General features: G+C 42.9%; 24 protein-coding genes, 1 non-coding gene and 4 pseudogenes across 41 annotated transcripts in view; 16 read left to right on the top strand and 13 right to left on the bottom strand.

The window, feature by feature from the left end:
• Positions 1 to 3,717: 3,717 nt before the first annotated feature.
• On the bottom strand, positions 3,718 to 6,195 carry LOC127761566 (subtilisin-like protease SBT1.4; annotated as a pseudogene).
• A 5,088-nt stretch (positions 6,196 to 11,283) lies between these two features.
• On the top strand, positions 11,284 to 23,801 carry LOC127763484 (protein SEMI-ROLLED LEAF 2-like). Of its 5 annotated transcripts, none has more exons than XM_052288199.1 (20): positions 11,284 to 11,460; positions 11,844 to 12,133; positions 12,531 to 12,605; positions 13,073 to 13,188; positions 15,556 to 15,670; positions 15,793 to 15,921; positions 17,585 to 17,632; positions 18,023 to 18,222; positions 18,314 to 18,510; positions 18,678 to 18,967; positions 19,111 to 19,260; positions 19,340 to 19,768; positions 19,866 to 20,015; positions 20,549 to 20,621; positions 20,844 to 20,971; positions 21,594 to 21,779; positions 21,868 to 22,008; positions 22,086 to 22,211; positions 22,397 to 22,543; positions 23,004 to 23,801. In XM_052288199.1, the coding sequence occupies exons 2-20, from the start codon at positions 11,993 to 11,995 to the stop codon at positions 23,157 to 23,159; spliced, it is 2,997 nt and encodes a 998-aa protein (XP_052144159.1). In that variant the 5' UTR covers positions 11,284 to 11,460; positions 11,844 to 11,992; the 3' UTR covers positions 23,160 to 23,801. The 5 variants fall into 5 exon arrangements, with proteins under 5 accessions (XP_052144159.1, XP_052144157.1, XP_052144160.1 ...); XM_052288197.1 differs by having other exon boundaries at positions 11,916 to 12,133; XM_052288200.1 differs by having other exon boundaries at positions 11,916 to 12,133; positions 18,036 to 18,109.
• Positions 23,802 to 24,788: 987 nt separating this feature from the next.
• On the top strand, positions 24,789 to 28,970 carry LOC127763676 (polyadenylate-binding protein-interacting protein 7-like). 2 transcript variants are annotated; one of them, XM_052288454.1, is made up of 7 exons: positions 24,789 to 25,092; positions 25,928 to 26,655; positions 27,383 to 27,505; positions 27,599 to 27,776; positions 27,858 to 27,928; positions 28,091 to 28,215; positions 28,423 to 28,970. In XM_052288454.1, exons 2-7 carry the CDS (start codon positions 25,996 to 25,998, stop codon positions 28,628 to 28,630), a joined length of 1,365 nt encoding a protein of 454 aa, XP_052144414.1. In that variant the 5' UTR covers positions 24,789 to 25,092; positions 25,928 to 25,995; the 3' UTR covers positions 28,631 to 28,970. The 2 variants fall into 2 exon arrangements, with proteins under 2 accessions (XP_052144414.1, XP_052144412.1); XM_052288452.1 differs by having other exon boundaries at positions 24,790 to 25,092; positions 27,383 to 27,776.
• Positions 28,971 to 30,395: 1,425 nt separating this feature from the next.
• LOC127761244 (mRNA cap guanine-N7 methyltransferase 2) lies at positions 30,396 to 34,126 on the top strand. Its single transcript, XM_052285510.1, has 12 exons — positions 30,396 to 30,741; positions 31,144 to 31,233; positions 31,343 to 31,421; positions 31,513 to 31,607; positions 31,706 to 31,777; positions 31,864 to 31,973; positions 32,836 to 32,946; positions 33,029 to 33,121; positions 33,207 to 33,275; positions 33,434 to 33,522; positions 33,595 to 33,692; positions 33,775 to 34,126. The coding sequence occupies exons 2-12, from the start codon at positions 31,153 to 31,155 to the stop codon at positions 33,895 to 33,897; spliced, it is 1,020 nt and encodes a 339-aa protein (XP_052141470.1). The 5' UTR covers positions 30,396 to 30,741; positions 31,144 to 31,152; the 3' UTR covers positions 33,898 to 34,126.
• A 1,282-nt stretch (positions 34,127 to 35,408) lies between these two features.
• Positions 35,409 to 40,814, top strand: LOC127763633 (uncharacterized). Its single transcript, XM_052288398.1, has 8 exons — positions 35,409 to 35,706; positions 36,030 to 36,519; positions 37,559 to 37,756; positions 37,887 to 38,159; positions 38,288 to 38,390; positions 39,010 to 39,128; positions 39,416 to 39,592; positions 39,681 to 40,814. Exons 2-8 carry the CDS (start codon positions 36,208 to 36,210, stop codon positions 40,470 to 40,472), a joined length of 1,974 nt encoding a protein of 657 aa, XP_052144358.1. The 5' UTR covers positions 35,409 to 35,706; positions 36,030 to 36,207; the 3' UTR covers positions 40,473 to 40,814.
• An 879-nt stretch (positions 40,815 to 41,693) lies between these two features.
• LOC127764315 (ATP-dependent DNA helicase Q-like 3) lies at positions 41,694 to 51,136 on the bottom strand. Its single transcript, XM_052289177.1, has 20 exons — positions 50,999 to 51,136; positions 50,387 to 50,550; positions 50,118 to 50,225; positions 50,005 to 50,012; positions 49,842 to 49,925; positions 49,501 to 49,641; positions 49,363 to 49,397; positions 49,134 to 49,217; positions 48,939 to 49,027; positions 48,473 to 48,625; positions 48,281 to 48,377; positions 48,011 to 48,014; positions 47,779 to 47,928; positions 47,615 to 47,707; positions 47,457 to 47,522; positions 47,010 to 47,137; positions 46,579 to 46,670; positions 46,377 to 46,507; positions 46,124 to 46,233; positions 41,694 to 42,356 (listed from the first exon to the last, which is right to left on the bottom strand). Exons 2-20 carry the CDS (start codon positions 50,541 to 50,543, stop codon positions 41,825 to 41,827), a joined length of 2,262 nt encoding a protein of 753 aa, XP_052145137.1. The 5' UTR covers positions 50,544 to 50,550; positions 50,999 to 51,136; the 3' UTR covers positions 41,694 to 41,824.
• Positions 51,137 to 52,812: 1,676 nt separating this feature from the next.
• On the top strand, positions 52,813 to 58,753 carry LOC127764180 (probable polygalacturonase). Its single transcript, XM_052289015.1, has 8 exons — positions 52,813 to 53,485; positions 53,962 to 54,082; positions 54,556 to 54,804; positions 54,945 to 55,098; positions 55,289 to 56,465; positions 56,839 to 56,898; positions 57,069 to 57,467; positions 58,351 to 58,753. The coding sequence occupies exons 1-5, from the start codon at positions 53,027 to 53,029 to the stop codon at positions 55,812 to 55,814; spliced, it is 1,509 nt and encodes a 502-aa protein (XP_052144975.1). The 5' UTR covers positions 52,813 to 53,026; the 3' UTR covers positions 55,815 to 56,465; positions 56,839 to 56,898; positions 57,069 to 57,467; positions 58,351 to 58,753.
• A 5,809-nt stretch (positions 58,754 to 64,562) lies between these two features.
• On the bottom strand, positions 64,563 to 65,807 carry LOC127764280 (ethylene-responsive transcription factor ERF018-like). Its single transcript, XM_052289133.1, has one exon. The coding sequence runs from the start codon at positions 65,650 to 65,652 to the stop codon at positions 65,044 to 65,046; it is 609 nt and encodes a 202-aa protein (XP_052145093.1). The 5' UTR covers positions 65,653 to 65,807; the 3' UTR covers positions 64,563 to 65,043.
• An 11,715-nt stretch (positions 65,808 to 77,522) lies between these two features.
• On the bottom strand, positions 77,523 to 81,432 carry LOC127761403 (20 kDa chaperonin, chloroplastic-like). Of its 2 annotated transcripts, XM_052285690.1 has the most exons (6): positions 81,146 to 81,432; positions 80,299 to 80,478; positions 79,611 to 79,766; positions 79,394 to 79,471; positions 79,122 to 79,303; positions 77,523 to 77,720 (listed from the first exon to the last, which is right to left on the bottom strand). In XM_052285690.1, the coding sequence occupies exons 1-5, from the start codon at positions 81,323 to 81,325 to the stop codon at positions 79,130 to 79,132; spliced, it is 768 nt and encodes a 255-aa protein (XP_052141650.1). In that variant the 5' UTR covers positions 81,326 to 81,432; the 3' UTR covers positions 77,523 to 77,720; positions 79,122 to 79,129. The 2 variants fall into 2 exon arrangements, with proteins under 2 accessions (XP_052141650.1, XP_052141649.1); XM_052285689.1 differs by lacking the exon at positions 77,523 to 77,720 and having other exon boundaries at positions 78,887 to 79,303; positions 81,146 to 81,430.
• A 548-nt stretch (positions 81,433 to 81,980) lies between these two features.
• On the top strand, positions 81,981 to 88,248 carry LOC127762836 (GPI ethanolamine phosphate transferase 2). Of its 2 annotated transcripts, XM_052287340.1 has the most exons (17): positions 81,981 to 82,144; positions 82,227 to 82,320; positions 82,477 to 82,521; positions 82,639 to 82,806; positions 82,879 to 82,963; positions 83,163 to 83,269; positions 83,552 to 83,632; positions 83,866 to 83,918; positions 83,995 to 84,094; positions 84,546 to 84,689; positions 84,903 to 84,999; positions 85,541 to 85,760; positions 85,841 to 85,934; positions 86,043 to 87,086; positions 87,201 to 87,293; positions 87,368 to 87,651; positions 88,002 to 88,248. In XM_052287340.1, the coding sequence occupies exons 1-17, from the start codon at positions 82,005 to 82,007 to the stop codon at positions 88,126 to 88,128; spliced, it is 2,976 nt and encodes a 991-aa protein (XP_052143300.1). In that variant the 5' UTR covers positions 81,981 to 82,004; the 3' UTR covers positions 88,129 to 88,248. The 2 variants fall into 2 exon arrangements, with proteins under 2 accessions (XP_052143300.1, XP_052143301.1); XM_052287341.1 differs by lacking the exon at positions 81,981 to 82,144 and having other exon boundaries at positions 82,254 to 82,320; positions 82,620 to 82,806; positions 88,002 to 88,247.
• A 314-nt stretch (positions 88,249 to 88,562) lies between these two features.
• Positions 88,563 to 91,806, bottom strand: LOC127762837 (uncharacterized). 2 transcript variants are annotated; one of them, XM_052287343.1, is made up of 6 exons: positions 91,312 to 91,806; positions 90,431 to 90,521; positions 90,108 to 90,283; positions 89,791 to 89,818; positions 89,601 to 89,709; positions 88,563 to 89,119 (listed from the first exon to the last, which is right to left on the bottom strand). In XM_052287343.1, the coding sequence occupies exons 1-6, from the start codon at positions 91,615 to 91,617 to the stop codon at positions 89,038 to 89,040; spliced, it is 792 nt and encodes a 263-aa protein (XP_052143303.1). In that variant the 5' UTR covers positions 91,618 to 91,806; the 3' UTR covers positions 88,563 to 89,037. The 2 variants fall into 2 exon arrangements, with proteins under 2 accessions (XP_052143303.1, XP_052143302.1); XM_052287342.1 differs by having other exon boundaries at positions 90,108 to 90,286; positions 91,312 to 91,805.
• A 1,997-nt stretch (positions 91,807 to 93,803) lies between these two features.
• On the bottom strand, positions 93,804 to 98,331 carry LOC127763614 (uncharacterized). The gene is made up of 8 exons (XM_052288378.1): positions 97,935 to 98,331; positions 95,760 to 95,907; positions 95,528 to 95,678; positions 95,165 to 95,290; positions 95,014 to 95,094; positions 94,729 to 94,921; positions 94,372 to 94,651; positions 93,804 to 94,295 (listed from the first exon to the last, which is right to left on the bottom strand). Exons 1-8 carry the CDS (start codon positions 98,181 to 98,183, stop codon positions 94,054 to 94,056), a joined length of 1,470 nt encoding a protein of 489 aa, XP_052144338.1. The 5' UTR covers positions 98,184 to 98,331; the 3' UTR covers positions 93,804 to 94,053.
• Positions 98,332 to 102,075: 3,744 nt separating this feature from the next.
• Positions 102,076 to 106,604, top strand: LOC127761487 (uncharacterized; annotated as a pseudogene).
• A 4,504-nt stretch (positions 106,605 to 111,108) lies between these two features.
• On the top strand, positions 111,109 to 118,321 carry LOC127763293 (uncharacterized). Its single transcript, XM_052287948.1, has 19 exons — positions 111,109 to 111,710; positions 112,126 to 112,657; positions 112,762 to 113,016; positions 113,289 to 113,380; positions 113,519 to 113,716; positions 113,823 to 114,014; positions 114,115 to 114,336; positions 114,632 to 114,798; positions 114,891 to 114,984; positions 115,084 to 115,140; positions 115,235 to 115,363; positions 115,455 to 115,526; positions 115,954 to 116,067; positions 116,193 to 116,354; positions 116,440 to 116,568; positions 116,831 to 116,932; positions 117,040 to 117,116; positions 117,245 to 117,367; positions 117,440 to 118,321. Exons 1-19 carry the CDS (start codon positions 111,171 to 111,173, stop codon positions 117,999 to 118,001), a joined length of 3,819 nt encoding a protein of 1,272 aa, XP_052143908.1. The 5' UTR covers positions 111,109 to 111,170; the 3' UTR covers positions 118,002 to 118,321.
• Positions 118,322 to 123,962: 5,641 nt separating this feature from the next.
• LOC127761144 (probable NOT transcription complex subunit VIP2) lies at positions 123,963 to 133,237 on the bottom strand. Of its 4 annotated transcripts, none has more exons than XM_052285380.1 (16): positions 133,045 to 133,237; positions 132,230 to 132,303; positions 131,471 to 131,579; positions 131,225 to 131,388; positions 130,738 to 131,098; positions 129,519 to 129,725; positions 129,353 to 129,454; positions 127,548 to 127,633; positions 127,393 to 127,470; positions 126,822 to 127,253; positions 126,577 to 126,629; positions 126,413 to 126,454; positions 125,057 to 125,201; positions 124,889 to 124,970; positions 124,708 to 124,761; positions 123,963 to 124,253 (listed from the first exon to the last, which is right to left on the bottom strand). In XM_052285380.1, the coding sequence occupies exons 2-14, from the start codon at positions 132,245 to 132,247 to the stop codon at positions 124,899 to 124,901; spliced, it is 1,869 nt and encodes a 622-aa protein (XP_052141340.1). In that variant the 5' UTR covers positions 132,248 to 132,303; positions 133,045 to 133,237; the 3' UTR covers positions 123,963 to 124,253; positions 124,708 to 124,761; positions 124,889 to 124,898. The 4 variants fall into 4 exon arrangements, with proteins under 4 accessions (XP_052141340.1, XP_052141339.1, XP_052141338.1 ...); XM_052285379.1 differs by having other exon boundaries at positions 123,963 to 124,258; XM_052285378.1 differs by having other exon boundaries at positions 124,708 to 124,798.
• On the top strand, positions 131,471 to 131,551 carry LOC127764857 (small nucleolar RNA snoR35). The gene has a single exon (XR_008015999.1). It is a non-coding gene; the product is annotated as a small nucleolar RNA snoR35 (small nucleolar RNA).
• A 1,048-nt stretch (positions 133,238 to 134,285) lies between the features above and the next one.
• LOC127761145 (chaperone protein dnaJ 6-like) lies at positions 134,286 to 139,923 on the bottom strand. Of its 3 annotated transcripts, none has more exons than XM_052285383.1 (6): positions 139,544 to 139,922; positions 137,670 to 137,763; positions 137,427 to 137,500; positions 137,290 to 137,352; positions 136,191 to 136,490; positions 134,286 to 134,752 (listed from the first exon to the last, which is right to left on the bottom strand). In XM_052285383.1, the coding sequence occupies exons 1-6, from the start codon at positions 139,676 to 139,678 to the stop codon at positions 134,606 to 134,608; spliced, it is 813 nt and encodes a 270-aa protein (XP_052141343.1). In that variant the 5' UTR covers positions 139,679 to 139,922; the 3' UTR covers positions 134,286 to 134,605. The 3 variants fall into 3 exon arrangements, with proteins under 3 accessions (XP_052141343.1, XP_052141342.1, XP_052141344.1); XM_052285382.1 differs by having other exon boundaries at positions 134,286 to 134,755; positions 139,544 to 139,921; XM_052285384.1 differs by lacking the exon at positions 134,286 to 134,752 and adding an exon at positions 134,762 to 135,067 and having other exon boundaries at positions 139,544 to 139,923.
• A 3,712-nt stretch (positions 139,924 to 143,635) lies between these two features.
• On the top strand, positions 143,636 to 144,675 carry LOC127763546 (18.6 kDa class III heat shock protein). The gene is made up of 2 exons (XM_052288283.1): positions 143,636 to 144,070; positions 144,159 to 144,675. The coding sequence occupies exons 1-2, from the start codon at positions 143,636 to 143,638 to the stop codon at positions 144,432 to 144,434; spliced, it is 711 nt and encodes a 236-aa protein (XP_052144243.1). The 3' UTR covers positions 144,435 to 144,675.
• Positions 144,676 to 158,352: 13,677 nt separating this feature from the next.
• On the top strand, positions 158,353 to 166,352 carry LOC127762783 (phosphoinositide phosphatase SAC3-like). Its single transcript, XM_052287274.1, has 16 exons — positions 158,353 to 158,845; positions 159,872 to 160,076; positions 160,165 to 160,330; positions 160,623 to 160,845; positions 161,283 to 161,359; positions 161,445 to 161,626; positions 161,706 to 161,803; positions 161,921 to 162,048; positions 162,130 to 162,258; positions 162,372 to 162,780; positions 163,343 to 163,464; positions 163,583 to 163,672; positions 164,451 to 164,663; positions 164,824 to 164,955; positions 165,629 to 165,704; positions 165,893 to 166,352. The coding sequence occupies exons 1-16, from the start codon at positions 158,765 to 158,767 to the stop codon at positions 165,977 to 165,979; spliced, it is 2,418 nt and encodes an 805-aa protein (XP_052143234.1). The 5' UTR covers positions 158,353 to 158,764; the 3' UTR covers positions 165,980 to 166,352.
• Positions 166,353 to 167,720: 1,368 nt separating this feature from the next.
• On the bottom strand, positions 167,721 to 170,540 carry LOC127762785 (ethylene-responsive transcription factor 1). Its single transcript, XM_052287276.1, has 3 exons — positions 170,106 to 170,540; positions 168,144 to 169,008; positions 167,721 to 168,063 (listed from the first exon to the last, which is right to left on the bottom strand). The coding sequence occupies exons 1-2, from the start codon at positions 170,383 to 170,385 to the stop codon at positions 168,191 to 168,193; spliced, it is 1,098 nt and encodes a 365-aa protein (XP_052143236.1). The 5' UTR covers positions 170,386 to 170,540; the 3' UTR covers positions 167,721 to 168,063; positions 168,144 to 168,190.
• Positions 170,541 to 176,785: 6,245 nt separating this feature from the next.
• On the top strand, positions 176,786 to 187,612 carry LOC127762781 (protein TONSOKU-like). Of its 3 annotated transcripts, XM_052287272.1 has the most exons (21): positions 176,989 to 177,130; positions 177,864 to 178,157; positions 178,308 to 179,105; positions 180,276 to 180,452; positions 180,606 to 180,697; positions 180,869 to 180,967; positions 181,045 to 181,487; positions 181,594 to 181,631; positions 181,790 to 182,047; positions 182,825 to 182,972; positions 183,436 to 183,555; positions 184,330 to 184,430; positions 184,536 to 184,659; positions 184,832 to 184,944; positions 185,549 to 185,660; positions 185,774 to 185,878; positions 185,973 to 186,039; positions 186,131 to 186,251; positions 186,410 to 186,580; positions 186,667 to 186,784; positions 186,864 to 187,612. In XM_052287272.1, the coding sequence occupies exons 2-21, from the start codon at positions 178,122 to 178,124 to the stop codon at positions 187,373 to 187,375; spliced, it is 3,753 nt and encodes a 1,250-aa protein (XP_052143232.1). In that variant the 5' UTR covers positions 176,989 to 177,130; positions 177,864 to 178,121; the 3' UTR covers positions 187,376 to 187,612. The 3 variants fall into 3 exon arrangements, with proteins under 3 accessions (XP_052143231.1, XP_052143232.1, XP_052143233.1); XM_052287271.1 differs by lacking the exon at positions 177,864 to 178,157 and having other exon boundaries at positions 176,786 to 177,130; XM_052287273.1 differs by having other exon boundaries at positions 177,864 to 179,105.
• A 553-nt stretch (positions 187,613 to 188,165) lies between these two features.
• On the top strand, positions 188,166 to 189,106 carry LOC127762786 (uncharacterized). Its single transcript, XM_052287278.1, has 3 exons — positions 188,166 to 188,474; positions 188,565 to 188,689; positions 188,800 to 189,106. Exons 1-3 carry the CDS (start codon positions 188,232 to 188,234, stop codon positions 188,903 to 188,905), a joined length of 474 nt encoding a protein of 157 aa, XP_052143238.1. The 5' UTR covers positions 188,166 to 188,231; the 3' UTR covers positions 188,906 to 189,106.
• Positions 189,107 to 189,213: 107 nt separating this feature from the next.
• Positions 189,214 to 191,575, bottom strand: LOC127762784 (pectinesterase-like). Its single transcript, XM_052287275.1, has 2 exons — positions 190,470 to 191,575; positions 189,214 to 190,019 (listed from the first exon to the last, which is right to left on the bottom strand). Exons 1-2 carry the CDS (start codon positions 191,554 to 191,556, stop codon positions 189,340 to 189,342), a joined length of 1,767 nt encoding a protein of 588 aa, XP_052143235.1. The 5' UTR covers positions 191,557 to 191,575; the 3' UTR covers positions 189,214 to 189,339.
• A 1,340-nt stretch (positions 191,576 to 192,915) lies between these two features.
• LOC127761314 (transcription termination factor MTERF4, chloroplastic) lies at positions 192,916 to 195,614 on the bottom strand. Of its 2 annotated transcripts, XR_008015233.1 has the most exons (3): positions 194,084 to 195,614; positions 193,918 to 193,980; positions 192,916 to 193,298 (listed from the first exon to the last, which is right to left on the bottom strand). XR_008015233.1 is itself a non-coding variant. In XM_052285586.1 (1 exon), the coding sequence occupies exon 1, from the start codon at positions 195,538 to 195,540 to the stop codon at positions 194,083 to 194,085; it is 1,458 nt and encodes a 485-aa protein (XP_052141546.1). In that variant the 5' UTR covers positions 195,541 to 195,614. The 2 variants fall into 2 exon arrangements, 1 of the variants encoding a protein (XP_052141546.1); XM_052285586.1 differs by lacking the exons at positions 192,916 to 193,298; positions 193,918 to 193,980 and having other exon boundaries at positions 194,083 to 195,614.
• Positions 195,615 to 216,755: 21,141 nt separating this feature from the next.
• On the bottom strand, positions 216,756 to 230,147 carry LOC127762320 (alpha-aminoadipic semialdehyde synthase). The gene is made up of 26 exons (XM_052286796.1): positions 229,788 to 230,147; positions 228,474 to 228,544; positions 228,127 to 228,390; positions 227,943 to 228,029; positions 227,724 to 227,853; positions 227,313 to 227,486; positions 227,017 to 227,096; positions 226,634 to 226,750; positions 226,196 to 226,271; positions 225,596 to 225,767; positions 225,132 to 225,228; positions 224,876 to 225,039; positions 224,234 to 224,288; positions 223,970 to 224,110; positions 220,593 to 220,910; positions 220,305 to 220,385; positions 219,984 to 220,049; positions 219,759 to 219,876; positions 219,453 to 219,582; positions 219,276 to 219,355; positions 218,783 to 218,941; positions 218,433 to 218,691; positions 217,872 to 217,980; positions 217,280 to 217,441; positions 217,117 to 217,186; positions 216,756 to 217,020 (listed from the first exon to the last, which is right to left on the bottom strand). The coding sequence occupies exons 2-26, from the start codon at positions 228,492 to 228,494 to the stop codon at positions 216,965 to 216,967; spliced, it is 3,186 nt and encodes a 1,061-aa protein (XP_052142756.1). The 5' UTR covers positions 228,495 to 228,544; positions 229,788 to 230,147; the 3' UTR covers positions 216,756 to 216,964.
• Positions 230,148 to 250,235: 20,088 nt separating this feature from the next.
• Positions 250,236 to 251,794, top strand: LOC127763721 (putative F-box protein At1g47790; annotated as a pseudogene).
• An 11,684-nt stretch (positions 251,795 to 263,478) lies between these two features.
• LOC127762662 (transcription termination factor MTERF4, chloroplastic-like) lies at positions 263,479 to 269,249 on the top strand (annotated as a pseudogene).
• Positions 269,250 to 271,477: 2,228 nt separating this feature from the next.
• LOC127762663 (probable pectinesterase/pectinesterase inhibitor 16) lies at positions 271,478 to 273,393 on the top strand. Its single transcript, XM_052287132.1, has 2 exons — positions 271,478 to 272,450; positions 272,879 to 273,393. Exons 1-2 carry the CDS (start codon positions 271,478 to 271,480, stop codon positions 273,391 to 273,393), a joined length of 1,488 nt encoding a protein of 495 aa, XP_052143092.1.
• A 1,953-nt stretch (positions 273,394 to 275,346) lies between these two features.
• LOC127764275 (protein TONSOKU-like) overlaps positions 275,347 to 280,051 on the bottom strand; it is an 11,558-nt gene continuing 6,853 nt past the window's right edge. Inside the window, 13 exon segments of the mRNA XM_052289129.1 lie at positions 275,347 to 276,176; positions 276,256 to 276,373; positions 276,458 to 276,628; positions 276,761 to 276,881; positions 276,966 to 277,032; positions 277,123 to 277,227; positions 277,338 to 277,449; positions 278,048 to 278,160; positions 278,328 to 278,412; positions 278,414 to 278,452; positions 278,558 to 278,658; positions 279,436 to 279,555; positions 280,030 to 280,051. The exon segment at positions 280,030 to 280,051 is cut by the window's right edge and continues 126 nt beyond it. Of these exon segments, the coding sequence (XP_052145089.1) occupies positions 275,665 to 276,176; positions 276,256 to 276,373; positions 276,458 to 276,628; positions 276,761 to 276,881; positions 276,966 to 277,032; positions 277,123 to 277,227; positions 277,338 to 277,449; positions 278,048 to 278,160; positions 278,328 to 278,412; positions 278,414 to 278,452; positions 278,558 to 278,658; positions 279,436 to 279,555; positions 280,030 to 280,051 (1,686 nt within the window). The 3' untranslated portion in view covers positions 275,347 to 275,664.

Below are 280,051 nucleotides of genomic sequence, written 5' to 3' on the forward strand. Positions count from 1 at the left end.
TGAACTCTGACACGTCTGCTCCAATGTGATCAAACGGTTTACATCTATATTCTGGTTAATTAGCATGGTAATTTCTGTGTCCATAAAGCAAACACAAACAATAGCTCAAAGATATAAAAATCTAAGGTATTTTGTTTCTCTCATTCCAACACTTTCAGACTAATATTGGAATTTTTTTTCACCATCTCTTGGGACATTCTTTCACCACCAAAGATGGGATTGTATATTCATGATAGTTCTCGTTCCAAATAATTAAGAAACATCTCTCGCTATCAACACTAACTTTTAAGATTACAAATACTCATCTTCATCTTTATTATTAGTTTAATTAGTTTAGGAAAGCTTCCAATATACATATAATTTTACTATTCCAAATTTCAGATATTTAATTGCTTGTACTCTGATATTTTACATGGACAATTACTGTATTTTTTTCAATTTCGAATTTTAGTGAAAACTTTATGTTACTTTTGGGATTTGTATTGTAATCAAATTGCTTATGTTATTAACTTTTTATTTGGAATTTTAATTAATCCATGTTGTTCGGTCGCTGTCCATGCCCCGATGAGTTGTTGTCCAGGTACGTATAGACGTTCGTAAGGCCACGGCATGAATTAACTACTAGCTATAGCCTATAGGGTTGTTCAATTATTGCAGTTGCTCTGTTACTAACAAATCTAAGCCGTCTGTTGTTTCAGGGTAGCATATATTGGCTACGCAGATCAACTTCCTTTTGGATAATAATCGAAAGGTTTTCCGGTCTATATACTCTTGTGCCATGGACAGCAACCATGCACGAAATTGTGCCTTTTGGCCATCATCAAGGGGGTTTAATTTTTTATTCAACGCTGCTATACGTCCGACGGACGTGTACGACCAGCGTACGACTCAACGGCAAAATACACGGCGTAAACCCAATTGAATTAGCGATCGTTGTAGAAATTACGGACGTCGGATGGCCAATGACGTAGGTGGTGGGCTGTAGACTGCTTTTAGGTGGTGGGCTGACACATCATCCAAGCCCTATATATTCTGAAACCAAAATCTTCGAGCTATTGTAGATTATGTTGTTCTTATCTCATTGTCTGCCCAATTGGGTACAACTGATTGGATTCTTTCTTTGAAAAAAATGGAGCCAGGAGCTGTTTTTCCTCGTCCTCCTTAGAAACAACAAGGCCAGATGAATTTTGTGGCCGATAGTACTCGCATAGAAATTACATTTTGAAATTTGCAACGATTTCCACATTCATTATTACCGATCTAGATATGAATATTCCGTAGTAATTTTAGTACAAGTTTGAAATTCAAGTTTAAGCAAAAGTTATAGTGTGCTTGTGCAAGCAATATGATCCGTAGATATTACTATCGTGTGCTGTCAACCTTGCTATCGTCGCCATGATCAGGGATTCATGATGAAATTTGCATATTCAAAGGGAAACCTTATGTTTAAGGTAAGGGCAAGAGCTATACTGATCAATTAAGAAGGATGTAGAGTATGATAAAAGGCAGACCGTAAAAAGGGCAACTTAATTTTGGGGTTGAAGGTTTCGGCAGTCCAATGTTTAATTATGACCAAGAATGTAATATTCTGAAACGCCTGAGTTGGGCGTGTTTATGTGTCTGATCCTCCCCCATTGATTCTTCATTGATGTGACTGCTATTAACACTTGTCAACATCTCACTCAAGCAAGCGTAATGTTTATATATAATATATTCACTCAGACGTAGGTTTTCAACCAAACAACAAAATATAGACATGCAGGCACAATGAAACACCAGCTTTTCTATTACACATGCATGGATTGTCAGTCAGGTCACCTACCAAACAAGCCCGTTAGCCTGTTGTCTGTCTGACACGTAAAATCAAACAAATTTCTTGGTTCGAACCAAAGACATAGAAAATGCATGTTTACTGACCCACTACTTAAATCCATGTGTAATGGAGTCATGCTGGGGAACTCATAATTTCGGTTTGCAACCTCATTTAGTTCTGGGTTACATACCGGAACACCCAATCCAGTACTAAAGATGCTCATCTTTACTTCTGGTTAAAATAACCAAGAATAAAAATGGTAACAACAACCGGGACTAAAGATGGTAGCGCCTTGTGTTACCAACTGGGACTAAATGAGTTTATTTTCTTTGTTTTTTACCTCTTGCATATTGATTTTCCCAAATCAAGTTGCTCCCTACATCCCCCAATCACATATAAGATAACATCGTAGATCAAATACATCATAAATTCTAAAAAACATACATCACAAATATATCACAGATAACATCATAGATTCACATCACAGATCAAACACATCACAAATTCTAAAAAAAAAATCCTCTGCCTACCGCACGGCTGCGCCGACGCCGTCGAGCCACCGTAGCTCCACCGCTGCGCGGCCTCCCCTCTCGCCGGATCTAACGGAGGGGAGGGCGAGGCCGCCGCCGCCGCTTCCGCCGCCCGGCTGCCATTGCCGCTTCTCGAGAAAGCGAGCGAGACAGAGAGAGTAAGCGAGCGTGGGAGAGAGATAATAAATAAAAGGTCGTGTGGGGAGATCGAGAGAGACGAGGCAAGAGAGGATAAGAAAGTGGGAGAGAGAGATTTAGTCTCGGTTGGTGATATCAACTGGATCTTTAGTCCCGGTTGGTGATACCAACCAGGAGTAAAGATCGTTTGGGGCCTGACACGGCCTGACAGCTATTGAACCGGGACTAAAAATGATGACTAAAGATCATAAAGTACCATTGGACTTTTGAACTGGGGCTAAAGATATTCTTTAGTCCCTGTTCCTATTTGAAAAGGCACTAATGTGATTTTTGTCATTTGGGCAAAGATCACTTCTCCTAATCGGTGATGTTGGCCCATGGGTCCCACCATCATATATTATTAAACTTAAACGTGGCCGTACATCAAATAAATCGATTGACGTTGGATATGCTCCATTGTACTATTGGGGGATGGGCTCTGAAGGACCCTCTAGGTCCATCGGCTCACCCAAATGGGCATTTATCATGCTCACTTTCTCTTTGTCAGAGGGGTTCCACCCCGCCCCCGAAGGGATGTGGAGCCTTCAGGCCACCCCTAACCAAGCCAGGACCGTTTACCTCGTCTTCAGAGGAGCAAGTGGATTTGGACCCGGGGCCGTGGCCTTGGAGAGGTAGAGATAGGAAGATGAATGGGAGCATTGAATTTTCCCACCTATGTGGTCAAACTCTCATTGCCCGCATTGCTTGCTGTAGTCGAGGCCGGGGAATCTCAGTCTTATTATAGATGGTCCAGACCCAAGATTCCCAGGATTACTGTCGGCTTGCGAGCCGGCATGGGCTGCTCGGCGGCCCTCCAAGAAATCCCTCTATAGTACCCCTCTAGAGGGGCCCACCGGTCAGCCAGTAGGCCTAGAAATGCCTATATGCTGCCCATAGCCATAGGGCTATGGTTGTGATCTTCCATGTACTTAGCCCTCTATAAAATACAGTAACCGCCATGTTGAGGAAGGGGCAGATATTTGATTCTTTGGCAGACATATCCGTTGGACTTTGTTCCAATAGGTACTTTCGTGACTCACGTACATCTAACCTTGCACAATCGTCCTTATCTCTTCATGCATTGACAAATTTGAGGACAATTTACTTCAGATTTATTTATTAATGCATGCGTGCTGATTATACAGTAGCAGCCAAGCAGCAAGTGCTAGCGGTAGCAGGAACAACGATGACAAAGCGTTTTTCCCGGGTTCATCCATACAGTACTACGTATGTTACGTTTACATCATGGCACCATCTGAGATGATGGCCTTCAATTACTATAAACGTACGATACAATGTCACACGTGGTGATTTATTTCCAGGTGGCCACGACAGGGCTCCTCACCATGTGCTGGCCATCGCTCCAGACGATATCTCCCCACGCGTTGTATGGCGAGTTGCTTGACCCTGCCGACAAGGTGATCGCATAGTCAAGCGTCTTGCGCTGCGCGTTGAACGTGAGCCTCATTGGTGCCACCGTGAGCCTAGTGCCGGGCGGCGCGGTGATGGTCACGTCGTACACGGCGTTGGTGTTCGCCCCGACGTTGGTCACGGTGCGGCGTTGCGTTACCTGACCACCGGACCTCGCAAACACCATGGAGAACGCCGGGTAGTTCAGGTCCCCGATGGGCGGCCGACGTGAGCAGTAGGTCGTCGTGCCGTCCCTTGTGAAAATCGCTATCTGGTTTGGTGTGTAGCCAAGGCCGCAGAGGAAGGCGATGTAGTCGTCGGCGGTGGCGTTGTACACAAGGCCAGGGTCGAGAGCGTTGTTGGGGTCAACGTGACCAGAACCGAGCTCAAATGGCCCAGCCGCCCGCCCATTCACTGACGACATGATGGCGTTGCCGCCGTTGTCCACCTCGTAAGCCGTGGTCATCATGGCCGATTTGATCGCCGTAGGGCTCCAATCTGGTCGTGCCACCTTGAGCATAGCAGCGATGCCGCTCACGTGAGGGCACGCCATGGACGTGCCAGAGATGATGTTGAACTCGACACGCCTCGTGTCGATGTTGAGGGAGCTTGGCGAGTTTTCTCCTGTCCATGCGGCGAGGATGTCGACGCCAGGGGCGATTATGTCCGGCTTGAGTATCTCAGCCACAAAGCGGTTAGGTCCACGGCTCGAGAAGGCCGCGACCCTCGGAGCATATGGTGCCGCGAAATTCAATTCTTGCAACCGGGTTCGCCGCCGATTGCGTGTACGAATAGATTGCATTGGCGTCAGCGAAAGTCACTGTTGATGCCGGGATCAAGTCGGGTGAACTCAGGAAGAACTGACCATAGACATTTCTACTTGGAACGATGGCACCAACACCACCGGCTTGTTGGACAGCAGCTTCTTGTGCGGGGGCATAGCCGATCTCGCAAAGAACTATCTTGCCAATGACTATGTTGCGAGAGAGCTTCCCAGGTTCACACAATCTAGAGCCAGCATCACCACTGTATACTAGTGGTATCAAAGAAGCAGCTGTGTTCCGACCTGAGTAGAGGGAGGTGCCGACATAAGTTTCGCCATTTCCGAGGATAACGTTTGCTGGGAACCGACGGTTTATGCTTGACGCACCAACCGTGACCATCCATGGTGCAAGGTTATTAGCAGTAGACATGTTAGGGCCGTCGTTCCCGGCGGCAGCAGAGACAAATATGCCTCTGCGGATGGCATTGAATGCACCAATGGACGTGGGTTCATTGTAGAGTTGTTCACTCCGACCACCCAGGGAAAGAGATATGACATTTACTCTATCTGCAATCGCCTCATCCATGCCCGCGAGGATGTCAGAATCATAACATCCTTTTGCCCAGCACACCTTGTAGATGGCAATATGCGCACGCACAGCCATGCCTTGGGCGGTGCCATTGGCATAGCCAAATAGGTTGGCGCCAGGGACCGCAGATCCTGCGACCGTAGAAGCGGTGTGCGTGCCATGGCCTTCGGTGTCAAGTGGTGACTTTGACTCTTGCGTCTCATCGATGGGGTGGCCTAATGCAGCCTCGTACCCTCTACAGAAATACTTTGCACCGACGAGCTTGTTGTTGCAGTAGGCAGTCGCGTTGAAGGAAGGGGTTGAGATGCAGCGGCCACGGAAGGTGCTCGGCGGCGGAGGCAGTGATGGGTCAACGGTAAAGGACCTACGGTTCTTAGGATAAACACCAGTGTCTACCACTGCGATCACTGCACCAGTGCCACCACCGTTCGATGCCTGTACGAGGCCGTTGGACGGTGAGAGGCCGAGGAAGGAGGGAGACAGAGTGGTCTGCAACTCATTGCGCTTGTCGGGGAAGATGGCAAGGATGCTGGGATGGTGCACGATGTGTGTAGCCTGGTGCTTCGCTAGCTTCGCGGCAAAGCCTGTGGCCGCGTGGGAGTATGCATAGACAAGGCGTGGTGTTGGCTCGCTTAAGTGAGAAGGGAGGATCCCTTGGAGAAAGGAGGTGTAGTGTGCAATGGCGTGCTGGTCCATGCATTGCGAGGCATGAGTTGGAGGTGCCGCATGCACATGTGCAACATGTATGATGTAGGTGGATACATCATGTGTTGCATGCTCAACACCTACTGATGTTGCTAACACTAAGGCATGTAGCAAGCTAAAGATGACCAAGAGTGTCTTGCCCAGCCCCATGGAGACAAATGAGATGTCCGGATGGACCATAGAAATTTGTTTGAGATGCATGGTGTGTGTTGGGAATTGGTGAATCTTATGATAAAGGCATCAAGGGGTATATATACAAGCAAAATAGTACTATTCTAGCTACATAATGACTTTGAGAACACTTCATAGATAGATTAGATGGACTTTCATCTGTTTGTATTTTGTACTTCCTAACGAGGGAGGGAAAATTTTCAAACTTTGCATGTGCACTCTCCGTAATATAGATACTTGATCATTTTAGGTGGAAAAGTTTTTCAAAATTTTGCCTTTTGTTAGAGTCTTTAACCTATGATTCACACAGTCAATTCAATTTTTAGTCATCAACATATTGATAAGAATAAAATTAATCATATGAGTGAATGAATACTTAGCTATCAGTGGCGTAGCCAGGAATTTTTCCTTGGGTAGTCCTAGTTCACACATTCATGTCACATGGTAAAATTTTATTTGCACCATAAAACTGATATATAAATACAAATTTAGTGAAAATACTATAGAAATAATGTCTTCCAACATCCATAAGCGGCTTACTTAACAAGCAAGTTCAAAATGTGCAAATATTACAACATAGAGAGTTCAACAATCAACATAGATCTTACACATAAATAGAAAATTAAAAAGCCACTAATATAACAAATTATAAACCCTACAAACAATAGCAATTAGCATTTAGCACACATTCACTAATCTAACAATTTATAAATTGCATTCTCACTTTCTTAGTTATTCACACTTCACAGACTCATTAATTCTCTAATCACAATTCACAAATCTAGCCATTTAGGCAGCTATTTCTTACCAGGGCTGAGCCACGGAGGGGAAGGGACGGCGGCACGGCGCAACGTCGGCGACTCGGCGCGGACGGCGGTGGCGGCGCCGGCGCGGACAGCGGGGAGCCGGCCAGCTGAGGACGGCGCCGGGCGCCGGCGCGGAGTCGAGGTCTCGAGGAGGCTGGCGGCTAGCGGCATCGGGCTCAGGGCCTCGGGTGAACTGGCGCTGCTGGGCGCTGGCTGGTGGCTGAGACGCTGAGGGCTGGGAATCCTCCAACCCTAGATGTTTCTGGGCTATTTGGGCCTAAATTTGGGGGGGGGGGGGGGGTGGGGGGTCTCTGGGCCAGATTTTGGGGTAGTCCCGAGCCCACAGGGACTACCCCTAGCTACGCCCCTGACTTAGCTTTAATATTTTATTTGGATTAAATTTTAAGATATTATGAATGCAATTTGTCTATGAATTGAAGCATGGCACAATGAGTCTAAAAAAGTAATTAGTCAAACTTGATATTTATAGAGGGAATTGCTAGTTTTCATGTGACTGAGATTTCTCTCAATCTCCGTCACCTCATCCATTTCCATTGGATTTCAATCCAATGGCCAGGGAACCAAGTTCCGGATGAGGAGGAGAAGGGAGAGAAAAGGGGTAACTCATCAATGATAGCGACAACGTTAACGATTTCGTGTTAGTGGGCGGCAGGGTTTAGAGTTTGGAGTAGGTGTTACGGGAGGAAGGGTTGGAAGAGCGGAGAGAGACCGGGTGGAGGGACGGTTTCCCATGACACGGTAAGCGATGAGGTAGCATCGGCGTTGTTGGTTTAGAGGAGGGAGTGGGAAGAGCCCAATTTGGCAAACCTTGCCAGCGCTTGGTGGCGCCCAAAAATGCTAATGTGCATTGATCACGCAATCAGTTTCTATACGTACGGAATATGCATAAAAAAAAGTGTGTGTGTGTATATATATATATATATATATATATATATATACACAAATTTTCATATGTATACATATAAATTTTGTTTGTATACATACAAACTTTGTAGTATACATATAAAGTTTTGTACGTGTATGTATATTTTTCATGTAATTTATATGCCACGCATAAAATTTTTACACACAATATTTTTAGATAAATATACAGATTTTATACGTATATACTTTGCATACATTCGTGCATGCAAAGTTTATACATATGTATACAAAATATATACATATGAATATATACCTATAAGACCAACCGACCGTGCGGCTGCGCACGCACGGCTGGTCACATATCAGCGGCATTCGGTGGCGCAGCGCCAATGAGGTCGGGAGGGGGGATGAGGTGGGAGAGGCAACGTCGCGTGAGGAAACGAGCAGGCAAGCTCGCATGCATTGCAGGGTGGAAGGGGAAACAGATCAGGTAAAATATCCATGATGCATGAATCTAGACACGATATGAGCCATTCAAAAGTCACTGAAATCTCTTTGGTATTTTCGAGTGAGACCAGACACCCCGTTATAGTAAATCATTGTATGGCTGAAATAAATCTAAATATTACTTCATATTTTATATTTAATTTGGTCATGACCAAAAACTGAACTATATATATGACCAAATTAAATTCTATAAAGTTCCAAAAACAATTAAATACTCCTATAGAATTAATACTTCCAATCAAATAGTTCAGTTTTTGGTCATATGACCAAATTAAATTCTATAAAGTTCCGAAAACAATTAAATACTCCTATAGAATTAATACTTCCAATCAAATGTGGAATTAACGGCAAGCATGTTGGGTTCTTATAGGAATCCACCACTCATTTCTGTTCTACTATTGTGGTTTCAATATTTTTGTAACGCAGAATTGAGCTCTTATACATATCTAATTGCGTAACGCTTTCGATGATGCTTGCTATGCCGACTTTAACGAACATATTGTTCACTTGTTCAGCGTTTTCCATTCCTTAATGATTTGAATCGATTATTTAGGTTTGTAGAGCAACTAGCTGAATTAAATCCCTAGATGTTATTGAATTGTTGCTTTGTTGCTGATAAGTTATTAATTACGGACAAGCTAATACATCAATTGTTTTGGAGAGCTTTAGCTATGGACTATGGTGCCTATGCATGTATACTTTCTTTTGGATAAGAGAAGTCAGGGCTATATCCTTTGTGCTATAAACTGTAACTGTCTATAATTCTAACCAGAATTACGCAAAATTCGTATGAATGGCCTATAAGAGTGCTTTAGGTGGCGCACCAGAACATCGTTCGATTCAAGGGCATGTTCTAAAACCAGCTTTACGATCTAGTTCTTGTAGATTGTGATGTTGATAGTTTCTAGATTATCACATCGTGGTCCGTTGGTACGATTGATCGGATTCTTCATGTCCTTCGAGAAAAAAATACCTTAGAAATAACGACGTCAAACGAAGTTTGTACTTCATTAAGGTACTTGATACGACACATTCTGAAATTTGCAATGACTTTCCCACTCGATGTCACCGTACTAGGTAAAATTGGGGACCAATCAATCCGTGCTAACTTAGGTACAAGTAGGGGTGTAATGGGCCTAACTTTTTAATCTATAAAATTCAAAGGGTGAATCTAAAAGGCGTGGTTTGAAATTTTAAACTTTCGAGGTAAAAGTATTTAAGGGATGAGTTGGTTTGTGAACATCCCATAAATTCTAACCCATTACCACCTCTAGGTACAAGTTTGAAATTGGAGTTTAAGCAAACCTAATAGCATGTAGGGATACAAGTGGTCTACTCTATCCTTTATCTGTGCAAATTAAATCCCATTTTTCGCGTGCGGCTGAAAATCTCAACCACACGTGAGAAACAAACGCACCCTAAGGGACGTACTCCGGATACGCACACCTAGCTTGGCATCCTGACCCATATAGACTCCGTTGGCCTATTTGAACTTCTTACAAGCGAGATGATGTTTATCTCGTTCTAGGTTCCAACCAAGCCGAATATTTGTAAGGGTGCAAAACAACTCGAGGGTGGCCTAGCCCATCCAATCGCTGCGGCGGCTGCCTCAGCGCATTGGCATCACATCCATCTCTATCTTCGACCGGTGCACCGGTCTAGCCGAGTGGTGGAGTGCCCACACCGCCCAGTAGCTCCACCTCGCTTGTCCCCATTGCACCACCCATTGACGGCGCACCGCTCGGCTGGCAGCTACCCACCCTCACCGACTCCGTCAACGAAAGGAAGACACGCTAGCTAACTCGCGCCCTTAGGCCTTACCTGTCCATCGTTGCTACCTTTTATTTTCTACTCCATCTTAAAATATAAGTGGGATAAAAATTGAACAGAGAGATGTTGCATGCATAGATAGATAAATATGATGTGTGCTGAGAACTTCTAACGTTTTACCACGTGTCCGGCGTCTGGAGGGAAGCATTTTCGAAAGGAAGTGAGGACCCCTCTGATGGGAAGAAAATTATACAGGACCTAAAGGAAAAGTTTGGCACTCTGCACTTGAGCTCATATAGAAGATGACTACATCAAGATTCGTGTGGACACATGACACTCCAGATGAAAAGTCTTTCTGGATGGGTATAATTTTCTTCCCCCGTCTGATGGACCAGACATCTAAAGCCTGGCCCATCGGGCAGTGACTCCCCCCGCAGACGTGGGCACAACATCCGAGAACACTGGGTATAAAATATATATGGCCAAAAGGTTTGCCCGTCATGGCCCGGCCCAGGCACGGCCCACCAGCCAACGGGCCGGCACGGCCCGATCGGCACTTTGTGCCGGGCCGTGCCAGCCCATGGGCTGCACCTCCCGCCCAGGCACGGCCCATCAGCTATCGGGCCGTGCCGGCCTGAAGGCACGGGTGGCCCATCGGGCCTTTTTTAAAATAAGTATATTTTTCGTCCCTTCTCTTTGGGTTGTTACATATGTATAGCTAAAATAAGTCTAATTTCTATCCCTCCTCTTTGGGCTGACATATATATAGCTAAATAAGTCTATTTTCCATCCCTCCTCTTTAGGCTAGCATATGTATAGATAAAATAAGTCTAGTTTACATCCCTATTCTTTCGTCCATGGCATATAATATGTCTATTTTTACTCCCCTATTCTTTTTTTTGTGTATCGGGCCTGGCTGCCGGCCCATCGTACCGTGCCGGCCTAGTCATGCTAGGCCGGCCCAACGTGCCGGTGGAGGGGCCCAGACACGGCCCGGTGGTCAGGCCGGGCCGGCACGGGCCTGACCTCCGTCGGGCCATGCCATGCTTGGGCCAGACCAAAATGCCGTGCCATGGGCCGGACCGTCGGGCCTCGGGACTTTTGGCCATTATAAAAGGCTCCTCCCCGGAAAACGCTGCCCCGCCCTGCCCCCATTTCCAGATATAGAAAACCCACGCGACCGCCGCGAGCGCGAAGCAACAAAGGCGCGCGCGACAAGACGACGCGCTGAGGAGAGAGAGGAAGAGGAGGAGCGCCCTTCCCCTTCCCCTCCACCCGTTCGTCCGATCGGTCGCCCCGGATCGCGAGCCAGCTAGCCGATCGCCGTCCTGCAGGTATGGTCGGATTCCTTGCGATCGCGGTGATTTTAGATTTTTCCTTTTCTTTTCTGCATGTCGCGTCGCCGCTGATCGGGGGCGGCTTTTTCTTGTTTTTGTTTTTGGGTGCGGGGGATAGAGGGATCGATTAATTCATCATCATCATTCATGAGCTGCTGCGTGTGGCCCAAATTGATGGCATTTTGAATTTCCTTAGCAGAGTATTAGTGCGTGTGTGTGATGCTTTTGCCTTTTGCTAAAATTGGGAGAATGCGGGGGATATGCCTCTGCCGTGTTCGGCGGAATTACCATTCGGTGTGAGCGATTGTGCTGTGGTGGTAGATTCGATCGTTTCCTTGGTAGCCGCGTGGGAGGTTTGCCTTGATTTGGTTAATTTTCAGGTGATTCGCCCCGATGCATGTGAGATGTAACTGATGCGAAAAATGTTTGGCCAATGCTCTTACGATGTTCAGAACCCGGCTTGGATTTGGAGCGATGGTGCATCGTATTCGCTCTGTGGATGAGTAATGGTGGAGCCTAAGAAATCCCGATGACGATGGGTGTGGTGTCAAGGGAGGTATTGCCTGCATGCGAGAGGCTTTGCTTCCTTTGCCCGTCATTGCGCACGAGGTCTCGGCATCCGGTCAAGCGATACAAGAAGTTGCTCTCAGAAATCTTCCCTAAGTCACAGGTGAAACCCGCTGTAGATGTTCATGGATAAATTAGGCTTTGTTCTGTATCCTACATTTGCACATTATGGATCATATTGTGTAGTTTGAGGTTTGCTTATTTCATCCTGATCGATTTGTTGGTTCCTTAGGTTCCTTCTGTATCATACTCCAACAAAAGTTGCTTATTTTAGTACCTCTCGTTGTAGTACAGATTGGTACTAATAACGCAATTACAAAAAGAAGAAAATCTATGTTCCGCAAGTTCTACTGTTGTATATCAGTATATGTGCACAGTTAAAAGTTCAAATACATCCCCATATAAACCTATCTGGGGAAGCGAGAGTAACACACCTATAAATGTTTTCTTTTTCTTTCTTTTTTTTGGAAAAGGCTATAAATGTTGTCTTGTTCTTTTAGGATGAAGAACCCAATGACCGAAAGATCGGCAAATTGTGCGAATATATTTCGAGGAATCCTTTGCGTGTTCCAAAGGTGTAATTCTCTTTCTCATCTCTTTTATATATTATTTCACTGCCATGATTCATCTAATAATTTTAGAAAGTGAATTATTATCGAGTGCTTATTAATCATCAGAAGAAGCTGCAGGGCATGCCTCATTTTCTGTTCATATCTATATCCCTCCCAAAAGTCAATCAATTGTGCAACATGCTGACTTTCTTAGTTAAAACCAGTGGGTACTTTTCATACAGAACATTTGGGCATGCCTTTTTTCACATATCTAGCTTTATTCTGATGGTTTATGTTCAATCTGAAGCAAGGTATATCCTAATTTTCTTCTAGAAAAAAGATATATCCTACTTTAAATCTGTAAAAAATCGTATTTTATCGAAAAACCAATGATGTATTATCAAAATTTAAGATTTTGGAGTTACTTCTTTCCCCTATTCATGAATTTGATCCTTTTGTCTTCATTGAAAATTGTTCTTGCACTTTGACAGATTACAGTTTATTTAGAGCAAAAATTCTACAAGGAATTGAGAGTTGAGCATTTTGGGTCAGTGAAAGTTATCATGGCAATTTACCGAAAGGTGATATGTTCTTGTCAGGAGCAACTGTAAGTTATTTTTGCTTATAAACATAGTTACATACTTACATGTGCTCCCTTGAATATATTGCTGAAGGTTCCATAGGCAATGCGTTGGATTTCTGTAATATCCATCTCTTAACAATTTCATCATACTGCAATCTATCTATTATATAATTAAAGGAATAGAAAAAGGAGCCTCCACGTTCGCTCTCATAACCTAGAAATTCTCACATTAATCGGAGAAAAAGAAAACAGAGTCCATATAGAAATACAATTTAGAAATAGCTGAAATTCGGAATTAAAAAAATAAGGAATATTAGAAGAGGAGACTAGAGTCCATATAGAAATACACTTTAGAAATAGTTGAAATTCGGAATTAAAAAATAAGGAATATTAGAAGAGGAGTATAGAGTCCATATAGAAATACAATTAGGGAATAATAGAAATTCTGAATTAAAAATAAGGAATATTAGAAGTAGAGTATAGAGTCCACATAGAAATACAATTAGGAAATAACCGAAATTCGGAATTAAAAATAAGAAATATTAGAAGTAGAGTATAGAGTCCATATAGAAATACAATTAAGAAAAAAAATAGAAATTTGGAATTAAAAAATAAGGAATATTAGAAGTAGAGTATAGAGTTCATATTAGAATTTAAAACCAACTAAAATTCGGAATAAAAAGGAGCCTCCACGTTCGCTCTCATGGCCTAGAAATTCTCACATTAATAAGAGAAAAAGAAAAAGCAGAGTCCATATAGAAATACAATTTAGAAATAGCTGAAATTCAGAATTAAAAAATAAGAAATATTAGAAGAGGAGACTAGAGTAGTTATTACACATTAGTAGTTTTGAAAAGTTATTGCAAAATTTAAAAGAGTAAAATACACGGCCGGTCCTTAAAGTTGGAGCGATGTGTCACTTAGGTCCATAATCTAGGAAAATCGTCATTCGGGTCCGTGATCTTGTTTAAGTGAATCATTTAGGTCCAAAGCGCCTTTGACCAGGTTGACTGGCTTACGTGGCCGTCCACGGTGGCAGCATATTTGCATTTTAGCCCCCCGCATCTTGGCTCTCCCATATCCGATCCAACCATTCTCCCCCAAATCCTCCTCGGCTCCTCCTGTGTGATTTCTAGGGTTAGCGATTGCAACGGCGATTGGGTGGCGGTGTAGATGTGGCGGCGGCCGCGAGGACAACAACGACGATGAGGAGGGAGGCGCGTACGGCGGCAACGGCAAGGGAGAACAAGCGTTCGTTGTCCTCATGGTGTCGTCAGCGGCCGCGTCGGCCTCCACCTCCGCGACGGTGTCTGGCTCGGTCCCCGTGGGGCTGGCGGCTAAGAACCTGAAGTTGATGCACAAGGGCGCGCAGGACCTCAACCTGGCGTTCCCGCATCACCACGGCCGCGCCCTGTAGTCGCCGGAGTTCACGGCGTTCCCGAGCTTGGAGAGTAGCAACATGTGCAACCCCGGAGGCAACATGGCGGTGGCGAACGGCGTCGGTGGCAGGGGCAGTGTGGGTGCGTGTTCTCGGCGATGGAGTTGCTGAGGAGCATCGGCTGCTACGTTCCTCTGCCTCAGATGGGGCCGCTAGGGATGCCGGCGGAGTATGTAGCCGTGGGGTTCCATCTCGGCGAGTTCCGCATGCCGCCACCGCCATAGCAGGAGCAACAACAAGCTCAGACCGTGCTCGGTTTCTCCTTGGACACGCACAATGCCGGTGCAGGCGACGGCTCCGGGGTGTTCGGCGGGTGCAGCCAGTGGCTCATGCATGCATGCGTGGTGGTCAGCAACTGACAACATGTGGAGATAGAGAAATGAGATAGAGACAAGGGGGAGCCAAGATGGGAGGGGGGCTAAAATGCAAACATGCTGCCACCGTGGACGGCCACGTAAGCCAGTCAACCCAGTCAAAGGCGCTTTGGACCTAAATGATTCACTTAAACAAGACCGCGGACCCGAATGACGATTTTCCTAGATCATGGACCTAAGTGACACCTCGTTCCAACTTTAAGGACCGGCCGTGTACTTTGCTCAATTTAAAATTATGTTGTCATTGTAATATATTTTAATAATATAATGAGAAAACATATATGCTATTATATGAGAGAAAATATGATGATGCTAGCCGCGCAATCTGCGCGGGCCACCATGCTAGTTAAATTATAATTTTATCAATGATAATTTTGTTTGCTTTAAATACTTAATTTCTGGTGTGGCAATTATATTCTCAATTATATATATGTATTAGTGTTTTTTTTTGGGTGAAGTCATCTATTTGGGTGGACTTTCCTCTGGCAATCAGTGGAGTTTACAAGATGTATTTGTTGCATTTCTTTTGGTTATATTAGTGTGAATAATTGCTATAATGGATGGACCGCTGTTTTGCAGGCCTCTTTTCGCCAATAGCTTGCTAAACATCGTAGAAGCCCTATTGGAACAGAACAGACAGGATGACTTGCGGACAATAGCGTGTCGAACACTTTTTTACTTTGTAAACAACCAGGTATTTTAACATTCGGGTAGGCATCAATTTACAAGGTGAAATGGTCTTGAGATTTACGTGTATCTTCCGATAAAACTCTCTTTTGAGAAAATTTTGAGTTCTGTTACATCTTCTCATTACAGGTTGACAGCACATACATGTTCAATTTAGAGAGCCAAATCCCTAAACTATGTCAACTGGCCCAAGAGATGGGTGAGAAGGAGAAGATATCCATTGTTCATGCAGCTGGCCTCCAAGCCCTTTCATCCATGGTACCTCTCCTGTTATGCCTTCCTTGTGTTGCTGTAGGTTCATGTTTATCTTGTTCTCTGCACGGCGCTTTTTTTACGTTGCCAACCAAACGGATGATTTGCTGGTACCATCCTGAATCTTTTCAAAATGTTTCTTTCATTCGTATATCATACTAACATTCTGGCTCGTTTTTTTAAGGGAATTCAGAATTCCATTAAATAGTACTTCCATTCTAAACCATCCATTTCAACCGAATTACATGTTGGACCATATATCGTTACCAAAGTGGCAATTTGGACCAAGTCTGAAGTCATGTTTTCACTTTGTTTCAGTTTGGGCCAGCGGTCCACCCGATAAGTGAGAAAGAAATGGAGGCGGCACTTTGGTAACCCATAACGGTTTAACAAACCGTTGGGAGTGTGATTACCGCCATCTTATAATTTAGAAAATTACATGATTACCGCGAGGTATACCGTCTTTTAAAAAACTGAAAAGGTTACCACACATGATAACCGCGACAATCTAAGGATATCTTCAGGGCAAGTAAAACGAAATACATATTATTGTATGATTAACTAAGTATTAACATAATTTTTATATAATTTTTTTTAAAAAACATATCATTTAGCCGTTTAAAAAGCGTGCGTGTGGATATATATATATATATATAAGAGAGAGAGAGAGAGAGAGAGAGAGAGGGGGGGGGGGGGGGGGGGCGGTGGCTTGGGAAACTGAGAAGGTTGAGCTGGGAAAAGTCGGACAACCGACGAAAAACGAGAGTTTTCCTAAGAATACACAGCCAGCAATCCCCCCCCCCCCCCCCCCCCCCCCCCCCTCGTTCCCATCGCCGGCGCCACCAAGGGAGGGAGTCAGAGCTTCAGAGGGGAGGCGGTGCTTGGTATGGAAGCGGAAGTCGTGCTCAAGGGCACCTTCTCGCTGTCAGGCAACCGCCACTTGCTCGCCGATGTAGCTCGAGCACGGAGATGGAGCTCAAGTATGAGGTGACACAAGCGTAGATGAGCTCGAACACGGGGGACCGTTGCTCCATCTGACCCAATGCCGGGATGGCGGCTCGATTTGGAAGGGAGTAGGAGCAGATGGCGGCCGGCTGGCTGATGTGGAGGAGAGCAAGAGGGGGCAAGTGCCGGAGCCTGGGTCGCCCCCAAGATCGATCTCCTCGGCGACCAAATAGCTCACCGTCCACCTCCATGCCCATTGCTTGAGAGCTTCGCCCGCCGCTAACACAGTCCCCTCGCTCGAGCTCAACCTCCGTTTTCGCAGCCACTACCCCCAAGTATGGGCGCCGCCGCTGCCTGGGATGGGAGGACACCGGCCAGAGTTTTGGTGGGAGAGAGATGGAGAGGAAGAGGCAGTCAGAACTCCAGAGTGCAACGAAATGCAATTTCATCTAATCCCAGAGTGAAAACATTGTTGAAGCGCTCCAGAATGAAACTTTGGTAACGATAGGTGCCCGATGTGTAATTTTTCTCTCATTTTATCACCTCAACAAACATTGGACCTTGCACCATGCTGCCTAGGGATGGATTTATCTATATTCCCTCTCAACATTCCTGCAAAACCCCAAAAAGAATGTTCTTTCGTTTTCTGCTCTGCTACATATTCGTCGCTTGCTATTTTTACCGCAGAATTTTCATGCCTAATACCCACTGGTATGGATTGCAGGTGTGGTTTATGGGTGAGCATTCCCATATCTCTGCAGAGCTCGACAACGTAAGTGTGGTTTTTTCCATTAAGCTGGTGGCAATAAAAGATAATCATACGAATATACGATTAGTTCAGCACAACCTTTTAATTTCAAAGAACTTTTAATTTGTTACCAATTTGAGTAACAAAAACAATTTATGAACCTTTAATCGTTCCATATTATAAATTAAAATAGATTACCTGAGCAAGAAACCGAATACCTTATGGCTTGCACATGCCTTCTTTACCTCCTAGTTTATCTTCCTTCAGACCTCGTAACACAAAGCTTCTACTTATGTCAATTAATCGTTAACTCTACTGAGACCACATGACCTAAGGTCCACAGTGATGTAACCAGAATTACTGCCATTCTGCCAACCTACCTCTATTCTCAGACATCATAATTTGATTGCACAGGTTGTCTCTGCAGTTCTGGAAAACTACGAGAGCCCATATGCAAATTCTGATAATGATGCTGCCATTGAGGATAGAAGGACTCAGTGGGTGAGTGAAGTTCTCAAAGCTGAAGATCATGAACCTTCCGGTATTACCATTTTGACAAGGGTTCCTTCATGGAAAGCCATTAGAGCTCCCCGCGGTGAATTAAGCCTGACAACGTAAATAAGTTTAGTCATGGAATTTTTTTATTTTCATGTTATATTAAGCTTCTCTATGTCTTATCTCTTTTAAATCATTTTCCCAACACAGTGAAGAATCAGAAAGTCCAAATTTTTGGTCAGGGATTTGTCTGCACAACCTTGCTAGAATATCCAGGGAAGCAACAACAGTCCGACGAGTTCTGGAAGCTATATTTCGTTATTTTGATAACAACAATCTGTGGTCGCCTTCTAAAGGACTTGCATTGTGTGTCCTTTTGGATATGCAAATTGTGATAGAGAAATCTGGTATTCAGTGCTTCCTGAATCTTCTATTTTTTTTCCTTTCAGATGCATTCCTCTTATTTGCTGTAATAAGTTTTATACTTCTATGGTATTTAAATAATCTACATGAGCACTATTATCTTGAATAGTTGCTTATGCTGATAAGTGATAGATACATTATTGGCTGACAGGACAGAATTCACATATATTGTTATCCATGTTAGTCAAGCATCTTGAACACAAGAATGTATTGAAGCAGACAGATAAGATTCTGGACATTATTGAGGTCACAACACGCCTTGCCGAGCACTCCAAAGCTCAATCTTCTACTGCACTAATGGCTGCAATAAGTAATATGGTCAGGCATTTGAGTAAAAACATGCAGCTCTTGGTCAGTGATGTAGGTCCTGGGGATGGCATGGTTATGAATGACAGATATGGGAAAGCCACCGATGAATGTCTTGTTCAGTTGTCTAGAAAGGTCAGTTTTCCTGTGAATATGTTTTACCAGCATAAGTGCATTGCTTTCTTTCCTTTTAGCTATGCATATAGCTGCACTCTACAGATCATTTTGCACCCACCATCCATGTAGGTGCTCCTTCAATTGATCTATATACTCTTCAGGTAGGCGATGCTGGGCCTATCCTTGATGCGTTGGCTGTTGTCCTGGAGAACATTTCAAGTACTACACCTGTTGCACGGTCCACTATTGCTGCAACATATCGTACAGCTCAAATAATTGCATCATTGCCAAATCTGTTATACCAGAGCAAAGTAAGTTGATTTACAATATTTTTATTCCTTTCTTTTATGACTCTACAAATTGTTCAACAATATATACTACACCTTGTAGGCATTTCCTGAGGCGTTATTTCATCAATTGCTTTTGGCAATGGTCTATCCAGATTGTGAGACACATTTAGGGGCACATCGGATTTTCTCTGTTGTTCTTGTTCCTTCTTCTGTCTCTCCATGCTCATTTTCAGGCTCTTCACAAACAAGCAAGATTGGTATTAAAAGGACATTGTCTAGGACTACATCTGTTTTCTCATCTTCTGCTGCTCTGTTTGGGAAATTGAAAAGAGATGTGTTTTCATTTCGTGAAAATTCACGCCTGGATGGCACTAATCTAATCCCTATCAGTGAGGATTCAGACCAGATAAACGGGAATGATCCAAAACTATTCAAATCACAGACCATTCAAAGGATGTATAGTGCAAAAGATAGTTTTGTAACACCTTCATCAGAAATAAGTAATTTGAGTGGGACAACTCAGGAAACAGTAAGTGCTAGACTCTGATTTCTTGTAGCTAACATGGTTATTTATTAACTGTGCCTCTTTCTGGTGGAAAAAAGAATGTTTATTCATTTACACGCAGGATCCAGTCACCCTCATGCTGAGTGGTCGTCAGGCTATCCTTCTGCTTTCCTCCTTGTGGACTCAGGCACTTTCACCTGAAAATGTTCCACGAAATTATGAAGCAATTTCTCATACTTATTGTTTGATGCTACTGTTTTCTGAAGACAAGGTGAGAGAACCCATTGGCCCATTCCCTCTACTTCATATCTGTATTTTGCATTATCGTCTCTATTGCCCTCTTCCTCTATGTATAGATAGACCTTGATATTAGGGATTATGTAGTATTCACGTATTGACACCATTTGCAAAGCTCGACTTAATGAGCAATCAACTTAGCACAGGAAATGACAACATAAAGACATAAACGATCACATGATATAGTACCCTCCATGGAATGTTGGGTTATAATACATTGCCACTTGTCAATCAAATAGTAATTCATGGTAATAACATCTTTTCTCTTATTTCATAAGCTTTTGAATGGTTGCCAGATTATAGATCAAGAATGACCATGTTTCAGCACTTGCACAATTAAATGTTAATATAATACATAATATAATGTAATAATCACCCATATTTTTTTCTGATGTGAATATTTAATCTGAATGTAACTTTCCATATTAAATTTTGCTGATCAATTTTTATTTGATTTATTTTTATTGCATCTCTCTGTTACTTGGCTTAATTGCCACCCTATTGCAGAAATCATGTCTTGAAGTTCTTGTTGGCAGCTTTCAGCTTGCTTTTTCATTGCAAAGCATTTCATTACAAGCAGGTACACACCAGTATTTTATTCCCATCACAGTATTGGATCTTACTTCACAAAGCAACAATTACTTTTTTGTTCATTTGTTCTCTGTAGTGATTGTTCGGCTTACTCTATGACTCTTATCATAGATTCTCCATGCCATGCTACAAGCAATAGAAGTAATGTGCTGTTATGTAATTCCTTCAGAAGTTGTATATTCATAATGCATTCGATCAACATATTTTTCAGGTTTTTTGCCACCATCACGCAGGCGTTCACTCTTTACTATGGCAACTTCTATGCTTGTGTTTTTCTCGAAAGCTTTTGGCATTCCATCTCTCATTCCGCTAGTGAAAGATTTGTTGACTACAAGCATAGTAAGTGAAATTATGCTTGCATAGTTCATTATGATGTGCATGGTGATCTAGTGAGCATTTTTACCATCAATAGATAGTCCTTGGAGAGATTATGTCTTCGCAAACAAATTTACATAAATTTGACTAACATAAATACATAATCAAACCATACAGATAAATGTCTACTCATTCGCAAACAACAGTATGTAATTTCTTAATGCAAATTCTTTTGCGAGAATAATTGAAATTGTTGAGTGAATGGTTAGCATACTCTCCCTCAGTTAAAAGAATGAGACATGGGGTGCAGTTACCCATGGCACATTTGCACCTAAGTTCTTGTGTACTAAAAGATGTTTTGCAGTCAATACCAGATCAATTCTAACCACTGTGATGCCATAAAAAAATCTACTTTTGTCAGTTGCAAATTAATCTCTAGAATGTAATGTTAAATATTTAACTGAGTTTTAAGTGGAGCCTTTGATGCTTAGAATATCTTTATACAAAGATGCACAACCCTCTTGCCTATTCTCAAAACATTGATGCCGTGAATATATATATATTTTTTTCACATGCGTGTGGTTATCCATTTTATTTTAAGATGTCATATGTTGTGTTACTATCTGATAAGCAATGTGTTTGCCAGGTTGATCCATTTCTTCGTCTAGTTGAAGACTGCAAATTGCAGGTTGTTGAGTCTTGCTTGACAGTTTACGGTTCAAAAGACGACGATGATCTTGCTTTGAAATCTCTCTCAAACATCAACATCAATGATCAGTCAAAACAGGCATCAGTTTCTCTTATTCTCGATAGTTTGAAAGATTTATCGGAGGTAAATCACAAGAAGAGTCTGATGAACATTTGTCTTGATACCTTTTATTGCTGTGATTGCTAATTTCGCACTATTGGTGGTACCGCAGGCTGAATTGTCTACTATAAGAAAGCAATTGCTTGAGGAGTTCTCAGCAGATGATGCCTGTCCCCCCCTGGGTTCTCACTCGAATGAATCTACTTCACAATCTCCTGCATATAATGCTAAGTTGCACCAAAAATCGTTGGAGGTGATCAACCTTGTTTACAAACACATGCCATCCTTTTATTCTTGTTTTCTTATATTACTGTGGTAATTATTATGCAGGTTATTCCTGTCGGCTTTATTTTTGAGGATGATACCCTAGTTGAACCAGCTAACAGCTTAGCAGAACCTCAATTGCAACAACCTTTGGACAATGGCCTTATTGATGTGAATCAGCTTCTTGAATCAGTATGTACTTATTTCCCGCTTGCTAGCTTTACTCTGCTTAAAATATGATTAATGAAATATGGAGGTACCCTTATTAATATAATCATTCAATCAATAACTATGAATATGGAATCTTACTCGATGGTAAAACTGAACATTTTCAAGATGTACTGATATATGCTAAAAAGAGGTTATAACTTCCGCAGGTTGTGGAAACATCTCGGCACGTTGGAAGACTATCAGTGTCAACAAACCTTGATTTGCCTTTTAAGGAGGTAGCAAACCGATGTGAAGCTCTTTTGATCGGAAAGCAGCAAAAGCTATCTGTCTGCATGAGCGTCCACCAAAAACAGGTTAGTGACCTTCAGAAAGATCACAGACAACTTGAGATGTCTACAGTTAAAAAGATGAAAATGGTACAGAACACTATTTGTGGAATGGGGCAGTTAGACTATGTCAAATGGTAAATTGGTGCATTTTGAAATCTCATGAAGTGAAGCAAGCAGCCAAGCACTCTTCCGTTGTAGGAGTATGTAATAAAGAAATAAGTTTTACTTTTGCGATGCTTGATATTTCAGCAGATCTAATAGGTAATTGTAATAAAGGTAAACTAAGGAAAAATATGCTTTTAGGCTTTCAATATATAACACAATCATACCTTTTTAGCTTGTTAGTTGTTATTGTGGGAACCTGAATTGCACACGATTCTCTCAAGGTCATAACATATTTGACTTTTCTTTGGTCTTTCTTCTTTTTTTGAGGTGAAAGTCTTTCTTCTCCAGTTTACACTCACAGATTCTTGGGACTTTGCAGGATGGTGAATCACCCATGGACAAGCTTGGGTCACCTCAGCAAATTTCTCCAACGGCTGGGTTTGTATCAACGAACGACGAGCAATGCCACTCTGATTTCTGTAAGCTGCCGGTCCTGAGTCCCTACGATAAATTCCTTGCGGGCTCTGGCTGCTAAGATGAATGTTACTTGGGGAATCGAAGAACACAGCCCGGCAAAAAGAATCGAAGAACACATTGTTGGCCCAATGTCTATCGACTAACAAAGAAAGGATACCTCAAAACCTTGGATATTCGGTGGTTTCTTGATTCATGCCTTCATGTATCCTTGTTATGCAAGATAAGATAATTGTTTGTATCTGGGCTCCCCGTTTTGTGTCACGTGTTGATTCGTACATGGCAGTAAGTTCATCTGCTCAATCGGGCAACCCTTTCTTACTCATGAGAAGGAATATCAATTTTGGTGATTCTGTGGAAGGAATGAAATACTGTCAGCTCCAACAATGGCCTTCTTCGGCTGCAGGGTACAGCCTATGCATTCGCTGTTGTTGACACAAGACACTGTACAGGCTACAACGCGCAGCCAGCCATGGGGAATGCAGCAGAACGAGCCCAAATATTGATTTTGTTGTTGTTATTGTTGATAGGGTTTTTTTAGAAACAAATCATAATAATTGAGGTTTTATATTACGGATTCTTCAATACTTAAGGTTTTGTGAAACTTACTAGATTTAAGAAGTTACGGCAATTTCAAACAAAGCCTAAGTGGTTGTACACTTTTATGTCTAAATTGACTCTACTAAATTTCAGTAGTGCCAAATTTTGGCATTGTCCAATACTGTTTACGTCACAAAATATGACTATCCAGTACTGGATGTGACACATTCTAATACTACGAATCTAGACAGAAGTCATAGTATTAACATGTGTTTCATCTAGTACACTCTGTTTCATATTATAAGTCGTTTGATTTTTTTTCTTAGTCAAAGTTCTTTACGTATGACTACTAAGTTTATAGAAAAAATTAGCAACATCTATAACACCAAATTAGTTTTATTAAATTTAATATTAAATAAATGTTGATAATATGTTTGTTTTATATTGAAAATATTAGTATATTTTTCTATAAATGTGATCAAACCTAAAGAAAATGTTTTTCTTTAATGAAGAAAAAATCAAACGACTTATAATATGAAACGAATAAAATACTATATAACAACATTTTCGGATAGAGGAAGAATTTGATAAGGCTATGATGTGCAAGTTATTACCTTTATAAGTTTTTATGAGAAGAAGATTCTAAAATTACCAAATCTTAAGAGTCAACTTTTGACAATATTTAGATGGTTACATTTGCTAAATTTTAGCTTTAAAATGAACAGCCCCCTAAAATCAGGCGTTGGACAGGATAACATCGTGAGAAAGTTTGTTTCGTTTTCCGCGCACATGTTTCCCAAACTATTAAACAGCGTGTGTTTTGCAAAAAAAAATTCTATATAAAATTTGCTTTAAAAATTCATAAATAATTTATAGTCAATTAATCATGCGCTGATGACTTATCTCGTTTTGCGTATTTTCCTCTTTTCTCAAACTCACCCCTAGGCCGTGTTTAGTTCACCCCCAACTACCTCCAACTTCCAACTTTCCATCACATCATCACATCCAAAACTTTCATACACACATAAACTTTCAACTTTTTCTAAACTTATAACTTTTTCAGGAACTAAACACAGCCCTATTACTAGAGGGTGCGTGTCAGCCAGATCAGCACTGCGACCGGAAACCAATCCTGACGCACCACCCCGGCGAGCAGGTAGAGGTACACAGTGCGCTCCCGCGAGTCCGCCACCGCAACCACCTCGCCTCGCCCAGACGCTGACGACTTCACTCCACTCCACGCCCTCCTTCCCCCGATACTACTCTCTTCCATTCCTTCCAAGGAATCCTCCCCACCATCTTCATCTCCACTCCCTCTCCTCTCTACTCCTCTACGCGGTCGAGCAATCAACCCGCCGCCGCCGCCGGAGGGGCCGCTCTCCGTCGAGGGCTCGCCATCTTATATATGGGCCGGCCGCCTCCGGCTGCGCTCCAGCTGATCGGCCGCCGGAAAGGTGCGGCGGGGTTTCGTTTCGCTCCCATTTGGATCATGCCACGCGGGCTCAGGGGCTCCTCCTCGTGTTCCTCCTAGATCTGGCTTGGAATCCATGGCGGTGCCCCGTTCGGCTGGGCTGGGTGCGGTGGGTGGGTGGTTGTGCGTCGTTCCCGTGCGGAAGGCCTCCTTTCTGTTTCCGCTTTAGAGCTGTGGGCATGAGTAACTGTGCACTCTTTGCCTTTGTGCACACCTACCTTGACAAAATTCCTTTATGTTTTCCATCCACTTGCGAATTTACGAAGAATTATATGCTTCTGTTAAAAACAATACTACTAGACTGAATTGGAGTACATTCTTGGGCGAAGTTTTCTAGGGGTGGTGTGAGAGTGGATGCTTTGGTTGTTTCACTTGCTACCGTGGTGGTAACGCTAACTAAATTCGTGGCTTTTGGGAGAGACGTTGTTTGGTTTATGAGCTGTGAGAATGGGGAAGCAGGCTGCTTGCTACATTTATGGTTGCAACTTTTTTTAGTAGTAGCATTTTTAGAATGGAAAAATCTCTGACCGTTTAAGGTTAGTTATATTAGCGAAAGTGGATTGCTTGTAGCTTTGTAATTTCTGGACATTGTCTACCTGTATTCTTGTTATCTAGTTGTGATGACCTATTTTTGTCTTCTTTCCTTTTTATTCTTCCCATGCTGCCAAATAGTCTATATCACTGTGTAGTGCATATTCTTGGTTCGCTGTTGGAATGTTTTTTCTTCAGTTAAATTTTAGTATTCCTAGAATAGGAAATGGCTGTTGCCAATTGCCACTATGTTCCAGCATTTACTTACTGCTGGAACTGTTTTCCAGGGCTTGGATAAATTATCATCTGGATATATTACCTTGTACTGGTGACATTGCACAGAATCTGCAAGAAGATGAGTTCACATGGATTTTCTACAAAAGGCGGAGATGCAGGGTCAAAATTACCAAGTACAGTTACCACCCTAAATCCAAATGCAGCAGAATTTGTCCCTTCAACTTTTAGGTCGCCTTTTGGAAGTAGAACAGTTGCGGATGTAAGTAAACCAGATTTTAGGGGGCTCTCTGGTAAAACGAACCTTGGTAGGTCGGAATCATCAAAATCTAATAACTCGGATGATGAAACACACCAGTTTTGGCATAGACAGCTTCCTGATGATATTATTCCAGACTTCAGTGATATGGAAAAAGTTGAACAGCAACATGGAGAATTGTCATTTTCTGGATTGTCATTGAATGCACCCCCTTTCTTTGGCACAGCAGCCAGCAACTTGTCGAGAGAGCATCATGGGTTATTGTCTCAAGCAGGCAAGAATCTTGACCTGGGGCACAATGATTTGTATTATGATGAGAATTCAGGTTCAAACAGTGGGGAGCAAAATCATGCAGATAACCTATGTTATACTAATGGGAAGCTTGACCTCCTTTATGATCATGACCCACTTGAGTATTTAGTATCCCAGTTTCCTGGTTTTTCTGTGGAGAGCCTTTCTGAGTTGTACTGTGCTAATGGTTGCGACTTCGACCTTACTGTTGAAATTCTCACTCAGTTAGAGGTGATCTCCTAATCTAGTCCTTATAATTAAATATTAATATAAGGAAAATAAATCTGTAAAATATTCTTGTCTTGATAGCCAGTTGTGCACCCATCATTCGCAACATTGTAGTATCCCGTATTAATTGCTTTGCTGGGATGCAGAGTTGGGTATTATAATGTAGTGTTCTATTACTTTGCTTTGACTGGTGCTAACAACTTGGACATCTTCACTAAGTGAGAATAATGACCAAAACTAGTATAATGTTTGATATGCCTGTTCAGGCAATTAGAATTTTCACTCAACTTCCGTTTGCTCATCTATTAGCTGCTGCATTAGGCTGTCAGTACAAAGCACAAACTGTATGTATGAATAATTCGTGCTATACTGCTATGCATTAGTATTAGAGCTTTGTGTTGCTATCTTATTGTTTTAGCCTCTTTTGACCTGTAGGCAGATCGTTTTGTTTTAAAGTTATTCTTTTTTCAAGTAAAAATTTTAAAACTTCTGCTTGGTACTTATAGATGGGACATTACATTTTCTGTGTAACAGTACAAAGTTGACCCTTAAAGCTAGAGCATATCTATATTTAACTGTACATATTTTTTGTCTTACATTTTTTAAAACCTTTTAGTGCATGTTGTGTTCTGGAGATTTTGTGGCATATATATGTAGGCTGGGATTTTCCCATTCTCTTAAAAAAAATGCAGTACTTGCACGCAAATCCGACCTTTTCTTTTGATTGCAGATGCAAGTTGATGCTAGCTCCTGTCAGAATCTGAATCTGGCCCCAAATACACCAAACATTGGCACAGTAAACTTCCCTGTACTACCTGGAACAGAAGACCTTAATTGTTTGTTTGAAGGCAATGTAGGTGCCCATGGAATTACAAACAGACACAACTCTTCAACAATGTCTAGGACTGGAGATTTTGTTTCAGCTATTCAAAGATTTGCATTGCAGGATGCTGGCCACATGAAGTTTAAAAATGAAAGTCCCAAGTATGCTAATGGTCTTTTGAGTATTGTTGCGCGGAAACAGTATGGCTGTGATACAAGGTCTTCCTTAGGAAACAAGTTCCTTAAGGCCAGTAGTAATGTTCACTCAGCCCCAGTCAGTCTAAAGACTGGTGATGCCATGGGTAATATTCTCATCCAGACATTTTGATTTCCGACCGTGCTCCAGTTATGGATTGATAGCCTGCATTTATGCTACTGTCCAGCAAGCATGTGCTCAGAATCAAGGGGGGAAGCTGGTGATTTTGCCCGCATACGCAATACATGTTTTGAACAAGTAAGCACTCTTAAATTGCATGTTCATCTTGCACAATGTATTCATGGCATCATTTTGTTTACTTGCTTTGAGTTTTCTTGTGTTGACTACCTCCATTTATCGATCACTGTCCTTTGATCTAGTGGAATGTTTATTTTGGATGATTGGAATATTTTCTGGCAGGCCACGCAAGCTTATATGATGGGAAACAAAGCGTTAGCAAAGGAACTGAGCATGAAGGGACAGTTGTACAACCTGCAAATGAAGGCAGCTCATGAGACAGCTAGGGAAGCTATTTATCAGCAAAGGTGGATTAACTCCCTGATAACCAATTCACATGACCTTAACCTTTCATAAATAAAAGTATTTTTCAACCTGCCAACTTACTGACCACTAACAAAATACCAGGACCTGGACTGCACATTGTATTCATCTTTTCTCCTCTTGCATACAAGTATCTTTTTGCACTCTAAAGGCGCATCTAGTTTTTTTTAGCTTCCCCTGCTTCGTTGCAGGAACCCATTTTCATCTGAACAAGGCCAGGACCGTCTGATCGACTTGCATGGGCTTCAGGTGAGCGAAGCCATCCAGGTTGTGAAGGCTGAGCTTGCCCTCCTGATGGGTGCTACAAGGTCAGCTGGAGAAGGCACAGATCATGATCTGCATTGGAACAGGACACCACACCAAGGGCTCTCGCGAGGCAAGGTTGCCGGACGCCCTTGAACATTTCCTCCTGGATGAAGGCCTTCATCACACGCAGCCATAGCCTGGTCTGCTCCATGTTAACCTGTGCTAACATCGTCTTCTAGGTAAACAATCTGGGAGAAGAAAAGGAGGTTAGGGGGAAAAAAGAAGGTGAGCCCTAACCTGACAATGTAAAATATATCTATCTATACCTGTATGCACAATGCACGTATACTAATTAGCTACTCCAAGGGCCAGAGAAGAACGGCACGAAACATCATGTATGTTGTATTGTTTCTCGTTGTACATGTCGTATGTACATATCAGGTATAACTTGTTTTTAGTTAATTAACGTGGAGACTTACGGTAGTCCTCTCAACCAATGTTTATGTTCTTATTGGAATTGCCACATGTGTTGCGCATGAATTTGGGGTGGAGGTAAACTCATGATTTTCCCTTTTTCTCTGGTTAAGGTGATTATTTTTTGATGTTGAAAATGGAGGTATTATATATAGGGATTGAGACTAAACTGAAATTATCTAGCTAAGAAGTTTCTTACTGAGGTTTGTGGTCATGTCAGGAATCTGGAGGGGACGGAAGTTTCCCATTAGAATCTCTCATCATTTTTACTGTCAAAATGTGCGTATTAGGGCATGCTCACTGTATAATGTCTACTTAAGCAATAAGGTGGGACCCGGTATTAGTTATGGTGTTTGCTACAATGTACTGGCAAGAGAAGGCATTAGCCTGGGTCTTACTAGTTCCACTCAATTGTATGGCATGTGAGAGAGAAGAGGAGAGAGAGAAGAGAAAGTATTGTTATTTTATTCTTATGACATTATGTATGGACTACTTTCACAATGTATAATGACCACTTTAGAGATTTAAGACCCTCTCCTATTGCTACATTGTGGCTGCCCGGTAGATGTCAGACCTAAAAAAGAAAGGGACAATTTACAGAAGTTAGTTAAACCGAGTGCAGTCTGCAGTGACCGAGTGCAGTCTGCAGTGAGCTGGGCCTTACAAAGTGAAAGCTGGTCCCAACGAGAACGAGTGGGTTTGCGATCTCGATTGACCAGTGAAATTTGAGCCCAACGAGACGTCCACTAATTTTGACACGCTTCATGCTCTTATTTTTTTTCTTATGCTTATCAGCTAAAATTTAAATTTTCAACCTTAAATTTAAAGTTGATTTTAAGATTTCTTTTTCATCATAGTTCGTTTTTCGGCCTTTGCTTTTAAATCGTTAAGAACACGTATATAAAAGTTTTATTCATAAATTATTTTTTATTTGCAAATGTAACGTTACGCTTTTGCTTATTATCAACCAAATGATGGGTCTGTCAATGAATTTTGACAAATCCTAAACGAAATCCACACTCGAGACGATGAGAAATCCGATCGAAATTTATCGACATTCTGAACCCTACTACTCACAAGCCGTATGGCCACACACAGAGGTATTCCTATTTCCGCATGCTACGTTTGCCCAGGGTTATAATTCAATGAAATCCAAAAATGTGGACTTTTCGGATTTGGTTAAAAACAAAAACCTCTTCATTTTTTCGATCAAGTTTTATCGGTTTATCAATGGATTTCACGAAATCCGATGTTACCGTTCTTGAGTGGATTTAGATCCGCTATCTGAGGCTGATAAGCTAATTGGTGAAAATATTTTGACTTTTAGTTTATTTTTTAGTTTTACAATTACAGTTTCTTAAGATCTACAGAGCTTTGAGAGCTGAAGGGTGAAGGCTCCAGCTCCCCAAACAGCCCCCCCTCCCCCCCCCCCCCCCCCCCCCTCTCTCTCTCTCTCTCTCTCTCTCTGACTCTTGACTCTCTTTCGCTGTGCCTGTGAGCAACGCTGTTCTCCTCCCTCCGGCCTCCGCTCTCCGCCTCGCCTCGCCGCCCGATCCGCGCGTGCCTTCTCCTCCTCCCCCTTCGTTGCGTGCTCGGCCTCCGCACCCACCCTCCGCCTCGATCAGCCGCAGCCCGACTCCCCCCTGCTTCCCCGCCTACTCCGCGCCGCCCGCCTTTGGCGCTCGCCGCCGCGGTCGCCCCCTTCCGCGGCTCGTCGCTGGGTTCTCGTCCAGCACGCGGGTGCCGGCTGCTTCTTCTTCTTCCTCCTCCTCCGGTCGCCGCGTCACCAGGTTGGTGTCCCCGCATTGCCTGCTGCGCCGCGCGCGGTAGATAGATTGGGCACTGTCGAATGGGTTGATTTTTTTTTCGAGGATGAGCTGCTGCTATTGCAGTTTCTAGATCGGGAAGCTCTTAGAACTCGATTGCTTTTTGCTAATTATGTCACTAGAGCAGGAATTACTTTGACCTAATTCACCCCCCTAAACCCTAAACCTTTGGTGTACTTTCTAAGTTCTAAGGAACTAGGGAAGCGTAGTGTTAGCGGTTGCATGTGCTATTATTATCTGAGTTAGTAAAGCCAGATTTGTTTGATTTTGCGATTTATTTTTTAGTATGTGCTCAACACCACCATTGCAGTATCTGTAGAAATATTTTTTCATCATTGGCTCATGTCCTACTATCTGTAATTGCAGGGTTAGTGCATGGCAGTGACACCGCATCATCGGTTATATGAATTCGCTAAGACTGCCCTTATCAAGATTTTCGCATTCCCTTATGCCACAGTCTGTTATCTGCTCCCCTCTTTCCTGATCTTTGATTTTGTTCCAGATCAGCGTGAATCTTAGAATCAGAAAACTGATGCTTCTCTTTGTTGATTGTGAAATACAATAGGTCTGTGACCTGTATTGTGATGGTGGGGTTGATACAGACAAGTGGGGCGATGCACAAATTGGTCACTACATAGGGATTGGTAGGATAATTCACACTAGCCTAAGCCTCTCCATGGTTACATTGTCTAGTCTGTCGTGTTAATTTGACGAACATACCACTTTCTACAATAGATGCCTCTGCATCAGGTGTCAATGATGCTCGTGAGCTGTGGGAGAGCAGAAAGAAACTTTTCACGTCCGAGTTCATCGAGTTAGATCCTTCTGCTGTACAACCTCCATCCCTCCTTTCATACTTGCAACTAAACACACTAACATTCTAGCATGAGTAGTTTATAGCTGACACTTTTAGTGGTTTATACAACAGGATGACTTTGAAGCTCAAATGCAAGAAAAGGGCATCCAAGCAGATATAGTTTGTTGTATGCAGCATTTGCAGGCAAGTTGTCTGTTTTCTGTTGCTGTAATATGGTGTTTACTTATGAGCTTTGCTAATCTTCACTGTTAATCTATATTGAAAGACAGTTATGTTTCGAGAGTGAGGAACATGCTCAAAAGCTTCTGAATAATGTATCATCTTTACTCAAACCTGGAGGCTATTTTGTTGGCATAATTCCTGATTCATCTACAATATGGTATGGGCAACTCATGAGAATTCTGTTTTTTTCTGTCTAGCGTTATAGACCAAGGTCTTCAAGGCTGCATACAGGCAATGGGTGCCTAATCTTGTAGCACATAAATAGCATAAGTAGTCCTTTATGCTGCATAAGTATTACAAGGGGCATAACACTTAAGTTTTTTAGAACCTTGTTTATGTCTTAATTTCTTTCTTCTTGCGATTTTTTTAAAAAAACAATATGATTTTAATGGAAAATCGCAAAAATATAGGTCGGTTAGGCGAAATCGCAAGTTTAGCACCCTGTCGAACAACCGTGGTTCGACAGGGGAACAACCGTGGTTCGACAGGGGAACCTATCGAACAACTGTAGTTTGACAGGATAGTTGGTCCAAGAAAAAAAAAATAAGTACTTGCTACAGTACCCGGTAGGAACATATTGAACATGCAAAGTTCGATAGGGGACATATCGAGCAGGCAATGTTCGATAGGGGCGCGGCTACAGTGCTACAGTGTTTTTTCTTTTTATAAAAAATTATTTTATCACATGTCGAACTGTCCCAGTTCGATAGGTACCCTGTCGAACTACGGTTGTTTGATAGGTACTCTATCGAACCACGGATGTTCGACAGGTTGCTAAACTTGCGATTTCGTCTAACCGACATATATATTTTTGCGATTTTCCATTAAAATTGTATTATTTCCAAAAAAAATTCTCTTCTTGCATTATAGATTATATAAGAAATAGCCAATGGCATAAATTTTGCAGTTGCTAAGATAGAAGGCTAGAATTATTACCAAGAAGAATAAGATCGATACCTCAATTGAGTTAGCCGTAACTGTTGGATGTTTCTAACTTATATGATATTTCTAAATTGTAGGACAAAATATCAAAAGAATGTCGAGGCTTCACATAATAAGGGTCTGAAGACTGTTCCAAATAGCATTCGCTCAGAGAACTATGTCATCACCTTTGAAGTTGAGGAAGAAAAGTATGACTCGAGCTTGTGTATTTTAAATATATATAAAAATTCAGGTTTGTTATGGTGAGGGATCATATGCAATATGGTGCAGGTTTCCTTTCTTTGGAAAAAAGTACCAACTCAAATTTGCAAATGAATCAATGTTCGAGAATCACTGCCTGGTCCACTTTCCCAGCTTTATGAGGTAATATTTTCCTTATTAGTCTTCCAACAATTGTTGTACAGCCTTATTTCGTAAGGTATCACATTGTTAGATTATGTTGAAACAGATTAGCAAGGGAGGCAGGACTTGAATATGTAGAGATCCAGAATTTAACCGAGTTTTACGATGATAACAGGTGCCAATATCCTATTGCAAGTTCTATATTATTGTCTTTGCATCATTTTGTTGTTTATTTAGAGTAACCATTCTTCGGTTTTTTTATTTGCGATGCTTAGGTTACCCTGTTTAAAGCTGATAGTTACTTTTTTTTGTGTGTGTTCTCACCGACTCCAGAACTCAGTTTGCTCCATTGCTTGGTGGTTATGGTTCCAGTTTGGTGGATCCGCGTGGAAAGCTTGTCGCTCGTTCGTTTGATATTTTAGGTGATGTAGCCTTTTCCCTTCAGGATTCACTGAAGGTCCCAGTTTACTCATTGCCTGATATAATTTCTGCAGGCTTGTATTCAACTTTTGTTTTCCAGAAGCCTGACCCAGATGCAATGCCACCAATTGTAACACCCGAGTTGCATGATCCTGAGAATGATCAAGAAGAGGTCTGCTCTGCATTTAGCAGGTGTTGATATTTACTATCACATTTTACTGATATTTTTTTGTTAACTGTGAGTGAAATATCAGGAATGGCTCTGGACGCAGCAGGCATCAATGGACGATGGAAGGGTCTCACGTACTGATATACTTCCTCCTGCGGATAATGAGAAAGGCATCCTTGGTCCTGGACCTGCAGATATGAGGCTTTAAGTTCACTGAACAACTGGATATAGGCGCACTGCTGGAGTTGGAGCAACGATGCTCCTGCAAAGCTGCAATTGGTGGTTTATGGATGCATACATATGCATGATGCTCACGTAGTTTCTAAATTTATTTAGGCTCTACCTGTAAAAAGAAAACCTTTCAGTTATTCTTGAGAAGACAGAATTAGCACCAATGTCATATGTCACGGTAGAAGATATTGATAGAGTAGTTCACTAATTTTGTAGTGGATCCTTTAAATATTACTCCCTTTGTCCCATAATATAGCAACCTAATACTAGATGAGACATTGAAATGTTACAATGAATCTAGACAACCTCATGTCTGATTCGGTGTACTATGAAATGTCCAATCCGGTATTAGATTATTATATTATGGGATGGAGGGAGTACATCATTACCCGTTTACGACTGACTCAGTACCGACTGTCTTTTCTTTTGCACGATGTGGTAACAAACCATCGCGAATCACTTCCGTCTCACACGTCAACGCTGCATTTCTTTCCCCCTCATGAACTCTCGTATCCATTCCATATGCATATGCCGAGAGAAAGGGAGAAAAGAAAAGATAAAAAGAGCGGTGTCTAGAACGCGACGACGAACTCGATGCAAAGCAAAAGTTTTTTTTGTTGGGCATCACTCGTGCCTGCCGCGATGCGCTTCCGGACAGGCGACATCTGCCTGCGGTTTTGTGCCGTGCCGCGCGCTTTCGCGACCGGGTGTGGACCAGGAGGGCACGCAGACGCAGGCAGGATGGACCGAATCGCGCGTGCAAAGCGGGGGACGCGGTTGATCGAGTTGGTGTTGGAAGGTTGGTGGTGGTGTTGCCGCTGGCCACTGCAGCACTGCTGGATGATTGTTGATCGCCCACGGCGGCCGGGGACGGAGGCACACGGACCGGGACCGGTGGCCCGCTCTCACCTGCACGGCACCACGACTGCCTTCCTTCCCCGCTCAGGAGAGCACCAAACCTCAAAAAATAAAATTTTCACCTGCTTCGAGAGTAGTACCAATATTTGGTTTTATATACTTCCTCTGTTCCATAAAAACCAACCTAGAACTAGATATAACATATCTTATTGCAACGAATCTGGACATACTAGAATATGTCATATCCAGTTTTAGATTTACTTTTTTTAACGAAAAACAGCACAGGTGTGCCTTTTCATTGAATAGAGCAGGAGAAAACACAACCCCTAAAGGTAAACCGCTTGAAACACTGGCCAAGCTAGAAAAGTTAAAACTGAAATTCATATTTTTATAGAGTTTGTTTGAATTGTTGATAACTGGATAACAGTCCTGATTTGGAGTTTGGACGGGCACAAACACAAATCGCTACTCACCGTCTCACCGAGTTCACAGTTCCGGGAAACTGTTACTCCGAGACCCACTTCGCCGCGAAGTAACCGGACCCTTATCCTATGGATATAGTTGGGGCCCCCTTCCCCGGCCCACCACCGCACGCAACGCATCGGACTACTTGACTTCGCGCAGCGGCAGCGGCAAACCGCTTCCCGGAAAAGAAAAAATAAAAAAGAAAAAAAAAGAGAAGAGCCGCGTCTCCCTCCCACCGAAATCCCTCCTCCTCCTCCTCGTCCCCCATTCGCCGCAGGGCTCGGCTCCACACGAACGCGACGCGGCGGCCGCCACCGATTCCATCCGGAGGAAGGAGCCGCGCCGCCTCCTTCCTATATCCCTCCTCCTCTCCCGTCCTAAACCCTAGCCGCGACCGCGAGTTCGGGGTCCTAATCCGGATCGACTCGCCTCCCCGAGTCGCTCGGACGCGTTCTTCTTCCGGGTAATCTTAATCTCCTACTATTCCGCGTTTGAGCCTTTACGCTCTCTTTTTTTTTCTTGTGTGTGCGTGATTTGCGGTGATTCTCGAGGTAATTCGTTGCTTCCGCACGTTGGTTTTCTCGGTCGATTTATTATCTTGTGGTTTTTTTTGGGGGGTTGATTTGGTGTAGGGGTTCAATGATCCATTATTACTACTTGTGCTGTATGTAGGGCTGGGAAAATTAGGGTTTGTTTTCCCGTTTGTAACGGCTAATTATTATCTCGGTGAAAAATCGACGGCCTCGCTGTAATATTAAGGCTCGAAATCTATCTGTGTGGTACCAGGTTTGACTTTGTGCTGCCCAAGATTGCATCTCCAGCGGAAGAATCAGAGGGATTAAATTAACGCTGTCTGGCTGCGCCATTAATAACCTTGGGTGGTGGTGGTGGTGGTGGTGGTGCTCCACTGGAGTGGAGGCTGTGAGCAAGCTAGTGGAGTGGGGGCGTTTCTTAGGCAGGTGCTATGGCGACAGCAACAATGGCAACCGCAGCTGGTGCGGCTGCGCTTCTGTACTATACGCTGAACCGCCGGCTTCAGGTGGAGAAGCTGAATCAGGAAGGCGATTGCGGCAATGAAAGAGATGCCGCGACGAGGGGGGCCCTCAGTACCACCAGCAGGAGCAGGGTGTCAAGGAGGGATGTTCGTGCCCCTGCCACATGGCTGGAGACAATTTCCACTCTGTCGGAGACACTGCGGTTCACATACTCAGAGACCCTTGGGAAGTGGCCCATCGGTGACCTCGCTTTTGGGATTAGCTTCCTCCTCAAGAGTCAGGTTGGTAACCATTCCTTTGTTGCTAATAAACATGCATCTTTGTAATTTGTACTACTTAATAATTGTAAGCTAATAGGGTCTGCTTCCATGATTTATCTTGCAAATATTGTAGTGATTATAATATGGTGCAGTGTGCATTTATATTAGCTTTGTTAGCATAATGGGGCTCTTCAATTTTGTTAAACTAAAAGTAAAATAATTTTGGAAACACTTTATCCTAGCCTATAAATTGATTTGACGATCTGAACAGCTTGCAGATCATTTACCTCATATTATTCAATCTGTATTATTGGCTTTTTGTCTTGAACATCTGATATAAATAAAAGGAGAAGGTGCTCCATACAACCCTGCAAAATTTTACCCCTCTCCGGAACAACAATTTCTGGTAGAAGTACATGAAGGATTTTTGTAGTATGGATAAAAAAAATTATGGTATCATTGAAAGAAGCCCTTTATGTATATATCATTTCATGGGAACATATCCTGTACACAAGCCTTCTCGTGTAAACACTGTGCCCACCAACTAACAAATTTTATAAAAAAATCTAGAAAAAAATGTACAAGTACTTCCAATAGTATTACACTTATATGTAAAGTCTTAACCTCAAATCAATATATTTTAGCCGTGACAGAAAAGATAAAAACTCTCGACAGTTTTGAGAGTATAAATCTGTTAGAAATTTGTCTCTTTTTTTTTGCTCACTATATATAATGAATTTGAAAATGAGACTTTACAGATAGATGTAATACTACTAAAAGTACATATACATTTTTTTTTTGAATTTTTGGTGACATGTTTTAGTTGGTGTGCACGGTGTATATATGAGAAGACTTGTGTGCATAGGATATGTTCCCTCATTTCACTCCATTAAATTTACCCCCATTCCTTTTGTATGTTACCATCCACAATGCTGCCCATCCTAAATACATACAACTGAAAGCATATTTTTTACAGCATAAAACTAATCTGTAGTGCACACCGGCACACACACACACTTCAGCAGAGTTTCTGATCCACTGGTTGTGACATGTGTTCCAGGGGAATGTACCTGTAGCAAGCATATATGCTGGAGATGATAGTGTGGAGCTCAATGGAGCTCCAGTAATTGCTGACTTAAAGCATCTTTTAAATTTGTTGACACTATGTTGGCATTTCTCCAAGAAGCCGTTCCCGTTGTTTTTGGAGGCGACTGGCTACTCTTCGGAGGATGTTCTTATGCAAGAGCCTAAAGCAGGAGTGAGTGAATTTTACCTGTCTTTCTTTAGGGGTATCTCTTCTCTTGCTGATTCTGCATTCCTGTAATATTTCACAAGGAAAAAAGTGCCTACTTTGCATTGATCTGGTGTTTTTCTTGGGATCCTTGCAGATTTTGAAGCCAGCTTTCACCATTATACTTGATAGAGACAAGCAATGTATACTTCTATTAATTAGGGGAACCCACAGCATCAGGGACACACTAACAGCAGCCACTGGTGCTGTGGTTCCATTCCACCATACTATTGTACAGGAAGGTGGTGTTAGCGATTTAGTTTTAGGGTACGCGCACTTTGGGATGGTTGCAGCAGCTAGATGGATTGCAAAGCTTGCAGCCCCTTGTCTTGCTCAGGCATTGCATACACATCCAGATTATAAAATAAAGGTACAGCGCTTTGCACTGTTTTTGTGCTCTCCTACCCACTGTTGTAATAGTGCTGAACGTCGTATCAGCACAACCATTTAGAGACGGATGCACTTATTCTGTATTGTGTTCATGGTAAATTTGTATAGATTGTTGGACATTCACTTGGTGGTGGTACAGCAGCTCTGTTGACATATGTCCTGAGGGAACAGCAGGAGTTTGCATCTACTACTTGTGTCTCCTTTGCTCCAGGTATGTGTGCTATGATGTTTTTCTGAGAGTTATCTTGCTGCACACTGAACAATGAAAATTGAAAATACTGCTTTGTCACTTTTCCTTATTCCACTGGCCATCTCCTTTGTTAACATAAACCTGCATCTCATGCAGTAAACATTATAGGATAACGGACTAGATATCTCTTTGACGAATAAGTTCTTTTTTCTTTGGGTATTTGAAACGTGCATCTTAATATTTTGGGGCAGAAAAGTAAACATGTTTTTTTCCTCATGTTTGAGTACAATGGTTCCAATCCTTATCTTTTTAGATCAACTTATGGTGTAGATAGTGATTTAATGATCTTAAGATTGAAACTGCTATTGTTTGGAGCTATCATAAACATAATTGTTGTCTACCTAGAATCTCATATAAACTTAACTCTTCTTCCCCAATTCTCATTGGAAGCTTACTTTTGATTCTCCTAGAAGTTAGGCCTGTCGAATCTAATAGAGCCATGTGCATATTTGCATCTTAAGAACATGGAGTTTTTTCCACTGCAAACTCCGAACAAAATGTTGATGGACTACCATATCTCCAATACAGAAGTTGCAATATTGGGATTGATTTATTGTTTTGTTGATGCTCTATTTTGCAGCTGCTTGTATGACATGGGATCTGGCAGAATCAGGAGTGCATTTTATCACTACAGTCATCAATGGAGCTGATCTGGTGCCAACCTTTTCAGCTGCATCAGTAGACGATCTTCGTTCAGAGGTTTTTTTTGCATTCTATTGATTTATTCTCTGCAGTGGAACATAGTATTATAGCTAGTCTTATCAGCTTATCAACTGTCAACAGGATTGTTGTAATTGATATGAGTTCTTATTCTTGTTGAAGTAGATATAAGATATAATAGTCATAGTTAAGTTGCATAAAAAATATCTTTTTTTTTCATGTCTGTAGGGATGTTTGTATATCGTCAAAGCTCACAATAATGCCATTTTTGTAATAAAATAACTCCTGCTTTTTTCAAAATATAAAATAGAAGTTATTGCATACAGGTTACTGCATCTGCCTGGTTAAACGATCTGCGCCACCAAATAGAGCAAACCAGAATTCTGAGCACTTTCTATCGATCTGCGTCAGCCTTGGGATCAAGACTTCCTTCAATAGCAAATGCCAAAGCAAGAGTAGCTGGTGCTGGTGCTATCCTAAGACCTGTATCTACCGGGACACAGGTTGCCTCCATAGCTTTGTTCTCGCTAAGTTCAAATACATTTATGTTATCCTTGACTAATAATGTTGGCTATGTATCCTTATGGTCAGGTTGTAATGAGGAGAGCTCGTAGTGTAGCACAAGCAGCTTGGACAAGACCAGCACTTCAGCTATCCTCATGGACATGTATTGGCCCAAGGAGGCGAACTAATACTGTATCCACTTCAACAGTAACATCAGAAGAAATAAGAGCAACAACAAATGATGGCTCTGAGTCCACTTCTCTGTTGACTGAAACCACAGAGATAGTTAAAACTGAAACCATGCAGTTTGCTTCATCAGAAGAGGTTCAGAGTTCGAGTGAGGTGTCAGATGCTGTTGGAATGATGGATGAGAAGGTAGATAGTGACGGTGAGGACATCATTGATCACCATGTGGATGAGGAAAGGATGACTGACGTAGAGCTGTGGCAGCAACTTGAAAATGAGTTGTACCGAAGGAGTGAAGATGACGAAATAGTGGAGGATATGACTGAAAGTGCTATTACTGAAGAGGTGGGTGGCGCAGCTGAAGATGTGCTCAGTGAGACCAATGACAAGGAGGTACATAGATTTTATCCTCCAGGTAAAATCATGCATATATTAACTTCCACCATAGAGGAAACAGTCAGTGCCGAAGAGTCGAGCGTGCCTCATGAAGATGACACGACCGGTGATTCGGACACCAGAATAGGCATCTTCTTGACCCCAAGGTCATTATATGGCAAACTGAGGCTTTCAAAAATGATGATTAACGATCATTACATGCCTATATATAGAAGAAATATTGAGCAGTTGATCGCTGAGCTTGAGAAGGATTCGTCATTCCCAGTCAGTGATTGTCTTGACAGTGAAGTTCCCTAGTTTGACACATACATATATGTAGTTCCAGCTGTTGTAAACGCTGATGCAATAGAATGATAGTTTCGTTAAGTGTATCTAACATCCTCTGGAATAATTACAGAATTCTCAGGTCCCTAATCACAAGGCACCACAAACGTTGCCCTATTTCTTACAAACTCAAGGACCATTTCTGTTACGCAAAGAAATTTCTACCTTTTTTTTCGTTTAGAGGATGTGAAATTATTTAAGGGATTAGCTATACAACTTTGAACGGAAAATTTCCCTAAAATCTATTAAATGTAATTATAGTATAATTATGTTGTAATTATATTAACTTAGATATAATTACAAATGTAATTCAAGTGCAAGTCGTATGTAACTTCCAAGTGTAAGTAGCATACAATTTTAGTTTTTCCCGTGCCCATACAATTTTAGTCGTATGTAACTTTAAGTGTATCGTAGGCACGGATCTGCAGCACAAAATCTGTCAACATCCCATTTGCAGAACAGATTATTTCACGCAAACTTGCAATGTTGACTAAAACATCAGCTAAAGAAAAGAAATGGCCGCATTTCTGCTGAGAAATATATGTACTTCCTCCATTTCATATTATAAGACTTTTTAGTATTGCCCACATTCATATATATGTTAATGAATCTCGACATATATATATATATATATATATATATATATATATATATATATATATATATATATATATATATATATATATATATATATATATATATATATATATATATATATATTAATTGGTGCTACATGGAGTATGGGCTCCAAGATTCAAATTGAGTATATACCCAATTTAAATGAGTATGAAATTTTTTTAAATGTTTAGATATGAACATTAACTTCTTTACTAACAAGTTCAAACAAGTTTGAACTGAGTTTGAACCTTTTTTTTTTGTTAGATTTTGGTTCTAGGTATATAACATTCAAACATATAATTCGTTAGGTATGTAATAATGAATTGTGAAATAAAGTTGAGTTTGAGTTGTTTTGTTGTTAGCTATATGTATGAATCAAATTCATATATCTAGGTATATACTCACAATTTGAAAATTTTTAAAAATTTGAGAGAATTTGTGTGTTTTATACCTTAGAGCCCGGGCACCATGGAGTCCTATATGAGTATCCTATGTAGGTAAATAAATAAATATATATATATATATGTATATATATATATATACATATATATATATATATATATATATGTGTGTGTGTAAATTTATTAACATCTATAAAAAATATGAACAATGTTAGAAAGTCTTATAATATGAGCCATTAGGAGTATTTCTACTGAAAAATTCATCCGGTAGGATGTATGCAGTACGTACAACAGTGATGTCATCACTCATGATTTCATCTTCTTGGATGGTCCCGTCGTCCCTTGCTTCTCAATGCCAACCTTTCTACGAACACCGGAAGGCAGGCTCTCTACTTTGGAAGAACTCGTTGCACGATCCCTTCCTTTTTGGCTCATGAATTCTCTGAATGATGGTATCTTGGGGAGCTCCATATTTTCAGATAAAACCGCCACCTTTGCAATCTCGTCAGAATGCTCCGTCGTTACAAACTCCTCCGTGTTGTTCTTCAGAGGTATGTCCTTAGCTTCGTTGCTAGTAGCTTCTCCAGGGATTTTACAGATTACATCAGGAGATGCTGGAGGAGACTCTGGGACGATGGAAGGGGAGCTTGCCGCAGCACCATGATCTGTGATTTGGTCAGCAAGGGCGTGGAGGCGGTCCTGTATCTGGTTGAGGCTCGAAGACGAAAGCCACCGAACTGTGGCGGCTATCTGCGAGTTGTAGAACGTCTTGCCCACTTTCTCGTACTTCTTGAAGCACTCTACCTCAAGGTGTGCTGCAGAAGGCTCTTCATCAAACCTGAAAGCACCCATTCATTGAAATCATTAGCAATCATATACACTTAACAGTGCAAGAGAAGCACCACAAATCTGAAAACAAAAATATAATGGATCGATCCTGTTATAGCTTTGATGTAATTCCGTGCATTTCTGGGCTGAAGGCATAATTTACTCATTAGTTATTGAGCAAGGCTTATATACACAAGTCATTGGAACAAAGGCTTACATACATGCTTAAATAAGCCAAATGCTAATATCATGGGTTATTAGGCTAAATGCTAATACAAATGCACTATTGGATCAAAGGTGTAATACTCGTGTTTTGAGGCCCAAGTATAATACAGATGAATTTAGGAACAAAAGCTAATACTGACGTGTTTTTGGGTCAAAGGCAAATACATGTGTAAATGGGCCAACGGTTAATACTCATAAATTTATTGGGTCAAAGGCTTTTACTCATGATTTATTGGGCTGAAGGCTTATACAAATGAGTAAATAGGCCAAAGGTGAATACTCATGAGTTATCAGGCCGAATTCATCATACATAAATGCGGACACATGCCGAAGGCATAATACTCATGAATTTTTGGGTTGAAGATTTATAGATACATAAATGGCCCAAAGGCATACATGAGCTATTTGGCCTTAGGCTAATACTCATACATATTGGAACAAAGGATAGTACTCAAGACTTTTTGGCTCTTAAGCAATACTCGTGAATTTTTGAGTTGGAGGCATATTTTTTAGATTGAAAGCTAAAACTAATCTTTTTTTTGTGCTGAAAGCTAACACACTTATTTTTTTAGGTCGAAGGGGAAAATTTTGGGTCAAAGTTTAATACCCTGAAGTTTTGCATGGGAGGGTAATACTCATATTTAGAGAACACATTAATATTAGCCTTTGGCCGAATAACACATGACCATTAGTCTTTGCCTGAAATTTCACAAGTATTAAGCTTGGACCCATGATTGTTTGCCTTCGGTCCTAATTACATTACTATTAAACTTTGGCCCAGACTTTCATGAGTGTTTATTAACCATCGACGTAAAAATACGTGAGTTGCCTTTCACCAAAAATTTCATGAGAATTGACCTTTGGCTCAAAATTTCATGAGAATCGCCCTTTAGTCCAAAATTTCATGAGTATTAACCTTGGGCCCAAAAACATAAAAATGTTAGCCCAAAATTCCAATAGTGCTAACCTAGGCACAAAACGCTAATAACCTCTAGCTAAAAACACATTAGTTAGCCTTTTGCTCCCAAAACACATCACCATTAGCCTTCAACCAAAATTTATGAGTTAATACCTTTGGGAACAAAAACACGTGATTATTTGTCTTTCATCCCCAAAACACACAAGTATAAAGCCTTTGGTCCAAAATTTCATGATATTAACCTTTACGCAAATGAAACACATGAATGTTGCCTTTGGTTTGAAAAAAGCTACAGAAACATACAAGCATTGAAATTCGGTCCAAAAACATATGATTGTTAGCTTTTAGTACAAATTTTCTGAGTAATATCCTTTGGCCCAAAATTTTGTGAGTATTAATAGTGTGCCAGAAACGCATGAATGTTAGTCACTGGCCTAAAATTCCATGAGTGCTAACCTTGGGCATAAAAACGCATTAGTATTAGCCATTGACCAAATAACACATGAACATTACTACCTTCGTGCCAAAATAAATTCACTTTTGTACATGAATCTGGATATAACCTATGTCCAAATTCATGTACAAAAGTGAACTTAATTTGGACCAGAGGGAGTATCGGCTAATATACGTGTAAATGGGCTAAAGCTTATTCATCCGTAATTAGGCCGAAGGCCAATAATTATACATTTTTGCGCCCAAGGTTAACACTCATGGAATTTTGGCAACAGGCTAAACATGTTCTTGGGCCCAAGATTAATATTACTAAAAATTTTGGCCAAAGGTTAATACTACTGAAATCTTGGGCCAAAGCTAACATTCATGTCTTTATAAGGCATTAAGTCATGCGTTTTTGGGCCAAATGTTAATACTTAACAAATCTTCGGCCAAAGGCAAACATTCATGTATTTTCAAGACAGGCTAATAATCATGCATTTTTGGGTCATTAATTTTTGGGCCGAAGGCTAATACTCGCATGTTTATAGGTGAAGGCTAGCAAGCATTTTTGTGCCCAAGGTTAATACTCATGGGACCGAAGGCTAATATGTGCGTGTTTTTGGGCCGATGGAAAACAATCACATTTTTGGGCCAACAGAAGGCTAATACCCACAACTTTTGGTCAAAGGCTAATGTTCATGTGTTCTAGGGCGAAAGGCTAATTCATGTGTTATTTGGCCAAAGGCTAACACTAGATGTGTTATTTGGTCGAAGGCTAATACTAAAACGTTTTTGGGCCCAAGGTTAGCATTCATGGAATTTTGGGCCAAAAGCTAACTCATGAAATTATGGGGTGAAGCTTAGGAGATTTTGGGCCAAAAACTAACATTCATGTATTTTTGGGCCGAAGTAGGGCTGTCAACTAGCCGAGCTCGATAGAAGCTTGAGCTGAGCTCGAACATAGCCTATAAAATGTTCGAGCATTCAAACAGGCTCGGCTCAAGCTCGACTACCAAGCTCGATTTTTCAGTAAAACAATATATATTTCAAGGATAATCTTTTAAAAAAAAATTTCTAGTTCACCATGTAAATGGAAGAGGAAAAATAATAAAATAAATATATGATGCCAATACATGACATACAAATAACATATATAACCTCCTAATTTATTAAATAACAACAAAAATTATATATTATTAAGCTCGTTGGAAGCTCGAGCTCGGCTCGACAGAGCTCGCGAGCTTTGGGAGAGGCTCGGGCTCGGCTCGTCTGGAGCTCGAGCCGAGCTCGAATCGAGCCTAAGACGAGTCGAGCTCGAGCAGCTCGCGAGCCTCGAGCCCTTTTTGACAGCCCTAGGCCGAAGGCTAATACTCATGTATTTTTAGACTAAAGGACTCCCTCTGTTTCATATTATAAGTTGCTTTGACTTTTTTAAGTCATGACTAAGTTCATAGAAAAATCTAGCAACACTTAATGCACCAAAAAAATTAGCAATATTTTTAACACAACAAAAAAATATTTCTAACATTGAACATATTTTGATTTTTTTTGTTGTGTTAAAAATATTGCTATATTTTTTTATAAACTTGGTCAAATCTAAAGAAGTTTGGCTTAGAAAAAAAGTCAAAACGACCTATAATATGTAAGGCCAAATATTAATACTCATGAAATTTTGAACCAAAGGGTAATACTCATGAAATTTTAGACCGAATGCTATACCCAAGGTTAAGGCTCCCTTAGGAACACAATAAAGTCAAAACACGGTAATAGGAAAAACATAAGAATGGAGTTGCTTGGCTTCTCCAATCCTATGGGAAGAAAAACATAGGGAAAACTTCAAAACATGTGTTTGCATACAAGATAGGAAAAAACACAAGATTGTTATTTTAGATGAACAGCGTGAGTGCCCTGCTTTTTAAGAATTTTTTTTTAAAAGAACACAGGATTGTATAGGATTGACATTCCATAGGTATTTCAAAGGGAAAGAAATGATTAAATCCTTTGTACCAAAGGCCTCTTCATGGTTTTTTTTCTCTATAGGATTGGAATCCTATGAAATTCCTGTGTATTTCCTATAAACCAAAGGGGCCTAATACTTATGAAATTATCGGCCAAAAAAGGAGTGGAGAAACTTGAAAGAAACTGACAGTACAAATCATGTATTGACAATAAATCATTGTAGAATAAAACAAACTCACGGTAGATTCCCAAGTCGCAACTTTGCTTGTCCAAGGCCATTCAACAATCGCTTTTGGCTTGCATCTCTTAGTGTCTGAGATATGCTCTTCTTGTCAACAAGCTTCCCACCCTATTATATCACTAGTTGAAGTTTATGACTAGCTGAGCAACGTGATAGATTCTTTCAAAAATATGTCTTGTCAAATTTATAAGCAGTTATTAACTCATTGTTGTTGCGAAAGAAACAAGAATCACAAAAAGGCAAACTATCACCTGCTGCTTGGTCTGACCTTTCGCTTGATAATAAGCATTTTCAGCACGCTCCAATGCTTTAAATTTTGCATCTAGCCCTGCTTTTGATGGGAGCTTTGAAATGGCAATATTGCTCACCACCTCCTTCCCATCTGCCATTACCCCACAGACATTAGTGCACAGTGACCATATACGCACAAAGAGGGGAAAAGGTGAGCTCTACCATCGGAATCAGATATATCTTCAACTGATATGCTTGCATCATCTTCATGATTCCAAAATTCTGTCTCCATGTGTTTTGGATTAGCCAACGAGCTGCCAAGCAAATGAATTATTAGTACAGCATAATCCAGAAGTAAATTACTCCACTTAGTCTGTCTTGAGTCTACTAAATGCTATGTGCCACTGTCCGATGAGAAGAAGTTATAGATGAACAAGTAGGGGTACCAACGCCGATCGAAAAAGGTAGATTTTGTTGCCCAAAATTCAACTACTTCACATAAGATTTGTTATCAGTTCTATCTTGATGGATATACCCATTATATTATTTTGCATGAAAAGAGAGGTCAAAAAAATGTTTATGCAATGTGCGTTCTCTCTAAAAGGCAACATCATGAGTACATGAAGGAAAATTCCAGTTCACAACTAACATACCTTTTGAAGACTGGGGATATCTTGTTATAGCGACAGGTGGGCACACGACGAAGTTCCTCCAAACGTGAGGACACTAGATTTGGGTGTTTGCAAGCATCACATGAGCGTTGGCATAAAGTTGGTTGTACCTACTCATTTTACAGGTTAGCATGCAATAGTGGAAGTAAAAAACTAGAAAATACTACCTCCGTTTTTTAATAGATGACGCCGTTGACTTTTTCTCACATGTTTGACCATTCGTCTTATTCAAAAAATTTACGTAATTATAATTTATTTTGTTATGAGTTGTTTTATCACTCATAGTACTTTAAGTGTGATTTATATCTTATACATTTGCATAAAATTTTTGAATAAGACGAATGGTCAAACATGTGAGAAAAAGTCAACGGCGTCATCTATTAAAAAACGGAGGGAGTATTAGTAATATATTCAGGATTAATGTCATACCTTCTCCCCAAAGCTCTCAATGATCATTTTTCGTCGGCAGGTAGAATTTTCACAGTAATCAATTATCTGCATCAAGAGATGCAAGTAAAAAAAAAACATGAAATCTACTGCATGATATAGTAGACCAATTCCATGTTAGGTAGCAAGAGTGCACCAACCTGACTAAAGTCGGCTAAGGCCTTCTCTGAAAGTTCAGTTGAAGAGGACGATAACTCTGACTTTTTGTTCTTGGTGTTTCTCAAAATAAATTCCTGTAAGAGTAAGACCATAGAAGCCTCAGTTTTCATGTTCAATGACAATGTACAATCTGGCACCTAATTACCATTTTCTTTCGGTCATCTAATCCATAATATAGAACACTTTTGGAAGGCTGTTGGTCACGGCCAGCTCGTCCTGACTCCTGGTAGAAGGCTTCCATGGACTTAGGCAAGTTATAGTGACACACAATATGGACATCTTGTCTATCAATACCCTGAAAAAAAAATAAAACCCAATGTATTAGCAAAGCACTTCTTCAGAAAGACTGACAAAAGAAAACAATTAGTATAACATACCATTCTGTGGAAGGAGAATCAACATATCAATGCACACGAAGTCCCGTATTGAAAGAGGCGATGTAGAGGGAAACAGAGTAAGAGCCTCATTTGGAAAAAATATATAATATAAGTACAGAAGCCAAAATCAATCATAAACAAGTACTACAGGTTGGAAGGTAATAAGGTAACAGTACTCAGATACTACATGTGTGCTGGAACTTGTAGACATGGAATCAGCATGTCACATAACGGAAATGATATTTCAAATGATGTGGAGGGAAACTATACCCAAATGCAACAGTGGCAACAACAACTTGAGTTCTCGAGGAAAGCCAATCATCAAGAACAGAACTCCGCACCTTGCTATTTAGGCCAGCATGATAAGCTGATAAGGAGAACACAGGACTGCCATGAAAATTCTCAATTCAACAGTCCTAATAGGTCTTAAGACTTACAAATTGTGACTTTAAATTAACGTACCAGCAGAGGAGATACCCTGCTGTGACAAATGCATAGTTAGATCATCACAAACCGCACGTTCAAGACAGTACACAATTGAGCAAACATTTCCACTGGACTTCAGTAAATTTGATATGTCAGAATAAACGTCATCAAGGAGATCCTTGTAGCGAACTGCAAAAGGTAGTTTGTATTATAATATGTAATTAAGAGAGAATTGAACATAGAGACAAAATATAGGCATAGCAGTAAACAATTGACAGGAACCATATGTTCTGGGAGATACATAACTGAAAAGTACTAAATAATCATGAGGGAAGGGAACATCAGTAATACTGTCCTGCGTCCACAATAGATGATGGAAAGCATGGAAATGTAAAAACAGAAGAATAGTCAACATACCAAGAAAACAAATGCCCCAGTCTAAAGATAAAAGGTTGGTGCACTCAAGCTAAGTGTTCAAGAACCCATAAGTTGGAAAACTTACCTTCATAGAATATATTAGGCCGATTAAATGATGCCCTAAGAATTAATGGATTTCTCAAGCACAGTGACGATATCACATCTTTCTGGACTCTGGTGTAAAGAAAAAGAGAATGAAGTGTGAATAGAAAACACTAGATTAAAATATCAAGAGAAGTGATGGTGGCAGGTAGTGACTATTAAGGGGATAGTGTCTTACTTTGGAACTGCGGTTGCAGTTAAAGCTAATATAGGTATGTCTGGGAACTGGTTCCTCAGTGATGAAAGCTTGCGGTAACTAGGTCTGTATTTCATTAAAATGAGTAGAACAATTTACAAATTCTGTAACAAGGAGGAATGCTTCAACCCATTTTTTAACCAATGAATCTGCAAACGGGCAACAGATGAAAGCAAGTAGCCACCACCAAACACTAAAAATAAATGCATACCTGAAATCATGGCCCCAAGTTGAAATGCAATGAGCCTGTAGAGACAAAAAATGCAAAATAAGCCACAGATGCTCTTCATCACAGATAAAAGAAGAACAGGGTGTTACTAGAGGAGTAAAGACACTACTTAATTTATACCTCATCAATAGCAACAAGACCAAGGAGACCTCTATTGTTGAGCTTTGTTAGCTTTGCCTTGAACCCAGATGTTGCAACCAACTCAGGAGTAACATATAGCAATTTTAGAGAAGGATTACCAGAATCAAGGTCTTCATGTATCTGGGAGAAAGGCATGTATGACAAATTACAAAGTCAAGAGGAAGAGTGTTATCATACCGAACTAACCATGTGACCGGGTAAACTCAGCCAGCTATGAATTTATAGTCAAAATTTCAGTTGAAACTAAAGAGTCAAAAATTTTCATAAATAATTGATAATATCCTAGGTAAACCTTAATCTGCACAATGTGGAAACCTTACCTTTTGTTTATTGTGCGATGTTTGTGTTGACGAGAGAAACTCAGCTGGAATACCTTTGCTTTTCAAGCTGGCAACCTGATTCTCCTGTAATTTTCATAAACCATGATGATCCATAGTATTCAGGAACAACAATAAAAAGATACCAACAGATAACACAGCTTACCATTAGTGCTAAGCAGCAGATTTTTCAACCATATCAAGAAGCTATTAGTATATGCACATTTGTCAAGTACTATTTTTTTCTGGAAATAACTGAAGTTTGGTGGATCAATTCACCTATCAAGGGTGAGATAACAAGAACAATGCCTGACTTCACTAGAGCAGGAATCTGATAGCACATTGATTTTCCACCTCCAGTTGGCATCAAACAAAAGCAATCCCTTCCTAGAAATAAATTGTTTGTTACATTAATAGAATCCATGGTGCACAAAAGTTTCAGACAGCATACTTCAGTGATCAGCAACAAAAGTTCTTTTGACCAGAAATATTCAGCAAAACTAAAAAGAAATAAAGACTACAAGCACAAACACAGACGGGAAGAGCACCTGAAAGAACAGCTTCTATAGCCTCTAGTTGCTTTCCTCGAAAGCCTGAATATCCGAAATGTTGCTTCAAGACGTTCTCCAGCTCCTGAGGAGCTTTCTTTCCATGCCCAGATCCCGAGGCCCCCGATGCACCTTTTATGGGAAGTTGTCTCTTCATTTTTCAGCTGAACCATTGAAATCATCAGAAGAAGAAGAGCATGTCATAGCCATCATAGTGTCACAACGATCACGATACAAACAATATGCTAAATCCGCAGCTAATCGATACTATAGATTTGGTCCAACACAAGTGATACTCTGATTCGAGTGGTCGGTAAACAAATAAATCATGAAAAAATCGCAACGGGTGATCACACCCACATCTCCCGATATATGTACCAACGCAGGAGTCAGGACCCGTTAGACAGAGAAATCGCGCAAGCACTGCCAAACCAACCGAGATGCGTATCAACCCCATCACCCTCTTAGCTTTGCTCGCAGCCAGTCAAATCGGAACCCAGCGGCGCGCCACTACGGTGGGAGGCATCGAGGCGGGCCACCCCGGCGGCGTGATTGGGAGGGAGTCCGTAGGGTTCGGGGAGTGGCGGTGGAGACATCGAGATCGAGGCGTACCTGCGTTAGGTCAGCGGCGACGGCGACGGCGATGGCGCCGCTGCGGTGGCGCGCGCGCCGGCAGCAGCAGCAGAGGGCACCGGAGGCGACGGCAGGAAGGCGAGCGAAGTCGGCGAGCCGGAGAGAGACGACGAGGCTTGCGAGGCACACACTTCCCTTTCCTATGGGCCACGGCCCACGTAGTGCCAGGCCGTTCCCACCAAGTGGGCCCAACAAAAAGCAACGGGAGTTGGGTTGGATCCCAATATGGGCTTTATAAATGGGCCGAAACTTGCCGTCTCTGCTGCATCGATGGAAATAAGTTCACTTTAGATCCCTCCATGGAGAGAAAATTTAAGAGACATTTGATTTACCAATTCGATCAACTTTCCAACATCGCTTGTAAGTTGGCGTTAACTTAAGTAGAAAACTATGGAATTCTTTACCCCTGATTTAATTTCGAAGTGAAGCTTATTACATCAAATCGGTACTTAGTTAGCTAAGCTACTGTTGGTGATGAGTAATTAAGCAGTTCTTGTTGCATTAACTATAATCATCTCCATAACCCACCGACACGGGCGCATTGATGCAGCAATTACATCTGAATTGATGCAATTAGGTGCTCTAAGTGATCAGATCAGATCAGATCTTCAGAACATATATATGATCCAAAGCACAGGCATCTGATCTTTGCAATACTGGAACACAGCTGCAACTGATGGATGAGCTATATCCCACCTTTATTCGCCTAACGAGAGACACGTCTCACCAAACGCTAGCTAACTCCGATCCGGCGAGAGATCAGAGCAACGAGTAGTGACTGCTACGCCAAAACCGATCGATCGGCTTCCAGGAAGAATTGGTGACGCTGCTCATCACCAGCTACCGCACCTAACCATCGCCTCATGATATGTACTACTGGAGAAGAGTATGGGTATAGATAGTGTGTGTTAGTCCTAGCTAACAGCCAGCGGCCAATCTAGCTGATTATTACTCCCTCTTTGTAAATATAAGTATACAAAGCGTGTGAAATTTATCCATAAATATAAATGATTTTTTTGTAAAACCAATTCATCTGGATTCAAGTCCTAGACTTGACACAGTTGCTCACATTGATCGCTAATAATCTTTAAGTGGAAAGTGTACTTCGTCAATCTTAAGATATATCGGTCTGTAATATAAATATTTCATAAACGACTTGTTTTATTAATCATTTCTCTCTCTTTTTTTTATCTTACCACCCTCCTACTATTGACCATATTTTCTTTAACGAGGAATACCAAAGTATTTTATTCTAAATCTTAATATTTGCTAAACAACTCGCACATACTTGTATTCGTGGACGGAAGTAGTAGCTAGCATAAGGGGGAGAAAAAGAAGAATATATATGTCTTTTGCATCAGCTTTGTGGAAAGTGGAGTATAACAAGAACAGGATGACTGGGTTGCCCATTGACAAGGCAAAGAGAAAGAAAAGGCACGACTAAAGTTCCTGCCTTTCGATTTTCTCTTCCACACTACAATATTTTTATGGAGAAAAAGGAGGCCGGCTGAACATCTTGGTTAATTTATATTTGGAAAAAAAACATATCCTAAAATGGCTCACTATTATCGCATGATTTCATAAGGAAATTGCAGAAAAACTCCCTCTGTAAAATTCTAAATTATGTGGATTCTGGACTCCTGTGGGTAAGTAGTTAAACATCCTCCGAGGAGATAAAATACGCACCGTCCGATCTAAATCCTACGGCACGAAGCAGCCCACGTGACGTGATGGCAGTGTGGTAATTCTCATCATCTTCTTCCCCTCAACTGCACCGCAAAAAGCCCACATCTTTCTCGCTTCCACTTCACTCGAAAGGCTCCCTCCACTTATAAACCCCACCACCAACTCTTCCAATGGCGGAAATCCCCGACCCTGCGCCCCTTGCCTCGGCCCCAATCCGCGGAATCCGAGCTCGCCGCGTCCTGCCCTACCGATCGATCTGAGCCTCGCCGCGCGCCGTGCCCTAGATCGGGAGGTCTCGCCTCCGGCATCGGGGACAGCGCAATGGTGGAGACGTCCGGCGGCGGCGGGAGGCTCCACCCCCACGGCCAGCGGCGGAGCGTGGCCGCGTTCCTCGCGGCCAACAAGACGCTGCTCGCCGCCGCGTGGGTCGTCGGGTTCACGCTGGTGTTCCTGTGGCAGAGCGCCAAGGTATCGGTCGGCGGCGGCGGCAGGGGCGGCGGGTTCCTCAGGCTGCGGTCGGCGCCGCCGCCGCCGCCGTCGCGCCCGGCGCCGCTGCTGCGCCCCAAGGCGTACGAACTGACGGATTTTGGCGGCGTCGGGGACGGGCGGGCGGTGAACACCGAGGCGTTCGAGCGCGCCGTCAAGGCCATCGCGGCGCTCGCGGAGCGTGGCGGAGGGCAGCTCAATGTGCCTCCCGGCCGATGGCTCACCGCGCCGTTCAACCTGACCAGCCACATGACGCTGTTTCTTGCCGAGGGCTCAGAAATCCTTGGCATTCCGGTGAGATACCTCATACCTTCCCCGCAAAAAAAAAAAAGGAAAAAGAAAGATACCTCGTACCTCACGCCGTAGAATAGAACTGGAGTGATGCTGTTAATTTTGCAATGCATTCATAGTCTTTTCGTGAAGTTCAAAAATTAGTTCTTTTGAGTGGTTTTGATCGGGTAAGCATATAGCTGAATAAAAGTGAGTTTGCTTATTGGCTTCATGGCTAAAGAAATCAATGGTATGAATGGATAATTTGTTTCTGTCTTATGTGTTGCTGAGACTGAAGTCTCAAGTGATATCAATGTTATTGAAATTTGGAAAAGGGTGGAAATTGGATGATCTAGTTTTCACCTATCTGCTAATTCTGTCCTGGTTGTATAATTTATCTAATTAAGGTCTTTGAAAACATGCTGTGATATCTCAGATGCATGCGCAGAGCTGCATATATTGATTGACAGGTGTACCGATTCCTTATGTTTCCATGGCAGGACGAGAGGTATTGGCCGCTCATGCCTGCATTGCCGTCTTATGGGTATGGCAGGGAGAGGAAAGGACCTCGCTTTGGAAGTCTCATTCATGGACAAAATTTGAAAGATGTAGTCATTACAGGTTTGAAGTGTTCTCTGAATAAACTACACCACCTAATGATGTAGTCGTAGAATTGTGAATTAAGCAACATCAGTGACAGAAGTGCATGGTGTGAATTTTAAGCAATTTAATGATGGAAACTTCTCCTACTTGGCAGTATGTTATGGTGACATAAAACAACTGTTTTACCCATTTTTATCCCCTGGTCTGAATGAACTTTCTTTCAGTATGCATAATCGCACTACCTGCTCATGTAAAAAATAAATAAAAAGTTAAAACACTCTTATTCTCTTGTTGTTGTGTTCCTTACTGATACTTTGCTAAGTATAATATGCAAGTCCACTGTAATGGAAACACTTGTACTATAGAGATTCCAGTATGCATTTGGTTCTCATCCTTGCACTAATAGAGCATTTGGTGTTTCTGTATCAGTTCTTCACTGGATGATAGTTATTTAACTTTCACATGCTCCCTATTTTTTCTCTGTTGAATAGGACACAACGGTAGCATAAATGGACAGGGTGAAGTTTGGTGGATGAAGCATCGCAGAAGGATACTGAATAATACAAGACCTCCTCTTTTGCAGCTGATGTGGTCCAAGGACATTATTGTTGCAAATATAACATTGAAGAATTCACCTTTCTGGCACTTCCACCCATATGATTGCACGAATATAACTGTTTCTAATGTTACTATCTTAGCTCCTATTTCTAGTGCTCCAAACACAGATGGCATAGATCCAGGTAATCATACGAACCTTTCTTCAGTAATTTCCAATCATCCTGCATAATTTGAGCTTCTTGTTATACCATCTAGGTTTGTTTCTGTTATCAATGACAGTCATTTTTTTTATTTGGTGATGCTGACATATAGCTGTATGCAGATTCTTGTCAGGATGTGCTTATTGAGAATTGCTACATTTCAGTTGGTGATGATGCCATAGCGGTAAAGAGTGGGTGGGATCAATATGGGATTGCATATGGGCGCCCATCTCGTAACATTGTGATACGCAATGTAATGGCTCGTTCATTGGTCAGGTAACAGTTGAGTCATTTTTGGCTGCATTGCTTCATCTAAAATATTTCTTTGCATATCTTTTTCAAATCCTGCTCAAGATAAAATGGTATGAGAAAGAAACTATTAAATTAGGATTAACTTTTAAGTTCTTTTGAATTGAATATAGAGTATTACAGGTAAGGTTTACAACAGTTGTCTTGGTGTGTGCAGTGCTGGAATTTCAATTGGCAGTGAGATGTCTGGTGGGATTGCAAATGTTACAGTGGAGGATGTCCGCATTTGGGAGTCACGGCGAGGTTTGAGAATAAAGACTGCCATAGGAAGAGGGGGCTACATCCGCGATATCTCCTATCGCAACATAACCTTCGACAATGTCCGTGCTGGTATTGTGATAAAGGTTGACTACAATGAGCACGCTGATGATGGGTATGACCGGGATGCCTTTCCAGACATCACAAACATATCATTCAAGGAAATACATGGGCAAGGTGTCCGGGTGCCAGTCCGTGCTCATGGCAGCAGTGACATTCCCATCAAGGACATCAGCTTTCAGGACATGTCTATCGGCATCAGCTACAAGAAGAAACATATTTTCCAGTGTTCCTTCATTGAGGGGCGTGTCATCGGGTCAGTGTTTCCAAAACCATGCGAGAATTTGGATCTCTACAATGAGCAAGGGCAGCTTGTTAAGCGTGCAGCAATGGTAAACAGCACGGAAGTTGATTATGACATATGATGATATAGGTGGCTAAGGCTAACAGCAGAACATGGGTGGCATTCCCATTCTCATTTTTGTTCTTTTAGTCTTTCTGTGTTTTTTGAGATTAGAACTGTATATAAATAGGAGATTCACCTCTTCATAGGTTTGAATGCAGTGGCTAATTGTATCTCTCATTTCATCTGTCCACCAGCATTTTGTTCTTGCTGCCAAACATGTAATACAACCTTGCAATCTTAGAAATACACTTGGCCATTCACCATCCCTGCCCAACTGAAAGTAAAAGATGTTAATTATTGTTTTATCGGTGCTTGATGATGTCAATTGTCAGAGTGGTATGAATTTTGGCAAAAGTTTTTGTACCTTTGCTCTCTTTTTCTTTTTTCACTTTCACCTCCCTCAGACCTGGACTCTTGGTGGAGCTAGACGGCTGGAAAGTAAAGTGTGTTTAAGTTACATTTTTATTTACTACCATACTTTATAAATTTATCTTTCAAGTTTCCTTTTTACAGTGGAAGCTGCATGGTTACATGACAAGGAGTTCAGGAGTGAAAGCTGTGAACAAGAGATCAATCATGAAGCAAGGTTGGACAGAGCTTGAGGAAGTGGTGAACTTTCTTTTCTGAGGACAGGGAACCAAATCTTTCCTGCTCTCAGCCTGAGCCAAGTGTAAGTCACCCATACCATCATTCTATCTACTTATGGCCACTCTTGTTCCCGATTCGTTCTGTTCTTAACAAGTACTACACATCTTTATCAATTTGTGAAAGAGGAGCACCATGGATAGATATTACTAGATGTTTTTGTGGTTCTGAGAGATTGATAGGTATTGTGTAGCAAGTAACTGTCAGAGTCAGGGATTCAGATAGCTGGGGATATGCCAATCTTTGTAGTACAAACAGATAAGGTCCTTCATGGCTATCGCTGTTATTGGATCCCACACATCAACAACCACATAAATTTACAAACATGTGCTCTTATTCTTATTCTCTTATCGCTGTTGCCGTGCTGATCATTGTACTGCCACTGCTGGTTTCTGCAGCCTGTAGACTTGTCAACGGAATCAACTAGAAGTTCAGAACCAATGCTTGAAAACTAAAAAGTGAGTTCATTGCTATATATGTTTAACAAACAACACTTAGTCCATTAGTTACAATAATAATGGTTTACGTACTTGCAATGTCAACATAAAGGTTTCTTAAATCTTAGAGAGATGTCACCACTGTTCTGTAAACATCACTTTCACTTACCCTATTTGCACTGTTTTTGCAGCTTCTGGGAAAAAAAATTTCCATGGTTCAAAACCATTTGGATCAAACACTGCACCATGATCAAGCAGTTGTGAATCACGTTCACCTGTGAGGTCAGACCACACGTAATTTCTTTTGCTTTCCCGTATCAAACTCATTGGAAAGACCTGTAACAGGACTATTCACTTTAAGAAACGAGTTGTCTGATATCTGAATGTGTCAGCTGACTTTTCTGAGCTTCCGAAGGAACAATGAAGCAAATTGTTTTCTTCCACAAGACAAAAGGTGATCATGCTCCCAGGTGGATCTTCATATTAATCGGTTGTACCATGATTTATAAGCAGGACCATCACATTGTTTGCAATTAACACAAGCTTGATCGATCAGCGAAGCCAAGAGGTAGAAGAGAAGCTTCTGTGAGGTAGGTTTGTACGCATTGTGCTGCTTGTTCATTGCATGTGTGCTCGTGGTCCATAGAAAAAGGTACAATTTTATAGTCTATCCAAACGCGTGCCGTGCAAATCCCTTTCTTTTATTTTCCTGTTTTTCTTAATGAGATCCTTCGGTTCTTTGTCTCAAGACTGTCAGGTGTGTTAGCTAAGTGTCACTCTCAGGAAATTTATGGCACTTGTCTAATAATTAACTATATATAAAGCTAAGGAGGCTCAAGATAGTAAACCCAAGACTATACATTTCTTGTGTGCCATAATTATTCATGAAAAATTTCGCCTTTCCGTTCGTTACACGCACACGTTTTATTGCCATGCCAGGACGCCAAACTTGGAGCGAGCTCTCCATAAAACATATGGATTTCTACGGTTTTCACAGAATTTAGTTCAGTTTTCATAAATTCCTTATAAAATGCCTTAAACATATCCCTTCTACCATGTTTCCTTGTGTTTGCAAAAAATGTTCCATATGCTCGCAGTGGCATCATATCCTGCAAAGAGAGAGAATGGCACATTATTTTTGGCTGTGTTTAGTTCCTTTCAACCTTACAACTTTTCTGTCACATCAAATATTTATACACATGTATGGAGTATTAAATGTAGATGAAAAAAACCAATTGCACAGTTTGCATGTAAATTACGAGACGAATCTTTTAAGCCTAATTACGCCATGATTTGACAATGTGGTGTTACAGTAAACATTTGCTAAGGACGGATTAATTAGGCTAAATAGATTCGTCTCGCTGTTTACATGTGGAATCTGTAATTTGTTTTGTTATTAGTCTACGTTTAATACTTTAAATGCTAGGTTTTTTTTTTGCCAAAACAACTAAACACGGCCTTTTCCCATTCAAGGCAAGTAACTTTGCAAGTGGACGTTCGTGAGATCTCATGATCAGACGGTGACGGTGACAAGTTGACAACTCTTACATGAGGATTGACCCGTCAAAAGTCAGAAGAATTCTCCAAGCTGTACCTCCAAATTCACAATCCAAATTCACAAGGGACGAGGACTACTCTTAATAACAGTACGTGACTCCGTGTTACAGTTATGTGATCAACCAGGTAGTGACCATGCATTCATATTGCATGATAAACAGCTCCCCAGAACCTTGATAGCACTTCCTTTCATACTTTCTAGTAGCTAAGAAAAAAAAATACTCTTAAAAAGCTAGTCAACATAGATTATCATGTAAGATTGAATTTGATTTATAACTCGAGAAAAATAAACAAACTGAAAAAGTGAGAGCATTTGACATTGGATTTCTTTGTTCATCCATGGACCGAATTTGACCTTACATATGTAGTGTTTGTTGTGAGCTAATATGTGATACAATAATTTGACCTTACATATGTAGTGTTTGTTTAAATTTTGGTAGTCACTAGCATATTGCATATGCGTTGCAACAGATCATTAACCCGCTATTACCATAATTTTTTTATATATCACGTATTAATTTAGACATATTTGTTATTCCATCTGTTTCACAGTGTAAGACTTTCTACCATTGCACACATACATATAGATGTGAATGAATCTAAACACATGCATATGTCTAGATTCATTAACATCTAAATGAATATAGCCAATGCTAGAAAGTCTTACATCGTGAAACAGAGAAAGTACTGATATATGGACCATCTAGCCCCACACTATCATTTTTTTTCTTAAAAAAGAGTTGGATGGTAGAGGTGATTGACATGTGTTCCCTTTAGGACTACAATCCTTTTATCTTTTAACAAAGGGTTAATTGGATCCATGCCACTGCAAATGTGGCAAATCAAAAAAATGCCACACATATTCGCGTTATCGGCTAGATACCACTGCAAATTTTTAAAATGAGAACCATGCCACTCCTGTCACTATTTCCATCCTCCTCTCTCACGACGTCATCCTCCTCTCTCTCTCTCTCTCACGTCTGCATGGGGAGAAGGCGATTAGCAAGAACGAGGCTGCCGCTGGCGAGGACAGTCGCAAGCGCGGGGAGAGGGTGCAGCTGCAGCCGCCGCCGACGAGCACGGTCGCGGAGGGGCATGGCCACCGCCGAGGACGGTCACGGAGACGGGCGCGAGCGTAGCCGCCGCCGGCGAGGACGCTCGCGGGGAGGTCGGGAAGGGGGCATAGCTACTGCCGAGGATGGCCGTGAAGGCGGGCGCGGGCGTAGCCGCTACCACCGAGGACGGTCGTGAGCGAGGCCGCCGCCGCCGCCGAGGACGCTCACAGGGAGGTCGCGGAGGGTGCGCTGCTGCTGGCGAGGATGGTTGTGTGGAGAGAGGAGATGGGCGTCGGCAGCACCAGTGACAAAGCTTGGGGCCAATGGCGGCGGAGCTCGAGGGTCGACGCCTCCTCCATCGGTAGCAACGACGAGCGGCCCTCCTCGCCAGATCTGGGCGGAGGCAGTGCGGCTCGTCGATGACCACGACGAGGACAGCCATGGCGGCGGCGACTCCCGAGCTCTCCCGCGCAGATGAGGTCGACGACGGCGATGGCGGTGGGTCCACCGCGGACATGGTCAACGACGACGGCTGCAACGGTGGTGGAGAGAGAGGAAGTCGGCGAGGAGGTCGTGGAGGGGCGCGGGGAGCGGACGCTGGCACGACCGTCGCCGGTGCCGTGCTGCCATCCGCCACCATGCTGCCGTGCTGCCATCCGCGCCCGCCTTCGTACTGTCGTGCTGGTGCTGCTGTCGAGACGAGGACGACGAGAAGACGAAGACGGAGACGGTGGAAAATGTGATGGATTGGACGGAAATTGTGATGGAGTGGCATGGTTCTTATTTTAAAATTTTGCAGTGACATCCAGCCGATAACGTGAATATGTGTGGCATTTTTTTGATTTGCCACATTTGCAGTGGCATGGACCCAATTAACCCTTTAACAAAAGTAGGGAGTTGATAGTGGACCGTGGGGTGGTACTGCCACCACTACTCTTTCAAAAGTAGTATAGATTTAGGGTGTGTTCCCCGGCACGTAAAACGGAGCATGCATTATTGCACGATTAATTAAGTATTAACTAATTTTTTTAAAAAAATAGATTAATATGATTTTTTAAATCAACTTTCATATAGAATTTTTTTTATAAAAAACACACCTTTTGACAATTTGAAAAGCGTGCGTGCGGAAAACGAGATATGTGAGTTAGAAAAACTGAGATAATAACTCAGCCTTAGATCCTATGCATAAAATAAAATAAGATATCTCTTGGTTTTCATGTTAATTGGGTTTTTTCACATCTCTTTTGGTTTCTGACAAAAAATAGTGAATTGGGTAGGGCTTATAAGCCACGACTATAATTTAAACTTGAAACTTAATTTTGGGTTTTTTTTATTTTATTGTTTTCTATTTTTAGGCTTCGCTTTTGGGCCATAAAGAATAGAAGTATAAATGTTTTAATTACTCTAAAAGTAAACTTGCTGACATGGTAATTTGCCCATTTGCTGACACTTATTATACACGTGTTGTGCTCAGATGGTAATTTGCACACGCCATTCACATGGTCGAGAAATGGCAGTATCAAGTGCAGAGGAAAGTGTCATTGTTACTTTGTTAGTTCGTTGACAGTCAGAAAGACAAACATCCTATTCCTATCTCCTTTCTTTGAAAAAAAACATTCGCGTGCATGCATGCATGTTTGATCTTCTAATTAAGGCCCTGTTTAGTTTCCGGAAAGTTTTTTTCAAAAACATCACACATGTATGAAGTATTAAATATAGATAAAAACAAAAACTAATTGCACAGTTAGGGGGAAATTGTGAGACGGATCTTTTGAGCCTAATTAGTCCTTAATTAGCCATAAGTGTTACAGTAACCCACATGTGCTAATGGTGGATTAATTAGGCTCAAAAGATTAGTCTCGCGGTTTCCATGCGATTTATAAAATTAGTTTTTTCATTCGTGTCAGAAAACCCTTTTCAACATCCGATTAAACGTCCAATATGACACCTAAAAATTTTCATTTCACGAACTAAACGGGGCCTAACTGAACTCTGCACAAGTACTACCAAAAGTTGCTGTAATTATTGCGTTGCGGCAGCAAGTGCATGCACGGATTTGAAATCTTAATTTGGACGCTTGAAGAGAAGTATTAGCGCTATTTGGTTAGCAACTAATTTTGTCACACGTCGCTTTAGGTAAACCACACTTTTTTCAGAAGATAGTGTTGGTTTATATCATAACTCTATTTTATCTAAATTTTAATCACCTGGCCCACATGTCATACACTATATTTCTTGTCTATTTTTTTCTAAGTTTAGTTTATTATTTGAGTGAAATACATGGCCGGTCCCTAAACTTGTGTGGTGGTGTCACTTAGATCCGTGAACTTGAAACTTGCACATTTAGATCCGTAAACTTGGTTTAATGTACCAACTCGGTCCAAACGTCCTTTGAGTGTGTTTGACCGCCAACGTAGCATGCCACGTAGGCAACACTTTTACTCTCAGCCCCCTCCACATCACAATTCACAACACGTCGCATATATCTCCTTGTAGCTATATAGTGACACCAGAATCGAAAAAAAAAATCCTCAAATCTCCATATTATTCTTCTCCTTGCATGTGTAGAAAATGCGGTCCTGATTAGCAATTGCCATTGCTCTGCGCTCCAAAATGACCTTATCATTGCATAACGGGCTACAACACCTTCTTCCGGCGACTTCAAGAAGAGGACAAGCTTGGAGAATCAGGATACCTAGCGTCCAAGCCGCATTGCGCTGCCTCCCATTGCTAATCCGACCGCACTGTGCCACCGCTAACCCCGCTGCATTGCGCTGCCTCCTGCCACTAATCTCATTGTCGAGGTCATCATAGCTGTTACCTCTCGGCCTCCTTCCGTTAATATAACCATTGAAACCCTAGCCGATTTAGGGATATTTTGGGGGATTTGGGTTGAAATGCATTGGTTAGGGCAAGTTATTATCGAAGGTATATGTCGAGGGGGCTGAGCACATAAGTGTTGCCTACGTGGCATGCCACGTGGACGATCAAACGTAGTCAAACGACGATTGGACCGGGGATGGTACATTAAACCAAGTTTACCGATCTAAACGTGTAATTTTCAAGTTCACGGAGCTAAGTAACACCACCCCATAAATTTAAGGACCGGCCTATATATTTCACTCTTATTATTTTGTTTGCCAAAAGATGTGATAAGACAAAACTTAGTCATCTTAATACAAAATGTGAGGCAACGGTAGTTACCATAGTCGCCTTAGTTTACCTAATGCTATGTTTTTTCATCATGTGTAATAGCGTGTGTTTGTTTTACGTTTTGACAGTGATGAAGCTGATGAAGAAGCTACCCTGGGCTCCTTTGCATTGAGGATTGTAATATGAATTTTGGAGGATTTAATTTTTCAAAAGAAAAATTCCTACATAATCATTTCATTCATAGGAAAGAATAGAAATTCTTTTACAAAACTAAATTCTTACGACTTAGTTTTATAGGAAAATAAGTGAGAGGTCCAACCTCATAAAAACTATCATTTGCTTTGTTTGTTTCCGGTGATGTACCAAAGGGATACTATTTGACGTACATGTATTTTACATTTCTCTAAAATTAGATAAACATGTGACGCTGATTTTTTTCACACGTTTAATCATTCGTCTTATTCATAAAATATATGTAATAATAATTTATTGTTGTGAGTTGTTAAATCACTCGAAGTACTTTAGGCATGATTTATATCCTATACATTATACATTTTTTAAATAAAACAAATATATATTTAAAAGTCAACGGAATTATTTATTAAAAAATAGAGGTAGTTTTTTCTGTTCAGTTTTATTGTATCCCGTGTTTTAAAGGGCCCTACATACGGTTTTATCAACGTGTCTCGTGCTGTGGCCACTGCCGTGAAGAAGTAGAAGTGGGTGAACGTTTAAATTTGCAAGTCACCATCATGTCATAAAAGATGCTACATCTCATTTTTCCGAGAGAATTTAATTAAATACTCCTTAATTCCATTTGTGTTCATATCTCACTGTCTGGCATAGATCCTTAATTCCTTGTGTCACTAATATGTGGACCGCAGCATCTTATCTATAGCTTTTTCCGATTGTCACGCATTGAGACAAAAGATTACTGTGTCTTTTTCACCTCTTGATCAATGGATCGAAGAGTTGAACTATTGCGACTAGTAGGAATAAAAAAGATCGGAAACACATGGAAACTAGCTATTTGTATTAGTTTTCATTTTTTAATTGAAATTAGGATAAAAACATCGATATAAAAATAAAATCGAATATTATCGAATAAAGATATGGAGCGACTACGAAACAAAACGAATATAGCAATGATTACTTATCGGAATATAAAAAACCCCTCTAATTGGGTTTTCTGAATCAATGAAAAAGATATGGCTTGTTATTCTTTTAAAATAATAAGTCAACATTTCTAAATTCTATATGGTCATTACCTACACGGTTCCATAAACATTTGTGAAAATTAATTTTTATAGTTGATTCTTAACCCACATGTAAAAATGATTTTTCACTTCCTTGAGAGATCCTTAATTTATGTATATATACATTTTTTTTAAATTGATCCCTACGTACGGATATCCGGATAAAACTGTGGATAGTTCCCAACATTTTCCGATATCCATCGGATGCTAGTCCTACCATATTCATTTCCGTTTTAAAAAAAAAACTATCCGTATCCGTTTCCGTATTCGGCACTGTCCGTAAATTATCCATTGGGACTATCCGTCACCGACTAGTGATTGCAATTTTTCGCTACCCTCCAGCATGCAAATATCTCACCCGAAATTCTCTTTTTTCTTCAAAATTTATTAAATTTCTAAATAATTTTGTGTAAAATGTTCCGAAACTACAGAAATTTTGGGGTCAATTTCGGTGACCTCGAAATTTCTGGAATTTCGGTGAAAAACGAAAGTGTAAACCCCGATTGCGACACCGAACTGATATACTGTGTTGTATATATCACATCGCCCAGTTGGATCATGGTATATTCCAGTTCTACCTTGCAAAATGTCACATGCTTGAAAATGACGTCTTTAAAATTTGCCTATGTGACAAGTTGCTGCTAGAAGAACATGAAGGCTTTTTATCAAAGCTTTAGCTCATGAAATAGACATGTTAATAAGCCTGAGCTCATTTTGCAGTGTGTGATGTGCGTGCAGATCAGATCACATACATCAAATTAAGTAATTAAGCACAACCTCAACTACCCCCCTAAAACATTTTTTTCCCTAAAAGGGGAGTTAAAATACAATGAACATTTCTGCATATATAACCTTACTGACAAAACTTGCCTCACTACTTTTCATATTGGTGAGTACTATTTACCCATAGTGCTTTGAATAAGATACCATTTAGCATGCAAGACATATGCACACGACCATCGCAAAATATCGTTAATTCTTTGAAAAAACGTTTAGAACGTGTAGAAACTAAATTAATGGCCGTCTATTCTAGTTAATGAATTTGTGTGTGTGGGGCAGCTAAGCTACCATCAATGCCAGCTGATCCCATGCATAATGCATTAATCGATGCATGTAATTAGTATCGGAAGTAGGAGTCTCGCGTGTCAAAAGCTCCAAAGCGAAGCACTGCTCTCATCTACGACGTCGACCATGTCGTCGTCGCACGACGGCAACGGCGGCGACGGCGGCGGCGGCTGCAAGAAGTCGTAGGCATGGCCGCCGCCCCAGCCGGGCGGCGAGTACAGCGGCGGCGGGTGCGCCATGACCGGGCGCCAGTCGATGCTGCCGTCGGCGCGCACGGCGGGCGCCACCACCTCGCTGCCGGTGGCGAACCCCGGCGGCGGCGACAGCGAGGGCGGCGACATGAGCGCCGCGGCCGCCTGCTGCGGCGTGACGTGGGCGCGGTTGGCGTGGGAGAGCGCGGCGGCCTGCACCTGCCGCGGGTCGCTGCTGCGGGCGTCGCACGACGGCGGCGAGTCCGGGAAGTTGAGGTCGGCGCCGGCGGCGCCGTGGCCGCGGAGCGTGACGAAGGCGGCGTCGAACGCCCGCGCCGCCTTCTCCGGCGAGTCGTAGGAGCCCAGCCAGATGCGGTCGCGGCTATTGGGCAGCCGGATCTCCGACACCCACTTCCCCCACTTCCGCCGCCGCACGCCCTTGTACTTCTTCTCCATCTCCGGCGGTGACGCCGCCACCGGCGACGACGATGACATCATGCAGTGACGTTGCACGTACGTGTACGTGCTGTGTTGATGGTGGCTTTGGGTTTGCTTGCTGCTGGATCATCTTGGCGGGGTCGCCTCGGCTACTTGTACCGTCGCCATGCGTCGTCGGGTGCGACGCGTTGACTCGCCATGGCGCGTCGGACGGCGACGTGCAAGGTGTCAGCCAGCAACCAAAGCTTAGCGAGGCGATGCTACTACGACTAGGTTGAGGTTGATTTCGATCCTAACTTGGATTCTACTAGATATATCGGCCGGTGGGCCTTTTGTCTTTATTCGATATACTCTTTTTTAAAGACAAAAATTATGTTATGATAGCATAATTATTAGTTACTACATCCGTTTCAGATTATAAGACTTTCTAATATTGCCCACATTCATATAGATGTTAATGAATCTAGACACACATATATATCTAGATTTATTAGTATATATATGAATGTGATCAATGTTAAAAAGTCGGAGAAAGTACGTTGTTATCATCAACTGTTGAGGCACTCTGTTTTAGTATAATGGGATTATTTTCTGAATAGTGGATGGAACATGTACCGGGCAAATTAAGGAGAAGGGATTACCTATAAATTTTTCTGACCAATGGATATAACCCATTTTAAATACAATAAAAAATAAACATGTCAAAAATCGTAAATCTACAGAAAAACCCATTGTAAAATCTAATTTTGATACACCGTAGTTGCGTGTAAGTGCTGCGTAACTGATTGTGCTATAAGTTGATATATAAGAATATAATTCTTGATGCAAGATTTTGTGAATGAAAAAGTGAAAGATACGAACCTAAATATATCGCAAGTGAAATAGCAAATCCTGAAGAGAAAATGTGTATTAATGCAAAATGAACTGCACAAAATGTGTCTCTTACTCTCTTGATACAAAGGCACAAGTGCATTGTTAAAGAAGAGCATGTCTCTACAACTGCAAATCACCTCGGTGTTGAAAATATCACTGGATTAATGAACATCCATGCTACCAAATTACTACTACCAGATATGCTTCACGTACTACTACTCCAGCACAAAATGATTTCCGTCAAACAATTCATCGCCATTCATCCATGAATCTTGACCGCTGTCCTTTGTTCTTAAGTTGCGCGAGCAAAATTAAAGCATTGCTCATGATCGTGGCTGCAGTTTATTTTATTTTTTAACCTGTCTCATTTAAATATAAAAAATAAACCCTACAATATGTATTTTGAAAACAACCTTTTTAGCCGCACCACCTATGCTAGTCAAATATTTTTCATTGTTGCCACGCCAAAGTCTTTCTTTTAGGTAAGATTGTGTTGTCACTAACGAGGATGACATGAACAAGAGGTTTTAGATTTAGTAGTAAGTTTTGATTGGTTTATTTTTTAAATTATATGAAAGTGGAGTTAAAAGAAATAAGAGAATTCGGGTGCACCGGATATCCATGGCCCCTCCGATACCAGTTTTTCTTTGATAACGTGTGGTGTGGCAACAACCCTGAGTTCCGACAGGTCGGAATGAAACCTAAAGAACAAAAGTGGATTCCCTACTAGCACCTTTCTGGCACTGCACCGCATGATGATTGGGCTAAGTAAACTGGATCCGTCAGCAGTAAGAATGGGTCAAATAGGTAAAGTGGAATAGTTAGCTCATGTGACTAATATGATCCTTAATGCAATCTACTCGATTGACTGGTTGAATTTCTTTTCATCAAGATAAAAATAAAATTAACTCGTCTGATAAAACCAATAAACTATATGCATACATCTAACCAATTAGTATTAAGATGACTAATTTAATTTACTACATATAGATTACAAATATGTCCATCTCATTTAAAAAACAAAAAACAAAACATACTTTAGATTTTTTTTTATGTCTGCCTTAGAATTTTGAATGGACAAAGTACACGATATAAACATCTTGGTGACACAGATTCCAATACAATTGGGTGTGAGGGGAATCCAAGCAATTAAAATTTCAAAAATTAATCAATAAGATAACTAAAAGATAATATTTTTTTTGCTTAACCTTAATACTTATTAAATAATCTAGAAAAAATATATTTAGAAATAGAGGGAGTAACATGGATCAAGTCTAATGTAAAATTATATTTAGAAATAAAGGAAGTCTAATGTAAAATTAAGGCACATTCATATATATTTATTTATGATATTCTATTACTCCATAGTATATTGGGAATTAACGGGCATGTATATTTTTTATTACCTCAAGATACTCCCTAGAAAGTGACAATTTTTTTTCCTTTCAGAGTTAATTATACGTGGTTAATTTGAGCCACGATACTTTATTATTCCTTTGAAGTTATTAGTGCCATGTTCATGCATTATGAGTTACCACGAGACCATAAAAAAAGCATGTAACCTAGCGGTCGTAATAACCTGAGTAGCATCCAAAAGTCCTAAGTTTAAATCTATATATAAGTGAATTTTATATTGGATTGTTTGTGGGACTAAGTTCTCAACTTAAATGGCTGCATATATCCGATTAGATGTAAAGGCCAGGTAAACAATATTTTTCTCTAAAAAATAATAAAAAAGTTACCACAAGATTGAAATTATACTAGTTGATTTTTGTCTGGAAACACAAATCTTTAGGTGCGGTGGTCTTTTTACTAGCAACCTTTTACGTGGGGAACTAAGGTTGAGTTCTTATCCCAGTTTTCCCAACTCACATCTCTCGTTTTTCGCGCGCACGCTTTTCAAATTACTAAACATTGTGTTTTTTTGCAAAAAAAAATTATATGAAAGTTATTTTAAAAAAATCATATTCATCCATTTTTCAAAAGAAAATTAGTTAATACATAATTAATCGTGCAATAATATGTGTTTTATTGTACATGCCGGGGAGGAGTTCCCAACCCATCCTCCTGAACACAGCCTAAGATGATGGGGAGAAGGCCGAGGACGACTCGGCTTATAAAGTATTCACAGTAAATTTAGTCGTATAATTTTACAGTTACCAGGCTACGCACGCATCCATTTTTTCTTTTTTGTCAAAATCAATACTGTTCGACTACACCGCATGCATCGCTCTCTCCTTTATTCGATACTACAGTGATCTGTCACTATGCAGTAGTACCAGTTTTGGATCATAATCATACAGGGAGATCCGAGATTTGGCCGCCGTAAAATAAAGTTGGATATAGATGGACTTTGAACTTTGAATTCAAGAGCTATATAGCTGCTGCCTGGAATCATACACATACTAGAGTACTCCTGGAGGAGTACTGTATCATGAATGAATTGGAGGCTGGAGCTAGCTAGCACAGCAGAGACGACACAGAACGGTCAGAGAGTCAAAGCATGGAAGCGGTTTGACCTCGCGGCTCGCGCGCGGTCGGTCGGTCGGGCTCCCAGCCTCCAAGCGGCGGGGCGAGGCGAGGCGAGGAGCTGTAGTGAGAAAGGAGTACGTGGAGACGGCTCGCCATGGCGACCATGGAACGGATCGTGCGATTCCGGCTTGACGAACGGCTTTGGCCTTGGCCGGCTCGCTCGCTTGCTGCTGCTACCTGCCAAGGAGATCGTGTCGCTCCGGCCGCGAGACCCTGCCAGGGAGATTGTGTCGCTCCGGCCGCGAGGCCCGCGCGCGCGTGCCATCGGTTGCGGCCACGTAGTACGAGCGCGCGGGTGTCTCCGCATAGTTGCGAGTGAGCAACAACAATAGCATACTATAAATAAACAAGCTATTAATATATTTCAAGAAGATAAGAGAGGAGAAAGAAAAATAGCGGGCTACATCTGGATAGGTCAGCCTCGTTCCCATTTCTCTGGTCCTATATGTTTTTTTTGCAAGTACCATTCCTGCTATTCGCATTGATTGAGTACTTTATAGTTTTCTTCTTGATGGAAGTGTCAAATACTTAGTAGGAAGTCCCGGTGGGTAATCAGGAAGTATAGTGCAATCTACGTCCAACCATGGGTTCTATCCAGCGCGGGTGCCAGACATCGCCAAAATGAGTAAGTCTAAGTCGCCGAAGAGAGTATTTTTTGTTTCTCTCGCAAGCTCTGATAGTGAGCGCCATGCCGTTTGGAGAAGAGCACCAAGTGGGGGGAGTGTGGAGTCCCCGAAAGAGGAGCTTTCTAAAGGCAAGAGAAAAGCAGAATTCAAAGAAGAAAGAAGAAGGGCCCGACAAGATATAATATAATACGCATCCAGCTTTTGCTGAATATAGTGAGTGTTAAGCAAAGTACAGTACGCGTCCTTAGTTCAGCATTATAGCACATAGTCTCCGACGCCCAAAGCAGGATTTCGGGCAGGAGTGGGGGTGGGGAAACGCAGAATTTAGTTCATGCCACGACGATCTATATGGAAGGGAAAGGAAAAGAAGGCTGGAACATTGTCATATCTATAGCCGAGAGAACCACTCGCAGATGGATCTTTTTTTTCTAGCTTTAGAGCTCACTCTGTCAGTCCACTAACACCACACATATTCACGTCATGAAAGATTAGATTCCAGATTTAGGGTATAAAGTATACTATCACATATTCACGTCATGAAAGAATAGATAGCAACCGGTCTCGGCTCTAGTTTTCCTAGAGGGGGTTAAACCCACCCCAGGTAGAGACACTCAGTCTAAGAGAAACGAAGACTGATGGTCATTTGACTTACAGTCTTCGTTTCTCTTTTTTACCCTTATCAGCTCTCGAATGTTGGAAAGTTCCATTCATTTAGTACGAGATCGCTTCACACCTCGCGGTGCTTACACCTCTCGCCTATCGAAGTTCTGTTCAAAAACCTCGTACGAGAACTTGTATAGAGAAGGATTTCCCGCGGCGCAGCAGTTCTTCCATACCAACTTAGCTGCCCGGCGCTGCTATTGGCATAACAACCGGTACACCATAGGTTGACCCAACCCAGTCCTCTCGTACTAGGGTTGGCTCCTCGCAGTTCTCCCTTTAACACCAACGGTAGATAGGAACCGAACTGTCTCACGACGTTCTAAACCCAACTCACGTAAAGTTCTCCTATCATGGATTGTGAATGGCTCAAGTGATTGCTTGGTTGGGTCAGTCCGGTTCTCAGAGAATCCATGTGTTTCGTGCTTCGGTCCGAATCCACTCTGACAAAAAAAAAAATAACAGACTAAGCCATGCCGTAAGGGGGGCATTCTCCACACGGGACGGGGCCAAGGCCTTCATGTATGGGTGACAGATCGGCCATAGGAGTACTCCGGGATATACACCAGGGCAACTAATGTCGAGCATACGATGATGCCACCAGATCTATAGTTAGGGGGCAATACATACCAAAAGGTTCGAAGAAGGAAGGCGCAGTATATAACCAACCCACCCATAGCCGGTCTAACTGCTGAGAGAGAAAAGTGCTTTTCTTTCCCTAAGAGTCCTCAAGTACACACAGCTATTGCTGATCCTTTGCGAGCCGGGTAAACTCATATTGGCTAAAGTGAAAAAGAAGAAAATGGTAGAGAAATTCGGCATGGTGCTCACTAAACCTCCATAATATCTAACAAGTCGAGTCTTATGTCGGTCATATAGAACACCAACACATAGAAAAAGGGGTTCTGAACTTTTTCATCTCGCCTAGTGGAACTTGAGACTTTTTCCAGTATCTTTATCCAGCAGCAGGACTTTCACTACTTTCCCAAGTAAAGCTAGTGTTAAGAGACTGGATTGTAGAAGTGTTGACTGACTTGACTGGAAATATAATATGGAAAGACTGATGGACTGACCCTTACCTTATTTCTAGGAGCAAGTGGAATATCTGACCTGATTATAAGCTCTATTAATTCTCACTGTATACCAGGTGTACGGAAGACGACTTGTTTTCAGGACTCATCTTTTCAAGCTATGATGAAGTAAACACCAGAATAGGTAGGAGCCCGTGTAGCGAAGCGAGTGTAATACTTGTAGCGAATATAAGTAGTGTCAAAGCCTACACTGGCTTAGCTCTGCAGATGTTTTCAGGACGAAGACGGTGATAGCAAGAGGAAAGAGAACAGCATATTCTTTTTAAGAGCCCAAAGGAAAGAAAGGGCGGTAGATGATAATGAGAAAGGGCGCCGCGTCTGGGCGGGCGGGCTGAATGGATAAGCGAAAGATGCCATGGAGTGGGGAATATCCCGAGTCTAAAGTTAGACAACTAAATGCACTTCAAGGTGCAGCCGAGGAACTGGGGGACCTTCTCGAGTACAGGATAGGCAATTGAGAGATAGAGTTAGCCTATTCGATAGGGGGAATCAATGCTCCGGACCGAATAGTTACCTCCTTTTCTTTCTCTGGCGCATATTAGCTTAGCAGTGCTCAAAAGGCCCTGGTTGGAATTGTAGTTCACAAGTGAAGCCTCCCATGAGTGACTAGTTTGGTGGTATATTATAAATGGGTCAGTTATAAACAAATCCGTCTTTTACGGCCGACCCTAGAAATAGAACGCTCTTTGACGAGAAAGCCGTCTAGCACCGGGTTCCACTAGGATTTATAGGTTTTTTTTGCCGGATATCCCCGAGCATACTAAGCCTTTTTTTTTTTCATACTAAGTCTTTTTTTTGTGTGTGTGGAATCCGCGGCTGCTGCGACAGGGGGGGACATTGTAATGGCTACCCTTTACATTACCAGTAGGTAATTTGTCTAGTGCATGTACCCTTTCTTTTGATAGAGGAGTCAGTGTAAGCCAATGCTTAGGTCTTCACCTCCAGCCAATCAGAATCTGAAGTCAGCGGGGTATTCCAATATAGCTACTTCTAAGGAGGTTCGCTAGCACTCAGAAACCCGGGAGGCCAGGCAGTGAAACGTTCCGCAGACTGCTCACCCGGCCACACCTCGGAGCCGATGAAGGCTGGCAATACAAGCATCATCTGTCCAACAGCCTACTTCTCATCCGTAAACATCACAGTTCGTTAGTGCAAGCGGGAATGAGAACACCACTATCTTAGAAGAAATTAGTAGAACTTAGTTCAGGATGCAGAAGAATATGCCCTCCTCAACGGGTCAAGCCCTCGCTCAGAACTAAATCATCCTGCGGCACTCACTGCATGAGCTCATAGGGCAAGATGAAGAGAAGGAGAAAGGCTAAAGAGATCGTCAACTTCACCTTGGCATGCTTTTGCTTGGTCCGCTATATTCGTTTTGTCTTCTAGTTCTCCACAGGGACTTCCTACTACTCCGCCGAATCTCTCATCTGAGAAAGTAGGTCACCTGAGTCGGGTTTACCTGTGGAATCTAATGCATTAGGGACGCGGCGTTGGATTAGAGAAAGTTCTCTGTTCCGAACATTTCCTGGAAGTAGACGACATGTTTTAAATCTTAATGCAGGCATGGCATATTTCGTTGAATCAGTCTTTTTCGCCACATCGCGTATAAAGGGAATCGAACCCAACTCTTCCACTCGCCGCCAATGCGGAAGGATGCAGTCAGTTAACAGCCGACCGCTCTACCACTGAGCTACTGAGGAAGAACGGACTTAAGGAAGCTGACTCTCGTTCTTTGGACCCCGCAGACCGAAAAGAAAAAAAGTTCGTCACTTTTTCTCTTTCACATACACCGGGAGAAAGGGTGACGATAGCAATCCCCTTTGCCTCCCCGGTCGGGGAGCCCCCAGGACAAGGGGAGCGGCGGTCAACCATCAACTCTCGATATGCATATTGATCAATCGATCTCCGCGTCCTGCCTGTGGGGATCTGTCAAGGCTCTCTGAGTACCTGATGGGGATCGTCATCTTCGTCCCGGTGGCGGTGCTGGCATGGTTCCCATTTGTCTCGGAGTTCCAGACGAGATTGCTATTCAATCAGGCCTCCCACCATCATGAAAGACAGATGATGATGTCGATTTCTTACTGTCGAGACAGCCTGTCCGAATCCAAATCATTCGACTTCCTCCTTTGCAGTGGCGAGGTCGTTGATTCCTATAAATCAAGATGTTTTGTTGCCCATTCAATCTCATATTGCAAGAAATCCATTCATTTCTGGGAGCACTAGCACAAGCAAAAATGGTGGAAAAGTCTACTGTTTGAAAGAGAGTAAAACAACCAAAAATGTCATTTTACTTCTTACGCGGGATTTATGGACAAAAGTTAGCCCGGATTACTAAAGATCTTTGTTGCGGGAAAAGGAGGGATTTGCTGAGTTCAAAAGCAAGAGTACTTCAGTGAAAAAGCACAAAATTCATTCCCAGTTCAAAGTGATACGCGGATCAGGGGCCCAGCTAACGCGTGAAACACTCCGCCTGGGGAGTACAGTCGCAAGACCCAAACTCAAAGGAATTGACGGGGGCCTGCACAAGCGGTGGAGCATGTGGTTTAATTCGATACAACGCGCGCACCCCCTTGAAATGAGTGCATGTACATCACACCTCCTACGGTGGTTGCCAAAGCTCTGAGTGAACCCGAAATAGGCCATGGACTTGGATCTACCAAATGATAAGAATGCCTCTGAGATTCAATCATAAACCACTTTGCCCCGGTTGTATGTAAACCCATAATCTTTTACAAAACCGAGCCCCCCCCATGTAAAAAAACCATGGAAGAATGTCTTTGGTGACGATTCTTCGGGGGAAGAACAACTTGTCGAAGGATCTCAATACCTAGAGGAAAGGACGGTACAATTAGCCAAGAGAGTGAAATTTCCCGTAACCATCCTGAAAAGCATAGATCCTCAAGGAAAGGAAAAAACACCACTTCGTCTATTTACGATTCTCATAAACCAGGCCGTGCTTTCTTTTATTTAGTAAGCTCAGCCGAAGAGCCCTGGACCGGCAGCACCTGCAAATGAAACATGCATGCCTTTCGCTGCGCGCCTTTATTTGCTTCGGCAGAAAGCGAAATGTTTTGCAGCGAGTCAAGCGCCCTTTCACAGCCGCCCCTCCACAAAATTGATACCTATCCTTTCGCCTAAGATGATCACGAACGAAGACGGAGAATTGCGTAGATAGGAGGAGGAAACGAACCAACCCGGGGCCCCACCAAACAAACAAAAGGGAATTGGAGTAGAGAAGGCTTCCTTCTAGGCTTTTTGATTTGAGTGTCAGGGCTTTTCAACGATTATAAAGCTCTCTATGACGGCGGCTAAGTCGAGGCGTGGGACTGTAAATCCTTTTTCGTTCGCTGGGCCTGGGCCCTTTGGACTCTAAATCCAAACGGAGTGAGTGGTTCGATTCCACTTTAGAACGCGCTAGTGAAGTTTGGGAAAGCTAGTAGGGAACTGCAACCAGAGAGAGAGTTCTAGTGAGTCCAGGGGTCTCTGCCCACATGGAAGCGGGGCAGAGATGGATAAGATCAAACACGGGAATAAGAAGCATTTTAAATGCCTTTTTGATCATTTTGTAGAGAGATTTTGGATCTAGATTTGAACGCCCCGCTCCCTGACCCGGAGCCGGAGGTAGAGATTGTCCCCGGGGACGACCAACATGTCCCACCCATACAGGAGTCGCACACAGCACATAGCTGGAAGTCAGAGGGCCCGTACTACCTGCCTAACCCTTCGCTCCGAGGGACCGTAGAACGGAAAGCGCCTTCTAAACAACTCGGCAGAAGGGAAGGGGCCTATGTATTTGCATGACCCCTGCGGATTTGACCCTACCTACACCCGGAGCCAATCCCCTAGCGGTCCTGCCACCACGCCGCAGAACAGGAGCTCGTGTGGAACCTTGGATTTCTGGCGACCCCTTTGACGGCATCCCTCCTCTAAAGCTGCTTCCTTCCTTCAAGCAACGCATTCGCGAACCAATACGTAGTACACGACGTAGTAAATCAATTAAATAATGCAATCCGGGTTAAAGAAATGAAATGGTTGTTGCCTTCTCGGACAAGAAGGAAAGATCACTCTCTATCTAAATGATAGAAGTATTTAATCAAATCAGAAAGAGCCCTGGGATTTGACCAAAACGGCATAATTGAAAGCTCTCGTCTCAGTCGCTCGCCTAAGAAAAGGTACCGGGAGCATGTGGGACACCTCTCCCAGCTCCCAGCCAGGGTTCAAGCAGGAAACTCTGTTAAGGAGCTGATCCGAATACAGATACAAGGCCCTTACATTGTTTCGTTGCTCCGAATAGAATTGATTTTACTCCCGAATTGCATTGTTTCAGAGTTAATTACTTTCATTTCCCCCAACTATTTTACTATCCCGAGATAAGTTCTAGAATTGCCTGAAACAAGCTGGTGATCGGCGTGCAACAGATATCTTGAACTTGATGGTGAAGTAAGTCATTTCTTCCGAGAAATAAATAAGAATTGGAACATTTTGCGGCCCAGATAGAAGACAGCAAATTCATTATTCATTAGTTGCAATGGGGTGCCCTTGAAGTGAATGAGGTATCGAAAAAGCTAAATCAAAAGATGCATAAAAAAGAGGAGGTCCATCCGTGTACAGTAGTGAAACACAAGGACCAATCCTGAAAGACCACTCCTCCGTGCATGTACTTTTAGTGGACTTGACTTTTTCTATAGTGTGAGAGTACTTTCTGTTCAATCCAGTCGCTCCAGATCTTCCCGAGACATGCGCCTAAGGAGAAATTGTGGTACGTAGGTTATGTGTCTGTCTTATGTCGTCCTAGTGATTTATCATCGGAATAGCTCAGTTCGAGAGAGATTTATTGCAGTTGCTGCAACACGAACTCCATGATTCCAAAATATATGTGTGTATGATAGGTATGATCATGTATTAATTGGGTAGTACTCCCTATGTCCCAAAATATAACAATTTGGGACATGATGGAACACATCACATCCTAGTCCATGGACTAGGATATGTCCCATCTAATACTAGGTTGCTATATTTTGAGACAGAGATAGTATATGTTTATAGATAACTATTATATGAATTGACTATAGATAATTGGAGTCAGTAGTTGGCTATACTATTAAATTTGCTCTAAGGCTGTGTTATGTGAGACTCACCTCCTGATACGGGAGCAATAGATTAGCATACAATTATTAAGTATTAGCTAAAAATATTAAAAAATAAGTTAATACGATTTTTTCAAAACAACTTTCTTATAATTTTTATTTTTGCAAAAAAAACACACTGCGTGGAAAAAGAGGAGAATGAGTTGGAACAAGCACAAACAAACTGAAGAGGTTGTTCACTAAAGAATACTGTTTTCAACACAACTCTACCATATCTTGGTAATTTTGGAATCTTCAATTCTCGTAAACTTCTACCGAAATTTGAAAAGGCCTCACGTCAAAGACCGCAAACCTTTCTTTACCACAATAAAATTTGGTAATACAAAATTTGATATTACTAAAAAATGTTAAGGTTTGAACAAGCTCGAAATGTTGAGTCGTTGTACTTCAGAACAAAATGTTGAATGGTTGTTATTCAAATGAAAAATAAAATGTTGAATGATTGACTTGTCACTTGTCAGGGCCCTGACCGAGATACGTGCGGCAAGCAACTGATGGTTTATGTGGTGCTACAAGCATATGCTAGAGCTAAGCGCGGTAGCGCCGCGGCGCTGGTGTTTTTGTGGTTCTTTGTCGAATAGTTGTCGCGGCACGTATCTCGGTCGGTCGAGACGTGTAGAGCTCGCGGTCGGAGTTCGTGAGGCGGACAAAAAAAAAAGGAGGGTGATGGAGAAGGATAGATGAGGATACATGGGATTGTGGGTGAGGCAATGAGTGGACAAGAATAGAGGTGGAATATGAAAGGTGCTCTGGGAATTTTAGCGAAGATTCACAATGTAATGGTGATGGCTTAGATAGGATATGTACAAATTTGTCGATATTTTTCAGTTGTGTTGTAGTAGGGCATAAACAAAGGTAAAGTCTAAGATGGATGGTCTTTTAGTTAATGCATATCACTTAGAGACTATTCTACTACAATAGTTAACACAACAAGAACTCTTGGTCATTAGTGCACCAAAAATTTTTTTTATACCCTTCTTTCCTTTTCTCCACCTCCATGCAATAAAATTTCCTTTAATAAACGTTAAGAGTCGACTCTGACCCGTTGTCATGTGTAGCAACCATGTTTCCCTTTCCTCCATTCTCTCTCTTCCACATCATCAATTTTACTTGCATGGGAACGAAGAGAATCCGTTATTACACACCATTGTACATGCCCTTACAATTTCATTCTCAAGTCTCAACTTAGCTTCTAAAATCTGCATTAATCCATTCTACACGTTAGATTTTTGTTCTTTGTTCACATCGTACCCCACTTACACGTTCATCGTTTCTACGTATAAAAGGGTTAACTAGATACTATTATTAGAGCATCAAGACTTATAAGGTAACCCTTACCCAGCTAAACTTTCTAATATTATACTTAAAACACATTGCTAACACTTATGGGCTACTTAGGCCACCACCAAATAGTGACACGTGAATCAGCTATTTGAGCTGAGCTATTTGTGACACGTGAAACCAGGTGAATAATTAGCACATAATTAACTAACTATTATATACTCTCTCCGTTTTTTAATAGATGACGCCGTTGACTTTTTCTCACATGTTTGACCATTCGTCTTATTCAAAAATTTTATGAAAATGTATAAGATATAAATCACACTTAAAGTACTATGAGTGATAAAACAACTCATAACAAAATAAATTATAATTACGTAAATTTTTTGAATAAGACGAATGGTCAAACATGTGAGAAAAAGTCAACGGCGTCATCTATTAAAAAACGGAGGTAGTACTTGAAGATAGATTAATTTGATTTTTTTAAAAAAAAAACTTCAATATGAAAAGTTTTTGTAAAGTACACATCATTTAGGAGTATAGAAAACGTGCTAATGAAAATCGAGGAAGTAACCCAACAAAATATCCATGTCGAATGGGACCTTAAGCACGCATACCAAGCGCTAGTATCACAGGCCTATTTGGTAGTAACTTAGGAGATGAAGGGGAGTTTAGAGAGTTGATGGCAGGATAGTCATAAGAGTTTGGTTTTTGTTCTTAATCTAGTTCCGAGACAAAGTTTAGTTCGATTTTTTAAGTGATGATGGTTGGCTCTTCCCACCCCCACCCCGGTATTACAAGCGAGGGAGTTAGAGGACAAACTCTCCACCCCAATCCCACCTAAAACTCCCACATCCACAGTCCAAAGTCCAAACCCTGTACTCTCATTCCCTCAATCTCAGAAGAGAGGAAATTCCCTACCAATTCGCACCTCCTACCTGGTACTTAAAAAGTAGTGAGTTCAACGATAACCCCCCGGTTCCCCTATGCCCAATAAGCTCCCAACCAAACCCCACCATTGATTGGTGCCGTAAGGGTTCAAATTCTAGCGTCTACGATTAATAAATGGATATGTGCATCCTGATTGGTGCAAAGGTTAGGAGTTATTCTCCCATTTTTCTATAAATCATTACAAAGCTGAAAACAACCAAAAAAAGTTGGCATTCATTATAATTTATCAGTATGATATACCACCACCCCAATTTTGGTGTAACAAAAGGGGATTCGAGTGGCTTTAATGTTATCTCCAGGAGCAATATTTTCCAAAAAAGATGGTTGCTGAAAGGGCATAGTACGATGGATGGCTCAGCTGAGCGCACCTGGTAATTCAGGAGAGGACAGCCATTAGATCTGACACCCGCAACACTATATAGCTCGTGCCATCAGAGCCCTTGAACTCGCTGCCAGCATATTTGGAATATAGAACAGTGCTGCCTGCAGAGACCGACAATGGAATCCTCTTGCCTTCCTCATCCAGAGGACCAGGGCCAACAGCCACGACCTGTCACCAATCAACCAACACATCATTACCTCCTTAACTTTGATCAAAACCACAAAATATCCAGCAGAACTAACAAATTGAGTGACTGACCGTTCCAATAGACGGCTTCTCCTTTGTTGTTTCAGTAAGCAATAGGCCACCAGGAGTTTTATCTTCAGCTTCAGCGACCTATAGTATGAGAAAAGGGTAGGAAAACAGGAAGAAATTATTACAATCAAAAGGAGGGCGGCCTCAGCTTTAGTTGGCCATGCCTACTTAATCAACAACATTACACTGCTATCCAGACAAATGTATAAGAAATGTCCACCTTGATAAGAACACGATCGCTAAGAGGCTTCATGTCCTTTGCATCATCAGTCTCCAGAATACCAATGATGTCATCCTCTTTAAGAATCAGATGGTTGGAATCATTCAACTCCACCTCTGTTCCAGCATATTTTGAATATACGACTTGGGATCCAACCTATGCAAGTCACATATGTGCATTTTAGTATATATTCTTTTGTTTGCCAACAGTAATAACTTGTTTACACTCAAAATGATCACACTTCGAGAAATTTAAAAAAACAATCAAGTAAGATTCACCTCAATAAAATATGAAACATCTTAAGTCAAAACAGGCAACATAAATCCTTTAACAACTTTATCATACCCGACTTTTCAGCATGCTCATTATTGGATTATTAGCCACAGGTCCAATGCTAAATCCGCCAGTTTTACTCTTTTTGTTTCAGGTCTGATTTCTGTATTCATGTACCTGGAGGCTGGAACAGGCGAGCCTCGCACCTTATTATTATTCTATAGTAGTTCTTTGGACAGGTTGGTTGGAACCTACCAACCAAATGATACATGGAAACAAATGCTCCAGACAACTGGAAGAAACAATGCTTTATGATCCATGAATGACTAGTCGAATAGCTGTACCAGTAAGGCTCATTGATTCTGTTAGAAAGCATCATACATATTTTTTCACTATATTGCAAAGAAAAATATACCTGAATGCTAACTTCCACTTTGTTATCCCCAACAGTTCGTCCCTCCCCAATGGCAACTACCTCACCCCCTTGGGGTTTAGACTGAGCAGCCGAAGGAAGCAAAATCCCACCAGTTGTCTTCTGCTCAGCAGACTTAATCTTTACAAGCACTCTATCAGCCAAGGGCTTGAGCGTTGTATACTGCAAGTGAATAACAGAACATAACTTCATCACTGAAAAGCATAACAAATATATTTTCTGGAAAATAAACTAAAATATTAAGCATAGAGTTGCTTTCAACACCCCCCCCCCCCCCCCCCCCCCCCCCCCTTTCGATATCTTCACTGAATCCATAGTGTACTTGTAAGTCATTATTTTATTGCTCATAATAATTAAAATATAAAGTATAGAGTAGCTATAATTCACTTCATTACTCTTTTATTGCAAGGATACATAATTCATTTTTTTTCCAAAACTGATTTGCACTTCATCATTCATCAGTCTGACAGTAAGTTCGGTAGTCAACGTGGGAAAGCAGCGATAGACACATCACAGCTCACTGCATCACAATCTTAAAACTTCCTAATCAGCAATCACCATGAGCTAACCACCACAGCAATACAGGTGTGTACAGGGCACACCGTACACCAGACGGGCTCGGATATCCATCTAGCACCATTCATCATTAAATTCAACAGAAATAAATCAGTTAACCCAGCGGAATCATCGTCGATTTCATCGCTATCGTAATAGCATTGCCCGCAATACCCAATCCAGCGATTCACCAACTAACCCTCTAGTGAAAAACTCTGAACCGAGAATAGCATTACCAGTGTGCCCACCATGGTACATTGCACTGAAAACGCACCTTCGGGGCGACGATGGCGGCGGCGGCCCTGACGACGAGGCCGCGTGACGGCCGCGGCGCCTGGCGGAGCACCCGGACGGCCGCCGGCGGCGGGAGGCGGAGCGCGTCGCGGGAGGCCATCCCCTTCGTAGCGAAGGCCACCGCGCCAACTCCAGCGGCGGAGAACTGCACGGGCGCCATCTCCGGTGGATTGCTCGCCGCGAAATCCGAGCGGCAGCAGGAGATAAACCCTAGAGCAGCTGAAGCGCAGCGCGGAGAGAGCAGCAGCAGCAGCAGCAGCAGCCGACGCGAAGCGGAGGGGGAGGAGACGCTTTATCCCAAACGGCGAACGCGCACGAAGGTGACAAAATATTTTTGTGGGCTTGTTTGGGCCCAAACCAATGGGGGCTACTATATAAAAATTCTTCTCAAAATTTATCAAATATAAATATAATATATATAATTATAATGTGATTACATTATTATAATTTACATGTAACTATAATATAATATATATGTAATTTTAATAATTTCTTTACAATATGCTATTTTCGTGAAACGAAGATCGTGAGACTGAATCTTCTCACCTGTGTGTGCTATGATTCTTTTCTTCCCAACTTACACAAATTTTACAGTTAAACTAATGGTTTTAAAATATATGAAGGTAATACATTGTAGTTACATGTAAATTAGGGTGGAATTGCCCATTTGACAATTTTTTGTCGAAGCAAAATTGAATCGATACAATTTAACGCCCATTTTGATTTTGGGCCAACGCTAGTGTACTTCCCACGGCCCATTTTGAAGCCATTAGGCCCAGAAGTGTTTCGTCACTTCAGCCCGTTCGAACTGTCTCGTGGCCACCGGCGAGGAATCAGCCATGGCCGGCGGCGGTGGCGCCTCCCCTTCCTGCGCGGCGGTCGCCGGTTGGACCGTGACCGCAGTGCTTCTGCAGGTGGTTGGTCTCTCCATGTTCCTCTACGGCTTCTTCCCCGTCAAACCCACGCTGCCCGGGTTCAGGTTCGCGCCTCTACCTCTGCTCTGCTCTATCAGCGGCTGTCGATGGCGCTTGCTTCGATTGACCCTTGGTTGGTGGTCGCAGTGGAGCGGAGAGCTACCGGATGCCGTCGTGTGGTCTCGCCGGTGGCGGGGAGCAACCGGCGCTTCCGCCGGATCAGCTCAGATCTCTGTACAGGGTGAGACATCTCGGTTCCTCCGGCTTAGGTTCATCTCATGCTGCTGCGCATTACTTGTGATAGAGAGATGGAAGATTTGAAATGTTAAGTTAATTCATACTGTGCAGTGTTTTTTTAGTGTTGCGATGCTCATGCTTGTGCTATGATTAATTCCAGGAACTCTCCGAGGTCCCTCCTGTGTATGATCGTTTGGTGTTGATGGTATGCACAAAATTGATGTGCCTGTTCTTCTCACAGCATAATCCTAGGCGCTTCAGTGGCAACTTTATTCTTACCCTTTTAATGTTTGGCATTTTGAGTTTATGCATGTCAATTTAGGTTATAGATGGGCTTCCTGCTGAATTCGTATTGGGGAGAGTTGGAAAACCTCCAAGCAAAGAAATGGTGGAATCCATGCCCTACACCCAATCTCTGTTAGCTGGTTGCAAAGCAACAGGTTATCATGCGAAAGCTGCACCTCCAACCGTCACGATGCCACGGCTAAAAGTAAGACTGATTCTATATAGAGGTTCCTATTTGTGTAAGTATTTGGTAATCCTAAATATGTTATACTTTCAGGCAATGGTATCTGGGGCAATTGGAGGTTTTCTAGATGTAGCATTTAACTTCAATACTCAAGCCTTCTTGGATGACAATCTTCTTGGTTAGAACCTCTCCATACCTGACCTTATCCTTCTCTTGTATTAATCATCTTCTTTGCATACCTAATTGCCAACATGGTGAGTTCAACATGTTGGTCAAATTCATCATCCTCTGTGTTCTGCGTCATCCATCAGTTCTGGCCTGACCAAACAAGAAAATGCCTTATGAGCTATATTTATAATATGTTCACACCAATGCAGATCAGCTCCACATGATTGGTTATAAGTTAGTGATGCTGGGAGATGAGACATGGATCAAATTGTTCCCAAAATTATTCTGGAGACAAGATGGAGTGAGCAGTTTTTATGTGAGTTCCTCTCATGCATCACATGCTCTTTTTTTTTCACAAGATAATGTGATTGAAAGATGAGAGTGTACTTGAACTTGGAATACTGATAAAATAAACTTACTATCGTGTGAAACTCTAATCTAACAGTAGGTTGCCAACTATAGATATTTGTGTATTAGGTATTTTAAGCTTGTGATTTGGTGCTTGGGTTTTGCTAATAGGCTAATAGCAGTCCTCTTTGTTTTGCATTCAGTCTTTCTACCTGTATAACTTAATTTAATGATTGTGACTGGATGTCAGGTGAAAGATACGGTTGAGGTTGATTTTAATGTTTCTCGTCATCTGGAATCTGAGTTTGCTGCCAAAGACTGGAACATGTTGGTATGTTCTTGGCTTAGTTCATGTTCACTTGTTCTATTCCTTTGTGAACTTATAGTAAAATATAGGTCTTTGGATTACAACCATTTATTCCAAGTATCCAATTAATGTTTCTTGTGATAAGTGTTCTAACAATCTTTACACTGTCTTCCCTTGTTTGTGCTGTTTCCTAAGGTTATCCTGCAAGTGTTCTATTCTTATGTACTAATCAGGTTTGTTTTGTTTGTTAATTTCAGATTCTCCACTATTTGGGCATAGATCATGTTGGCCACATTGGTGGCCGTCAGAGGTAAATACCATACATCTTCCATGCCTTTTTCTATTTGAATGGTGTCTAAGTAAAGTTAAAATTTTAAAATTTACAGTGTTTTGATGCCCCAAAAGCTGAAGGAGATGGATGATGTGATTAGAAGAGTGCACAATGCCGTATCAGGCCTTGAAGATAATTTGGACAGAACACTTTTGGTTTGTGATCCTATCTGAGTCCTATAAATTTTGTAAGATTCCTGGTAGCATGTATGTTTGTGACAAACAAGTTTGATCCTACATCTGTAAGAGATTACTACAAAGTCCACTAGTGAATGGTGAAGTTTGTAGTGATGATTTGATACATGTATGCTTAATAACTTTTATTCTGGCGCCTTTCTAAATAGTAGTGATGTTTATTGATTGTGGTTTCTGATTATCTGACGGGTTATCCTTGCAAAAAAAAATAATTATTTGATGTGTTAATAACTCAAAAATTGTTTTCATTATTTTTTTGATTGTATTGTATTTGCTTTGGATTCGCAGCAAACTATAATAGCTTGTTAAGTTCAGTAGTGTTTACAACCGTTGATCAAGTCTGTGCCTTTTCTGGAAAGATAAAGGTCTACATTAAATCTCATAGGCATATTTCTGCCGCCCGACATTTCAGGTTGTGGTTAGTGATCATGGCATGACTGAAGGTGGTAATCATGGAGGATCCTCTTATGAAGAAACTGACTCCCTTGCCCTTTTTATAGGACACAGTGTTCAGAGTTCATATTGTTCACCTTATGACCAGAATGAAGCACTTCAGGTATAACTCTTACTCTATCACTGAATGTAGTTTCATCCTTTCTTTATCTCTGGATACCTATGGCAAATCCACTCATCAAGTATGTTTTCATATATAAATCATTGTTGTTGTTGAATATTTTATTTATAAACCACTCATTTTGTCATCATCTAAGCTATACTTGCGAACAATCCTAAAGTAGTGTTCCATTGACTACTCTTTTTTCTTTGTCAGGTGGACCTTGCGCCAACATTATCTCTCCTCTTTGGGACACCAATTCCGAAGAACAATATAGGTGTTGTGCTTCCAGAGGTTTTTAATTCTTTGACAGGTGAATCTATCCTTACCTTCTGTTTTCAGTTTCTTGCGCTTCATCAGGATGCAGGATACTTCATAAAAAAATTTAAGATATTTTATGCACGTCGACTTTATAACGATTTCAATAGGTAATAGGATTTTGATGGATTTATAATCATGTGTCCCGATGCCTTTAGTTGATTGCTATGTCTTTATCTATCCTATCTCAAAAGATGTTAGTGGTAGTTGTGGGTCTGCCACCACCACCACCCAACTACCATGTAAGACCCACGAACAGTGAGACAAGACTTTGTGATGTCTGACCCCTATAGCTAACTGAACAGTCACCTAGAAAGTAACAGCAGAATTAGTATGATGATAATATATTAGACTATATTTTTATAGGCTTTAAAATATATGTAATGAGCTATTTTTAAAAAAATCCATTGCAACACACAGGCATTATGCTAGTTCTCAGTTAAACTGGTGGTCTGGAATATTGGAATTTTACAAATTGCATGATTCAGTACTCAAAACTCTTCAGCTCAAAATATGATGAGTGCATCTTATTTCAGATCAGCAAAAACTGCGGACCTTAGAGCTGAACTCATTGCAATTCTTAAGATTGTTGCAAGCACAGTTACCTGCTTTCTGCTTTGAGGATTGCATTAATGCAAAGTATGGTCTAGGAATTGATAAAATTCCTCAATCTGTTGAGAAGAAGTTGTGTCATTTGCTTTCTAAAGCTTTTGATTCCCACCATCCTTCACACCTTCATCAAACATCTAATGTCAAGTAAGCGTCTGCTGTTAAAATCCTCTAAACTGTTGTGAATATGATCAACCTTCACTTCTTAAAAATACATCCTTTTTCAGGTCCATTGAAGCTGGGTGCAACAGGACTGCTGTCAACGCCTACTATGAATTCTTAAGATATGCGAGTGAGTGGTTGTCTCACAGAGCGACCAATGTAATTTTACTATCTTTGCAACCCTAGTGTGAAGTAGCATTCTGTTACATTTTTCCTTTCACCTTAAGATCAAATTGATTTGTTTTCCTTTTACTGTTATATTTTCAGAAACCATTCTATTTACTTGTCTCTGCGATCTCATTGATGATTGTTTCATGCCTTTCTCTCATGGGGATTGTCTCTTGCCTACTTAAGGGAAAGTCTCTGAGTCAGTTTGAACATCATTCTGAGTGGAATTCAGATTACCATTGGCACCTTGATGAAGTGTTCATTATCATGGGGATTTTTCTTTATGTCAGCAGTCTTGGATCAAGCTCTTTTGTGGAAGAAGAACAGTATACATGGCACTATCTCACTTCTACTCTGTATTTAATATTTCTCATCAAGACGACACAATCAATGCTGAGAGAATCAGATTCAGCGGTAGCACGAGCAGAAGGCAAGATTTTTCATGGAAATGACTGCTCTTATTTTACTAGCTGTAAATTAATCCCCAGTATGCGAGACGGTTACAGGTTGTGCACTATCATTATCATTCTTGTTTCTGGGAGAATTCTAAGAGCTTGGCATCAAGGTGGGGTTAACTGGATTCACTTTCCTGACATTTCAAAGTCACTGGCCCAAGCTGATTCATTTGTTGTAAAGGCTCTTCAAATTATCTCCGTTCTTGCAGTTGTGGTACTGTATTCAGTTTCACTCCTGTTACTGAGACCAAGGAAGCTGAATATTCTGCTCGTATGGTTGAGTCACTTTTTTTGTGGAATTTTGGTTGTACTCCATATCTGGCAAAGCCAGATCAATACTTCACTACCAACCAAACATAGCACAACATCAATAGCTCAGATATTTTATGTCATCGCAAGTATTTCATTAACATTCACTTTTGTTGCATCACCTTGGATATTTCCAATACATTCTATGGAAGCAGAACCAACATCCTCTGGCTCGAGTCCTAAAACGGCAATACATCTGCAAGGCATAAATCATTCTATGTTCCTGATTGGAATAACATACGCGGCTTTCTGGTGCCTTCTGCAATTGCTTCTGCAGCAGCCCATAAATGCAATACCTCTTCTGCTCATTTTCTTGCAAATAATCTCTAGTATAATGCATTTTTCTCTGGATAAATCATTGCATAAGAAATGGGTACAGGTTAGTTCCTTTAAATATTATTAATATTTGCTTACCAATATGATATTTTTCATGAATATTGGCATGGTATGAAATGGTTTACTAATGAGTAATCATCGTTGATGAACTGTGTAGATTGTCGCGATGCAATTATTGGGGTTGTCTGGTCATTTTGGTCTTGGAAACACCAATAACCTTGCCAGCATTGATGTTGCTGGAGCTTTCATTGTAAGTTTAACAAAGACTTAGTTAAGTGCCTTTTATCCTCATTGCATTCTGGTTTGACTAGTGAATTTCAACAGGGCATTTCAAGTTACTCCACAGTTCTTTCTGGCATATTGATGTTCATGATTACATATGGATCACCTCTGCTGTTGTACCTTGGGATGGTTTTTTATATATCAGTGATAAGCAGTGATGATATCTCTACTCCACATCAATCGAAATGGAGCTGCATTTTGGACAAAATGATCACGTTGCCCTGTTTGCTTCCTTTGCTCATTAATTCTATTGCCTTGACATCGTACACCATTGTTTTGCTGCTCATGAGGAACCACTTGTTTGTTTGGAGCGTATTTTCACCGAAGTGAGTATTCAATAATCTATCTTTTTAAACCAGAATAGGTGACTGCAGCCGTACTCTAGAGACTGTAACCATATGAACTAATGCCACTAGCATGCCCATCACATTGCTGCATACTGCATAGAACATGTGAAACCAAATAAAAGAAATTTATGGCGTTTTCAAGTTTCCAATTCCGATCTTCCTTAACGGAAATTAGATGCAGAACTGCGACCAGATTGTTTTCACTTGCTGCAACGTTTATCATTGATAGAGACTTCTTACTGAATCAGCACATCAAGCTCTTATATACTACATCTGGTTGTTGTTGTTGTTGTTGTTTTATTGACAGTTTTCATTTCCAATGCATACAGGTACCTTTATGTTTGTGCAGCGACAGTATGCACTTGCGCTGGAGTGTTCATTATAGCCGTGACAGCAGTTTACACTTGCACTGTTTTTTCCTTCAGGATGAGAAACTACAAGGATAAATCCGTATAATTAGTTTTAAAATTAGTAGTTCTTATATAGTCATTTATCAGAAAGGAAGAGTAACATTGCCTTCATCGAGAACCTTTTTTACGGTGTGTTTTTTTTTTTTTTGGGGGGGGGGGGGGGGGGGGGGGGGAGGGTCCATTTTGTTGTCTAGTTTAGAAAAACTTTAGATCATACAATTCCCTCTTCAAGGGTGTAAACACACATATCTAGAGATTTTCTGATGTATGTATTTCTGTTATACTAGCATGTTCAACTTGAATATTTGTTCTCTATTATTAGTCTGGTAAATGTTGCGGTTTGCATGGTTCAACTGGGGATGGTGTCTTCGAAATTCGACAGTCACATTGGAAATATACGATGCAGATTCCAGAGTATAAACTGCGAGGAGGTTACTACAGTATACAGATGCAATTTCCAGAGAGTAACATGGGAGCAGGTTACTCCAGAGGAGTGAAAGCCATGTGATCGATGAGTTTATTCAAACGAATCGACATATTTACAATTGGACGGATACACTGTTGGAGTGTTGAATGGCTGATATATTTACAATGAACGGGCTTATATGTACAAAGGAATCACAAACCGGAGGTGGTCTGATACAAATGATACAGGTAAACACAGGGAGGGAGGTGTCCTCCAACCATTAGATCAGGTGCAAGATACTACAGACCAGGCCCACATGTTCATAATAAATGTGGTCTGAGCTGAAATCTTTCCTGACACATGAACTAACTGTCAATCAACCTGTGAACCTGTGGTGGAGGATCTCGGTAGAATTACATCATCATATAATTGAGTGTACCACAAAGTTTTGGCAAAAGTATTTTCCCCTTGACAGATGGCACGGGGAAGCAACATCGTTGCCGTAGTCACACAATGTACACAGCACCACAACGACCAGCCATGGACTATTCACAGAAACTTGGATGCTACACGGCAGGAAGTCCAGAAGGCAGCAGTTGCTGCTTTTAGAATTGCTGGATTCTGGTAGATGCTGCATGGAAGCAAGACGGTAACACAATCGGTCAGTTAGCTCTAGTTACACAGACACCAAAAAGAGCAAACATATGCACCCTCATCAGGTACTCATCAGCTGTGGGCTTATAGCTACATGATTAAATCAAAGATGCCACTCTCTATCCAAGGATGCAATAAATCTAATTATTTAAATGCTTGAAAAGTGTAAGTTGTAAAAATACTTTTAGAGGAAATGGCACTGCTCAACAGGTGGAAGAAACTAACCTAACTAATCAGAGGTAAACTACCAATTCAAAAGCTCACAGAATTCTAACGGCTTATGCAGCCCCTGTAGTAGAAACTAATATGGGGAGTTTCTAGAGAAACCAATGCTTGGCAATTGTCCAGATCAATACACCATTCTTTGATATGATGTTAGCGAACCACTTTAGATCATCCTAAACCACCTTAGATCATCCTAAACATTGGTTACAAGTAGACTAGTAACAATAGCTTACCCAATAGCAGTTGCACTCCATGATGCTATATTATAAATAACTTTTGTTCCATCCCATGCTTTCTGAAGCTTGCTTTTCCTCTTCTTAGCTGAAAAGGTCTTGCTAAGAGCTGGCAAAAATGGAAGGTGGGAGTTAAGTTTTTCTGCATTGACATAATTCATCTGAATTTATAAAAGAATGACAAGATTACCTTGTTGAAGTTGATTAGGTGTCAAGTCCTGCACATGAAATTTATCAACATCAAATGTATGAAATTTTCTCAATAAGGCATATGAAATCCTCTTCCATGATAATAATCTAGTAACCAAGACACGGGGGAAAAAACATGATAGGAATCATGATTTTTTGTACCATGTCAAGAAAAACAATAGTAACTGTAAACATGATATTTTTGGTCAGATACCTGATATTCTTCACAACAGAGTAGTAAGACCAAATACAGAGGAATAAATAAAGACATTAAGGGATAAAAATCGAATATTAAAATTGTGTATTAAATTTTGCTACCTTAGTTTGTTTCAGCGACAGCAAGTATGCAGCCATGAAGCTTGCAATACCATCAACTATGTCCTCTTGTTTAATGAGAACATATCCATCCTCTGAATCATCACTAATGTTCATACCCTTGTCAATGTCGTCCCATATGTCTGCCGCACTTATGATATCCCATGATATAGTTTCATCTACTGTTACAAGAGCAATTGTGGAGCACTTCAGTTGTCAGGTTTAGTGCAAGGAAAATTATTAGCAAAAATTTTAGCATGTTGTGCCAAGGAAGTGTATCTATTGATTTATAGGTACAATCCCAAACATAAAAAGGAAATATGCACCTGCACCATTTTGATATACCGACTTCTGAATATTATCGAGTTTTTCAAGAAATTCAGGCGATGCAACCCTCGATTTGAGAAGATCACACAACTGCAAAGTAAAGAGTGAACTAAAAACTTTAGTATACTTATAGAACAAAAGAAATAGGTATAATAAAACCTAGCACCTATTTTTATATGATAGGCCAGACCGCCAGAAAACAGTTTAGGACAGTTCATCAAGAAACTGAATTCAAAAGGATATGACAACACAAACACCTACGTCCAGTCAACCATGGTAAACAAGATACCTGTCATTCAAGACACTATGAAGACTAAGAGCCACTAATCAAACTATTCGAAGATCCATAGTTCATTATATTTGCAAACTGTCAAGTTCCCCCCTGTGACACAATTGATTTGACGATCCATAGCTTTCTCACCTTTTTTTTTTTTTTTTGCTAAACAACATAGCTGCACGTTTTGATTGGCCAATACAAAACACACTTTTCTGCTTCCACAATCACACTTTACCGCAATTATATACAGCAAGCAGCCATAATTAGCTTAGCTAAATAGTGGACTCAACACACGACACGTTACGACACCAGAGAAACATCATAGCAACAAGGGAGAGCCAAATTATGGCGCCATCATGTCATTCATACAAGGCTAATTCCGTGTAAATTTCAGCTAATTCCAGTAGGCTACCAATTCTAATCCAGCTAATCCGCGAACATTTGGAGCATATGACATTCACAAACGCCTAAATGTCATGAATTACCGATCATCAATCAATCGAGCCATCGACGTTACCTGGATTACCGAATCACCTACAAACCCCCCGGATCACAAAATTGAGAGGCACAGCTCTCCCCCCCCCCCCCCCCCCCCCTCCTCACCTCGTCCGTCTCGTAGTCGGCCTCCGACGGCGGAGACGGCGGCGGCGCACCCTCCTCATCACACCCGTCGCTGCCCCCCACCTCCGGATTCGCCGCCACGGCGTCGGCGCCCTCCTCCTCCTCCTCCTCAGACACGGCGATGCCCAGATCAGCCTCCCGCATCATCTCGAGCGCGCGCTGGCACTGCTCCAGCACCGTCTCCAGCGTCCTCCGCCGCAGCTTCAGCTCCGCCGCCTCCGGCACCCTCCTCCCCGCAGCCGCGGCTTCCGGCGCCGGCGCCGGCGACGAGGAGGAGGCGGGCTCCATCGAAACCCTAGATACAGGCGTGCACGGCGGCGGCGGCGGCGGCTCGATCCGTCGTGGCTTCGCTTGGCGGTTTGGTCTAACTCGACGACGGTGGAGGGGAGGGAGAGGGAGGCGTGCTCGCGTGGATGCGTCGCCGTGCTCGACCAAATCACCAAATTTTGCTTCTCTTCGCGATAAGGGAGAGGTCAGAAGCCACGGTGGAGTAGCCGCCGCGCTAACGTTGCTTGCAAGCCAGCCAGCGAGCGAGCCCCACTGACAGGTGGGGCCAGTCATATGGAGGCCCCACACATGTCAGTGTGAGTGTAGGTTCACCCGATAGATCCACCATGTGGTTGTTAGCCGTAAATAATACTACAACGAAGCGGGGGGTAAAAGGGCGAGGGAATCTCCGGAGAGACCTCGTCACTTGCGGACCTGCGGTATGTTATAAATTGACCGTGATTAATTAGCAATTAATTATATAAATTGACCGCGACCAATTAGCTAGTGGTACTAATGAGTACTCTCTCCGTTCCAAAATATAGCAATCTTGTACTGGATGAGATACATCTTAGTACAATGAATCTGGACAGAGCTCGTCCCAAAATATAGCAATCTTGTACTGGATGAGATACATCCTAGTACAATGAATCTGGACAGAGCTATCCAGTACAAGATTGCTATATTTTGGGACGGAGGGAGTACTAGGACTAGGCTAGTAGCAAGCCGGTCGCAACTCGCAATGACCACTGGCTGTGTTTTCCCTCTCCTTTTCTAACTCACCTCTCTTTTTTTTCACGCGCACACTTTTCAAACTGCTAAAGATACGTTTTTAAAAAATAAATATACAAAAGTTACTTTTAAAAATTATATTAATTCATTTTTCAAAAAATAGCTAATACTTAATTAATTATGTGCTAATGAGCCACGCCGTTTTATTGTGCTAAACGGAGTAGCTCATTAGCACATGATTAATTAAATATTAGCTAAAACTGTGTTCATTTGAATATATTAGTTCTCAACCATCCTAAACGAACAGCCTAAGACTGTTCATTTGTGTTGGTTGGGAACCTTCCCTTCCAGCACGAACAACGGAGAAACACATTAGCACATGATTAATTAAAATATTAGCTAAAACTAACTTGAAAAATAGATTAATATGATTTTTTTAAACAACTTTCCTATAGATTTTTTTTTCAAAAAATGCGCTAAACCTTCCTACTAGGATCCGTTTAACAATTTGAAAAGCATGCGCGCGAAAACGAAAGGAGAAAGTTGGGAACCCCTACACACGAGCGCAGCCTAAATAGGTTCTATAAGAGCAAGTTTAATAGTATAGTCAACTATGGGTTTCAGATCATGTATAGTCAATTTAATAGCCAATACATACAATAATTACCTATAAACATATATTACACTATTGATGTATGGACCCACATATCATACACACATTGCGTATTGTAGTCCGTGTTACAGCTGGCTACAAATCTGTAGCCCGTTACTCTTCTCTCTCCTCTTTTATCTCCTCGAAATGTGTTTATAGATGGCTTATAGTCTGCTATTGTACCTGCTTTAAGAGCAAGTTTAATAGTAGAGCTAACCAATAGCTTACGCATATTCACATACTTCAAAATGAATACATTAAATGCATAGGAGAAGAAAAATACATGTTAACTCTAATACTCCCTCCTTACTCGTAAAGGAAGCCATTTTGGACAGCGAAACGATCTCTAAAACACAACTTTGACTTCTTGTTTCTATAAAAATATTTATTGAAATGTGATATATGTATATTTTTATGAAAGTATTTTTCAAGACAAATCTATTCATCTAATTTTTACATTTTCAAACTCAACAACTTGAGAGTTATTCATGATTTATATTTCTAAGGTTTGACTTAAATATTATCTTAAACGACCTCCTTTACTAGGACGGAGGGAGTATAAACTATAAGCTCATAGTTGGCTCTACTCTTAACCTTCTTTATTTTTCAAATTTTCTCTTCTTCACATAAATTTATAGTTGGCTTATAGCCTACTATTAAACTTTCTCAATGAGTTCAGATTTCAGATTCCTGCACCATTAATAACCGTGAGCTGATGGTGTCAATTGCTGTCTTGCTGACCACTCTCCTGGCAGTATGCTTGCATAGATAAGATCAGTAATCAAAAGCAGCAGTAGCTAACTGCTTCGAAGTACCGCTTGGGTAAACCATAAACAACAGGCCATTTATACTTGACATTGCACAGGCCGATGAGAAAAAAACTTCCACCACGGACCACGGTTGATATACATCAAGAAAATCTACACTCAGATTATTCTAACGAATCGTATAATGTCAGGGAGCACACAATTCCACTATATCAGACCGGATGATCGTTACATTTGTTATGGAGCAGTAAAAAGAAACACAGGTACAGAAGGTATCTACAAGGTTGATGATGAGGGGAGGTGAAACTAATTTGACCAGACATGCACCAGGCCTTTGCTGTTTCCAGTGTAGATTTCGTTGCGGTCCTCGTCGTAGAATAGTGCGGTGATGTCCTCAAGAGCATCAGAAACAGTGCTCCGAATGGTAGATCTGCTGCTGTCACCTCTTTTTCGAGGAGCAATTGTGAGAGTAGGGTCGAGGGGGGAGATCTTGGCGACGCACTTTCCCGTGAAGATGTTGCTCATGTTGATTGATCCCGTGGGGGGAGCTGAGTAGGCAACTTGCCAATTTATTCATATGAATTCAAAAACAAAAAAAAACAGCATAATGAAATTTGAAATTACCTATGCCCTCGCAGCCGCCACTATCTCTGACCTCCTTTGAAGCTTTGCAGTATGAGATAATCAAGTCCTGGTCGGCAGTGATGTATATATTATTGGTATTGCAGTTAGAATGCCACAACTCATGATCATCAAATGAAGTAACTAGCTCTCCACGGAAATTCCATGCTGCAACTGTCCTATTGCAGAATGTCAGGAATAGATTATTTTCGTAGAGGAAGATGAATGCCGAAGGAGTCATGAATTCGGTTTTGTTGACCTCAATCAAGTTGGAGTTTCTAACCTGGTCAGAGAACCAAGTTAGTTCAAGGGCAAAGTACAAACTGCAGTTGCCACAAACAAAGAACATAAGTAACGTACATCAATAATCTGTAGGTTTTCCTTGTCTTGTTTCACAAGAAGTTTTTCATTAAACTGCTCGATGAAGTCAACCTTTCTGCTCCGATGAAGCAACTGGGTGAAGGTTTTCAGTGGGGTTCCATCCTCAATTGAGAGTATCTTTAATGGAACATGATTAGCTGACTTCTGATAAATTACGAGCATGATTCCAGGACTGGAGAGAGAGGTTTCATGAATGTAAGAAAATGTCAAATCAAAGATGAAAACTTATTTTTTTATGTAATCAGTCATCAGTGATAACCGAACCTTATTTTGATTTCCTGGATGTTCTTATCACATATAGAATACAGAAAGTTGTAGTTCTTCAGATCAAAAACTTTGTAAGTGCTGCAAAGGAGAAACAATTACACTATGCACATACCACTGCTGTCAAACTGTAAAGTAAAATGTTACATACCTATCCTGGGCTGAAAAAGTCAGTACTTTGCCATTAACATCATCAAACTCAACAAATCCAGGGTATTTCAGTGATTCCGTTTCAAATAAAGGAAACCCATCATTCAATTGGCCTCTTCTAATGTACCTAAAAAGAAGTTATGATAAGAGAAAATATGTTGATGCTTTAAAATGAGCTAGCAAACAGATCAAGGCATGAACTTGTGAGTTGTGACAAGCCCAATTATCACTTTCTAAATAAACATAATGAGAGCAAAGAACCAGCATCTTGCTCTGCAGACACCAGGAAGCTCAACTGTTTAGCACCAAAGATACTCTTTTCATACACAGAATAATTCAAGAAGAAATAAATAAGGCTTCTTACTCTATTGGAGTTGTTCTGCACTTGAGCGAGCTGAAACGATCTGATTCATAAACTGAAACGGTGATAAGGGATTCATTGTTTTTATTATAAAACAAACTCCTAATCACTTCATCAGGACTTATATTCAAGTAGCATATGCGCTTGTTTGTTGCTGCCAACATGAGAAGAAGTTTTGTTAGGAACATAAATCTGACAAAAGCAAAACCAGTTAGCATTGAAGAATGAGATTTACCCCGATTAAATGCACCGCATAGTCCAGATTGGGCAAGTGCAAATATGACATCCTTTGCTGCAACAATCTCAATAATTTTGGTTCTGCTCCACAAAAATGGCAGCTGAACAAGAAAATGGACTTCATCATCATAGGTGTCATACTCTTCCTGCACAATCAAATTAAATTCATAAATTAGTAAACAATAATTTAAATATTAAAATATCTGAATTGCAAAGTAGTCAGTTAAGGGAAATTCTGTGCATGAAAGTTAGTTGATCAGATTTAGCAGGTACGATTATAGAAATGTGAGATCAGGCGTGTCCATTGATCAATCCTGGAGTTTTCTTGCCCTCCCCTTCCTTGTCCAAATCTACTTATTAGCCACTTCCTGATACCTCAGTGGCGTTTACATCAATGTCTTCTCTGTTTATCCAACATATTTGGCACAATATGGAACATTTTCACACATATATGCACACAAGACAACAAAAAAGGCATTAAAGACTAAAAATAAATTATAGGAAGGTCATTATCCAGCTCATGTCCAGACTGTACATGGAGCCGATCATGCAAATTTAATTGGATTGCACAGAAAGTTTTACTACTAACCTTTTTTGGAATGTAGCCGAGTTACTTAGATCCTATTATGTCAGGTGGACCCACTGGTTTGTCAGGGCCAATATGGTAGGCATTATCTTCAAAGAATAAATTGGCTTCCATAAACATTTCAATGATCCATGTTTGTTCAGTACTTTTAATGTACAGACAACAGAGTCAGAGTGATTTAATGTTTTTAAGATTTTACTATGGCTGCGGAGGCAAAACCCCCATAATACAATCATACATGGTGCCACAATAGCAGCTACATATGTCTTCTTCCATGTCATTAGCATATAGCATTGGTCTTGCACATGTCCTCTTCCCACTTGAAAATTTCCATATTAGAGGCTTCCAGTGGCAAACATACAAGCAACCAAAATCCACAAATATCTTTTCTTTTTCAGCTACCTTCACCATATTACCAAACAACACTAATTTTAAAGATACCGCAAAACCGTCACTACTCTGATATCACTCGGTTTCTTTTCCATGAGCTTCAACTCAACCGATTAGGTATGTATGAAAGGAATTGTATGATATGTTACTGTTACTACTCACTTATATGTGGATTCTGGTAAGCACTCGCCCATAAATGTGATACAGTGGTTGTTTTAGTTAAAACAATTTCTTTAAGCCATCAGAAAACAGTGGCATTACTAAAGCAAAATAACTGGCAACACCCAAAGAAAAGGTCAGTTAAATGCGACGGAGGACGAAGGTACCTAGAAAATGTGGAATCATGAAAGCCTTCCGCCTACAAATTCCTATCTTACCCATCCAGCTTATGGTTTGCCATATTTAATTAACATTTTATTAGCCTAGCTGGCTAGATTCGCAAAAGATAAACAACACGTGGCCACGTGGGAAATTTTTGCACGAAAAGTTAGAATTTGATTCGCATTGGGTACGTAATGTTTTACTGTTGAGAGAACAGAAAGAGTGAAGAGAAGTATAAAATAATAAGCATGTATTTTAAAATCTGTATAGTATATGCATCTCATGATGCCTGAAATACAAATGGTGTCATGCTAATTACAGTTTATTCAGCTCATGCATCAACTAATTTCAACCCCATTCAGATTTCAAATTTTCAATAGCATTGAACCACTGATTCACAAGTTATGCAAATATGCTATGAATAATCAATAGCCTTATTTTTTTCAGTTATGCAAATATGCTATAAATAATCAACAACCTTATTTTTTTAAAAAAAAAAACTAAGTCTGTTGGTTATGCACACTCCATATATCAAACTAGAACATGCAAAACTACGTGCAGGACATCATAAGCATTTGCAGTTGATATTCCTAGCACTGAATTACTAGATCTAGCCATGGCAACACACCGGTGCAATGTTATAACATTGCCAGTTCACTAACCAGATTACCACTATTGTAGCAATATACTTGTGTCTCCACAGGCAACACTTTCTGGTTAAATTTGATCGCATCGAATGGATTGCCACCTAAAGTTTTAAAAAAAAGATCCCTAACTATATCAAGTGTCACGGATCAGAATGAATTACCAAGCGGCACTAGGTTAATCACGACTACTGGAAACCTAGGAGCGAGGAGACGGGCAAGCTGCACATACCTGCAGCTGGAAATTCCGGAATTTCTCGGGGCAGGAGAAGGCGGAGGAGGAGGGCGCCGCGGGCCGCGGCGGCCGGCGGTGCCCCCCGCCGATCTCGCGGCGCGCGACCTTGTGGACGGAGTCGGACGGGTCGCGGCGCGGCGGCTTGCGGCAGGCGGGCTGCAGGCCCGCGGACAGCCACGCGCGTCGCCGCGCGGCGGTGATGCGGAGGCGCACCCGCAGCCCGGGCTTGTGGTGGTGGTGCTCCATGGCCTGCCTCCGCCGGCGAGGCGGGAGCGAGGGGCGCGGGCACGGGGACAGCCGGGGGACCGTGGAGGTGTAGGGGAGGGGGGCGGGGACTACGCGGGGTTAGGGTTTAGAGGAGGCGCCATGGATGGGGAGGGGAGGGGAGGGGACGCGGGAATCTGGAGGCTAGCGACTAGCGAGGAAGAATGGGGGGGAGCTGGCAGTGGCACCAGGGGCGTACGGAATTGCGAAGGGGAAACCGACAGCGGCTACACGCTACTCGTACAGATGAACCCGGTTCACAATTCCAATGGAATCCGATTCGGACCTCGTGAAATCCGAACTTTTTTGAATCGGGCCATCGAAGACACGACCGATTCCTGAATTTCAACAAAATTTATTTTTATTTTATTGGTTTTTAACGGTTTATCAATGGATTCCGTGAAATCCGATGATACCGTTTATGAGCGGATTTTGATACGGTATCAAGATGGACTATGGGCCCCTCATAGCAATTTTAATGGTACCCAGTAGATATCACGAATAATAGTGACATTTTCTCAAATCGGTAATTTTGCAATGGTATGATCCAATTAACCTTTGAATCATAGGGCCAAATAGAAAAAGTTTGAATAAAAATTGGATCTTATGAAATTCCTTATAAATCATTAAATTTACCCGCTTTCTTAATACTCGTATCCAAGCCTAAAACTCTCTAAGATATCTTAGGATGGAGACAATATCATATAAGATTGTGATTACGAAAACTCTCAGCAATAGCATGAAAAACATATACTCCATCTTTTTTTAGTAGATAACGTTGTTGCTTTTTGAACACATGTTTAACCGTTCGTTTTATTTAAAAATTTTATGTAAACGTATGAGATATAAATTATACTTAAAATACTTTGAGTAATAAAACAACTCACATAAAAAATATATAATTACGTAATTTTTTAATAAGATGAATGGTCAAACATGTGTTTAAAAGTCAACGGAGTCATCTATTAAAAAAATATGATAGTAGTAGATTTTTATGAAAAGAGCGCCCATAATCTCTTCTTTCTATAAAGCTGCTAATGCTCACTGAATACCTAAAACTCAACATGCAAGCATAGTATTTACTAGCACTCCTAAAACCTACATGTAAGTATACCATATCAACCCATTAAGCACACAAATCTCAACATGCAGACATATAATAATTATAGCTACAAATTTACTTCACTCTAAAACTAAACATATACATGCTAAATCATCATTCTTAAATTATTTTCATAATATTTCAATCCAAATCATTTCTCATTTATCTATTGTTTAACATATACCCACAGTAAAGCGTGGGGCATCATCTTGTTAATAACATGTGTAAGCACATTGCGTGGCAAGGCATTGTGATCAATGTCAAAGTCATTATCGTGTGTGCCCCGTAAACCGGTTGATAAGTAAGAAACGAGAAATTTGTCACTCAAGAAGTTTTTTTTTTTTTGTTTTATGCTACTATAGTAATGTTATGCATTTGCTTTTGTTGTCCCCGTGCCGACATTGCTGTCCTTTTGCATATGAGTATACCTACGTAATCAGTTGATCGATATCACATAGTTATTATAATATAAGCTTTGGATTCGAAGGTAATCAACTGTTTATTATATTTTGTACTCTTGTCGATTTTCAGTATATCCACTTAGAATCCACGTGCTTAATTTGCATATATAGAAAAGGAAAAGGCTATACGTACTAACTTTTTCTTACTAAATTCTTACTAACACTGATGTGTCATGCTATGAGTGCTTCTAGATTTTTTATAACTTCCATCTACTTAAATCAAACGGTTGAGATGATTGTTAGTAAATGTTTAGTAAGAAAAATTTAGTACGTGTAGCATTGCTCTATAGAAAATATGCTAGCAAAGTGTAAAATAGTGGGAAAACTCAAATTATCCCTTAAGGGGATATCCCCTTATTTTTATATGCCACTTAAAAAGTAATTAAAAATTTTAGTAGGATAGATCAATATGTGATATGTCGCTTCACAAACATGCAAATTTAAATTCAACTTATACAAGTAGAAATAAAAATAACAAATTTAATTATGAATAGAACACGTAATTCACGGTCATATTTGTTATTTTTGTTTCGAATTGTATAAGTTAAATTTTAACTCGCATGTTTGTGAAAAGATATATCACATATTAATCTATCTTGTGAAAATATATATCATATATTGATCTATCTTGATATTATTTAAAAAAAATTATAACTTTTGAACTACATGTACAAAACGAGGGGATATCTCCACGAGGGACAAAAATCTACTTCCAAAATAGTGTGCATCTGTTGAATGTGTGTATGCATGTTAGGTTAGTAGTACAGGTTCCTGCTCCAACACATTACTATACCCAGAACATGTCGAGATAGATGGAGCTTTTGAACCCCACAATGCAGAATGCAGAAGCAGGTGGGGCGAAGAGGAATCCGAGAGATCGGGAGCACACCGGTGCAACAAGGTATATTGGCATTGTTTTCCTATAGAACAAAGCATTTCTGACTCTGAAGATAACTTGACCCCCAATAAGGTCTCTTCTCTTGTCATACATGTTCGGAGTACTATACTAGACTCTGAAGATAACTTGACCCTCATAAGGTCTCTTCTCTTTGTCATACATGTTCGGAGTACTATACTACGGGTGAGTGTGTTTAGTTCACGCTAAAATTAGAAGTTTGATTGAAATTGAAACGATGTGATGAAAAAGTTAGAAGTTTGTGTGTGTAGAAAAGTTTTGATGTGATAGAAAAGTTGGAAGTTTGAAGAAAAATTATGGAACTAAACACAGCCTACTATAGGTGATTTGCTTCCAACCATGCGTCCATGGCACTCCATTCTCGTGACAAACACAGCAGCTTAATTGGAGGAGCCAGAGGCTATACAGACTCAGTGCAGATCGAGCAGAGGCGAGAAGCAGAGGGTGTATTCCTACCCGGGGCCGGCCTGTTGGAGATCAGAGCACAGGAGCAAAAATTCCTCATCTGAATATTCAGACAGACTTACAGTTACCTCTGCATCGGATGCTCCTATACCTATCCAACTCAGGTCAGGGATATTAAATGCTCATCAGAGAGAGATCAGGCACAGCGAGAGAAGATGCTATACGCTGAACTGAATTTCTTCCCTGTTCTTGATGATCGATTCGTCACCTGTGATTTTCATTCTCTTGGACAAAGCGCACCCGGGGCGAGAGCAGAAGAAACGGATCTCTGTCTTTCTGACGACGGGTGTGTCGATCCTGGATTGGCAGCGGCAAATGACAGGGTACAGTACATGCCTAGGTTTCGCACGTTACCATGTCCATGTTACTCTCGCGAAACAGGAGTACCAAGCAATGCAGGTGTGCATAGATGCGTGGTGTTTGTGACCTCTCGTTGTATAACTACATTCTCTAACACTGACTAATCACAATGCATACGTAAGGTGAAGCGTGTGTAGCTCAACTGATTAAGTTCCTTAATGCTCGTATTTATAGCTAATTATTCTTTTAATGATAGGCTACGTTCCTAATTATTCTTTCAGTGGTAGCGAGACTCCAATGGTAACTTCGTCAATTTTAAGATATGCCGATCCAATCTTTTAAGGTATGCGTGTGTGCGTTTATAAAGATGAGTGTGTGTATTGTGGGTGCTTGTGTCTGTTCTGTATTTATAAAAAAACAATGCATAGATCGGTTTAGCCTTAAGACATGAAAAAAAAGAACACGTTTAAATCCTTGCGAAAAAAAAAAACCGTGCCAAACTGCACGAAGCTGGCGGCGGCCCGAATACGCCGTGCGGAGAAGGCGTCATGCGCGCGGACGGACGATGGCTACAAGGTGGATTACCTAAGCATAAGCAGCGTTGGACCTAACCCGCTCGCCGGCCTGACCCAGACCCGCCCAACCGTCCCCACAGCCCGCCCGCGGCCTCCCCAAATATTCACTCCCACCGCGCGCGCCACCTGTACAAGAGAAAAAAAAAAAAACGAACCAAACCCACCCGTCGTCGCCGCTCCGCCCGCGCGTGTGCGTGCGCCCACGACCGCGCGCGACGCGACGCGCCGGCCTCGTCAATCCCATCGATCGATCTCGCCGTCGCCGGCATCGTCGCGATCATGCCGCTAGATGGTGGGGAGGTGGACCTGTGGGCGATGGCGGCGGAGCTGGAGCGGCAGTTCGCCGGGTACAAGCAGCGGCGGGCGGAGAGGAGCGGCGCGCCCCGCGGCGACGACGATGGCGCCGATGCCCGCGGTGGCGGCGGGGAGGAGGAGGAGGAGGAGGAGGAGGAGGAGGAGGAGGGGGACGGAGACGGCGGCGACGTGAGGGGGAGGAGGTACGAGGCGTACACGAGGCGGAGGGACGAGTGGCTGCGGGAACGGGAAGGGTGGCGCGCGCGCATGGAGCGCAAGGAGGCCGAGGTCAGGGCGCTCTGGGCGCAGCTCGAGCGTCGCGCCGCCGGCTGTGCCACCGCCACCGCCACGGCGACGGACGACGACGGCGGCGGCGCGGCCGGAGTCCGAGAGGTAGGTAATTCCGTTGCCAAAAAGGTCGTTTTCTGCTTGCGGTCGCCGGCACGACACGTTCCGTCTCTTTGTTGCAACTTAACAAGCGCGGGTCGTTTTTAACGGGTCTCAAGTTGCTAAGTTGCTTCTAGCCTTCTAGGATATGATTGATTGACCCAAATAGTTTGGACGTTGCGTTTCTGCAATCTGCATGCCATTCCATGATTGATGAATCCTTCTATCTTTCGCTGAAAAAAAAAAATCCCTAGCTCGATGCTTCCTGTGCATGCAAGTATGCAACTGCATTCTCTTTGATCAATCCCCCTCTCACGTTTTCATTCTGAAATTTTTTCTTGAGAGAGTCAAAACTAATTCGTTCTAGTTTTAAATTACGTGTTATAGCCTATACCCTCCATCCTAAAAAAAATTATTGTACTACGAAACCGGATATGTCAAGATTTGATTCATGGCACATACTTCATCCGTCCTAAAAGGCTAAAATAAGCTAACTATGTGTTGTTTAGTAAATCTAATAACTAATGGTCATCTTTAGACTGCAGAATTCTTTATAGTATTTCGTAGCGCTTTCGCGAAAAAGAATAGTGTTTCGTAGAGGTCAGTTCAATTTTCAGAAGATTAATTATTTCACCATTCGAAACGGGACCTAAAGTGGTAAAATTTTTAGTACGGCACAAGGGTTCACGTGAAACGATAAATGGTGGGTTCACGACCAAATCCTTGTTCAGCATCTTCTGCTGCAGCACATATCTCTGCCAAGGAGTTAACTCCCGGTCCCGGGAAGAAACTGCATGCGCAGGCAGCAAGCAAGGCAGCATCAACATTCCGTGTGTCAATAAATCGTACGTGTATTCCTGATGATATCTCTCATCTCAAGTCTGCGTGTCCTTCCCTGTGAATGCGTGCGCTCCCGTGCAAACGCATGCTTCGTCAACTGCTCGACTCATCGTCCGTAAAAGAGAAAAAAAATTGGAACCGTGCTTGACTGCGTGAGCATGGACTTGTTTCTCTTTTTTTTATAAAAAAATATATATATTCATGTCGAACTTGTCGAAAGAGATTGTTTTTGCACGTCCAAAATGAGAGTTACTTGTTCGACTATTGGGTTTATAAAATATATATATTGCTGTCGCATCGGACAACTATTGGGTTTCGCTGTCAATTGTATCTGCCCTAGCTTACACGTTGCCACGTGAAACATTCCCTACGTGGTGGTGCCCTGTGTGCGTATGAGTTTTTTGTGTAATTGTAAAAAATAAATTATGTGCGTATGTGTTTTTCGTGTAATCGTAATTTTTTTATATATTTGATACTTATGTTTTTTAATATATGATGTCTTTAACTTTTTAAAATCTGTTTGATCATCCATCATATTCAAAACAATTTATGTAATTATTATTTATTTATTATCAAATGTTTTTCTAAAATACGATTTAAATTTTTTATATTTAAAAAAATGAATAAGATAAACTGTAATACGGTTATGAAAAAGTTACAGCGTCGTATATTAAAAAAACATTTAAATAATACATTCGGTTGTTGTTTAATCGGGTGTTGTGGCGTGTACTACAGAAAGCTGGGAAAGACGGCGAGAAGAGGAGAAGATCCGACGTGGCTGCTCCGGCGAGTAGGATCTCCGGCAAGAAGCACGCACGCACCAGGAGCTTCTCGTCCACCGCCACGAAGAGCAGCCTCCCCGACGCCGGGGCGCGGCGAGCGCTGTCGCAGGAGCCGCCGCCGCCGCCGACGTCAGAGCGACCCACCACGGCGGGCGCCGGCAGCCATCGAGTAGCGCGGGTCACCGGCGGCGGAGCGACGACGACCGCGCCGAAACCCAGGGTGTTCTCAGGGCACAGGAGCTCGACGGCGAAAGAGCATGGCTCATCATCTGCCAAGGGTGGGACGACGAAGCCGAAGCCGCCGCGCTCCCTGCCCCGGCGGTCGAGTTCCGGCGGGTTGGAGAATCTCAAGGAGGCGGTTCTGTCGAACACCTGTGCCGCGGTTGCACCGGCGCAGAGCTGTTCGACCGAGCAGGCTACTGTCCATGGCGAAACCGGGAATGCTTCTCCCCCGTCACCGTTCGCTGGCGCGGCGGCAGCGAATGCCCGCGCCGCCTCGCCGGATTCAGACTGCGGCGAGGCAGTGGACGGTGGATCATACGACCGTGAAGCCGAGGCGAAGCCTGTCGGCGAGCACGACGCCGAGGAGGTCACGGTGTCTCCCCAGAAGCTGGCGAATGGAGAGATCACCAGTGACTCGGACACCGAGCCGAGCTATGTCTACGTCAAGAAGGACGACGTCGAGGGGGAGGAGGATGCCATGGCGAGGCGTTCTGAAGCTTTGGCTGTCTCAGATGCCAAACCTGCAGAGCTGGAGGTGGAGAAGAATAACAGCGACGCCGCCGCGCGCGGCGAGGAGACCACGGCTCCACGTCGGACGCCGTCGCGGCAGAGAGCGCGACGACGATCGTCGCGGACGAGGCACCGGCGAGGGAGAGCTCCTACGAGTCCTCCTCCTCCTCCTCCTCCTTCTCCGGCAACAGGTCAGGGCGCGGCTCCCCTCCCAGCAGCGCGCCAGCTTCCTACATCTCGCGAGCTCCGTCCATCGAGAGGCTGCTCGAGGAGGACGCCGCGTTGCTGCGCAAGAAGCGGCAGCAGAGCGCCGACAAGCTCGCCCTGATGGCGATGACGACGACGACGATGTCCACCCCGCCGGCCAGGGTCTCCGGCGCGGCGCGGTCGCGAGGATTCAAGAGCTTCTTGAGCTTCGGGAAGAAGAACAGACGAGGCAAGGATGTCACCGTCATCGACTGCACCTCGCCGTCGGTGCCCTCGGTGGCCGACGACGACAGCGGCAGCGGAGGGTGGCCGTCCGGTGAGACGATCAAGCCAAGGATGGCCTCCTCGGACGCTGCCTCCGACGACATGGACCATGGCTATGCCATTGCCGCCTCTCCACAGGGTAATCAAATTTCATGTTCTTCCATAGAGTACATGACAATTAGTAATTACTAGTACATGATATGTTGTGGTAGATTTCTGATGCTTGTTAATGTGAATTTTCAAACGCATTTTGCATGTTTTAACTCTGCAGGTTGCTCTTTGCAAAGCCTTGTGGTTGCATCTCCTGCAAAGTCTGAACTGCATGAGATAGACCCACAGGAGAAATCACCAAAAGGTGAAAAAAAATGTTGTTTGATTTTGTTGTGTGTTTTGCAGATCATTCTTGTTTCTTTCTGCCTCTGTACTAATGTTGTCTGTTTTTTTTTGGTCACAGCTCATCGGTCGTTCTTCTCGTTTCGATCATTCAACTGTGGCAGGAGCTGATCTGAAGAACTGGGAATAGACAGTTATTACTACTGTAAATATAGACCAGTGTGGAAATTAGGTCGCTGCCTGAAATATTCAGAAATCAGAAACCCTTGCATCATCTTGATTCAAATTTCAAAGAGGTGAAATGTTGTTATCTGAATACTATTCCTTGATACAGTAAGGATATTCCATAGACCAATCAGGATGCAAGAAGAGCAGATTTGGAGATACTTCTGTACGTATGATGGCGTGTTTATGTTTTCTTCTGATGTTCTTATCTTAACAGTCTATGTTTTGGCAACTACCTGTTTGCATACTGTACCATGAAAATGAGAACTGTCCATCCACAATATATATGTCGTGAACTGGTTAGTTGGGAATTAGCACTCGTGCATGTTTCAGAACATTCACTTTGTTAGCGAAATTTCAGAATATATATTTGTGATTTTTAGCTTTGGTTAATTAAATGTGATGAAGGTCATTCCAAACATGAGTAAAAGCTGAACATGCTTTCCCCTAGTGATGTATGCTCTCTACCTATAATTTGTATATGTAGCTCTTTTCTCTACAAATTGACATTCAGATCAAAACATTGTAACAAACATGCATGCTAGGAACAGTACTCATTTGTGCACTTCCGCTGGGAGAGACGGCTAGGATTATCAGTTTATCACCAAATATAGTGCATCTAATAAGACACTATATGAAGTAGTAAATTAAACATACTGCTTATCATTCGTTGCCTTCTGATCGTACATGTGTGTTTTGTTGGAGGTAAATCTGCTTGTACATGTGTAGAAGCATCTCATGGTTTCTGCCGTATAGGAACCGTCTATATACTCACTGGAACGGAATATTAGTTAATACCATGCTATCATCCATGACCAATATTCTCAAGAACACTATTGTGTGATTTAACTAAGACAGTTAGCTACCTCCTACTGGAACAGCATATTAGCACTGAGAAGAACATACCTGAGCTTTCCATGCGTGTAGGACCAACCAACATCAAACACTGTTGGCTTCCCTCACCTGCATCTTTGCTTTCTCTCTCTGAAAGTCTTTGTCACTTTGTCATGCTTAACAAGGATAGTATGAAAATCAGTAGCTAGCTCTCTGCAAGTTCCTTTTTTCTTGTTCAGGAACATGCATCTAAGTTCTAGGTCTTGCTTTGCTCACAGTGATACCCACCTTGTCTGTCCATAAGCATACTTTGCTTACATATAACTACATGCTATTAATAGATGCTACTGTACAAACTTTGAGGAAAAGTATAACTTTCGATGGAACTAACTCGATCGATCCATTGGTGGAGAAAGGAATTAACTTTGACAGGAGAAATTAAAAAGTCCATATATATACCATTTGGTCAAAATCAGGTGATCCATTTCAGATGTGTCTCTGAACCTTCCTATGGGCTCAGCTAGCTAATTAACACACCATATTAATGACCAAATTAACTCGTCAGTATCCTGTTTACCTCAAAAGTTTTCAGGCAAATTTCCACGAGTTTCCATGACTTTCTAGCGACAAATTGGCTCAAAGGTCAAGAATTCGATCACCATGTAGGACCTCGTTTCTGACTAACTCGTCAGCTAGACCAGCTAGCTAGCTTAGGTATCAGCTGCATTCATAAGATCCAATCAAGAAAACATAAACAACACTTAGAACACTTCTACTTACAATGCATCGGCGAATTTCGATGGCCGATCCATCCATCCATCCATGGACGTGCTACTTAGCTCGATCGATCACGAGCTCAAGCCCCCACTCTAATGGCGGCGCCGCCGCGGCGATCGACGGGGCGAGAAGCCATGCTGGAGAAGGAGCGCACATGCTGCAAGCCGGCCGGCCAGCCAGCCCCGCCGTCGAGCACGTGCCCTGCTTCTCCAGCACGGTTTGCTCACCCCTCCTTCTTCAGTTCTTCTCCTAGGGCTAGGGCTAGGGCTAGAGCTAGCTAGGCCCTAGCCTCTCTCTCGCCATTGGAGGAGGAGAGGAGAGCTGGGAGAGGTAGAGGAATTGCATGGTGATGGCTGCAACTTGCAAGCGATGTGGCGTATATATAGGCGGGCAAAAGCATAGTACATGTGGTAGGAAGACATGGTTGTCTAAAAAGACCTAACTTTCTCTGTGAAAGGGAGCCCAAACCTGCCTCTCGAAATTAAAGTTTTCTTCTTTTTCATCGATCAAAGGCAGACCACCAAATCTCGGATCCCCATCCATCCATCCAATCCAATTAATCCGAGTTCATCAGTTAATCAACCTAAAAACCCAGAGTTCAGTTCATCAGTTAATAATTAATCCGAGATGAAATCTCTGTCTGTGTGACTTGTGTTAGTCGCTGTCAGAGGTGAATTTAATTAGAGGGATCATTCGAGTTTAACTTTTGACAAAAAGCCGCTTTGATTACCTGGAGATGATGGCAGCGTCAAGGCTAGTTTAACCGCCCGTCGGCCCGGCCCTTGGACGGCGACCGTAAACGATTGTATGACTCTGATCAAGCGATCGAGATGAAAGCCTGCAGCAACTGGGGGTTTTGTTAATGGTTAGCCACATGTTTTAACCTAATCTTGGCCGACTAAACTAGTCTTTCCTCACTTATATGTAGTTCTTATCTTTATGGTGATAATTAACCATTTGAACACTGCTGATCAAGTAGAAACTAAATTAACTATTTGAACAGCTGATCAAGTAGGCTATACAATCTCAGAAGGAGAGACGACGACGAGTTGCGGACAAAAAGTTGAGAGCCCAGTGCCTGGCTATCATATCACCACTAAACAAATGCACGCGCGGCAACTGATGTGATGTCAGTGCTCAAACGCAGAACTTTTTAATTTGTAAATACCATTTTTGTATGCCAATTTAGGGCGTATAGAACTATATAAATATGCAATTTACGCGACAATTTGGCGTGTATGTGGTTGGGGATTGGCATCTAATCGGCAACGCGGGGTGTCGTCAGATGCAGACAGTGCAGTCGCGGACAGAGTTGAGAGCCGGTGGCATCAGCGAGAGTGATGTGTTTTTGTGGCTAAACAAATGCACGCGCGCTCGCTGTTGTCGGGTGGACATGGGCGCTGATGCTGATAAGTAAATCGATAATCCGTGTGTGCCCAGTTGCGAATTTGATAGAATTTTGATTGGATTGGTTTAGGCAGAGGGTCAATGCATGCGTGCGTACCTAGCTCCATGGGTGGTTTACTCCTGTCTACCATGCTGAGATTGCTGATGCAGCAGCTTTAATTTGTGTTTTGGTGCAGATGCAGAGCTGCAGATAGCCTACTCCTGTTGGAAAGAAGCTTGGAGAGAGAATGTTTGGCAGGAAGAGGAATGTTGTGTGGCTACTGTCCCCAACAACCATGAGGTTCTTCAGTGTAATAACTGTTTCTTTGTGCTTCGTTGGGAGGACCATTTTGCTTTTACTTGGGAGAAGATGGCATTTTTTTTCTGTAACAGTGTGTGAATATATTACCATTAGGGTTTCAAGTTGGTTAGGACATTCTGGTTTGGATGGTAGACCTCAGCATTTCATTTTCCTTAACCTACCTCGTACTATCAGTCTCTTTGACCGGATAAACATAACTTAAGTCTTAAGACATGCGCTGTAGCTAGTTTAAGACTCACTGTTGTAATTTCTAGTCATTTTTCTTCCTCTCGGTCCTCATCCATTGATTCCATTCGTATCTTAAGAAGTCTTTAAAATCACTTTGACCCTTAAATGATCTCAATTTAAAACGAGCTTTCGACTTTCTCATTTAGTCTTTCTTAGAACCTTCTCATTCTAGAAGTATTTTTTTTTTCACGAACGCACAAAAGGATTGCACGTCAATATATTAGAAGAAAATAGTTATAGTTACACGACGCAATTAGCCAGACCGTCTTATACAAAGAGAAGGGAAAAAAAGCAAAATAAGAAGCTGAAGCTTTAAAAAAACTACATTCTAGAAGCATTTTTTGATTTGTTCTAAGCAGGTAACCTTTTTTTTTCACCCTTCTTAGAAACTTCTTTTTATTTATTTGTTTATTTTTCTTGTTTGTACTAAACACACCACTTTATATTGGACACTCCAGGCTACCAAAGTTGAAAGTTGTTACCACCAGAGCCAATGAGTCCCATCTTCCTCACTGAAGACTCTTGTTTGGGAAGACATGCAATCCTTTTTCAATTTTTTGTGGAACAAACACCAATCTTCTGCTCTGCATTTCTTTTTTGAGATAGAGGGGATAAGACAATAGACATGGAACTATTTTAGCACGTCCATTCGAAGTGTTAATTCATTTCAACTTACAAGGCTATAACCTCCGTCCCAAAATAAGTTTATTTATGGGTTTCTGTGTACAACGTTTGACCCTCCGTCTTATTTAAAAAATATAAAAAACTTTTAAAAAAGTCACACATAAGATACTATTCATGTTTTATCATTTAATAACAACAAAAATATTAATAATAAAAAGCATTTAAATAAGACGGACGGTCAAACGTTGGACCCAGAAACCCACAAATGAACTTATTTTAGGACGGAATAAGTTCATCTGAGGTCCCTTAACCTATCAACGAATTCGATTTTCGTCCTTCAACCGAAAAACCCAGATACAACGGGTTCCTCAACTGTCAAAACTGGTGCAATATAAGTTTCATGGTGGTTTGTACGACGGTTTTCGCTGACGTGGCGCCTACGTGGCTAATTTGACTCAGTTTTCATATGACGTGGCAGTTACGTGGCGCTTACGCGACAATTTGATTTGAAAAATAATAAAATTTGTGGCCCCACATGTCAGTTACACAAAAAATTAATTTAAAAATGATGGGCCCACGTGAGCCCCACGTATCATTATCACCCCTCCTCTTCTACCTCCTCTCTCAGATGAACTTATTCCTACAGAGGGTGTAAGCGATTGTAGAGCCCAATCTAGGCCTCGTAAGGCCCATTACGTTATACAGACCCGTATCTAGGCCCATCCAAGCCATTTTGAACAAGGAATACACAGCCCATTAATGATACAGAAATGGACCGTTAGTGGGTCGGGCCCACCAACACATTGCAAAAAGTGCAAAACCACTCAACCCGTGTGCGACTCCCACGCCTCGCCAAAAACCCTAACGCATTCGCCTCCCCGCCTCCCCGCCACCGGCCACCTCCCGCCGCCCGCCATGGCCGACGTCGACATGGGCGAGCTCCCCCAGACGCCGCGCTCGGCGACCGGCGACGACGAGCTCTCCCTCATGGACGGGGAGCCCGACCTGGCCGCGGCCGTCCTGGCGCGGCTCGGCGGGTCGCCGCGGGAGGACGACCAGCACCTCTGCGCCACCGCCGCCGCCATGGCGCAGGCCGTGAGGGACCAGGGCGTCGCCGCCAACCCCGTCGCGTACTTCGCCGCGGCGGCCGCGGCGCTCGCGCCCCTGGCCCGCGCGGGGGCCGGGGCCGCGGACCGGCACGTCTCCGGCGCGCTCCTCGCGTTCCTCTCGGCCGCGGTGCCCGCGCTGCCTCCCGCCGTGGCGCGCGCCCGGGGGCGTGAGGTCGCGGACGACGTGGTGCGGGTGCTCGAGTTCCCTTCGACGCCTGACTCCGGTGTGAGGGCTGGGGTGAGGTGCCTCGCGCACTTGATCTCGGCTGGGGAGAAGGCGAACTGGGAGGCAGTGGAGCCGCTCTATGGGGTGGTGCTACGTCTAGCAGTTGATCCCCGGCCTAAGGTACTAGCAAAATACCAATTCTCTCAACTATGTTGCTGTCAAAAGATTACTTATGCGGGTAAATATGCACTGCTGTGTAACTTGTTGTGATATACTGATAAGGTTTACTGGGCATCCAATGCTGTTTCGGTTAATCTGATTTAGGATGCAGAATACCGTTTAGTTTAATGGGAAATTCTAGACTTCATAATTTTAGAGTCATACTCCCTCATAGTAAAATAATACAACTAAACTCATTTCTCCCAATGTCAAATAAATTTGACTGGAGAGAGTAATAATCGAAGAAGGATACTGCACACATTGTATTCTTGGCTCTGCAGATTTTGTTCATGTTGTTAGCTTTACTCATATCAAAATTCAATTGCCCTGTATCATGCTGAAAAATCATTCATAGTTTGCTTTGATGGGGCTGTAGGTGAGGAAGCAGTCTCATTCATGCTTGCGAGATATTCTGCTCAGTTTCCAGAGGCAAGCTGTTTTGGTCCCTGCGAGTGAAGGAATAACGAGATGTTTTGAGCGTTTTCTACTGCTTGCTGGTGGATCCAATGCTGTAAACACAGATGTAGCAGAAGGCGGACCTAAGGGGGCTAAGGAAGTCTTGTATATTCTGAATGCTTTAAAATGCTGCCTCCCTCTTATGTCATCAAAACCTTCCAATACCATCATAAAATATTTTAAAGCTCTGTTGGATCTGCACCAACCAATCTTGACAAGGAGCATATTGGAGATTCTGCATGCTGTTGGCGACGGTCCAACTGTACAGCTTAAATCTGACGTGCTACTGGATATAGTATGCTCTTTGGGGCTATCTGTCTCTGTTGAAAGAAAATCAGGGGATGAAATGGCTTCAATTGCAAGGCTTCTAAATATTGCTACTAGAAAAATTTATAATCAGAATAAGAACATATGTGTTGTAAAGCTTCCACTAGTATTTACTTCACTTGGAGGTTGGTTCTTCTCACAAAACTTGGCACCTTTAAGTTGATCAATTATACCTAGTAAGTCATATTATGTCTTTTGTGTAAAAGTCTTGTTGTAAATTGTTCGCCAGATATATTGGCAAGTGAATTTGAAGAAGCAAGATTTTCTGCTGTGGAGGCTTTCAAAAGTTTAATAGAAGACTGCATCGATGAAAGCATGATCTTACAGGGAATTACCCAGATTAAGTCTAGACATCCAGGGATAAGATCTGATCCCACAACCATAGAGAAGATATGTGCTATCCTAGAGGGCTTGCTAAATGTCCGGTACGGTGATGTCTGGGACAAATCATTTCATGTGATTTCAATGGCATTTGACAAATTGGGTAAGTATACCACTACGTTAGCATATCCTCATCATTCAATAGCTTAGGAATAATATGAGAGTCTCTATTTTAGTAATCTGGCTCCTCTGGTCAGAGCATTAAGATTCAATGTAGCTTCTTGTTCACATCTTTTGTGTTGGACTCTCTTTCTTGAGCCATTAACAACCTTTATCCAAAGGTGTTTTTGTTAAATTGAATTATGCTATTGGTAATTAGTTGCTTGATTATTTGTGATAATTGTTCCTGTACTGATCTCTAATGCAAAACTACAGGAGAATCGTCAGCTGACCTTTTGCCTGAAGCACTTAAGAACTTGGCAGACATGCAAAACTTGTCAGACGATGACTTCTCTTTCCGGAAGCAGGTAACTTTTCCCATAGCAAAAGCACCATTGTCCTTCAGCATAATATAAACAAATTTATACCTTTCATGCAACTAACTTTGTTTACTCCATGTATGTTTGGTTATCTCCTGGCTTACCTTCATATGCATTTATTTGCAGCTTGATTCATGTCTTGGTTCAGCTGTTGCTGCTATGGGACCAAAGAATGTTCTTAAAATCCTGCAGATTCATTCAATATCTGATGAAAATGAATGGATCTTCCCCATTTTAGAAAAGCACATTGTTGGTGCCAGTTTACAATTTTTCTTAACAGATATTCGGGACATTATTAGAGCTGTAGAGAAGAACATTCCAAAGGTATCGTCCATTTTTTTTGAAAATCCTAATAGTTTTAAAGCAAAAACAGATTAAGCACTTTCATTTTAAACTGCACTGACTGTTTCCAACATCTTCAATTGAACAGCTTTTAAAGGAAGATAAGCTTTTCTCCGCCAAGAGAGCAGAAGGTTATGTGTATTCACTATGGTCTTTGTTACCATCGTGCTGCAATTATGCACGTGATACCTCAATCCACTTTAGAGCTCTGCAGAATGTTTTGTGCGACACGCTTAAAAACCAGCCTGACTTGCGTGGTATCATTTGTTCTAGTATTCAGGTATTTCACACTGCATCTGGTTAGTTCTATATTGCAAGTACTTCTGTTTAAGTTATGCTTTTGAGCTTATTTTTCTTTTTTTTTGGCTTGTATATTTTAGGTTTTGATTAAACAAAACAAGGAAGCATTGTCAGTTCCTGTTGAAGAGGCCGTACTTGCTGAGGATGAAATAAGCAAATCTGAAAGAAGAGCAAAAGAACGCTATACGAAAGAGTTTGCAGAGGAAAACTTAAAAGCAATACGGGCTTTCTCTTCAAAGTTTTTGGAAGTTCTATGTTCTATATTCTTAGCTTCTTCAAATGATGCTATTGGACTTCTACAGGTATATTGTTGATGCCTTCTATATTGTGCCATCTGCTTGCTGGGCTCTAAGGATCTGTACTTTCGGGAATTGTTTGATTTGGCTCTGGAAGTTGATTTCTTCTATGATCAGCCGACTGGTCAAAATTTGAAATGTTTGATAATAATCTAATGACTTCATCCGAATAGATCACAGTGGGCAACTTTGAACCTTTGGGTGTTAATTGTTGTTGAGGATTAATAATTGGATTGTTTTGTTGATTGTTTTTATATCATGTACAAGCATAAATGTGACTTGTTCCTTCTTTATTGAGCAGCCTGCAATAAGTGATATAGCTTCCATATCAGAGAAAGACACTGTTGGCAGGTTCTTTCTTGATGCAATAAGGAAGTTGTTGGATGCCACAAAAGCTGTTAATGCAGAACAAAAGAATGATAGTTCAATGCAAATCGAAGCTAATTCCAACACAAATAACATGGCAAGGTCTGCGCAAAATTTATATTCTTGTTACTTCTTATTCATGTCTAGATTCCAGTTGAAGCCGATTGTTAATTTCAATCCTTGATGGATCATAGGGCTCTCCTGTTGGACTTCGCAGCTTCATTAATGCCTGGTTTAGCTGCAAAATCGATCAATGTGCTATTCAGTTATGTAAAACCTGCAATTAAGGTACATATATGATATATTGCAAGTATCCAAGCTGTTCTTTTTTTTTTTAAAAAAAATTGTAAGTTGTGTTGTACCTGATATTTTTTCTCACGCTCGTAGGATACTGACTCATTGATTCAAAAGAGAGCATACAAGGTCCTTTCAATGCTGCTCAAGGTATGTCTCCGTTTTCAGTTTGCACTTTATGTGAATCATCATGGCAGATCACAGAGAGATAACTTGAAATCTTTATGAATGTTTATCATTTCAGGATACTGAGTTTATTGAGCGGAATTTGGATACCTTGTTGGACTCGATGATTTCTTCTTTGCCATGCCAATTTCCATCAAAGCGCTACAGGCTTGAATGCCTGCATCACCTTATTGTTTACATTTTGAAGGTTGGTAGTGAAAAAACATGTTATACTTGCTAGGCAGATGTGGATACTGTCCCTCGGATTGTAACAGGAACCCTCTGTTCTCTATCTGCAGGATTCATCTAAGCTTGGAAAGAGGGAAATTATTGGTTCATTCCTGACTGAAATACTTCTTGCCTTAAAGGAGGTAATTGATTGTATATTTTTCTGATCCTTTAATGTAGATAGGAAGCTAAAATGTATACTGCCGACAGCACACTCCTAATTTGACTCTTGTGTGTTATTCCCTTTGAAACGTTACTGTAGCATTTTGATTATTTCCTGTGGTAAGTGGTAATGTGCAGCTGTCCTTACATTTTCTGGAAGCAGAAGTATATCTACTCAAGTAACCTTTTATGTTCTGAATTATAGACTTGGATGTATTGAATTATTGTTGTGTGCCACAATAATGACAATATCATGCAAGTTTCAGACCGTCAGTTCTACGGCATAGTTCTGGTTTAAGTTGTGTGATTTTTTTTGGATAGCTAGATTAGACAGATTCTGAAAGTATGTGTATGGTACATAAATGCCAGCTGCGAGATGAACAATCATGACTTGATGTGTCTTCACAGGCTAACAAGAAGACAAGAAACAGAGCTTATGATCTACTTATTGAAATTGGACGTGCTTGTGAAGATGCAGAAAATGACGGGAGGAAGGAGAATTTGCACCAGTTCTTTGGCATGGTACTTTATGTCATTACTGTTTTTAAATGTCTTGACAGGACCAAACTAATGAAATATGAGGCTCTGAGCCATACCAACCTCGAACTGCATTACATTTGATTTATCAGTGCTACTTTTATGTTTAGGTTGCTGGTGGTCTTGCTGGTCAAACTCCATATGCAATTAGTGCTTCTGTAACTGGGTTAGCTCGGTTAACTTATGAGTTCTCAGAGCTTATTGGAGTAGCATACAAGCTCCTCCCATCAACTTTTCTTCTCATGCAGAGGAACAACCGAGAGATTGTCAAAGTACAGCACACAACACGTTTCTGGTTTATTAGCTTATCTATCATTCTCTTCACCTCCTTACAGTAGCCCTATATTTCCTATTCAGGCCAACTTAGGTTTTATCAAAGCTTTGGTGGCTAAATCTAAAGCCGATGTATTGCACGAGCATTTGAAAGGAGTTGTCGAGGGTTTGCTGAGCTGGCAAACTGATACAAAGAATTCCTTCAAAGCGAAGGTACTGGCTATTTGCTTTTGATACTATAAAGCAATGGCATTTCTGGTGGTATTTATATAAACGCTCACAAACAATGATATGGTTGTTTTTGTCCTGTGGAACTTTTACTATTCTAATAACTAGATATATTCATATCAACTCATATAGACAATATATGACATGGGAGAAACTAAAAGAGTGAAATATGCATGATATATCACATTACATGTAAACTGCTGCTGTTTTCTTGGAGCTTGCTATTCATCTCTTATCTTATTGCCAGATAAAGTCACTGATGGAAATTCTAGTGAAAAAATGTGGTTTGGATGCTGTGAAGGCTGTGATGCCTGAAGAACATATAAAATTGCTGACCAACATTAGGAAGGTAACTTACAGTATTTTTTCTTTGCTCTTCTCTTGAAGAATAGACAGTTAATGTTGTATGATTGTATCTGGTCAATATGCTCAACAATTCCATGCAATGTTAAACAGATTAATGAGCGAAAAATGCGGAAATGTAAATCTTCTGAGGATGGGGATAACATGTCGATGACCTCACGAGCTACAAGGTATTGTGGTGCATTTATTGTTTTTTTTTTTGTTCTGAGAATTTGTTGATAGTTCTGATGGCGTGAATGTCACATCTATTTATACAAATTTAACTTCTGTTCAACTGTCCTGGTCATGCTCCCTGCAGACAAAGTAGATGGAATCACACACAGATGTTTTCTGATTTTGGAAGTGATGAGGATGACTCCAATGGTCCCTTTTCTGCCCAACATACAGTTGCTTCTCGTACTGGAACAAAAGCTTCAACACGGTATGTGCCACAATAGGCCACACTTGGTTTGTGAGGATTTTAAGTGTTTCTCACAAACTGTTATTTTTCCAGGTCGACCAGGAAGCGCCAAGCAGATAAGAGTTTGCTAGAGAAGTTCATTGATCAGTCAACTGGCGAGCCCCTAGATTTACTTGACCAGAAAACAGTGCGGTTGGCTCTCAAATCGACGAAAAAGAGGGCTATGCCTGATGAAGATGATGATGAGGTGGAGATGGACCCTGAAGGGCGTATCATTGTGCGGGAAGAGCGGGAGAGGCGCAAAAAGAAGCAGCCTATCTCCCGTGACGACGAGGCTGACGACAGGAGCACGGTCCGAAGCCAGTCCGTCAAGAGGAGGAAGACGACCAGCTCCGGCTGGGCCTACACTGGCCATGACTACACCAGCAAGAAGGCCAGCGGCGATCTCAAGAAGAAAGACAAGATGGATCCGTATGCCTACTGGCCATTAGACAGGAAGCTTCTGAACCGCAGGTCGGACCGCAAAGCGGCGGCACGCAAGGGCATGAGCAGTGTCATGAAGGTGGCCAAGAAGCTCGAAGGGAAGAGCGCCGCCAGCGCGCTCGCTGCTAAGAGAACGCAAACAAAAAACCGGAAGCAGAAGAAGAGCAAGTAAGGAGACGAAGGGACAGAGAGAGATAGGGCAAGGAAGCTTTGTATAGCTGAACCGATGGCCCTTGGCAGTTGGGAGGGAAAGTTTTGGACATGTACAGTGCTTGGTGAGGATTCGGCCGTAGTTGTTGTTTTTGCTCGTTTCATCTCCTATCTGTCGAAGAGAAGCACTTGGTTCCATTCTTGCCAAAAAGGGAGATTTTTTGAGGGGAAAAAGGGGGAAATTTTGACACCCGTCGGTATGACGGTACCAGATTCAGATTAGATTTAATTTTGTTGTAAGTTTTTGATTGATGACTATTGAATTTGAAATTTGTTGCTTCCTGCCCGCTGACACTTACTGTAATGGAAGATGAGCTGTAGCGAAATTTCCGAATTCCTTATTCGGGCATACGCGCTAAAACAATCGCGCGATCGTGGAGCTGTACGGGGATGAAACGCAAGGCTACGGCGTACTTGATTTTTTTTTCTTAGAAAGTGATTTTTTTTCTTAGAAAGTGATTTTTTAAAAAAGACACTGTCAATTCAACTTTTTATTTTAAAAAGGGCAAACTTCAACTGTAATATTTAAAACTTTAAACTTAAAAATGGAAACAAAATTAACTTGAAAACTTTTAACTGAAATTTTGAAACTTTCAACTCAAATGTTAAAAACTTTCAATTAAAATTCTGAACTTTTAACTCAGAATTTAAAAATTTTCAACTACAAATTAGAACTTTAAACTGTTTTTAACTAAATTATTTGTGTTCTTTTAATAAAAAGCTAATGCTAAGCTTCATCATTAGTACTATTGGTGATGTTTTGTGCCACACACTAATCTTATGGAGCAGTTTGAAACAAGGGTTAATTTGATCCGTGCCATCGCAAATGTGCCTATTCAGATAATTAGTCTATTTGTAGCCACGTCATTCAAATTTTTACAAAATTAGAACCATGCCATTGTCGTCTCGTTTTCTATCTTCTCTATCGGTGCGTAGGGCCCGCCCCTTAGATTCATTTTCTTCCTCTTTCCTCCTCTATTCTATTTTTTTTTCTTTTTTTCCCATCTCTCTCCAACACTTTCCCGCCTCCTCCCCACCAATCCATCCCGACCCACTCCTCGCCGCCCGCAGCAACAAGCCACCGACATCGTGCTCGAACTCCGCACTGATCAAGCGAGAGAGAAGGCTGCCAACTTTGTCAGTGGTGGCGACACCAGCATTCAACACCAACATTGTCGTTAGCTCTAGCGCTTGGAGTCTGCCAACGCCACTGCCTCCATGCCGACTATGCGCCTCTACTGGCCCCGCCACGTTGGACCGGCCTTCCTAGAGCTCGCCGGCCAGCCTCCGCATGGTCACCGGGGAGAACCAGCATCAGGAAGGCAGGAACGGGCAAAGCACCATGGGGAGGGGTAGCAGCGAAGGCTACTTGTTGCATCGTTGGCTAGAGGACGACGGCTGAGCTAGAGCGCTGGTTACTCGAGCTCCATCGCAGCTGCTTGAATCAAGTAGTTATTTCACGAGAAGAAGGCTCTAGTGGCAACAACTCGGGTTTGGGGATGACCGGTCTCATCCTGGAGCCGGCAGCAACAAGATCCAGCTCCGGACGGCTGTAGGCGACGACAATGTGTGAAGGGGTCGAGATGGATTGGTGGGGAGGAGGCTGAGAAGTAGTGGAGAGAGACGGGAAAAAAGAGGAGGGGAGGATGGAGGGAGAAGATGAATTTGACGGGTGGGGTCCATGTGCATATGGGGAAGAAGATGGAAAACGTAACGGCGATGATGTGGTTCCAATTTTGTAAAATGTGAGTAGCATGATTATGAATAGACGAATTGTAATGACATTTATCTGAATATGTTAACAGTGAAATTTGGTAAGCCCAAAGTTACCATTGGTTTAGAGTCAGTATCGCCTTCAAAGTTATAGAATCAGCCGATGGGAGTCAAGTCGCCACGATGTCGTGTTCTTGGTGGAGTCGAATCAATCAAAGGAAGCTTATCTAGAAGAGTTCGAGTTCAAGAAGGATGCGACATGACAGTTATCTATTAATTAGGCATAGTTTGTTAGTTTCCTTTTATCTTTAGGAAAGTGTGTTTAGTGTCCGATAATGACTTTATCTTTTCCTTTTATCTTTAGGTTAGTTTCTTTCTTGCTCGACAAAGACTTGTATCAACCCATGGGTATAAATATGTGCACCCGGGGTCTATGTAATCTATCTTCACGATCAATACAATTCGGCGCATCGCCACCTTTTACCTTTTCTACTTTATTTTATCGCCCAGTGGGACTTGGCACCCGAGGCGGGGCTGCATCGTCTTTGATCTCCGGCGAAGGGGTAAGTCCAATGTTCCGTCGGCCCAGGCAATTGTATCGTCTACATCGGCGTCGTTCAAGGCTGCATCAGTACATTCGACCTCTTGGATTGCTCTGGTTTGGATGATATATTTGCCTACCTATTTATCATATGTCTCTATTAATCTAGTCTTAGCATATCAATTTAGCTCTATCGGCTGCTTCTCGCTTTAGGGTTTCTGCCGGTATCGGCTAAATTGCGTTGCTAGATTAGATTAGCCTAGGCATCTACCACTCTGAAAATCAGTCAACGGCTTGATTGTCTAGATATTGTGTTTCTTTTCATACTTAGTGCTGCATCAGTTAAGTTTGATCTACTAAGTCGTGCTTAGAACCATAATCTCTAGCCTGCTTTCTGACTGCCAATAAGGGTTTCATCGGGGTTTCAGCTGGTGAATTATCTGGACGTTGCATCGGCTCATAAGGATTGCATATACATATAAATTGGATTTCGCCGATGACAACAAAGGTTTCATTGTTTAATCTAATCTTGTGGATTTCATGACATCGGACCTCCAGCCGATTTGTTATATTTTATTATCAGTAGCCGATTGCCTTTATATCATTATATACATTGGACATATAGCCGATTGCTTAAACCCTATCGCTATCGGCTGGTATCGACATCGGCTATTATCGACTATCGGCTGGAACTACTACATCGGCTTGTCAGCCGATCGGCTGTTTTGATCTACTATTTGCATATCTTGTCAGTTGCAGGATCAAACTGACTGGCACGCCCGCATCTCATCATATTTGGACCTGCACTGGAGCTAAGCAGATCTCCCAGGCCGGTATGTTCGATTTTTTCGTCAACAGAATAGGCATAGTTGCAATGGTACATATCAAATTAACCCTTGAAACAAGGGATTGAAGCCTACTAATTCCTTTGAATCCTATGGAATGAGTACCTATTGGTCTCTCAACAGACGATATGACCTATCAGTGTTCTAAGGAACAATACCTTAGGACTGATTTTTTTTTTTACAATTTTCGATAAAAAATATTGTTACTTATTTAAAAATTCACAAATCTAGGTGATATGTCACATTTAGAATTTTGAGTTTTAATCTTTCTTGGTAAGTTCCAAGTTGGCTAGATGCAAAAGTTTATATATGAAAGAACATTGATAAGGGTGGGGTGGTGTTGAATAGGCATTTTTGAAAATTACTACTTAGCAGCGGTGTAAATCTATCCAGAGGATCATGCCAGAAACATCGAAACTTCCGGTTGGTCTTCTCGATCTGGACAAGAGAGCTAAATGGAGTTTCCAGTCCTTAGGTTCAAAACTTTCGATCCCCTAGTTTCTTCCAATAAAGAGGGTGATAGGGACAATCTTCATGGAACAAGCAATCCAAACACGTAGAGAATGCAAGAACAACAAGCAATAACAGTTTGGACTCCGGAACTTCCGGCCTGAGGAAAATCACAAACATAGCAATAGATGAATAAGGAGACACCAATTTTTCACCGAATTTGGCATCGCAAATATCCTACATCTATGTTGAGGGACTCCAAGTAGCCAGTTCTCGATTAATCTTAAGCCTCACCAAATGACCACTCAAAGGTGTTCCTTTTCCTTGTTGAGATAGAGTAACGTGTTCACAAACCTCTTGGGTTGTCCACACACCCTGGATACTCGTGGGTGATGCCTAACTAGCTAGGAGGAGAACTTCCAAGAGTACCAAGCTTGAAGATGATGGTCGGATGTCAATCGTAAGTGCTCAAACTGAACCCCCAAAGAATCCACTCCAATCTCACTCTAATCACTCAGATGCACTTGATCCAAGGAGAGCTTATGGGAATAGGTCTAAAAGTTCTAACAACAACTTGCTCAAAGCAGGGGTAGGTGGAGTTAAATATTCACCTACCCGAAGCTAACCATTACTCATAATTTTGAACTTCGGAACATCCGGCTTGAGGGCTGAGGGTTCCGGACAATACTTGGTTTTGGAAGACATGGAGGACCGAAACTTTTCGACTCAAACTCCGGAACTTCTGATTAGCCCTCTCTGCTAGCTAGAGAACTGTGGTTGGAACTTCCGGAACTTACGTTTGGAACTTCTGGTCTAGCCCTTGGCCAAACAGAGAGCTCTAGTTGAAGGTTCCGAACCCGAACTTTGAAGCTTTCGGCCTGGCCAAACACAAAGCTCTTTTCTCCCAATTGTGAGTGACATGCTTCGTGTTTCTCTCTAATAGGTTTTCATCTGAGCACAAGGACACAACCCCCACTTGAATAGGTGGTTTTTCCTATGACTCAATTTCAAAAGAAAAACAATGAAATGCCTTAAGCCATCCCATTTAGTTTTAATTTGTGAGGGTCATCCATTTAGAGCATCATCCTTAGGGACTAATCAATAATTGTGCTTAACACTCAAGTAGCTCATTAGTCCCCTAATTGTCTTGCCTTTAATATTCCTAGATGCAATTTAAATGTAAGAAAATCTCTAATATAGATGTGACTCTCTTAAAGAAAAAGTGACTTTAGAGAAAGTCACGCTTTATTTACCATAATCAATAAAACGTGACTTTCTCTTAAAGAAAAACGTCGTGACATGAAAATGAAGTGATTATTAAGGTGAAAAGCACGAGTGTGACGATGACTAGCTGACCACGCATATTGCACACCGCCATCTTGGCAATCTTAAGTTCCTAGTTGGTTAGACGCAAAAGCTTACATGAAAAGAATCTCTAATAGAGTAGTGACCCTCAAACTGTAAAATAAGTGAATCCAACACTCTTCACTTAGGGGAAAAATAGTGTAACCAACACTATTCATTTGTAAAATAAGTGAATCCAACACTCTTCACTTAGGGGGAAAAAAGTGTAACCAGCACTCTTCATTTGCGGTCGGTAACGACGTATGCCCTGCAGTAGCCACTCCGTTAGCTGTTACTGCCAGCCCACCACCTCGGTATCGTGTATACATGCAACAAACAGCTACTCTAAAAATACTTATATTTTGGGACGGAGGAAGTAGCTAGTTAGCTGTGGCCATCATAAGTACAAACCAACGACAAGCCAGGAAAGCACTGAATACTGCATACATGGAAAAAAAAAAGAGGAAATATTGCCACTGACATTTCACCACACCAAAATTTGTGTACTGAAACAATACTATATATGAATCTATATATGAATCTAGATATACATCTGTTCAGGTACATAACCAAGATTGATTTCTTTTGGACAGAGAATCCCAAAATGCAAGGACTTTTCCTTACAAATTATTTCAAAATATAAGAGATTTTGAAATCCTGAGATAAAACTTTATTCCCAACCTATCAATTACTTTTAACCTTGTTTATTCTCTCCACCATCCATTTTCTTACTAGTTTATTTCTCCACCTGCCAACTTTTGTAGTACTTTATTGTTTCACCTTCACCTATCACCTTTTGTATCTTGTTCTTTTGCTACTTCTTTAATTTTTAGAAAATTAACATGATTCCTAACTAACTTGTGTTATAAAGTGATGGAGGATGTTTAACATGATTCCTAATCAACCCATATTTAACCCTTCGTTACCAAAAAAAAAAATACTAGTACCAAAACTTAGTTTTAAGACTACCAAAATTAAGCAAATTAAGCATGCCTAGGTTTTAAGACTGCCAAAATTAAGCAAATCAATCTGGCGCCTAATGCCCACATTGTACTTTGTTTTAAGGTAAAAGGGCAAACACCAACGCCGATATGTGCATTTGCCAACTACGTTTCGACACCGAAAGCTTTAACGGTAAAAAAGCATGTTTAAGACTTGCTATTCCTAAAAGTTGGTCACCTGGAGATGTTGCTGAGAGTGCAATCTACAAACGATTAAAGGAAAACTTCACCACTATAATCTAATCACAAGGGTTAAGCAGGCATTCCCGCTTTTGTTTTGCAGCCTCCCCTCTGCAGATCGGCATGGCCCTGCGTTCTCACTGTCCTATCAAAGCGAAACAGAGGCAGCCACGTTATTTTCAAACCACATAATATACCTTCTCACATACTAAGAAACTATCGAATCAATCAATCATGATAAGACACGCAGCCATGCACTACTAAGTGTATCACACATAAATTGAAAAAAGTGTATCACGCATAAATTGCAAAAAGTGTACCACGCATAAATTGCAGAAAGTGTACCACGCATAAATTGCAGAAAGTAAGTGTACCACGCATAAATTGCAGAAAGTAAGTGTACCACGCATAAATTGCAGAAAGTGTATCACGCATAAATTGAAAAAAAAAAGGAATTTCTCACTAAATGAATCAATCCAAACAAAGTAGGTGCGATTATCAGTTACTAGCATTTAGCATTAGTTTCTTTTAACAGTCAAAACAAGACATAATGTAACTGGCATAAATAGCGGACTTCTGCAGAAAGGCACCAACCTCAGAGTTAGGTCATGACACTGCTCTTAGCATAAGCACAAATTTCTTCCTCCCCTTGAGAAAAAAGGATAAAACTTGAGCCAGGAGGTATCTGAACAAAAAATGTGTTGCACATAATAATATAAGATCATTGCCTTGTACAGACACTAGAGAGTAAATCCGAGCTTCTGGAGGTACTTACAAGAAATGTTTCACCTAACGTTTTGGGATGAAGGGATAGCTGGCTTCTTCTCTATTTGATCATAATGGAGAACAAAGTTGTCCTGCAGAAAAACATACACAATTATAATTCACAAATTTTCACAAAAGTATTATGTGATACAACTTTACATTGACCAAACATCCAAACCTTGCGGATTGTCTCCCAGTTGTTTGGATCAAAGCAACCATAAGATCCTCGTTCATAATGAGGTGTTTTGACCAGAGGCTCAACATTTGGAATTCTGGTGAGCCACACACGCACTTCTTTATGGTAGAACCATCCTCGAGTATACCTGCGGAAAAGATGGACATATACCATGGTTCAATTCAACAGTTAAAACAAAAGTAAAAAAAAAAAGGTTTAATCTTCATTTGGTATTTGGTTGTGCTGTGCTGCACCTCAAAGTGGGTAACACATATTTGCCGTATGTATTAAGATATTAATAAATTCTAAGGAAGTAAATGCATATCCAATATCAAGCCTCATGAAACACAAAAGGAAATATAATAATCAATTACATGAATAACATGAAAGATAGCTAATTGATAGATTGAAAGATTCAAAGCCTTAAACATCCAGAATAATTCAGGATCATGGAACATGTTCTGGTGTTGTGCAACTAGTAGTCACCCATCTGGATTACGAACAAGTCCTAAGCGTACCCTTTCAAATAAATAAAATACACAATATTACTTGTAAAAAATTGCTGTTGATCCTAAACCAATTGGCAGTCCACTAGTCCCATACTAATCCAAGCTGGTCTAAACCAGCCTACTCCATCCGGTTTCAAATTTCTTGACGGTTTAGATATGATCTCACATACCAAGGAGTGTTTAATTAGGGTGCCTATTCCCTGTTATACCCATATTAAATACTGCCATATGCTTGAATTAATCAATATTTGGATGTATCCTAGTGGTTCGAAACAACAACCAGATGCAAAGCATGCAGGTTCGAATCCTAGCGTCGCTTCGTTTTTCTCCTTTTTCTTTCCACGCGTGGATTTTCTCTACAATTTTGCACGTGCAGCACACGCTGGCTGGTGTGTTTTTCTCGCTTGTGCGGTGGACACGGGAGACTACTCAACTTTAAATGGAATGCATGCATAAGAGGCAAACAATTCCAAAATAACTTAATAAATCCCAAACGTCAACAATTACCATACTTTGGATACAAGGCTAGAACGTCAACATTTTTATACCGGAGGGAGTATGTCCTACACAAGCCCAACAAAATGCAAAACCCACAAATACAGATCAATTTAAGTCCATGGTCTATCCAAGATGTTATATTAGATAATGTTGGTGGACGGAGGGCCAAGATGTGGCCAATCTAGTTGTCACCATTAACTTGGTTTGCACCGATCATTAACAGAAGGATTAATGATGCGTAACCAGTGGAAACTATGCTACAAATAAACATGGATAAGCACGACTATGCAAATCAAAACCAACCCCTAGCAACAAGATGTAAATGAGAAGACCGGTGAAACCATGTACTCACAGCTCACTAGCAGCACATAGCTGAGCTTCATCCCTTGGCATGCTGCAAACCAAAGAAAAATGATAAATCTTTCATAAAAAAACAAACTATACTCACATTATTTGTTGCAACAAATGGACTAGCCTAATAGAATTGAAGTGGGACACACTTAATGGTAGATGTACCTATAGAAGATGTAAAACAGTGTTGGCGTCTGGAATTTCTGAAAATGTATAGGCTGCAAGAGGCAGAACACAATTACAAATATATAAGTCATAACATGAAGCAAATACATTGAGACAATAAATTCTGCCTATGTTTAAGAACAACTAGTTTAGGAAATTATGATGGTCAACATCCTATAAAAGATGGCAAATGCACAGCCAGCCATTACATATTAAAAAATAGCACACAGTGACAGGCAGCTTACTTGTAGTGGTGGAGGTTGCTCAGCGGAGTAGCAAGCTGGAGTATGAAACTCAGGTTCTCCTTTTGCTGGCTCGTTTGACCATGGAGAGCCAAATGTCTTGTACAGATTGTCTGGTGAGTTCAAGTTTAAACCCAATGTTGTCAAATCTATTCCTAAAGCAAGAGATGATAAGTCAACATCATTCATCCTGATAACTCCTAGCAATCCCATCAAGCCATATGGATCAGATGGTGTTTGGCCCCCCTGGATGGACTTTAGACTCTGATCCCTATATGACTGGGTAGCTGAAGACACCTGCTGCAATCTGAAAGGATTTTGAGCCTGAGGTTGCTGGTATTGCTGGATAAGTTGCTCATATGATCCCAAACTAGAAGTTTGATTTGGAGAATTTAGTGGTCTTAGTCCGATATTTTGGGGACCAGCATTCTGAACCTGATAATCATAATTGAGATTATTATTACTTGCATCAAAGGGTCAAAACAGAAAATTTGGATACATGCCAGATCAGAACCATGACAAATGTGGTAGACATTGATTGTTAAGAGTTTTAAGAATTTCCAATATTACTTACTGAATTAGCACCTTGCTGGTGTTGCTGACGATTTGGTGGGTAGTTACTTCCTAAGTTAAAGCCAACTGATCTTGACATCTGCGTAAATGTGCAAATTTGTCAAAAAAAAAAAGCACAGAAAAGAAGTTACTGAAAATTCAGAAACAGGGATGCACCGGATATTGTTGCGCTTGCATAACAGGTACATTATCATGAAGTTGTTCCTTGTGATGCAACTCCATAGCATAATCTGTAGTGTTGCCTGATAATTCAAAAGGTTAATACTTTGCACAACTCAGCAAAGGGCAAAGAAAGGAATCTGTTATAGTAGCGAAATACGCACCAAAAGAGTAACTAAAGGAAAAGAAGTTTAAAACATGGTAAAGAATATCCAATGATCATGGAATAAACACAAAAGGCAAGTAACAGGTTTCGACCATCCAAAACACGTGCCAAGTAATAAATTCGAGACAGGAAATAGATTATGGCCAACCAAAATACGAGACACCGACAAAATATACCAAGAAGCCAACCAAACATAAAAGCGGAAGGTTATTTTATAAGATGATTCACCAGCTAAGTTTAGAAACATTTTCAGCACACCAACAGACACAATAAAACAAAGCTGTGATGTTCAGTACATCACAAAGCCGAGGAATTAAAGGTGCCCATGTACTGCCAAATCGACAGCTATGGCACTAAACTCTTAGCACCAAATATGCATCAAGCTTTTTAAGTGACTTTATCCGGGAACATCCCGGAATTAAATCCATGATATCCATAAACCAAACTCAAGCCACGTACTGTAAATATTGTTATATTTAGCTAGCCTAAACTATCTCAATTGACCATTGCAAATTTCCGGCATGAGGAAAATTTGCAGGTCCTAATATTCTGCCAAAAAAAATTTAAAATATTGTTTTCAGCATCATGAACCTTCCCGAATAAGTTTCATATTTTTTGGATTGCCTCAAGGCTTCAATCACAGATTCGCAGTTGCCTCAAACATGTGACTGACAAGGAGGCACATGGTGCAAAGATAAATTTCCTAGATTCCGAAACTTTTGATCTATATTTGGTTGGCACAGGTACCTGGATCAAAATGGCCTGCAGTTAGTTTTACTGCCATGACAGTAATAATTGTACATTTGCTGGGTTCAATTGGACTTGAACATCTTGTAATGGTTCAGCTGCTATACTTTCATTACACATTGCCTATTGGTTTAGTTCGCCGTATGACCATATAAATTGTCATAAAATAACACGATAGCCATGGGTTTGGCTACGCTGACAAAAACAATGAATATAACAAGAGGGTACCGAAAACTGTGTGAGTTGCGACAAGAAAACCACTTACTATCATCGTCAAAAGTAAATCACTTGGATGTTAAAATCATGTATCCGACAATATATGCTACAAGTTCATGGCCAGATTGAACGGCACTTGTTTTGGCAATGTAAACAGAGAGACAATGGGATTGCTAGGATTTCTGCACATGTCCGCAGACCGCAGGTTGAACAAGGACCATTTTGTCCAAGCAATGTGTTTGCGCATTTTCATCGTCGATCATCAAAATGATGATCTGTGGTAATCCCAATTGCTCCAATATCATAATTGGAGTAGCCGGCATATAGTGGTGGCCCCATTCCTATGCTTAGTCTTAAATTAACCAAAGGTGGAAAAGCCACGGCAAGTATATGAACAGTACTAATACGTAATAACCACTCAGTAACTTGAGAAAAATGGTGTCAGCCTTACATAAAAGATGAAATGTTAAAGCAAAACAGAGTTTGTAACAGAGAGTTGTATGACAGGCTAGCAAAGGCCAATTGAAAGTGCACTATTGTAGACAACAAATTGTAATAGCCATGGACAGTAACACTATTAAATAGATAGTGCACAATACACCAACACCAAGTATAATCAAGGCACCCTCACTGAATCAACAGATAGTTCTAGAAATAATATAGCTGTAACCACCTTTGTATCCAGGTAAAGCCGGGAAGTCTTCATTTTGAATGCTGAATTCCTGGTTTTGCTGAACAATGGTGTTAACACCAACTCCTTGCTTCCGTAGGGAGCCTGTTATTTAAAGAAATTGTCAAGGCATCCTCCCAATTAATGAAAAATATATATGAATCATTACCATATTGTCCTTGTGGACCACCCGCAGAACTAGGTCGACCAGTCAGCTGGGGAAAATCACTCATGTCAAATGGAGCACCGTCACTGGCATCATGCAGCATCCCCATAGAACCAAGGGAATTATTTCCTCCTTGTATTTGGTTCTGAGATAATGAACCTCCAGATGTTGGATATGAACTCCCCATCATGTTCAGCATTTGAGGTGATCCTGATATCAGAAATTTAAAAAAAAGAAGAAGAAGCTGAATGAAAAGACTCACGGGCTTTCACCTCAATAGATATAAGCTAATACATGATATACCTCTTGTTAAACAGTAAAATATTATAGATACATGACATCACAAACATATAAAATATAATGTTTCTAAGTATTTACTCAGCATCATATTACTTTCATAAATCATATTGTGATGCCAAAAAAAATAACAGTTATAAAAATAAGCAATAGATATTCTAGCATCCGATGCATGCATGCCAGGAGGAATACCAATATTTCCTCTAACTCTGACACCTATCAAATGATAGTACTGTTGGAATTTTCATTTCTAATCTTAATCCTATCAAATGCAACCTACTGGTGTTCTTTTAGGACGCAGCGTGACAGCAGATGCTAAGATTGACCAGGTTATAACTTTGGACGTTACAATTACATTACAAATGTGGTAAGGAAACATGAAAGAGATTGTAAAACATAAGCTGGACTGTGTTGGATAAACAGTGAAGGCACCAATTACTTTCAGCAGATAGGTTGTGGTTGGAGCTTTTCTTCAGGTATGACTGATTTAGGTGGGAAGCTTGTTAAGGTCCTAGGATTTTTCTTGTTTCTGATCATGATCCCACTTACCAAAACTTTTTTGTTTGCTCACTAACAGCACAAGGATCCTACTTTTAGAGGATAACAACCAGCAGCTACTTAGCAATATTATTAACAAATCCTTCAATACATATCATTTGGGTATTTTTAACACTTGTTTCATATGCCCAACTTTGATGTCAAGAAAAAGAGGGGTAACTCTGCAGCTAAAAGCAAATTATTCAGTAGATATACTCAACAAAAAAATCAGCATAGCCACAGTAGAGCATGTGTTAACAAACAATAGCTGATGTTACAAATAACTACAATAGAAAAGCAGCTAAGCAGCCATGAAGGCATGACAACATAAAGAGTATTCGACTCTATGGAGTAACAAACTATTTATACAGTCTGTTCCATAATTTACCTTGCTGAAGAATGCCATTCATCATCCTGCTGGATCCTTGGACATTCAGACCGCCACTGCCAACATTGCCACTCAAATTCATGCGTGATGCTATGCTTGGCACAGATAATCCACCAGAGCTTATATTCCTTCCAATGTTACTTCCACCCACAATATTTCCTACAGAACCAGTGATCCTAGGACCCAAATTTCCCAAAGATGGAGATACTGACATCCCAGGAACAGAATTACGACTACCACCAGCACCCAGGTTTGAGGATAAGCCTTGAATGGTACCACCAATATTCAGGCTACTACTAAATGCTGGACCTCCACCAACATTCAATCCTCTACTACCGACTCCTGAATGCCCATGAGGGATCTGCAACAAAACAGTAACATGGTGAGGTTACACGATCATTTCAACCAGCAACAATGTACCTTAGTTTCCACAAGCCGTCAGCATAAACAATAAAATTGCAATATGGATGAAGGAAATCATTACAACCTGGGACATGCCAACTGGAAGGTTGTTTGAAGCAAATCTCCCAGGCATGCTCCCTCCAGGCTGTTGAACCCCAGAGGATGGAAGGCCACTCATGGCAGCATTCCTCTGAGAAAACGATCCAGGCATATTTGGCATATTTAAACTTCCATGCATGTTGTGCAAACCTTGAAAAATGGCAAGAAGATTTACTACATGAATGTAGCATTGTGCGAACAAACTAACCAAGCTATTTTACTATATGCTCACCAGAGTGATGGAAACCCCCTGGAACTGATCCAGATTGACCAGAAAAGGACCCTGTAAACGGTCTTCCAGTTGAGTCTTGAAGATTTGATGCAGAATTGTTCAGGTTTGACTGCTAGGAAAAAATGGCAAGTTGTCAAAACAAAGAACAAAGCAGGTCATATGGAATTGCCATTATCTTCAAAAGCAAATACCATGTTGGGTTAAGCAGCAGCATAAAAGAATAAATAGTGCCCAACCAAACAGATTATCCACCACAGATATATTAGCTCTGTCCCATAATATAAGGGATTGTGGCTACGCATTTGCATAGACAAAAGCCCCTTATATTATGGGACGGAGGGAGTAGCTGATAATGCAGTGCCTGTACATGCATAGCTTATTTAGGCAATCAATGCTAATATTCCCTGCCATCGCAGTTCTCATATGGAAGTGTCAGGCTTCAAATTTCATATGAAGCATCTCAACACAGAAAACTCACGTAAGGATGGCAAAGAATGGAAGAGGACAGTGCCGCAGTTGTAAGAAATAAATGTGTGTATAAAATATAAATAAATCAATACTATGTTATAACAGAGGACAATTATCACTTTATCAGGTGATAAAAGACAAATCTATTGCTCGTTATCCAAGCGAAGCTGCAGCATAAGCAAACTATTTGATGAACGAACTAGTCAGAGAGAAATCAAGTAAAAAGTTTGAAATGGAAAATAGGGATATCAAGCGAAAGCACAATAATCAGTTGTAAGGATAAGCACGCACATTCAGCAGGCCCGACATTGTGACAACAACAAAAGCAAGTCAATATTCAACAGTAAGCAGCTATTCCTTCCAATCTGAAACAGAAAATGATATGTGTAAGTAGTTTGAACAAAATGGATGAATCCACAGAAGGTGCTAGATCACTAAAACTGTGTAGTATGTATGACTCCAAGGGTGACCAAACATTTATATGTCTTTTATAATAATAAACCAACGAGTAAGCACAGAGAGCAAGAGGGGTAAATAATCGGTATAAGATTGATTAGACCAGTCTTCCAATAACAAACCTAGAAGTAAATCATCACACCATAAAACATACTAGCAAATTTTAACGGTAAAAAGTCCAATTAAGGATAATTAAGTCGGTGCCATAACATATGCAGATTTTAACAGTAAAACAAGGAAGTTAAACGTTATCATCCAACTCTTTAACAATTTAGAAACATGATTAGCGCCATCAACCACGTAGTATGAAGAGTAAACTCTGAATGCAGGAAACGCCAATCCACAATCCTTGATATCAAACGAGAAAGTTACAAAATCCCCACTATCCACCCGATTCTCCCTATCAGATCTGCCCCCGCAAGTAGTAGCACACCGATCTCAACCCTCCGGCCTCCACTCCACTCTCCCACACCGAAATGAGCAACAAACCAAAATCCAATCCCTACGAACGTCCAGGAACCCTACGGCAGCAACCGATCCGTTTCCGGCCTAATCCAAGGCCCCAAGCGCGCCTGGGACGGATCGGATGGGGTGGAATTCCACGGAACGACCAGAATTGGGGGCAAATCAAGGGGGTTAGGGTTGCCTACCGAGAGAGAGAGAGGGAGTCCGCCCGCGCCTGCGGCACGAGCAGAGGAGGAGGAGGATGAGGGATCGGGCGCCCGCCGGTGGATTCGGCGGAGGCGGGAGGGGATTCGGCGGCGCACGAGAAGATGATCCGGTGGGTTCGCCGCGGCGCGCGTCGGCGATGGCGCAGGGGAGGGTGGGAGGAGAATGGAGCGGAGGAAGAAGAGGGGGGGGAGTACAGAGGAGGAAACGGATGGGTGGAGTTGGGCTCTCTGGGCCGTAAGAGCGTGATGGATTGATGGGCCAGATACTTTTTCATGGGCCTTATCAAGAGGGAGGGAGCAGTGAGCACGGAGCACGGTTGTTCGTGTTTTTTTCTATCATGTTTCACACCTTATACTCTCATGTTTTTCACACTCACATTTCCTAAGCTATTAAATAATATTTTTTATAAACTTTTCTGTAAAAATATTGTTTTAAAAATTATATTAATTTATTAATTTAGTTTTTATCTACTATTTAATTAATCATGAGCTAATATATCACTTTACATAACTGAAAGTGTTTCTAAACCCTTTGAAAGAACACGGCCTTAACTCCTAAGGAGATTGTGAGAAAGTTTGTTTTGTTTTCCGCGTGCACGCTTCTCGAACTACTAAATGGTATATTTTAAAAAAAAATTATATACGAAAGTTGTTTTAAAAAATCATATTAATCTATTTTTAAAGTTTAAAATACTTTATACTTAATTAATCATGCGCTAGTGGCTCACCTCATTTTGCGTATCTTCTCAATCTTCTCCAGCCATTTTCGTTTGAGCTTAGACTTCTTGGCTACATGTGCCTTTTACGCTTTAAGTTTATTGGTGGAATATATCTTAACCTTACATTTTAAAAAAAGCTACTCAAACTTAGTTTTTAGCTTTAACAGTCTAAGGGTGACCTGTGGTTTTAAAAAAGTCAAACAAAAAGAGTGATGGTTTATTTGGACTTAAGCTTTTTAAATATGGCTTAAAAAGCCTAAATAAAAAGGACCTTAGCTCATTGAAGACTCTGTTTAGACCATTATTTGTGCTATTGTATAGATAGGGCAGCATACTATTTGTGCTATTGTATAGATTGTTTAAAGAATTATATTAATTCAGTATGCATATCTAAATATACTGTTATATGTCCAATGTTCTAATGTGTAAATATAAAATGGAAAACTTCTATAGATTGGCAGTTATGTATACCATTGCATCCCTTTTCAACTCTTAGAACCGTGATCACCCCACCCCTATTGTTCTGTTTATCATAGAAGCTTCGTCAATCATTGATTTCCCCAACATGACTTCTTCAGTTCTTGAAATTGAACAGCAAGACAGATAGGTACTGAGAATCAATTGTAAAATGCAATGTCTACGTAGTACAACACAGCCGCGACACGAATGGAGAGAAAGAATTGCGCAGTAGCAGCAGCATCGACGAGTTTTGGCACGCCCGGTCACTCACTCCGAGCAGCGCCACCGCCACGGCAGAGTGGCAGCGGCAGCAGCTCGGTGCTCCGGCACATCAAAGGACCAAACCAGTCACGAACAAAAGGTCAGGCCACGCCGTGCCACTGCGAACCTGGCATCTCGTCCTCAGACGAGACGTCGTGCTTCGACGACACCTTCTGCTTCCGGCCGTTCCTCCTCCGGCTGGCCGTGTTCCCGCTTCGCGTCTTCGCCGCTTGTTTAGCATCACTCTTCTGCTGCAGAAAGGCACCAGCCAAAATGATCAGTACCGTATCAAAAGTGTGGCTCAAATGGATCGCTACAGAAGAACCAGGCGAACTATAGAAAGAGCATAAAGTGGAAGAATCCGACAACGGAACTTTTTGTTCCTCGTGGGCACTAAATTATCAAAGACATCCAAGTAACCAGAACCACAGCAAGTTCGGTGCGAGCATGCGCAACTGGCACCACCAGTCTGAATTTTCAGATAATCTTAAAAGGAAATAGCAAATACACGGCCTTATCATAAGCATTTATCTGGTTGGAGATTTGAGGTTGGACCAGGAGTGCTGCACAAAAAAGGCGTGTTACAAAAATAAAATAGCAAATTGAACAAGTCAGCAAAGGCACAAGGCAACGTAGCAATCCAAGAAAGGACACACAGAAAAGCAGAAAATGACGCATGGGCTCTATTTAAGATGCTAGACAAGCCATAATCTCGTCCAAACCTTGTGATATCCTTAAATGACATAGAACACCACCAAAAAATGCCGTACCAGGCATATACAAAAATCCTATCGCAATCAGTTTTAATATATACCAGAAGAAGGTAGCACACTAGACTGTTCCATATACGGACCACACAACAACGATGTAACAGTGATGGAAATTCAAATGACCCTATCCAGAAATCTCATAGTTGATCAGCAAGTCCTCATGTGAATAGCACATCTGGTGGTGGAGCTAGGATCCGTACTCACTTGGTGGATCCTCCACAACTTTCTGGATTATTTCATGATTATTACAAATGAAAAGGCCGCAAAAGGCTTATGTGCAACATCCCAGTGAATGGCCCCATATGGCATATGCCCAAACATCTAGTGGGTCCAGACAACCAGGACCCCACAATGCTCTACCAAAAAGCAAATCTTTATTGGAATAATGAATAAATATGTTGAATAAATGTAAACAGTGTATTGCCCAATACAGTGAAAAACAAAGCTAGCCAAAGGAATCTATTCCAGAGTACAAGTATGGTATCTGATGCCTAAACTTATTAAGCAAAATTCATAAACCCCTTCCCTCAGAAAATAATAATAATAATAAACCACCTGGCCGTTAAGCACTTAAAAAAAAAAAAAAACATGTTCAGTGATCAACGGCAGGTCAAGTTGATTTCACATTATCAGCACATTCCTTTCAAGAGAAATCGTGCTTCTCAAGCTAATCTAGCTGCAACTTGTATTCTTTGATGAAGAAAGCACACATCCACCAAATAGCATAAACTGTTACTTGCACCCCAAAAAAGGTATCACATGATCCAGTCACAAATTGTTTGGTGATCACCATCAACAATAAGCAACAGTGTCTGCTTAATCAGACCACAGTAATTAAGTAATCACAGCAGCGCCTACCTAGATGCATTATTGCCAAACCAAACAAGTAAACAGAAATTGACATATGTGTACTTACCCCGAAACAAAACCCTGATTGACTCTGTCCAGCACCGACTTCGCTGGCTCTTGGAGGCTTCCCAGAGTCCATTGCTGATGAACCACGCTTATTAATACCATTACATGATGGCGATTCTGCCTCAGTAGCTACTGGAGGCGGTGGAGACGGTGACGTCGAAGGGGAGGTTGAGGATGTTCGAGTCTGGCTTTGGGCCTGGGTATGGTAGCACTTTGAGGGTCCATTGCAGAAACCCGAATCAAGATCAGCTTGGAACATGTCTACGAATAGCTGCTGCAGTTCTTCAAAGCTCTCCTGCCTCTGCAAATCCAATGATTCATTGTTATTTTATTGCTATTGTTATATTTATCTTGGATGCATCAGGTCCAGGAGAAAAAGAGGCCGGTTTCCAGCTTGGTTCTAGAAAAAATCACCTAAAAGTTTCAGTTGAGGGGCATGGAGCTTTTCATAACAGTTCCTTTTTTAAGCCTGTGACATATGAACATAGAACAAACAATATCCAGTATAAACTATACAAAATTTTCCAAAGTTTACAAGTTTTTTCAGATAAACAGCCTGGAGAAGTTCTGATAACTTAGCATTCATATATGGGCATTTTCTTTTGTTATTCCAATGAACAAGAAATGATTGTATGCATTACAAATGACATGCAACCCCAAATAGCATAGAATTCCCAATAAACTGTAGCAAAATCATCGCTGAGAACCAGAGGTATCATGACGAGAGTTCTAGAACCACAAACCACAATAATTTACCATGTGTATACTTGTTTTCTCAGACCAAAAGCAGTAAGTTAATTTTCAACCATTTTAGCGTACTTTTGCAAAGGACAGAACAGAACAGAACAGGTATGATGGTGCTTACAAAATACAGCGATAGAATTTTCGAAACGAAATATGATAATATGATTAGTTAAAAGAACATAGAAAGTAATAAATGCTAGCCGGGACCTATCACGCATTATGACAACACAAAAGGGGATCTAATTAGCCAATCACGGTTGCAGCTAAATTTGTGGTCCTGATGTACCAGTACCACCTCTCAGCTAGAGCCTACGAGAAGCATCTAGTACTAGGACCAAGGTGCTAACTGTTCTTACCGTTGGCCGTGCCTGGCTCATCATCTGGGCCATCTCACCAATGAAATCCCCCATCCCCTGCAGCTGCAGCAGAGGCAGTAGGAGTTAAAGTTGAACCAACAATGACAATAAATCATAATTATGGCTAGAATCCTTACGTTGTCATCGTCATTGTCGTCATCATCATATACCCCCACGTCGTAGAGGAACCGCTTGTTTGAGTCTGAGAGGACTGCACAAGAACAATGGGATGGGAGCACGAGGGCTCCATGCAATAAGTTTGCCAACTAGCTAAATCCGTTTTCTTTGGTTGTGATCAGTTCATTATCTGTAGCATAATCGTTGTAACAAGTGAAGTGATTACAGAACAGGGTGGAGTTTGAGATAAGGAAGATTAAGACCGGAATAGGCGCCCTGGATCTCCTGGAACTTCTCCTTGGCTTCCTCCATGTGCTTTGCACTGCTGGAGGATGAGCATTTGTCTGGATGCCATCTCTACATCAAGTTGCAGATCAGGTAATGTTAAATTTTGGAACTTTTCACAAAGTGCAGTACAATCAGAATTGGACCATTCGAGCAGAGCAAAAGATTTGAACACTTAGGTCTTCATAAATAAATATTCCAACAATCCTAGACGGCTACGAAAATTACACACACAAGCACAAAAAAATGACTAATAATAGAGTATGAACAGGCTGGATTGGAGCTTTTAATCATTGGCTAATACTAGATTACGAAGTACAGAACAGAAGCCTAATCACGCGCAGCTAACGAGCAAGTTCTGATATGCAAAAACATGAACTTGGCGCCATCGCTCCCACTCTACTTCATGTCCGTCTTGGAACTACCAGCTTGGGCGATCAACGAAATTGAGAAGAAATGCCGGGGTTTCCTTTGGAAGGGTGATGAAGATGCTGCGGGCTCTTGCAGCTTGGTGGCTTGGGAGAAGCTTTGCCTCTCTATCGAGCAGGGGGGACTAGGGATCAGAAACCTACGCCTAATGGGAATTGCGCTTCGCACTCGGTGGATTTGGCTGCGCCGCGCTGAGCCAGAGCGTCCTTGGATGCGCGTTGCGCCTCTAGCTGACAGAAAGTCACTGCACTGCTTTGCCGCTGGTAGCAAAGTACTGCTGGGGAACGGAGCCTCTACCTCGTTTTGGTGCGACAGCTGGTTGCCAGACGGAGGATCAGTGCAGTACAGATTCCCAATTCTTTTCTCCTTCGTCAAGCTGAGTGACATCACGGTGGCTGCCGCTCTCTGCGACAACTCCTGGATTGCAGATATTAGGGGCGGCCTGTCTGTCCAAGCGATGGGGGAATACCTTGCGCTCTGGGACGTGATCGCAAGGATTTCTCTCGACCCCGGAAGTACTGACTCTATGATCTGGAAGGCGGCACCTAATGGCGACTTCTCGGTGCAGTCTGCCTACTCTATCCTTTCGGCCGGTAGAACATCCTGCCCGCTCGGCAAGATTATCTGGAAATCCCGCGCGCCAGTGAGATGCAAGTTCTTCATGTTCCTTGCGGTCCACAATGCCTGTTTAACAGCTGATAACCTGCAGCGCCGAGGTTGGAAGCTCGCACCAATTTGTCACCTTTGTTCTAAGGATGGAGAGTCCTGCCAACACATCTTCCAAGCCTGCACCTTCTCGCAGCAAGTTTGGGTGAAGGTTCAGGCTCGTTTGAGCCTCTCCTGCTCGCCGCCGTCCTCGGACTTTGCCGGTTGGTGGCTCGCTGCCCGGCAAACTGTTGCGAAGATCGATCGCAAGACGTTCGACGCCGGGGTCATCCTCGTTACATGGTTGATTTGGAAAGAGCGCAACGCACGGGTTTTCGAGGGAACGGCCTCATCGGTCACGCAGCTGTGTGCGACCATGTGTGAGGAATGGGAAACTTGGAAATCAGCAGGGCTAGTTACCTCGTTGAATGTTGCTGCAGTGCCAGCTTTAGAGAGATCACAGACTTTGTAATTTGCTTTTTGTTGTAAAGGCGGTGCTCTGACGCACTGCATTTGTACAGTTTTCCCCTTTTCGGCATTCTTCGCCGTCCCGGCGAAAAAAAAAAAAGAACTTGGCGCCATCATCTACACCTCTCCAAACTCGAAATCGCCTACCACGGCACGCTCTTTCCCTACCTATGAAGCAGTTACAGCAACAAGGCGAATCCATGGCCGTAATCCAGTTACCAATCAAGAACGCGGCGGAGCGACGACAACAACATGAACAAGAACAAAAACAAAGAACATTTGCATGAAGCCGTCGAGCTCAATTGCTCACCATGGCGAGCTTCCGGTACGCGAGCTTGAGGTCGGCGTCGGAGCACTCCTTCTTGAGCCCGAGCACGGCGTACAGGTCGCCGCCGCCGCCGCCCTCGCCGGCCGCGTCCCGGCACTTCTCTCCCCCGTCGGCCATGTCGTCACCCCCGTATCCGCCGCCGCGCCTCAAGCACGGGCAGGCGCCGGCCGGCCGGGGAGGCCGACGACCGGAGGAGAGGAGAGGAGAGGGAAGAGAGAGGAAGCAAAGCAAAGATGGCGCGCGCGCGCCTCGTCGGCTTCGTCCCCCTTCTTCTCCTCCTTCCCTTGCCTTCTCTCTCTCTCTCAGGTCGCTCGTCTCCACGCAGTCCAGGAAGCCTCCAGAAACAAGGCCATGATGCCCACTTGCCTTTTAAATATTTCTGCCTAGGAATTTCCTCGCTTTATTTCCACGTCTCGCCCAGCCTTGGCTGGCCATCGTTGCTTTTGCTACAGCTGCAGCTAGCTATCCCTGCTTCCAGACACTGCTACTGTTGCGCACAGAGCCGTAGAGTCTCGTCGGTTGGCTAATAAATCAAAATTAAAATCTAAATTTAAATTTTAAAGTTAATTTTAAGATATTTTTAACATTGACTTTTAAATCGCTACGAACAAATATATAAACATTTTATCTATAAATTTATTTTTATTCTGTCATAAATCTTTTTGTTTATTAGAGTATATGAATAATCTATGAGGCTCGTAGGATGTGCCGTCAGAAATTGGCACTGTAGATTTACGGTTAACCTTGACAATTTGCCATTTTTTTTCACATCATTCGAGAAGATGGTAGTAGATGCACTCCTGATGAGCTTATCCGGATGGTTAATTGTGACCTGATACCTAATTGATCGGTTTTATGTGGTTTCTGCTATGTGGGGAAATTACTAGCTGCATCTTCTGTTTTGCACTTTTACTGTATTTGAATTTTCAGACAACCATGCATTGCAAAGGGGCCTAATTGATTGTGATTATCAACTTTCAACCTGGACGAAAGAGATGTTAATCAGGCGAAAGAATCGTTTGAAAGGTAGGGGCAACTGCTAATATGCTTGTCCTTTTCAGTGTGGCTATGGCGTGTGTTACCAATTGCGAGTGCCTTTTACACTTGCGAAAGCCGGAGCAACTAAAGATTCTTAGACAAAAAATCTGATCCACAATTCTGAAATACGTTTAGCTGGTGATGCTACTCCATTAGACGCTCACTAGCGGTTAATTAGTTTGGTTATGATTACACGCCTGAAGAACATACCAGAGCAGGTACAATAGCAGGCTATAAGCCAGCTACAAACATATTTTAAGAAAATAAATGAGAAGAGAGAAGGGCAGCGGGCTACAGATTTATAGCCAACTGTAGTACAGACTTCAAGACACAGTGTGTATATGATAGGTGGAACCATGTATTAATAATATAGTATATAACTATTGTATAAATAAACTATGAGATTAGCTATAAATAAATTAGAGCCAGTAGTTGGCTACGCTGTTAAACTTGCTCTCAAGGCCGCTCTTTTTTCCACTGGAGCATCAGAAAAAAAAACGCAACGGTCGCCTCGAAGCAGATGTGTGATGTGTCTAGAACAGTGCAAGACCTTTCCAGTGACATGTGGGGCCCACCACCCCACATCTAACCGGATCTTTTTTTTACCATCCGTCCGATGGGTGGTTGACGGCTGAGATGTGGTTGGGAGGACGGAGATATTTCCGGGGGCGACCATCCAGAAGTTTCCGGCGCGGGTGCCCAGCTGGCGCCTCGAGGGCGGCCGCGCGCGCTTTTCTGACCGCGTCAACCACGCGCCACCTCCTGCGAGAGATAGGCCACGAAGATCAGGTGAAATTACGACCACTGCCACGTCACTCTCCTCCGCCCTGGTGCGTTGAACCTGGCTCACGGTGGACGCCGTGAAACGTGGCGCGCGTGGACGGCATGCGGCGGCTGCGGCATCTTTCTGGCTGTGCGGCGGGTTTGGCCCACAAAGTTCGGTACGCGCGCGCGCTCACGTGGAACGGGTGCACCGTGGGCCATGGGCAGCCGCTCTCTCTGTCCCGATAAAGCGAAGTGACGATGGTGACGACACGACGTGGGCCGTGGGCCGAGGCCGAAGCTTAGATGCATATGTAAAGTTTCCATGTGTCACATAGGATATACGGAAACACATTTAAATTATTAAATATAGACTAGTAATAAAAAAAATTATAAATTCCTGCTGTAAAATGCGAGACGAATTTATTAAGTCTAATTAATATATCATTAGCAAATGTTTACCGTAACATTATATTGTCAAATCATAAAGCAATTAGGCTTAAAAGATTCGTCTCGCAATTTACACGTAATTATTTTTTTCGTTTATATTTAATACTCCATGCATGTGTCCAAACATTTGATGTGACATGCTGAAAAATTTAGCCAGACGATCTAAGTAGGCCCTTAGGTTGCCGGCGATGCACGAGGGAAATAAGTCCACTTTCTACCTCAACTTTACATCGAGTTTGATTAACATCCCTTACTCTCAATACCAGGAGAGCTGAAGAGCGAAGTGTGCACGCTGTGGGGGAGGAAGGCGGAGGTGGGGAGGTAGTCCGCTGAGAGATTATGGAACTGGGCCTCATAGACGACAACTACAACTAGGAAAATGCTTCAATCCGGTCGTCCGATCTTGACAAAGAAATCGGACGCCTCTTACTATGATTTTGCTGCATGCAGCCTTTGTCAGATCATCTCTCTCTGTTACATATGCTTCCTTTTTGGGTATTAATATGCATGAAAGAGAGATGACACGAGGTTACTTGCATGTACATAACACACTTTTAGCAAACTTGAAAATGATTTTTCTTCTAAATTACTCATCCAATCTACGAGCCATTACACCATTGTATTCGTTACAATTAAATTTTTATAACAAGATCTCACATGATTATATTAAATAAAAAAACACACATATGTTTCAACAAATTAAACTTAATGTTTCACATATGAAAATTAGATGTTTCAGCTGAAATTCTATTATGTTGCACATATTTATTTATTGTCGCGATGTATATATCTTTCTTTAATGTATCTCATGGTGCTATTTGTATGTTTCAGTAAGTAGTTTATTGTGTTTCACTGGTTTATTTGTAAATGTTGCACATATGTTGGTTGAGTGTTTCAATAAGTATCCACTAGTGTACTCACAATGTTCCACTAAAAATGTTTCGCCTAGTGTACTCACAATGTTTTTTTATAGATCTAATATTGCAGTGAATTGAAAAAAATCTTTTGCAACAAATCACCCACATATTATGTAAATCATCTATTAAGAGAATTCGTTTCATTTTTTGTTCCAAAAAAATTTTCACTTTATATGGATCAAATGTTACAGTGACTTGAAACATTCTTTCGCTATTTGCTAAAACATTGTTTTTATATAAGGCGAAACAACGTCCAATTTAAACGATTGAAACATTTTCGATCTACCTAGTGAAACAATTCCGATATACTTGGTGGAACAATGTGCAACATTTAAAAATAATTCAATAATAAGCTTTTTTTTCATTGGAATATATCCATGTGTGGTTCCTTTTTAAAAATTTAATTGCAACGAATTTAATGGCGAATTTAATGGTGTAATCGGATCATGACTTGGATAAATAATTTAAGAGAAAAGGTAGTTTAAAATATTTTTGCATGCATGCATGCTTCATGATGTTGGATGTCTGATGGCGTGCGCGTGGATCGGACGACTCATGAATGCGCCGATTTTTCGTCTCGTGCCGTACGTCCGACGCGTAGCGCTCTCCCTGTAACTACCTCCTCCACCTCCACGAGTTATCAAATTGTACGGTTTCGTATAGTTGATGGGCTAAGTTTCCTGTACTGGGAATAAGTTTCCTGTACTGGGAATAAGGGATGTTAGTTAAACTTGAAGTAAAGTTGAGAGGCCATAAGTGGACTTTATATTGCATGCACGAGGCCACCAGTGTCAGCAACAGATTTGATGGGCTCGGTGTCTGCGGATTAACTCTCCAACCAGGCCAAGGCCTAGACTGCGGTCCAAAACAGCTGCTGTGATGGGAGATTTGGGCTTTGTTCGGCCCAATGTACAAGTGGGTACGAGGTTCTTCCAAGTGTCTCCTGATCTTTCTCGACGCGCGACAGCGCAGCGAACTCCGCGCCATCTCGAACCTTCGCTTCCGCTCGCTTTATACCCATTCCTCTCCTCCACCGCCGTCTCGCCATTGCTGCAGTAGCAAGAAGGAGAGCGAGAGAGCAAAGCCCAAGTTGGTAGCCATGACGGAGCTGTTCGACACCGCCGTGACCAGCCTCCTCCACCTGCCGGAGGTGCTCGACCGCCTCGGCGCCGCCGCGGGGGACCGCCGCTCGGCGGGCGACCACGAGCACCACGCCGCGCATGGACACGGCCAGCACGGCATCAGTGGAATCGGTGGTGGCGCGCCAGTGGACATCATGGAGACCCCTGGCGAGTACGCGTTCGTGCTCGACGTCCCTGGCCTCTCCAAGTCCGACATCCAGGTGCGTACAAAATCCGAGCCCTGAATTTCCTCGATTCGCGTTCGAATCAGCGAGTTAGTTTGGGCGCGTTTCTTTCTTGTCTGCGCAGGTGACGCTGGAGGAGGACAGGGTGCTGGTGATGAAGAGCAGCAATGGCGCCGGGAACGGGAAGCGGAAGCGGGAGGAGGAGGAAGGGGAGTGCAAGTACATCCGCCTCGAGCGCCGCGCGTCGCCGAGGGCGTTCGCGCGCAAGTTCCGCCTCCCGGAGGACGCGGACACCGGCGGCATCTCGGCGCGATGCGAGAACGGGGTGCTTACGGTCACCGTCAAGAAGCGGCCGCCGCCGGAGAAGAAGACCAAGTCCGTCCAGGTCACCATCGCCTGAATCATAGCGTAGTGCTCGGTAATGGCAGCGTGGCGGTAGTAGAAGCTGGAAATGGTTGCTGAGAATGGTTGGAGCAGTAGAATGTGTTTGTGCTCTGTTCGTGTTTCGGTAGTACAAGTTGTCGCTGATCTGCTATGTATAAACGCTGGTGTGACCGTGAAGATGAAGACTACGGAAGTAGCTGTTCTTTTGTGTAGGATCAAGCAAATTATGTCAAATCTCGTTCGTGAACGATTCCAAATCGATGCATTATGTTATGATCTCTGTCTTATATGAATCCTACAGCTACAATTCTTCGTTTCCTCAATCCTGCTAGTACTGCATTGCCACATCGTCTCCACTAGTATGTGGGGCGGCCACCATCAACGGAGCTCGGCGGCGGCGCCATGAAAAGGTTGTCCGTTGAACGCGCCGAGCGAAAGCAAGCAAAGGGTGGATCATGTACATACGATATTATGCACGACTCCGTGCGCTCCCAGGGGGGAAGGAGGGCTCGCGGGAAGTCATTGCGTTCGTGGGGTTCGGTGAATTATTGTCCGACTCCCTGTTTGGGTCGGATAACAAAATCCAAAGTCGTCCTTTCAACAGGGCGCAACAGTCGACTGGAAGGCGGAGATGATGGCGAAGGTGATGAATTTTCCGGCTTGTTGGTTTGAATCCAATTTTTGTGTTAAAATCTTAGCGAGTTTTAGCACAACCAAATTAGGTAGTATTGAATTTGAATTATTGTAACAAAAATAGCAAACCAAACCTGCATTTACTACTAACCAAACATGCATTTGCTACTATTAAAAAATTGGTAAGACAATAAGTTGGTGTCAAAACTAAACGGGCCCTTTATTGTGTGATCTGTGAATTCCATGAGGTCTATTCCATCAGTTATTAATCGTCAAATAGCTGCTGCAGTCGCAGCGCTACAGTACGATAAAACACGACATGATCGCTGCGCCGAACATGATCCTACGTGATTGTGTTCACTAGGATCGCATATCCAACGGTAAATATTGTGTTCGAGGGGTTCCGAAACTCAATCACGGAACCGCCTCGATAGCGTCACCCTCCAATACACATGCCTTACACATGCCTTTATAGGAGGTGCCTACACAGCCAGTAGTAGCTGGTTTGTCTAAACCAGCTACCACTTCATATATGACAGACACTATTCACATATATTTCAAATACAATTTTCTCTAAAACTGCTCATCCGATCTACGATCCGATTACACTGTTGTGTTCGTAACAATTAAATCTTTATAACAAGATCTCACATGATTATATTTTGATGAAAAAATATAAATTACTTTTTAATATATCTAAATTACTTTTAGATTTCATTGAGTTACTTATTAGACATACAAAAGTGCAATAAAGCCTAAAAGTAATTTACATATACTATAGAAGTAACTTATAACAAAAAGAAAAAGAAAGTAAGTTCTATAATATATGTTAATTACTTTAAAACTTTATTGAATTTACTTTTGTATGTTTAAGAAGTAACTTAGTAAAATCTAAATGTAATTTGGATATATTATAAAAGTAATTTGTGATTTTTTATTAAAATATAATCATGTGAGATCTTGTTGTAAAGATTTAATTGTTATGAACACAACGGTGTAATCGGATCGTAGTTCGGATGAGTAGTTTAAGAGAAAATTGTATTTGAAGCATAGATGGTAGGAATATTTTTTCTACTTGTTTGATCAATTAGTACTATAGTAAAGTAAGATTATTTAAGACACATCTGGACAAATGACTGATCGTATCTGGACAATGGCTAGCGTCGCTCGTTATGACTAAATCGAGAGCGCTCTCGATTTAGATTTTGTGGCCTTTATATGTTTACCACCTAATCCGCGCGTCTTCTAAAATATACTATTGTAACTGTAAATTGTTCTACTTTGTATCACTTTCTCCACTTTTCATGTCACCGCCGCCGTGCGCGACCGTCCTAGCTGCTGAACGTCCTCGCTGCGGCGGCGGCGATGAGGATCGAGGAGGTATAGTCGACGACGAAGAAGCAGTGGATCGCGACCCAGACCCACATCAAGGGCATCGGCCTCGACGTGCGTCCTCGCGCTTCTCCTCCGCTCTCTCACCCACCTCGGAAATGTGTAATCTTATAGAGATTTTGGAGGAAAGTTAGCAAGAGGTCTAACCTCTTAGAAAAATTCCTTTGAGTCTATCTATCTCACCTGATTCCTGCGTTTTTCTTGTGGTCCAATCAAACGGTCATTCATAGGTTTTTCCTGTATTTTTTAATCCTCTGTTTTACACCTACATTTTTATCAAAATCCTGTGTTTTTTCTATTCCTCCGTTTTTTTATTCCTACGATTCCAAGGGGCCCTTACTTGGCAGATGAACGATGAATCCATGCATTGTGCGGTGTAGGAGTATGTCTGCATATATGAGTGCAGACAAGAAGCGTCTACTCTTTAAATACACAGGACCAGGAAATAGGAATCTGTACCAGTTTCTGAACCGTGACTACCCAACAGCGACGACGCCGATCGATCAATCAAAAATTCAGAATAGACCCATCGCTACCGTCCTACTAGTAGCTAACCTCTTCCAATCAAACCCTCCATGCAGTGCAGAAAAAAACCCATCAAAACTTGAATGCCACTACTCTTCCTGCAATCGATCGATCGATCGATTGATCAGCTGGGCCAGAAGGGAACAAATTAACAAAACGACGTCCATCGCGATCGATCTTTACTTGCAAATCGCGCCGTGCCACTGGCCGTTTTCTTGGCCCAGTTCGTCCCAGGCATCGCCATTGGGGAGCCAATAATTCCTCGGTTTACGGGCGTCGCCGTCTTGATGATGATGCCGATCAGCTTAATCGTAACATGCCAAAGAGCCCTCGTCCAGGGGAAGCTAATAACTTTATCCATTTCACTGTACAAGTCATTCTAGCATTTTCCACATTTATATTGATGTTAATGAATCTAGACATATATATGCTAAAATGACTTACATAGTATATATATGTTTAAATCCATTAACATCAATATGAATATGCGAAATGCTAGAATGACTTGCACTGTGACCTAGGGAGTAAGCAGCTAGCGCTGGCCTTTCTTAGCTGAATTTGTCTGTTGCTTTCGCTGCTGCCTTTTTGCCTAGCAAAAAAAATTAAGCCTTTGGAATCCGCTCCGGGACGCGTCACGTCGGCGAGTCATCGGCGACGGCGACGGCGGCATGCTGCGTGAGTGCTGGCAGCGAAATGGTTGGATCTAGTAATAAGCTTTATTGCAAGGCACGCACTTGATCGGATGAGAACGATGTAAGTAGCATTTTGTCAGAAAAACTCAGCTCCCAACGACCTACCAAACACAGAGCAAGCCCGTGTGGTCTGGAATCAGGAAAACAGGACATGCAGATGCAGAGAAACATGCAGCTCTGTTCGTTTGTAAGGTTTGGCCTACTTGCCAGAGAAGAAATACAATTAACACATAATCAATCAAGTATTGATATCATAAATTTTAAAAATAGATTTGTTTAAATTTTTAAATAATTTTTACATGGAAAGTTCTTTTAAAAGAATCATGCTGTTTAGTGGCTTGGAAAACATGTTCGTAATATATTAGCTAATGGGTGGAAAATAACGGGGCCTTAATCATTATAGAAGAAATTTTCTCTCGTTTGAGCTACAGCTTAAAAATGAATGAAGGGAAATAATTTGTAAATATAACTTTTAGAAAATCTATGTCGATTGTGGTTTTAAAAATAACGTTGGAAACTAGCGTAAGATAAGAAACACTAAAATCAACTCTAAAAATTAAATTTAACTATAATTCTAAATTTGGCTGCAGTTGATAAGTAGATGATAAGAGCGTTAATTTTCTTGGCCAGCTGATCTAAATCTGAACTCTGAATTTCTCTGCCAGTCTCTCCACTTGTAACATACTTTTCCTGTTGGATTCGTCATAAAAATCGTCACTCCTAGTTTCCCACACAGGAAAAAGTGTAATCCGGGACGGCCGAGTCAGCTGCGAAATGAACGCATGCCCGATCGGTCAGTCGCTTCTGCCACAGTGCCACTGCACGCTGCTTGCTACAGGCTACAGCAGCTACAGCTGATTTCTGATCTGTTCGCACTGCATCACACCACTGACCGGAGCCGGCCGCCATCAGAGTGTCAGTGACTCAGTGAGGTCAGCGTCAGTGACGAGCCTGTTGCATGCCGGCCGCGGCAGGCGACCGGCCGGCCCACCGGCGATCGATGAGGTCTCGCGCGAAGGGTCGCGTGGGCGAGGTAAGCCCAGCTAGCGCCGACGACGACAGCGACGCCGGGGAGCTGCGTGCGGGCGAGGGCGAAGAAAAAGAAGAAAAGGCGCGGCTAACTTATTCGCAAAAGTTGTTCTTTGGAGCTTTGAGCATGAGCTGTACTACTACCGTACTTGCTTGATTTAATTTGGAGTGCTATGATCAGCCTAGCAAATTAATTAAAGCAGCTGTTTTACCATAATGGAGATCAATCGATCCAATCTGCTCTGAACACCAATACTCCTATAAAGCTAGACATTCTTCAATTTTCTCCGTCGTCAATGATGTGGTCCCTTTTGATCGATGACACGAGAGCCCGACCTATTTATTAGGTACACAAGCTCCGGCGATTCAAACAGTTTTATTCTGATTTCCAAGTGAGATGGTCTCCAATTAATCCCCTGCGCCGACCTTGATCCAGTCCAACGATTAGGTTATGCGTACATGCAGTTACCAGTTAATTAGTTTTGCTGGGTGGATTATTGATATCACTATTGATGTTAATTATCCTATCATCATTGATCATCCTATCGACGGCTGAAGCTAATGGCATGCATAAACGGTAATCAATTAACAGTAATCAACTCAGCTTGAATCTGGTCGTAATCTTCACTGTCTGAGGGCGATACAAACATGCATCGATTGATTATTGGTTGCCTCCGCTGTAGGCACCCTCCCTCTCGAAGATGTCAGAGAGCAAAGGTCCCCATCGTTTGGCATATTTCCTAATAAATCGTATTAGGAAATAAAAATAAATTTGTAGGTAAAACTTTTATAAATGTGTTTTTGGTGATTTAAAAGTCAATGTTGAAAAAGAAACTATGTTTAAAATATCTCAAAATTAAGCATGAAAATTCAAAATTTGGTTTTTTTCTTTGACTGATTAGACCATCCGATGGGAGCCAGAGTAAGCATATATCTTCCCTCTCACAGCGGTTTCTTTACAAGCCATGCATCGAGTCTCTTCAATTCGCCCCCTTTTCTCATTTATTATCTCTGTTGTTCGCTGTCATGCGCCCTGTAAATTAGGCCTTGTTTAGTTCCCAAAAATTTTTCACAAAAATATCACATCAAATCTTTTAACACATGCATGGAGTATTAAATATTGATTAAAATAAAAAGTAATTGCACAGTTAGAATGGAAATCGCGAGACGAATCTTTTGAGTCTAATTAGTCCATGATTAGCCATAAGTGCTACAGTAACCCACATGTGCTAATGACGACTTAATTAGGTTTAATAGATTTGTCTCGCGGTTTCCATGCTCACCATGAAATTAGTTTTTTTTATTCGTGTCCAAAAACCCCTCCCGACATCCGGTTAAACCTTCGATGTGACAACCAAATCCAAAATATTTTCCCAACTAAACTCAGCCTTAGACGGCAGGTGTATGGCTCTATCTCGAATATAATTCATGTGATAGCCACTGCACGTATGTCCTGTATATATACCAGATTAACGTTTATGCTTTGTGTTGTCGTTGCGAATGAAGAAAGATGGATCTGACAAGAGCTCGCTAGTTTTCTGTTGATATTTTGGATCAGTACGTCTAGAGCGTGCAAACACCGTGAATATATAATAGCATTTGTAACACAAAACAAACACGCTATTAAAAATATTTGGCATGCATAACACGGAAAAATTTTAGTTAAAATTTTTTGACCAATCTAATTATTTAAAATTTAACTAAAAATTGTTAGGAAATAGAATTAAGAAAACTAGTAAATTAAAGGGGGTCTCGAGAAAAGGAATGATCCAAAATAGAACTATGTGGGGGTTCGGTAGAGGCAAAGTTAGAATCTTACTAATGAAAGTGTAGTGACAAGCACTTTAAAAAATGACTTAATTAAAACTGATAGTTATTAATTAAAAACAGAAGGAGTAATTATTTAAAATGCATCAGGATGTCAAACAACGTCTATGTATGTGATAGCTCTCTGATCTCTCTCTCGATATTTTTATGTGAAACCGGCCGTTGCATATTGTTAACCATATAAGCATTCTTCAATTATTTTGTTGTTTATTCTTATATATATGAATAGTCTTTCGTATGAGAACGATAAGCTGTGTGCACTATTCGCGGTGAATGCACAGTTGTACGAATCAATCAGGAAATGATATTTAATTTTGTGGTTATGAAACATCCACATGGAAATAGTACTGCCTGTTATAGTCAGCAGTACAAATGAATATCTATAGAAATATTTTCCATAGGCTCTCGATGTCAATGCATATCTATAGCAATATGTTGAAGAACAGAAAAACCCATAGTACTATTTAAATGTACTCATTGTGCAATTGAATCTTATGCAAATCAATTATCTGCTGTCATATCAATAATGTGAATAACTAACTTGTGTGATACATGATACCTACAATGGAGGAGGTTAGCCTCAAATGTGCATCACTCACACATGTTTAATATCGTATATTAATCGATATCGTTGAATTTTTTTCATAATCATTTAAATAACATGCAAACAACGAATGGATATTTCCTCGATAGTTTAGAACCAACAAACCCACAAATGATCGAGAGCAAATTTTACCAGAACAATAAACAACAGAAGAGAAAAATTGATTATATGCATGTTTTTCATATCATATCATTTTTTTTCTATGGACTTGTTCCAACGTAGTTCAGCAAAAAAACACTTAATTATACTCTCGGTCACGTTTGATTGAAATGAAAATTAACTTCCACATATGAATTTGGAAGCATGCAAATATTGGATTGCCAGCTAGCTAGCTCCCTTCCCGTTTGAATGGGATTCATGCAATAAAAACAAATTTTGCTAAAATGAACAGATGTCGATTAATTATATCACATCATAATGTCGACATCGATCGATTCTACTGCAAGGTGTGTGACGACGAAACAGATCGATTTACGACATCCATGACGTGGACATCAACTCTCACGTGCTAATAATAGCCTGTGTATCTGTACTCTGTATGCATACGTAGTTATACTTAAGGGAAAATTGCAAAAACAACCCTATAATTTACTTGAAGTTTGAGAATTGCAAAAACAACCCTAAAATTGCCAAAAAAAACATTTAAGTTATTGTCAGCAATTTTATTTGCGAAATCTCAAAAAAAAAAAGTATCAAGATTCTGGAAGTACTTCCTCCCTATTCGTAAAGGAAGTCGTTTAGGACAATATTTAAGTCAAACCTTAGGAATATAAATCATAAATAATTCTCAAGTTGTTGAGTTTGAAAAATGTAAAAATTATATGAATAGATTTCTCTTGAAAAATACTTTCATAAAAGTATACATATATCACTTTTTAATAAATATTTTTATAGAAACAATAAGTCAAAATTGTGTTTTGGAGACCGTATCGCTGTCCAAAACGACTTCGTTTACGAGTACGGAGGGAGCATTTATTAAAACATATTGATTCGGTTAAGCATGTGTATGTTGGGATGATTTTTGCAACAAAACTAAATATATGGATAAACATTTGTAATAAAATAATTAACTTATGTGGTGGAATTTTAAACTTCAAGCGACTTATGAGGCGGTTTTTGCAATTTTCCCTGTACTTAATAGTGTGCTTAATTAATTAGGTGAGCCGTCTGGACAATTGTCACGCCAAGAAATTCACGAACCAGAATTTCTAAGCTGAATGTGCATTAAATCCCTGTCCAGGACCAGCCAGGGTACACAAACGACAATTGTTGACATACAGATCCATGTCTTACAAAAATAGAAAAGATTACAAATGCAGCGGAAAAAAATAAAGCGAACTAAACTCGGAAGCTTGACTTCAGCAACGGGGCGAGTCCATTCCACAGGCAATCCTTGACGGCAGCGACAAAACCAACCTCTCTGAGACGGCTCCAACTGAGGAGAACTTCAACTCTGGTGTGGGGGAAAAGAGAGCAAGACTAAGTACTACCCACTGTACTCAGCAAGTCATACCGGAAGAGAAGGTATGATGCAGGATATAACCAAAGGAGGCTAGGGGTTCTTTTGCATAAACCTAGCATTTAAAAGCAGTAGTTGAAAGCAGTAAAACAGCTGTAGTAATTAATCAATATTAACCAATCACTGTCCAACGCTACACCACGTTGCAACAGGCCCAACCAACCACCTAAACTACACCAGTTCATTAAGCTAAACTAGGGTGAGACTAATCACGGTGAATCTGGTTGATCGCCCATAACCGCGGGCACGGCTATTCGAATAGTTTTACTCTGGCCAGAGATGTACAACTGTACACACAAGACACGATTCCACACATGTCGCCATGCCCCGAAATATCACCATGATACTGCAAAGGGGGAAATCGTGACAAGACCCTCCACATAACCCTCCCCTAACCATCCACACCACGCTAAGGTTTCACCCCTACCCCTCAAAAGGCAGTGGGCGGTCCCCTCTTGCGCCGCGGTGAATCCGGCAGCTGGACAACCGGACACCCTGGCCGATCCAACTCCATCACGCCCACCCTCGCCACCGGTGCCTAGGAAAGGGTCGAGCTATACTTCAGATCAAGCAGTTACCCACTCCCGCTTGTGGTAAGCACGGTAAGTCTCCTAGGGTTTCCCGTGAACTGGTCCTTAATTGCTATGGGTGCGACCAGCAAAACCATGCACCCACAGCCCACCATTCAGTGTATTTTAATTAACTAACACCATTGCGGTGGCACCAATCCAAAACTATGCTAATAGACAAAGTCTATGTAATAATGTGATCCCTTTCTGTGTACTAGTTGAGCTAAGCATGGCTAAGCATTTCCTAAACCAACATCTAATCATTTTGATACCCAGGTTATTAATGGCATATGGTAAACAATAAATGGCTGAGTAATAGGACCCATCCCACATGACATTGTAAAAGAATGCAACGTTCAATAGAAATACGAGATATTTGTAAGTTGGGTACAATATGATCAATTGTAATGCATGACTTGCCTTGCTCTCGCACTGATGAGACCACAGCAACGTCTTCGAGAAACCGCGGATCGACGAAACGGCCGAAAACTACGCGACAAACAAAGCACACAAGCAAAACATGCTATAAGACTACTGAAACAGGAAACAAAACCATTTTTAATGGATTCTAGGGATTTTTATGAATTCACTGAGACTTGAATGGACTTAAACGGAGCTCGGATGAATTACTTATGAATTTTAGAAGATAAACTGTGTTTTTACTAATAAAGAAAAAGTCCTTAATCAATTTATTGCGCAATAATACCCAGGGCTGACGTCATCCAAGGGGGGGGGCTGCGCCGACAGGTGGGCCCCGCTTGTCAGCGCACAAGGGGAGGGAGAGGGGGCTCGGGCAAGTGGGCCCCATGGGTCAGCGGCACAAGGCGGCCGATCTGCCGTGGACCGGGACCACGCGGGTGGTCCACCGCCGGTCCACGGGACCGACGGTCCGGATCGGCCTAAGGCCGATCGGACGGCGCGGGCGGCGGCTAGGCACGGCTCAGCTCGGCACAAAGCCGACCGACCGGCCATGGCGAGCGGCGGCGGCACGCGCGGCTGCCGACGGCGACGACCGACGGAGGGAGGCGGCGGCGGACGGCCGGAGCGGCGGCACGGCCAAAGGCGGCGGCGGACGCGGGAAGGGGAGAAAAGGGAGGGGGAGGGAGTCCTCACCGGAGGGGCAGCGACCGGAGCGGGAGGGGACGAGCGGCGGCAGCGCTTCAGAAAACGGCGGACGGGAGCGGCGCGACCTGGGAAAAGGCGGTGAAGGGGTTAGAGAGAAGAGAGGAGCCGCGGCACGGCGAGGAGAAATGGCCGGAGATGGAAACAATGGCGAGCTCACCGGCGGCGTGAGGGAATCGGAGCTCTGGCGGTGATTCGCGGCAACGAAGCGGCGGCCGAGGTGCGGGCGGGCTCGGTGAGCGCGACGGCGGCGCGTGGCCGGAGACGGCGGTAGGCGGCGGCGCAAGGGGCGAGCGGCGCGGCGACGATAGGAAGCACGGGAGGGCCCGGCGAGTGCGAAAAACAAGAGAGGGGGACGCGGGGAGCGATTTATATGTGCGGGAGGGGGCGGACGTGGCCGGGGAGGTGGCCGATTTGGCCGGCGACGTGGGGGTGGAGAGAGAGAATGGGGGGATTCAAATTCGAATCCCGCCCCTTGCGAGCGCGCGCGCGGGCCGGGAGATGCGGGGGAGGGCGGCGACGTGGGGAGGACGCGGGAGCGGCGCGGCGAGGGCGCGGGTGGATTGGAGGAGGCGGCGGCGCGGCGGTTTCGACGGCAGCGGTTGGAGCTCCAGCTCCAACGGCCGGAGGTGGGAGACGACCGACAGGTGGGGCCTACCTGTCGGCGTCCCGAGAGAGGAGGGAGGGGCGGCTTGGGCCAACCCACAAGGAGGAGGGGCCGCGGGAGAGGGATGGGCCGATGGCCCAACAAAGAAAAAGGAGGGAAAAGAAAAGAAAAAGAGAAAAAGGATTTTTCTGGGATTAAAAATTGCACTTTGATGATTTTTAATTGGTTAAAATTATTTCCAAGGCTCTGAAAATTCCACTAAAAATCCTGTTAATATATTGTGACATGTGGAACCCAAGAAAAATTCCACCACACCGAATTTGATTATTAAATGCATTTATTAATTAGGGATTTAGCTCTAGGTTAATTAAGATAATTTCTTCGGGCAATTTATTTAACCAATTTTTAAAGCAAGAAAAGGGGAAAACTTCAGGGTGTGACAACAATGGAATTATATTTGTGTGGAATATCTCTCGATTGCCCTGGACACACATGGCACATCACATCGATCACATATATACGACATCATCGGCACTGTTGTTGTACGTGCACGGCGTTTCTGCATGCACATCGTCTTTATCGTCTACCTGTTCTTCGTTTGTCTGTTTTATATCGCATGTGAATCATCAGTGGTGTATTAAATCACTTTGTTTTCGCGTACTCGTGCAAGCTAGACTCGATCAAATTACAGTGAACCTCCCTTATGTCGTCGTCAACTCTCTGTTGTCGTCGTTGTCGCTATAGATAGATCACCATCAAAACCGATTGCTTAATTATTAATTAATGCAGTCGAAGATGAGCACATTAAGCTAAGCAAATGCCGCGTAGGTAGCACATGGTCACAAAAAGAGAGATCACGGCCTATTGATCGAGCTCATTAAGCAACGCGCAAATTAATTAAAGAAGTACGTAGTATTAATTAATTTATATTATAGGGAGATTGCTTAATGTTATTTATAGGGAGTACTTACGTATATACATCTGAATGCTTGTGCATCTAGCTTTCTAGCATGTACGACTAATTAAGGAACCATCCGTGTTTTGTTAAACCATGCAAATTGCGTGGTAGAGTACCATGCCAATCCAAGATAAAATAACTAATTTGAAAATTGTACCGCTCCATTTTTTATACAAGAAAAATGTAGTAACAAGTCAATAGCAATATATGTCACCTAACATATATACTCCATCTGTTTTTAAATAAACAAATATAGTATCGGATGTGATACATTCTATTACTATGAATTTGTCACATATGGGAGTATAGCCAATGCAACAACTAGCTCATATAATAATCGCTCTTTCTATTTAGAACTCATTTGGTTCATAGGGTTTTCATAGGATTTTCGTAGGGCTGGCAATTCCTTTGTTTTTTAACTGTTTATATATTTTGGTTCGCATAAATCGTGTGTAGGAATTTCGAAGGAATACTGTAGCAATTATGTGAAAACATAGGAATTTCGCGGGACTCAAAACAGCTACTCCGACCCGTTGGCTGGCATAGGATGGACGCTATTATATTTTGCTCATATAACTATATAATGTTCTTGTGTCTTCCTATCCTACATTTCGAATAAGCCCTTGTTTAGTTTCAATTTTTTTCTTCAAACTTCCAACTTTTCCATCACATCAAAAATTTCCTACACACACAAACTTCTAACTTTTCCGTCATATCGTTCCAATTTCAACCAAACTTTCAATTTTGGCGTGAACTAAACACACCCTAAGCCCTTCGCTATAATTAAACCCCAAATTATGGTACGAGTCTTTATAAACTCATCACTGTATATATGCAGATAAAGTCCTAGAAAAAATATACTCATATATAGCTATAGATTCTTTGATCTAGGGACAAATACAATTGGCGCCCACCGTGTGTGGCTCTCGTGCAGGATGTGGATCCAAGAAAAAAAGCTCCAAAGTTTTCGGCGCATCGCACCAACACAACGTAGCGGCTGCCTCCAATCATTGAGGCGCCCGCGCCACGCATGCAAACCCCGAGCCCCCGAGCCCGAGGCGCTCGTCCAACCGGATCCCTCCACGTCCACCCGGTCTATCGCCCGGCCTCTCTCTCTCCTCTCTGGTGGCTCGCGCCAAATCCACCCCGCGTATGCGTTGACGTCGTGCGCGAACCAGCTGCAAAACCTGCGACCACGGCTTCGATTCCACGAACCAGATGCTCCTTCCTATGAAAGGAAGTAGGTTAGCGTCTCGATCGCAATAAGCCGTGCGTTTTCTTTGTTCTTTAGATGACGTCGCTGGGACCTTGATGGTGTGCTTAGTTTGTTGTGTTTTTATACCTTGACAGTTGGAAGAGCGGTTTGAATCTAATCTATTGTTATTAGAGTGTTGTCATGTGTACAAACTGCATATTTTTAATATTTTTTTACCATTTATAATTTTAGAAACAAACCTTTCCAACACTTGTTTTCAAAATCTAAATCTTTGGACTACGTCGCTAACCTAGGTGGCGTGACAACAAGACAACGCTGTAATAATAGACTGCCGTGGTAACATTATTTTGCCTCAAAACTTTCAGATTTTAGAAATAATTTTTGAAAGTGTTTATTTTTAAAATTTAAAATTTAAAATTTAAAATTTCAAAAAGTAAAAAAAAAATCATAGACTGTATCCATTATTAAACTTACCATGTATGATCAGATAAATTTTATTCCTTCATGGGATCAGTTTGATTTTCATATGTCCAAAACGGGATTTTCATATGTCCAAAACGGCAGTGATATTCATACATTTAAAATTTCTTATCATCTTTGTTCGACACCTTTTTTCCCAACCCCTCTCGCTCCTTTTTTCGCGACCAAGCCTATGTAAACAAACCATTAAGAATAGTTAGAGAAGGACTACTCATCTCACACGGTGAATTGGCAATAAATGAGAAGCACAAGTAATGTTGGGTTATTTGATAGTGCAGTGATAAGGACCGTGTGATTTCAATTTGGAAATGTCGTGTTCAATCCCCACACTTTCACACTTTCTTATTAAAAATGTTTAGAGGGATGTCTAGCATTCCAAATCTTTTTTTTTATTTACATTCTATACATTTCTACTAGTATCTCGCAAACTTTGTATAGAAACTACTCGCAAACTTTATATAAAAACTACTCCGGCCAAGAAAAAGAATTGCTCGCAATAGCATACTACTCACTCCGTTTCACAATGTAATGAATCTAGACAGTCTAGATTTATTAATATTAATATAAATATGGAAAATGTTAGAATGATTTACACTGTGAAACGGAGGGACGAGTATTTCACTATTTTGCATCAGTTCTCTGCACGGTACAACAGTACAACACGGAGATGATACGGAGACAAATCAGCCCTGTGCGTGCTTATCCAGTTTACCGTCTCCACAGGGAAACGGACTCAAAAAGCTAAATTTAAACGGAGAGCAAAATATTTCCCGTAACAACCTGTATCTTGTTGCCCTCCTCCTCCTCCGCCAACTCACGGATTTCTTCTTCTCTCCTCCTCCGCGAGGCGAATTCTCCTCCTCGTCGCCACCGCCTCCTCCGCCTCCTCCTTCCCACCCACGCTTCTCCCGCGGATCTCCTCCTAGAAGCTTCCACGGCTCGCGATTCGAGCCCCGTGCCGTTCTCCGCCGCCACCGGCGTCGGCTGATGCTGCGGTGATTGGCGGGGAATGCTCTACCTCAAGCTTCCGGCACGGGATTTAGGGTTCCGGCCGGCGGCGGCGGCGGCGGCGGCTGTGGCGGAGGGGCGGTGATACGGTCTCCGCGGTGGTGGCGGAGGGGGGGATTGGGGCGGTTGATTTGAGCGGGTGATCCGCCCGGATCACCCCCGTCCATGGCTACTGCGGCTGCTGCGGTGGCGGTGGAGCAGGAGGCCGCCTGCCTGCAGAGCTTCGAGCTCTACGAGAGCGAGTCGGTAAGGATGGCGTCCTGCGTGCGTGTCCCAATGCGCCAGCAAAGGCGCGGTTTGCTGGTGCTGGTGTTGCGGCGTCGTGGTGGTGGTGGTGGGGGAAGGTTTCAAGGCCAGATTGTTTGATTAGAGAGGAGGCGGGACATGTTGCTTCGAGCTGTTTGGTTAGGGAATCTGATCTGTTTGGATCATTGGGAAGGTGTCATTTCTTCTTGTTGTAGCCGTGCTGCGCAGCTATTTGCTTACCGTCATATCTGCGGCTGTTGTAGTTATTAGATCGTAGCCTTCAATTTCTTCATTTGTGGATTAATTCGACATGCTCGGTCCAAATTGTGGATTAATTCGACATGCTCGGTCTAATATGTGTTCCAAGTGCAAGGCCGTTTCTGAAAATTGTTTGTGGATAATATTTGTACATTCTAATGGTTGTCAGATGAACATGGAGAGTTAGCTAATTGGATGCTTAACGTTTTTAGGGGATTTGGGGATATTTTGGGCTTGTTGTTTTGATAGGATTTCTTGGGGAGTTTTGCTGATGCTTTTTTTATTGCTTGTTGTGAGTTTAGTTTGGACTTTTGGAGATAGCATATTTGAAACTTTGCTGATCCAGAAGGCAAATACACAGTCTTAGGAAAAAGGCTAATATCTATAAATTCCTTCTTTTATCTCAGAAGGGCTGACTGTCTCTGCAGTCTGCATGCTTTTCTTGTGTTTGGAATTTTGCTATGATCTGATCGCTAGAAACTCTGGTATGGTAGATTGTTGGCATATGAAATTGGTGACAAAACGTATTAGCACAATTGGCAATCACGTTCCTGTGTAGAGACTTGGCCTCATATGTTCTGGGTGTTCGGTGAAAATATTGTCAATATCTCTTTTTAAGTATTTCACCTGTGTACACAATCACTCTGTTGGTCAGTATGCTTGCAGCTTAGGTGCTCAACGTTCTTGGATCCAGAGATTTCATTAATTTCCTTGTTCAGTAACTTGTGCTTCTGGTCACAATTCTTAACCAAGTATTTTGCTTTGCAGAGGTTTTATATTTTTGGAACTAACACTGGCAAAACACATTGGAGATTACTGAAGATTAATAGATCGGAGCCATCGGACCTTGACTTACATGAGTGTTGTACTGTGTATACTCAAAGTGAATATCATGAACTGTTAAAAAATCTTGATGAAGACCACAGGTTGACTGGTGGTGTAAAGTTTGTTACAAAATTTTATGGCATAATCGGTAAGTAGTCCAACCCCTCCTCCTTTGTTTATACCCTAGCAAAATTTAATTGTATTACAATGCATTTGATGATGAAATATCTTCGCAGGTTTCATAAAGTTTGTTGGACCATTTTACATGTTAATTATTACTGAGCAGCGAAAAATTGGGGAGATATTTGATCATCCAGTATACCAGGTGACTAAGACTTCGATGGTCGAGTTAGCGAATTCTAAGACGCGATCCAGATTTCTAAATTCCAAGGATGAGAACAGGTTTGTTCCAGCTGCAAGCCTTGAGTTTTTTTCTCTTTTCTGTGTTTATGCATAAAAAACTTTATAATCAGTACATGAAGATCCATTTCATCAACTAGTTCCAAAGTTCACATTTCAATGAGAATTTCTTCGGTTCGACACCCAACCCCATGAAAAGCACTCTGATTATGATATTAGATATTGTTTTTATGGACCAAATGATATATTATGGGAAAACTGTTCCTAGTTTTTCATTTCCGGTTAACTATTGCATTTCTTAAATTAGAAGCTGATTGTTTATGAAATGCTGCAGGTACAAGAAGATACTGAATACACTTGATCTTAGAAAGGACTTCTTTTTCAGTTACTCATACCATATCATGAGAAGCCTTCAAAAGAACTTGAGTGATCCACAGGAAGGCTGGAACATATATGAGTCAACTTTTGTGTGGAATGAATTTCTCACACAAGGGATACGTAATTTTCTTGGAAGTACTTTGTGGACCGTTGCGTTGGTATATGGATTTTTTAAGCAGGTATGTGTCACTGGAATTAGTTTTGTGGAAGTTGTTATTATATCCATCTATGAATATTTTTAATAGGAATGACTGAATTATTCACAATAGGATTTATTTTTAAAAAATAAGACTGGATTTTTAAAAAGCTTCCAGCCTACCAATATTCGGTAGGAGCCTTCTAAATAACTCCTTGCTAATGTGAAGGAAATCAATTCAATTGTCCTTTTTTTTTATTCATTCATTCCACTAACAGAATGAAGTTGTTCAGTTGTCCTTTCTTTATTCATTCATTCCCCTAACAGAATGAAGTTGTTGGATGCTGCTCACGTTGTTCATATAATTTAATCTTGATCCAACCTTCTTCTCACTAATTATATATAATTACCTAATATTTTCCGTCTACTACATATATTTTTTTGCCTTGATTATTAAAAATGTGGATGTTGTGCCATTAGGATAAAATTTCAATATCCGGGAAGGACATCATGTTCACGCTCATTGCTAGACGCTCAAGGCATTTTGCTGGAACCAGGTTTGTACATGTGCTCATTAAGCAATTATTTTCCTTACTATTGTAGCGGGATTTGGGGTGAAAAAGTTTATCTGCTGCTGAACAGATATTTAAAGAGGGGGGTGAATGAGAAAGGCAGAGTAGCAAATGATGTTGAGACTGAGCAAATTGTTTATGGAGCTGGACCTAGGCCTACAGAAGTAAGTTCTGTTGTGCAGAACAGGGGTTCAATCCCGCTATTTTGGTCACAGGAGACATCAAAGATGAACATTAAACCTGATATTATATGTAAGTTCTTAAAACCTATCTATGATGCATATTATGCCATGCAGTACTAACTTCTGCAAATAAATTATCAATTGGTCAGTGCATCAGAAGGGCGAGAATTATGAAGCTACTAGGCTGCATTTTGAGAATCTTAGGAGAAGATATGGAGATCCTATCATTATTTTAAACTTGATTAAGGTTAGTTTGACCTTGTTATTCCAGAGTAGCAGCATCTTGTGCAACATTTATATACCTGGACATGAATGATATTTTGGTATGCCTTCTCACATTTATTTTTGTTGTTCACATGGGAAGAAACGTGAGAGGCGAGAGTCAATACTTCGTCGTGAATTTGATAGGGCGATAAGGATAATAAACAAGAGCATACCAGAGGAAAATCATTTGAGGTTCTTGCATTGGGATCTTCATGAAAACTCTCGAGGGTATTGATTGTTATATTTTTTTTTCCATTTCCCATCTGCTAGTATTCTATAGTGTGCATGACTGAAGTATCTTTGTTTTAGAAAACCTACAAATGTGCTTGATGTTCTTTTGAAAGTGGCGTTCCGTGCTCTGAGGTTGACTGAGTTCTTCTATTGTCAACTTGCACCACCTACCGGATCTGATACTGCTCATCATTGGCCTTCCCTATTGTAAGTTTTTTTTTCCTTCCCAATATTAATTTGTCCGTTATGATTTCTGTTGCGTTATATGTCAAATAATGGTTTAATGCTCCTATTTATGTGTTCCATTCCATTTTCTTTAGGAGTGGTCTTGATCCATTTTTATGTGAAGAAAACAGCAATAGCGACAACACAGACTGTACGGAAATTGTTGGTGACATATCCCAAGAAGACATCTCTGGCAGCTCTGATTCCTCTTGCAATGGAACTACAGAGGATAAAGCTGAAAACAACGAATCACCTCCACTAAAACCACCAAAATTCCAAAAGGGTGTCTTACGGACGAACTGTATAGACTGCTTGGATCGAACAAATGTTGCCCAGTATGCCTATGGTTTAGCTGCTCTTGGACATCAGTTGCATGTGCTTGGTTCTGTAGAATCCCCAGAACTTGGTTTAGATGACCCCTTGGCTCATCATTTGATGCACTTTTATGAGAGGATGGGTGACACCCTTGCGGTGCAATACAGTGGTTCGGCTGCTCATAACAAGGTATTTAACAGGAAATCCATTTTTTTCTGAGAATTATTGAAGTACTGCAAGCAGCAGGATAAACTGTTGGTGCTCCCATGTGGTGATCATGGATTAAATTAGGAAAAATGGTATAATTGGGTTATTCTAGGGAGAAGTGATATTCTTTGGTTGTCAAGGCTGCCTGGAAGGGAATTACAGCATTTGATTTTAAGATTTAATAGCTTAAGTAGCATTTGAGCTCACTAAAGTGCTTCCTTTTTCTTATCTTTCGGACTTCCACTATGAATTATTTAACACGCGTAAAAGAACTTCCCTTGCATGATTTTCTTTATTATGAAATCAACATTTATATTGACAAACCTGCTTAGCTTCAGTTGGACAATGATAAGAGTAAGGCTCTTTCTCATTGAAGGACATTGGTGGATTCTGCACTTCTGTTCTATTACTAAACTTCAGTAGAGTATATTTGCCCTTTTGCTTGACATCACATCTTTTATTTTCTCTATTTCATATGGTGTTCTATTTCTCATTTTAGCTGAACATTTGTCTAATTTCTCTTTACCGTGATCTTTTTCTGAAGATATTCTCTGCAAAGAGAGGTCATCTGAAGCTTTTTATTCGATCACAAGAGTTCTTCAGAACACTACAACGGCACTACAGCAATACCTGTATCGATGCTAACAAGCAAGCAGCCATAAACTTGTATGGTTTATAGCATGTGCTCACTAATCAGAAACACTTGGTCTGACCAAAATGTGAACAGTGGTCGTTGTTCTTACATTTATTTATGACTTGTTTTTTTGTCCATTGTGTATTTCAGATTTCTTGGCTACTTCCAACCACAGGAAGGAAAACCTGCACTCTGGGAGCTAGAGTCATCTTCAGTGGATCATATCGCTGTGCACGCACGGTAAGCTTAAGAATATTCGTCTATATGACCATGCAATACATTAAAATTAGATCTGCAGGTTGTACTAGTTTGTTGATGATGTTCTAATATTACTGATGTTTGCTGGGATTATTCTATAAATACTCGCAAAATTCGTTAAAACATATGATTCACCTATTTATTGTCCTAGCGACCTGATGCGATCCGGTAATGAATAATATGCCCAGTGCTTATCAATGCATGCTATCCAAATAAATGGTTTACAATTTAAAATCTATAAGCATCTAGCTTGCCCTAGCTGCATGCTCCTCCCTTTCGCATGTGAAATAATTGACAAGTAGAATATCATGTTCTTAATTTCATCTTATAAAATTAAAAGGTAGCAGTATTAAATGCCATTGAAAAACTTGAGATGATCATTTGTGCTACCTGATATGTCACTGCTCTGTATACTATGCGAATATGGACTAAGATCTCCTGATGATATGCTGTTATGGAACACACAACTTTTGGTAAAAACATCCTTGGGAGTTTAAAATCATGGTACAGGAGTCAATGGTGCGCAGTAGCGAAAACATAGTTAGGAGTTGCATATTATGCTGTTTTGCTATTCCAAAACGTTTTTGAACTGTAGCAGGATGCTTGTTCCTATTTAAACGAGAGCTTTTAGCCATTTATTACCTTTTGTAGCTTCCCTGCTTGTTACGTTCGAAGAAAACAAAAATAATCCTTACTGAAATATGCACTTTGTAAAACAGTAAGGGGTTCTTACCATTGACTGTTTTCTTTAATTCCACAGTACAATAAAAAGAGTGAGATCAGATGGCAGCATTCTTTATGGAAGCAATACATCCATATCTGGATGTAGTGGTTGCCATAATGAAGACAAGGAGCTGTTGAATGCAGCACCGCTTGATGTTAAAAGTGGGTCACAATTTCCAGTGTTGGAATCTGATTCAGTACATGGCAATGAAATTTCATTGACCTGTGAAAGTGAGGTATCAAACTTAAGGTTGGTTTCTATTCATTCAAGGTTTTGACCTTCACTCTTCTCATACAAGTATTTTACTAGAAAATCATGAAAAAGCATGGTATTAAGCATGGTATTTTAAATAGTGGACTACTACCATTTGTATTTGAGACCTTAATTCCTCTCTCAAAATTCGCTACAGGTATACACCTATGGTACCTCAGACACATCATGTTCCAGGCGGCGTTGAAACTGAAAGTAGCATTCATTCTGGTGATTCAAACTTTCTGGATCTTGAATGGCTTTCAACTTCAGGCAACTCAAGCGATGAAAGGTGTTTGCTTTTGCATTGCTAATGTATTTTTTTTTAGCGTTTTCGACTGACAGAATATCATCTTCACAGTGACAGTCAATTTGATTTACACACATTTTCTTTGCCTTAGTGTAGGAAAAAGTGAAGGATAATTATTAGTTGATTGTCCAGTAAATTTCTTACCCTTAATGCTTAATTCCATATCAATCTAAATTCTAGAGTTCTTTTGCTCTCACTGCATTTCCATGTAATAAACACAAATCTGTAGTATCGTGTTGTATCACTTGATATAACTATCTGTATTGAGAAGTACTACCTCCGTCCCATAATATAAGGGATTTTGACTTTTTACTTGTAACGTTTGACCACTCGTCTTATTCAAAAAATTTGTGCAAATATAAAAAACGAAAAGTTGTGCTTAAAGTACTGTGGATAATAAAGTAAGTCACAAATAAAACAAATAATAATTTCAAATTTTTTTGAATAAGACGAATGGTCAAACAGTGCAAATGTCAAAATCCCTTATATTATGGGACGGAGGGAGTAAAATGGAAATATTATGTTGCCACACTTCCTAAATCCAATTAACAAGTGTCTTCTGAGCTTCCAGTATGTTCACTGATGCTGATTTGAAGATATCCTCTGAAACATTTTTTTGTAACTCATTGAATGCTGATGGATTGTGCTTGAACAGGTCCATTGCAATTAGTACTCCAGATGTGAACCTTTCAGCGGAGAATGTTATTAGTGGCATAAATTCTGAGACCATGGTGAGCATATGTTCCCAACAGTTCGATTCCGCTAAATTCTGTTCTTTGATTTTGTTGAAATTTGTTCAGACCAATTCTGGAGATTAATTGTGTGAGAATTTATAGTGGTAGGGTAGAGATCATGTATGCAAATATGCGAAATCATTGTGCTAATAACTTAACCAATTGCGAAATTTCAAACTTTTCAGGAAAATCAAGATGCTGATATCTATACTCAGAATTTACCTGAGCATTTCGTGCAGTGGGTTAACCACGGAGACACTTTTTGGTATTAAGATTACCCGATGCTCGTGTCATGTACGCGGTACGCGTTGGCTACTTTGAAGGCCAAAACTTGTCTTTTCCAAGTGGTCATGAGACGGGAATTGGTGATTTGAGTAGGGAATTAGGAGTGAGAAGAGATAGATGGCACAGCAAACTTCAGACATTCGCCTTGTGATATATGTCCACATCATCCCATAGCCCTCTTAGGAAAGTATAACATTCTGTTTATTTGTTCCCATCTTTCTTGTAGGAGCAAGTAGATAGGCGTTTTTCTCAATTTTTGAAAAGAAAGTAGAGGTAGATTCATATGGATATATAATTTTTGTTCTTTCGAAAAATGTACCATTGTGGGAACATTCCGTTTGATATGTAAATATTATTTTATGCTTGGCGTGTTTTGGGTTGTTGAGGTCACAAGGTGGATTGTAAAGCATCGTCCACTATATGTGGCTTGGTTCGTTGATTATCATCCGCGCTTGTCGTCACAACATACTCTGATATTTGAAATGGTACTCCACTCAAATCAAATGCGTGTGCCATCTCCTCATCAGCCTCCATTGTAATTTTTAATTTCTCAAAGTTTTCGAGGTCATGTGAGATCTGGAGTGAAGGCTACATATAATACTTGTGAATGTTTAGTCCTTCGAGATTTGAACGAATATGTTCCTTTTTTTCTTTTAATGAATGATTCGCTATGCTCAGCAATCGGTATCAGAATCCCAACCAACAGTACAAGGTAATACAATACGATTAGGAGCCAACCTAACAGAGAATGTGTTAGGAGCGAACCATCAGATTAGATCCTGTGATTAACCTGCCGCACCCAGAGTTCGATGCTAACCTCAGTTTTCAGTTTTCTAGCGAAGGTAGGTGAGATTAGAGCTTCAAGAGAGGCAAGTCAAAGTTGGTGCAGCTGAAGGAACATGCATTGCACAAGCTGTCTCTCACTCAAAAGTTTCTAAACTTGATGAAGGGTTCATATACAACGGCAGCCTATTGAAATCTTAACAAGCTTTAGGTAATTAGGTAGAGCTGTCTCGCTCTGTCCCGCACAATGGCCCTGGCCAACGGGAGACAAACGGTGGTAGTGTTTGGCTTGTGATGCTCCCTTGATGGAACACTAGTGGCCACCACGTTTGATAATCCTTTTGTCTTTAGGGGAAGCCATGTGATTTATGAGGATAGCAAAAAATGATGCGAGAGAAGGAAAAGGGCATGACCCAGCCGTAACAAATCAAGAATGCGATGCGCAAGCGCAACCATGTCGGCATCAAATCACGACCAACCACCATGACATGGGACCACAAGTCCACAACTCGTAAAGACTGTACTGACATTGACCATGATCCAAGTGTGATGCAAGGATATTTTGACTTGGACCAAAGACATCTAGAATAGTGCTGCAGTTAAACATTCATTGAAATTTCGCCCTTCTTAAAAAATATCTAACAGTCACGAAGCTCGTAGGTCTTCGCTCTGAATTAGTCATAGTCTTAACAAAAATATCTCGAGAAGAAAAAGTGACAACATGTGCCAAATACCCCTCTTGTTATCACAAAGCATATACCTGGCCGGTCATACTGCCTATTCACATCAAGAAAAGACGAAGTGAAGCATCTTTCCAGAAATCCTGATTCTGGATGGCACGCGCCCAGTAGCAAGAGCAACAACCCTGCAAGGCTGCAATCTAACAAGATATAATATATAAATATATAGTCAATGCACTATTTAATTTCGGATTCAACAAATGAATTATGTACAGAAAATCAATATGGTAGCTAGTTATCACCAACATAGCGCAGCACAGCAAAGACCGAAAGAAAGAGCAGTCAACAACATAGATTAAAACATAATGGCCATGGATTCACGATGTTCATAGCCATATACAGGTAGCAACGACAGAAAACTAGAACGGAAAAAAAAAAAGCAGTTCTTGAGTCTCATAGATGGCTGCCATACATAGACAGCGGATAGGGAACAGGTCCAATCACCAAAGAGTTTCAGGATGCAGCCTTTTGCATCTAAGCTAAACATAACGATATGCTACCCCCAAGGTGCCATGCAGGTGCCTCCAAATCTCCAATAGTATTTATTCCTGAAAAACACAAGCAAAATTAGAGCAATGTAAAAAATCGTGCATATTCAGAGAGAAAAAATCAAATTGATAATCCTTACCTTTTTTTTCCCTGTGTACATGCTCCGACTAGAAGACTTCGAATTCCTCAATAGAAATCGCTAACGGGCATGTCATCAAAGCTCCAGAGGTCCATGTTGCTGACAACATCCTGTGATCCATCCAGGTTGAGAAGGCTATCAATTGAGTCACCAGCACCATCATCCAGAAGGAACCTCATGTAGGGTTCTAAATCAGGCAGATCAACAGCACTGTTCTCCATAACAGGAGGGACCATTGGGTTGGTACTGCTCTTAATGAATGCAGATTCATCGACTTCAGCTATGGTTGAAATGGGAGCAATTGATGTAATATCTGGTGTCTTGGTATCATTCTCCCAGCCAAAGTCAGAGCAGCCAAATGAGTTGCTTCCCTGGTCAGAGTTGATGATAGGGTCCTCAATAGGAGCAGCAGAGTTCATTGCAGGAACAAATGGCATGTTATCAGGCTGAACAAACGGCTTGTTTGAAGTGAAGTTAGCAGATGGGTAGACAAACGCATTTGCATTGGCAAGATTGTTGAATGCTGGTTTGACAGTAGGCTTCTGTTCCACACTTGACTTGGGTGCTTTAGCAGTGGTGGAGCCAGCACGACGCTTCTGAGCAGTTGTTGGAGCCTCTGGAAAATTCACCTTGGCCTTCTTGCCACGAATCCTGCGTGCTTCAGCATCATAAGCTCTTGCAGCTTCTTCAGCACTGTTGAAAGTGCCAAGCCAGACACGAACACCCTTGCGAGGATCTCTGATTTCAGCAGCCCACTTACCCCAAGGGCGCTGGCGGATGCCCCTGAATTGGTTCTTTCTCTTTCTTTTGGCAGACTTTGCAGCAGGACCATCAAATCCGGCAGTGGTAATGGTGCTCAAGTTATCTGCAATGGAAGGTCAACATCAATGGCAAGAAATTACACAGATGAACTTCTCTTGCTGATGTTATTTTCTTTTGGTCACAAACATGAAGTTGGAACATGCAACCATGCGTATAAACATTCAAATTTTAGGAAAGCATATCTCAAATCATGAAATTCAAGATTGTAGGAAAAAAAACCCATGAATGGACCTCATCATTTCTGCAATTGCAGTCTAAAGTTGTGCTTTACGGACTAACATCAATATGCTGCAGCAACATTAATTGTAAACAAGGAACACCAAAACTGAGTTGCAACACTTCAACAAAGATCTGTGGTTTAGCTCACACGACTGACTAGATACAACCGATTTAGACAATTTACACAAGAGGTAACATCCCCATAAATAAAATGAACTAGTATGTCTAAGCAAAAGAGGCCAACAAAGACCACAAAAAAATGATTTGACGCTATTGACCGAAAGATAGAACCAAAAACAGGCACCAGGACGACTAAACAGCCAGGAGTATATGCTAAGGCATGTAGGACTTGACAGTCAACATCATAAAAATCCTTTACTTCGACTAATAGTTGAATTACGTCCGGAACAATCCTCTCGCAATCATACAACCACATCAAGCGATACTAGGGTCATCCATCTAACAACTAAGAACCCAGATGGGGAGACCTCCAAAGAGAACGGAGAATAATTTCCCCTTTACTGCGAATTCAACTCCTTGGAGAAAAAGGTAATCATATGGATTGCGCAATTTAGAAAAAGAAAAAAAAAGATCGAACAGTGCAAGAGCTGAAATGGCATCTCTAAAATCCTAGCAGACAGAATCAGCACATGAAGCCCTGATCACCACAAATAAGACATGGAGGCACATCATTCCACCCTAAATCACCAATTAAACAGGAGTATCACCCCAAATCTGATCTCTCAGGATCAACCCCTAAAATTATCTATCCCCTTTTTTTCCTCCCAATCCATCCACCGAGCGTCCTCGATCCCCAAAAAAATTCCCAATCGGCCGTAGAACTAACGATTTACAACAGCAATCAATCCCTGAAGAACAAGTAAACTACACAAATCAAGCCGCTCCCAGCGACGCCCATACCTCTGGAGAGGGCCCTCTTGAAGGCGGCCGGCTTGATCTCGACGACGTCATCGTCGTCCTCCTCCCCGAGCTCCAAATCCGAGTCCCCGGAGTCCACCTCGAACTCCTCGAAGTCGGCCTCGAAGTCCTCGTCGTCCTCCTCCACGAACCCCCCGAAGTGGCGCCTCCCGCCGCCGCCCCACCTGGGCTTCTTCTTCTCGGGCCACAGGAGCCCCTCTGTCGCCCGGCGCGACCCCTCCGGGTGCCCCTTCAGGTGGTGGATGATGGCGCCGCCGCACATGGCTCGCCGCCGGTGAGCCCTCGCCGCCGATGCAGTGGTGGATTGCTTGCGGAGGGGGGCGAAATGGTAGGCGAGAGTTCGAGTTGTCTCTTCTTTTTCTTTTTTTTCTTTTCTTTTTCTCTTTTTTTTTCCCTCAATCGGTTCGACAAAATATTGGAGAGAAGCGTGGGTGGGTGGGGCTTTGGGGTTTTTATATGGCGGGAGGTGGAGGAGGGGCACGTGGTGGGGCCCACCTGTCAGCCAGTGGATGCTTGCAGCGGAAGGCGCTTGGGTAGAAGCGGGGCAGGTACGGACGAGATTTGTGCTGCCTTTGGAGTTTTTCAGTTCGCCCCTTCGGAGAAGGTCATTTTACAATGTTGCACCTTCAGTTTATTCATTTTTGCGTTTTACTCCTTGAATATTGAATGCATCGACTGCCGGAGTAGGCTGGCTAGCATTGATTGCTGGTACTGAGAAAGTGAGAATTGAGTGGAATAATTAGCGTAATCATGAGTAAATTGATACTCCCTCCATTTTAAATTAATCTACATATAGTTTTTTTTTATTCCTAAATGATCTATATATTTGTTCATTCATTAAGTCTATTCGTTATTTGTGCATTGGAGTAAATGGACATTGATGCATGCATCCATGCACACAAGTATTTATAACTCACATGCAATATCTCAATTTGCTATTGGCTAGAAAATAGTGGGGATGATGCATGCATTGAAGTTGTTGCTTGAGCAAATGTAGTATGAGAGAGTTATTAGTTTTTCTTGGTCTTAGTGTACTTATAAAATATATAGATCAATTTGGAATGGAGGGAGTGGTACATAGTACTCCCTCCTTAAAAAAAATGTGTGTCCTATTTCTTTTTGCACCAAGAACAAGAAACAATTAATCATTCATCATATGACAAAGCCAATAAATATGCAACAAATAAGTATTAAAATAGCTTTTTTGGTTCCTATCAACAATTTAATTTAGTACATAATAACTACAAATAGGAATTAGACTTTTGGAAAAAACAAAGAATAAAATAGGTGTTAAATTTTTAGAAGGAGGGAGTACTACGAGTAATAATAACCTCGAAATATTATTCATTGTTAATCATTTATGAAAATCATTCCGCGTGATCTTTTTATTAATATTACCCTACTTCCCATATTTCCTTAACTAATTAAGGTTTTCCCATATTTCTTTAACTAATTAAGTTTCAGAAGAGGATCTCATCTGTAATAATGCACCAAACTGAGGACCTATAGGTTTCAATCAAAAAATTCCAGGGATTAAGCCCGAATTAACCACCACCTCCTCACAATGTGGTCCACTACACGACACTGTACTTGCAGTGTCCCTCCATGGAACAAGTCACGGTAGATGCATGCACTTAAAATTAATAGCAAACTGATGCGTTTTTTATGTGATCAGTTGATGAATTGTACCTAGTACTAGTATCCTCCATGCCCCAACCACCCGAGAGACCAAAAATATCTCCTCTCTCGCTGCTGCTGCTGCGTGGAGCGTGTGTGCTGCTGGTGCGTGCGTGCATCGCGTTGCCACCCTGTTGATAGCCATCGCGTTGCGTTACTGCTTTGGTCTTTCCGGCCTTTTCTCCGGCCGTTTTCTCCGCACGTTTCCGCCTTGGCTTTCTCGCGGAGAAAACGGCTGGGACAAAGAAGTTCGTCCCTGATTTTCGGCGAAACGTGACACGAGAAAAAAATTATGTTTATTTGATATGTTTTAAAAAGTATTTATATTAAATAATTTAACATGAAACATATCTTCTATATAACTAGATACATGCAAACATATATCAATCAAAAAAGAACATGTTTATACGCAGTATAGCTGTTTACAGCCGTCGATTAAATTTAGTCGTACGTGAGTCGAATAGTTGAATCATATGTATAACAATTTCTTCGTAAGAAATAAGAAAGTAGACTTTTCGGAGTGGCTCTTTAGAACTCGGCCGAACGCCGCTCAAAGCTAGTGGCGCGTGTGGCGTGTGCTAATCTCGGTCGCTGGTTAACGAGAGGAGACAAAACGGTTACCTGGAAGTTGCTAATCACCCTATCTTGCTTTTGTTCCCTTGTGTTTTACTCATACTTTTACCTTGCAAAGACGTGTGCATGATCTGAACAACGTGTTAATACTAGTAGTACTATCCTTTTTTAAAAAAGATTTCCTGGAAAGTATCAGTTGCTCCCAGAAAGATCGGTTCTGCTATTACTCTGGCTTTTGCGACAAGGCTTTGTTGCCAAGATTTTCTCCGAGCAATTAGGTGAGGTAATTAAATAATCTGTGTTAAGTGCAGCTAGAACTGCGACTTTGTTACATTGTTTTTGGTTCATTAGTGTCTCGCCTAATTAGTTATGACCACCAAAAACACAGTCGTTTTCTTTTACTAAGTAGGCCAGCCAGCAAGGTGACATCGATCGTTGAAGCCAGCAGCAGCAAAAGTCTATAAGTCGAGACACGCTTGTTTACATATTGGATTAGTCCAGTTTCTACTTTCTAGTCATCTCGTCGACTGACTCTATCCAACGACGCGCGTGTAATTGTGCCTGCAGCTTCTTCAGACATCGTGCCGAGTCCCTTTTTGTTCTTCAGGAAAACATCAAACAATTTCTGGAGCTAGCATTAGCGTGCATGTTTGAATGTTTCAGTTCACCTAATCTTGAATACGATGTTCATGTAACATTTTCCCCCCAGCTCCTTTTCTTCTGGTTAATTAATAAAGTATATGGATCATGTAGTAACAGCCACTGTCTATTGCTGCAGAACTAACAAGAAAACGAGTGGTCATTTTGCTGTTCTGAACAATAACCAGCTGGAAAGTTAAGCATCCGAACTTGTGAAGCTAATTCTTAGGCGATCGAGCAACCAGTTAATTGGCAGGTTGGCGACAAGTACTGTAGTAGTAGCCGAAGCCGGCTGGCCGGCGGCGTCGGCATCTCACTATCTCAGGGCCCTCCATTTTTGACAGAAGATCAGGGCGAAAGAACCTAGCGAGTAGTTGGTAACATACGCCTCGTTTCTTCGTTTACGTTTATAATTATCAGTCAAAATTTAAATTTTCAACCAATTTAATAAATTTTCAACCAATTTAAAGTTAGTTGGGTTTTTTTATCGTAGTTTATTTTTCAGTCTTTACTTTTAAATCACTAAGAACATGTATATAATAATTTTATTCATAAATTGTTCTTTATGCAAATATACCTTTTAACTTATTTCTCGATGGGATTCCGTTTGCAAATATGCCCAATACCAGGGCTCATGTTTATTTGACAACTTGCATAGAGTTGCAGCGATGCTTTCAATTTCATTGTCGCGCCTTTCAAAGAGGGCATAGCTTTTTTTTTTATTACGGCCGATTCCAGGAAGTACACGCTCGACATATATAATGGGTGTGTTTAGCTCACGTTAAAATTATAAGTTTGGTTGAAATTCGAACGATATGATGGAAAAGTTGGAAGTTTACGTGTTTAGTAAAGTTTTGATGTGATAGAAAAGCTGAAAGTGTGAAGAAAAAGTTTCGAACTAAACAAGGCAAATATGTTCTTTTCCATTTTCTATATCTTGCTGCTGCAATGTACTGTACGACACTGTACATACAGACACAATGTCGACTATAATGCGCCCGCTAGGTCTTGTAAAAAGGAAAAAAAAAGGCTATATACATGTATGACGTGAGAAAATTTTAAAGCCTTACTGGCTACACCGTAAATTGGCATCTAACTAGCTACTCCTTTCATCTTAAAATAAATAATATATATATATATAATATTATATATTTAATACTATAAATATTAACATATCAATTGTTGGCTGCCTTCAACGCAGCAAAACTACGAAAAATGCTTTGCATCGTCGTCAATCGACACTGCATATTTTATTACTACAAACGTACGTACGGCAGCTAGCGGCCGACGACCATGACGATTGACCATAGATTGACAAAATCTAACGCGGGATAGATGGACCACGAGCACGAGCTACGGAGCTAGGCTCGGTGGAATCTCGGAGACGAGAGCAACCGATCGATCGAGCAACGTACGGTTCACTCGCACGCCACGCGCGCTGTGCCGACATCATCGTTTCATCACCGGCTGGCAGCACGCTCGTCGTGGCCGCCGCGGAGAAAAAAGCTGCCGCGCCGCCGCGCGCACGCGCGCTGTAACTTTACGTAACGTGGCTAGCTACCACTATGACCGTTTGCACTCGATCGGTTTGTCCCATGCCTTACATGAGTATAAGATTTTAGGGGTTGTTTGGTTCAATACTTTAACTTACCAGACCACACTTTAGACTGTCACACCTCTTTAGCCTTGTGTTTGGTTCATTGCCATAGTTATGACAAGCCACACTTTCTTACCATCTTACCCTATATGTCATAGACTCAATTCTTTGCCTAGCTTTGCCATAAGTGTAGCTTACAATTTGTAGGCCACGAAAAGTGTGGCTAGCCACACTTGCCTAACATTGTCTAAAGTGAGTTATGGTAATGTTACTTAAAAACCAAACAGCCCCTAAAGGTATGTTCGGCACACCTCTAGCTCTAGCTTTATTTCTTTTAGAGCGGTAGCCCAGGCAAACAGTTTTAGCTCTACCTAAAATGGAAGCGGAGCTGGGTGAAACACTATCACAAGATGAACTAGAGAGGTGTAGTTGGGTTTAATCAGCTCCACAATTCCACTCCACACTCAACTCCTGAAGCTAAATTTAAGAGTTGAAGTTATACCAAACATACCCTTTAGGAGGGGAATTGAGGAGACTGAGAAGATACACAAAACGAGGTGGACCAATAGCACATCATTAATTCATTATTAACTATTTTAAATTTCAAAAATGGATTCATATGATTTTTAAAGCAACTTTTCTATAGCATTTCTTTTTTTAAAAAATACACCGTTTAATAGTTCGGGAAGCGTGCACGCGGAAAACAACTCACAATCTCCCACTCCTGAACAAAGTAGTGGTTGGTTGATAGTTAGTTCTAAAAGTTGAAAAATGTGTTTCTCAGCTTTTGACATATATATATTTTATGTGACTACAAATTTTCAGTGTATAAACGAAAATCTGTAGTATTTGGCTACGTTTGAGATCGGTGGATAGAGTATAAAATTTTTTCACGCGCATGTTCCCGAACTGCTAAATGGGTACGTATTTTTTCAAAGTTTTATATATAAGAAAGTTGCTTAAAAATATATTAATTTAGTTTAAGTCTAAAACAATTAATAGTTTCGTAAAAAAACTAATAGTTAATTATTCTCATGCTAATAGCTAATAGCTTATCTTGTTTTGTTTTGTGTATATTTTCAGTCCTTTTGTTTTCTCTTCTCTCAAACACATAGATGGAAGAGTTAATTTTTTTTAGAAAAAGCTGCAGTTACTATGAACTTTTTTTTAGAAAAAAACTGTGTCCTTTGATCTAGAGAGAGTTTAAAGACATGGGCGCGAACGCGCGAGCTGGCGGCCGACGAGCACTGCGCGGAGAACAAGTGCTGGCCCGTTTGGCTTTGCCTTACTGTGGCTGGCTGGCTGCTATGCAAAGCCAAATTACACTGCCTCGGAATATTAGATATCTTAAACGTGCTAGATTCGCCGCGAGCTCAGCCGATCTACGCCATTGAATTTTGCAGAAAACCCCTCGTCGTTTCGGTATTTCGGATTAGGTTTAGCTGATCAGAGCCGTTCTTTCCCACGCGTGTATGAATTCTAGTTAACTCCAATAGGTTGTACTGATATAGTATATATTCTTTCCAAAATAAGTGCAGCCGTGATTATCAATATCCAACATTTGACCGTCCATCTTATTTAAAAAATTTATGAAAAAAAACTAAAAAAGATAGTCACACATAAGAGACTATTCATGCTTTATTATTATCTAATAATAATAAAAAACTAATCATTCAAAATTAAAGTTTTTTTCAAATAACGCGAAAAGTCAAATGTTGGGTATGAATAGTATAAAATTGAACTTATTTTGGGACAGTGAGAGTATAAACTAAACATTGTGTTCATTATTATCTTACTATTATTCTCCATCTGTTTCCTTCCCACAGACCCAATCAATTCTTAATTATGTGTCTAGCCCGTTACACACTTACAAAACACGAGTATTATTACTAGTCCATAAAAAAAATAGCAATATCAATATGTTCCTACGAGTGCACTTTCAAATGCTCGGTTAACCTGAAATTCAGAGGGCTTCTCTTATGGCCCAAAATGCAAAGGCCCAAATCAGCTTGGAGCCCACGTTGTCATTTCACTGAAGGCCCACACAGAAACGCAGCCCAACAACATGGCGCGGTGCCGTGCCTTTGCCTTCCCCAATATTTTGGCGGGAGAATTCGCTTCCATTTTGCGCCCACCCGAAACCCCAAAACCCGCACGAGAAAAAAAGGAAGGGGAAAATCGGGCTGGAGCTGGAGCCCTAGCGGCGGCGGAGGCGGCGGCGATGGGGCGCGGCGGCGGGGGACGGTGGAAGAAGGAGGAGGAGGAGGAGCTGAAGGCGGCGAAGCGGGGGTACCGGGAGGCGGTGGCGGAGGGGAACCGGGAGGAGGAGGCGCGGTGGGCGAACGTCATCGGCGACATCCACAAGCGGCGGGGGGAGTACGTGGAGGCGCTCCGGTGGCTGCGGATCGACTACGAGGTCTCCGTCAAGTACCTCCCCCAGCGCCACCTCCTCCCCTCCTGCCAGTCGCTCGGCGAGGTCCACCTCCGCCTCGGCAACTTCTCCGAGGCCCTCACCTACCAGGTTACCACGATCCTTCCATTTCGCATCGCACGCATATGATCAGATCACGTTTTCTGATGCCTGAGTCGTTATAGGCAGGTGTGGGTTAAGTTGTAGAATTTCCGCATTGAGTTTTTGGATTTTTTTTTGGGGTCTGCCGGCAAACGAATTGTTGCTAGTTACAACCTGCGCTATGGTTTCTACGGCGTACCTTAGCACTGACGCACCACTGTATCAGGGAATTTTGCTCATCTCAATGCCACTATGCTTTGGGCCATTTGGTGTTGCATCTGTATATGAATGATTTAGTCAAGCATTTGAATATTTAACTGAATATCAGATTAAGCTGCATACTTCGATATTATGCTTTACTTTGGCAAACTTATGGTGGACTTTTGCTTGTAGAAATGTACACAAATGGTTTGAATCATTTGCTGGACTATGCAAACATTTTATGTTATGGATTTCAGTATGGCCAGTGTTGAGATTTATAATTTATCTGCTGTTTATTTGTGTGGTATTACCAAAATGAGAAAAAAATATTTGTGAATCTTGCACTCTTTGTCTGCATGTTTGGTTAGTTGGTGATCTTAATCAATCTGGCTCAGGTTCGCCTATGGGTTTTGTCCCATATGGTTGGTTTAGTTGCATCTAATTTGCATGTAAACCTTTGAGGAGCCAACCATGTGAATCAGATTACCCTTTTATGTGAAGTGAGGGGGAATGGCTAATTGTTAGCATGTGTTGTATGCAGGGTTTCCCAAACCGCCGGGGCCGGGGTTACCGCGCGGTAACCGTGAAAAACCGTAAAATTCAAATTATTTTTTAAATTTATTTGAATTTAAGGAGGTTACCGCGGTATTTCTATTACTGTACCCCCGCAGTAAGGGCGGTAACCGCGGTTTACATTACCGTCGGTAACCACGGTAACCGCGCGGTTACCGACGGTAATGTAAACCCTGGTTGTGTGTACTCAGGCCCGTTATAGACTTACCAGCACCCCTGTTCAAATATGATCATTTGGAGTAATTTGTTCACTCAACTCATGGTATTAAGTGCTGATCTCCTGTTTCATGTTGTCTGTTGGTTATTTTTCTAACACTCATCATAATGCTCTTGTTAACCCAAAGCAGCTGTATGTTTTTTCTATTACGTGAATCCATATTTCTAGTTATCATTGATGTTTGATGCTTCACAGAAGAAGCACTTACAACTTGCCAAGGAGGCTGATGACCTTGTTGAGCAGCAGAGAGCTAGCACCCAGCTTGGCAGAACTTACTATGAGATCCTTCTAAGATCTGAAAATGATCACAGTGCCATTCGGAATGCCAAGAAATATTTCAAATCATCCATGAAGCTAGCAAGGGTTCTAAAGGAGAATCCATCGTCTCAGAAGTCTCTCTTCCTAAAGGAGCTTATTGATGCGTACAATAATATGGGCATGCTTGAACTGGAACTGGATAATTATGAAGAAGCTGAGAAATTACTTGTTCAGGGTCTGAAGATATGTGAGGAGGAAGAGGTACACCAGTATGACGATGCTCGCAGTAGGCTCCATCACAATCTAGGTAATGTTTATATTGAACTACGCAACTGGAATAGAGCCAAGGGCCATATTGAGAAGGACATAGAGATATGTAGAAAAATACGCCATACTCAAGGCGAGGCAAAGGGATTTATAAATCTGGGGGAGGTGCATTCCCGTGTTCAAAAGTATGAAGATGCAAAGCTTTGTTACAATAAAGCTCTTCAAATAACAAAGTGCTTGGAAGATGAGGATGCACTAATGGACCAAATCCATCAGAATATTGAAACTGTTACCAAAGCAGCCAAAGTACTTGAGGAAATGAAGACAGACGAGCAGAAACTGAAAAAGCTTGTCAGAGACACATCTAATGCTCGTGGAACATCTAAAGAGAGGAAGCTCCTCCTTGAGCAGTATGCTTGGCTGGATAATCTTATGGAGAAGGCAAGGATGATAACTGCATGGCCAAAAGTAAGTGAGGGATAACTAACTATGCGATCTTTAGCCACAAACATTAACTTTAAAGTTGGATCTATTTTCCGCTTATGATGTTATTTTATTACTGTTTTGTTAGAAAAAGAACATGATCACGTTATTCCATTAGTTAATGCATAAAGGTGACTTCCTCAGTCTTTTATTGTGGGGGATTGTTGTGTGGGTCAGAAGATAGTCTCTTGTTGCTTTGCGGATAGTCTCTTGTTGCTTTGCCTGATGGAAGTATCGATGTTTTGTGAAGCTTCTTGTTGGACTTAGAACTTAATATGCATTAACTAATAACCATGTGTGTTCAGTGCTTGCATTATTGAAGCTTCAACTGTGCTGAACTTGTTTTGCACCAACTCCTTTACCAATATGAACATATGTGCTGACTACATGTAGGCTTTTGCCTGCATTTGCATTGTACTAAGTATCAACATGAAATGCTCAGTTATTATTTATTTATATTCCATCGTAGAACACAACACCGTGTTGTAATTGCACATGACTGTCTGGTTGAGTTTTACTCTACATAATTGCTTACAAGTCTTACAAATATTTCAGTAGTCATCTTGATTCCCGTGTGTCTTGTCGGACAACTGAGATTAACCATAAACTTAATTAACTATAGCATCCTAAGTGAGTCCAGCTACGATTAGTAGAATCTAATATATAAAGAAACAATAGCTCAATTTTGTAGTGCTGTCAGCTATGTTTAATGTCAGGTTGTCGGTGAAAGGAAAATGCTTTAGTAAATTATCTTATTTGGTCAGAGTTGTTTATGACAAGAATCAACATTGAATGATCAATGCAAAACTTATTACTTATGTACACTTGTACAGTATAGGCAATGAATGATCTTTACTTTCCTGTCACACCAACAGTTTGAAATTGGCCATCATTATCAGAGCTAGATAAAACTCCACAATGCAGAGTTTTGTTTGGTGTATTTTATGGTGTTAGGTTTTGGAAAATGAATTGTTCATGTACTTCTTGAGTTCTGGGATTGAGATTATAGAACACATGAAAATGATGCGAAATTATCAAAATTAAAAAAAGATCAGGTCGAATATGAATATGCATACCTCCGAAATAGACAAAGCACTAAGGTGTGATTGAAGAAGAACACATGTCTCATTCTCATGTAATCTATTCGTTTCCCAGCTGAAGGAATTTTCGAAAGGACAAAAGAGGGTAGCAAATGAACTCCATGACAAGGAAAAACAGAGCAACTCTCTTTTGGTCATAGGAGAATCTTACCAAAAGCTTAGAAACTTCAGCAAAGCTCGTAAATGGTGCATGAAAAGCTGGAATATGTATCGATCGATCGGAAACTTGGAGGTGAGATTACATGTCCTTAAATTCATGGACATGATGCCATGCGGCATGCTTGCTAGTTGCTACCTAGTAATAAGACTACTTTCCTCCTTGCACTCATTTACTTGGAGCTTCCAGTTTTTGAATCTTTCTCACCTTGGATATGTGCAACTTTAGGGTCAAGCATTAGCAAAAGTGAACATTGGGAATGTTCTTGATTCTTGTGGTGACTGGGCTGGTGCGTTGCAAGCTTATGAAGAAGCATACAGGCAATGTCTCTATGCCATGCTCTTGTAATTCCATATCAATATTGTCCTTTGCCTGCATTCGTGTGATCTATCTGATAATAGTTCCAGACTTCTACTGAGTGTATACAACTTGCCATTGGGGCGTTTTAATGCCACTTTTGGATTCTGATACTTGCTTTTAATGGTATTCAGAATTTCTGTGGAAGGTGGTCTTTCAAATGTGCAACTAGATGCCCTTGAAAACATGCATTACAGTCACATGGTCAGATTTGATAACATTGAAGAAGCGAAGTAAGCCACTGAGCACATACTCTGCACAAAGAAAGTACTTATTAAAACCTGTTCTAAAATATATTCTATAACTTCAGGAAACTGCAGCAAGAAATAGACAGCCTGAAGAGAATGTCTGATCAACATGAAGCAAGGGATACAGTTAGTGACTATTGCTCAGAAACTGAAAGTGAAGATGGCAATGTATCTGATAATATCCTCAATACAGAGGACAATGATGGGAATATTGCAAATAATATTTCTGAGGAATTTGATGATGATGTTGTTCTTGCCTCACTTGTTCATAAAAGTAAGTCATCTAAGACCAAAGCATCTAAGATACATAGTAGTCCGAAGAATGTTGATGGGTCATGTGACATGGATGGGAGCCCTGAAGAAGTTGTAAGTAAATCATTTAGCAACCATTCTGGTAGAAAGCGTGTTCGAGTTGTCATATCAGATGATGAAGCTGAAGAAGCTCCTGAAATTGATCAGTCAAAAAGAACACTTACTGGTCGAGCAGATAGTCTGTCTACCTCAGGTACATGCCTCTTGACTTATGAGCACACCATACTTTTAGTAGTTGCTGTTGGAGCACAAAATATTTTTCTTCTAATTGTGCGATACATTTTTTCTGTGTCCAACAGAGCGAATTGCAAATGCAGCAAACAGAAACAGAAATCAGGTTATACAATACTTAATCCCTTAAAACTTTGTTATTGGAAGGAATTTAATATATGCATTATTTGCATTACATCAATTATTCTCATTGGTTCCATTAGATGTTGACAAGAACTTACTGTTACAAAACACTGGAAACTGATAATCAGTGTTCATCTGCAGCATACCTCTCATCCCATTGAGACCAAAGAAGTAGACAGTGTTTGCACTCCCTGCCCTGCTGAGGAAAGTATATGTTCATACAAATCTGGTAGTCCTGTTTGTCATGGTAATGATGGCCCAGATTTAGGAGCTTCTAGCGTAGGAAAGTTATCTGTGTCCAAACCAGCAACGAGTGGTTCCAAGGTTGGTACACATGCATCAAACAGTCGGCCCCAATGTCAAAATGCTGTTGGTCTTCAATCCTCAGATGCTGATCATGTAAGTTTTCTTTCAATCCTGTCTTCCCATGCTCATGAAAAGCAGGCACCAACTGTTCTTTCCCATTGCTTTTGTTCCTACTAAAACACTCCTTTAGAGAATCCATTATGAATTCCTTGGCTGTTAACTTTAAATGTTCATGAAGATGCCAAAAATACATTACAAGAGATGAATATGTTAACTGAACATTTTCCGTTCTGATAACTAATATTAATTTTCGGAAGGCATATTTCTTTTTGGTTGTGACATGGACCAGAGGTTTGGATCAAATAAACCTTAGGATAAGCTACCGTATGTGTAGCTCAAGCTCACTAACAAATACCAGCAAAGAAATCAGCCGCTGGTGGATCATTGACATGTGGACCTACCTTCAAAAGATACTGCTACTACCGTCTATGTGTATCACTTTTCTACCATTTTGGATGGACCCCACATGTCAACCTCTATCAAGTTATTTTGGAATTAGCTTCATACAATGCTCATATCATATTTGAGTCAAGTAGTCAACCTAGGATTAATGTTCCGTCAGTAAACAGCGAGACGAATTTATTAAGCCTAATTAATCCGTCATTAGCAAATGTTTACTGTAGCACCACATTGTCAAATCATGAAGCAGTTAGGCTTAAAAGATTCGTGTCGCAAATTAGTCACCTAAATGTTCCCTTTCTCTCAATATTGAAGTTACGTTTCAAATGATTTATCCATGGTTCTAGTCACGTTATCATTGATTATGACAGTTATTCCAGTGATTGAAATATGATTGATCCTAATGTGCAGAAGTTCTGGGTGTTCAAAATTGGTGAACTTTTGGTTTACTTGGATGCAAATGCATGTACATGTGAGGGTGCCTTTAGCATTGAGTGTCTTAAAGTTGAAGTGGCATGCGTGTACTATCTTCAGATTCCTGATGAGAAGAGGTCCAAAGGTTTGTCTCCTTAGTTTCAGTAAATTACATGGTGTGTCCATTTAATAACTGTGAACTATCATTAGAATTGGGATCAAATTCGCAATTCAGTGATTTCGCTGTTGCTGTTCTCATCAGTGAAATAGAACATAGTTTCTTCATTTTAATTTAAATTGTGGTAGGTGGAGGGTTGTAAAACTTATTTAAAGCTGTTTCCATGTCATTATAATTACTGTGCAATCTTAATTGTTGAAAGAATGTAGAATGCCAATAGTGTGTCATTGCCTTTTTCCATTAACTCTTATGAGTTATGTTTATGGGTTTACTCCATGATTACTTCAGCTATGTCTATAAATAATGCATGCCTAGTGTGATGCAGGAGACAGTTGTGCTGGCTTAGTTTCTACGTTACTTGCAGTTTCATATTATTCGGGAACTACTTTTTTCTTTTCTGTTGGAACTGACATTTATCTTGCTTTGCTAGGTTTGTTGCCTATTATTGGGGAACTCAAGTGTTGTGGGAAGGTACTAGATGACACGGACTCACGAGATTATATTGATCAACTTGCCTCTGAACAGAAGTGCATTGATGTTGTTATTGATGGTATGGTTGCCCTGTAGTCATCTGTGTTGATAAAACTGCTATTATTGCATCAATGCTATTATTGGTAATCACTCTGATTTTTCCTTCTTTATTGATGACATGTAATATGCTGTTATGCATTGAAGGACATCAAGTCATTGATTGAACTGAGTACAGTACAATATCAGTGTGGTTTGTTCTTTATGCTACTAACCCACTACAGTGGGTTTCATTTTTTTAAGGAAGACACAAAAGATTTGTGTATAATTGCATTAAGGAGAAAAGTTACTGCATTGGGATTCAGAAGAGATTGCCCAATAAACAGAATAGCAGAAATCTCTGGCAAACTACTGTTTATCTTAACTTCAGAATCCTTCCTATCCTATCATTACATAAAATGATTATTACTAGTAAAAAAGGGATCAATCATGCTGGTTTACTGTCTTTATTAAATACTAGTATAATATTAATAGCTAATTTTAGCATCAAATCTTCAAAACAAGCTCCTCATATGAACTCACTAATTGAGGCTTTCAACTTCTCTGCTCAAAATCAAGTATTAGAGTTGTTACTGCTTTTTTTTTTGCATTATATATGTATTTTTAAATGCTGATGGTGTGCATATGTTTATTGCATGGTGATACCATTTTAGGTCCGTATATGGACTAAACTCCATATATAGGTGCTTGGTTTCATGGGTAAACTCTCTGTTGCATTCCAATGCGTCGCACTGAAGTGTAATGTACATATTTCCTATAGTTATACCTCATCTAATATACCATGTTTATAATGAAGATTGGGTGCCAAAGCGGCTGATGAAATTGTATGTTGATTTCTGCACAAAGTTATCAGAAGCGCCAAATAAGAAGCTCTTAAAGAAATTATATAATCTTGAAGTAAGTTTGTTAGATTTGTATCATTCATATTTGATTGACAATATTATGAAGTGGCTTATTATTTTTGAAGAGTCAAAGTGTTCATGCCTTTCTATTTTTTGACAGGTCTCCGAAGACGAGGTTATTGTGTCTGATTGTGGACTCCAAGACCTGTCGATCACACCTTTTCTTGATGCTCTAAGATTACATAAAACAATAGCTGTGTTGGATCTTTCCCATAATATGCTAGGTATGCTTTTTCCAATATATCTCTTTCTTTTCCTAGTTTGTCTTATCTTATGTAATCTACGCACCAATGATTTGGTGGCATCGCAGAAAGCCAGTTCAAGCTAAATGTGTGTGTACCATATTAATTCCTCTATGCTTTTACAATGACTAAAGTTTATGTTCACGAACTGCAGGAAACCAAACAATTGAGAGGCTTCAACAAATATTTTCTTCATCAAGCCAAACATATGGTGGCTTGACACTGGATTTACATTGTAATCGATTTGGTCCAACTGCTTTATTTCAGGTCTTTTTACTATCCCTAAACTTGTTTATCAAAGTGAAACTACAAGTTATTTCTGCTTTTGAAAGCTCAAAAAAATTGAACATTAAAATGGACTGGATCCTCTTCTACAATAAAAAGGAAAACTTGACTCTTGGGGAGAGATGTCCCATAATGCTTTTAACAAGGCCGAGAAAGGCCCGAACGACACACAGTCCTTACGTCTACTAGTGTTCCTGGAAGAATTTCAGCCGAAAACCAATTTAACTTGTGATATCTCTCTTTAGTCTTACTGTGTGAGAAATTTAGATCACTAGAAGCTATACTCTATTACTTACTTTAGAGTTTAGACTCAACGGGAATGTGCTATAACAAGTGCTGGTTGATTTTCTGCATTGAGATTGGATGTTCCTCTTAGTCGCAAATCTCAATGATCCTGTTAAAACTAACTGAAACCATTTGGATGGTTCTAATTCCATACTCTGATGAAACTGGAGGGTTGACCCTTTACCAGAACAAATTATTCTATCGTTGCCTATCGGACCAAAATAAGCTGTCTTGCTTTCAGGCACACGTTCATTTTAGGAACAGAATTCTGAAATCATTTACTCCTTATTTACTGATACAGATATGTGAGTGCGCTGTTATGACTAATCGATTGGAAGTACTTAATCTGTCTGGGAATCGCCTCACAGATGCATGCGGTTCTTACCTTTTCACAATCCTACAGAAGTGCAAAGGTAGGTACTGTTTATGGCATTTTCTGTGTTTTTGCCAGCCATATTTTTCTTTAATGGCACCAGCCTTTAATTTCCTCTTATAGAATGTGTGCTCTGTTTACATATCGTAACAGCACTGTACAGCTTGAATGTCGAGCAATGTTCTATCACATCAAGAACAGTTCAGAAGATGGCAGATGCACTGCATGAAGGGTCTGCCCTTTCACATCTCTCCTTAGGTACTTTTATTACTCCTGCTCTGCATAGTTAAAAACTATCAGATATGTTTCATGTACAGCATTCTTATGTTTCAAACTTTCATATATTTGACAGGAAACAACAATCCAATTTCTGGAAATACAATGCTTAGCCTTCTCTCCAAACTTGCCTCTCTGAAAAGGTTCGCAAACATTTGTTCAATCATTGTTGATACCTATTAGGAATAGATGTGCAGTGAAATAATGGATGAGCCATATATCTCATCACTGCAGGTTTTCAGAACTAAGCCTGACTGGTATAAAACTGAGTAAGTTAATGGTTGATAAGCTGTGTGTACTTGCACAATCCTCATGCTTATCAGGATTTCTGCTAGGTGGAACTTACATTGGATCAGTGAGTCTGCTTCCCACGCATTTTTTTTAGAAAATGGATTAAAATCCGGCCTCTACATCCACAATGGATGTACACAGCCCTGCTTCCCACGCATGGTTAGTATTTTCAGATTATACAAATAACATTCTTCTTATCTATGAAGATTTTTTTTTTTGTAGGGAGGGGCAACTAAGCTTACTGAGGCACTCTCTTGTGCATCACAAGAATTGCTGAGATTGGATTTATCAAACTGTGGGCTTACAACTCCTGATTTCTCGCAACTCTGTACAAATCTTTCTCAAATTAATATCGTTGACTTGAACCTTGGAGGCAATTCTTTTACCCTAGAGGTTTCCTTCCTATTCTCGAATGCCTTGATACACTTATACATATTCTGGTAAACTTGGTCGACTAAATTATGCTGTATACGGCGCAGGAATGTGATGCTATTAGGGCATTGCTTTCGAATCCCCAATGCAGTCTCAGGTCTCTCACCCTTGATAGATGCAATCTTGGGCTTGCTGGCACCGTGGGCATTATTCAAGCACTAGCAGGTGAGGAACAACTACTACATAAAAACCAACAAGTATGGAAGCTTATGCATCAACCTCAATAGTCTCCTGCTATTTTCAGGAAATGACCAATTGGAGGAACTACGCGTTGCTGAGAACACAAACCTGGCACTACATAGAACATTGCAGTACGATGAAGACGCGCAGGATGTATCACCAGGTACTGACCAAAACCAACGTACCAATGCTGAAGCGAACGATCACATAGACCCTGATAAGATGGAGGTGCCGGATAGCGAAGACGAAGAGGCAGTCCACGAGGACACCCGTGCAGCGACCGGCCCAGACGGGAGCTGTGCAAGTTCATGCCAGAGAAACTCCTCTTCTGGCTGTCATGCCATCCAAGAACTCGCTGATGCCATCATTTCTGCAAAGCAACTGAAGGTGCTCGATCTCAGTCGGAACGGGTTGTCGGAAGAGGATATCCAGTCACTGTATTCTGCTTGGGCTTCTGGCCCTAGAGGTGATGGAATGGCTCGGAAACATGTAGCCAAGGAGGTGGTGCATTTTGCAGTGGATGGGATGAATTGCTGCGGCCTGAAGCCCTGCTGCAGAAGAGACTTGCAGATGTAGTAAACCTGGTCGACCTCCCCAAGCACCAGGTTAGAGTTGCTCTCTGGAAATATTATTATTACCACAGTAAATTAACTAGGGTTCGTCAGTGTAATTCCGGGGCTCTGTCCAAACAGAGATGAATTAATGGGAACTTGTGTTTCATCAGAGGTGTAAATAGCGGCCGATTTTCGGGTGTAAATAAAATTATTATGGTACTCCTATTTGCTTATTACTATTATCTTTCATCTCTGTTTAAAGCCACATATGCAATTTTATAAATATAAAATATAACAATGTTATTAGTGTTTTCAATAACCACATGATGAAGCCAACTTCATTACTGCGTAAAATGCCTCAGTCGTACACTATTTGGTGATCAAAATAAATCGACTACTAGTATTTGTTTTGTGTACCACATCACCAGATAAGGATTTGTCGGTTCTCCAAATAGGATAGTGATATTATTAACAACTATGAAGATAATGTCCACGATGGGACAGCTGGTCCCACGGCCCAAAAGGATACAAGATAAGCCGAAACATTACTTTCTACTCTGTAACAAAAGAACAATGCTAAATGAACACTACAATGTTTGTGCCGAGTTGTTAACACCATAATATGCCATGCCAATCTTTGAACCCCTTTTTTGCTATTCTTAGTTTTCACCAGAAAAAGGAACCTTATAATCATGTTACACAATGTCCACTAGACAGGATTCACAATGCAATAAAGTGACCACAAATCTTCAATTTGTTAGCATCACTTGTGGATATAGCAACATTGCATATAAAAATTGCCATCTTGCTCAGCATCAGCAAACAGACCAATAGAAATCCCCAATAATACACGCTAGGCACCAAGAAGTCAAAATCCAATGGATCCATCATTGAAAAGCTTGCCCTCTATGCAACTAGTTCACCACCCTTCTCCTTCCCAAACTAGCAAGGCCATGAACCAAATGGCGGCAATGAGCTCTTGCCATCACCTTTCTTCCTCCATTTCCACCCCAAGATTTGGCACAAGGAAGGCAACCATGGCCAAGTTCGTCAGAGCTCCAGTGCACAGCTGCAGCTGCAGCAATGCTCACCTCTCCCAAACTGCAGCACCTGCCAAGATGGTAAGTACAGCCAACTTAATTAGCTGATGCAACTGTTGCTAAATGGTTCATGGTTTTTACACAAGATTATGCTGTGCTGTGATTGTTCAGGTATTTGAAGACCAGGTGAGAGGAGTGGTATGTTACAGAGATGATAAGGGGGATATGATCTGCGAAGGGTACGATGAAGGGCCTAGGCTTGGCATGCGGCTGCCGGAGAAGGCCTGCTTCCCATGGTGCTGGCAAACACTTTGCTTGATTTACCATTTATTTCAGAAAAAAAGATTGATATCGTACTAGAGTTTCTGATCAAACTTACTATTGTGCTGTCAATTCTGTGATGCAGGCCTATGGGGGTTCAAGTCACCGATTTCATCGAGCTGTCGACGCTTCGAGTTTTCGAAGACGTCGATTCTCTGCAGCCCAGGAAAGATCAGAAGGGGAAGCTCTGAAATAAGGTTTCTGAAATTCAGACATACAAGGCCTAAGAATTGCTACATGAATAAGCTGAAACTCTATCCATTTTCATATATACTCATTATCATTTCTTGCTGATAAATGAGTTTTAGTATTGTTCGTCTCAATTATCAACTGGATCCTTCTGTATTCCTTCAGCACAATGCTAGAACATGGAGTTTCTGTGATTGTTTCAATTTGGTGTAGAATCCTTTATACATAAAGAACCATTCCAATTAACCTCAACACATCCAGAAACATTGTAATCTGAGACATGCATAACATCAAGTAGAACACATAAAAATACCGGAGCAAATAAAAATTACCAGTTAACAACATGCAATTTAGCTCCAAGTTAATTAATCAGGTGATACAGAGAACAGAACACAACACCATCTTCATTTTTTTCTTTTTCGCTACTAGTACGCCACTACAGACCTGAAGTGTAGGTAACTCCAGTGGCAGGTAGCCACGCATCCCCAACGATAAAGTTTGCCACGGTGAACCTCGTGGCGTCCGACGTGGACATCGACGTGTGCACGCCGCTCCACGTCACCCGCCGACGTGTCCCCGCGCCGGGCCCGGTGTTGCCGTACTCGCCATAGTAGAGCGTGCTGAGCCCGAACTGGCCCGACCACTCGAGCCACCCGGCCGGTGCGATCGAACGGTCCAGGAACGTCCCCATCACGACCGTCCGTGAGTACCTCCGCCACGGACGGCCCAGATACACCGGCGTGCCGCCGAGGTCCGGCGCGCCGGTGATCCGGCACCGATGGATAGAGATGCCAGTGTTCTGGTTCGGGTCGGACCGGCCCTGGGCCGTGACGGTGTCCTCCTGGCCCGGGCCGGGCCGCCGGGCCTGGATCTCGCAGCCCTGGATGACCGCCGCGGCGTTGCCGAAGATGAAGTCCACCGTGCCGGAGATGTCGTCGGCGGCGTAGAACTGCCGGTTGGAGTGCACGTAGAGCGTGTCCTGGTACGCCTCAATGCCGCAATTGTACACGACAGAGAGGTCGCCGCCGACGCGCAGCGCCACCGCCTGGCCCTTCCCCGGCCCGGCACTGTTCACGATCGTCAGGCCCTTGGCTATAAACCCCGACCCCATTGCAGCTGCACAAATAATCACCAATTCACTATTGTTATAATTCAGTTAATTGATTATATCCATTTCTACTACTTTACTAGTACAAAATGAGATATTTCTGCTTGTGAAATTTGATCATGGGAGTGTAGTGTACAGCACACACCGGCAAAAAAAAAAAAGAAAAAAAAAAGAGAAAAGGTGATGGCAATGGCAAGTGCAACATCGCTGTCGTTAGCATTTGGACGGTTGAGGATTAATTTCGACGAGATTGGCGATCATTAAAGGCTATAAAAAGTGTGCGCATCTAACGACTAGATCGATCGAACTATTAACTGTCATGCATGCATGGGCATCTCTGCATGCATGGAATGGAAGATATCTGGACACCACGCACGTACGTACGTACGACGATCCATGTCGTCCATGGTGGCGCGTCGTGTCGACGTGAGTAGTGGGAAGGGTACTCTAGTACGCACCGACGGTGGCGGAGGCGTAGGTGGTGTAGCCGCCGGCGACGCTCCGGTGGCCGGAGATGACCGTCTTCCCCTTGCCGTCGCCGAGCAGCATCACGTCCTTCTGCTTGCTCGTGATGCTCACGCTCTCCTCGTACCTCCCGGCCTTCACGTAGATCACCTTTCGGCTCCCTCCGCCGCCGCCGCCGCCGCTCGCCGTGGGGTGGTGCGCCGGCGGCGGCGGCGCGGTCACGGCGGCGATCGCGTCGCTGATGCTCGTGTGCGTCCCGCTGCCGTCGAGGGCCACCACGGCGTCCGGCGCGATGGTGCTCGCGGGGGATGAGAGGAGGTGCCTGTCGTGCTTGGTGACCCAGGATGGGAACGCGGCGCGGCTCGGCGGCGCCGGCGAGGAGCTCCCGCTGCCGCCATTGTTGAGCTTGGCGTGGAGAGCCAGCGCCGTGCCGATGAACTGCTCGAGCGCGGCGACCCGGGCGCGCACGGCGGAGCGCGCCGCGGGGTCGGGAACGGCGGCGAGGCTGTCGCCGCACGTGCCCTGGTTCGTCAGCGCGGCGCTGAGCCACGTCGTCACGCCGGCCGCGTCCGCGGCGCGCGCGGCGAGCGCGTCGTGGAGCTGGTCGAGGCTGATGTCGAGCAGCTCGGCGCAGTCGTCCATGCCGCTCGGCGCCACGCGTGGCCTCGACGACGACGCCGACAGGTTGCGGGCCAGCGCGCGCGCCGACTCGGCGCGGGTCATCGCGAACTGCACCGACGCCGCGAACGGGTCGTTGGCCGCGCCCCGCGCCGCCGCCGACGAGAGCGCCGTCTCGCACGCGCTCGGGTACGGCGTCGCCATGCAGATGGCCGTGACGTTCACGCTCGACGCCGCCGCCGCCGCCGAGGCGGCAATCCTCGGGACGACGGCCACATTGTCCTTCGCCGCCGCCGTGTCGCCGTGGTTGGCAGCGACAGCCGCCACCGGTGTCGCTAGAGCTAGCGCCATTGCAATGGCATTGCACCATGCAAGGACGGCCACTCTCCTCCTCCTCCCAAGCGTTTCCATGTCCTTAGCTTGATGCGTGTGTAGATGCATGGGTGCAATGTACAAGCACATCACCAATGGCTTTATAGAGTATAAGTACACAAATGTGGCCTTGCTAGTGACGTCAATAATGCATTAGATGTGAATATTGGAGAATGATCTAATATTAAATAATTAGAAGGGGTGAGGCTTCGAACCCAAATCGTCTAACCCACCACCTTGTGAAGCTAGCCGGAAGAACCCTAGGCGTTTCTCATAATGCATTATGAATCAACCTTATACAACTTTTTAAATAAAGTACTAACAAGTTCAGTGATTAAGTTTCTGGTGCATAACTCGATTAAAATTTGATCAAACAACACTTGTCAGAAAATTTTCACAATCTTGGTAAAAGCTTCACTGATAATCAGTGATAATAAGTCATGTTTCTTCAGAGATAATTAGTGAGTGCTAATCCTCCTAGCAAGATATGAAGATAGAACATTGCATGGTTGAGCTGTGGGCAATGCAATGCAAGGTCAGCTTTGCAAAGAGGCATCTGGCAATGCAGAGCACATGGAGAGCTGGAAACAAGCATGGAGCAAAGGAAATGGTCCTGGACTCCTGATTAATGGATAAAGGAGTAAATGTTCGCACAAAAACGGTGCACTCTAACAAGAAAGAAAAAAGTGAAAGGTTAATAAGGGAGAAAAAAGCAGATAAAGATTTGTTTCTGTCCTCTTGTCCTTACTGACATTCTGTTTCTGTTTGCAGAAACTTTTTGTTCTGTTAGTGTGTGAGGATTTGTTAGTCTGAAGATCTGGTTTACCACACGATTCTGATCTTTTTTCTAATGTGATTTGGGTTCTAATTAGATGACTTGATTGACTGATCTTGACATGATGCTTGATCTTGCTCCTATCTGATGACTGGATTAACTGGGTGAGTTGTTGGAGTTTTTCTTCAACAATGTTCTGTACAATACCTGCATTTTACATGAACATTTATCAATAATCAGAAGAGATGCCCAGATAGTCATAGGGGCAGCTCATCATGGCTGTCTAACTTTGCTTCTGATTAGAAATAAAGATCACCACAAGCTGCTGAAGTGCATTCAGATACAAGACGCATCAGTGCTATGAGCACCGATGCTTTACCTAAGAGCCCTATGATGCTTTGTGCGAACTTCTGCCAACGAAGCTGTCTGCATCGTTGCTTTTCCTACAAATGCTTTGAACAGTCACTGGCACAGAGCTCATTCTGTGCAAAAGGACAGCTCAACTCCCTCACATTTAGCTAGGGATGGCAGGTAGAGGTGGTATCAGGTTCAGAGTGATTTCCAGTACTGAAGTGAACTCTCTATCTATCTGTAATGACATTCAGATTGGCAACAAAACCATAGACACTGAAATGTGGTTATGTGGAACACAATGTAAGCTGTACACACCGTGCTAGTAATAAGTTCATTAGGCAATACTTTTCTCAGCAGTTGAATTACAGACAGTAAATAGTCTACAGGCTACAAAAATCTGAATCCTATGTTGGGATCATATGGTGTCCTAGAGTAAAATTTCAGTGAACAGGATTTTTCATCACTGGCACATTATCTCCACTCTACCACAGCTACTCTTTGATCTCCTACCAAAACTGGTCTACGAATCTCCAGCTTTCGCCTCAAGTCGCACATAACCAAAGCCAGAGGCTGTCACGGAGTACATCTGCTACCTTTGTTAATCCCTTCGAGCTGTTGCTTAGGCCAGCACTCCAATGACCTCTGTTGGTGTGAGAATGTTCCATTAACGCCAAAGCCTTTTTCATCTTGCAGTTGAGGATGCCTGCGTGGTTAGCGAATTTCAGTTTGCAAATGCAAATAACCAGGCAGCTATTTACCGATAATGATGGTATAGCCTTGAAGTCATGAACAAAATGAAACAAATAATTAGAATCGACATCAACAATTTTTATAGATTACTCATGTTTATGATTAGTTTCTAAGTGGGTATAAATAACAGAGGACGTATTCTATCACAAATTCATTTGAGAAGCTTACTTGGAAAGTGAAAGTCTCACTGTGTCTCAAAGATAGCCTCTAAAGTGTGTTGACGACTTGATGCTAGAGATTTAAATTTATCTCCTAGTCTGCCATTTTATTAGTTTTGCAGAAAAGGGTATGATTACTTGCACATTCCTGATTACAACTCATTATCTTTTCATTTTTACTTCCCTGTTATAGCCCCTCTACTTCTAGCTTATTGGAGTAGCCATTGATGCAATATCTTGCAGCTACTAATGCTGAGCAAAATATACAAGATCAGATGGCCGTTCCTCGTCACTAATCAGGCATGAATAATAACAGTTTCAGTAAGTATACTTCAATCCCTTGCAGTCGGTTTTAGTTATCAGGGCTATACTAGATGGTATTTGACATAGAAAACATAGAAAATTAGAACTCACTTGCGTGCATGATGCTGTCAGGAGCACATCACGAAAGATCTTTGGGATTATCCTCCACCAAATCTGGAACAAAAATGGCCAGTTTTTTTTTAATCTTGTGAATGTTCACAAAGTACTAATATGCTGCAGCTTTTTTCAAAGAAAGACAAGAAGAAACTACACTCACTAGAGCATGACTGTTCGTCTATATAGCACCTCATCGTCACTTTCCGCATTATCATCATCCGACACTAACTGGCTGCCTGGCATCTGAAGCTTCCCTCCCATTGTAAAGGAGGGTCCTGGTGCATCGCCTTCAATAAAATCCCCTCTCATTCTTTCCTCAAATCTCTGATCACTGCAGTTTAGGAACCAATCCAAGCTGCATCTAATCCCCTTAGTTGAAACTCTCATGTACCTAGGCTTGATCCTTGACTCCAAACTGTAAGTAAAATACTCAGGGTAATCTAACAATTCACTTATTGGGCGCTTCATCTCGCTCTTGAAGAAGTAAAGACTGTTCTTCATGAGCTCCATCCGAAGCAACAAAATCTGAGGGCATCGAACCACCATCCGCGCAACATCCTCATTACTAATCCCTCGCCCACGGAGAAACTCCACCAGCTTCAGTATGATATTCTGATGCAAACTTACAAGCTGCGGCAATTTCTCAATAGCACAGGCAAACGCATCAGGGTCAATTTGGAGCTTCAAGTTGAAGAAGTACTGCTGGGCTGCTAACTTCGTTTTCAGCGGTAATCCAAGAATAGGCGGATACTGCGCAATCACCAGCGGCAACATCTCCTTTCGAATGCCAAAACTGAGCAATGCCTCCACATTTGGCTTGACCGTCTCCTCAAGATCATAGCCAAGAATGTATGGCCGCTTCTCGAGAATCCTCGCGAGGATCCGCATTGGCAGCCCGAGAGAAGTGATGTACTCGCACAGAGGCTTGATGGTGGTGCCCACGCGCATGCCGAGGAAGAAAGGGAAGTGCGTCACCATGGGGCCGATGTCGCGCGGCGCCACGCCGACGATGCCGACGAGGTACGCGACGGAGGTGCTGATGGTGCCATCGGGCTTGAGGCCGAGGATGTCAGGGTACCTCTCGAGGACGCGGGGGAGGTCCTGGCGGTCGACGTCGAGGCCGCGGAGGGACTTGACGACGGGGGTGAGGTCGACGGCGACGGAGGCGTGGAGGCAGGCCGGGTAGGCGCGGACGAAGGCGGCGAGGCGCGCGCGCGTGACGCCGAGCTTCTCGAGGTAGGAGAGGACGGGGATGGCGTTCTTGCGGAGGGAGCAGGCGAGGAGGAGCGGGTAGGCGGAGAGGTCGTCGGTGGAGAGGCCGAGGCGGAGGAGGAAGTCGAGCCGCTCCTGGAGCACCTCGAGGGAGGAGGGGAGCTCGACGGCCTCGAGCTCGCCGGCGGGGTCGGAGACGCCGGCGGAGCGGAGGAAGTCGAGCGCGAGCACGCGGGAGACGAGCCGTTCCTTCCTCCCCTGGATCACGCCCCACGTCACCGACGGCATCTCGTACTCCGGCGGCGGCGCGGCCGCCTTCGAGGAGAGCGGAGCGAGGGGGAGAAGGAGGCGCCCATCGGCCGCGGCAGGGCCGAGCCTACGGAGTGAGCGGACGAAGGGGAGCATGACTGGCGCCGCGCCGGCGAGCGGCGGCGGTGGCGGCGGCGGCGGCGAGGAGGCAGAGAGGGCTGGAGAGTGGTTTGTGGGATTGGTGGGGTTTGCGGCTTCGGTGTGTGGTGATTTGTACAAATTCGACCTAGATTAGGGGCTAAATTGCATAAAGTCAAAAAATTGGTCATAATAATTGCATATATTAGGATCCCTAAGGGGCTTAAGTGAATAAGAGCCTATTGATTGCACTAATACACTAAAGCCAAAATTTAAATTTTCAAACTTTTAAGTTGATTTTGGTATATTTTCAGTGTATCTTTTTACATTGGTTTTTAAGTCATATAAAAGTTTTAACTATAAATTAATTTATATTTCTTAATAAGATGTTTTAACTTATTAAGGAAATATGGGCATGAAAGGTAGCGATCCTAAATAGGGTCCTAAAGGTCTATTCAGATTAAAGCATATCATTGTTTGATAAAATTAACAAATATATGATGATTTTGTTATCAAATAGAGTATTGGTCATTCCTAGAGAATTTGACAACAACAAGCTTATCCTACCGAAATTTAATAATATTGTTAACTTGCTAAAATTTTAGCAATATTAAATTTTGAAAAGGTTAAAAATGGCTATAAAATGAACAAACACTGCCGCATGAAAAATCAGGATCGCTACCATCTGAACCAGGTGCCGATTCGCATAAATCCAGGGCGAAATTGGGCCGGCGTCGTTGGTCGTCCTCCTCATCATGGGCTCATTCGCGACTTACGGGCGGTGGGCTGGGAGAATGACAATATTTCCAGCTTTTATGGCCTGCTTGAGCTTGGCGTGTGCTGGGCCGATTTCGTTGATCGCGTGGCGCGTTGGGGAGCTGCAAGCAGGCCATGGCCCAGTTATAAATGTAAATACAATATAATTGCAGTGTAACTACATCGTGGAAAGTTTGAACCGTCAAATTTGCTTGAAGATTCATGTAAGCGGGGAAGGAAAAATTCACGGTGTGCGTAGTTGTGAGAGGATTTCGTCCGGAGACGTCCACTTCACGAAAATAGGCGTGATACCATGGCATTTTTGAAAGTTACATATATTTTGTTGTTATATTCAAATTATAATGTAAGTACACTTTTTTTCCGGGCCGGCCAAAGTTTATTAAGAGTGAAAATGTAAATACACTATTATTATACTATATTCATATATGTTAAATTTTTTGAAGAAATTTTGTCCATAAATATTTAGACGGCTCCGATTTAGTTGCCTAATGCAATTGGTTGATACTCCTTATTTCAACTCACTTCAACAGCAACCAGCAAGCAATTCAGCAAAGTCGCTTCAACATATGTGCTGAGCAAGCAGAGTTGCAGTCTTGCATCTATTCAAGCTCTAAGTAATAAATATGTTGATCCTTTAATTACGTGCTTCCTTTTATTACTACTACGTACTTCCTTCGTCCTAAAATCGTCCTAAAATATAAGAGTTTTTAGTTGCATATAATATATTATGGAGTTAAGCACAGTGCGGACGAATGGAGGACATTTATTTTTTTAAAAAAACAAGATGAATCTAGTTGTTATGGGCCTCATCATTTGCCTAAAGAAAACCAGCAGCGAGGACGGAGAAGGCACGAGTGTTGTGGGTTGAGGGCGGTGCAGCACTTTGGCAATCTCCTGCGACCCTGCCAAATCTTTCGCCTCCCGCCTTTACTCCCGCGATCTCCACCGTGAGTTCTGGTATACACTCCCTCTACCGTTAGTCCCAGACAGTTGGGTAGCTAGAGAATGACGAGAGGAGAGAGAACCACCAAATTTAGCTTGTGGAGTGCTTGGTTTAGAGGACATCAAAAATGATGTTTACTCTGATGGAGTACTGTTTTTTCACCTCCATACACCAAACACATAATAGATGACCGGATAGATGATCTGCAGGGCATGCTCTAACCTTATACTCTCTCCACCTGTCCACCATTGAATAAACCAATGTTCGGATATGGGAAGTTGGGAACCAAACTCCTCGCACGAAAAACGGAACGGTCCATTAGCGCATGATTAATTAAGTATTTGCTATTTTTTTTTCAAAAATGGATCAATATGATTTTTTAAGCAACTTTCGTATAGAAACTTTTTGCAAAAAATACACCGTTTAGTAGTTTGAAAAGCGTGCGCGCGGAAAATGAGGGAAAGGGGTTAGGAACATGGGATTGCAAACACAGTCGAGTCGCCTTTTCTCCAGCCGTTTTCCCACACGTTTCCGCCTTGGCTTTCTCGCCTCTTGATAGCCTTCGAGTTTGGAACATACTACCTCCGTCCTAAAATAAGTGCAGCCATAGATATCCATATTTAGCACTTTGATCATCCGTCTTATTTGAAAATTTTATGAAAAATATTAAAAAAATTAGTCACACATAAAGTACTATTTATGTTTTATCATCTAATAACAATAAAAATACTAATCATAATCTTTTTTTAAATAAGACGAACGGTCAAACGTTAAACATGAATAGTGCTAAAATTGCACTTATTTTGGGACGGAGGGAGTACAAGTTAGGCCCTGTTTAGTTTCATGGGTGAAAAATTTTGACGAGTCACATCGGATATACGGATACACATTTGAAATATTAAACGTAGTCTAATAACAAAATAAATTAGAGATTCCACATGTAAACTACGAGATGAATTTATTAAGCCTAATTAATCCGTCATTAGAAAATGTTTACTGTAGCACCATATTGTCAAATCATGGCATACTTAGACTTAAAAGATTTATATCATGTTAAGTTATACATATGAGTTTTTTTCTATATTTAATACTTCATGTATGTGTCCAAACATTCGATTTGACAAGGCGAAAAGTTTTTCGTGAGAACTAAACAGGGCCTCAATCGTCCTTGATTTTCGGCGAAACGCGATACGAGCAAAGATATTTAAAAAATAGATTTATTTGATATCTTTTAAAAATAATTTATATAATATAACTTAACATGAAATAATTTTTTTAGTGGTACAATTTATATACAATCAGAGACATGCAAACATAAATAATTAAAGAAAAATATGTTCATATGCATTACAACCATTTATATTTGTTAATTAAATTTAAGTTGTGTGTATTGAATAGCTGAGTCGTATGTATAGTAATTTATTGTAAGAAATAAGAAAATAGACTTTGCGAGTGGCACTTTAGAACTCAGCCGAACGCCGCTCAAAGCTAGTGGCGTGTGCTAATCTCGGTTGCTGGTCAACGAGAGGAGACAAAACGGTGACCCTGGAAGATGCTAATCACCCTATCTTACTTTTATCTTCGGCTGTGTTCGGATATAAGGATGGAACTGAACCCTTTCGCACGGAAAACGGAATGATTCATTAGCGCGTGATTAAGTAAGTATTAGCTATTTTTTTAAAATAGATTAATTTGATTTTTTAAACAACTTTCGTATAGAAACTTGTTAAAAAAATGTACCGTTTAGTAGTTTAAAAAGCGTGTACGTGGAAAACGAGAGAGAGGGATTGAAAATGTGGGGTTGCAAACACAGCCTACTAGCAGTACTATCTTCTTTTAAAAGATTTCCTGGAAAGTATCAGTTGCTCCCAGAAAGATCGGTTCTGCTATAATTACTCTGGCTTTTGCAACAAGGCTTTGTTGCCAAGATTTTCTCTGAACAATTAGGTGGGGTAATTAAATAATCTGTGTTAGGTGTAACTAGAACTGCGACTTGTTAGTTTCAAAAAAAAAAAAAAGAACTGCGACTTGTTACATTGTTTTTTTGTTCCTTAGGCCATTCACAACCCAATGACTATGATAATGTCTATAGTATTAAATAAGCTGTCATATAGAATAAAAAGTGACGTGGCAAGTGAATAAATGAGGAAAGAGAAGGAAACCATGTCTTGCATGAGACATGGTTTCTACACAACATCCAAAACATCATGTGAGATAAGTAGCATTAAATTTAAGTATGGAATAGTGGTGTTTGCATTGGAAGAGTGGTGTCTAGTACTAGTTTCTTGATGATGTGGAGTTTATGAAAACTATATCTAATGTTTTGGATTGGGAATAGCCTTAGTATGTCGCCTAATTAGTTATGACCATCAAAACGACAGTCGTTTTATTTTACTAAGTAGGCCAACCAGCAAAGTGACATCGATCGTTGAAGCCAGCAACAGCAAAAGTCTATAAGTTAAGACACGTTTGTTTACATATTGGAGTACTCGGTTTCTAGTCATCTCGTCGACTGACTCTATCCAACGACGCGCGTGTAATTGTGCCTGCTTCTTCAGACATCGTGCCGCGAGTCCCTTTTTGTTCTTCAGGAAAACATCAAACAACTTCTGGAGCTAGCATTAGCATGCATGTTTGAATGTTTCAGTTCACCTAATCTTGAATACGAGTTTCATGAACATTTCCCCCCAGCTCCTTTTCTTCTGGTCAATTAATATGCATCACGTAGTAACAGCCACTGTGTACTGCTGCAGAATTAACAAGAAAACGAGTTGTCATTTTGCTGTTCTGAACAATGACCAGGAAAGTTAAGCCATTCGAACTTGTGAAGCTAAGATGTGTTGAGTTGTGATCCAAATTTATTTGCACTTAATAAAGGTCAGCTTCTGCCGGAGCGAATTGGGGGCCCTGCCGGAGGCTGGGCTAGAGCGGAGCGGGGGTGTGGGGGCAGAGCCCCCGCGGTACGGATCGTAATACCTTTTAGGGTTTCACCTCATATATATACCTCTTGTGACCCACCGTACGACGTTGTAACCTCAGTGAAGATATTTTGCTAGCTGGTGCCCGTGGTTTTTTCTCTCCTGCTTGGGAGGGTTTTTCACGTTAAATCTCATGTCTTATGTGATTGATCTATTATTCTTTATCGTTTTGACTATCGTTTCCTAACAAGAGGCTCATCGATTGTCTGTATTCCCTAACAAGTCCTTTCGGCTTATTAGAGAATAAAAATTAATTTATAGGTAAAACTTTTATACATTTGTTCGTAGCGACTTAAAAACTAATACTTCAAAGAAATTATGTTGAAAATATCAACTTCAAAACCAAGTTAAAAATTTAAATTTTAGCTTTTACTTTAACTTGTTAGGCTAACCGACGGGCTCTAATCCCTTCTTACTATAAAGTTATTATAACCCACTAACTACAATTAAGATCTAAAACTCAAACCTCAATGTGCCACATCATCGTTAATGCTCAGCCATTGGATCAATATATTTGATCATCTCTGAACCGTTGGATGAAAAAATATAGCCCAATCCATCTCGCATACAGTCACCACGTGAGGCCCATATATATTTTTCACCACGGGAGGCCCATCTAATTTGATCGTGGCCTAATTCAATAGTGATGGATTTTTATACCACTTCAATATATCAAAAGCAACTATCAATCTCAAACAAAATATATTCCACTGCAACACGCGAGCTTTCAACTAGTTCTTAGGCGATCGTGCAATCAGTTAATTGGCAGGTTGGCAACAAGTAATGTAGTAGCCGTCTGGCCGGCGGCGTCGACATCTCACTATCTCAGGGCCCTCCATTTTTGACAGAAGATCAGGGCGAAAGAACCTTAGCAACATCATTGGTACTCCCTTCGTTTCAGGTTATAATATGTTTTGACTTTAGACAAAGTCAAACTATTTTAAATTTGACTGAATTTATAGATAAATATAGTAATATTTATAATACTAAATTAGTTTCATTAAATCAATAATCAAATATATTTTCATAATAAATTTATCTTGGGTTGAAAATATTATTATTATTTTTTCTATAAATTTGGTTAAATTTAAAATAATTTGACTTTGACCAAAATCAAAACATCTTGTAACCTGAAATGGAGGGAGTAGCATATACTCCTATATTTAGGGCTCATATTAATTTGACAACTTGCATAGAGTTGCAGGGATGCGTTCGATTTGTTTGTCGCGCCTTTAAAAGAGGGCATAGCCTTTTTTACTACGGTTGATTCCAGGAAGTACACACTCAACACATATAATATTTTCTTTTTCATTTTCTATCTCGTGCTACTGCAATGTATTGTAGATAAAGATAGCTAATCAGATGAAAGGTTTCTCCACTTATATATTATATTTTTTGCTTTTCTACAACTAATATAAGACTATTTGCGCGCGCTAGTTTTTTGTAAAAAAAGAAAAAAAAGCTATATACACATACGACGTAAGAAAATTTCAAAGTCTTACTGGCTAGCACCATAAATTGGCACACAATAACATAGCCAGTTATATTAGCTACTTCTTTCGTATCAAAAATAAATAAATCTAATATAAAATATTATATATTTTAATATGATATCGTGGTTGGCTGCCTTAAACGCAGCAAAATTACGAAAATTGCATGCATCGTCGTCAATGGACACTACATATTTTCTTACTACAAACGTACGTACGGCAGCTAGCGGCCGACGACCATGACGATTGACCATAGATTGACAAAATCTAACGCGGGATAGATGGGCCATGGTTAGCTGGGTGGAATCTCGGAGACTAGAGCAACGGTTCACCGTTCGCACGCCACGGCGCCACGCTGTGCCGACATCACCGGCTGCACGCACGTCGCGGGCTTGTCGTGGCCGCCGCGGAGAAAAGAAGCTGCCGCGGCGCCGCGCACGCGCGCTGTAACTTTACGTAACGTGGCTAGCTACTACACTACTACTATGACCGTTTGCATTGCATTCGATCGGTTGATCCCATGCTTTTGTATGGACCTGTTTGCTCTATTATACTACCTCCGTTTTCTTAATATAAGGAATTTTAACATATTACTTGCACTGTTTGGTCACTCATCTTATTCAAAAAATTTACGCAAATATAAAAATATGAAAGTTGTGCTTAAAATACTTTGGATAATAAAGTAAGTCATAAATAAAATAAATAATAATTCTAAAAATTTTTAAATAAAACAAATGGTTAAACAGTGTAAGTAAAATGTTAAAATCTCTTATATTAGAGGACGGAGGGGGTATGATGAGTACAAGACTTTAAGTAGCAGTTGGTTGGTTGATGGTTAGTTTCTAAAAATAAAAGGAAATGTGCTTCTGAGATTTTGATTTCTCATTTACATTTTTATTATGTAGCGACAAATGTAGAGAGGAAGATTTTTTTTTTAAGAAAAATCTGCAGTTGCTTTAAACTTTTCTACACTGTTTCCTTTGATTAAAGAGACATGGTGTCAGGGTTATGGGTTAGGTATACCCTTTACCCTTCGATATACGTCACATATCGATATGGCATGCCCGCGCATATAGGGACATTCTCTATACGTGTTAAGGAAATCCTTCACGGAATTGGCAGATGGAAAGAGACCTACTCGGGCAAGACTGGGTTGATGAGAATGTTGCAAACCTTCTAGGCCCGGGAGAGTAGGCGTGGGTGTGTTGGTTTGTAGTAGAATGAGCTGCAGACTCCCAGTGTTATTTCAACCTTAAGTTCCATCGACTTAAGCGTAAGCGCCCCACCTCTCTTTTGAGAGTGCGAGAGATTTCCGGTATCGTGTGCGGTTCGATGTCTCCGAGTCCTGCTTGGAGACCGCCTGACCTGCAATATAAAAGGGACCCCCTGGGAGGACCTGCGGGATCGAATCTCACAGCCAACGCCACCACCACAGCCTACGAAGTCGGAGCCTGCAGGAGCCGAATCGCTGGGAGGTCTAGTCGAATCAACTCGATTACGATCTCGCCGGTTTCATCGAGTTCCATCGTTCCCTTTGTAACCTGTGATTCCCATCATATAATTCCATGCCAACTGGTTAGGGCTATTACCTGTCAAGGGGCCTGAACTAGTATAATCTTCGTCTTCTGTTTGCTTGATGTCGTACTACGTAGACCCTTGCATCAACGTACCCCAATACTCTCTATATCCGGTTTACGGGTATCACCCGTCGACAGTGGCGCGCTAGGTAGGGGGACTTGGTGCTCAAGGTTCTACTACTATGTCATCCAGCCTCGTCGACAACAGCGTCAACACCAACCTCAACTACGGGCTTCCTGCCTCAACGATGCTAGCGTGGACTCAAGTCGGCGAAATTGTCTTTCCGGTTTACACCACGATGCCGATCTCAGCTGGGCCATCGATGACCAGAAACGAGAACGCAGTGGCTATAACCCAAGACGACTCCACGTCAAAAGGTCCTCCTGCCGAAGCGGAGAACGGAACATCGACGATATCCGAGCTCGAGAAGGATTCTAATGCGGTCAAACCTTGTCGTTCCGACAAGAAACACAAGCCGACAAGAATAACTTCCGAAGCGACAGGGTCCTGGTGCCCTATCCACGAAACCAGGAAACATACTTTGCAAGCCTGCTGGGTTTTCCTCAACGCCCGCGTCGAGATTCGCGCATGTAAAGAGCGTGGAATTCAGCGTGTTTCTCCAACTCGTGGTGTCTATTGTCCTATTCACAAGACAAAGAATCACGACCTCTCAAGCTGTAAAGTTTTTCTCAGCGTCACAAATATGTCATCTCCTAAGGTCCAGCAGCCAGGCAAGACCCTTAGAGGCGAAGACAAAGAACGAGGAACGACGTTGACCCCAGATCGTTTCGTCGGTGTTATCGACATCGGTTCTCCCGAACCATCAGTCCTACATCTACTCGAGGACTACGACTCCTCGTCAACAAGTACGCCACGCGAGGTATTGGCTATCGACGGGACAAGCACATCAGCACGCGCTAACACGGAGGCGGAAAATCAAACGACTACACCGGCTCAGCACATCAAGACCCTCAACGCAATACTGAGGGAAACCCCTTATGACCCCGTTCTAAACGATGATCTCGCACAATGGACAGAACAATTACGGGAATCAGTGACCAACCTCAGCATCGTGTTCGAAGAGGCCGCTGCTGCAACCCACCCGGAACAGCAACCAACTGGTGGTATCAACGGTGAAAACCCTGAACAGCGGGAATCACCCCATCGAGCTAGCCCTCCACCTCGCGGCACCAGCGATCTCCGTGATCACCTAAACGGCCGCCGAGAGGCTCGTCGCACACGGGAAAACGAGAACCGTTCCTAGCATCACGTCTCTTCACGACGTCACGACAATGAAGAACGAGGAGGCCGCTCGAACGAAGACCGAGACTGTGATCACCGCCACAACCGCCATATTCAAGATGATCGTGAACGACGGACGCCGGGCGATACCAGTCGAGGACACCGCCATAATGACGAAGATGACAGAGATCGGCGCCGGGACAACAACGGAGGACGACGACAGGGCTCTCGAGAACCCGGTTGGCGTTCTCGTAATCCTTCACCGGGACCAAGCGACCCATCGTCGTCCTCATCTTCTTTCTCCTCCTCATCGTTCGACAGACATCCACGAAGGACATACGATCGCCGACAACCCACTGCCCCCAGTGTTGGGTGTAGGGCTTTCAGTCATTCGTTGCGCGATGTCCGATGGCCTAAGAGGTTCCGACCGGGAGCAATAGAGAAGTACGATGGGAGCACTGACCCAGAAGAATTTCTTCAAGTCTACTCCACAATACTCTATGCTGCTGGAGCGGACGACAACGCGTTGGCGAATTATTTGCCTACTGCGTTAAAAGGCTCTGCACGTTCATGGTTGATGCACCTTCCACCCTACTTGATTTCTTCGTGGGTAGACCTATGGCAGCAGTTCGTCGCCAACTTCTAGGGAACTTACAAGCGCCACGCGATCGAAGACGACTTACACGCATTCACACAGAACTCGGGTGAATCCTTGAGGGAATATGTTGGGTGCTTTAATGAGTGCAGAAATACAATCCCCGAAATCACCGACGCTTCTGTAATTCGCGCCTTCAAGTCTGGTGTCAGAGATTGCTACACTACCCAGGAGTTAGCAACGAGGCACATCACAACTACTCGGAGACTATTCGAGATTGTTGAGCGATGCGCCCACGTTGACGATGCGCTTAGACGCAAGAACGACAAGCCAAAGACCGGGGGCGAGAAGAAACCAGCCACGGAAACACCTGAGTCAAGCAAAAAGAAAAATCGCAAGAATGCGAAAAGGAAAGCTCAAGCAGAAGTTCTCGCAGCAGAATATGCTAACCCTCCCAAACGCCCAGACCCACAAGGTAGCGACGCGAGGAAAGCATAGTGTCCCATACACAAGTCGAACAGACATTCTTTGGAAGACTGCCTTGTTTTCAAAAAAATCGCTCGAGAAGCACAGGACATTGGAACAAGGCAAGCGAGTACGCGTGGTCGAGAAGGATGCGGAGATGACTGCTCAGGAATCGGACTCAGCATATCCAGACTCTGACCTCCACGTCTCACATATTTTCGGAGGTTCCACAGCGTACTCCTCAAAGCGAGAGTATAAAAAAGTGGAGCGAGAAGTCTGCTCGACATGGCAGGGGGCTGCACCCAAGATGAAGTGGTCTAAACAGAAGATAGAATTTTCGGAAGAAGACCATCCCAAGACTGCCGTCATCCCAGGACGCTATCCGATCGTGGTCGAACCCACTATTCGGAACATCAAGGTCGCGCGGGTTCTTATCGACGGTGGCAGCTCAATCAATCTTCTCTTCGCCAGCACCTTGGACGCCATGGGCATCCCACGAAGCGAGTTGACGCCCACCGATCAACCCTTCCATGGAATTACTCCCCAGTCTTCGTCCAAACCAATGGGCAAAATTACGTTGCCTGTGACTTTCGGCCAAGCAAACAACTTCCGAACAGAGCAGATCACCTTTGATGTTGCTGAATTCGATACAGCATATAACGCCATCATCGGGAGAACTGCACTTGCGAAGTTCATGGCCGCATCTCACTACGCGGATCAAGTGCTCAAGATGCTAGGACCGAAGGAAACAATCACTATTCAAGGGAACGCAAAGCTGGCGGTACAATGCGACAAGCGGAGCCTCGACATGGTCGAGCAACACCAAGTCCACCCGCCACAACTGAGCCACCCAAGAAAATGAGCAAGACAAACAAGACGCCGAAACCGGACGGCGCGATCAAGACCGTTCCACTCTCTAGTGCCAACCCCGACAAGACCGTCAAGATCGGGGCATCACTAAACGAGAAATAGGAACTCGCGCTCATCACCTTCCTCCGCGACAATGCTGACGTGTTCGCTTGGCAGTCGTCCGACATGCCGGGGGTCCCCAGGGAGGTGATCGAGCACAAACTCATGGTGCGACCCGATGCCAAGCCAGTAAAGCAAAGACTGCGGAGATTTGCATCAGACCGAAGACAAGCCATACGAGAAGAACTCGACAAACTTCTCAAGGCTGGCTTTATCAGAGAAGTACTTCATCCAGAGTGGCTAGCCAATCCGGTAATGGTGCGGAAGGCCAACGGGAAATGGAGAATGTGTGTCGATTTCACTGACCTCAACAAGGCGTGTCCCAAGGATCACTTCCCTCTTCCTCGAATAGACCAATTGGTGGACTCAACAGCCGGCTGTGAGCTGTTGAGTTTCCTCGACGCTTACTCCGGCTACCACCAAATCAACATGGCGAGAGAAGACGAAGAGAAGACAGCATTCATCACGCCGTTCGGGGTATTTTGCTACGTTAAGATGCCATTCGGACTCATAACCGCTGGGAATACTTTCCAGCGCACGGTCCAGGGCGCACTTAGCGACCAGCTCGGCAACAACGTCGAGGCATATGTCGACGACATTGTTGTCAAGACCAAGAAAAGCGACTCATTGATTGACGATCTATGGGAAACGTTCGACAACCTCCGACGATATCGCCTCATGCTCAACCCACAGAAGTGCACCTTCGGAGTACCGTCGGGCAAGCTGCTCGGCTTCCTCGTCTCTGGCAGAGGAATAGAAGCGAATCCCGAGAAGATCAAGGCAATCGAGAACATGAAGTCGCCCGCAAGACTCAAGGAAGTACAAAGCTAACCGGATGAATGGCAGCACTAAGCAGGTTCGTAGCTAGGATGGGAGAACGAGGACAACCCTTCTTCGCTCTGCTAAAGAAGCAAGATAAATTTGTATGGACACAGGAAGCCGAAGAGGCATTTATTGCACTCAAGCGCTACCTATCAAATCCCTATGTACTCGTCGCTCCCCAACCTAATGAAGAATTATTTCTTTATATTGCCGCCACGCCATACTCCGTCAGCACTGTCATTGTTGTCGAGAGAGAGAAAGTCCAACGACCAGTCTACTATGTCAGCGAAGCTCTCCATGACGCAAAGACCAGATATCCACAGATCCAAAAGCTGCTCTACGCGGTAATCATGACATCAAGAAAGCTATGCCACTACTTTCAAGCCCACAGAGTCACAGTTGTCTCCTCCTTCCCTCTCGGTGAAGTCGTGAGAAACAAAGACGTTGTCGGCCGCATTGCAAAATGGGTAGTCGAGCTAAGTCAGTTTGATGCCCACTTTGTACCACGAACAACCATCAAATCCCAGGTACTCGCTGATTTTGTAGCTGACTGGACTATGCCTGATAACCAATCAGGCAACCAGATCGACAACGAAACGTGGACAATGGCGTTCGATGGTGCACTCAACAGCCAAGGAGCAGGGGCAGGATTCATCTTGACATCTCCTTCCGGAGATCAGTTCAAGCACGCAATCCACCTCAACTTCAGGGCGACCAACAACACAGCCGAGTACGAAGGACTACTCGCCGGGATAAGAGCAGCAGCTGAATTTGGGGTCAAACGACTGATCGTGAAATGGGACTCTGAGCTAGTCGCCAACCAGGTACACAAAGATTATAAATGCTCTAACCCCGAGTTATCCAAGTACCTCGCAGAGGTCAGGAAGCTGGAGAAAAGGTTCGATGGGATCGAGGTCTGATACATATACCGCAAGGACAACATCGAGCCAGACGACCTAGCACGACGTGTGTCCAAGCGAGAACCACTCGAACCCGGCACCTTTCTGGACATCCTGACAAAGCCATCAGTGAAAGAGGCCATCGGCGAGATTAACATAGCCGCCCCCGACATCAGCTCGGAGGTCACAGAGGCGGAACGCGCCATCGCCGATATCGAGACCACAGATGACTAGCGCACCCCACTGATCAAATTCATCAACAGCGAAGAGTTGCCTGAGGACGACGCAGAGGCCGAGAAAATAACCTGTAAAGCAAAAATCTACTGTATGATCGGCAACGATCTATACAAGAAAGCGCCAAACAGAGTACTTCTCAAATGCGTCTCGTCCGACGACGGCAGACACCTCCTCCTCGATATACATGAAGGAATCTGTGGGTCACATGCCGTCGGTCGCACATTGGTCGGGAAAGCTTTTCGACAAGGGTTTTTCTGGCCAACCGCCCTCAAAGACACATGCGACATGGTCCAGCGGTGTGAAGCCTGTCAATTCCATAGCAAGCACACAAAGCTACCTGCACAAGCGCTCCAGACCGATAAGGCCTTGTCGGATTCTGTAGAGACGAAAGACCATGTCAGACCTGGTCGTGTAAGAGTTCTCCCCTTGCGTATTAACCAAGCCGCGTAATCGGAAATGAACTTTCCAACTTCGCGGCTGGGGGCTAGGATCAGTGCTTGTTCAACCAGTTCAACCGAGGCAGGTCAAAGATCCAAGAGCCTTGTCCTTCGAGAAGAATCCTCCGACGACAAGGCTGGGGGCTAGGGAGAGTGTACAAATCAAACGACTGGCCAAAGTCGGGAACTGAGGAGGCACTCTTACACACTACATCCAGAGTAAGAAGGACTTATTAAGATAGATTTCTTTTCTATTTCATAAGATACTTCTTACAATTTCACACAGGTCCAAAACCATATTACACTTTTCCCTAAGATGTCTATCACAGGGTACAAAGGCTACCAGGAAGGCCAACGCCAGTCCATCGACTGGAAAACTTTCTCCGCCAGCGGCGCCATCGACTTCGCCAGGCCATCTATCTCTGTAGGAGTCCTCCGAGAATGTGAAAAACCTTCGCGGAGGAACTCGAGGTGCAGCTGCGGACGGTGATCTCGTATACAGGCCAGCACGTGTCCCCCGGTATACCGGCTCGAGCGACGACACTCCTGCTTCAAGGCCTCGTCGATGCGTTGACTAATGCCCTCAAGCTGAGCGCAGGCTCCGTTCAGCCACGAGATGTATCCGGCCGCCGACTCTTCGGGATCCCCACGAGGTACTCGGAGCTCTCTGCAGACCCTCGACATGGACGTGCAGCAACTCTTTAGATACGAGTCGAACCACACCTCGCAGCCTCGGAGTGCCTCTGCGGCCTGGTCCTTTCTCACCTCCAACATGGCTCTCTCGAGTTCCGCGACCTCACACTTCGTCTTCCAATACTGGATGCGACGATCTTGGTCAGCAAGCCTACTCTCGAGATCTGCTCAGCATGGAAACAACTAAGTCAAGCTGCTCTTCTCTTCCGAGAACACAGAAAATCAAGTCACTCCGGATAGAAGAATAAAGGAGATGAAAACAAAGATCACCAACTTAGGGAAGTCGTCGCCATACCCGTATTCATGGGCAAACTTTGACCTACATCGTCCTGGGACACATATGGTTGGAGCGCAATCGCCGGGACGACCACCGGTAACTCGGGCTGCCCACGCTGCTGAAATCCTCGACATCGACATCCCTACAAACGACAACCAAAAATATTCAGGACCAAAGTGCTAATGGAGACCAAGGTGACGACTGCACAAGCAAAGGCAGTTGAGGCCAACAAAGGTTTTACAAGGCATAACCGATTACAAAGGAACAAATGTCCTACTCTTCAAAAAGCGGGAGAACAGACTCTCCCAGCTCGCCGATTTCCTCCATCACGCCCTTACGCGCGTCGTTGGCGGCCCCCCGATCCAAGATCTACTGAAGATCGAGCTCGGGGTGCGCCAACCTTACACACGCAAGGACGTGACAGGCCCCGGTATAGATCCCGTTGGACGCCTCCTCCACGATCCTGGCCGCATGCTTGGAGGGTATCGCCTCCATCGCCGTTGCCAGTTCCGCGAGTGAAGACGTCAGCGAGAACTCGTCGAGGTTCGCCGGGATGGTTGTCGTAACACCACATTCCCCGGCGAGCTGGTGTAGGCCGGTGTAGGTGACCCGCAACGAGCCACGGATCTCCGACAAGTTGTTCTCGAGTTCTGACATCCGGCCCTCGAGTGCCCGCCGTTGTCACTCGTTGCCGGCCACTAGCTCCCTCATTTTCTGGAGGTCCTCGCGAACCTTCGCCAGGTCGTGCTCCAGCTTGTCGGCACGCTCGTTCGCCGACGATGCTGCTGCTGCCCTCGCCTCCGCAATCTCGCGACTTATGCCGCGAGCACCAGCCTCGAGGATGCGCCCCATCTCGGCTTGAAACTCCCCCCAGGTGAGGACGTCGGCAGACGGGCCGCGAGTAGGCCCGAGGTCACTGGCTGGCCCGCTCGACGTCGCCTCATGGCTCCTCAACACGATCACGACATCGGTCGAGCCCACCACAGGAGATGCGCTGGAGTTCCCTCCGGACCTGCCTTGCGCCGCCTTCGCCTGTGCCGACCTGCAGAAGATCATCATGTCTGGCCCTCAAAACAAGTCGCCAAAAATCAAACAAGGGAAAAATCTCGATTTTCGTCTACTTACTTCTCGCCCAGCGTCACCAGCTTCCGCCGTCGCGAAGGTGGCGGAGACGCATCCACGGCCTAAGTAAACCAAGTACGAATTGAGGGTGGCATCTTCCGACTATGCAGTTAACGAATCAAGAAACTCACCGATGGAGAGGACGCTCTCCGGCGGCTGCCGAGCACGGAGGTGAACTTTCTCCCTATCCTTGGGACACGGCTGCCACTAGTCGTAGCAGCAACGGCCACATCGGACGCCTCCTGAGCGATACCCTCCTTCAACAAGGCCGCCGCCTGGTGGTCCACGAGCGGTCCAATGGCGTCAGTCAGAGGGAGAGCCTGCATTGCATAAAGTCATTATCCAATCCAGAAGCAAAAATGAAGGGGTTGCCGACTACACTCACGTTGATTGCGGCTTCGCGCTCGGTCGCCTCCTTCTCACAAAGAGGAACATGGACGTCGTCTGCCGTTGTCGGGCCGCTGATCATCAGTTGGCTAACGCGGCGCTCCACGGTGGCGCTATCCAAGCCTGCTGATCGAGAACAGAATTCGATAAGTTAGGGAGAACACGCGCATGAGGGAGTCAATTTAACTAAAAAGGAAAATACCCCGAGGAGAAACCCGAGTCGCGTCCTCCGGCCCAGAATAGTCAAAGGCTGGGTGGGCTCGGGCCTGGAGCGGCTGGATCCGTCTACCGACGAAGTCGGTAGCGACTTCATACCCCGACAAACCTCGTACTCGGAGGTCGTCGATGGCATCGATGAAGGATTGGAGGGAAGGGGTCAAGGCGGGCTTTGCGGTCCAAGACGAAATCTTGTCTGGTTGTTCCTCAGGGACGACAAAGACATGATCCGAATTCTCTATCTGAAGATAGAACCACCTCGCCCGCCATTTGCTTCAAGAAGAAGTGCACTGGAACAGGATGTAGCGCGATTTCAAGCCATCCCAAAGTTGGAATCCGACGCATCCGAACACCCTGTTGGATTCCATCCAACGCAACTCATAGTAGAAGCGGAAGAGATCGAGAAAAGGCTCTACCCCAATGTAAGCCTCACAAAGGTGCGCAAAAATACTGAGGAAGGCAATGGAATTGGGGTTTAAGTGGAGCAAAGAAAGGCCGTAGAAGTGCAGAACCAATAGAAGAAATTCAGAAGGTGGAGGGAGAAAACCACAAAGAATGTAGTACTCGATCGCAACCATGCGACCTAGGACAGGCTGGGGTTCAGTACCTCCTACTTCTCTCTCCATGACTCCGCGACCGGGAAGGGCACCCTCTTCCTGGAGTTTCTTCAGCGACGCGTTGGTGGAAGTAGATTTGCCGAGATCCATCGCCAACTAGAGATCGTCGGAGGAAGGACGGAGATTAACAAGCGAGGGTTTTTGCGGGAGCGGGGAAGACGAGGGACGCTTGGAGGCTGGAAAGTTTTCCCACGAACAGGCGGACTTCAGAATGAATCCCCAAAATTCCCTTAAGTAGACGCGCTTCGCACGGCGCGAATTTCAAGGAAAGGAGAGAGATGCCCGCCGAAAATTTCTGGGTCTATTGCGTGCGGCGGTCTTTCAGACTTCAGTTTAAATTCACTCATGACCGTTGGACTTTACATGGTGTTCTCGACTATGTCCTGTCTCTATGGTTCCCACACCGAGAACGACATCAGCTTCGACATCAGAAGTCGCGATTGGTCACACGAGTTCATTTAAGCAGAAGTCGGGGGCTACTGTTAGGGTTACGGGTTAGGTATACCCTTTACCCTTCGATATACGTCACATATCAATATGGCATGCCTGCGCATATAGGGCATTCTCTATACGTGTTAAGGAAATCCTTCACGGAATTGGCAGATGGAAAGAGACCTACTCGGGCAAGACTGGGTTGTCAACGTATCGTGTGCGGTTCGATGTCTCTGAGTCCTGCTTGGAGATTGCCTGACCTACGATATAAAAGGGACCCCCTGGGAGGACCTGCGGGATCAAATCTCACAGCCAACGCCACCACCACAGCCTACGAAGTCGGAGCCTGCAGGAGCCGAATCGCTGGAAGGCCTAGTCGAATCAACTCGATTACGATCTCGCCGGTTTCATCGAGTTCCATCGTTCCCTTTGTAACCTGTGATTCCCATCATATAATTCCATACCAACTGGATTAGGGCTATTACCTGTCAAGAGGCCTGAACTAGTATAATCTTCGTCTTCTGTTTGCTTGATGTCGTACTACGTAGACCCTTGCATCAACGTACCCCAATACCCTCTATATCCGGTCTACGGGTATCACCCGTCGACACATGGGCGCGACCGCGCGAGCTGGCGGCCGACAAGCGCTGCGCGGTGAACAAGTGCTGGCCCGTTTGGCTTTGCCACAAATTTTGACAATTTGACTCTTTGCAAAAAATATTTTTACAAATGAACCGATCAAAACTTATTTTAAAAATAACCCTTTTGTTCAGCGTTACATCGTGTGGCACTGAACTTAAACATCTCAGCGCCAAATAGTGTGACGCTGAATGTGCGTTGGCACGCTGACTTAGCCTCCCATCTGCGGTGGCACGATATTCAGCGCTAGATGACGTGGCGCTGAGGTGTCTAAGGTCAGCGCCAGATGATTTGGCGCTAGAAAAAAAAAGATCATTTTTAAAATAAGTTTTAGTGACGGTTCATTTGTAAAATTATTTTTTTCAAAATATCAAATTGTCAAAATTTGTGTGGCTTTACCTTCCTGTGGCTGCTATCTGTGGCTGCTATGCAAAGCCAAATTACACTGTCTCGAAATTAACTCCAATAGGTTGTACGGATTATATCTACTAAAGGCCTTGTTTAGTTCTAAATTTTTTCTTTAAACTTTTAACTTTTTTATCGCATCAAAACTTTCCTACACACATAAATTTTCAATTTTTCCATCACATCATTTTAATTTCAATCAAACTTTCAATTTTGACGTGAACTAAACACACTCATTGTGTTCATTATATCTACTACTGTTCTCCATCTTATTTCCTTCCCATATACCCAATCAATTCTTAATTATATGCGTCTAGCCTGTTACACACTTAAGATGTGCTCGGCTGATATTTTTGCAACTGCGGCTACCGTAGTTAAGAATTGTTGCAACTACTTGTAGTCAATTTGTGATATAGCAGCCACAGTAGCTGCAGCTTGTATGGCTAAGAGCCTTACACAACACGAGTATATTACTAGTCCATAAAAAAAGCAATATGTTCGTACTTCCTAGGAATGCACTATCAAATGTCACCTCGCAAACAAAGAAATTTAGAGCGCTTCTCTTGACGGTGAATGCTCGGTGGAATATAAGTTCATTTGAGGTCTCTTAACTTGTCAACGAATTCGATTTTTATTTTTCAACTGGAAAACCAGATACAATGGATCCCTCAACTCTTAAAACCGGTGCAAAATAAGTCCTAAGGCGGTTTTAGCTGACGTGACGTCTACGTGGCTAATTTGACTCGGTCTTCATCTAATGTGGCATTGACATGACGCTTATGTGACAATTTAATTTGCAAAATAATAAAAACTATGGTCCCACATATCAGTTACACAAAAAATAATTTAAAAATACTGGGGCCCACATGGGCCCCACATGTCATTCACGCCCCCTCTTCTTGTCCTACTCCCCATCTCCCCTCTCTTTGTTGCTCAGAGCGGGGCGGCTCTGGGCCTCAGGCGGAGTGGCGCACGGTGGACAATGGCAGAGAAGCGGCGTGCGGCGGCAGGCGAGAGACAAGAGAGGAGGAGTGGCGGCCGGAGCTGCATGACCTCGCCCCCCCGCGCCGCCGATTCCTCCTGTTGCGTCGCCGCATCGATCTTCACGAGTTGGCGCTGGCAACGGCGAGTTCGCAGTCGCGGGACACGGACAGCGTGGCGCCGACGGGGCCCGGGACTCGAGCTCGAAGCCGCTGCCGCCGCTTCAGCGGGTTCTCTAACGTTGACGCCATCGATTCGTCCCAGTGCTGCAAGATCCTGGTTTGTACACAGCCCCCTCCCCCTGCCCCCAGTCGCCATTCCTCCCCCACCCATCCCTGCCGCCGTGGTCACCCAGGCGGTTGGCGAGCGTAGCCACTGGTGAGCGTTTCGTAGACTGCGGGCGGAGATAGAGAGGAGGAACATGTGGGTCCCACTATATTTTTTTTATGATTGACATGTGGGTCTCACATATTTTTCATTTTGCTTCTAGAGCCATGTCACCACCACGTAGGACGAGGACCAAGTCAGACTAGCCACGTAGGCGTCATGCCACGTCCGCTAAAACGCCATCTAAACCGCTGAGGGACCTCCTTTATACCAGTTTTGACTGTTGAGGGACCCGTTGTGTCTAATTTTGCATCAAGGATGAAAATTGAACTCGGTGTAAAGTTAAGGGACCTCAAATGAACTTGTTAAAAAAAAGAGACAAAAACAGGAAAGGATTGTTGGGCTGAAAACGGGAGACGACTACGCGTCGGTCGACCGACGGGGAGGGGGCAATACGTGCAAAACCATTTTAAACTATTTTTTCTCTTAAATTATTTATCCAAATCATGATCCGATTGCACCATTAAATTTGTTGCAATTAAATCTTCAAAATAAGACCACACATGGATATATTCCGACAGAAATTTGTTTAGCTTATTACTGAATTATTTTAAAATGTTGCACGATGTTCCACCAAATATATCGGAATTATTTCACAGTAGATCAAAAATGTTTCAATCGTTTAAATTAGGTGTTGTTTCACCTTATATAAAAATAATGTTTTAGCAAATAGCGAAAGAATGTTTCAGTTCACTACAACATTTGATCCATACATAGTGAAACATTATAAGAACACTGGTGAAACATTTTTGGTGGAACAAGAAATGAAACGAATTCCCTTAATAGAGAGTTTTCAAAATATGTGGGTAATTTATTGCAAAAGAATATTTCAATTCACTGCAACATTAGATATATACATAGTGAAACATTGTGAGTACACTAGGTAAAATATTTTTTGTGGAGCAAAAAATGAAACAAATTCCCTTAATATAGGGTGTTGTCTATACGTCTTGTGACAGAAAATCCCACCTCCTATCATTCGAATTTTGGACCATTGGATATGCTTCAAGATCCGTGCAGACCCTTTTAACCCTAACTCCTCTCCTCATATGTTTGGGAGTTGGTTATCATGTGTCTCCAAAGAAATGATGAATCTGCTTTTGATGGGTACAACAGCTCTGTGTTGGTCCATTTGGTTGAGCAGGAATGGAGTAATTTTTGATAACAAGATGGTGTCTTCTCCTTTGCAAGTTATTACCTTAGTTATCCGATGGTTACATACCTGGGCTATCCTCCACCAATCGGGACTGCAGGATACTATTACGGTGGTATCTTGACGTTTGGACCAGGTGGCACAGTTTTTTTTACCCAGGAGCATGGGTGGCGGTCTAGTCTATGGATTGATAGCCACTAAGATATATGTTTCTATCAAACTTTTGTGCTTGGGAGATGTTGTGCTTGGGAGATGTTCTAGTTGTTTCTTTCTTCTTTTTCTAGCTGAGTGACGGTCTAGTCTATGGATTGATAACCACTAAGATATATGTTTCTGTCAAACTTTTGTGCTTGGGAGATGTTCTAGTTGTTTCTTTCTTCTTTTTCTGGTTGTGTGTATTTTATGCAGAGGCCGAGAGTGACTCGATTTAATTGTATCATCTTTATGTAATTAAGTTCTAAAAACTTTCTGCTGCCAACAGCGACGGCCTGATTAATCTCCAACGAGCTAGCTCACCTTTTTATTCAAGCTAATCGATGCTTTTTTTATTTTTTGATACGGATGTACATAGAAGGACTTCTACGGTACAATTTATTAGCGGGCATTGCTTAATTACCACACAACGGCAAATCAATTATTCACTGAAGCATATATATAGAGAAGCTACCACCATGCTACATTATACATATTGGGTCCGATTCTCAGGTCTCCACTCTCTCCGCCAGCTTGATACCCGATGACTCCAAGATCTCCAACGCTTCACAAAATCAAACGCACGTATCAGCAACCCACCGCCGTTGCTGGGTTCGATAACCATAAGCAACAAGTGGTGTCTGATTTGATTTGCACTTACCTGGAATGTAAATTTCAGGTTCCAGAGGCCTGATCACTCCTTTCTTTTGGATCTTGTTCTGGAGCAACAGCTGAAACATGAAAACGAGTATAATGAGTACAAGTTTCCTCTTTGATCAGGTATGCGTATGACAAGTGTAATGTGGTTCAAGAGAGCTACTTACCAGAGCTCCTATTGCTGCTGGTATTCCGACCGTGAGAGCCATGGCAGTGGTAGGCCTGCCATTTTCAACCTTTCCAAACTCAAGTAGGGTTGCTTGGTGCTTTTCGGTTGGTCGGCCATCGGGGTATTCCACCTCCACCTCATGGTGCAGCAGTACCATATCCTGAATTACATCACCAAAGCAAAAGCATTTAGCGTGTCAGTAATGGTTATCCTTAGAAGTTTGATGGAAAAGAAGCTTGTGAATTATGGTGGTAAAGCACAATCTGAAACAGAAATTCGGATAGATCACTGGGCTAGCAATCTACTAGAGATAATACTCCATGTGAGCAATAAAAAAAGGAACAAATGCACTTGTATGTAAAGTTCAGCTCTCTTTCAAGTTTCTTTTAGTTAAAGTCCACAATAAAAGAGTGAATATATTCTGAGACCTTGCCCGTTCAATGTAAAAAAAAATCAGCTCTCTCAGTCTCTCAAGTTCACTTTTGTATTGTGGAAAAAAGAGTATACTTTGATAATTTCATGAAATTTTCTGTACTGTTATATAAAATACATGAGATCGAAGGAGGACTGCTGATATGATCAATCCTCACCTGCTCATTGTGGATATAAGCCATTCTCTGCTCCATTCGCTGGCAAATCACATCAAATGCACTTGAACAGTTCTCTGGAATCTGTGTCTCCTCATATAATCCCAAGAACCTAGCCAAGAGATGATGTATTGTCACTTCTAAATTACCAGCAAAATAGCCATGCTTTGCTATGGGTAAAAGAAAATATATAATAATGTCATAGAGATGTTTGCTTATTTGAATACATGATATTCACTTGATTGAAACAAATATTAGACAATTATATAATATTAGAAAATATAAGGGACTAGTTTGCAAAAAGTACAAAAGTAGTGGTGGTGGCACCACTAGTGTCTTTTATAGTAGTATAGATAACAAAGAATTTCTTTTTTCTGGAAGACTTATAACAAAGAATTTCAACAATAATACTGCTTATTTCTAATATGTTCCTAAAATACTACTTGCACAAAGAGATTTATTGCATAATATTAGATGTAAACACAGCTGTGATCTTCATGGCAGTTTCTAGAAGAGGTGAAATGTGGTGAGCAATGTTAGAAAGCACAGGGTTCAGAAACTAACTTGATTGTTTTGACTGTCTTAGCAGCTATTTCCTTATCTTTGCAATGCCCAAAACTCAAGAGTCTGGAAATCAGTTCACCATCTTGTCCTCCAGAGACTTCACTATATTCCTTTCTGGCGGTTGTGGAGATGTTACAAGCATTGAAGAGTTCAACAAGAAAATCCCTGTATGTAGGGCGAGTAGTTTGTTGCAACAGTGGATGACTTGCAGCATCAAAAAACCCAATTTTCGCGAAGGTTGCCATTATCTCACTAAATCCTGTACAAGTGCAACAAAATTATTTGTATAAATGATATTTCCAGGGAAAATGAATGTCTCAGTTAAAACGAAACGGTACATCAACACTTGCCTTCATAACGAAGAGTAGCCCTGTACACAGTAGATGCTTCTTTGGAGATCCCATACAGGTCTCCATACATCAAGGAATTCCGGTTTGGCAAGTGTTCCAGTGCAAAAGCTGGAAGTTCTGGTAATCTGAGCCTCTTTGCGGATTCATACAATTTATCACCTGTTGAAGTTATAGGTAAATTCACCAATTGATATATGACAGTTGTATCTTCTTTCCATAATATGGATTCTCCTTTTCTTATTTTTATATGCAATTTTAAAATACTAAGATAGTTATACAAAGATACACTGAATAAACCAATTTTTTAGCAGTTTAAAAGCTAATTAGGTTCCATGCTGTAAAAACGAATGCTAGCCTGTGTCATACATCGCTTTTTAGGCACAAAGAACATGGATCAAGTACACATCAATTTTTGGTGAAGTATGTTTTTGTCAGTAAAACATACTATAAACTATGCATCTGTTTTTCCTTAGCAAATATTAACAAATATTACCATCTACATGGATGATTTCTCCATGAAATTTGTAGACAGCAGGGTTTCTCCCTGCACGGATGGCACCAGCTGGACTCCAACTACAAAAGAGGAAAAAGCAACCATGATTGTTTCTTGTAAAATCTGTTGCATGCAACATGGCATTGTTATTTCCAATATGGGAACATCATAGTTTACCTGAACTTATAAGCAAGTGGATTGTTTGCAGAAGCTGGAGATGGAAGTCCTCCACAAAAGGATGTAAATGACTTTATTTTCCCCTTCCGTGAATGTGCTTCGTCAATCATCTTCATTGACATCATATGATCTGCGTGCCATAAGCAATATTATAACTTGTTTGGACTAGCAAAATTACTCTATGATAAAATTACATTCTTTCTCGTTGCAGTGATAATGTTTAGTCATATCACATCCCCTAATAATTTGATGAACGTATGTACCATAACAAATGTACATGGTTGACCATGATATTAAGGAAAGTACCTATGCCAGGATCCAGGCCCATTTCACAGAGAATAGTTACACCAGCACCTTCTGCAGATTGTTCCAACTTTGTCATGGACTCATCAACATAGCTTGCAGTGACCAAGTGCTTCTTCATCTGTCATACAGGAATCACTGAATATCACAACGATGGTGGTTTGAGGCCTCCCATAAATCATCACAGATCCATACACCAGGGGAACACAAGGAAGTATAGAAGACTACCTCTATGCATACTCTTGCTATGGCAGCATGAAAACTGGCAGGCAGCAAGCTAACTACTACTTCAACCTGCAAGAGGAGGTAATCACTAAATTCTCTAATCGCTGGCAAGTTAGTACATTTAAAAACATATTTTCAAAATCCATTGCAACGCACGGGTATTTTGCTAGTTGCAAATGTAATTTGTTTGAAAAGCAACTCCAAGTTAAAATCTCATTATAGAAAGAAAAAAAATGGAAAAGAGGATTGAAGTCAGGTCAAAATTAATTCCCATGTGATTTGGCAGCCCCACTATGTTCATTATAATACCAGAATTGAAATTACCTGAGAAACAAGATTGGAAAGATTTTTAATATCTACAACATCGAGTTGAGCAGCTGTTGCATTTCTTATGCCATCAATTGTCTGCATATAGAGACAAAAATACATAAGAAAATGTAGTATTTTTCTAAAATTACCTTACAAATCTTGACCAAAATGATAGCATTCTGCTATTTCCATTGCTTATTGATGTACACAGAACATGTTGATAGTAACTCATGCAAGCAACTAAAAAATATGTATATATATAAAAAGGCTTAGTCCAGGAATGCACTGTGCTGTGAGAATAACCTCTTCTGCATCTTTTTGGTACAGGGACGCCACAATAACATGAATTTGGTCAATGTCATGATCGTAGGCACTGCTGCTGAAGATGTTTGAATAAGAAGCCAGAAACTCAGCAGCTGGTCGACAGACTCTTCCAGCTCCAAGAATTAAAACCTTTGACCCTTCTTTAGCCATGCTGTCATCAGTTCCACACTCATTGACTTTTCCTATCTTTAGAGATAATTCAATTTCTCTTCTGGCATTAGGATCTCCATGTGCATTAGCTAGAGAAGTCAAGGAATCAATAATCTTATCCAATGTAGCTGTATCATCTGCTCCTACCTGTAAAAGGACATGCACCATATAACTCAGAAAAAAAGTTGTACTAAAATGTTTGGCTTAATGCAATCCAAGGAGGATAAGACCAGTAACATGTTTACCAAGAAAATAATAAAACAATAATATCATGGTAAATACAAAAAAAAAAAAGTGGCATGAGTTACTGGATATGTACCCAAACAACAAAAGAAATTCAGGAATGCTATAATACAAAATCAGTTTGTCTTGTGTGATCTGGGTTTATAGAGTTTCAGATTTAGCCTAGTATTAAATTTACATCATTATTTGATATAGCATAATGTAATGATGTAATGTGTGGGTGACTTCCATTTTTTTTCTAAATAAAGAAGAATCAAACTACAACAAGTTGGTAAATGGCTTTTGAACTCGCCATGACCAAAGTGGGATTAGTCATGAATTAGCCACGAGAGCTAGAAGTTAAGGATTATCTGGCTTCTAGCGTGGTTTTGAATCTAACTTTTTGGCATGGTCTAATCCAGAACAATTGTAATTTGTCCTGTATTGATTAATGCCCCCCCCCCCCCCAAAAAAAAAAAAAAGAGAGAGAGAGAGACCCGCTGGAATATTTACACATTGAAGAAAGATTTTTGAAATTGATTGTAGGATTGTTAAAGTTCATCATATAGGGCTGCAAGATTCTGAGTTTTATGTAACTTGTTCACTGCATCACAGCTGCAAAACTCAAGTTCCAAAACAGTCATACTTCCTTGAGAGCGAAAAAAGGTCATACACAAAATTGAAGAAAAGAACAGAGTTCAGAAGAAGCATGAAAGGAAAAGGCACAAACTCATGGATGTCCATCCAGGATGATGATCAGTCGGAGTAGAAAGCAGGCAGAGCGTGGTGTACTCAGAAAGGGGAACGGAGATGAACTAGTGAACCTCTCCAATAATTGCATGAAGAATATCTGAGGGTTTATATCTGACTGCTTTTAGTGTAATGACATGGAAAGGTTCAGAGATTTGTTTGTAGTCATCCCCCGCATCGCCTCTCATGCGGGCGGCTCGGGGGGCGAAACCCTAGCTGCCCGCGACGCCACACCCTCTTCCCTTCCTCCACCTCACCGCCGCCAGAGCTCGCCGGCGGCAAAGCCAGCGGTGAGCCGGGAAGGCGGCGGCGAGGCCAAACAGCTTGGCGGAACCGTCCTTGCGCGAGGAGGACGGGGCAAGGCCGACGATGACGCGGCCGGAGGCGGAGACGGCGGGTCGGCTTGGGGCAGCGGATCCGGCACCTCTGTGGCCAGATCTGGCCCCCCCACCCGCGGATCCGGCCGGCGCGGTGGGCGACGCGGCGGTAGAGGCGGAGCAGGCGGCTAGCGGTGCGAGAGAGGACGGCGAGGCAGCCTGGAACCGGCGGCGGCACGGGTGTTGTCGCCGCGCTGATTTGCTGAGAGCCCGACGGCGCCGGCTTGCTCTGCCCGTGCTCCCGTCGGCCGTCGTCGCCGGTAGGCTGTGAGTTCGCGACGCGTGCGGGATGGGCGGGAAGGAGGAGGACGAGGCCGCGGGCCAAGGCAAGGCGGCGGCCGGTGGTGTGCGAGGTGGCGGTCGGCGAGGCTTTGGCCGGAGCGCGGCCATGGCCAGCGGTGTGAAGCTGTGGGCGGCGATGCTGCGCGAGGAGACCGGTGCACGCGGTCACCGAGGTCTTCTCACTTGGCAGCTTGAGCTACGGGGGCGGGTGGGCTGTGCTTGGGCGTTGAAGAGATAGCGTGGTGGTCCGGCGATGGTCGTTGTGCGGGATGGTTGTGTGGGGCTTTGTTCGGGAATCGCTGGCGAAAGCCTTGCCAGGCCATGGGCCGGCATGACGACGACGACGTCTTTAGGCGCCGTTCCCCTCGGAGGCGTCGTTTTGGCGTTGACCCCTCCTAGCACCAAGAACTCTTTACGTGCAATGGTAGTCATTGGTGGATTCCTGCAACGTCTCCGAAGCTCTACAAGCCTAGGGTGTTTGACGAGGCCTTCACAGACTTGGTTTCGCTCTTTGCTCCACGGCGGGTGTTCATCACTCTTATTTGGTTATTGTTAGGTAGAGTCGGAGCTGCTTTGTTGTTGGGGTGCGACGAAGCTTGGCAATGATGGCACTTTGCAATCTCTTTATAGGATTGTTGATGCTAGCTGTGAGGAGGAGTGGTCCCTTGGTATTTTGGGCTGATGTCCTTCGTGGGCGTCGCTTTTGTTTGTTCATTTTGGCGTTGGGGTAGTATCACAATGAAGTCGAAGCTGCTGTGTCACTTGGGTGACAAGCTCGGCAACGATAACATGTGTGTGTTGTCGTGTTGTCTCTATGGCAAGCTTGACCGATGCCTTGTGTTGGGCTCCGTCGTGGTAGCTTAGGTTAGGTTAGCTGTTGGTGTGGTGTTGTAGTTGTGGTTTTCACCCAGTTTTCCCTAATTAACTGAGCATTGTAAGGTTTGGTCCCGTTTTCTCCTTACAATAGGATATCTTCTTCTTAATATAAAACGTCGGCAACGGCCTGACCGTTCGAAAAAATATCTGACTGCTTTTGCACTAGTCATACTCCCTCTGCCTTTTTGCAGCAGAGATAGAGATGGGTGGGACCATGGGAATGGAACAGGAGCCCAGCACGTAATTCCAACCTCTGTCATTTGCTCCTTTTGTTCTTTATATCAACTTTTAAATTCGTAAATCCAAATATATAGGATCATCAAGAGCTACCATACAGTATTACTGCTAAGAAGGTTCCATAAGAAAAGACATAACGTTTCAGTTCTCAGACTATTTAGCTTTCTTGGCAGTAACAAAATTTGTTTTTTTTAATGATTGGTAGCAGGAGATTGATAATTTTAGGAACAGGAACAATTAATTTCCCAAGCTAGAAACACCATGTAATTTTGTTTTTTATCCTGAATAAGTGTGCATAGAAAAGAAAATGATTTCTTACTTCAAGCTCTGAATTTGACATGCCATCAATGAGTAGCAGATTGTTCCAAAAATAGCAATAATTAATTCCCAAACTATAGACGCCATATAATATTGATTTTAATTCTAAATAACTGTGCATCAAAAAGAAACATGTGTTCTTACTTCAAGCTCTGAGTATGACATATCATCAATGCTTTGCCCAACATCGCATCTAATCAAGTGAAAAGAACCTCCGGCTGTTTCAATAATATCCAGAGCTTCATTAATAAGGAACTTATCAAAGAGGTGGCCACTGAGAGACACCTGTTTCATGAACCAACAAGTTTTTAGAGAAAAAAAAACAATTTAGTCCCTAATTGCATACATCCAATAATAGTCAGACACAGATCATAAATGTACTGTAATACTAGAAAACTAGAGTCTAACCAGGCTGTTGTACTTCTTATCAGGTAATAGATTTGTTGGAGCTGGTGGCAACTCTCTGCACATGAACATATAGAAGAACATTAGGACCAGTAAAACATGCCTGAAGCTGGTAAAGCATCATAGTCTTAGCGATAAGCTATATCACAGAACACCAGGTAGAATGATAAAAACAGGAAACGATGGAACTCATATGCTACCAGCCTACCATGAGCTCACAAAAATAATAAGGGCCAATATTGTTTGTCTCTAGCATTAGATACTCATTAATCCATCACTGCCATAATCCATAAAAACATTCATTGACATATAGCACTGTTTACTAGCTTCCCCTGCCTGTTCACTTCAAACAGTTTGGTACATCTATATTTGTTTGAACAAAGCAGAAGAAGAAAACTGTGCCACTAAGTTTCTGCTTAATAACTAAATCTGCAGTGCTTTATTTACTAATTACGGGTAAAAGCATAAGACATGAGCAATCGAATATATCTCCTTTTTTATGTGAAATATATGTGCATCTTAACAAGATTAGCTATTTAGCTCATTCTGTCCTTCTAAACTATCAGGACACAAATACAGAATATCCAAGAGCAGTACAATGGTGACAATAAGGAGGAGAGCATAGACTTGGATTTTGAAACTTACATCATAGTCTTTCTCATCCGAGGAATATACTCATACAGAGAAGTGAGTCTGCCAGCATGCGCAATGCAAGCTTTTCTCAAGTGTGAAGGAAGCTCCAACAGTTCCTTAGCTGAGGCCAATCTAGCAACGAATTTGGATAATATGTCTCCAAAATGTTGGGAGGCCTACAGCATAGAAGTTCAGTAGGACAACAGTCAATGGAAAAGGTTTGTGCTTAAAACAAAGATACCCTTACTTATTCTATAAAAGAGCCCACCTCTTTGGAAAATTCTGTAGGGAGAATGTCAACGGCTAAGCAGATCACACCATTTCCTTCCATATCATCATGGCATGAATTAGTACAAGGATCATACCTAGACATGTGTATCAGTAATTTGTCAAAAGCCACAACTACTGAAAAGAAGCAGATAATTACAACTATAAGAAAGAGACCCATCAAGTATCTTTCTTTAGGGCACTTTAGCATTCATCATTATACATAGTTCTAATGAACTAAAATTCCTTATAGTCATTTCTCTTTTCTACCATGACAACACCTCTCCCCCCTTATTTACCCCGATGCCGGCAAAAGATCAGAGAATGACAAACAAGTTATGCATCCATAATGAACATCCAAACATAATTGTAACAGAAATTTAGGTATCGTCAACACAGCTTAGGATGATGTGAGAACTTGTTACGGAACTGTAAATTATACACAGCAGAAAGTTAGAACATTACCTGAAGAAAGGCCTCTCAATTGAAGTACTCTTGTTCACAAATTCTATGGTACCTCCAATGTCACAAGTTATATCAGAAATACCAACCAAAGGGCAACCATTCTTCATCAGTTGTTGTAACTGGTCAATGCTCAGTAATCGTGGAAACCTCCTCTCCCAGTACATGCAGTTAACTGTTGAAAACCAGATATAAATATTAGCATATATATTGTATATAGGTTAAACCTTGCAATTTCTTGCAACAAGTATCTGATTTATCTACTCCTGCAATAATTCTTTGCAAAGTCTTAGGTACACATACTGCAAACACCGCCTCATTAGATTAGAAATTTTTACAAGGCCTACTTCAGTTTTTATCTTACTGTTGAAGTGTTATATGCTATACAGAAGATCAGAGCCAGAAACTAGCTAAGCAACACTATAATTGTTCCTTCAAGATACAACAAATATATGTTTGAGAATGTCTTAGACATTACATAAAAAATCATATTCATTTCAGTCTGGCTTCACACATTACATATACATAAACACAATGGAATATTGTCAAACATCCTCTAAAGAAAGAATATTGTCAAACAAAAGCAATCGCCATAGACCATACCAATGGCAGATGCATATGGAGCAATCCTTTCATGAAAAACAGGCTTGTAGTGTTCTGGATGAGCATAATAGTCAGCCTGAAAAATGATACCAATTGGGAATTACAGTGATGCAGTTGTAAAGTAAGGGAATACTAATGAGATATTTAACAAGAATGAAAAAAAGTTTACGAGTAATATTTGAAATTAATTTTACGATAAAAGGAAAGTTTTAATCAATGTAATGAAAAATGGATAGCACAGAATTAAAAAATTATCCAAATTGCTTGATGGAATTAAGAAACAATGACCAATATTATGAGACAAAGGGATTACATTAGGACACAATAAGATAAGTTATATTATGTACACTAATACAAATACACACTGTAATTATCTCAGTATTTTGTAGCACACTTTAATTCATCTTATGTTTCTAAAATAAAAGAATTGTGGATTACTTTGTTGAAGCATCTGGTGGGATCCTTGGGAGTGACCATGTCTCTAGAAGAGACAACACAACCATACAGCTGGAATACTCTCTTGCTTGATTGTGGATGTTGAGACAGACTTCTAGCCTGAAAAATGAAACAATAAAGCATAATGAGGTGTCTTAAGAAACTAATGCTTATGTTTACAAATAAAATCAAATAGCTAAAGTATCCTATCATTTAGTTTTTTTAAAAAAAAAACAGAGTGAAACTAGATGTGTACTATCATTCCCACAAACAAAAAGGTGCTGGCAGAAACTACATTCAGTTCAAACAGGTCAAAAGAGAAACTTACGAAAACTACGATGCTTAGATAGTTAACACTAAAACTTCTGACAGAGAAGGAGTAATACCACAGAAAGCTCTGGAAGCTTCCCAGCATCAACAAAGCTATGGGGCAGTAACTTGAATATCTCTTGCGCACCCTGAGAAACTGTCGTGCATGAAGTTATATATATGTGAGGGATACAATGTTACAATGAGACCAATTACAGGTCTAAAGAGATGCTATTTTTCCCAGAAAGTAAGATTACGAAATGGGCAACAGCTAAGAACTTTTGTCTCTTCAAAGCACCACAATATATCCAAACAACGGATATTCCCAACTTGAGCTTATATGATGGGCAAAAAAAAAGGTACAGTAAATTACCATTTCCAGTTCCAGTGAATACAAATACTATTGGGCAAATTCCAGATGGAAGTCCAAATGTTGCTATCTCTTCACCAATGGCAATGACTGCAGCCTTGGCTGCAGCGAGTGAAGGATACATATGTGATTGCCCTAGAGAGAGAAATGGGGTCGAGTATCCAAGGCTCAAGTACCCTGAAATTTAAGGTGAAAAATGACCTGCTTGAATAATCCACAACACCAAACAATTACTTGTGAAGACTAAATGGTGCTTATGACGAAAAACTGCTACCTAAGATAGTATGTGCAGATAGCAGATTTGGGTGGCACTAGAATATCATATCATGTCAGTACATGAACTGAGAAATTAAGGCAAGCATTCTTCATATCATGTCAGTACATGAACTGAGAAATTAAGGCGAGCATTCTTACGTTGTCCGAGACCATGTAAGAAGTCTATCAGTCCAGCTCTCCCAGCAAATTTCCCAAATGCAAGCAATCTTTTCCCATCATCTCCAGCAATTAGCTCATAATCAAACAGGGATACTCTTTTTTCAAGGATCTGAGAATGTGACCTAGAAGTTTAGTACCTCCACAAAAAATGATTGTATCTGTTAACGGAAAACATGGATATAAGAATATGGTAGCTACCTCATCTAATAGTGGCATATTTTCTTTCTGGGCCTTATGGGTGTGAGAAAAGAATCCATATGCTCTATGTGGAAGAATCATCTCCAGCTGCATAAAGGAACATAGATAAGAAAAATTCATAATCGCGATACTGGTACAGGCTACGGTGCACAGTCGATTAGAGCATCGAAGATGGTAATATAACCTTTGGTTGTTTGATTCCTATAATAAGACCACACTCTGACAGGTCTTTTGAAATCTCACACCCAACATCCTCGTATTGAGCATCATGATGGATCCTCTTTGTACTTGGTTGCACGATAATCCGATTTACCCCAGTTCCCCTCTTGCCTCCTCCAAGCAGAAGGCGAGCACAATGGGATGGGGTTAATGGTGCTCTCCTTTCCCACATATTAGCAGTCTCGGCAAGAATCCCAACAACTCCATTGCCTAGTAATGTGTCACTGTTCTGTGGATGAAAATAAATACAGTTAGAATGTGAATGAACAAAAAACTGCATGGTTTGATGTCTGATAGGGCCAAGCAACATACTTCATTTCCCGCAGAACCCATAGAGAAGCCCTGTTAAGGTGCCACAGTGAAGAACCTGCTATTTACAATTCCTGAGAATGAAATGCATGCCAATCAGGGTATGGAGATTTACAACAAATGATTATAGTTGCAATTATATTTTACACAAACACAATTTAGAGCTTCTGGAAGTTGCAGCTTTTTCTAGAATCTCCAACTCCCGAAACAGTCTAGCTTTTCACCCAGATTCTAAGAATCATAAGCTATAGAGTCTAAAAAATGATTATAAGCCATAAGCTGCAAAACCCAGCTTTTCCACATTCTCACTAGCTGGCTACTCACCAACTACTTCTCAAATTCTCCAGCTTGTCAAGACTACACTCTATTGCTGAAATTGTCTTATTTTCCAAACATTTAATTTGAAGTTTGATCAACATGATCTAAATATGAAGGGAAATAGTTTCTTTTTGTTTCTTAAAAAAAGATAGAGAAATATCAAGTAGATGAGCTCTCGAACTGTTCCATTGTTAAACGGAACCCCTCGTTTAAACACTCATGTTGTCATGTGCCAAGTATCAATCAAATAATAAAAAAGCAATAGTGTAACGAGAAAGAGGAACTAAACATCTCCCTTTGTCTATAGGTGGAGACTCACAGTCTCTCACTGTGCACCATGGTCCACTACTCCACTCTGAGCCTCTGATGATGACAACCAAGGAATCTGAGGTCCTAATCAATGACTCCAAGAGGAAAACAATACTCATACCAGTACTATCTTTCCAACATGATTGACAAAACAGAACCGTTGATTCTTCATGGAATCTCCGGACGGACCGGACCTCGGAGACAAATGGCCCAACGGCCCCCAACTCCGCACCTCACTCGCACCCATGCCCTGTACGTTGGGGCAGGGATGATGATCAATAATTGATCATGATATGCTGCATTGCTACCTCCTCACAGGCTCCTTGCTGCTATACTATTACTGGCCTCACACTTTGTTTCTGGCCTTCTGTTCACAGCGTCTCTCGCTAAGCGAAACCGACGCGTAACTCGTAAGCGTTGGCAGGTGTCACACGCCGCGGGCAAATGCGCATGGACGCCACCGCCGCGGAGCACGAGAGGCTCGTGATCGTGAATCCGCGCCACCGCCTCCCCCAGCGGCCGCAATCCGGCCGCGCTACCCGGAATCCTCGCGAATGTCGTCCCGATCGTCTCCTACCCTCGGGAAATCCCCTCTCTCCCCCGCGCCGCGAATCCCCAAAACACACAGAGAAAAAAAAAAGAAAGAAAAAAAAAAAGCTCGGCTAGGTTGGTGATGGCGTCGTCGCGTACCTCGGATCGCCGCGGAACGGAGACGACGACGGAATCGTAGCAGGCGGCGGAGTGGAGGCGCAGCCGGAGGGATTCGAGGAACGGATGCGCTCCAGCTTCTAGTTTCCAAGGAGGTACTAGTAAAATAGGAAGGCGGAAGAAGAAGAACTGCGCGATTTGGACACGGCGGCTGCGGCGGCGCCACTGGCCGTGGGATGGCGACGCCGGGCCAACGACGCCACGGGAGAGGAAGGCGGCGTCGCTGGACCTGGACCTGGACAGGAGTTGGTTCTGGGCGGAGTGGAGGCGACGGCGACGAGGAGGACGGGGACGGCAATATGAAGCTGCAGCGTGAGCCGTGTATGGGGGCGTGGCAACAGTTGGCAAATTTGTCCTCTCCCCCCTTTCCAAGCATGACGGGGTGAAGGATTTATCCAGTGAGTCAGCGCCTCGGCGGAATTTCCACTTTCCAGTTGAAAAGTTTGTATTGTTTGACTAGTTTTTTTAAAAAAAAGTTATTAAAAAATAACATTGGCAGACGCATACGTAACGCTACACTAATACACTAACAAAAGCGTCTCCTAACATATGTTTAAAGAAACGAACACCAGTAGTATATCTCTGAGGCTCGCTTATATGCGTATATATATAAACACCAGAATTTGAACTCTGATGAAGTTAGGAGACTCCACCGTTTATACCGCTAGTGCTTTTTGTCTTGGTTGACTGATTTTTACCACGACGTTTGAAGCGATTTGCTCGTATGGATGGCGGAATTTCATAATGAATCAGTTCATACTTCTGTGAAGTTTATTTTTTTTAAATCATGTGTTTGGTACAGTGCTATGCAAGGTCAATTGGCTGTGACTCTCAGTCTCTCTAGATGCGGACCATGCATGTTTGGTGTACGCGAATTTGAAATATGTAAAAAAAATTTGAGGTTTTGATTGAACCATGGATGAGACGAACATGCACAGACAGTACCGTCACGTTTCGAGCTGCGCGTGCCCATCTGTCGTGGTCGGTGTACTGTGGTACGTTTCACGGCAATCATGGGGCGAACGAGTTCAAAACATACAGCGACATACCAACGTCTAATCTACGAGTGTTTGCTCGTTCCTTCTCTGTCTCTCCCTTTCAGACTTTTGTATCGTTTCTCCCAAAGCACAAAAGCAAAAGATGAACAGAAACACTGGAGGTAGAAGATCGATGATGATGACGGGGATCAATGGACTGTTGCACAGGTCGATCGATCACCTACGAAATGACGTGTCCATTTTCTAAAAGGAAAAAAAAGAGAGAAAATGACGTGTAGATTTTTGTCATTTTGGAGTCTCTCGTATGCTCGTTTTTGTACTTCCCTTGCTCAGACGACGCATCAACTTTGCAAATGTGCAGGACTTCAGCCAGAACCGATCGAAAGCGTTAATTAGTACTTCCTCCGTTTCATAATGTAAATCATTCTAACATTTTTCACATTTATATTGATGTTAATAAATCTAGACAATATAGGAAATGCTAGAATGACTTACATTGTGAAACGGAGGGTTTAGTCAGCTAGTCAGTTATCACCAACGTGGAGAGGACGTAGTGGATAAACATAGCCGCTTTAGCTAGCTAACATGACCACATCACGCATTATTTTCTTTTGGACTAATCAATTACTCGCTCTGTCCTAAAATATAGGGATTCTAAAGAAACGTGACATATACTAGTACTATAAACAAGATACTTATTTAGATTCGTATTATTAGAATAGATCACATCCTCCAAGATCCCTTATATTATGAAACGGGAAGAGTGTTAGTGATCAGTCAAATAGTATAGTACGTACAAGATTTAATATTATAAGTCGTTTGATTTTTTCTTAATTATAATTTTTTAATTTAACTAATTTTATATAAAAAAATAACATCTACGAGCAAAATTAGTTTCGTTAAATTTAACATTGAATATATTTTGATGCAATGTTTGTTTTGAATTAAAAATGTTACTATATTTAACTATAAACTTGACCGACTTAAAAAAAATATGTACCGATTATAATATGAAAAGGAGTAAACCAATTAAGTCACGTTTTGAAGTAGCATGCACAGATGTAGGAGTTACGACATAATATACGATTAATCTACGCAACATGCGAGGCGTGTTGGATTTGCAAGGAGTACAAAGACGGGCGAGAGCCGTGATCTGCTGGATTTGGGTCGGAGAGTCGGACTCGGACCAGTCCAGATCACACGCAATCTGAGCACTCAGTTATGGCAAAACACTTTGCTTATCTCTTCCTTAGCTAGTATACGTACGTAGTGCACATGAACAATTGAAAGAGAAACGTACTAAAGAAAAAGTCGACGCTGTAATAACTACTTACTCCGTCTCAAATATATTTACACTACTCATATCCAACACTTAACCATTCATTTTATTTGAGAAAGTTTTATGATTAGTATTTTTATTGTTATTAGATAATAAAACATGAAAAGTGTTTTATGTGTGACTATTTTTAAAAAAAATTTATAAATTTTTTAAATAAGACAGATGATCAAACGTTGAAGATCAAATGTTAGACACTAATATCCACAGTTAAGTTTATTTTAGACAGAGGTATTAAGAAAAAGTCGACGCATTGATATCCACAGTTACCTTTATTTTAGAGGGAGGTAGTAAGAAAAGTCGGCGCAGAGAGCGTGTACATTTTGGAGTTAGGTACCGATCGATCGGGATCGGGACAACAACCTATCTGCAGCGTACAAAATGAGCGAAAACGACGGCCGAAAGCCACTCTCGTACGTGTTTCTTGCCCACACGACTACGGCAGCGAGCGGGACTGCGTTACAGCGCGCGAGGCACGAGTAGGAGGAGCCGAGGAGGGAGAAGCACGTATATATTTCGTTTCAAAAAAAGAAGAAGAAGAGAAGCACGTATGTATAGCCAGTTGGCCACGTACAGCTAGCGCTATATAAATTTGCCTGTGTTGCGTAGTATGGTCTTTTGCCAACAAAATTCAGTTGGCAGAGCTCGGTCATCGTGTAGCTAGCTTACCTTTGTCTTAAAATAAATTTAATTTCCATCCATATTTATCTACTTTTAATACAACTAGCATGGTGGCCCGCGCAGATTGCGCGGCTAGCACCGTTATATTTTTCTCATATAATAGCTTAAATATATTCACATTTTATTAAATACATTAAAATGGCAACATAATTTAAATTCTTGATCAAACTAACAACTGTGTGATATTCATATTGTATTGTATATACGTAATAGTTATTAATTATTTTAATTTCAAATTTTAGTTATTTATAGATTGTATTTCTATATGGACTCTAGACTCATCTTTCAATATTTTTAATTTTTTAATTCCGAATTTTATTATTGATAAATTTTATTCCTATATGAACTCTGGACACTTCTTCACATATTCAATTTTCTTAATTCCGAATTTTAGTTATTTGCAAATTGTGTTTCTATATGTACTCTAAACTCTTCTTTCAACATTCCTTATTTTATAATTCTGAATTTCCGTTATTGTTAAATTGGATTCCTATATGGACTCTATATTTGTTTCCAATATTTCTTATTTTTTAAATTTCAGTTATTTATAAATTTTATTCTATATGGACTCTAGACTATTTTTTCAATATTCCTTATTTGTTAATTCCGAATTTCAGATATTTATAAATTGCATTTCTATATGGACGCTAGACTCTTCTCCCAATCTTGCTTATTTTTTAAATTTTGTATTTTGTTGTTCTATATTGTATTTCTATATGGAATCTTAACTCTACTTTTAATTTTTCTTATTTTTTAATTCTGACTTTCAGTTAGTTCTATATTCCTATATGTACTATAGACTCTTATTTCAATATTTCTATTTTTCTAATTCCCAATACATTATTTCTAATTGTATTTATATATGGACTCTAAATTCATTTTTCAATACTTTGTATTTTTTTTAATTTTAAATTTTAGTTATTTATAAATTGTATTCCTATATAGACTCTAGATTTTTTTGTCTAATATTTCTTATTTTTTAATTCTGAATTTTAGTTATTTATAAATTTTATTTCTATATGGACTCTAGACTCTTCTCCCAATCTTGCTTTTCTTAATTTGAATTTTAGTTATTGTAAATTATATTTTGATGTGGACTCTGACTTCTATTTTTAATTTTCCTAATTTTTAATTCCGAATTTTAATTAGTTCTAAACTATATACTTGTATGGACTCTAATATCCTCTTTCAATATTCCTTACTTTAATTCTGAATTTTTGCTATTTTTAAATTGTATTTCTATATGAACTCTATTTTTATTTTTTTCAATTAATATGAAAATTTCTAGGCCATGAGAGTAGACTTGGTGGCCCGTACAGATTGCATGGTTAGCATTGCTATAATCTTTTCACGTAATAACATATATTCTTTCATATTTTGTTGTAGAAAAATATTGAAATTGTAACCATGCTGAACCAAATCGACCAATCTACGATATTCTAGTTAATATAGTAATTCCTATGTCTATAGAGCAAACGTGATATAATGGATCATCTGGTATATTTGTTTGTTTCCTCCCTCCATCTTTATACTCTTTTAGACTATTAGTGACATCTTGTAATTATCTGTAATGTATTTATTAGCATGCACTATTGTACAATTAGAAAGGGACAAATAAATTGCCTCCCACGGCCATGCATGATAGCATGAGTACGGTTACTATTAGTATCTCTTACAGTTTCCAAAATTGGTGTTTCATCCTGTTTCTAAATAAAACCTTGTCCGTTTGCATGTACTCCTAATTTTCTTTGGTTTTTTCTTTGTTTTTCTTGTCCGCTTCCACATATTGTAGTCCTAATATGATTCTCTTTTCTCTTTTTTCTTATTTTATTTCGATTAATGTGGGATTTTCTAGACCATGAGAGCGAAAATACTCCTATCTTAATTTTCTAGACTAAATTAGTTTCATTAAATCAATAATTAAATATATTTTCATAATAAATTTATCTTGGTTGAAAATATTATTTTTTTTCTACAAACTTGGTTAAATTTAAAATAATTTGACTTTGACCAAAATCAAAACATCTTCTAACCTGAAATGGAATGGAGGGAGTAGCATATACTCCTATATTTAGGGCTCATATTAATTTGACAACTTGCATAGAGTTGCAGTGATGCGTTCAATTTGTTTGTCGCACCTTTAAAAGAGGGCATAGCCTTTTTTACTACGGTTGATTCCAGAAAGTACACACTCAACACATATAATATTTTCTTTTTTATTTTCTATCTCGTGCTACTTCAATGTATTGTAGATACTATACTACACAGACAAAATGTCGACTACGTACGATTGTAAAAGATAGCTAATGAGATGAAAGGTTTCTCCACTTATATATTATATTTCTTGTTTTTCTACAACCAATATAAGACTATTTATGTGCGCTAGTTTTTTTGTAAAAAAAGAAAAAAAAAGCTATATACACATACGACGTAAGAAAATTTCAAAGTCTTACTGGCTAGCACCATAAATTGGCACACAATAACATAGCCAGTTATATTAGCTACTTCTTTCGTATCAAAAATAAATAAATCTAATATAAAATATTATATATTTTAATATGATATCGTGGTTGGCTGCCTTAAACGCAGCAAAATTACGAAAATTGCATGCATCGTCGTCAATGGACACTACATATTTTCTTACTACAAACGTACGTACGGCAGCTAGCGGCCGACGACCATGACGATTGACCATAGATTGACAAAATCTAACGCGGGATAGATGGGCCATGGTTAGCTGGGTGGAATCTCGGAGACTAGAGCAACGGTTCACCGTTCGCACGCCACGGCGCCACGCTGTGCCGACATCACCGGCTGCACGCACGTCGCGGGCTTGTCGTGGCCGCCGCGGAGAAAAGAAGCTGCCGCGGCGCCGCGCACGCGCGCTGTAACTTTACGTAACGTGGCTAGCTACTACACTACTACTATGACCGTTTGCATTGCATTCGATCGGTTGATCCCATGCTTTTGTATGGACCTGTTTGCTCTATTATACTACCTCCGTTTTCTTAATATAAGGAATTTTAACATATTACTTGCACTGTTTGGTCACTCATCTTATTCAAAAAATTTACGCAAATATAAAAATATGAAAGTTGTGCTTAAAATACTTTGGATAATAAAGTAAGTCATAAATAAAATAAATAATAATTCTAAAAATTTTTAAATAAAACAAATGGTTAAACAGTGTAAGTAAAATGTTAAAATCTCTTATATTAGAGGACGGAGGGGGTATGATGAGTACAAGACTTTAAGTAGCAGTTGGTTGGTTGATGGTTAGTTTCTAAAAATAAAAGGAAATGTGCTTCTGAGATTTTGATTTCTCATTTACATTTTTATGTAGAGAGGAAGATTTTTTTTTAAGAAAAATCTGCAGTTGCTTTAAACTTTTCTACACTGTCTCCTTTGATTAAAGAGACATGGGCGCGACCGCGCGAGCTGGCGGCCGACGAGCGCTGCGTGGTGAACAAGTGCTGGCCCGTTTGGCTTTGCCACAAATTTTGACAATTTAACTCTTCGCAAAAACTATTTTTACAAATGAACTGATCAAAACTTATTTTAAAAATAACCCTTTTGTTCAGCGTTACATCGTGTGGCACTGAACTTAAACACCTCAGCGCCAAATAGTGTGACGCTGAATGTGCGTTGGCACGCTGACTTAGCCTCCCATCTGCGGTGGCACGATATTCAGCGCTAGATGACGTGGCGCTGAGGTGTCTAAGGTCAGCGCATGATTTGGCGCTGGAAAAAAAAAATCATTTTTAAATAAGTTTTAGCGACGGTTCATTTGTAAAATTAGTTTTTTCAAAGTGTCAAATTGTCAAAATTTGTGTGGCTTTGCCTTCCTGTGGCTGGCTGGCTGTGGCTGCTATGCAAAGCCAAATTACACTGCCACGAAATTAACTCCAATAGGTTGTACGGATTATATCTACTAAAGGCCTTGTTTAGTTCTAAACTTTTTCTTCAAACTTTTAACTTTTTCATCACATCAAAACTTTTCTACACACATAAATTTTCAATTTTTCTATCACATCGTTTTAATTTCAACCAAATTTTCAATTTTGACGTGAACTAAACACACTCATTGTGTTTATTATATCTGTCGACGGGTGATACCCGGATATAGAGGGTATTGGGGTACGTTGATGCAAGGGTCTATGTAGTACGACATCAAGCAAACAGAAGACGAAGATTATACTTGTTCAGGCCCCTTGACAGGTAATAGCCCTAATCCAGTTGGTATGGAATTATATGATGGGAATCACAGGTTACAAAGGGAACAATGGAACTCGATGAAACCGGCGAGATCGTAATCGAGTTGATTCGACTAGACCTCCCAGCGATTTGGCTCCTGTAGGCTCCGACTTCGTAGGCTGTGGTGGTGGCGTTGGCTGTGAGATTCGATCCCGCAAGTCCTCCCAGGGGGTCCCTTTTATATCACAGGCCAGGCGGTCTCCAAGCAGGACTCGGAGACGTCGAACCGCACACGATATGTTGACAACCCAGTCTTGTCCGAGTAGGTCTCTTTCCATCTGCCAATTCCGTGAAGGATTTCCTTAACACGTATAGAGAATATCCCTATATGCGCGGGCATGCCATATTGATATGTGACGTATATCGAAGGGTAAAGGGTATACCTAACCCGTAACCCTGACAGTAGCCCCCGACTTCTGCTTAAATGAACTCGTGTGACCAATCGCGACTTCTCATGTCGAAGCTGATGTCGTTCTCGGTGTGGGAACCGTAGAGACAGGACATAGTCGAGAACACCATGTGAAGCCCAACGGTCATAAGTGAATTTAAACTGAAGTTTGAAAGACCGCCGCACGTAACAGACCCAGAAATTTCCGGCGGGCATCTCTCTCCTTTCCTTGAAATTCGCGTCATGCGAAGTGCGTCTACTTAAGGGAATTTTGGGGATTCATTCTGAAGTCTGCCTGTTTGTGAGAAAACTTTCCAGCCTCCAAGCGTCCCTCGTCTTCCCCGCTCCCATAAAAACCCTCGCTTGTTAATCTCCGTCCTTCCTCCGACGATCTCTAGTTGGCGATGGATCTCGGCAAGTCTACTTCCACCAACACGTCGCTGAAGAAACTCCAGGAAGAGGGCGCCCTTCCCGGTCGTGGAGTCATGGAGAGAGAAGTAGGAGGTACTGAACCCCAGCCTGTCCTAGGTCGCATGGTTGTGATCGAGGACTACATTCTTTGTGGTTTTCTCCCTCCACCTTCTGAATTTCTTCTATTGGTTCTGCACTTCTACGGCCTTTCTTTGCTCCACTTGAACCCCAATTCCATTGCCTTCCTCAGTATATTTGTGCACCTTTGTGAGGCTTACATTGGGGTAGAGCCTTTTCTCAACCCCTTCCGCTTTTACTATGAGTTGCGTTGGATGGAATCCACCAGGGTGTCCGGATGCATCGGATTCCGACTTCGGGATGGCTTGAAATCGCGCTACATCCCGTTCCAGTGCCCTTCTTCTCGTAGCAAATGGCGGGCGAGGTGGTTCTATCTTCAGATAGAGAATTCGGATCCTGTCTTTGTCGTCCCCGAGGAACAACCAGACAAGATTTCGTCTTGGACCGCAAAGCCCGCCTTGACCCCTTCCCTCCAGTCCTTCATCGATGGCATCGACGACCTCCGAGTACGAGGTTTGTCGGGGTATGAAGTCGCTACCGACTTCGTCGGTAGGCGGATACAGCCGCTCTAGGCCCGAGCCCACCCAGCCTTTGACTATTCTGGGCCGGAGGATGCGACCCGGGTTTCTCCTCGGGGTATTTTCCTTTTTAGTTAAATTGACTCCCTCATGCGCGTGTTCTCCCTAACTTATCAAATTTTGTTCTTGATCAGCAGGCTTGGATAGCGCCACCGTGGAGCGCCGTGTTGGCCAACTGATGATCAGCGGCCCGACAACGGCAGACGACGTCCCCGTTCCTCTTTGTGAGAAGGAGGCGACTGAGCGCGAAGCCGCAATCAACATGAGTGTAGTCGGCAACCCCTTCATTTTTGCTCCTGGATCGGATAATGACTTTATGCGATGCAGGCTCTCCCTCTGACTGACGCCATTGGACCACTCGTGGACCACCAGGCGGCGGCCTCGTTGAAGGAGGGCGTCGCTCAGGAGGCGTCCGATGTGGCCGTTGCTGCTACGACTAGTGGCAGCCGTGTCCCAAGGATAGGGAGAAAGTTCACCTCCGTGCTCGGCAGTTGCCGGAGAGCGTCCTCCCCATCAGTGAGTTTCTTGATTCGTTAACTGCATAGTCGGAAGATGTCACCCTCAATTCGTACTTGGTTTACTTAGGCCGTGGATGCGTCTCCGCCACCTTCGCGACGGCGGAAGCTGGTGACGCTGGGCGAGAAGTAGACAAAAATCGAGATTTTTCCCTTGTTTGATTTCTGGCGACTTGTTTTGAGGGCCAGACATGATGATCTTCTGCAGGTCGGCACAGGCGAAGGCGGCGCAAGACAGGTTCGGAGGGAACTCCAGCGCATCTCCTGCGGTGGCCTCGACCGATGTCATGGTCGTGCCGAGGAGCCGTGAGGCGACGCCGAGCGGGCCAGCCAGTGACCTCGGGCCTACTCGCGGCCCGTCTGCCGACGTCCTCACCTGGGGGGAGTTTCAAGCCGAGATGGGGCGCATCCTCGAGGCTGGTGCTCGCAGCATAAGTCGCGAGATTGTAGAGGCGAGGGCAGCAGCAGCGTCGTCGGCGAACGAGCGTGCCGACAAGCTGGAGCACGACCTGGCGGAGGTTCGCGAGGACCTCCAGAAAATGAGGGAGCTGGTGGCCAGCAACGAGCGACAACGGCGGGGACTCGAGGGCCGGATGTCAGAACTCGAGAACAACTTGTCGGAGATCCGTGGCTCGTTGCGGGTCACCTACACCGGCCTACACCAGCTCGCCGGGGAATGTGGTGTTATGACAACCATCCCGGCGAACCCTGACGAGTTCTCGCTGACGTCTTCACTCGCGGAACTGGCAACGGCGATGGAGGCGATACCCTCCAAGCATGCGGCCAGGATCGCGGAGGAGGCTTCCAATGGGATCTATACCGGGGCCTGTCACGTCCTTGCGTGTGTAAGGTTGGCGCACCCCGAACTCGATCTTCGGCAGATCTTGGATCGGGGGGCCGCCAACAACGCGCGTAAGGGCGTGATGGAGGAAATCGGCGAGCTGGGACAGTCTGTTCTCCCGCTTTTTGAAGAGTAGGACCTCAGTTCCTTTGTAATCGGTTATGCCTTGTAAAACCTTTGTTGGCCTCAACTGCCTTTGCTTGTGCAGTCGTCACCTTGTTCTCCGTTAGCACTTTGGTCCTGAATATTTTTGGTTGTCGTTTGTAGGAATGTCGATGTCGAGGATGTCCAGCAGCGTGGGCAGCCCGAGTTACCGGTGGTCGTCCCGGCGATCGCGCTCCAACCATATGTGTCCCAGGACAATGTAGGTCAAAGTTGGCCCGTGAATACGGGTATGGCGACGACTTCCCTAAGTTGGTGATCTTTGTTTTCATCTCCTTTATTCTTCTATCCGGAGTGACTTGATTTTCTGTGTTCTCGGAAGAGAAGAGCAGCTTGACTTAGTTGTTTCCATGCTGAGCAGATCTCGAGAGTAGGCTTGCTGACCAAAATCGTTGCATCTAGTATTGGAAGACGAAGTGTGAGGTCGCGGAACTCGAGAGAGCCATGTTGGAGGTGAGAAAGGACCAGGCCGTAGAGGCACTCCGTGGCCGCGAGGTGTGGTTCGACTCGTATCTGAAGAGTTGCTGCACGTCCATGTCGAGGGTCTGCAGAGAGCTCTGAGTACCTCGTGGGGATCCCGAAGAGTCCGCGGCCGGATATATCTCGTGGTTGAACGGAGCCTGCGCTCAGCTTGAGGGCATTGGTCAACGCATCGATGAGGCCTTGAAGCAGGAGTGTCGTTGCTCAAGCTGGTATGCCGGAGGACACGTGTTGGCCTGTATACGAGATCACCGTCCGCAGCTGCACCTCGAGTTCCTCCGCGAAGGTTTTTCACGTTCTCGGAGGACTCCTACGGAGATAGATGGCCTGGCGAAGTCGATGGCGCCGCTGGCGGAGAAAGTTTTCCAGTTGATGGACTGGCGTTGGCCTTCCTGGTAGCCTTTGTACCCTGTGATAGACATCTTACGGAAAAGCGTAATATGGTTTTGGACTTGTGTGAAATTGTAAGAAGTATCTTATGAAATAGAAAAGAAATCTATCTTAATGAGTCCTTCTTACTCTGGATGTAGTGTGTAAGAGTGCCTCCTCAGTTCCCGACTTTGGCCAGTCGTTTGAGTTGTACACTCTCCCTAGCCCCCAGCCTTGTCGTCGGAGGATTCTTCTCGGAGGACAAGGCTCTTGGACTTTTGACCTGCCTCGGTTGAACAAGCACTGATCCTAACCCCTAGCCGCGAAGTTGGAAAGTTCATTTCCGATTACGCGACTTGGTTAATACGCACGGGGAGAACTCTTACACGACCAGGTCTGACATGGTCTTTCGTCTCTACAGAATCCGACAAGGCCTTATCGGTTCTGGGCGTCCCCAGCCGAAGATCCCTTAGGTTCCTTGGAGGCCTTGTCAGCATGGCGTAAAGGGACATGAGGATAGGTTTCAACGCTTGGTGTCATCTGGGTGAGGGATCATCAGGCAGGAACACTGTGATTGTAATATGCGCCTGAAAATAGGCTTTATTGATACTGTAAGGTGTCTTTCAGGTATGGGTGGTATTGACTCATACGTAGAATTTACGTAGTTGGTAAATGTTCCATGAGTTTGCCAACTCGCGGCCATCACCATCTGCAATTTTGAATGTGCCTGGCCGCAAGACTTGTGTGATCGTGTATGGTCCTTCCCATTTAGGTGAGAGCTTGTTTCGCCTTGCTTGGTTTTGAACCCTTCGGAGGACGTAGTCGCCGATCGAAAGTATGCGTGCTCGGATGCGCTTCTCGTGGTAACGGCGGAGGGCTTGTTGGTAGCCGGCTGCTCAGACGGCAACTCGTTCGTGATGTTCCTCGAGTAGATTCACATTGTCGTTTCGCTGCTCCTCCTGATCCTCGTCGGAATACTTCTGTGCTCGTGTACTCTGATGTCATAGCTCGCTGGGGAGCATGGCCTCGGAGCCGTACACGACGAAGAAGGGTGTTTCCTTGTTAGACGTTGTCGGTGTGGTGCGTATGGCCCATAGTACTAATGGGAGTTCTTCAACCCATTTCTTGTCGTGTGACATGAGCCTGTCGTAGACATGGGTCTTAATCCCTTGTAGTACTATGCCGTTTGCCCTCTCAACTTGTCCATTGCTTTGAGGATGAGAAACCGAAGCAAAGCATATTTTGACTCCCAGCCCGATGTAGTAATCCTGGAAATCGGTGCTGATGAACTGGGAGCCATTGTCGGTGATGATGCGATGCAGTAGTCCGTGTCTGCAAAATATCCCCTTGATGAACTTGATGGCGCTGTCGGCCTTGATTTCCCCCGTGGGTACCGCTTCGATCCATTTAGTGAATTTGTCGATCGCCACGAATAGGAACCTGTAGCCGCCTTGTCCTCGTGGGAATGGCCCGAGTATATCTAGCCCCCAGCACGAGAACGGCCAAGTAAGAGGGATGGTCTGGAGCGCTTGTGCAGGTAGCTTTGTGTGCTTGCTGTGGAATTGACAGGCTTCACACCGCTGGACCATGTCACATGCGTCTTTGAGGGTGGTTGGCCAGAAAAACCCTTGTCGAAAAGCTTTCCCGACCAATGTGCGACCGGCGGCATGTGACCCACAGATTCCTTCATGTATATCGAGGAGGAGGTGTCTGCCGTCGTCGGATGAGACGCATTTGAGAAGTACTCCGTTTGGCGCTTTCTTGTATAGATTGTTGCCGATCATGCAGTAGATTTTTGCTTTACGGGTTATTTTCTCGGCCTCTGCGTCGTCCTCGGGCAACTCTTCGCTGTTGATGAACTTGATCAGTGGGGTGCGCCAGTCATCTGTGGTCTCGATATCGGCGATGGCGTGTTCCGCCTCTGTGACCTCTGAGCTGATGTCAGGGGCGGCTGTGTTAATCTCGCCGATGGCCTCTTTCACTGATGGCTTTGTCAGGATGTCCAGAAAGGTGCCGGGCTCGAGTGGTTCTCGCCTGGACGCACGTCGTGCTAGGTCGTTTGGCTCGATGTTGTCCTTGCGGTATACGTGTCGGACCTCGATCCCATCGAACCTTTTCTCCAGCTTCCTGACCTCTGCGAGGTACTTGGATAACTCGGGGTTAGAGCATTTATAATCTTTGTGTACCTGGTTGGCGACTAGCTCGGAGTCCCCTTTCACGATCAGTCGTTTGATCCCAAGTTCAGCTGCTACTCTTATCCCGGCGAGTAGTCCTTCGTACTCGGCTGTGTTGTTGGTCGCCCTGAAGTTGAGGTGGATTGCGTGCTTGAATTGATCTCCAGAAGGAGATGTCAAGATGAATCCTGCCCCTACTCCTTGGCTATTGAGTGCACCATCGAACGCCATTGTCCACGTTTCGTTGTCGATCTGGTTGTCTGATTGGTTATCAGGCATAGTCCAGTCGGCTACAAAATCGGCGAGTACCTGGGATTTGATGGCTGTTCGTGGTACAAAGTGGACATCAAACTGACTTAGCTCGACTACCCATTTTGCAATGCGGCCGACAACGTCTTTATTTCTCACGACTTCACCGAGAGGGAAGGAGGAGACAACTGTGACTCTGTGGGCTTGAAAGTAGTGGCGTAGCTTTCTTGATGTCATGATTACCGCGTAGAGCAGCTTTTGGATCTGTGGATATCTGGTCTTTGCGTCATGGAGAGCTTCGCTGACATAGTAGACTAGTCGTTGGACTTTCTCTCTCTCGACAATAATGACAGTGCTGACGGAGTATGGTGTGGCGGCAATATAAAGGAATAATTCTTCATTAGGTTGGGGAGCGACGAGTACAGGGGGATTTGATAGGTACCGCTTGAGTGCAATAAATGCCTCTTCGGCTTCCTGTGTCCATACAAATTTATCTTGCTTCTTTAGCAGAGCGAAGAAGGGTTGGCACTAGAGAGTGGAACGGTCTTGATCGCACCGTCTGGTTTCGGCGTCTTGTTTGTCTTGCTCATTTAATTGGGTGGCTCAATTGTGGCGGGTGGACTTGGCGTTTGCTCGACCATGTCGAGGCTCCGCTTGTCGCATTGTACCGCCAGCTTTGTGTTCCCTTGAATAGTGATTGTTCCCTTCGGTCCCGGCATCTTGAGCACTTGATACGCGTAGTGAGATGCGGCCATGAACTTCGCAAGTGCAGTTCTCCCGATGATGGCGTTATATGCTGTATCGAATTCAGCGACATCAAAAGTGATCTGCTCTGTTCGGAAGTTGTTTGCTTGGCCGAAAGTCACAGGCAACGTAATTTTGCCCATTGGTTTGAACGAAGACTGGGGAGTAATTCCATGGAAGGGTTGATCGGTGGGCGTCAATTCGCTTCGTGGGATGCCCATGACGTCCAAGGTGCTGGCGAAGAGAAAGTTGATTGAGCTGCCACCGTCGATGAGAATCCGCATGACCTTGATGTTCCGAATAGTGGGTTCGACCACGATCGGATAGCGTCCCGGGATGACGGCAGTCTTGGGATGGTCTTCTTCCGAAAATTCTATCTTGTGTTCAGACCACTTCATCTTGGGTGCAGCCCCCTGCCATGTCGAGCAGACTTCTCGCTCTACTTTTTTATACTCTCGCTTTGAGGAGTACGCTGTGGAACCTCCGAAAATATGTGAGACGTGGAGGTCAGAGTCTGGATATGCTGAGTCCGATTCCTGAGCAGTCATCTCCGCATCCTTCTCGACCACGCGTACTTGCTTGCCTTGTTCCAATGTCCTGTGCTTCTCGAGCGATTTTTTGAAAACAAGGCAGTCTTCCAAAGAATGTCTGTTCGACTTGTGTATTGGACACCATGCTTTCCTCGCGTCGCTACCTTGTGTGTCTGGGCGTTTGGGAGGGTTAGCATATTCTGCTGCGAGAACTTCTGCTTGAGCTTTCCTTTTCGCATTCTTGCGATTTTTCTTCTTGCTTGACTCAGGTGTGTCCGTGGCTGGTTTCTTCTCGCCCCCGGTCTTTGGCTTGTTGTTCTTGTGTCTAAGCGCATCGTCAACGTGGGCGCATCGCTCAACAATCTCGAATAGTCACGGTCTCGGTCTTCGTTCGAGCGGCCTCCTCGTTCTTCATTGTCGTGACGTCGTGAAGAGACGTGATGCTAGGAACGGTTCTCGTTTTCCCGTGTGCAACGAGCCTCTCGGCGGCCGTTTAGGTGATCACGGAGATCGCTGGTGCCGCGAGGTGGAGGGCTAGCTCGATGGGGTGATTCCCGCTGTTCGGGGTTTTCACCGTTGATACCACCAGTTGATTTTTCGCCTCGGTGTTAGCGCGTGCTGATGTGCTTGTCCCGTTGATAGCCAATACCTCGCGTGGCGTACTTGTTGACGAGGAGTCGTAGTCCTCGAGTAGATGTAGGACTGACGGTTCGGGAGAACCGATGTCGATAACACCGACGAAACGATCTGGGGTCAGCGTCGTTCCTCGTTCTTTGTCTTCGCCTCTAAGGGTCTTGCCTGGCTGCTGGACCTTAGGAGATGACATATTTGTGACGCTGAGAAAAACTTTACAGCTTGAGAGGTCGTGATTCTTTGTCTTGTGAATAGGACAATAGACACCACGAGTTGGAGAAACACGCTGAATTCCACGCTCTTTGCATGCGCGAATCTCGGCGCGGGCGTTGAGGAAAATCCAGCAGGCTTGCAAAGTATGTTTCCTGGTTTTGTGGATAGGGCACCAGGACCCTGTCACTTCGGAAGTTATTCTTGTCGGCTTGTGTTTCTTGTCGGAACGACAAGGTTTGGCCGCATTAGAATCCTTCTCGAGCTCGGATATCGTCGATGTTCCGTTCTCCGCTTTGGCAGGAGGACCTTTCGACGTGGAGTCGTCTTGGGATATAGCCACTGCGTTCTCGTTTCTGGTCATCGATGGCCCAGCTGAGATCGGCATCGTAGTGTAATTTAGCATCGTTGAGGCAGGAAGCCCGTAGTTGAGGTTGGCGTTGACGCTGTTGTCGACGAGGCTGGATGACATAGTAGTAGAACCTTGAGCACCAAGTCCCCCTACCTGGCGCACCACTGTCGACGGGTGATACCCGTAGACCGGGTATAGAGGGTATTGGGGTACGTTGATGCAAGGGTCTATGTAGTACGACATCAAGCAAACAGAAGACGAAGATTATACTGGTTCAGGCCCCTTTACAGGTAATAGCCCTAATCCAGTTGGTATGGAATTATATGATGGGAATCACAGGTTACAAAGGGAACGATGAAACCGGCGAGATCATAATCGAGTTGATTCGACTAGACCTCCCAGTGATTTGGCTCTTGTAGGCTCCGACTTTGTAGGCTGTGGTGGTGGCGTTGGCTGTGAGATTCGATCCCGCAGGTCCTCCCAGGGGGTCCCTTTTATATCGCAGGCCAGGCGGTCTCCAAGCAGGACTCGAAGACGTCGAACCGCACACGATACGTTGACAACTCAGTCTTGTCCGAGTAGGTCTCTTTCCATCTGCCAATTCTGTGAAGGATTTCCTTAACACGTATAGAGAATGTCCCTATATGCGCGGGCATGCCATATCGATATGTGACGTATATCAAAGGGTAAAGGGTATACCTAACCTGTAACCCTGACAATATCTACTACTGTTCTCCATCTTATTTCCTTCCCATATACCCAATCAATTCTTAATTATATGCGTCTAGCCTGTTACACACTTAAGATGTGCTCAGCTGATATTTTTGCAACTGCGGCTACCGTAGTTAAGAATTGCTGCAACTACTTGTAGTCAATTTGTGATATAGCAGCCACAATAGCTGCAGCTTGTATGGCTACTGAAAAGAGCCTTACACAACACGAGTATATTACTAGTCCATAAAAAAAGCAATATGTTCGTACTTCCTAGGAATGCACTATCAAATTTCACCTCGCAAACAAACAAATTTAGAGCGCTTCTCTTGACGGTGAATGCTCGGTGGAATATAAGTTCATTTGAGGTCTCTTAACTTGTCAACGAATTCGATTTTCATTCTTCAACTGGAAAACCAGATACAATGGATCCCTCAACTTTTAAAACCGGTGCAAAATAAGTCCTAAGGCAGTTTTAGCTGATGTGATGTCTACATGGCTAATTTGACTCGGTCTTCATCTAATGTGGCATTGACATGACGCTTATGTGACAATTTAATTTGCAAAATAATAAAAACTATGGTCCCACATATCAGTTACACAAAAAATAATTTAAAAATACTAGGGCCCACGTGGGCCCCACATGTCATTCACGCCCCCTCTTCTTGTCCTACTCCCCATCTCCCCTCTCTTCGTTGCTCAGAGCGGGGCGGCTCTGGGCCTCGGGTGGAGTGGCGCACGGTGGACAATGGCAGAGAAGCGGCGTGCGGCGGCAGGCGGGAGACGATAGAGGAGGAGTGGCGACCGGAGCTGCATGACCTCGCGCCCCCCCTCCCCCCGCGCCGCCGATTCCTCCTGTTGCGTCGCCGCATCGATCTTCACGAGTTGGCGCTGGCAACGGCGAGTTCGCAGTCGCGGGACACGGACAGCGTGGCGCCGATGGGGCCCGGGACTCGAGCTCGAAGCTGCTGCCGCCGCTTCAGCGGGTTCTCCAACGTTGACGCCATCGATTCGTCCCAGTGCTGCAAGATCCTGGTTTGTACACAGCCCCCTCCCCCTGCCCCCAGTCGCCATTCCTCCCCCACCCATCCCTGCCGCCGTGGTCACCCAGGCGGTAGGCGAGCGTAGCCACTGGTGAGCGTTTCGTAGACTGCGGGCGGAGATAGAGAGGAGGAACATGTGGGTCCCACTATATTTTTTTGTGATTGACATGTGGGTCTCACATATTTTTCATTTTGCTTCTAGAGCCATGTCACCACCACGTAGGACGAGGACCAAGTCAGACTAGCCACGTAGGCGTCACGCCACGTCAGCTAAAACGCCATCTAAATCGCTGAGGGACCTCCTTTATACCAGTTTTGACTGTTGAGGGACCCGTTGTGTCTAATTTTGGACCAAGGATGAAAATTGAACTCGGTGTAAAGTTAAGGGACCTCAAATGAACTTGTTAAAAAAAAGAGACAAAAACAGGAAAGGATTGTTGGGCTGAAAATTGGAGACGACTACGCGTCGGTCGGCCGACGGGGAGGGGGGAAAATCGGATGATGACGTCAGCATGACACATACGTGCAAAACCATTTTAAACTATTTTTTCTCTTAAATTATTTATCCAAATCATGATCCGATTGCACCATTAAATTTGTTGCAATTAAATCTTCAAAATAAGACCACACATGCATATATTCCGACGGAAATTTGTTTAGCTTATTATTGAATTATTTTAAAATGTTACACGATGTTCCACCAAATATATCGGAATTATTTCATAGTAGATCAAAAATGTTTCAATCGTTTAAATTAGGTGTTGTTTCACCTTATATAAAAATAATGTTTTAGCAAATAGCGAAAGAATGTTTCAGTTCACTACAACATTTGATCCATACATAGTGAAACATTATAAGTACACTGGTGAAACATTTTTGGTGGAACAAAAAATGAAACGAATTCCCTTAATAGAGGGTTTCCAAAATATGTGGGTGATTTATTGCAAAAGAATATTTCAATTCACTGCAACATTAGATATATACATAGTAAAACATTGTGAGTACACTAGGTAAAATATTTTTTGTGGAACAAAAAATGAAACAAATTCCCTTAATAGAGGGTGCTGTCTATACATCTTGTGACAGAAAATCCCACCTCCTATCATTCGAATTTTGGACCATTGGATATGCTTCAAGATCCGTGTAGACCCTTTTAACCCTAACTCCTCTCCTCCTCCCCCCGATATAGATCGCATGCCGCCACCACTCCTCCGTCCTCGCGCGATCCCCCACCGCCACCGCCCCACCGCCGCCCGCCTCACCGGGTTGCCGGAAGGGGTCAACAGCGCCGGCGAGACCCTCCCCCCTCCCCCCGGCGATACCCCTCCCCCTCCCCCTACCCCCTCTCCCCCTTCCCTCCTCTCCTCGAGGTGGCGACGGCGAGGTGCCCCCGCCCCGCCGTCTTCCCCGTCTCCGGCCGCTCCCCGCCGTTGGATCTGCCACCACCGGCCGCCACCTCCTAATCTCACGCTTGCTTTGCCCCCACTGCCGACGCCGGCCCACCGCCCTCCTCCATCCCCGTGGCTTCGGCGATGCCGCCGCCGCCTCGCCGCCCGCCGGAGTCCACCGCCCACCGCCGGTCCTCCGTCGCCCACGGCCATCCCTCTAAGCCCCGAGGAAACCCTCCTCTTCCCCCTCACCCAACCCCCCTCCTACCCTCACCCCAACCCCAAACCCTAACCCGCCGGAGTTGGGGTGTCGCCGGCGCCGGAGAAGAAGGGGAGCTCGCCGGAGTTGGAGGAGAGAAGCCGATGCACGAACCTTGGCATGGATCCAATGGTTCAAAATCTGTAAGATTTCTTCCCCAAATTTCATTCGAATGACATATAGCAATCCCGTTCCAAAATATGTGGGTGATTTGTTTCAATGGAGTATGTGGTGGAGACACTTGGCAGGTGGAGGCAGGGACACGTGGGTGGGGCCAAGGGGGCGTGCGTCGTGGGGGGAGGGAGCGCTCGATTTTTGCTCCCTCCCCCTATAGATGGCCATATGGCCCGAGGCCCACGGCCTGGCCCGAAGCTCGCAATTTTGGCCCGGTCCAAGCATGGCATGACCCGACTGGGGTCGTGCTCGTGCCGGCCTGGCCTGACAGCCGCGCCATGTCTGGGCTACACCCTCAGCATGGTGGGCTGGCCCGGCACGGCCCGATCAAATAAAAAAATATAGGGACGCAAAATAGACTTATATAATTGTATAAGGCAAGGCCCAAGACAAGAGGCATACAAAATAGACTTATTTTCCAGCCATTCAAACACAGCCGCAGAGTTGAGGGACCAAAAATATACTTTTTCTACGAGCAAGCACAATAGGCCTTTGTGTCTTCGGGCCAGCCTGGCATGGCCCGAGTAGTATTGGGCCGTGCCTGGGCCGTGTATGCTGCCTGTGAGCTGGCACGGCACGGCCCGTGCCGTGCCAGCCCGACAAACCTCAGCCTAGGCACGGCCAGGCTTGGGCCGTGCCGTGCCGGGCGGCCCAGATGACCATCTATACCTCCCCCGAGCAACCGACGGGGAGGATATATATTCTCTAAAAACGGCAAAGCTGGCTGATAGTGATCGCTGATCGGCGATTGCCAATTAATCGAAGGAATACCGTGCCCGTGCGAACTGACTCCGGCTCGGACTAGAGTTTTGTTGCGTGTCCCATTCAAATTCGGACTCATCCTTGCTCCTTGGGTACTCATTTAACTGGAGGGCACCGATCTCCTGGATCTGCTGTACACTTCACCAGAATCGATCAAACAAAACAAACAGGAGTGAGTTGAGTAATCATTAACCAACCAAGGAGGCAAGGAGGGAGGAAGACATGGATGGCACGAGGAGCGCCAAGAGGATGAAGCGTTTCTCGGGGGCTTGCCCTTGTCCACTGCCCGACGACATCGTCGACGAGATCCTCTCCCACCTGCCCGTCAAATCGCTCCTCCGTTTCCGATGCGTCTCGCGGCGGTTCCACGCCACCATCACCTCGTCACACCTGTTCCAGGAAGCCCATTTCCTCCAGCGAAAGCAGCGGAACAAACACCCACCACGGCTGTTCATCAGGCCGCCGTTCGGTCCTCGACAACCTTTCTTCGCCTGGCAATGGCAGTGGCAGCATCTGATCCCCAGGCCCCCGGTAGAGGAGATCATGACCGCTAGACATCTGCCACATGGCACGATCTTTCCGCTCGCCAGCAAGTCCTGCCATGGCCTCGTCCTCCTCAAGATCACCGGCCACCACACGCACTACCTCTGGAACCCTTCCACCCGCCACATCCTGCGTCTCCCGGGCACGGACAACACACCGCCGCCGGCGACCTACGGCTTGGGCTACTGCTCGGCCACGCGGCGGCACAAGGTGGTGCGCGTGGTGGGTTGCCGCTGCTGCTCGCCGGCGACCGTCGTCTGGGAGGTCTTGGCTCTCGACGGCGACGAGCCGTCGCCGTCGAGCAGCTGGAGGCCGCCCGCCGCCGCGTCCACGACGCCGCCGCCGCGGCATTGGCATTACCCCGCGAGAGAATTGGCGACGAGGAGCCGCGCTCTGCAACGGCGGCGACCTGCACTTCCTCCGAGGAGACGGCGACATCGTCACATTCAACGTGACCGACGAATCTTTCGGCGTGTCGTCGTTGAAGCCTCCTCCTGAGCTGCAATCTCGCGACGACTTTGAGCTGACAGAGTTGGATGGCTGTCTGTGTGTGTATACTTTCACAGATGTAAAGTTGCAGCTCGTGGACGAGGAGCCGGAGAGTCCTACGTGCGAAATATGGGTGACGAGAGAAGCTGCAGCTGGAAGCTGGGAGAAGCTGTGTTCCATCGAATGGGTGAGCGTGTTGCCGCCTGACCATTCGTGTCTAAGGTGGTATTGGATCGCCCCGATTCATATGTTTAGTGATGGCAACAACGAAGAAAAGAAGAAGAAAAAGATCATGTTTGCCACAGGTACAGGCCATGTGTTGGTCTTCGACCCTAGCGTCGGGACCCTGGAGATCATCTTCTCGCCGGAGGACGAAGCCGTCGGTGAATATCACGATTACAGCAATAACGAAGTCCCTACTTTGGGTTTGTTTGAGGAGAGCCTCGCGTTGGTGGGCAACACAAGTGAAAACATCGTCTTCTCGCAACCATAGGTGCAAGTTGATCTGGCCGGGCTTGTTGTTCCAACATCCCTTGCTTATTTGGTTAAAAGAAAATGAAATCAATTGCCTCACCTGCCATTGATAGTCAATCTCCAGTATGTTATCAGTTTTATTCGTAGATCTAATTTAGATTTGCATTTTTTATATCATCATAATCTATTTTTATCTAATTTTATAAAATATTTATGCATCTATCTAAGTCACATGCAGACACTCAAAACACAATTGCATACTTTCTGCTGCCAATAATGGATCGGAATACCCAGATAACGGAATGGGAAGTTGCCGACCTGGCAGCCAAAGAGCTGGTTGTATTGATCACCATAATCAAGTGCTTCACCAAAACAATACAGTTCACTTTTATGAAAATTGATCTTAAGACCCGACAACTGTTCGAAAGCTAGAAGCACTGACTTCATGTTCTGAGCAGAAATTGAGTAGCTGGAAAGGAAAACTTCTTTCGTTGGGAAAACGACTTACTTTGATTAACTCAGTACTTAGCAGTTTCCCAATGTATATGATGTCATTCCTTACAATTCCTAGTGGGGTACTTAAAAAACTTGACTACCTTCAATCTAGGTTTTATTAGCAAGAGGATGGACATCAGAAGAAATACCGGCTTGCTAAGTGGGACATTATTTGTCATCCCAAAGAACAAGGGGGGCTAGGAATTCATGACCTCGAGATAAAGAATAAAGCGTTAATTAGTAAGTGGTTATACAAACTACTTACCACCGATGGAATATGGCAACAACTGCCACGCAATAAATATTTGGGATCACAACCTTTATCTCAAGCCTATTGGAAAGCGGGGGATTCACATTTTTGGGCTAGTCTTATGAAGGTCAAATAGGACTTTATCCGTTTTGGATCCTTCAAGATTAGGGACGGCTCCCAAGTTAGGTTCTGGGAAGACAAATGGTTGGGTAATGCCTCGTTAAGAGAACAGTATCCTTGTCTCTATAACATTGTTAGGCATAAACAGTTGACTATCGCACAGATTTTCCAAACCAATCCTCCGTGCTTTTCATGGCGACGGGATTTAATTGGTGCAAAACTAGCTGCTTGGCATAACTTATTGCCTCGCATAGCTGATTTGGTTCTGGTATAGGAGCAAGATGAGTTTCACTGGAACCTCACCCCGAATGGGGTCTTCTCAGTCAAATCTCATTATCTAGCTCTAACACATACCGGGGTCCGAATATTAAGAACGGATTTGGAAGGTGAAAGTACCCCTAAAAGTTAAAATCTTCCTTTGTTATTTACATCGGGGCGTAATTCTCACCAAGGACAACCTTGCTAAGAGAAATTGGAAAGGCAGCAAGACATGTTGTTTCTATCACAAGGATGAAACTATCCAACATTTATTCTTTCAGTGCCGCTTATCTCGCTTGGTGTGGTCTGTAATTCATTTGGCTTCTAATCTGAAACCTCCTCGCAATGTTGGTCATATGTTTGGGAGTTGGTTATCATGTGTCTCCAAAGAAATGATGAATCTGCTTTTGATGGGTACAACAGCTCTGTGTTGGTCCATTTGGCTTAGCAGGCTCGCGTTGATGGCAAAATTTCGTAATGAATCAGTTCAAACTTATGTGAAGTTTTGTTTTTAATCATGTGTTTGGTACTATAGTGGTACGCAAGGTCAATTGTCTGTGACTCTCTAGTTGCGGAGCGTATGCATGTTTGGTGTACGCAAATTTGAAATATGTAAATTTTTTTGTGGTTTTGATTGAGCCATGGATGGGACGAACATGTACAGACAGTACCGTCACGATCGGTCGATCGCTCGTCGTGCTACGCGTCACGTTTGGAGCTGCGTGTGCCCATCTGTCGTGGTCGGTGTACTGTGGTACGTTTCACGGCAATCATGGGGGAACGAGTTCAAAACATACAGCGACATACCAACATCTAATCTACGTGTGTTTGCTCGTTCCTTCTCTGTCTCTCCCTCTCAGACTTTTGTATCGTTTCTCCCAAAGCACAAAAGCAAAAGATGAACAGAAATACTGGAGGTAGAAGATCGATGATGACGGGGATCAATGGACTGTTGCACAGGTCGATCGATCACCTACAAAATGACGTGTCCATTTTCTAAAAGGAAAATAAAGAGAGAAAATGACGTGTAGATTTTTGTCATTTTGGAGTCTCTCGCATATGCTCGTTTTTCGTACTTCCCTTGCTCAGACGACGCATCAACCTTTGCAAATGTGCAGGACTTCAGACAGAACCGATCGAAAGCGTTAATTAGTGGTCAGCTAGTCAGTTATCACCAACGTGGAGAGGACGTAGCGGATAAACATAGCCACTTTAGCTAGCTAACATGACCACATCACGCATTATTTTCTTTTTAGACTTGATGTACTAATCAATTACTCCATCCATCCTAAAATATAAAGATTTTGAAGGGATGTAATATATCATATATCCTCCAAAATCACTTATATTATGGAATAGAGAATATATTAGTGATCAGTCAAATAGTACAAAATAGTACAGCATGTACTTCCTCCGTTTAGTAATATTATAAGTCGTTTAATTTTTTTTTTTAGTCACAATTAATTTAACCAACTTTATATAAAAATTAGAAGCATCTATGGACCAAATTAGTTTCGAATATATTTTGATACAATATTTGTTTTGAATTGAAAATGTTACTGTATTTAACTACAAACTTGATCAACTTAGAAAAAATATATATAACAATTATAATATGAAACGGAGTACCAATTAAGTCACATTTTGAAGCAGCATGCACAGATGTAGGAGTTACGACTATACGATTAATCTACGCAACATCCGTGGCGTGTTGGATTTGCAAGGAGTACAAAGACGGGCGAGAGCCGTGATCGTCTGGACGTCCACTACAAATAGGCACTCCAGCTAGATTCGGATCGGAGATCGAGTCGATCGGACTCGGAGTACATCACGCGCAATCCGGGCACTCTACGTAGTGCACATGAACGAATTGAAAGAGAAACGTACTGAAGAAAAAGTCACGTACTGAAGAAAAAAAGTCGATGCTGTAATGACTACTCCCTCCATCCAAAATAAGTGTAATTATATGTTCAACGTTTAACCATTCGTCTTATTAAGAAAATATAATTAGTATTTTTTAAATACGGTTAAATGTCGGTTAAGTTTATCTTGAGATAGAGGTATTAAGAAAAAGTTGACGCAGAGAGAGCGTGTACATTTTGGAGTTAGGTACCGATCGATCGGGATCGTGACAACAACCTATCCGCAGCGTACAAAAATGAGGGAAAACGACGACGGCCGAAAGCCACTCTCGTACGTGTTTCTTGCCCACACGACTACGGCAGCGAGCGAGACTGCGTTACAGCGCGTGTGAGGCACGAGTAGGAGGAGCCGAGGAGGGAGAAGCACGTATGTGTAGCCAGCCAGTTAGCCACGTACAGCTACCGCTATATATAAACTTGCCTGTGTTGCGCAATATGATAATGGGGCATTTGTAAATTTACCACCTGTTTTTCAATATTGTAAGGATATCACTTGAATAATAATTCTAGTAGCATTTTTGTAATTTTCTAATGGCAGTTTTGCAATAACGATTGAAATTAGTGGTAAATTTACAATTACCCCAATAATTGTTTTGCCAACAAAATTCAGTTGGTAGAGCTTGGTCATCGTGTAGCTAGATATTATCTTCGTCTCAAAATAAGTTTATTTTTTATCAATATTTATCTACTTCTAATACAATTATTCTGGATAATACTTGGTACTAAAGGCCCAGCATTAGATAAAAAAATCGGACATCACAAACTACCCATCGCTACAACTTGCTCTTTCTCTGTGTACCTCATCCATATAGCGATTTTCAAAACAACTTTTCTTTAAAATTACTTATCAAATCCATAATCCGATTATATTATTGTATTTGTTATAATTAATTTTGTAAACAAGATGTCGCATAATTATATTTTGATGAAAGAAAAAAATATATGTTTTAAACCGTTAAAACTACGAGTCGCCTACAAATCAGGCGCCCGATTTTTTCAAAAATCGATTTTTTTTTCAAAAATCAAACGCTGTTTCACCAAGTAGATTGAACATGTTTCACTAAATAAATCGAAATTTTTTCAGACTTTTAAAAAGCTAAAGCACAACCAAATCACCTAATAAAATATTTTGCTACAACGTATGAAACAACTGTTTAAAAAAACGAGTGCTTTTTCACCCTATATGAAAACAATGTTTCAGCAAATAGCGAAAGAATATTTCAATTCACTGCATCATTTGATCCATATATAGTGAAATATTATAAGTACACTGGATGAAACATTATTAGTGGAACAAAAAATAAAACAGATTCTCTTAATATGGCATTTCCGTAATATGTGGAGGATTTGTTGGAATGGGATGTGAGTAGTAGGACGCGTAGAAGGCAGGCGAAGGCGCGCGTGGTAGGCGCGCGATTTTTCTGTCACGCGTCGGACCTCCAATCCTCGGCGTTTTCCTTAAAACTAAATGTTTTACACGTGCACGGACACGATATCGGCTGCACGCCTGCACCAATGGTCCTGCCTCGCGCGCAATCGCGCCAGGCATGCATAATCCTGGCGTGAGGCGTACGTAGCGCGCATTCGCGCCGGGTTATTTTCCTCGTGGCTCACCGGGGCTTAATTTGCTGCGACGTGATAAGTCACCAGCCAAACTATTTTACGAGATAGTAAATCACAAAGTCAATTGCTCAGGCTTGAGATATGTGTATCGTCGATCAGCACCTTATACTAGTACTCCATTCGTTCGCACTGTACTGTACTCCGTAATATATGATATCCAACCAAAATCTCTTATATTTTACGGCGAAGAAAGCAGTAATTAAAGGAAGCACGTAATTAAAGTATCAACAGATTTATTACATATATAGAGCTTGAATGGCTGCAAGACTGCAACTCTGCTTGCTCAGCACATACACCGGACGAGGTCGTCCGATGTTGAAGCGACTTTGCTGAATTGCTTGCTGGTTGCTGCTATACTCTGCTTTATAGAAAGTGAGTTGAAATAAGGAGTATCAACCCATTGCATTAGGCAACTAAATCGGAGCCGTATAAGTATTTATGGACAACATTTCTTCAAAAAAATTAACATATATACAGATATAGTATAATTATAGTGTACCTATATTTTCACTTAATAAACTTTGGCCGGCGTTTGCCGGCCTAGAAAAAAAATAGTGTACTTACATTATCACGCTATTACGTCCCTGGACGAAATCCTCTCACTACTACGCACACTAAATTTTTCCCGCCCCACTTACATGAATCTTCAAGCAAATCTACCGGTTCAAACTTTTCACGAAGTAGTTACACTGCAATTATAATGTACTTAGATTTGACAAAAAAATTTAGAGAAAAATTATCGATAAATCTATAGCAAAAGTCGGAAAGTTATTGCTTCAACAACTTTCAGAATAGGAAAAAGTATATTTAGACTCCCTTAACTATCGCCCGAGTATGATTCATAACCTCCAACCACAAAACCGGGTGCAAACAATGTGCCTCGGTGATTTTGGAGGTGGTTTTAGCTGACGTGGCGCCCACGTGGCAGTCTTCACCGAGTCTTTGTCCTACGTGGCGCTTACATGGCATTAGAATAAAAACAAAAATAAAAAATATGTGGGACCCATATGTCATACACACAAAAAGTGGGACCCACTAACCCATGTGGGACCCACATGTCATTCTCCCTCTTCTCCCTTATCTCTCTCTCCCTCAGGAGCGGCGGCGGTGGTAGTGGCCGATGGGGACGAGGCGGAGGGGAGCAGCGGCGGCGGGAGCAGCGGCGGCGGGAGCAGCGGCGGCGGCGGTCGAGAGCGGTGGCGGTGGGGACGGCGGCTGGATAGCGCGGTAGCGGGGGCGGCACGAAGCAGCGGCGGCGATGGTCGGGACGCAGCGGTGGGGACAAGGAGAAGGGGAGTGTGTCACGCCCCGAACTAGTCCCGAGCGGAACTAGCCCGTGACGCTCCAAATTAACCTGTTAGTCGATACCAGTCCCAGGAAACAGTGCTGGTATCACAGGAAGACAGAATATCACAGCAACAGAGGTCTCTTTATTATAGAGTAGGAGTACAGTCATGTTGGGCTGTGGACAGATCCCGAGCTCACAACTGCATTACAAAAGGGAAACGGAAGCCAAGACTTGGACCAAACATCACAGGCGCGACTTGGGAACTAGGCCGAAACCCTAAAACTCGTCGTAGCCGGCTTGCTCCTGGAGGAACTCCTCGTCAGCGGGATCCGCTTCATCTTCTTCAGCAACTGGGGGGGATTATTTATATAGAGCAAGGGTGAGTACGGGAGTACTCAGCAAGCCATGGGAAATAAGTGTTTAATGCAGGCTTCAAGGAAAGGCTGTTGTTTTTGCAATTGATTTTATTTTGAACTCCTTTCTGAAACGACTAAGTGGGTGCTTCTCAAACGACACGGATGAGGCAGTGCGTCTCGTCCGGTCGGAGTATGTGCAATGTATCAGTCTTTTGAATTGATCAAGATTGGCTCCCGGCCAACAGCTTTCAAACGGCCACCCAGGCCTGGCTGATCCCATCAGCCGCAGATTTTCCAAACATCAGACCCATTCCACAACAGCAAATTTCACAAGGCAGTAGTCAAACAAAACTACGCTAGGAATCACCTCACATCCGCCCATGACCGTGGGCACGGCTGTTCGAACAGTTCAATAACCTCTGCAGAGGGGGTACACTTTACCCACACGACATTACTAACCCGGATCATCCAGCCCGTGCAGAACGGCCACGACTAGAGACCTTAAGGCGTTCATGACAAGGCATTTCGAAAGCTGACACAGGTTCACCATATGCCAACGAGAGGGGTCCCAGACCAACACCAGATTAGGTCCCAGACCATACTGTGCCAGGAAGCCCAGGGGTCCTCCCCGACACCACCTCGGCGAATCCACATGTCTCTTGGCATCAAGGCTCCCCCGATTAGCTAATTACTCAGCCAGGGGTGTCCCATTCCACCCATGTGGTCGTACTTGTCTTATGTTCGGATGAAATTCCAAGGAAACGGTCCTTAAGTGCAAGAGCGGGAAACCGTACACCCGGTACGTTCCCCGGTCCGTGATTTGGAAAATCATTTAGTTCGCAAGCACCGACCCAGGTGTCGGGTTTTCCAAGTCTTTTGTAAAACCCCAAGTTTTACCCATCATTGGATATTTTAAATTTGAGGGGAGGTGTTCCAATGCCCGTGCCTGAAGGCACATGCATCGAAGCACAATAGTCGACAAAGGAGGTTTAAGTGTTCAATAAATCAAGGAGGGTAATTGCAGCAATTAGGGTTGGGGGCCGGCAGGCTATCTCGCGAGCCGCGGCCGAATTACTTGTGTAAATCCTATTCATGCAAAATTTGCGGAAAGAAATACTTAGATTTAAATTATAGGTGCAAGATGATCAAAGGTGACTTGCCTTGCTCGAGATCTGGAGCTTGATCCTCGAAATCCTCACACTGCGGGTCTTCGGGCTCCGAAACTACACGCGAAATGGAACAACTCAACAAACGGCGAAAATAAAGCCCTATTATTGACCTCTAAGCGTGCCATTGGATAGATCTCGAGATTTGAGGAATTTTGGAAGCTGAACGGAGTCAAACGGACTTACGGTTGGGAAGATATTGAATTTCTAAGATTATTGGATTTTTTGTCTAAAGGAAAAGGATTTATTTAAATCCTTTTTGAAAAATAAGAGAAAAGAAAAGAAGGAGGGAGGGAAATTAGACTTCCCTCGGGCAGCTAGGGCGCGGCCTGAGAGAAAGGGGCGGCTCGGCCGAGCTTAATGGGCTGGCCGGCCCAAGAGGGCGGCCCAAGGCGCGTGCGCGGGCGGGGAGGGGAGAGAGAGCCGGTGGGCCGGGTCCATCCCGCGTGGTCCCGGGTGGGACCCGCTTGTCAGCGACTCGGCTCACCGTGAGCGAGGTGCACGCGGGGCGTGCTAGGGTTTGGAGAGAGAGGCGCGGCGCATGCGCACGGTTCGCGGAGGACGTGGTGCGACGGGCCGCGCAGCCTCACGGCTCGCGGTGGACCGCACGCACGGGGAGGGAAACGGAGGGAGCGGCTGGCTGGGTCAGCCGATCCGGTCGCGGCCGAGGTGGCACCGACTGAGGTGGCACCGACGTGGCGCCTACGTGGCTGCCACGCGGACCGGCGGGAGGTAGACGACGATGGCGGCCGGAACGGACGGCGGACGGCGGTGGCGATCGGCGGAGCGAACCACGGCGATACAGGTGAAAGCGAGCACACCGGGAGGTTGCACGGGACGAGGGGAGACGAGCCAATGGCTCGGATTCGCCGGGGGATGCTCGACGGCGGCGGATTGCGGCGGCGGCAACCGGCGGCAGGAGAAGGGGGAAACGGCGATGAGGTAACGAAGGGCCGATTCCCGGCGATGAGAGCATCTACGCGGCTACGGGAACCCATTGCTAGCGTCGGATTGGGCGGAAACGCATCGAGGGAGGCCAGCGACAAGAGGCGCTTCCGAGCTCGGGCGGCGATGGCGGCGAGCACACGGCGAGCAACGGCAGCAGTCGGGGCGGCGCCGGCTAGCTACGGGGAGGCTACGCATGCTACTACCGAAAACTAAGGGGGGGAGATGGAACGAGGAGGGAGAACGGAGAGCGACACTACCGCGACGAGGTGGGGCGCTGTGACGAGAGGCCGACGGCACGGGAGTGATCTCTCCGGCCTCGGGCCGAGGAAGAGGAAGAAGACGAGCGCCCGGAGTCCCCTTCCGCGTCCTAGCGCGCACCGGCTCCTCCGGCACACGCGACGGCGGCGGTCGGCGAGAGAGACAGCAATGGCGCGGGCGAGAAACGGGGAAGGTTGGGAGGGGAAAGAGGAAGGGAGGCGCTTGGGTTTATAGGGCGGCGATGTCGGTTCGGAAACCGACCTTGGGAGGTCAAGGGAGCGAGCTGGCGCTCGGCGCTCGCGGCCAAAACGGCGACAGGAGGGGGGAGGATGACGCCGGCGGGAGGGAAAAGGGAAAAAAAGGGGGAGGGAAAGGGGGCTTGCCTCCTTGCCACTTCGGGAAAAGGAGGAGGGAGAGAAGGCGACGCGGCAGAGGGGGCGGAGGGCTCTGCCTCCGTCCCTTGGAGGCACGCGCGGGGAGTGGAGGGGCCGAGTCGATGATGACGGCGATGACGGCGGACCGATTTTGGAGTGGAGCGGCGACTCGGCGGCAGACGCGGGGCAGGCGCGGCAGACGCGGCAGAGGCTGACGGCGGCGGCGACCAGGCGGTCGGCCACCACGGTGCGCGCGCGCGCGGGAAGCAACGGGCGGCGCGGCGATTTGGGCGGCGTCGGCGGGAGACGGCAGCGAGGGCGGGGGCGCTCGACTCGGCGCGGCTCACGCGCACGCGTGCGCAGCGCACGGGTAGAGCGGGGAGAGGGAGAGAGAGAGAGAGAAAGAGAGAGAGAGAGAGAGAGAGCCGGGGAGGGAGGGGGAGATGGGCCGAGAGGGATTCGGCCCATCGAACCCTAGGGAGGCGAATTAGACTTTTGCGGAGGGATTTGATTTGGGAAGGATTTGGATTCGGGATTGAACTTGACGATGGATTGGGGATTTGAGATCTGAGATGACACGGACACTAGACAACAAGCAAGGAAACGGATTTCGCAATTAGGGTTTTTAAGAGATAATTTTCCCGCTAGGCGCCACGACGGAACGGGCGCTACAGAGTGGAGCGGCGGCGGTGGCGCAAGCACGAGCACGACGGTGGACCGGTGGTGGCGCAAGCACGAGCTCCTCCTCGAAGGATGCCGTGCCCGTGCTCCTCCTCTTCCACTCTCCTCCGCCGCATTCTCCTCGCAGACCACATGTTCCGCCTTCTCCTCCTCTGACCGCCGCCGCTGTCGCCGCCGCTCCACACCGCCTCGTCCCCATCACCGCTCCTCACCGCCACAGCCACCGCCGCTCCCCGACCTCCGCCGCCGCCGCACCCATCGCCATCGCTCCCCACTGCCACAGCTGCCGCCGCTCCCCGACCTCCGCCTCGACCCCACCGCAATCGCCGCCGCTCGCCACCGCCACCACCGCCACCACTCCTCTCCGCCTTGTCCCCACCACCACAGCCGCCGGCCCGCCGCCGCTCCCGAGAACTATAAGAGAGAGAGAGAGATAAGGGAGAGAGAGAGGGGAGGAAGAAGGGAAGGAGAGAGAGGATAACATGTGGGTCCCACAATACTTTTTTTTGTGTAAATGACGTATGGTCCCACATATATTTTTATTTTTGTTTTTATTCTAATGTCACGTAAGCGCCACGTAGGACAAAGACTCGGTCAAAACCGCCACGTAGGCGCCACGTCAGCCGAAACCACCTCCAAAACCATCGAGGAACATTGTTTGCACTGGTTTTGATAGATGGAGGAGTCGATATACCCGGTTTTTTGGTTGGAGGATATGAATCATACTCGGACGATAGTTGAGGGAGTCAAAGTATACTTTTTCCTTCAGAATATAATCTATAGCACAAGAGTGGAAGACCCATCGAAACTGTGCCATGGCCTGCTTGCAGCTCCCCAACACGCCACGCCGATCAACGAAATCGGCCCAGCACACGCCAAGCTCAAGCAGGCCAGAAAAGCTGGAAATATGTCATTTTCCCAGCCCACCGCCCGCAAGTCGCGAATGAGCCCATGATGAGGAGGACGTCAGCACGACCAACGACGGCGGCCCAATTTCGCACTGGATTTATGCGAGTTCCTTTATTGAATTTTTTTTCATTTTTAAATTTTTTATTTTCTAATATTTACAGAAATATTATACCATCCAAAATATTTACAGAAATTGCCCCTGCCACCCAAGTGAAGGGCGGCAAGGTATGCGCATTTTGCACTGAGATCTCTTGCCGCCCTCTGCAAGGGCTGCAAGGGGCAAATGCAATTTTCGCCCTACCAAAAATGTATTTTTTTAGTTTTTTTTTCATCTTGTCTGTCCCTCAAGTCATCTTGCTGCCCTTCCCGAAGGCAGCAGGGTCTACTTCTGTAAATATTTTAGCCGGTACAATATTTTTGTAAATATTAAAAAATAAAAATTTAAAAATAAAAAAAAATATTCCTTTATGCGAAGGAGCGAATCGGCACCTGGTTGGGAACTTCAGATGGTAGCGATCTTGATTTTTCATGTATGTTTTGTTTACTTTATAGTCAATTTTTAACCTTTTTAAAATGTAAGAATGCTAAAATTTTGGTAAGTTAACAATATTACTAAATTTTGATAGGATTCGCTTGATGCTGTCAAATTCTCAAGGCATGACCAATATTTGATAACAAAATATCGTTATATATTTGTTAATTTTATCAAACAATGATATAGTTTAAAATGATATGAATCTTAACATGCCCTTAGGACCCTATTTAGGATCGGCCATTCATGCCCATATATTCTCTTACTGAGTCAAAAACATTTTTTTAAGAAATAAAAACTAATTTATAAGTAAAATTTTGATATACATGTTCTTAGCGACTTAAAACCAATGCTAAAAAAGTACATTGAAAATATATCAAAATCAACTAAAAAGTTTGAAAATTCAATTTTTTTTTTTTGGGTTTAGCTTATAAGGGCAATCAATAGGCTTTTATTCACTTAAGCCCCTTAGTGATCTTAACATATGCGGTTATGACCATTTTCTGACTTTATGCAAATTAGCCCCTAATTTAGGTCGAATTTGTACAAATCACCACACGCCGAGGCCGCAAACCCCACCAATCCCACAAACCACTCTCCAACCCCCTCTGCCTCCTCCTCGCCGTCGCCGCCGCCGCCACCGCCGCTCGCCGGCGCGGCACCAGCCATGTTCCCCCTCGTCCGCTCACTCCGTAGGCTCGGCCCTGCCGCGGCCGATGGGCGCCTCCTTCTCCCCGTCGCGCCGCTCTCCTCGAAGGCGGCCGCGCCGCCGCCGGAGTACGAGATGCCATCGGTGACGTAGGGCGTGATCCAGAGGAGGAAGGAGTGGCTCGTCTCCCGCGTGCTCGCGCTCGACTTCCTCCGCTCCGCCGGCGTCTCCGACCCCGCCGGCGAGCTCGAGGCCGTCGAGCTCCCCTCCTCCCTCGAGGTGCTCCAGGAGGGAATCAACTCCTCTGACTTCAGCCCTCACGACGGCAGAGAGCAGTCGAGGTCATCCAGCCGTCCACGTTTGATCGAACCATCCGCCCAAAAAGCGCACGGCCGCGTCGTGAGTCTGGGCCAAGGCCGGCCCAACAAGCCTCGTCCTCCAGCGCCGTCTGTCTCGCTCCTATTCCTTTTTACCGCGAACAGATGCGTTTTGGCGGCCGCGCTCGCCTTTTTGGCGCCAAACGAGGTCACAGCGCCAGGCGATCATCTGAACCCTTCTCTTCCTTTTTTTTCAGCACGGATTCCACTGTTGATCAAGCACAGGTGAAGTAATCTGGCCTCTTCTCTTCCTTTTTTTCAGCAAATTATTTGATTGTCTTCCACCTCCTCCATTAGACAGTGTTGGAATAATTCATCAAAGAAGCCTCCAGCGAAATCTGCATATTTGAGATGGAAGAAAACAGGTCTGTAAAGCTATGGTTGTTACTTTTTTCACCATGATCGGGTAGATTTTACTTGTTCGATGACCACCAAATCATTTTTTTTGTTCCTGTAGAGTGGGTGTGCTACCTAGTTTGTTACCTGAAGTTGGCATGGAATTCAATACTGTTGATGAGGCTTGGATGTTTTGGGTTAGCTATGGTGGTCAAAAAGGTTTCGAGGTTAGAAAAAGGTACTCAAACAAAAGGAAATCAGATGGAAAGGTTAGGTCATGCAGATATGTTTGTGCAAATGAGGGTCATAGAAAGGAGGATAAAAGGGATCATCTAACAAAGTGTCCAAGAGCTGAAATGAGAACCGATTGTCAAGTTCGCATGGGTGTTGTGCTAGATCAGGAGAAGGGGAATTATAAAGTAGCTGATCTAGTTTTGGAACACAATCACATCCTTCAATTGCCAGAAACCTCGCACTTGATGGTGTCTCAAAGGAAAATTTCAGAGTTACAAGGTTTTGAAATTGAGACAGCTGACGATGCGGGCATTGGGCCCAAAGCAGCACATCAGTTGGCTAGTATCCAAGTTGGTGGCTCACTTAATCTCAGTAACACTCTCCGTGACCACAAGAATTATTTACAGGGCAAACGCCAACGAGAGATGGTATATGGTCAAGCAGGAAGCATGCTCATGCATTTTCAAGATAAAATTGCTGAGAACCCGTCATTTCAATATGCATTGCAGATGGATAGTAAGGAGCAAATAGCAAACATATTCTGGGTTGATGCTAAAATGTTCACTGACTATGCATATTTTGGTGATGTTGTCAGTTTTGACACTACTTTTGGAACAAACAAGGAAAGTAGGCCTTTTGGTGTATTTGTTGGGTTCAATCAGTTTAGGGAAACCATGGTTTTTGGTGCTATTCTACTGTATGATGAGACATATGAGTCCTTCAAGTGGTTATTTGAGACCTTCCTAAAAGCACATAATGGCAAGCAACCTAAAACAATCTATACTGATCAGGATTCTGCAATGGGAAAAGCAATTAAGAAAGTGTTTTTAGAATCATGGCATGGTTTGTGCACTTTCCATATCATGCAGAATGCTGTTAAACATGTAGCTGAACTCGAGGATGAAGAATCCAGTAATTCTCCTAAACAGACTGCCGAAGACAACGAGGAAGAATGAAGTATTCTCGCAGATTTTAGTGCATGTATGTTTGAGTACGAAGATGAGGAAACATTTGAACAAGCATTTAGCACCATAAGGGCAAAGGCGAGCAAGCAAAGTTGGTTGGATAGTATATACAAGGTGAAAGAAAAATGGGCTGAATGTTACATGAAGGATGTGTTCACACTAGGTATGAGAAGTACACAGTTAAGTGAGAGTCTAAATAGTGAACTCAAGAGGCATTTCAAATCTGATTTTGATATCATTCGATTTCTTCAACATTTTGAAAGGGTGGTGGAAGATAAAAGAGAAAATGAGCTAAATGCTGAATTTGAATCAAGGAAGAAAATACCCAGAATAAAAATGAGGACACCTATGCTAATCCAAGCTAGCAAGCTATACACACCAATCATATTCGAAGCTTTTCAAGCTGAATATGAAAGATCCATGGTAGCATGCACCACGGCATTGGAAGGCAACAATTGCTATCTTGTGGCAATTGGCAGTCTAGATGAAAATTGTACCTTTGAGAAGGAGTACAAAGTTGTTGGTGATCCTTTAGAGCAAACTAGTACATGCGGCTGTGGGATGTTCAGTAGAACTGGAATATTGTGTGCACATGCTTTAAAAGTCCTTGATTTGATGAATATAAAATCTCTCCCATCACAATATGTACTGAAGCGATGGACACGTGGAGCACGTAGTGGGACAGTACAAGATAACCATGGACGAAGTATTATAGAGAACCCAAGATTAAATGAGATGCTTCGCTACAAAGATATGACCCGCAAATTTCTCAATTTGGCACTTCGAGCTGCCAGCCATCCAGGGTCTACCTTGTTAGTAAACAACGCACTTGATATCCTTAGCAAGCAAGTTGAAGAAGAAATCAATGGATTTACTGATACCATAGCTCTAGGTCCCACTGATGTTACTCCTCCAAGTGACTTGGTGAGTACAGCTCGCCTAAAGAAAAAGGAGGTGGAAACAAAAACCTCAAAGCGCAAAAAAAATTGGCTTGATAAGCTGCACAAGTCCACAAAGAATGGAAGTAACAAGAGAGGTAAGAGAAAGAAAAAAGGTTCAAAGGTATGTGAACATGTTCAGTATTCAAAGTATATTTGTTTCTCTTTCACTGTTCAATGGGAACATGCTCAGTTTTATTTCTTTTATTTGAAGGAACAAAAGACTGCAAAGACGGGAGGCAAGAAAAAGGGAAAAGAAGCATCAGTACATGACAATCCAGCAGGGCAAAATATATATCCTAGTACCTCTTTGCCCATGAAAGAAATGTCTGAACCATACATGGCCATCAACACCTTCTCTCAACTATTGATGGTAATATTTCGAAGCTATGATCAATTAGTATTAACATCGACATAGTTTAAATTTTCTTTAATTTTTCAGGGAGCAACCGTCGATGATCTTGATGTTGAATTCTAGCAATGGAGTTTGGTTTTGGTGAATAGGCTTTTGGTCTCTGCGGGCTACGGCACCTGCCGAGATTGTTCTTTTGGCACGCTTGATGAACAGCTTGATCTTTTGGGCAAGGTGAGCATTTATGCATCCATTGGTTGTACCTCCCTTGTTTGTTACTGAACATGTGCAGATGCCCCCATTCACCACTGCCAACAGGTGCTGAACGCAGGGGATGACATGATTGGTGTTGAGCACTTGGAAGAGGATTCTCATGGCAAGGCTCTTCTGAAAGGACGACGCTATGCCGGATCAATGAGCACCTTCAGTCTTTTTTATTAACTGAATGCACACGCCTGTGGTTAGTGTGTACAGTTTAGTATGTCATATACACTTGGTACTGGACAGCAGATAGCAAGCATTTTGGGGGACAAAAACTGTTGGTTCTCTTGAACAGGCCATATGCCCAGAATTGGAACATAAGTTCATTGCAGTGATAAGTTACAAATGGCCATTTCATCATTTTGTTGGACAAGCCATTCTCACTACAAACAATTTACAGAGTTTTTTTGCTTTCTATACAAATTACAGAACACATGCAACCCCATTTTTCAGAACAAGTGGTCTGCTGCCTGTGTAAAGAACAATCTATCATTCTAATAACTGCACATTCAGTATCTCCAGAATGCCATTCGGTTTGACATACAACAAAGCAACACTCCTGGACGCAGCATTAAGGAGCTGAAGAGGAGGCCGCTGTGTTCCTCCACTCGCTCGCTGCTGAGAGACGGCGAGGAGGAGTTCCTCCTCTCCCTGACTGCCGAGGAGGCCGCTATGTTCCTCCACTCGCTCCCCTCCTCCATTCGCCACGCGCTGCCTGTCGCGGCGCATGGCCTGCTCGAGCTCGGCGCGCGCACATCGAGCTCGTGGCACCGGTGCGCCGTGGCCGCGACCAAGCGCTGCATCTTGCACACCTTCCGGTCCCCATCTCCTCAGCTGAGTACCGCAGACCGACGGTGAGAGCGAGGGCGGCGAGGAGGACGAGCACGACGGCGAGAGCGAGGGCGGCGCGGGGGACAAGAATGACGGCGATGGCGGCGGCCAGATAAGGAGTACGAGCACGGCTGGGCGATGGCGGCGGCCAAACGGGGACGGGGCTTGTTGGGCCGGCCTTGGCCCAGACTCACGACGCGGCCGTGCGCTTTTTGGGTGGACGGTTCGATCGAACGTGGACGGCTGGATGACCTCGACTGCTCTCTGCCGTCGTGAGGGCTGAAGTCAGAGGAGCTGATTCCTCCAGGAGCGGCTCGACTTCCTCCTCCGCCTCGGCCTCTCCACCGACGACCTCTCCGCCTACCCGCTCCTCCTCGCCTGCTCCCTCCGCAAGAACGCCATCCCCGTCCTCTCCTACCTCGAGAAGATCGGCGTCACGCGCGCGCGCCTCGCCGCCTTCATCCGCGCCTACCCGGCCTGCCTCCACGCCTCCGTCGCCGTCGACCTCGCCCCCATCGTCAAGTCCCTCCGCGGCCTCGACGTCGACCGCCAGGACCTCCCCCGCGTCCTCGAGCGGTACCCTGACATCCTCGGCCTCAAGCCCGATGGCACCATCAGCACCTCCGTCGCCTACCTCGTTGGCATCGTCGGCGTGGCGCCGCGAGACATCGGCCCCATGGTGACGCACTTCCCTTTCTTCCTCGGAATGCGCGTGGGCACCACCATCAAGCCTCTGTGCGAGTACATCACTTCTCTCGGGCTGCCAATGCGGATCCTCGCGAGGATTCTCGAGAAGGCGCCATACATTCTTGGCTATGATCTCGAGGAGACGATCAAACCAAATGTGGAGGCATTGCTCAGCTTTGGCATTCGAAGGGAGATGTTGCCGCTGGTGATTGCGCAGTATCCGCCTATTCTTGGACTACCCCTGAAAACTAAGTTAGCGGTCCAGCAGTACTTCTTCAACTTGAAGCTCCAAATCGACCCTGATGCGTTTGCCCGTGCTATTGAGAAATTGCCTCAGCTTGTTAGTTTGCATCAGAATATCATACTAAAGCCGGTGGAGTTTCTCCGTGGGTGAGGGATTAGTAATGAGGATGTTGCACGAATGGTGGTTCGATGCCCTCAGATTTTGTTGCTTCGGATGGAGCTCATGAAGAACAGTCTTTACTTCTTCAAAAGCGAGATGAAGCGCCCAATAAGTGAATTGTTAGACTACCCTGAGTATTTTACTTACAGTTTGGAGTCAAGGATCAAGCCTAGGTACATGAGAGTTGCAACTAAGGGGATTAGATGCAGCTTGGATTGGTTCCTAAACTGCAGTGATCAGAGATTTGAGGAAAGGATGAGAGGGGATTTTATTGAAGGCGATGCACCAGGACCCTCCTTTACAACGGGAGGGAAACTTCAGATGCCAGGCAGCCAGTTAGTGTCGGATGATGATAATGCGGAAAGTGACGATGAGGTGCTATATAGACGAACAGTCATGCTCTAGTGAGTGTAGTTTCTTCTTCTTGTCTTTCTTTGAAAAAAGCTGCAGCATATAGTGCATATTAGTACTTTGTGAACATCCACAAGATTAAAAAAAAAAACTGGCCATTTTTGTTCCAGATTTGGTGGAGGATAATCCCAAAGATCTTTCGTGATGTGCTCCTGACAGTATCGTGCACGCAAGTGAGTTCTAATTTTCTATGTTTTATATGTCAAAGACTATCTAGTATAGCCCTGATAACTAAAACTTACTGCAAGGGATTGAAGTATACTTACTGAAACTGTTATTATTCATGCCTGATTAGTGACGAGGAACGACCATCTGATTATTTTGCTCAGCATTAGTAGCTACAAGATATTGTATCAGTGGCTACTCCAATAAGCTAGAAGTAGAGGGGCTATAACAGGGAAGTAAATAATGAAAAGATAATGAGTTGTAATCAGGGATGTGCAAGTAACCATACCCTTTTCTGCAAAACTAATAAAATGGCAGATGAGGAGATAAATTTGAATCACCAGCGTCAAGTCGTCAACACACTTTAGGGGCTATCTTTGAGACACAGTGAGACTTTCACTTTTCAAGTAAGCTTCCCAAATGAATTTGTGATAGAATACGTCCTCTGTTACTTATACCGACTAGAAACTAATCATAAACATGAGTAATCTATAAATTGTTGATGTCGATTCTAATTATTTGCTTCATTTTGTTCATGACTTCAAAGCTATACCATCATTATCGGTAAATAGCTGCCTGGTTGTTCGCATTTGCAAACTGAAATTCGCTAACCACGCAGGCATCCTCAACTGCAAGATGAAAAAGGCTTTGGCGTTAATGGAACATTCTCACACCAACAGAGGTCATTGGAGTGCTGGCCTAAGCAACAGCTCGAAGGGATTAACAAAGGTAGCAGATGTACTCCGTGACAGCCTTTGGGCTTTGGTTATGTGCGACTTTGAGACGAAAACTGGAGATTCATAGACCAGTTTTGGTAGGAGATCAAAGAGTAGCTGTGGTAGAATGGAGATAATGTGCCAGTGATGAAAAATCCTGTTCACTGAAATTTTACTCTAGGACACCATATGATCCCACAATAGGATTCAGATTTTTGTAGCTTGTAGACTATTTACTGTCTGTAATTCAAATGCTGAGAAAAGTATTGCCTAATGAACTTACTAGCACGGTGTGTACAGCTTATTTCCACATAACCACATTTCAGTGTCTATGGTTCTGTTGCCAATTGTAACATCCTGAAAATTTACTATTTTCTAATCTTGCATCATGCTGATTCTTATGTAATAACCTTCTAAACCTAGGAAAATATAATTAGAGAGATCTCCTAAAACTGACTCGCATAAAACCTCTTCTTTTATTTCTTTTGTGATTCTCCTTTAAAATTTATCTTGAGATATTTCTTTGATTTGGTTTTAATTTAAAACCTTCTTTCAACTAAAATTCTTTTATTCAAATTTAGTTTGAAAACCCTTTCTATTTTTATGAATTATGGTTCAAAAAATCCTTCAATTTTGCTCTTGAACCTAGACCAAAGTAATTCCAATCTCATTGGAATTAATTGTTAATCTATCCTTTGATCTTAAACTCATCCTTTGATTCTCGATCCAAATATCCAAATTTCCTCCTTTTAATCTAGCCACCAATTTAATTCGTGTGGCTTGATTTTCTTCTCGGCACAAGAAATATTATTATTGCAAATATTGTGAATAATTGCTCTTGTGCTAAAGAAAATAGATTATATCTTTGTCATTCAAATTTCCTATTAGAGTGCACCATTTTTGTGAGAACATTTACTCCTTTATCCATTAATCAGGAGTCCAGGACCATTTCCTTTGCTCCATGCTTGTTTCCAGCTCTCCATGTGCTCTGCATTGCCAGATGCCTCCTTGCAAAGCTGACCTTGCATTGCATTGCCCACAGCTCAACCATGCAATGTTCTATCTTCATATCTTGCTAGGAGGATTAGCACTCACTAATTATCTCTGAAGAAACATGACTTATTATCACTGATTATCAGTGAAGCTTTTACCAAGATTGTGAAAATTTTCTGACTAGTGTTGTTTGATCAAATTTTAATCGAGTTATGCACCAGAAACTCAAGTACTGAACTAGTTAGTACTTTATTTAAAAAACGTTGTATAAGGTTGATTCATAATGCATTATTGACATCACTAGCAAAGGCCACATTTGTGTACTGATACTCTATAAAGCCCTTGGTGATGTGCTTGCACATTGCACCCATGCATCTACACACGCATCAAGCTAAGGACATGGAAACGCTTGGGAGGAGGAGAGTGGCGGCCGTTGCATGGTGCAATGCCATTGCAATGGCGCTAGCTCTAGCGACACCGGTGGCTGTCGCTGCCAACCACGGCGACACGGCGGCGAAGGACAATGTGGCCCTCGTCCCGAGGATTGCCGCACCGGCAGCGGCGGCGCCGTCGGGTGTGAACGTCACGGCCATCTGCATGGCGACGCCGTACCCGAGCGCGTGCGAGACGGCGCTCTCGTCGGCGGCGGCGCGGGGCGCGGGCAGTGACCCGTTCGCGGCGTCGGTGCAGTTCGCGATGACCCGCGGCGAGTCGGCGCGCGCGCTGGCGCGCAACCTGTCGGCGTCGTCGAGGCCACGCGTGGCGCCGAACGGCATGGACGACTGCGCCGCGCTGACGAACCAGGGCACGTGCGGCGACAGCCTCGCCGCCGTTCCCGACCCCGCGGCGCGCTCCGCCGTGCGCGCCCGAGTCGCCGCGCTCGAGCAGTTCATCGGCACGGCGCTGGCTCTCCACGCCAAGCTCAATGGCGGCAGCGGGAGCTCCTCGCCGGCGCCGCCGAACCGTGCCGCGTTCCCATCCTGGGTCACCATGCACGACAGGCACCTCATCTCATCCCCGGCGAGCACCATCGCGCCGGACGCCGTGGTGGCCCTCGACGGCAGCGGGATGCACACGAGCATCAGCGACGCGATCGCCGCCGTGACCGCGCCGCCGCCGGCGCACCACCCCACGGCGAGCGGCGGCGGCGCAGGGAGCCGAAAGGTGATCTACGTGAAGGCCGGGAGGTACGAGGAGAGCGTGAGCATCACGAGCAAGCAGAAGAACGTGATGCTGCTCGGCGACGGCAAGGGGAAGACGGTCATCTCCGGCCACCGGAGCGTCGCCGGCGGCTACACCACCTACGCCTCCGCCACCGTCGGTGCGTACCCTTCCCACTACTCACGTCGACACGACGCGCCACCATGGACGACATGGATCGTCGTACGTACGTGCGTGGTGTGTCCAGATATCTTCCATTCCATGCAGAGATGCCCATGCATGACAGTTAATAGTTCGATCGATCTAGTCGTTAGATGCGCACACTTTTTATAGCCTTTAATTATCACCAATCTCGTCGAAATTAATCCTCAGCCGTCCAAATGCTAACGATAGCGATGTTGCACTTGCCAATTGCCATCACCCTTTTTCTTTCTAGCTTTCTGTTTTTTTTTTTTTTTGCCGGTTTGTGCTGTACACTGCACTCCCATGATCAATTGCACAAGCAGAAAATTCTCATTTTCTACTAGTAGTAATAGAAATGGATATAATCAATAATAAATAATGGCGAATTGATGATTATTCGTGCAGCTGCAATGGGGTCGGGGTTTATAGCCAAGGGCCTGACGATCGTGAACAGTGCCGGGCCAGGGAAGGGCCAGGCGGTGGCGCTGCGCGTCGGCGGCGACCTCTCCGTCGTGTACAATTGCGGCATCGAGGCGTACCAGGACACGCTCTACGTGCACTCCAACCGGCAGTTCTACGCCGCCGACGACATCTCCGGCACGGTGGACTTCATCTTCGGCAACGCCGCGGCGGTCATCCAGGGCTGCGAGATCCGGGCCCGGCGGCCCGGCCCGGGCCAGGAGGACACCGTCACGGCCCAGGGCCGTACTTACCATCTTGGCAGGTGCTGCAGGTTGGGAGAGGTGAGCATTGCTGCAGCTGCAGCTGTGCACTGGAGCTCTGATGAACTTGGCCATGGTTGCCTTCCTTGTGCCAAATCTTGGGGTGGCCATGGAGGAAGAAGGGTGATGGCAAGAGCTCATTGCCGCCATTTGGCTCATGGCCTTGCTAGTTTGGGAAGGAGAAGGGTGGTGAACTAGTTGCATAGAGGGCAAGCTTTTCAATGATGGATCCATCGGATTTTGACTTCTTGGTGCCTAGTGTGTATTATTGGGGATTTCTATTGGTCTGTTTGCCGATGCTGAGCAAGATGTCAATTTTTATATGCAATGATGCTATATCCACAAGTGATGCTAACAAATTGAAGATTTGTGGTCACTTTATTGCATTGTGAATCCTGTCTAGTGGACATTGTGTAACATGATTATAAGGTTCCTTTTTCTGGTGAAAACTAAGAATAGAAAAAAAAGGGGGGGTTGACATATTATGGTGTTAACAACTCGGCACAAATATTGTAGTGTTCATTTAGCATATTGTTCTTTTGTTACGGAGTAGAAAGTAATGTTTCGGCTTATCTTGTAATCCTTTTGGGCCGTGGGGCCAGCTGTCCCATCGTGGACATTATCTTCATAGTTGTTAATAATATCACTATCCTATTTGGAGAACCGACAAATCCTTATCCGGTGATGTGGTTGTTAACAATGAAATTTGGTAAGCCCAAAGTTACCAACGGCTTAGAGTCAGTATCGGCTTCAAAGTTCTAGAATCAGCCGATGGGAGTCAAGTCGCCACGATGTCGTGTTCATGGTGGAGTCGGATCAATCAAAGGAAGCTTATCTAGAAGAGTCTGAGTTCAAGACGGATGCGACATGACAGTTTATCTATTAATTAGGCATAGTTTGTTAGTTTCCTTTTATCTTTAGGAAAGTGTGTTTAGTGTCCGATAAGGACTTTATCTTTTCCTTTTTAGTTTCTTTCTTGTCCGACAAGGACTTGTATCTCCCTATGGGTATAAATATGTACACCCGGGGTCTATGTAATCTATCTCTACGATCAATACAATTCGGCGCATCGCCACCCTTTTACCTTTTCTACTTTATTTTATCGTCCGGCGGGACTTGGCACCTGACGCGGGGCTGCATCGGTGTTCGATCTCCGGTGAAGGGGTAAGTCCAATGTTCCGTCAGCCCAAGCAATTGTATCGTCTGCGCCGGCGTTGTTCAAGGCTGCATCAGTACATTCGACCTCTTGGATTGCTCTGGTTTGGATGATATATTTGCCTACCTATTTATCATATGTCTCTGTTAATCTAGTCTTAGCATATCAATTTAGCTCTATCGGCTGCTTCTCGTTTTAGGGTTTATGCCGGTATCGGCTAAATCGCCTTGCTAGATTAGATTAGCTTAGACATCTACCACCCTGAAAACTCAGTCAACAGCTTGATTGTCTAGATATTATGTTTCTTTTCATACTTAGTGCTGCATCAGTTAAGTTTGATCTACTAAGTCGTGCTTAGAATCATAATATCTAGCCTGCTTCTTGACTGCCAATAAGGGTTTCATCGGGGTTTCAGCCGATGAGTTATCTGGACGTTGCATCGGCTTATAAGGATTGTATACATGTTGGATTTAGCCGATGACAACAAAGGTTTCACTGTTTAATCTAATCTGTGGATTTTATGACATCGGACCTCCAGCCGATGTATGTTTTGACCTTCGGATCAATGCTTATTCTATCATATCATTGCTAGCCGATTGGTTTATATTGGATTATGTTATTGTTATATTATATTATTATCAGCCGATTGCATTTATATCATCATCTATATTGGACATATAGCCGATCGCTTATACCCTATCGCTATCGGCTGGTATCGGCGTCGGCTATTATCGATATCGGCTGAGATTGCAGCATCGGCTTGTCAGCCGATCGGCTGTTTTGTTTATTATTTGCATATCTTGTCAGTTGCAGGATCAAACTGACTGGCACGCCCGCATCTCATCATATTTGGACCTGCACTGGAGTTAAGCAGATCTCCCAGACCGGTGTGTTCGATTTTTTTGTCAACAGTGGTACACAAAACAAATAATAGTAGTAGATTTATTTTGATCACCAAATAGTGTACGACTGAGGCATTTTACGCACTAATAATGCAGTTGGCTTCATCATGTGATTATTGAAAACACTAATAGTATTGTTATATTTTATATATTTATAGAAGTGCATATGTGGCTTTAAACAGAGATGAAAGATAATAGTAATAAGCAAATAGGAGTACCATATAGTTTTATTTACACCCAAAAATCGGCCGCTATTTACACCTCTGATGAAACACAAGTTCCCATTAATTCATGTCTGTTTGGACAGAGCCCAGGAATTACACTGACGAGCCCTAGTTAATTTACTGTGGTAATAATAATATTTCCAGAGAGCAACTCTAACCTGGTGTTTGGGGATGTCGACCAGGCATACTACATCTGCAAGTCTCTTCTGCAGCAGGGCTTCAGGCCGCAGCAATTCATCCCATCCACCGCAAAATGCACCACCTCCTTGGCGACATGTCTGCGAGCCATTCCATCACCTCTAGGGCCAGAAGCCCAAGCAGAATACAGTGACTGGATATCCTCTTCCGACAACCCGTTCCGACTGAGATCGAGCACCTTCAGTTGCTTTGCAGAAATGATGGCATCAGCGAGTTCTTGGATGGCATGGCAACCAGAAGAGGAGTTTCTCTGGCATGAACTTGCACAGCTCCCGTCTGAGCCGGTCGCTGCACGGGTATCCTCGTGGACTGCCTCTTCGTCTTCGCTATCCGGCACCTCCATCTTATCAGGGTCTATGCGATCGTTCGCTTCAGCATTGGTACGTTGGTTTTGGTCAGTACCTGGTGATACATCCTGCGCGTCTTCATCGTACTGCAATGTTCTCTGTAGTGCCAGGTTTGTGTTCTCAGCAATGCGTAGTTCCTCCAATCGGTCATTTCCTGAAAGTAGCACGAGACTTTGAGGTTGAGGCAGAAACTTTTCATATTTGCTAATTTTTATGTAGTGGTCGTTCCTCACCTGCTAGTGCTTGAATAATGCCCACGATGCCAGCAAGCCCAAGATTGCATCTATCAAGTGTGAGAGATCTGAGACTGCATTGGGGATTCGAAAGCAATACCCCAATAGCTTCACATCCCTGCACCGTACGGCGTAAGTCAAACCATTGGGGTTACCAGAATTTGTATAAGTATATCAAGGCATTCGAGAATAGGAAGGAAACCTCTAGGGTAAAAGAATTTCCTCCAAGGTTCAAGTCAATAATATTAATTTTAGAAAGATTTCTACAGAGTTGTGAGAAATCAGGAGTTGTAAGCCCACAGTTGGATAAATCCAATCTCAGCAATTCTTGTGATGCACAGGAGAGTGCCTCAGTAAGCTTAGTTGCCCCTCCCTACAAAAAAAAAAAAAAAAAAAAAAAAGCTTCATAGATAAGAAGAATGTTGTTTGTACAATCTGAAAATACTTTTTTTTTTTTGCGGGGACAATCTGAAAATACTTAACCATGCGTGGGAAGCAGACTCACTGATCCAATGTTAGTTCCACCTAGCAGAAATCCTGATAAGAATGAGGATTGTGCAAGTAGACACAGCTTATCAGCCATTAACTTATTCAGTTTTATACCAGTCAGGCTTAGTTCCGAAAACCTGCAGTGATGATGGCTATCCATTATTTCACTGCACATCTATTCCCAATAGGTATCAACAGCAATTGAACAAATGTTAGCGAACCTTTTCAGAGAGGCAAGTTTGGAGAGAAGGCTAAGCATTGTATTTCCAGAAATTGGATTGTTGTTTCCTGTCAAAAATATGAAAGTTTGAAACATAAGAATGTTTATGAAACATATCTGATAGTTTCAATTATGCAGAGCAGGAGTAATAAAAGTACCTAAGGAGAGATGTGAAAGGACAGACCCTTCATGCAGTGCATCTGCCATCTTCTGAACTGTTCTTGATGTGATAGAACATTGCTCGACATTCAAGCTGTACAGTGCTGTTACGATATGTAAACAGAAGACACATTCTATAAGAGGTAATTAAAAGCTGGTGCCAAAGAAAAAGAAGGCTGGCGAAAACACAGAAAGTGCCAAAAACAGTACCTACCTTTGCACTTCTGTAGGACTGTGAAAAGGTAAGAACCGCATGCATCTGTGAGGCGATTCCCAGACAGATTAAGTACTTCTAATCGATTAGTCATAACAGCACACTCACATATCTGTATTAGTAAATAAGGAGCAAATGATTTCAGAATTCTGTTCCTAAAATGAACATGTGCCTGAAAGCAAGACAGCTTATTTTGGTCTGATAGGCAGTGAAAGAATAGTTTGTTCTGATAAAGGGGTCAACCCTCCAGTTTCATCAGAGTATGGAATTAGAACCATCCAAATGGTTTCAGTTGGTTTTAACAGGATCATTGAGATTTGCGACTAAGAGGGACATCCAATCTCAATGCAGAAAATCAACCAGCACTTGTTATAGCACATTCCCAGTTGAGTCTAAAGTAAGTAATGGAGTATAGCTTTTAGTGATCTAAATTTCTCAAACAGTAAGACTAAAGAGAGATATCGCAAAAGTTAAATTGGTTTTCAACAGGAATTCTCCCAAGAATTAGTAGACATAAGGACTGCCTGTAGTTCGGGCCTTTCTCGGCCTTGTTAAAAGTCTTATGGAACATCTCTCCCCAAGAGTCAAGTTTTCCTTTTATTGTAGAAGAGGATCCAGTCCATTTTAATGTGCAATTTTTTTGAGCTTTCAAAAGCAGAAATAACCTGTAGTTTCACTTTGATAAACAAGTTTAGGGATAGTAAAAAGACCTGAAATAAAGCAGTTGGACCAAATCGATTACAATGTAAATCCAGTGTCAAGCCACCATATGTTTGGCTTGATGAAGAAAATATTTGTTGAAGCCTCTCAATTGTTTGGTTTCCTGCAGTTCGTGAACATAAACTTTAGTCATTGTAAGAGCATAGAGGAATTAATATGGTACACACACATTTAGCTTGAACTGGCTTTCTGTGATGTCGCCAAATCATTGGTGCATAGATTACATAAGACAAACTAGGAGAAGAAACAGATATACTGGAAAAAGCATACCTAGCATATTATGGGAAAGATCCAACACAGCTATTGTTTTATGTAATTTTAGAGCATCAAGAAAAGGTGTGATCGACAGGTCTTGGGAGTCCACAATCAGACACAATAACTTCATCTTCGGAGACCTGTCAAAAAATAGAAAGGCATGAACACTTTGACTCTTCAAAAATAATAAGCCACTTTATAACATTGTCAATCAAATATGAATGATACAAATCTAACAAACTTACTTCAAGATTATATAATTTCTTTAAGAGCTTCTTGTTTGGCGCTTCTGATAACTTTGTGCAGAAATCAACATACAATTTCATCAGCCGCTTTGGCACCCAATCTTCATTATAAACATGGTATATCAGATGAGGTATAACTATAGGAAATATGTACATTACATTTCAGTGCGACGCATTGGAATGCAATAGAAAGTTTACCCATGAAACCAAACACCTATACATGGAGTTTAGTCCATATACAGACCTAAAATGGTATCACCATGTGACAAACATATGCACACCATCAACATTTAAAAACACATACATAATGCAAAAAAAAAAAAGCAGTAACTCCAATACTTGATTTTGAGCAGAGAAGCTCAAAGCCTCAATTAGTGAGTTCATATGAGAAGCTTGGTTTGGAGAAGATTTGATGCAAAAATTAGATATTAATATTATACTAATATTTAATAATGACAGTAAACCAGCATGATTTATCCCCTTTTTACTAGTAATAATCATTTTATGTAATGATAGGATAGGAAGGATTCTGAAGTTAAGATAAACAGTAGTTTGCCAGAGATTTCTGCTATTCTGTTTATTGGGCAATCTCTTCTGAATCCCAATGTAGTAACTTTTCTCCTTAATGCAATGATACACAAATCTTTTTGTGACTTCCTTAAAAAAAATGAAACCCACTGTAGTAGGTTAGTAGCATGAAGAACAAACCACACTGATATTGTACTGTACTCAGTTCAATCAATGACTTGATGTCCTTCAATGCATAACAGCATATTACATGTCATCAATAAAGAAGGAAAAATCACAGTGATTACCAATACTAGCATTGATGCAACAATAGCAGTTTTATCAACACAGATGACTACAGGCAACCATACCTTCAATAACAACATCAATGGACTTCTGTTCAGAGGCAAGTTGATCAATATAATCTCGTGAGTCTGTGTCATCTAGTACCTTCCCACAACACTTGAGTTCCCCAATAATAGGCAACAAACCTAGCAAAGCAAGATAAATGTAAGTTCCAACAGAAAAGAAAAAGGAAGTTGTTCCCGAATAATATGGAACTGCAAGTAACGTAGAAACTAAGCCAGCACAACTGTCTCCTGCATCACACTAGGCATGCATGATTTATAGACATAGCTGAAGTAATCATGGAGTAAAACCCATAAACATAACTCATAAAAGTTATTGAAAAAAGGCAATGACACATGATTGGCATTCTACATTCTTTCAACAATTAAGACTGTACAGTAACTACAATGACATGGAAACAGCTTCAAATAAGTTTTACAACCCTCCACCTACCACAATTTAAATTAAAATGAAGAAACTATGTTCTATTTCACTGATGAGAACAGCAACAGCGAAATCACCGAATTGCAAATTTGATCCCATTTCTAATGATAAAAAGTAGTTCACAGTTATTAAATGGACACACCATGTAATTTACTGAAACTAAGGAGACAAACCTTTGGACCTCTTATCATCAGG

Source organism: Oryza glaberrima, chromosome 2, assembly GCF_000147395.1.
Source record: "Oryza glaberrima chromosome 2, OglaRS2, whole genome shotgun sequence".
Classification (NCBI taxonomy): domain Eukaryota; kingdom Viridiplantae; phylum Streptophyta; class Magnoliopsida; order Poales; family Poaceae; genus Oryza; species Oryza glaberrima.

Coding starts and splice junctions, on each gene's coding strand:
- LOC127762320 (XM_052286796.1), bottom strand. CDS start 228,494: ATGGGTTCTGCGGGAAATGAA. Junction 225,040..225,131: donor CTACAGAATTTTCCAAAGAG/GTGGGCTCTTTT, acceptor TCTATGCTGTAG/GCCTCCCAACATTTTGGAGA. Junction 220,386..220,592: donor ACCAAAAAGATGCAGAAGAG/GTTATTCTCACA, acceptor CTCTATATGCAG/ACAATTGATGGCATAAGAAA.
- LOC127761244 (XM_052285510.1), top strand. CDS start 31,153: ATGGCAGTGACACCGCATCATCGGTTATATGAATTCGCTAAGACTGCC. Junction 32,947..33,028: donor TTTGAAGTTGAGGAAGAAAA/GTATGACTCGAG, acceptor AATATGGTGCAG/GTTTCCTTTCTTTGGAAAAA. Junction 33,523..33,594: donor TCGTTCGTTTGATATTTTAG/GTGATGTAGCCT, acceptor TAATTTCTGCAG/GCTTGTATTCAACTTTTGTT.
- LOC127763546 (XM_052288283.1), top strand. CDS start 143,636: ATGTACAAGTGGGTACGAGGTTCTTCCAAGTGTCTCCTGATCTTTCTC. Junction 144,071..144,158: donor TCTCCAAGTCCGACATCCAG/GTGCGTACAAAA, acceptor TTGTCTGCGCAG/GTGACGCTGGAGGAGGACAG.
- LOC127761314 (XM_052285586.1), bottom strand. CDS start 195,540: ATGCTCCCCTTCGTCCGCTCACTCCGTAGGCTCGGCCCTGCCGCGGCC.
- LOC127762784 (XM_052287275.1), bottom strand. CDS start 191,556: ATGTGCTTGTACATTGCACCCATGCATCTACACACGCATCAAGCTAAG. Junction 190,020..190,469: donor CTACGCCTCCGCCACCGTCG/GTGCGTACTAGA, acceptor TTATTTGTGCAG/CTGCAATGGGGTCGGGGTTT.
- LOC127763676 (XM_052288452.1), top strand. CDS start 25,996: ATGAGTTCACATGGATTTTCTACAAAAGGCGGAGATGCAGGGTCAAAA. Junction 26,656..27,382: donor AAATTCTCACTCAGTTAGAG/GTGATCTCCTAA, acceptor TTTTGATTGCAG/ATGCAAGTTGATGCTAGCTC. Junction 27,777..27,857: donor AAAGACTGGTGATGCCATGG/GTAATATTCTCA, acceptor GCTACTGTCCAG/CAAGCATGTGCTCAGAATCA.
- LOC127763293 (XM_052287948.1), top strand. CDS start 111,171: ATGGCCGACGTCGACATGGGCGAGCTCCCCCAGACGCCGCGCTCGGCG. Junction 113,381..113,518: donor ACTTCTCTTTCCGGAAGCAG/GTAACTTTTCCC, acceptor ATTTATTTGCAG/CTTGATTCATGTCTTGGTTC. Junction 116,068..116,192: donor TGCACCAGTTCTTTGGCATG/GTACTTTATGTC, acceptor TTTTATGTTTAG/GTTGCTGGTGGTCTTGCTGG.
- LOC127762786 (XM_052287278.1), top strand. CDS start 188,232: ATGGATCCATCATTGAAAAGCTTGCCCTCTATGCAACTAGTTCACCAC. Junction 188,475..188,564: donor CTGCAGCACCTGCCAAGATG/GTAAGTACAGCC, acceptor GTGATTGTTCAG/GTATTTGAAGACCAGGTGAG. Junction 188,690..188,799: donor GAGAAGGCCTGCTTCCCATG/GTGCTGGCAAAC, acceptor TCTGTGATGCAG/GCCTATGGGGGTTCAAGTCA.
- LOC127763633 (XM_052288398.1), top strand. CDS start 36,208: ATGGCGACAGCAACAATGGCAACCGCAGCTGGTGCGGCTGCGCTTCTG. Junction 36,520..37,558: donor GCTTCCTCCTCAAGAGTCAG/GTTGGTAACCAT, acceptor CATGTGTTCCAG/GGGAATGTACCTGTAGCAAG. Junction 38,160..38,287: donor ATCCAGATTATAAAATAAAG/GTACAGCGCTTT, acceptor AAATTTGTATAG/ATTGTTGGACATTCACTTGG.
- LOC127761144 (XM_052285380.1), bottom strand. Junction 129,455..129,518: donor TGGTCCACAAGGACAATATG/GTAATGATTCAT, acceptor TTTAAATAACAG/GCTCCCTACGGAAGCAAGGA. Junction 127,254..127,392: donor ACCAGCAAGGTGCTAATTCA/GTAAGTAATATT, acceptor TATGATTATCAG/GTTCAGAATGCTGGTCCCCA.
- LOC127763484 (XM_052288199.1), top strand. CDS start 11,993: ATGACGATGGGTGTGGTGTCAAGGGAGGTATTGCCTGCATGCGAGAGG. Junction 17,633..18,022: donor TCTCTGCAGAGCTCGACAAC/GTAAGTGTGGTT, acceptor TTGATTGCACAG/GTTGTCTCTGCAGTTCTGGA. Junction 22,544..23,003: donor TGAGCGTCCACCAAAAACAG/GTTAGTGACCTT, acceptor GGGACTTTGCAG/GATGGTGAATCACCCATGGA.
- LOC127764180 (XM_052289015.1), top strand. CDS start 53,027: ATGGTGGAGACGTCCGGCGGCGGCGGGAGGCTCCACCCCCACGGCCAG. Junction 54,083..54,555: donor GAAAGATGTAGTCATTACAG/GTTTGAAGTGTT, acceptor TCTGTTGAATAG/GACACAACGGTAGCATAAAT. Junction 54,805..54,944: donor CACAGATGGCATAGATCCAG/GTAATCATACGA, acceptor AGCTGTATGCAG/ATTCTTGTCAGGATGTGCTT.
- LOC127762781 (XM_052287271.1), top strand. CDS start 176,831: ATGGGGCGCGGCGGCGGGGGACGGTGGAAGAAGGAGGAGGAGGAGGAG. Junction 181,488..181,593: donor AGATAGTCTGTCTACCTCAG/GTACATGCCTCT, acceptor TGTGTCCAACAG/AGCGAATTGCAAATGCAGCA. Junction 185,661..185,773: donor AATCCTACAGAAGTGCAAAG/GTAGGTACTGTT, acceptor ATATCGTAACAG/CACTGTACAGCTTGAATGTC.
- LOC127762837 (XM_052287342.1), bottom strand. CDS start 91,617: ATGGAGCCCGCCTCCTCCTCGTCGCCGGCGCCGGCGCCGGAAGCCGCG. Junction 89,819..90,107: donor TGTCGCTGAAACAAACTAAG/GTAGCAAAATTT, acceptor TTTCATGTGCAG/GACTTGACACCTAATCAACT. Junction 89,710..89,790: donor ACCTAATCAACTTCAACAAG/GTAATCTTGTCA, acceptor CATTTTTGCCAG/CTCTTAGCAAGACCTTTTCA.
- LOC127764280 (XM_052289133.1), bottom strand. CDS start 65,652: ATGATGTCATCGTCGTCGCCGGTGGCGGCGTCACCGCCGGAGATGGAG.
- LOC127762836 (XM_052287340.1), top strand. CDS start 82,005: ATGGCCGGCGGCGGTGGCGCCTCCCCTTCCTGCGCGGCGGTCGCCGGT. Junction 83,919..83,994: donor CACATTGGTGGCCGTCAGAG/GTAAATACCATA, acceptor TAAAATTTACAG/TGTTTTGATGCCCCAAAAGC. Junction 87,294..87,367: donor ATGTTGCTGGAGCTTTCATT/GTAAGTTTAACA, acceptor GAATTTCAACAG/GGCATTTCAAGTTACTCCAC.
- LOC127761403 (XM_052285690.1), bottom strand. CDS start 81,325: ATGGCGCCCGTGCAGTTCTCCGCCGCTGGAGTTGGCGCGGTGGCCTTC. Junction 80,479..81,145: donor CCGCCATCGTCGCCCCGAAG/GTGCGTTTTCAG, acceptor ATTCACTTGCAG/TATACAACGCTCAAGCCCTT. Junction 79,767..80,298: donor AAGTGGAAGTTAGCATTCAG/GTATATTTTTCT, acceptor TGACTTGCATAG/GTTGGATCCCAAGTCGTATA.
- LOC127761145 (XM_052285382.1), bottom strand. CDS start 139,678: ATGGCCGACGGGGGAGAGAAGTGCCGGGACGCGGCCGGCGAGGGCGGC. Junction 137,501..137,669: donor GATCCAGGGCGCCTATTCCG/GTCTTAATCTTC, acceptor GTTCTTGTGCAG/TCCTCTCAGACTCAAACAAG. Junction 134,756..136,190: donor AATCAGGGTTTTGTTTCGGG/GTAAGTACACAT, acceptor GCCTTTCTGCAG/CAGAAGAGTGATGCTAAACA.
- LOC127762783 (XM_052287274.1), top strand. CDS start 158,765: ATGGCTACTGCGGCTGCTGCGGTGGCGGTGGAGCAGGAGGCCGCCTGC. Junction 161,627..161,705: donor CATTAAACCTGATATTATAT/GTAAGTTCTTAA, acceptor TCAATTGGTCAG/TGCATCAGAAGGGCGAGAAT. Junction 163,465..163,582: donor AAGCAAGCAGCCATAAACTT/GTATGGTTTATA, acceptor TGTGTATTTCAG/ATTTCTTGGCTACTTCCAAC.
- LOC127764315 (XM_052289177.1), bottom strand. CDS start 50,543: ATGAAGAGACAACTTCCCATAAAAGGTGCATCGGGGGCCTCGGGATCT. Junction 49,028..49,133: donor ACTGCAACCGCAGTTCCAAA/GTAAGACACTAT, acceptor TCTTTACACCAG/AGTCCAGAAAGATGTGATAT. Junction 42,357..46,123: donor TTGCGACTTGGGAATCTACC/GTGAGTTTGTTT, acceptor GGGTGCTTTCAG/GTTTGATGAAGAGCCTTCTG.
- LOC127762785 (XM_052287276.1), bottom strand. CDS start 170,385: ATGTGCGGCGGCGCCATCATCCACCACCTGAAGGGGCACCCGGAGGGG. Junction 169,009..170,105: donor CAAGAGGGCCCTCTCCAGAG/GTATGGGCGTCG, acceptor CTTCCATTGCAG/ATAACTTGAGCACCATTACC.
- LOC127762663 (XM_052287132.1), top strand. CDS start 271,478: ATGTGCTTGCACATTGCACCCATGCATCTACACACGCATCAAGCTAAG. Junction 272,451..272,878: donor CTACGCCTCCGCCACCGTCG/GTGCGTACCCTT, acceptor TTATTCGTGCAG/CTGCAATGGGGTCGGGGTTT.
- LOC127763614 (XM_052288378.1), bottom strand. CDS start 98,183: ATGGAGCACCACCACCACAAGCCCGGGCTGCGGGTGCGCCTCCGCATC. Junction 95,095..95,164: donor ACTTTTTCAGCCCAGGATAG/GTATGTAACATT, acceptor TCTCCTTTGCAG/CACTTACAAAGTTTTTGATC. Junction 94,922..95,013: donor ATCCAGGAAATCAAAATAAG/GTTCGGTTATCA, acceptor CTCTCTCTCCAG/TCCTGGAATCATGCTCGTAA.